The sequence below is a fragment of the Schistocerca gregaria genome, unplaced genomic scaffold (assembly GCF_023897955.1).
Source record: "Schistocerca gregaria isolate iqSchGreg1 unplaced genomic scaffold, iqSchGreg1.2 ptg000229l, whole genome shotgun sequence".
NCBI classification, from domain to species: Eukaryota; Metazoa; Arthropoda; class Insecta; order Orthoptera; family Acrididae; genus Schistocerca; species Schistocerca gregaria.
The window spans coordinates 4,088,387-4,376,744 of record NW_026061748.1 but is presented as its reverse complement, the minus strand read 5'-3'; the positions used below and the strand labels follow the sequence as shown (position 1 = coordinate 4,376,744).

The window sequence follows — 288,358 nt, the reverse complement described above, 5'->3', positions numbered from 1 at the left end:
TGCAGACGATAAATGTAACCGTCTCAGAGAGAAAAGCGGCCAATGTGACGATCTGGCTTTAAGTCGATTCGATAACAAATGACGAAAACGGACGGATTTCTCAGGTGTTTACTATATATGAACACTTTTCACATTCTCCCGTGCAACGCGGCTGCTAGTCCTCCTTACATGCAAAATCTTATGTTCCTAGGTCATGTCCAAGCCACCAAAGCCGGCTAAAAAGTGAATACTTGACAACTAAAACTTGAATTGTACTACTTCTTACTGGCTTTTACTTCATCTTAGAAGCTTCTTCTGTGTTCTACTATGGTGCTTTTAGTGTTTCCGCATACCGCAGCACGCGACATAGCTTTGCAGACGATAAATGTAACCGTCTCAGAGAGAAAAGCGGCCAATGTGACGATCTGGCTTTAAGTCGAGTCGATAACAAATGACGAAAACGGACGGATTTCTCAGGTTTTTACTACATCTGAACCCTTTTCACATTCTCCCGTGCAACGTGGCTGCTAGTCCTCCTTTCATGCAAAATCTTATGGTTCCACCTCATGCCCATGGCACCAAAGCCGGCTAAAAATCAATATTCGAAAACCAAAACTTGAATTGTACTGCTTCTTACTGGCTATTGCTTCAACTTAGAAGCTTCTTCTGTGTTCTACTATGGTGCTTTTAGAGTCTCCGCATACCGCAGCAGGCGACATAGCTTTGCAGACGATAAATGTAACCGTCTCAGAGAGAAAAGCGGCCAATGTGACGATCTGGCTTTAAGTCGATTCGATAACAAATGACGAAAACAGACTGATTTCTTAGGTTTTTACTTTTCACATTCTCCCGTGAAACGGGCCTGCTAGTCCTCCTTTCATGCAAAATCTTAAGGTTCCACCTCATGTCCAAAGCACCAAGGCCGGCTAAAAATCAATAATCGACAACCAAAACTTGAATTGTACAGCTTCTTACTGGCTATTGCTTCAACTTAGAAGCTTCTTTTGTGTTCTACTATGGTGCTTTTAGTGTCTCCGCATACCGCAGCACGCGACATAGCTTTGCAGACGATAAATGTAACCGTCTCAGAGAGAAAAGCGGCCAATGTGACGATCTGGCTTTAAGTCGATTCGATAACACATTACGAAAACGGACGGATTTCTCATTTTTTTACTACATATGAACACTTTTCATATTCTCCCGTGCAACGCGGCTGCTAGTCCTCCTTTCATGCAAAATCTTAAGGTCCTAGGTCATGTCCAAGCCACCAAAGCCGGCTTAAAAGGGAATAATCGACAACTAAAACTTGAATTGTACTACTTCTTACTGGCTATTACGTCAACTTAGAAGCTTCTTCTGTGTTCTACTATGGTGTTTGTAGTGTCTCCGCATACCGGAGCACGCGACATAGCTTTGCAGACGATAAATGTAACCGTCTCAAAGAGAAAAGCGGCCAATGTGACGATCTGGCTTTAAGTCGATTCGATAACAAATGACGAAAACGGACGGATTTCTCAGGTTTTTACTACATATGAACACTTTTCACATTCTCCCGTGCAACGCGGCTGCCAGTCCTCCTTTCATGCAAAATCTTAAGGTCCTAGGTCATGTCCAAGCAACCAAAGCCGGCTAAAAAAGTGAATAATTGACAACTAAAACTTCAATTGTACTACTTCTTACTGGCTATTGCTTCAACTTAGAAGCTTCTTCTGTGTTCTACTATGGTGCTTTTAGTGTCTCCGCATACCGCAGCACGCGACATATCTTTGCAGACGATAAATGTAACCGTCTCAGAGAGAAAAGCGGCCAACGTGACGATCTGGCTTTAAGTCGATTCGATAACAAATGACGAAAATGGAAGGATTTATCAGGTTTTTACTACATATGAACACTTTTTACATTCTCCCGTGCAACGGGGCTGCTAGTCCTCCTTTCATGCAAAATCTTAAGGTCCTAGGTCATGTCCAAGCCACCAAAGCCGGCTAAAAAAGTGAATAATTGACAACTAAAACTTCAATTGTACTACTTCTTACTGGCTATTGCTTCAACTTAGAAGCTTCTTCTGTGTTCTACTATGGTGCTTTTAGTGTCTCCGCATACCGCAGCACGCGACATATCTTTGCAGACGATAAATGTAACCGTCTCAGAGAGAAAAGCGGCCAATGTGACGATCTGGCTTTAAGTCGAGTCGATAACAAATGACGAAAACGGACGGATTTCTCAGGTTTTTACTACATCTGAACCCTTTTCACATTCTCCCGTGCAACGTGGCTGCTAGTCCTCCTTTCATGCAAAATCTTATGGTTCCACCTCATGCCCATGGCACCAAAGCCGGCTAAAAATCAATATTCGAAAACCAAAACTTGAATTGTACTGCTTCTTACTGGCTATTGCTTCAACTTAGAAGCTTCTTCTGTGTTCTACTATGGTGCTTTTAGAGTCTCCGCATACCGCAGCAGGCGACATAGCTTTGCAGACGATAAATGTAACCGTCTCAGAGAGAAAAGCGGCCAATGTGACGATCTGGCTTTAAGTCGATTCGATAACAAATGACGAAAACAGACTGATTTCTTAGGTTTTTACTTTTCACATTCTCCCGTGAAACGGGCCTGCTAGTCCTCCTTTCATGCAAAATCTTAAGGTTCCACCTCATGTCCAAAGCACCAAGGCCGGCTAAAAATCAATAATCGACAACCAAAACTTGAATTGTACAGCTTCTTACTGGCTATTGCTTCAACTTAGAAGCTTCTTTTGTGTTCTACTATGGTGCTTTTAGTGTCTCCGCATACCGCAGCACGCGACATAGCTTTGCAGACGATAAATGTAACCGTCTCAGAGAGAAAAGCGGCCAATGTGACGATCTGGCTTTAAGTCGATTCGATAACACATTACGAAAACGGACGGATTTCTCATTTTTTTACTACATATGAACACTTTTCATATTCTCCCGTGCAACGCGGCTGCTAGTCCTCCTTTCATGCAAAATCTTAAGGTCCTAGGTCATGTCCAAGCCACCAAAGCCGGCTTAAAAGGGAATAATCGACAACTAAAACTTGAATTGTACTACTTCTTACTGGCTATTACGTCAACTTAGAAGCTTCTTCTGTGTTCTACTATGGTGTTTGTAGTGTCTCCGCATACCGGAGCACGCGACATAGCTTTGCAGACGATAAATGTAACCGTCTCAAAGAGAAAAGCGGCCAATGTGACGATCTGGCTTTAAGTCGATTCGATAACAAATGACGAAAACGGACGGATTTCTCAGGTTTTTACTACATATGAACACTTTTCACATTCTCCCGTGCAACGCGGCTGCCAGTCCTCCTTTCATGCAAAATCTTAAGGTCCTAGGTCATGTCCAAGCAACCAAAGCCGGCTAAAAAAGTGAATAATTGACAACTAAAACTTCAATTGTACTACTTCTTACTGGCTATTGCTTCAACTTAGAAGCTTCTTCTGTGTTCTACTATGGTGCTTTTAGTGTCTCCGCATACCGCAGCACGCGACATATCTTTGCAGACGATAAATGTAACCGTCTCAGAGAGAAAAGCGGCCAACGTGACGATCTGGCTTTAAGTCGATTCGATAACAAATGACGAAAATGGACGGATTTATCAGGTTTTTACTACATATGAACACTTTTTACATTCTCCCGTGCAACGGGGCTGCTAGTCCTCCTTTCATGCAAAATCTTAAGGTCCTAGGTCATGTCCAAGCCACCAAAGCCGGCTAAAAAAGTGAATAATTGACAACTAAAACTTCAATTGTACTACTTCTTACTGGCTATTGCTTCAACTTAGAAGCTTCTTCTGTGTTCTACTATGGTGCTTTTAGTGTCTCCGCATACCGCAGCACGCGACATAGCTTTGCAGACGATAAATGTAACCGATTCAGAAAGAAGAGTGGCCAATGTGACGATCTCACTTTAAATCGATTCGATAACAAATGACGAAAACGGACGGATTTCTCAGGTTTTTACTACATTTGAACCCTTTTCTCATTCTCCCGTGCAACGCGGCTGCTAGTCCTCCTTTCATGCAAAATCTTAAGGTTCCTCCTCATGTCCAAGGCACCAAAGCCGGCTAAAAATCAATAATCGATAACCAAAACTTGAATTGTACTGCTTCTTACTGGCTATTGCTTCAACTTAGAAGTTTTTTCTGTGTTCTACTATGGTGCTTTTAGTGTCTCCGCATACCGCAGCACGCGACATAGCTTTGCAGACGATAAATGTAACCGTCTCAGAGAGAAAAGCGGCCAATGTGACGATCTGGCTTTAAGTCGATTCGATAACAAATAACGAAAATGGACGGATTTATCAGGTTTTTACTACATATGAACACTTTTCACATTCTCCCGTGCAACTCGGCTGCTAATCCTCTTTTCATGCAGATTCTTAATGTTCCACCTCATGTTCAAGGCACCAAAGCCTCCTAAAAATCAATAATCGATAACCAAAACTTGAATTGTACTGCTTCTTACTGGCTATTGCTTCAACTTAGAAGATTCTTCTGTGTTCTACTATGGTGCATTTGGGGTCTCCGCAAACCGCAGCACGCGACGTAGCTTTGCAGACGATAAATGTAACCGTCTCAGAGAGAAAAGCGGCCAATGTGACGATCTGGCTTTAAGTCGATTCGATAACAAATGACGAAAATGGACGGATTTATCAGGTTTTTACTACATTTGAACCCTTTTCTCATTCTCCCGTGCAACGCGGCTGCTAGTCCTCCTTTCATGCAAAATCTTAAGGTTCCACCTCATGTCCAAGGCACCAAAGCCGGCTAAAAATCAATAATCGATAGCCAAAAGTTGAATTGTACTGCTTCTTACTGACTATTGCTTCAACTTAGAAGTTTCTTCTGTGTTCAACTATGATGCTTTTATTGTTTCCGCGTACCGCAGCACGCGACATATCTTTGCAGACGATAAATGTAACCGTCTCAGAGAGAAAAGCGGCCAACGTGACGATCTGGCTTTAAGTCGATTCGATAACAAATGACGAAAATGGACGCATTTATCAGGTTTTTACTACATATGAACACTTTTTACATTCTCCCGTGCAACGGGGCTGCTAGTCCTCCTTTCATGCAAAATCTTAAGGTCCTAGGTCATGTCCAAGCCACCAAAGCCGGCTAAAAAAGTGAATAATTGACAACTAAAACTTCAATTGTACTACTTCTTACTGGCTATTGCTTCAACTTAGAAGCTTCTTCTGTGTTCTACTATGGTGCTTTTAGTGTCTCCGCATACCGCAGCACGCGACATAGCTTTGCAGACGATAAATGTAACCGATTCAGAAAGAAGAGTGGCCAATGTGACGATCTCACTTTAAATCGATTCGATAACAAATGACGAAAACGGACGGATTTCTCAGGTTTTTACTACATTTGAACCCTTTTCTCATTCTCCCGTGCAACGCGGCTGCTAGTCCTCCTTTCATGCAAAATCTTAAGGTTCCACCTCATGCCCAAGCCACCAAAGCCGGCTAAAAAAGTGAATAATTGACAACTAAAACTTCAATTGTACTACTTCTTACTGGCTATTGCTTCAACTTAGAAGCTTCTTCTGTGTTTTACTATGGTGCTTTTAGTGTCTCCGCATACCGCAGCACGCGACATAGCTTTGCAGACGACAAATGTAACCGTTTCAGAAAGAAGAGTGTCCAAAGTGACGATCTGGCTTTAAGTCGATTCGATAACAAATGACGAAAACGGACGTATTTCTCAGGTTTTTACTACATATGAACCCTTTTCTCATTCTCCCGTGCAACGCGACTGCTAGTCCTCCTTTCATGCAAAATCTTAAGGTTCCACCTCATGTCCAAGGCACCAAAGCCGGCTAAAAATCGATACTCGATAACCAAAACTTAAATTGTACTGCTTCTTACTGGCTATTGCTTCAACTTAGAAGATTTTTCTGTGTTCTACTATGGTGCTTTTAGTGTCTCCGCATACCGCAGCACGCGACATAGCTTTGCAGACGATAAATGTAACCGTCTCAGAGAGAAAAGCGGCCAATGTGACGATCTGGCTTTAAGTCGATTCGATAACAAATGACGAAAACGGACGGATTTCTCAGGTTTTTACTACATATGAACCCTTTTTACATTCTCCCGTGCAACGCGGCTGCTAGTCCTCCTTTCATGCAAAATCTTAAGATTCCACCTTATGTCCAAGACACCAAAGCCGGCAAAAAATTAATAATCGATTACCAAAACTTGAATTGTACTGCTTCTTACTGGCTATTGCTTCAACTTAGAAGATTCTTCTGTGTTCTACTATGGTGCATTTGGGGTCTCCGCATACCGCAGCACGCGACGTAGCTTTGCAGACGATAAATGTAACCGTCTCAGAGAGAAAAGCGGCCAATGTGACGATCAGGCTTTAAGTCGATTCGATAGCAAATGACGAAAACGGACGGATTTCTCAGGTGTTTACTATATATGAACACATTTCACATTCTCCCGTGCAACGCGGCTGCTAGTCCTCCTTTCATGCAAAATCTTAAGTTCCTAGATCATGTCCAAGCCACCAAAGCCTGCTAAAAAGTGAATAATCGACAACTAAAACTTGAATTGTACTACTTCTTACTGGCTATTACTTCAACTTAGAAGCTTCTTCTGTGTTCTACTCTGGTGCTTTTAGTGTTTTCGCATACCGCAGCACGCGACATATCTTTGCAGACGAAAAATGTAACCGTCTCAGAGAGAAAAGCGGCCAATGTGACGATCTGACTTTAAGTCGATTCGATAACAAATGACGAAAACGGACGCATTTCTCAGGATTTTACTACATGTGAACCCTTTTCACATTCTCCCGTGCAACGCGGCTGCTAGTCCTCCTTCCATGCAAAATCTTAAGGTCCTACGTCATGTCCAAGCCACCAAAGCCGGCTAAAAAGTGAATTATCGACAACTAAATCTTGAATTGTACTACATTTTACTGACTATTGCTTCAACTTAGAAGCTTCTTCTGTGTTCTACTATGGTGCTTTTAGTGTTTCCGCATACCGCAGCACGCGACATAGCTTTGCAGACTATAAATGTAACCGTCTCAGAGAGAAAAGCGGCCAATGTGACGATCTGGCTTTAAGTCGATTCGATAACAAATGACGAAAACGGACGGATTTCTCAGGTTTTTACTACATATGAACCCTTTTCACATTCTCCCGTACAACGCGGCTGCTAGTCCTCCTTTCATGCAAAATCTTAATGTTCCACCTCATGTCCAAGGCACCAAAGCCGGCTAAAAATCGATAATGGATAACCAAAACTTAAATTGTACTGCTTCTTACTGGCTATTGCTTCAACTTAGAAGATTTTTCTGTGTTCTACTATGGTGCTTTTAGTGTCTACGCATACCGCAGCACGCGACATAGCTTTGCAGACGATAAATGTAACCGTCTCAGAGAGAAAAGCGGCCAATGTGACGATCTGGCTTTAAGTCGATTCGATAACAAATGACGAAAACGGACTGATTTCTCAGGTTTTTACTACATATGAACCCTTTTTACATTCTCCCGTGCAACGCGGCTGCTAGTCCTCCTTTCATGCAAAATCTTAAGATTCCACCTTATGTCCAAGACACCAAAGCCGGCAAAAAATTAATAATCGATTACCAAAACTTGAATTGTACTGCTTCTTACTGGCTATTGCTTCAACTTAGAAGATTCTTCTGTGTTCTACTATGGTGCATTTGGGGTCTCCGCATACCGCAGCACGCGACATAGCTTTGCAGACGAAAAATGTAACCGTCTCAGAGAGAAAAGCGGCCAATGTGACGATCTGGCTTTAAGTCGATTCGATAACAAATTACGAAAACGGACGGATTTCTCAGGTTTTTACTACATATGAACACTTTTCACATTCTCCCGTGCAACGCGGCTGCTAGTCCTCCTTTCATGCAATATCTTAATGTTCCACCTCATGTCCAAGGCACCAAAGCCGCCTAAAATCAGTAATCGATAACCAAAACTTGAATTGTACTGCTTCTTACTGGCTATTGCTTCAACTTAAAAGCTTCATCTGTGTTCTAATATGGTGCTTTTAGTGTCTCCGCATAGCGCAGCACGAGACATAGCTATGCAGACGATAAATGTAACCGTCTCAGAGAGAAAAGCGGCCAATGTGACGATCTGGCTTTAAGTCGATCCGATAACAAATGACGAAAACGGACGGATTTCTCAGGTGTTTACTATATATGAACACTTTTCACATTCTCCCGTGCAACGCGGCTGCTAGTCCTCCTTCCATGCAAAATCTTATGTTCCTAGGTCATGTCCAAGCCACCGAAGCCGGCTAAAAAGTGAATACTTGACAACTAAAACTTGAATTGTACTACTTCTTACTGGCTATTACTTCAACTTAGAAGCTTCTTCTGTGTTCTACTATGGTGCTTTTAGAGTCTCCGCATACCGCAGCAGGCGACATAGCTTTGCAGACGATAAATGTAACCGTCTCAGAGAGAAAAGCGGCCAATGTGACGATCAGGCTTTAAGTCGATTCGATAACAAATGACGAAAACGGACTGATTTCTTAGGTTTTTACTTTTCACATTCTCCCGTGAAACGGGGCTGCTAGTCCTCCTTTCATGCAAACTCGTAAGGTTCCACCTCATGTCCAAAGCACCAAGGCCGGCTAAAAATCAATAATCGACAACCAAAACTTGAATTGTACAGCTTCTTACTGGCTATTGCTTCAACTTAGAAGCTTCTTTTGTGTTCTACTATGGTGCATTTAGTGTCTCCGCATACCGCAGCACGCGACATAGCTTTGCAGACTATAAATGTAACCGTCTCAGAGAGAAAAGCGGCCAATGTGACGATCTGGCTTTAAGTCGATTCGATAACAAATGACGAAAACGGACGGATTTCTCAGGTTTTTACTACAAATGAACCCTTTTCACATTCTCCCCTGCAACGCGGCTGCTAGTCCTCCTTTCATGCAAAATCATAATGTTCCACCTCATGTCCAAGGCACCAAAGCCGCCTAAAATTAATAATCGATAACCAAAACTTGAATTGTACTGCTTCTTACTGGCTATTGCTTCAACTTAAAAGCTTCATCTGTGTTCTAATATGGTGCTTTTAGTGTCTCCGCATACCGCAGCACGAGACAAAGCTATGCAGACGATAAATGTAACCGTCTCAGAGAGAAAAGCGGCCAATGTGACGATCTGGCTTTAAGTCGATTCGATAACAAATGACGAAACCGGACGGATTTCTCAGCTTTTTACTACATATGAACACTTTTCACATTCTCCCTTGCAACGCGGCTGCTAGTCCTCCTTTCATGCAAAATCTTAATGTTCCACCTCATGTCCAAGACACCAAAGCCGGCAAAAAATTAATAATCGATAACCAAAACTTGAATTGTACTGCTTCTTACTGGCTATTGCTTCAACTTAGAAGATTTTTCTGTGTTCTACTATGGTGCTTTTAGTGTCTCCGCATACCGCAGCACGCGACATAGCTTTGCAGACGATAAATGTAACCGTCTCAGAGAGAAATGCGGCCAATGTGACGATCTGGCTTTAAGTCGATTCGATAACAAATGACGAAAACGGACGGATTTCTCAGGTTTTTACTACATATGAACCCTTTTTACATTCTCCCGTGCAACGCGGCTGCTAGTCCTTTTTTCATGCAAAATCTTAAGATTCCACCTTATGTCCAAGACACCAAAGCCGGCAAAAAATTAATAATCGATAACCAAAACTTGAATTGTACTGCTTCTTACTGGCTATTGCTTCAACTTAGAAGCTTCTTCTGTGTTCTACTATGGTGCTCTTAGTGTCTCCGCATACCGCAGCACGCGACATAGCTTTGCTGACGATAAATGTAACCGTCTCAGAGAGAAAAGTGGCCAATGTGACGATCTGGCTTTAAGTCGATTCGATAACAAATGACGAAAACGGACGGATTTCTCAGGTTTTTACTACATATGAACACTTTTCACATTCTGACGTGCAACGCGGCTGCTAGTCCTCCTTTCATGCAAAATCTTAATGTTCCACCTCATGTCCAAGGCACCAAAGTCGGCTAAAAATCGATAATGGATAACCAAAACTTAAATTGTACTGCTTCTTACTGGCTATTGCTTCAACTTAGAAGATTTTGCTGTGTTCTACTATGGTGCTTTTAGTGTCTCCGCATACCGCAGCATGCGACATAGCTTTGCAGACGATAAATGTAACCGTCTCAGAGAGAAAAGCGGCCAATGTGACGATCTGGCTTTAAGTCGATTCGATAACAAATGACGAAAACGGACTGATTTCTCAGGTTTTTACTACATATGAACCCTTTTTACATTCTCCCGTGCAACGTGGCTGCTAGTCCTCCTTTCATGCAAAATCTTAAGATTCCACCTTATGTCCAAGACACCAAAGCCGGCAAAAAATTAATAATCGATTACCAAAACTTGAATTGTACTGCTTCTTACTGGCTATTGCTTCAACTTAGAAGATTCTTCTGTGTTCTACTATGGTGCATTTGGGGTCTCCGCATACCGCAGCACGCGACATAGCTTTGCAGACGAAAAATGTAACCGTCTCAGAGAGAAAAGCGGCCAATGTGACGATCTGGCTTTCAGTCGATTCGATAACAAATTACGAAAACAGACCGATTTCTCAGGTTTTTACTACATATGAACACTTTTCACATTCTCCCGTGCAACGCGGCTGCTAGTCCTCCTTTCATGCAAAATCTTAATGTTCCACCTCATGTCCAAGGCAACAAAGCCGCCTAAAATCAATAATCGATAACAAAAACTTGAATTGTACTGCTTCTTACTGGCTATTGCTTCAACTTAAAAGCTTCATCTGTGTTCTAATATGGTGCTTTTAGTGTCTCCGCATACCGCAGCACGAGACATAGCTATGCAGACGATACATGTAACCGTCTCAGAGAGAAAAGCGGCCAATGTGACGATCTGGCTTTAAGTCGATTCGATAACAAATGACGAAAACGGACGGATTTCTCAGGTGTTTACTATATATGAACACTTTTCACATTCTGCCGTGCAACGCGGCTGCTAGTCCTCCTTTCATGCAAAATCTTATGTTCCTAGGTCATGTCCAAGCCACCAAAGCCGGCTAAAAAGTGAATACTTGACAACTAAAACTTGAATTGTACTACTTCTTACTGGCTATTACTTCAACTTAGAAGCTTCTTCTGTGTTCTACTATGCTGCTTTTAGTGTTTCCGCATACCGCAGCACGCGACATAGCTTTGCAGACGATAAATGTAACCGTCTCAGAGAGAAAAGCGGCCAATGTGACGATCTGGCTTTAAGTCGAGTCGATAACAAATGACGAAAACGGACGGATTTCTCAGGTTTTTACTACATCTGAACCCTTTTCACATTCTCCCGTGCAACGCGGCTGCTAGTCCTCCTTTCATGCAAAATCTTATGGTTCCACCTCATGCCCATGGCACCAAAGCCGGCTAAAAATCAATTATCGATAAACTAAACAAGAATTTTACTGCTTCTTACTGACTATTGCTTCAACTTAGAAGTTTCTTCTGTGTTCTACTATGATGCTTTTATTGTTTCCGCGTACCGCAGCACGCGACATATCTTTGCAGACGATAAATGTAACCGTCTCAGAGAGAAAAGCGGCCAACGTGACGATCTGGCTTTAAGTCGATTCGATAACAAATGACGAAAATGGACGGATTTATCAGGTTTTTACTACATATGAACACTTTTTACATTCTCCCGTGCAACGGGGCTGCTAGTCCTCCTTTCATGCAAAATCTTAAGGTCCTAGGTCATGTCCAAGCCACCAAAGCCGGCTAAAAAAGTGAATAATTGACAACTAAAACTTCAATTGTACTACTTCTTACTGGCTATTGCTTCAACTTAGAAGCTTCTTCTGTGTTCTACTATGGTGCTTTTAGGGTCTCCGCATACCGCAGCACGCGACATAGCTTTGCAGACCATAAATGAAACCGTCTCAGAGAGAAAAGCGGCCAATGTGACGATCTAGCTTTAAGTCGATTCGATAACAAATGACGAAAACGGACGGATTTCTCAGGTTTTTACTACATATGAACACTTTTCACATTCTCCCGTGCAACGCGGCTGCTATTCCTCCTTTCATGCAAAATCTTAAGGTTCCACCTAATGTCCAAAGCACTAAGGCCGGCTAAAATCAATAATCGATAACCAAAACTTGAATTGTACTGCTTCTTACTGGCTATTGCTTAATCTTAGAAGCTTCTTATGTGTTCTACTATGGTGCTTTTAGAGTTTCCGCATACCGCAGCACGCGACATATCTTTGCAGACTATAAATGTAACCGTCTCAGAGAGAAAAGCGGCCAATGTGACGATCTGGCTTTAAGTCGATTCGATAACAAATGACGAAAATGGACGGATTTATCAGGTTTTTGCTACATATGAACACTTTTCACATTTTCCCGTGCAACTCGGCTGCTAATCCTCTTTTCATGCAGAATCTTAATGTTCCACCTCATGTCCAAGGCACCAGAGCCTCCTAAAAATCAATAATCGATAACCAAAACTTGAATTGTGCTGCTTCTTACTGGCTATTGCTTCAACTTAGAAGCTTCTTCTGTGCTCTACTATGGTGCTTTTAGAGTCTCCGCATACCGCAGCACGCGACATAGCTTTGCAGACGATAAATGTAACCGTCTCAGAGAGAAAAGCGGCCAATGTGACGATCTGGCTTTAAGTCGATTCGATAACAAATGACGAAAACGGACGGATTTCTCAGGTGTTTATTATATTTGAACACTTTTCACATTCTACCGTGGTACGCGGCTGCTAGTCCTCCTTTCATGCAAAATCTTAAGGTTCCACCTCATGTCCATGGCACTAAAGCCCCCTAAAAATAAATATTCGATAACCAAAACTTGAATTGTGCTGCTTCTTACTGGCTATTGCTTCAACTTAGAAGCTTCTTCTGTGCTCTACTATGGTGCTTTTAGAGTCTCCGCATACCGCAGCACGCGACATAGCTTTGCAGACGATAAATGTAACCGTCTCAGAGAGAAAAGCGGCCAATGTGACGATCTGGCTTTAACTCGATTCAGTAACAAATGACGAAAACGGACGGATTTCTCAGGTTTTTACTACATATGAACCCTTTATCACATTCTCCCGTGCAACGCGGCTGCTAGTCCTCCTTTCATGCAAAATCTTAAGGTCCTAGGCCATGTCCAAGCCACCAAAGCCGGCTTATAAGTGAATAATCGACAACTAAAACTTGAATTGTACTACTTCTTACTGGCTATTGCTTCAACTTAGAAGCTTCTTCTGTGTTCTACTATGGTGCTTTTAGTGTCTCCGCATACCGCAGCACGAGACATAGCTTTGCAGACGACAAATGTAACCGACTCAGAGAGAAAAGCGGCCAATGTGACGATCTGGCCTTAAGTCGATTCGATAACAAATGACGAAAACGGACGGATTTCTCAGGTTTTTACTACATATCAACACTTTTCACATTCTCCCGTGCAACGCGGCTGCTAGTCCTCCTTTCATGCAAAATCTTAAGGTCCTAGGTCATGTCCAAGCCACCAAACCCGGCTAAAAAGTGAATAATCGACAACTAAAACTTGAGTTGTACTACTTCTTACTGGCTATTACTTCAACTTAGAAACTTCTTCGGTTTTCTACTATGGTGCTTTTAGTGTCTCCCCATACCGCAGCACGCGACGTAGCTTTGCAGACGATAAATGTAACCGTCTCAGAGAGAAAAGCGGCCAATGTGACGATCTGGCTTTAAGTCGATTCGATAACAAATGACGAAAACGGACTGATTTCTTAGGTTTTTACTTTTCACATTCTCCCGTGAAACGGGGCTGCTAGTCCTACTTTCATGCAAAATCTTAAGGTTCCACCTCATGTCCAAAGCACCAAGGCCGGCTAAAAATCAATAATCGACAACCAAAACTTGAATTGTACAGCTTCTTACTGGCTATTGCTTCAACTTAGAAGCTTCTTTTGTGTTCTACTATGGTGCATTTAGTGTCTCCGCATACCGCAGCACGCGACATAGCTTTGCAGACTATAAATGTAACCGTCTCAGAGAGAAAAGCGGCCAATGTGACGATCTGGCTTTAAGTCGATTCGATAACAAATGACGAAAACGGACGGATTTCTCAGGTTTTTACTACATATGAACCCTTTTCACATTCTTCCCTGCAACGCGGCTGCTAGTCCTCCTTTCATGCAAAATCTTAATGTTCCACCTCATGTCCAAGGCACCAAAGCCGCCTAAAATTAATAATCGATAACCAAAACTTGAATTGTACTGCTTCTTACTGGCTATTGCTTCAACTTAAAAGCTTCATCTGTGTTCTAATATGGTGCTTTTAGTGTCTCCGCATACCGCAGCACGAGACATAGCTATGCAGACGATAAATGTAACCGTCTCAGAGAGAAAAGCGGCCAATGTGACGATCTGGCTTTAAGTCGATTCGATAACAAATGACGAAACCGGACGGATTTCTCAGCTTTTTACTACATATGAACACTTTTCACATTCTCCCTTGCAACGCGGCTGCTAGTCCTCCTTTCATGCAAAATCTTAATGTTCCACCTCATGTCCAAGACACTAAAGCCGGCAAAAAATTAATAATCGATAACCAAAACTTGAATTGTACTGCTTCTCACTGGCTATTGCTTCAACTTAGAAGATTTTTCTGTGTTCTACTATGGTGCTTTTAGAGTCTCCGCATACCGCAGCAGGCGACATAGCTTTGGAGACGATAAATGTAACCGTCTCAGAGTGAAAAGCGGCCAATGTGACGATCAGGCTTTAAGTCGATTCGATAACAAATGACGAAAACGGACTGATTTCTTAGGTTTTTACTTTTCACATTCTCCCGTGAAACGGGGCTGCTAGTCCTCCTTTCATGCAAAATCTTAACGTCCTAGGTCATGTCCAAGCCACCAAAGCCGGCTAAAAATCAATAATCGATAACCAAAACTTGAATTGTACTGCTTCTTACTGACTATTGCTTCAACTTAGAAGCTTCTTATGTGTTCTACTATGGTGCTTTTAGAGTTTACGCATACCGCAGCACGCGACATAGCTTTGCAGACTATAAATGTATCCGTCTCAGAGAGAAAAGCGGCCAATGTGACGATCTGGCTTTAAGTCGATTCGATAACAAATGACGAAAACGGACGGATTTCTCAGGTTTTTACTACATATGAACACTTTTCACATTCTGCCGTGCAACGCGGCTGCTAGTCCTCCTTTCATGCAAAATCTTAATGTTCCACCTCATGTCCAAGGCACCAAAGTCGGCTAAAAATCGATAATGGATAACCAAAACTTAAATTGTACTGCTTCGTACTGGCTATTGCTTCAACTTAGAAGATTTTTCTGTGTTCTGATATGGTGCTTTTAGTGTCTCCGCATACCGCAGCACGAGACATAGCTATGCAGACGATAAATGTAACCGTCTCAGAGAGAAAAGCGGCCAATGTGACGATCTGCCTTTAAGTCGATTCGATAACAAATGACGAAAACGGACGGATTTCTCAGGTGTTTGCTATATATGAACACTTTTCACATTCTCCCGTGCAACGCGGCTGCTAGTCCTCCTTTCATGCAAAATCTTATGTTCCTAGGTCATGTCCAAGCCACCAAAGCCGGCTAAAAAGTGAATACTTGACAACTAAAACTTGAATTGTACTACTTCTTACTGGCTATTACTTCAACTTAGAAGCTTCTTCTGTGTTCTACTATGGTGCTTTTAGTGTTTCCGCATACCGCAGCACGCGACATAGCTTTGCAGACGATAAATGTAACCGTCTCAGAGAGAAAAGCGGCCAATGTGACGATCTGGCTTTAAGTCGAGTCGATAACAAATGACGAAAATGGACGGATTTCTCAGGTTTTTACTACATCTGAACCCTTTTCACATTCTCCCGTGCAACGCGGCTGCTAGTCCTCCTTTCATGCAAAATCTTATGGTTCCACCTCATGCCCATGGCACCAAAGCCGGCTAAAAATCAATATTCGAAAACCAAAACTTGAATTGTACTGCTTCTTACTGGCTATTGCTTCAACTTAGAAGCTTCTTCTGTGTTCTACTATGGTGCTTATAGAGTCTCCGCATACCGCAGCAGGCGACATAGCTTTGCAGACGATAAATGTAACCGTCTCAGAGAGAAAAGCGGCCAATGTGACGATCTGGCTTTAAGTCGGTTCGATAACAAATGACTAAAACGGACTGATTTCTTAGGTTTTTACTTTTCACATTCTCCCGTGAAACGGGGCTGCTAGTCCTCCTTTCATGCAAAATCTTAAGGTTCCACCTCATGTCCAAAGCACCAAGGCCGGCTAAAAATCAATAATCGACAACCAAAACTTGAATTGTACAGCTTCTTACTGGCTATTGCTTCAACTTAGAAGCTTCTTTTGTGTTCTACTATGGTGCTCTTTGTGTCTCCGCATACCGCAGCACGCGACATAGCTTTGCAGACGATAAATGTAACCGTCTCAGAGAGAAAAGCGGCCAATGTGACGATCTGGCTTTAAGTCGATTCGATAACACATTACGAAAACGGACGGATTTCTCATTTTTTTACTACATATGAACACTTTTCATATTCTCCCGTGCAACGCGGCTGCTAGTCCTCCTTTCATGCAAAATCTTAAGGTCCTAGGTCATGTCCAAGCCACCAAAGCCGGCTTCAAAGGGAATAATCGACAACTAAAACTTGAATTGTACTACTCCTTACTGGCTATTACGTCAACTTAGAAGCTTCTTCTGCGTTCTACTATGGTGCTTGTAGTGTCTCCGCATACCGCAGCACGCGACATAGCTTTGCAGACGATAAATGTAACCGTCTCAGAGAGAAAAGCGGCCAATGTGACGATCTGGCTTTAAGTCGATTCGATAACAAATGACGAGAACGGACGGATTTCTCAGGTTTTTACTACATATGAACACTTTTCACATTCTCCCGTGCAACGCGGCTGCCAGTCCTCCTTTCATGCAAAATCTTAAGGTTCCACCTCATGTCCAATACACCAAAGCCGGCTAAAAATCAATTATCGATAAACTAAACAAGAATTTTACTGCTTCTTACTGACTATTGCTTCAACTCAGAAGTTTCTTCTGTGTTCTACTATGATGCTTTTATTGTTTCCGCGTACCGCAGCACGCGACATATCTTTGCAGACGATAAATGTAACCGTCTCAGAGAGAAAAGCGGCCAACGTGACGATCTGGCTTTAAGTCGATTCGATAACAAATGACGAAAACGGACGGATTTCTCAGGTTTTTACTACATATGAACACTTTTCACATTCTCCCGTGCAACGGGGCTGCTAGTCCTCCTTTCATGCAAAATCTTAAGGTCCTAGGTCATGTCCAAGCCACCAAAGCCAGCTAAAAAAGTGAATAATTGACAACTAAAACTTCAATTGTACTACTTCTTACTGGCTATTGCTTCAACTTAGAAGCTTCTTCTGTGTTCTACTATGGTGCTTTTAGTGTCTCCGCATACCGCAGCACGCGACATAGCTTTGCAGACCATAAATGAAACCGTCTCAGAGAGAAAAGCGGCCAATGTGACGATCTGGCTTTAAGTCGATTCGATAACAAATGACGAAAACGGACGGATTTCTCAGGTTTTTACTACATATGAACACTTTTCACATTCTCCCGTGCAACGCGGCTGCTATTCCTCCTTTCATGCAAAATCGTAAGGTTCCACCTAATGTCCAAAGCACCAAGGCCGGCAAAAATCAATAATCGATAACCAAAACTTGAATTGTACTGCTTCTTACTGGCTATTGCTTAATCTTAGAAGCTTCTTATGTGCTCTACTATGGTGCTTTTAGAGTTTCCGCATACCGCAGCACGCGACATATCTTTGCAGACTATAAATGTAACCGTCTCAGAGAGAAAAGCGGCCAATGTGACGATCTGGCTTTAAGTCGATTCGATAACAAATGACGAAAATGGACGGATTTCTCAGGTTTTTACTACATATGAACACTTTTCACATTTTCCCGTGCAACTCGGCTGCTAATCCTCTTTTCATGCAGAATCTTAATGTTCCACCTCATGTCCAAGGCACCAGAGCCTCCTAAAAATCAATAATCGATAACCAAATCTTGAATTGTACTGCTTATTACTGGTTATTGCTTCAACTTAGAAGCTTCTTCTGTGTTCTGCTATGGTGCTTTTATTGTTTCCGCATACCGCAGCACGCGACATAGCTTTGCAGACGATAAATGTAACCGATTCAGAAAGAAGAGTGGCCAATGTGACGATCTGGCTTTAAGTCGATTCGATAACAAATGACGAAAACGGACGGATTTCTTAGGTTTTTACTACATATGAACCCTTTTCTCATTCTCCCATGCAACGCGGCTGCTAGTCCTCCTTTCATGCAAAATCTTAAGGTTCCACCTCATGTCCAAGGCACCAAAGCCGGCTAAAAATCAATAATCGATAACCAAAACTTGAATTGTACTGCTTCTTACTGACTATTGCTTCAACTTAGAAGATTCTTCTGTGTTCTACTATGATGCTTTTATTGTTTCCGCATTCCGCAGCATGCGACATAGCTTTGCAGACGATAAATGTAACCGTCTCAGAGAGAAAAGCGGCCAATGTGACTATCTGGCTTTAAGTCGATTCGATAACAAATGACGGAAACGGACGGATTTCTCAGGTTTTTACTACATATGAACCCTTTATCACATTCTCCCGTGCAACGCGGCTGCTAGTCCTCCTTTCATGCAAAATCTTAAGGTCCTAGGCCATGTCCAAGCCACCAAAGCCGGCTTATAAGTGAATAATCGACAACTAAAACTTGAATTGTACTACTTCTTACTGGCTATTGCTTCAACTTAGAAGCTTCTTCTGTGTTCTACTATGGTGCTTTTAGTGTCTCCGCATACCGCAGCACGAGACATAGCTTTGCAGACGACAAATGTAACCGTCTCAGAGAGAAAAGCGGCCAATGTGACGATCTGGCTTTAAGTCGATTCGATAACAAATGACGAAAACGAACGGATTTCTCAGGTTTTTACTACATATCAACACTTTTCACATTCTCCCGTGCAACGCGGCTGCTAGTCCTCCTTTCATGCAAAATCTTAAGGTCCTAGGTCATGTCCAAGCCACCAAACCCGGCTAAAAAGTGAATAATCGACAACTAAAACTTGAGTTGTACTACTTCTTACTGGCTATTACTTCAACTTAGAAACTTCTTCTGTGTTCTACTATGGTGCTTTTAGTGTCTCCGCATACCGCAGCACGCGACGTCGCTTTGCAGACGATAAATGTAACAGTCTCAGAGAGAAAAGCGGCCAATGTGACGATCTGGCTTTAAGTCGATTCGATAACAAATGACGAAAACGGACGGCTTTCTCAGGTTTTTACTACATATGAAACCATTTCTCATTCTCCCGTGCAACGCGGCTGCTAGTCCTCCTTTCATGCAAAATCTTAAGGTTCCGCCTCATGTCCAAGGCACCAAAGTCGGCTAAAAATCAATAATCGATAACCAAAACTTGAATTGTACTGCTTTTTACTGGCGATTCCTTCAACTTAGAAGCTTCTTCTGTGTTCTAATATTGTGCTTTTAGTGTCTCCGCATACCGCAGCACGGGACATAGCTTTGCAGACGATAAATGTAACCGTCTCAGAGAGAAAAGCGGCCAATGTGACGATCTGGCTTTAAGTCGATTCGATAACATATGACGAAAACGGACTGATTTCTCAGGTTTTTACTTTTCACATTCTCCCGTGCAACGGGGCTGCTAGTCCTCCTTTCATGCAAAATCTTAAGGTTCCACTTTATGTCCAAAGCACCAAGGCCGGCTAAAAATCAATAATCGATAAACAAAACTTGAATTGTACTGCTTCTTACTGGCTATTGCTTCAACTTAGAAGGTTCTTCTGTGATCTACTATGGTGCTTTTAGTGTCTCCGCATACCGCAGCACGCGACATAGCTTTGCAGACGAAAAATGTAACCGTCTCAGAGAGAAAAGCGGCCAATGTGACGATCTGGCTTTAAGTCGATTCGATAACAAAAGACGATAACGGACGGATTTCTCATGTTTTTACTACATATGAACCCTTTATCACATTCTCCCGTGCAACGCGGCTGCTAGTCATCCTTTCATGCAAAATCTTAAGGTCCTAGGTCATGTCCAAGCCACCAAAGCCGGCTAAAAAGTGAATAATCGACAACTAAAACTTGAATTATACTACTTCTTACTGGCTATTGCTTCAACTTAGAAACTTCTTCTGTGTTCTACTATGGTGCTTTTAGTGTCTCCGCATACCGCACCACGCGACATAGCTTTGCAGACGATAAATGTAACCGTCTCAGAGAGAAAAGCGGCCAATGTGACGATCTGGCTTTAAGTCGATTCGATAACAAATGACGAAAACGGACGGATTTCTCAGGTGTTTATTATATTTGAACACTTTTCACATTCTACCGTGGTACGCGGCTGCTAGTCCTCCTTTCATGCAAAATCTTAAGGTTCCACCTCATGTCCAAGGCACCAAAGTCGGCTAAAAATCAATAATCGATAACCAAAACTTGAATTGTACTGCTTTTTACTGGCGATTCCTTCAACTTTGAAGCTTCTTCTGTGTTCTAATATTGTGCTTTTAGTGTCTCCGCATACCGCAGCACGGGACATAGCTTTGCAGACGATAAATGTAACCGTCTCAGAGAGAAAAGCGGCCAATGTGACGATCTGGCTTTAAGTCGATTCGATAACATATGACGAAAACGGACTGATTTCTCAGGTTTTTACTTTTCACATTCTCCCGTGCAACGGGGCTGCTAGTCCTCCTTTCATGCAAAATCTTAAGGTTCCACTTTATGTCCAAAGCACCAAGGCCGGCTAAAAATTAATAATCGATAAACAAAACTTGAATTGTACTGCTTCTTACTGGCTATTGCTTCAACTTAGAAGCTTCTTCTGTGATCTACTATGGTGCTTTTAGTGTCTCCGCATACCGCAGCACGCGACATAGCTTTGCAGACGAAAAATGTAACCGTCTCAGAGAGAAAAGCGGCCAATGTGACGATCTGGCTTTAAGTCGATTCGATAACAAAAGACGATAACGGACGGATTTCTCATGTTTTTACTACATATGAACCCTTTATCACATTCTCCCGTGCAACGCGGCTGCTAGTCATCCTTTCATGCAAAATCTTAAGGTCCTAGGTCATGTCCAAGCCACCAAAGCCAGCTAAAAAGTGAATAATCGACAACTAAAACTTGAATTGTACTACTTCTTACTGGCTATTGCTTCAACTTAGAAGCTTCTTCTGTGTTCTACTATGGTGCTTTTAGTGTCTCCGCATACCGCACCACGCGACATAGCTTTGCAGACGATAAATGTAACCGTCTCAGAGAGAAAAGCGGCCAATGTGACGATCTGGCTTTAAGTCGATTCGATAACAAATGACGAAAACGGACGGATTTCTCAGGTGTTTATTATATTTGAACACTTTTCACATTCTACCGTGGTACGCGGCTGCTAGTCCTCCTTTCATGCAAAATCTTAAGGTTCCACCTCATGTCCATGGCACTAAAGCCCCCTAAAAATCAATATTCGATAACCAAAACTTGAATTGTGCTGCTTCTTACTGGCTATTGCTTCAACTTAGAAGCTTCTTCTGTGCTCTACTATGGTGCTTTTAGAGTCTCCGCATACCGCAGCACGTGACATAGCTTTGCAGACGATAAATGTAACCGTCTTAGAGAGAAAAGCGGCCAATGTGACGATCTGGCTTTAAGTCGATTCAGTAACAAATGACGAAAACGGACGGATTTCTCAGGTTTTTACTACATATGAACCCTTGATCACATTCTCCCGTGCAACGCGGCTGCTAGTCCTCCTTTCATGCAAAATCTTAAGGTCCTAGGCCATGTCCAAGCCACCAAAGCCGGCTTATAAGTGAATAATCGACAACTAAAACTTGAATTGTACTACTTCTTACTGGCTATTGCTTCAACTTAGAAGCTTCTTCTGTGTTCTACTATGGTGCTTTTAGTGTCTCCGCATACCGCAGCACGAGACATAGCTTTGCAGACGACAAATGTAACCGTCTCAGAGAGAAAAGCGGCCAATGTGACGATCTGGCTTTAAGTCGATTCGATAACAAATGACGAAAACGGACGGATTTCTCAGGTTTTTACTACATATCAACACTTTTCACATTCTCCCGTGCAACGCGGCTGCTAGTCCTCCTTTCATGCAAAATCTTAAGGTCCTAGGTCATGTCCAAGCCACCAAACCCGGCTAAAAAGTGAATAATCGACAACTAAAACTTGAGTTGTACTACTTCTTACTGGCTATTACTTCAACTTAGAAACTTCTTCTGTGTTCTACTATGGTGCTTTTAGTGTCTCCGCATACCGCAGCACGCGACGTAGGTTTGCAGACGATAAATGTAACCGTCTCAGAGAGAAAAGCGGCCAATGTGACGATCTGGCTTTAAGTCGATTCGATAACAAATGACGAAAACGGACGGATTTCTCAGGTTTTTACTACATATGAACCCTTTTCACATTCTCCCGTGCAACGCGGCTGCTAGTCCTCCTTTCATGCAAAATCTTAACGTCCTAGGTCATGTCCAAGCCACCAAAGCCGGCTAAAAATCAATAATCGATAACCAAAACTTGAATTGTAATGCTTCTTACTGACTATTGCTTCAACATAGAAGCTTCTTATGTGTTCTACTATGGTGCTTTTAGAGTTTACGCATACCGCAGCACGCGACATAGCTTTGCAGACTATAAATGTATCCGTCTCAGAGAGAAAAGCGGCCAATGTGACGATCTGGCTTTAAGTCGATTCGATAACATATGACGAAAACGGACTGATTTCTCAGGTTTTTACTTTTCACATTCTCCCGTGCAACGGGGCTGCTAGTCCTCCTTTCATGCAAAATCTTAAGGTTCCACTTTATGTCCAAAGCACCAAGGCCGGCTAAAAATCAATAATCGATAATCAAAACTTGAATTGTACTGCTTCTTACTGGCTATTGCTTCAACTTAGAAGCTTCTTCTGTGATCTACTATGGTGCTTTTAGTGTCTCCGCATACCGCAGCACGCGACATAGCTTTGCAGACGAAAAATGTAAGAGTCTCAGAGAGAAAAGCGGCCAATGTGACGATCTGGCTTTAAGTCGATTCGATAACAAAAGACGATAACGGACGGATTTCTCATGTTTTTACTACATATGAACCCTTTATCACATTCTCCCGTGCAACGCGGCTGCTAGTCCTCCTTTCATGCAAAATCTTAAGGTCCTAGGTCATGTCCAAGCCACCAAAGCCGGCTAAAAAGTGAATAATCGACAACTGAAACTTGAATTGTACTACTTCTTACTGGCTATTGCTTCAACTTAGAAGCTTCTTCTGTGTTCTACTATGGTGCTTTTAGTGTCTCCGCATACCGCACCACGCGACATAGCTTTGCAGACGATAAATGTAACCGTCTCAGAGAGAAAAGCGACCAATGTGACGATCTGGCTTTAAGTCGATTCGGTAACAAATGACGAAAACGGACGGATTTCTCAGGTTTTTACTACATATGAACACTTTTCACATTCTCCCGTGCAACACGGCTGCAAGTCCTCCTTTCATGTAAAATCTTAAGGTCCTAGGTCATGTCCAAGCCACCAAAGCCGGCTAAAAAGTGAGTAATCGACCATTAAAACTTGAATTGTACTACTTCTTACTGGCTATTACTTCAACTTAGAAGCTTCTTCTGTGTTCTACTATGGTGCATTTAGTGTCTCTGCATACCGCAGCACGCGACATAGCTTTGCAGACGATAAATGTAATGGTCTCAGAGAGAAAAGCGGCCAATGTGACGATCTGGCTTTAAGTCGATTCGATAACAAATGACGATAACGGACGGATTTCTCAGGTTTTTACTACATATGAACCCTTTATCACATTCTCCCGTGCAACGCGGCTGCTAGTCCTCCTTTCATGCAATATCTTAAGGTCCTAGGTTATGTCCAAGCCACCAAAGCTGGCTAAAAAGTGAATAATCGACAACTAAAACTTGAATTGTACTACTTCTTACTGGCTATTGCTTCAACTTAGAAGCTTCTTCTGTGTTCTACAATGGTGCTTTTAGTGTCTCCGTATACCGCAGCACGCGACATAGCTTTGCAGACGATAAATGTAACCGATTCAGAGAGAAGAGCGGCCAATGTGACGATTTGGCTTTAAGTCGATTCCATAACAAATGACGAAAACGGACGGATTTCTCAGGTTTTTACTACATATGAACCCTTTTCACATTCTCCCGTGCAACGCGGCTGCTAGTCCTCCTTTCATGCAAAATCTTAAGATTCCACCTTATGTCCAAGGCACCAAAGCCGGCCAAAAATCAATAATCGATAACCAAAACTTGAATTGTACTGCTTCTTACTGGCTATTGCTTCAACTTAGAAGCTTCTTCTGTGTTCTACTATAGTGCTTTTAGTGTCTCCGCATACCGCAGCACGCGACATAGCTTTGCAGACGATAAATGTAACCGTCTCAGAGAGAAAAGCGGCCAATGTGACGATCTGGCTTTAATTCGATTCGATAACAAATGACGAAAACGGACGGATTTCTCAGGTTTTTACTAGATATGAACACTTTTCACATTCTCCCGTGCAACGCGACTGCTAGTCCTCCTTTCATGCATAATCTTAAGGTTCCACCTCATGTCCATGGCACCAAAGCCGGCTAAAAATCAATTTTCGATAACCAAAACTTGAATTGTACGGCTCCTTACTGGCTATTGCTTCAAATTAGAAGCTTCTTCTGTGTTCTGCTATGGTGCTTTTAGAATCTCCGCATACCGCAGCACGCGACATAGCTTTGCAGACGATAAATGTAACCGTCTCAGAGAGAAAAGCGGCCAATGTGACGACCTGGCTTTAAGTCGATTCGATAACAAAAGACGATAACGGACGGATTTCTCATGTTTTTACTACATATGAACCCTTTATCACATTCTCCCGTGCAACGCGGCTGCTAGTCATCCTTTCATTCAAAATCTTAAGGTCCTAGGTCATGTCCAAGCCACCAAAGCCGGCTAAAAAGTGAATAATCGACAACCAAAACTTGAATTGTACTACTTCTTACTGGCTATTGCTTCAACTTAGAAGCTTCTTCTGTGTTCTACTATGGTGCTTTTAGTGTCTCCGCATACCGCACCACGCGACATAGCTTTGCAGACGATAAATGTAACCGTCTCAGAGAGAAAAGCGGCCAATGTGACGATCTGGCTTTAAGTCGATTCGATAACAAATGACGAAAACGGACGGATTTCTCAGGTGTTTATTATATTTGAACACTTTTCACATTCTACCGTGGTACGCGGCTGCTAGTCCTCCTTTCATGCAAAATCTTAAGGTTCCACCTCATGTCCATGGCACTAAAGCCCCCTAAAAATCAATATTCGATAACCAAAACTTGAATTGTGCTGCTTCTTACTGGCTATTGCTTCAACTTAGAAGCTTCTTCTGTGCTCTACTATGGTGCTTTTAGAGTCTCCGCATACCGCAGCACGTGACATAGCTTTGCAGACGATAAATGTAACCGTCTCAGAGAGAAAAGCGGCCAATGTGACGATCTGGCTTTAAGTCGATTCAGTAACAAATGACGAAAACGGACGGATTTCTCAGGTTTTTACTACATATGAACCCTTGGTCACATTCTCCCGTGCAACGCGGCTGCTAGTCCTCCTTTCATGCAAAATCTTAAGGTCCTAGGCCATGTCCAAGCCACCAAAGCCGGCTTATAAGTGAATAATCGACAACTAAAACTTGAATTGTACTACTTCTTACTGGCTATTGCTTCAACTTAGAAGCTTCTTCTGTGTTCTACTATGGTGCTTTTAGTGTCTCCGCATACCGCAGCACGAGACATAGCTTTGCAGACGACAAATGTAACCGTCTCAGAGAGAAAAGCGGCCAATGTGACGATCTGGCTTTAAGTCGATTCGATAACATATGACGAAAACGGACGGATTTCTCAGGTTTTTACTACATATCAACACTTTTCACATTCTCCCGTGCAACGCGGCTGCTAGTCCTCCTTTCATGCAAAATCTTAAGATCCTAGGTCATGTCCAAGCCACCAAACCCGGCAAAAAGTGAATAATCGACAACTAAAACTTGAGTTGTACTACTTCTTACTGGCTATTACTTCAACTTAGAAACTTCTTCTGTGTTCTACTATGGTGCTTTTAGTGTCTCCGCATACCGCAGCACGCGACGTAGCTTTGCAGACGATAAATGTAACCGTCTCAGAGAGAAAAGCGGCCAATGTGACGATCTGGCTTTAAGTCGATTCGATAACAAATGACGAAAACGGACGGATTTCTCAGGTTTTTACTACATATGAACCCTTTTCACATTCTCCCGTGCAACGCGGCTGCTAGTCCTCCTTTCATGCAAAATCTTAACGTCCTAGGTCATGTCCAAGCCACCAAAGCCGGCTAAAAATCAATAATCGATAACCAAAACTTGAATTGTAATGCTTCTTACTGACTATTGCTTCAACTTAGAAGCTTCTTATGTGTTCTACTATGGTGCTTTTAGAGTTTACGCATACCGCAGCACGCGACATAGCTTTGCAGACTATAAATGTATCCGTCTCAGAGAGAAAAGCGGCCAATGTGACGATCTGGCTTTAAGTCGATTCGATAACATATGACGAAAACGGACTGATTTCTCAGGTTTTTACTTTTCACATTCTCCCGTGCAACGGGGCTGCTAGTCCTCCTTTCATGCAAAATCTTAAGGTTCCACTTTATGTCCAAAGCACCAAGGCCGGCTAAAAATCAATAATCGATAATCAAAACTTGAATTGTACTGCTTCTTACTTTCTATTGCTTCAACTTAGAAGCTTCTTCTGTGATCTACTATGGTGCTTTTAGTGTCTCCGCATACCGCAGCACGCGACATAGCTTTGCAGATGAAAAATGTAACCGTCTCAGAGAGAAAAGCGGCCAATGTGACGATCTGGCTTTAAGTCGATTCGATAACAAAAGACGATAACGGACGGATTTCTCATGTTTTTACTACATATGAACCCTTTATCACATTCTCGCGTGCAACGCGTCTGCTAGTCCTCCTTTCATGCAAAATCTTAAGGTCCTAGGTCATGTCCAAGCCACCAAAGCCGGCTAAAAAGTGAATAATCGACAACTAAAACTTGAATTGTACTACTTCTTACTGGCTATTGCTTCAACTTAGAAGCTTCTTCTGTGTTCTACTATGGTGCTTTTAGTGTCTCCGCATACCGCACCACGCGACATAGCTTTGCAGACGATAAATGTAACCGTCTCAGAGAGAAAAGCGGCCAATGTGACGATCTGGCTTTAAGTCGATTCGGTAACAAATGACGAAAACGGACGGATTTCTCAGGTTTTTACTACATATGAACACTTTTCACATTCTCCCGTGCAACACGGCTGCAAGTCCTCCTTTCATGTAAAATCTTAAGGTCCTAGGTCATGTCCAAGCCACCAAAGCCGGCTAAAAAGTGAGTAATCGACCATTAAAACTTGAATTGTACTACTTCTTACTGGCTATTACTTCAACTTAGAAGCTTCTTCTGTGTTCTACTATGGTGCATTTAGTGTCTCCGCATACCGCAGCACGCGACATAGCTTTGAAGACGAAAAATGTATCCGTCTCAGAGAGAAAAGCGGCCAATGTGACGATCTGGCTTTAAGTCGATTAGATAACAAATGACGAAAACGGACGGATTTCTCAGGCTTTTACTACATATGAACACTTTTCACATTCTCCCGTGCAACACGGCTGCAAGTCCTCCTTTCATGTAAAATCTTAAGGTCCTAGGTCATGTCCAAGCAACCAAAGGCGGCTAAAAAGTGAGTAATCGACAACTAAAACTTGAATTGTACTACTTCTTACTGCCTATTACTTCAACTTAGAAGCTTCTTCTGTGTTCAACTATGGTGCTTTTAGAGTCTCCGCATACCGCAGCACGGGACATAGCTTTGCAGACGAAAAATGTAACCGTCTCAGAGAGAAGAGCGGCCAATGTGACGATCTGGCTTTAAGTCGATTCGATAACAAATGACGAAAACGGACTGATTTCTCTGGTTTTTACTTTTCACATTCTCCCGTTCCACGCGGCTGCTAGTGCTCCTTTCGTGCAAAATCTTAACGTTCTACCTCATGTCCAAGGCACCAAAGCCCCCTAAAAATCAATAATCGATAACAGAAACTTGAATTGTACTGACTCTTACTGGCTATTGCTTCAACTTAGAAGATTCTTCTGTGTTCTACTATGGTGCTTTTAGTGTCTCCGCATACCGCAGCACGCGACATAGCTTTGAAGACGAAAAATGTATCCGTCTCAGAGAGAAAAGCGGCCAATGTGACGATCTGGCTTTAAGTCGATTCGATAACAAATGACGCAAACGGACGGATTTCTCAGGCTTTTACTACATATGAACACTTTTCACATTCTCCCGTGCAACACGGCTGCAAGTCCTCCTTTCATGTAAAATCTTAAGGTCCTAGGTCATGTCCAAGCCACCAAAGCCGGCTAAAAGTGAGTAATCGACAACTAAAACTTGAATTGTACTACTTCTTACTGCCTATTACTTCAACTTAGAAGCTTCTTCTGTGTTCAACTATGGTGCTTTTAGAGTCTCCGCATACCGCAGCACGGGACATAGCTTTGCAGACGAAAAATGTAACCGTCTCAGAGAGAAAAGCGGCCAATGTGACGATCTGGCTTTAAGTCGATTCGATAACAAATGACGAAAACGGACGGATTTCTCAGGTTTTTACTACATATGAACCCTTTTCACATTCTCCCGTGCAACGCGGCTGCTAGTCCTCCTTTCATGCAAAATCTTAACGTCCTAGGTCATGTCCAAGCCACCAAAGCCGGCTAAAAATCAATAATCGATAACCAAAACTTGAATTGTAATGCTTCTTACTGACTATTGCTTCAACTTAGAAGCTTCTTATGTGTTCTACTATGGTGCTTTTAGAGTTTACGCATACCGCAGCACGCGACATAGCTTTGCAGACTATAAATGTATCCGTCTCAGAGAGAAAAGCGGCCAATGTGACGATCTGGCTTTAAGTCGATTCGATAACATATGACGAAAACGGACTGATTTCTCAGGTTTTTACTTTTCACATTCTCCCGTGCAACGGGGCTGCTAGTCCTCCTTTCATGCAAAATCTTAAGGTTCCACTTTATGTCCAAAGCACCAAGGCCGGATAAAAATCAATAATCGAAAATCAAAACTTGAATTGTACTGCTTCTTACTGGCTATTGCTTCAACTTAGAAGCTTCTTCTGTGATCTACTATGGTGCTTTTAGTGTCTCCGCATACCGCAGCACGCGACATAGCTTTGCAGACGAAAAATGTAACCGTCTCAGAGCGAAAAGCGGCCAATGTGACGATCTGGCTTTAAGTCGATTCGATAACAAAAGACGATAACGGACGGATTTCTCATGTTTTTACTACATATGAACCCTTTATCACATTCTCCCGTGCAACGCGGCTGCTAGTCCTCCTTTCATGCAAAATCTTAAGGTCCTAGGTCATGTCCAAGCCACCAAAGCCGGCTAAAAAGTGAATAATCGACAACTATAACTTGAATTGTACTACTTCTTACTGGCTATTGCTTCAACTTAGAAGCTTCTTCTGTGTTCTACTATGGTGCTTTTAGTGTCTCCGCATACCGCACCACGCGACATAGTTTTGCAGACGATAAATGTAACCGTCTCAGAGAGAAAAGCGGCCAATGTGACGATCTGGCTTTAAGTCGATTCGGTAACAAATGACGAAAACGGACGGATTTCTCAGGTTTTTACTACATATGAACCCTTTTCACATTCTCCCGTGCAACGCGGCTGCTAGTCCTCCTTTCATGCAAAATCTTAAGATTCCACCTAATGTCCAAGGCACCAAAGCCGGCCAAAAATCAATAATCGATAACCAAAACTTGAATTGTACTGCTTCTTACTGGCTATTGCTTCAACTTAGAAGCTTCTTCTGTGTTCTACTATAGTGCTTTTAGTGTCTCCGCATACCGCAGCACGCGACATAGCTTTGCAGACGATAAATGTAACCGTCTCAGAGAGAAAAGCGGCCAATGTGACGATCTGGCTTTAAGTCGATTCGATAACAAATGACGAAAACGGACGGATTTCTCAGGTTTTTACTAGATATGAACCCTTTTCACATTCTCCCGTGCAACGCGGCTGCTAGTCCTCCTTTCATGCATAATCTTAAGGTTCCACCTCATGTCCATGGCACCAAAGCCGGCTAAAAATCAATTTTCGATAACCAAAACTTGAATTGTACGGCTTCTTACTGGCTATTGCTTCAAATTAGAAGCTTCTTCTGTGTTCTGCTATGGTGCTTTTAGAATCTCCGCATACCGCAGCACGCGACATAGCTTTGCAGACGATAAATGTAACCGTCTCAGAGAGAAAAGCGGCCAATGTGACGATTTGGCTTTAAGTCGATTCGATAACAAATGACGAAAACGGACTGATTTCTCAGGTTTTTACTTTTCACATTCTCCCGTGCAACGGGGCTGCTAGTCCTCCTTTCATGCAAAATCTTAACGTTCCACCTCATGTCCAAGGCACCAAAACCCCCTAAAAATCAATAATCGATAACCAAAACTTGAATTGTACTGCTTCTTACTGGCTATTGCTTCAACTTAGAAGATTCTTCTGTGTTCTACTATGGTGCTTTTAGTGTCTCCGCATACCGCAGCACGCGACATAGCTTTGAAGACGAAAAATGTATCCGTCTCAGAGAGAAAAGCGGCCAATGTGACGATCTGGCTTTAAGTCGATTCGATAACAAATGACGAAAACGGACGGATTTCTCAGGCTTTTACTACATATGAACCCTTTTCATATTCTCCCGTGCAACGCGGCTTCTAGTCCTACTTTCAGGGATAATCCTAAGGTCCTAGGTCATGTCCAAGCCACCAAAGCCGGCTAAAATGTGAATACTCGTCAACTAAAACTTGAATTGTACTACTTCTTACTCGCTATTGCTTCAACTTAGAAGCTTCTTCTGTGTTCTACTATGGTGCTTTTAGTGTCTCCGCATACCGCACCACGCGACATAGCTTTGCAGACGATAAATGTAACCGTCTCAGAGAGAAAAGCGGCCAATGTGACGATCTGGCTTTAAGTCGATTCGGTAACAAATGACGAAAACGGACGGATTTCTCAGGTTTTTACTACATATGAACACTTTTCACATTCTCCCGTGCAACACGGCTGCAAGTCCTCCTTTCATGTAAAATCTTAAGGTCCTAGGTCATGTCCAAGCCACCAAAGCCGGCTAAAAAGTGAGTAATCGACAACTAAAATTTGAATTGTACTACTTCTTACTGCCTATTACTTCAACTTAGAAGCTTCTTCTGTGTTCAACTATGGTGCTTTTAGAGTCTCCGCATACCGCAGCACGGGACATAGCTTTGCAGACGAAAAATGTAACCGTCACAGAGAGAAGAGCGGCCAATGTGACGATCTGGCTTTAAGTCGATTCGATAACAAATGACGAAAACGGACTGATTTCTCTGGTTTTTACTTTTCACATTCTCCCGTTCCACGCGGCTGCTAGTCCTCCTTTCATGCAAAATCTTAACGTTCTACCTCATGTCCAAGGCACCAAAGCCCCCTAAAAATCAATAATCGATAACAGAAACTTGAATTGTACTGACTCTTACTGCCTATTGCTTCAACTTAGAAGATTCTTCAGTGTTCTACTATGGTGCTTTTAGTGTCTCCGCATACCGCAGCACGCGACATAGCTTTGCAGACGAAAAATGTAACCGTCTCAGAGAGAAAAGCGGCCAATGTGACGATCTGGCTTTAAGTCGATTCGATAACAAATGACGAAAACGGACGGATTTCTCAGGTTTTTACTTTTCACATTCTCCCGTGCAACGGGGCTGCTAGTCCCCCTTTCATGCAAAATCTTAACGTTCCACCTCATGTCCAAGGCACCAAAGCCCCCTAAAAATCAATAATCGATAACCAAAACTTGAATTGTACTGCTTCTTACTGGCTATTGCTTCAACTTAGAAGATTCTTCTGTGTTCTACTATGGTGCTTTTAGTGTCTCCGCATACCGCAGCACGCGACATAGCTTTGCAGACGAAAAATGTAACCGTCTCAGAGAGAAAAGCGGCCAATGTGACGATCTGGCTTTAAGTCGATTCGATAACAAATGACGAAAACGGACGGATTTCTCAGGTTTTTACTACATATGAACCCTTTTCATATTCTCCCGTGCAACGCGGCTTCTAATCCTCCTTTCAGGCAAAATCTTAACGTCCTAGGTCATGTCCAAGCCACCAAAGCCGGCTAAAAATCAATAATCGATAACCAAAACTTGAATTGTACTGATTCTTACTGACTATTGCTTCAGCTTAGAAGCTTCTTATGTGTTCTACTATGGTGCTTTTAGAGTTTCCGCATACCGCAGCACGCGACATAGCTTTGCAGACGATAAATGTAACCGTCTCATAGAGAAAAGCGGCCAATGTGACGATCTGGCCTTAAGTCGATTCGATAACAAATGACGAAAACGGACGGATTTCTCAGGTTTTTACTACACATGAAACCTTTTCTCATTCTCCCGTGCAACGCGGCTGCTAGTCCTCCTTTCATGCAAAATCTTAAGGATTCTACCTCATGTCCAAGGCACCAAAGTCGGCTAAAAATCAATAATCGATAACCAAAACTTGAATTGTACTGCTTCTTACTGGCGATTCCTTCAACTTAGAAGCTTCTTCTGTGTTCTACTATGATGCTTTTAGAGTCTCCGCATACCGCAGCACGGGACATAGCTTTGCAGACGATAAATGTAACCGTCTCAGAGAGAAAAGCGGCCAATGTGACGATCTGGCTTTAAGTCGATTCGATAACAAATGACGAAAACGGACTGATTTCTCAGGTTTTTACTTTTCACATTCTCCCGTGCAACTGGGCTGCTAGTCCTCCTTTCATGCAAAATCTTAAGGTCCTAGGTCATGTCCAAGCCACCAAAGCCGGCTAAAAAGTGAATAATCGACAACTAAAACTTGAATTGTACTACTTCTTACTGGCTATTGCTTCAACTTAGAAGCTTCTTCTGTGTTCTACTATGGTGCTTTTAGTGTCTCCGCATACCGCAGCACGCAACGTAGCTTTGCAGACGATAAATGTAACCGTCTCAGAGAGAAAAGCGGCCAATGTGACGATCTGGCTTTAAGTCGATTCGATAACAAATGACGAAAACGGACGGATTTCTCAGGTGTTTATTATATTTGAACACTTTTCACATTCTACCGTGGTACGCGGCTGCTAGTCCTCCTTTCATGCAAAATCTTAAGGTTCCACCTCATGTCCATGGCACTAAAGCCCCCTAAAAATCAATATTCGATAACCAAAACTTGAATTGTGCTGCTTCTTACTGGCTATTGCTTCAACTTAGAAGCTTCTTCTGTGTTCTACTATGGTGCTTTTAGAGTCTCCGCATACCGCAGCACGTGACATAGCTTTGCAGACGATAAATGTAACCGTCTCAGAGAGAAAAGCGGCCAATGTGACGATCTGGCTTTAAGTCGATTCAGTAACAAATGACGAAAACGGACGGATTTCTCAGGTTTTTACTGCATATGAACCATTTATCACATTCTCCCGTGCAACGCGGCTGCTAGTCCTCCTTTCATGCAAAATCTTAAGGTCCTACGCCATGTCCAAGCCACCAAAGCCGGCTTATAAGTGAATAATCGACAACTAAAACTTGAATTGTACTACTTCTTACTGGCTATTGCTTCAACTTAGAAGCTTCTTCTGTGTTCTACTATGGTGCTTTTAGTGTCTCCGCATACCGCAGCACGAGACATAGCTTTGCAGACGACAAATGTAACCGTCTCAGAGAGAAAAGCGGCCAATGTGACGATCTGGCTTTAAGTCGATTCGATAACATATGACGAAAACGGACTGATTTCTCAGGTTTTTACTTTTCACATTCTCCCGTGCAACGGGGCTGCTAGTCCTCCTTTCATGCAAAATCTTAAGGTTCCACTTTATGTCCAAAGCACCAAGGCCGGCTAAAAATCAATAATCGATAAACAAAACTTGAATTGTACTGCTTCTTACTGGCTATTGCTTCAACTTAGAAGCTTCTTCTGTAATCTACTATGGTGCTTTTAGTGTCTCCGCATACCGCAGCACGCGACATAGCTTTGCAGACGAAAAATGTAACCGTCTCAGAGAGAAAAGCGGCCAATGTGACGATCTGGCTTTAAGTCGATTGATAACAAAAGACGATAACGGACGGATTTCTCATGTTTTTACTACATATGAACCCTTTATCACATTCTCCCGTGCAACGCGGCTGCTAGTCATCCTTTCATGCAAAATCTTAAGGTCGTAGGTCATGTCCAAGCCACCAAAGCCGGCTAAAAAGTGAATAATCGACAACTAAAACTTGAATTGTACTACTTCTTACTGGCTATTGCTTCAACTTAGAAGCTTCTTCTGTGTTCTACTATGGTGCTTTTAGTGTCTCCGCATACCGCACCACGCGACATAGCTTTGCAGACGATAAATGTAACCGTCTCAGAGAGAAAAGCGGCCAATGTGACGATCTGGCTTTAAGTCGATTCGGTAACAAATGACGAAAACGGACGGATTTCTCAGGTTTTTACTACATATGAACACTTTTCACATTCTCCCGTGCAACACGGCTGCAAGTCCTCCTTTCATGTAAAATCTTAAGGTCCTAGGTCATGTCCAAGCCACCAAAGCCGGCTAAAAAGTGAGTAATCGACCATTAAAACTTGAATTGTACTACTTCTTACTGGCTATTACTTCAACTTAGAAGCTTCTTCTGTGTTCTACTATGGTGCATTTAGTGTCTCTGCATACCGCAGCACGCGACATAGCTTTGCAGACGATAAATGTAATGGTCTCAGAGAGAAAAGCGGCCAATGTGACGATCTGGCTTTAAGTCGATTCGATAACAAATGACGATAACGGACGGATTTCTCAGGTTTTTACTACATATGAACCCTTTATCACATTCTCCCGTGCAACGCGGCTGCTAGTCCTCCTTTGATGCAAAATCTTAAGGTCCTAGGTTATGTCCAAGCCACCAAAGCTGGCTAAAAAGTGAATAATCGACAACTAAAACTTGAATTGTACTACTCTGTTAGAATATTGCTGCGCGGTGTGGTATCCTTACCAGGTGGGATTGACGGAGGACATCGAGAGGGTGCAAAGAAGGGCAGCTCGTTTTGTATTATCGCGTTATAGGGGAGAGAGTGTGGCAGATATGATACACGAGTTGGGATGGAAGTCATTACAGCATAGACGTTTTTCGTCGCGGCGAGACCTTTTCACGAAATTTCAGTCACCAACTTTCTCTTCCGAATGCGAAAATATTTTGTTGAGCCCAACCTACATAGGTAGGAATGATCATCAAAATAAAATAAGAGAAATCAGAGCTCGAACAGAAAGGTTTAGGTGTTCGTTTTTCCCGCTCGCTGTTCGGGAGTGGAATAGTAGAGAGATAGTATGATTGTGGTTCGATGAACCCTCTGCCAAGCACTTAAATGTGAATTGCAGAGTAGTCATGTAGATGTAGACTTCTTACTGGCTATTGCTTCAACTTAGAAGCTTCTTCTGTGTTCTACTATGGTGCTTTTAGTGTCTCCGTATACCGCAGCACGCGACATAGCTTTGCAGACGATAAATGTAACCGATTCAGAGAGAAGAGCGGCCAATGTGACGATTTGGCTTTAAGTCGATTCGATAACAAATGACGAAAACGGACGGATTTCTCAGGTTTTTACTACATATGAACCCTTTTCACATTCTCCCGTGCAACGCGGCTGCTAGTCCTCCTTTGATGCAAAATCTTAAGATTTCACCTTATGTCCAAGACACCAAAGCCGGCCAAAAATCAATAATCGATAACCAAAACTTGAATTGTACTGCTTCTTACTGGCTATTGCTTCAACTTAGAAGCTTCTTCTGTGTTCTACTATAGTGCTTTTAGTGTCTCCGCATACCGCAGCACGCGACATAGCTTTGCAGACGATAAATGTAACCGTCTCAGAGAGAAAAGCGGCCAATGTGACGATCTGGCTTTAAGTCGATTCGATAACAAATGACGAAAACGGACGGATTTCTCAGGTTTTTACTAGATATGAACCCTCTTCACATTCTCCCGTGCAACGCGGCTGCTAGTCCTCCTTTCATGCATAATCTTAAGGTTCCACCTCATGTCCATGGCACCAAAGCCGGCTAAAAATCAATTTTCGATAACCAAAAACTTGAATTGTACGGCTTCTTACTGGCTATTGCTTCAAATTAGAAGCTTCTTCTGTGTATGCTATGGTGCTTTTAGAATCTCCGCATACCGCAGCACGCGACATAGCTTTGCAGACGATAAATGTAACCGTCTCAGAGAGAAAAGCGGCCAATGTGACTATCTGGCTTTAAGTCGATTCGATAACAAATGACGAAAACGGACTGATTTCTCAGGTTTTTACTTTTCACATTCTCCCGTGCAACGGGGCTGCTAGTCCTCCTTTCATGCAAAATCTTAACGTTCTACCTCATGTCCAAGGCACCAAAACCCCCTAAAAATCAATAATCGATAACCAAAACTTGAATTGTACTGCTTCTTACTGGCTATTGCTTCAACTTAGAAGATTCTTCTGTGTTCTACTATGGTGCTTTTAGTGTCTCCGCATACCGCAGCACGCGACATAGCTTTGAAGACGAAAAAAGTATCCGTCTCAGAGAGAAAAGCGGCCAATGTGACGATCTGGCTTTAAGTCGATTCGATAACAAATGACGAAAACGGACGGATTTCTCAGGCTTTTACTACATATGAACCCTTTTCATATTCTCCCGTGCAACGCGGCTTCTAGTCCTACTTTCAGGGATAATCCTAAGGTCCTAGGTCATGTCCAAGCCACCAAAGCCGGCTAAAATGTGAATACTCGTCAACTAAAACTTGAATTGTACTACTTCTTACTCGCTATTGCTTCAACTTAGAAGCTTCTTCTGTGTTCTACTATGGTGCTTTTAGTGTCTCCGCATACCGCACCACGCGACATAGCTTTGCAGACGATAAATGTAACCGTCTCAGAGAGAAAAGCGGCCAATGTGACGATCTGGCTTTAAGTCGATTCGGTAACAAATGACGAAAACGGACGGATTTCTCAGGTTTTTACTACATATGAACACTTTTCACATTCTCCCGTGCAACACGGCTGCAAGTCCTCCTTTCATGTAAAATCTTAAGGTCCTAGGTCATGTCCAAGCCACCAAAGCCGGCTAAAAAGTGAGTAATCGACAACTAAAACTTGATTGTACTACTTCTTACTGGCTATTACTTCAACTTAGAAGCTTCTTCTGTGTTCAACTATGGTGCTTTTAGAGTCTCCGCATACCGCAGCACGGGACATAGCTTTGCAGAAGAAAAATGTAACCGTCTCAGAGAGAAGAGCGGCCAATGTGACGATCTGGCTTTAAGTCGATTCGATAACAAATGACGAAAACGGACTGATTTCTCTGGTTTTTACTTTTCACATTCTCCCGTTCCACGCGGCTGCTAGTCCTCCTTTCATGCAACATCTTAACGTTCTACCTCATGTCCAAGGCACCAAAGCCCCCTAAAAATCAATAATCGATAACAGAAACTTGAATTGTACTGACTCTTACTGGCTATTGCTTCAACTTAGAAGATTCTTCTGTGTTCTACTATGGTGCTTTTAGTGTCTCCGCATACCGCAGCACGCGACATAGCTTTGCAGACGAAAAATGTAACCGTCTCAGAGAGAAAAGCGGCCAATGTGACGATCTGGCTTTAAGTCGATTCGATAACAAATGACGAAAACGGACGGATTTCTCAGGTTTTTACTTTTCACATTCTCCCGTGCAACGGGGCTGCTAGTCCCCCTTTCATGCAAAATCTTAACGTTCCACCTCATGTCCAAGGCACCAAAGCCCCCTAAAAATCAATAATCGATAACCAAAACTTGAATTGTACTGCTTCTTACTGGCTATTGCTTCAACTTAGAAGATTCTTCTGTGTTCTACTATGGTGCTTTTAGTGTCTCCGCATACCGCAGCACGCGACATAGCTTTGCAGACGAAAAATGTAACCGTCTCAGAGAGAAATGCGGCCAATGTGACGATCTGGCTTTAAGTCGATTCGATAACAAATGACGAAAACTGACAGATTTCTCAGGTTTTTACTGCATATGAACCCTTTTCATATTCTCCCGTGCAACGCGGCTTCTAATCCTCCTTTCAGGCAAAATCTTAACGTCCTAGGTCGTGTCCAAGCCACCAAAGCCGGCTAAAAATCAATAATCGATAACCAAAACTTGAATTGTACTGCTTCTTACTGACTATTGCTTCAGCTTAAAAGCTTCTTATGTGTTCTACTATGGTGCTTTTAGAGTTTCCGCATACCGCAGCACGCGACATAGCTTTGCAGACGATAAATGTAATCGTCTCAGAGAGAAAAGCGGCCAATGTGACGATCTGGCTTTAAGTCGATTCGATAACAAATGACGAAAACGGACGGATTTCTCAGGTTTTTACTACACATGAAACCTTTTCTCATTCTCCCGTGCAACGCGGCTGCTAGTCCTCCTTTCATGCAAAATCCTAAGGATTCTACCTCATGTCCAAGGCACCAAAGTCGGCTAAAAATCAATAATCGATAACCAAAACTTGAATTGTACTGCTTCTTACTGGCGATTCCTTCAACTTAGAAGCTTCTTCTGTGTTCTACTATGATGCTTTTAGAGTCTCCGCATACCGCAGCACGGGACATAGCTTTGCAGACGATAAATGTAACCGTCTCAGAGAGAAAAGCGGCCAACGTGACGATCTGGCTTTAAGACGATTCGATAACAAATGACGAAAACGGACTGATTTCTCAGGTTTTTACTTTTCACATTCTCCCGTGCAACGGGGCTGCTAGTCCTCCTTTCATGCAAAATCTTAAGTTTCCACCTTATGTCCAAAGCACCAAGGCCGGCTACAAATCAATAATCGATAAACAAAACTTGAATTGCACTGCTTCTTACTGGCTATTGCTCCAACTTAGAAGCTTCTTCTGTGTTCTACTATGGTGCTTTTAATGTCTCCGCATACCGCAGCACGCGACATAGCTTTGCAGACGATAAATGTAACCGTCTCAGAGAAAAAAGCGGCCAATGTGACGATCTGGCTTTAAGTCGATTCGATAACAAATAACGATAACGGACGGATTTCTCATGTTTTTACTACATATGAACCCTTTATCACATTCTCCCGTGCAACGCGGCTGCTAGTCATCCTTTCATGCAAAATCGTACGGTCCTAGGTCATGTCCAAGCCACCAAAGCCGTCTAAAAAGTGAATAATCGACAACTAAAACTTGAATTGTACTACTTCTTACTGGCTATTGCTTCAACTTAGAAGCTTCTTCTGTGTTGTACTATGGTGCTTTTAGGGTCTCCGCATACCGCAGCACGCGACATAGCTTTGCAGACGATAAATGTAACCGTCTCAGAGAGAAGAGCGGCCAATGTGACGATCTGGCTTTAAGTTGATTCGATAACGAATGACGATAACGGACGGATTTCTCAGGTTTTTACTACATATGAACCCTTTATCACATTCTCCCGTGCAACGCGGCTGCTAGTCCTCCTTTCATGCAAAATCTTATGGTCCTAGGTTATGTCCAAGCCACCAAAGCTGGCTAAAAAGTGAATAATCGACAACTAAAACTTGAATTGTACTACTTCTTACTGGCTATTGCTTCAACTTAGAAGCTTATTCTGTGTTCTACTATGGTGCTATTAGTGTCTCCGTATACCGCAGCACGCGACATAGCTTTGCATACGATAAATGTAACCGATTCAGAGAGAAGAGCGGCCAATGTGACGATCTGGCTTTAAGTCGATTCCAAAACAAATGACGAAAACGGACGGATTTCTCAGATTTTTACTACATATGAACCCTTTTCACATTCTCCCGTGCAACGCGGCTGCTAGTCCTCCTTTCATGCATAATCTTAAGGTTCCACCTCATGTCTATGGCACCAAAGCCGGCTAAAAATCAATTTTCGATTACCAAAACTTGAATTGTACGGCTTCTTACTGGCTATTGCTTCAAATTAGAAGCTTCTTCTGTGTTCTGCTATGGTGCTTTTAGAATCTCCGCATACCGCAGCACGCGACATAGCTTTGCAGACGATAAATGTAACCGTCTCAGAGAGAAAAGCGGCCAATGTGACGATCTGGCTTTAAGTCGATTCGATAACGAATGACGAAAACGGACTGATTTCTCAGGTTTTTACTTTTCACATTCTCCCGTGCAACCGGACTGCTAGTCCTCCTTTCATGCAAAATCTTAACGTTCCACCTCATGTCCAAGGCACCAAAGCCCCCTAAAAATCAATAATCGATAACCTAAACTTGAATTGTACTGCTTCTTACTTACTATTGCTTCAACTTAGAAGATTCTTCTGTGTTCTACTATGGTGCTTTTAGTGTCTCCGCATACCGCAGCACGCGACATAGCTTTGCAGACGAAAAATGTATCCGTCTCAGAGAGAAAAGCGGCCAATGTGACGATCTGGCTTTAAGTCGATTCGATAACAAATGACGAAAACGGACGGATTTCTCAGGTTTTTACTACATATGAAACCTTTTCATATTCTCCCGTGCAACGCGGCTGCTAGTCCTCGTTTCATGTAAAATCTTAATGTCCTAGGTCATGTCCAAGCCACCAAAGCCGGCTAAAAATCAATAATCGATAACCAAAACTTGTATTGTACTGCTTCTTACTGACTATTGCTTCAACTTAGAAGCTTCTTATGTGTTCTACTATGGTTCTTTTAGAGTTTCCGCATACCGCAGCACGCGACATAGCTTTGCAGACTATAAATGTAACCGTCTCAGAGAGAAAAGCGGCTAATTTGACGATCTGGCTTTAAGTCGATTCGATAACAAATGACGAAAACGGACTGATTTCTCAGGTTTTTACTTTTCACATTCTCCCGTGCAACGGGGCTGCTAGTCCTCCTTTCATGCAAAATCTTAAGGTTCCACCTTATGTCCATAGTAACAAGGCCGGCTAAAAATCAATAATCGATAACCAAAACTTGAATTGTACTGCTTCTTACTGGCTATTGCTTCAACTTAGAAGCTTCTTCTGTGTTTTACTATAGTGCTTTTAGTGTCTCCGCATACCGCAGCACGCGACATAGCTTTGCAGACGATAAATGTAACCGTGTCAGAGAGAAGAGCGGCCAATGTGACGATCTGGCTTTAAGTCGATTCGATAACAAATGACGAAAACGGACGGATTTGTCAGGTTCTTACTACATATGAACCCTTTTCACATTCTCCCGTGCAACACGGCTGCTAGTCCTCCTTTCATGCAAAATCTTAAGATTCCACCTTATGTCCAAGACACCAAAGCCGGCCAAAAATCAATAATCGATAACCAAAACTTGAATTGTACTGCTTCTTACTGGCTATTGCTTCATCTTAGAAGCTTCTTCTGTGTTCTACTATAGTGCTTTTAGTGTCTCCGCATACCGCAGCACGCGACATAGCTTTGCAGACGATAAATGTAACCGTCTCAGAGAGAAAAGCGGCCAATGTGACGATCTGGCTTTAAGTCGATTCGATAACAAATGACGAAAACGGACGGATTTCTCAGGTTTTTACTAGATATGAACCCTCTTCACAATCTCCCGTGCAACACGGCTGCTAGTCCTCCTTTCATGCATAATCTTAAGGTTCCACCTCATGTCCATGGCACCAAAGCCGGCTAAAAATCAATTTTCGATAACCAAAAACTTGAATTGTACGGCTTCTTACTGGCTATTGCTTCAAATTAGAAGCTTCTTCTGTGTTCTGCTATGGTGCTTTTAGAATCTCCGCATACCGCAGCACGCGACATAGCTTTGCAGACGATAAATGTAACCGTCTCAGAGAGAAAAGCGGCCAATGTGACGATCTGGCTTTAAGTCGATTCGATAACAAATGACGAAAACGGACTGATTTCTCAGGTTTTTACTTTTCACATTCTCCCGTGCAACGGGGCTGCTAGTCCTCCTTTCATGCAAAATCTTAACGTTCTACCTCATGTCCAAGGCACCAAAACCCCCTAAAAATCAATAATCGATAACCAAAACTTGAATTGTACTGCTTCTTACTGGCTATTGCTTCAACTTAGAAGATTCTTCTGTGTTCTACTATGGTGCTTTTAGTGTCTCCGCATACCGCAGCACGCGACATAGCTTTGAAGACGAAAAATGTATCCGTCTCAGAGAGAAAAGCGGCCAATGTGACGATCTGGCTTTAAGTCGATTCGATAACAAATGACGAAAACGGATGGATTTCTCAGGCTTTTACTACATATGAACCCTTTTCATATTCTCCCGTGCAACGCGGCTTCTAGTCCTACTTTCAGGGATAATCCTAAGGTCCTAGGTCATGTCCAAGCCACCAAAGCCGGCTAAAATGTGAATACTCGTCAACTAAAACTTGAATTGCACTACTTCTTACTCGCTATTGCTTCAACTTAGAAGCTTCTTCTGTGTTCTACTATGGTGCTTTTAGTGTCTCCGCATACCGCACCACGCGACATAGCTTTGCAGACGATAAATGTAACCGGCTCAGAGAGAAAAGCGGCCAATGTGACGATCTGGCTTTAAGTCGATTCGGTAACAAATGACGAAAACGGACGGATTTCTCAGGTTTTTACTACATATGAACACTTTTCACATTCTCCCGTGCAACACGGCTGCAAGTCCTCCTTTCATGTAAAATCTTAAGGTCCTAGGTCATGTCCAAGCCACCAAAGCCGGCTAAAAAGTGAGTATTCGACAACTAAAACTTGAATTGTACTACTTCTTACAGGCTATTACTTCAACTTAGAAGCTTCTTCTGTGTTCAACTATGGTGCTTTTAGAGTCTCCGCATACCGCAGCACGCGACATAGCTTTGCAGACGAAAAATGTAACCGTCTCAGAGAGAAGAGCGGCCAATGTGACGATCTGGCTTTAAGTCGATTCGATAACAAATGACGAAAACGGACTGATTTCTCTGGTTTTTACTTTTCACATTCTCCCTTTCCACGCGGCTGCTAGTCCTCCTTTCATGCAAAATCTTAACGTTCTACCTCATGTCCAAGGCACCAAAGCCCCCTAAAAATCAATAATCGATAACAGAAACTTGAATTGTACTGACTCTTACTGGCTATTGCTTCAACTTAGAAGATTCTTCAGTGTTCTACTATGGTGCTTTTAGTGTCTCCGCATACCGCAGCACGCGACATAGCTTTGCAGACGAAAAATGTAACCGTCTCAGAGAGAAAAGCGGCCAATGTGACGATCTGGCTTTAAGTCGATTCGATAACAAATGACGAAAACGGACGGATTTCTCAGGTTTTTACTACATATGAACCCTTTTCATATTCTCCCGTGCAACGCGGCTTCTAATCCTCCTTTCAGGCAAAATCTTAACGTCCTAGGTCATGTCCAAGCCACCAAAGCCGGCTAAAAATCAATAATCGATAACCAAAACTTGAATTGTACTGCTTCTTACTGACTATTGCTTCAGCTTAAAAGCTTCTTATGTGTTCTACTATGGTGCATTTAGAGTTTCCGCATACCGCAGCACGCGACATAGCTTTGCAGACGATAAATGTAACCGTCTCAGAGAGAAAAGCGGCCAATGTGACGATCTGGCTTTAAGTCGATTCGATAACAAATGACGAAAACGGACGGATTTCTCAGGTTTTTACTAAACATGAAACCTTTTCTCATTCTCCCGTGCTACGCGGCTACTAGTCCTCCTTTCATGCAAAATCCTAAGGATTCTACCTCATGTCCAAGGCACCAAAGTCGGCTAAAAATCAATAATCGATAACCAAAAACTTGAATTGTACTGCTTCTTACTGGCGATTCCTTCAACTTAGAAGCTTCTTCTGTGTTCTACTATGATGCTTTTAGAGTCTCCGCATACCGCAGCACGGGACATAGCTTTGCAGACGATAAATGTAACCGTCTCAGAGAGAAAAGCGGCCAATGTGACGATCTGGCTTTAAGTCGATTCGATAACAAATGACGAAAACGGACTGATTTCTCAGGTTTTTACTTTTCACATTCTCCCGTGCAACGGGGCTGCTAGTCCTCCTTTCATGCAAAATCTTAAGTTTCCACCTTATGTCCAAAGCACCAAGGCCGGCTACAAATCAATAATCGATAAACAAAACTTGAATTGTACTGCTTCTTACTGGCTATTGCTTCAACTTAGAAGCTTCTTCTGTGTTCTACTATGGTGCTTTTAATGTCTCCGCATACCGCAGCACGCGACATAGCTTTGCAGACGATAAATGTAACCGTCTCAGAGAAAAAAGCGGCCAATGTGACGATCTGGCTTTAAGTCGATTCGATAACAAATAACGATAACGGACGGATTTCTCATGTTTTTACTACATATGAACCCTTTATCACATTCTCCCGTGCAACGCGGCTGCTAGTCATCCTTTCATGCAAAATCTTACGGTCCTAGGTCATGTCCAAGCCACCAAACCCGTCTAAAAAGTGAATAATCGACAACTAAAACTTGAATTGTACTACTTCTTACTGGCTATTGCTTAAACTTAGAAGCTTCTGCTGTGTTCTACTATGGTGCTTTTAGGGTCTCCGCATACCGCACCACGCGACATAGCTTTGCAGACGATAAATGTATCCGTCTCAGAGAGAAAAGCGGCCAATGTGACGATCTGGCTTTAAGTTGATTCGATAACGAATGACGATAACGGACGGATTTCTCAGGTTTTTACTACATATGAACCCTTTATCACATTCTCCCGTGCAACGCGGCTGCTAGTCCTCCTTTCATGCAAAATCTTATGGTCCTAGGTTATGTCCAAGCCACCAAAGCTGGCTAAAAAGTGAATAATCGACAACTAAAACTTGAATTGTACTACTTCTTACTGGCTATTGCTTCAACTTAGAAGCTTATTCTGTGTTCTACTATGGTGCTATTAGTGTCTCCGTATACCGCAGCACGCGACATAGCTTTGCATACGATAAATGTAACCGATTCAGAGAGATGAGCGGCCAATGTGACGATCTGGCTTTAAGTCGATTCCAAAACAAATGACGAAAACGGACGGATTTCTCAGATTTTTACTACATATGAACCCTTTTCACATTCTCCCGTGCAACGCGGCTGCTAGTCCTCCTTTCATGCATAATCTTAAGGTTCCACCTCATGTCTATGGCACCAAAGCCGGCTAAAAATCAATAATCGATAACCTAAACTTGAATTGTACTGCTTCTTACTTACTATTGCTTCAACTTAGAAGATTCTTCTGTGTTCTACTATGGTGCTTTTAGAGTTTCCGCATACCGCAGCACGCGACATAGCTTTGCAGACGATAAATGTAACCGTCTCAGAGAGAAAAGCGGCCAATGTGACGATCTGGCTTTAAGTCGATTCGATAACAAATGACGAAAACGGACGGATTTCTCAGGTTTTTACTACATATGAAACCTTTTCATATTCTCCCGTGCAACGCGGCTGCTAGTCCTCCTTTCATGTAAAATCTTAAGGTCCTAGGTCATGTCCAAGCCACCAAAGCCGGCTAAAAATCAATAATCGATAACCAAAACTTGTATTGTACTGCTTCTTACTGACTATTGCTTCAACTTAGAAGCTTCTTATGTGTTCTACTATGGTTCTTTTAGAGTTTCCGCATACCGCAGCACGCGACATAGCTTTGCAGACTATAAATGTAACCGTCTCAGAGAGAAAAGCGGCCAATGTGACGATCTGGCTTTAAGTCGATTCGATAACAAATGACGAAAACGGACTGATTTCTCAGGTTTTTACTTTTCACATTCTCCCGTGCAACGGGGCTGCTAGTCCTCCTTTCATGCAAAATCTTAAGGTTCCACCTTATGTCCATAGTAACAAGAACGGCTAAAAATCAATAATCGATAACCAAAACTTGAATTGTACTGCTTCTTACTGGCTATTGCTTCAACTTAGAAGCTTCTTCTGTGTTTTACTATGGTGCTTTTAGTGTCTCCGCATACCGCAGCACGCGACATAGCTTTGCAGGCGATAAAAGTAACCGTCTCAGAGAGAAGAGCGGCCAGTGTGACGATCTGGCTTTAAGTCGATTCGATAACAAATGACGAAAACGGACGGATTTGTCAGGTTCTTACTACATATGAACGCTTTTCACATTCTCCCGTTCCACGCGGCTGCTAGTCCTCCTTTCATGCAAAGTCTTAAGATTCCACCTTATGCCTAAGGCACCAAAGCCGGCCAAAAATCAATAATCGATAACCAAAACTAGAATTGTACTGCTTCTTACTGGCTATTGCTACAACTTAGAAGCTTCTTCTATGTTCTAATATTGTGCTTTTAGTGTCTCCGCATACCGCAGCACGCGACATAGCTTTGCAGACGATAAATGTAACCGTCTCAGAGAGAAAAGCGGCCAATGTGACGATCTGACTTTAAGTCGATTCGATAACAAATGACGAAAACGGACGGAGTTCTCAGGTTTTTACTACATATGAACACTTTTCACATTCTCCCGTGCAACACGGCTGCAAGTCCTCCTTTGATGCAAAATTTTAAGGTCATAGGTCATGTCCAAGCCACCAAAGCCGGCTAAAAAGTGAATAATCGACGCCTAAAACTTGAATTGTACTACTTCTTACTGGCTATTACTTCAACTTAGAAGCTTCTTCTGTGTTCTACTATGGTGCTTTTAGTGTCTCCGCATACCGCAGCACGCGACATAGCTTTGCAGACGATAAATGTAACCGTCTCAGAGAGAAAAGCGGCCAATGTGACGATCTGGCTTTAAGTCGATTCGATAACAAATGACGAAAACGGACGGATTTCTCAGGTTTTTACTACATATGAACCCTTTTCACATACTCCCGTGCAACGCAGCTGCTATTCCTCCTTTCATGCAATATCTTAAGGTTCCACCTTATGTCCAAGGCACCAAAGCTGGCTAAAAATCAATAATCGATAACCAAAACTTGAATTGTACTGCTTCTTACTGGCTATTGCTACAACTTAGAAGCTTCTTCTATGTTCTAATATTGTGCTTTTAGTGTCTCCGCATACCGCAGCACGCGACATTGCTTTGCAGACGATAAAAGTAACCGTCTCAGAGAGAAAAGCGGCCAATGTGACGATCTGGCTTTACGTCGAATCGATAACAAATGACGAAAACGGACTCATTTCTCAGGTGTTTACTATATATGATCACTTTTCACATTCTCCCTTGCAACGCGGCTGCTAGTCCTCCTTTCATGCAAAATCTTAAGGTCTTAGGTCATGTCCAAGCCACCAAAGCCGGCTAAAAAGTGAATAATCGAAAACTAAAACTCCAATTGTACTACTTCTTACTGGCTATTAGTTCAACTTAGAAGTTCTCCTGTGTTCTACTATGGTGCTTTTAGTGCCTCCGCATACCGCAGCACCCGACATAGCTTTGCACACGATAAATGTATCCGATTCAGAGAGAAGAGCGCCCAATGTGACGATCTGGCTTTAAGTCGATTCGATAAAAAATGACGGAAACGGACGGATTTCTCAGGTTTTTACTACATATGAACCCTTTTCACATTCTCCCGTGCAACGCGGCTGCTAGTCCTCCTATAATGCAAAATCTTAAGATTCCACCTTATGTCCAAGGCACCAAAGACGGCCAAAGTTCAATAATCGATAACCAAAACTTGAATTGGACTGCTTCTTACTGCCTATTGCTTCAACTTAGAAGCTTCTTCTGTGTTCTACTATGGTGCTTTTAGTGTCTCCGCATACCGCAGCACGCGACATAGCTTTGCAGACGAAAAATGTAACCGTCTCAGAGAGAAAAGCGGCCAATGTGACGATCTGGCTTTATGTCTATTCGATAACAAATGACGAAAACGGACGGATTTCTCAGGTTTTTACTACATATTAACCCTTCTCATATTCTCCCGTGCAACGCGGCTTCTAGTCCTCCTTTCAGTCAAAATCTTAAGGTCCTAGGTCATGTCCAAGCCACCAAAGCCGGGTAAAAATCAATAATTGATAACCAAAAATTGAATTGTACTGCTTCTTACTGACTATTGCTTCAACTTAGAAGCATCTTATGTGTTCTACTATCGTGCTTTTATTGTTTCCGCATACCGCAGCACGCGACATAGCTTTGCAGACTATAAATGTAACCGTCTCAGAGAGAAAAGCGGCCAATGTGACGATCTGGCTTTAAGTCGATTCGATAACAAATGACGAAAACAGACGGATTTCTCAGGTTTTTACTACATATGAAACCTTTTCTCATTCTCCCGTGCAACGCGGCTGCTAGTCCTCCTTTCATGCAAAATCTTAAGGTTCCACCTCATGTCCAAGGCACCAAAGCCGACTAAAAATCAATAATCGATAACCAAAACTTAAATTGTACTGCTTCTTACTGGCGATTCCTTCAACTTAGAAGCTTCTTCTGTGTTCTACTATGGTGCTTTTAGAGTCTCCGCATACCGCATCACGCGACATAGCTTTGCAGACGATATATGTAACCGTCTCAGAGAGAAAAGCGGCCAATGTGACGATCTGGCTTTAAGTCGATTCGATAACAAATGACGAAAACGGACGGATTTCTCAGGTTTTTACTACATATGAACCCTTTTCACATTCTCCCGTGCAACGCGGCTTCTAGTCCTCCTTTCATGCAAAATCTTAAGGTCCTAGGTCATGTGCAAGCCACCAAAGCCGGGTAAAAGTCAATAATCGATAACCAAAACTTGAATTGTACTGCTTCTTACTGACTATTGCTTCAACTTAGAAGCTTCTTATGTCTTCTACTATGGTGCTTTTAGTGTTTTTGCATACCGCAGCACGCGACATAGCTTTGCAGACTATAAATGTAACCGTCTCAGAGAGAAAAGCGGCCAGTGTGTCGATCTGGCTTTAAAACGAATCGATAACAAATGACGATAACGGACGGATTTCTCAGGTGTTTTCTATATATGTACACTTTTCACATTCTCCCGTGCAACGCGGCTGCTAGTCCTCCTTTCATGCAAAATCTTAAGGTCCTAAGTCATATCCAAGCCACCAAAGCCGGCTAAAATGAGAATAATCGACAACTAAAACTTGAATTGTACTACTTCTTACTGGCTATTGCTTAAACTTAGAAGCTTCTGCTGTGTTCTACTATGGTGCTTTTAGGGTCTCCGCATACCGCACCACGCGACATAGCTTTGCAGACGATAAATGTATCCGTCTCAGAGAGAAAAGCGGCCAATGTGACGATCTGGCTTTAAGTTGATTCGATAACGAATGACGATAACGGACGGATTTCTCAGGTTTTTACTAGATATGAACCCTCTTCACAATCTCCCGTGCAACACGGCTGCTAGTCCTCCTTTCATGCATAATCTTAAGGTTCCACCTCATGTCCATGGCACCAAAGCCGGCTAAAAATCAATTTTCGATAACCAAAAACTTGAATTGTACGGCTTCTTACTGGCTATTGCTTCAAATTAGAAGCTTCTTCTGTGTTCTGCTATGGTGCTTTTAGAATCTCCGCATACCGCAGCACGCGACATAGCTTTGCAGACGATAAATGTAACCGTCTCAGAGAGAAAAGCGGCCAATGTGACGATCTGGCTTTAAGTCGATTCGATAACAAATGACGAAAACGGACTGATTTCTCAGGTTTTTACTTTTCACATTCTCCCGTGCAACGGGGCTGCTAGTCCTCCTTTCATGCAAAATCTTAACGTTCTACCTCATGTCCAAGGCACCAAAACCCCCTAAAAATCAATAATCGATAACCAAAACTTGAATTGTACTGCTTCTTACTGGCTATTGCTTCAACTTAGAAGATTCTTCTGTGTTCTACTATGGTGCTTTTAGTGTCTCCGCATACCGCAGCACGCGACATAGCTTTGAAGACGAAAAATGTATCCGTCTCAGAGAGAAAAGCGGCCAATGTGACGATCTGGCTTTAAGTCGATTCGATAACAAATGACGAAAACGGATGGATTTCTCAGGCTTTTACTACATATGAACCCTTTTCATATTCTCCCGTGCAACGCGGCTTCTAGTCCTACTTTCAGGGATAATCCTAAGGTCCTAGGTCATGTCCAAGCCACCAAAGCCGGCTAAAATGTGAATACTCGTCAACTAAAACTTGAATTGCACTACTTCTTACTCGCTATTGCTTCAACTTAGAAGCTTCTTCTGTGTTCTACTATGGTGCTTTTAGTGTCTCCGCATACCGCACCACGCGACATAGCTTTGCAGACGATAAATGTAACCGGCTCAGAGAGAAAAGCGGCCAATGTGACGATCTGGCTTTAAGTCGATTCGGTAACAAATGACGAAAACGGACGGATTTCTCAGGTTTTTACTACATATGAACACTTTTCACATTCTCCCGTGCAACACGGCTGCAAGTCCTCCTTTCATGTAAAATCTTAAGGTCCTAGGTCATGTCCAAGCCACCAAAGCCGGCTAAAAAGTGAGTATTCGACAACTAAAACTTGAATTGTACTACTTCTTACAGGCTATTACTTCAACTTAGAAGCTTCTTCTGTGTTCAACTATGGTGCTTTTAGAGTCTCCGCATACCGCAGCACGCGACATAGCTTTGCAGACGAAAAATGTAACCGTCTCAGAGAGAAGAGCGGCCAATGTGACGATCTGGCTTTAAGTCGATTCGATAACAAATGACGAAAACGGACTGATTTCTCTGGTTTTTACTTTTCACATTCTCCCTTTCCACGCGGCTGCTAGTCCTCCTTTCATGCAAAATCTTAACGTTCTACCTCATGTCCAAGGCACCAAAGCCCCCTAAAAATCAATAATCGATAACAGAAACTTGAATTGTACTGACTCTTACTGGCTATTGCTTCAACTTAGAAGATTCTTCAGTGTTCTACTATGGTGCTTTTAGAGTCTCCGCATACCGCAGCACGCGACATAGCTTTGCAGACGATAAATGTAACCGTCTCAGAGAGAAAAGCGGCCAATGTGACGATCTGGCTTTAAGTCGATTCGATAACAAATGACGAAAACAGACGGATTTCTCAGGTTTTTACTACATATGAAACCTTTTCTCATTCTCCCGTGCAACGCGGCTGCTAGTCCTCCTTTCATGCAAAATCTTAAGGTTCCACCTCATGTCCAAGGCACCAAAGCCGACTAAAAATCAATAATCGATAACCAAAACTTAAATTGTACTGCTTCTTACTGGCGATTCCTTCAACTTAGAAGCTTCTTCTGTGTTCTACTATGGTGCTTTTAGAGTCTCCGCATACCGCATCACGCGACATAGCTTTGCAGACGATATATGTAACCGTCTCAGAGAGAAAAGCGGCCAATGTGACGATCTGGCTTTAAGTCGATTCGATAACAAATGACGAAAACGGACGGATTTCTCAGGTTTTTACTACATATGAACCCTTTTCACATTCTCCCGTGCAACGCGGCTTCTAGTCCTCCTTTCATGCAAAATCTTAAGGTCCTAGGTCATGTGCAAGCCACCAAAGCCGGGTAAAAGTCAATAATCGATAACCAAAACTTGAATTGTACTGCTTCTTACTGACTATTGCTTCAACTTAGAAGCTTCTTATGTCTTCTACTATGGTGCTTTTAGTGTTTTTGCATACCGCAGCACGCGACATAGCTTTGCAGACTATAAATGTAACCGTCTCAGAGAGAAAAGCGGCCAGTGTGTCGATCTGGCTTTAAAACGAATCGATAACAAATGACGATAACGGACGGATTTCTCAGGTGTTTTCTATATATGTACACTTTTCACATTCTCCCGTGCAACGCGGCTGCTAGTCCTCCTTTCATGCAAAATCTTAAGGTCCTAAGTCATATCCAAGCCACCAAAGCCGGCTAAAATGAGAATAATCGACAACTAAAACTTGAATTGTACTACTTCTTACTGGCTATTGCTTAAACTTAGAAGCTTCTGCTGTGTTCTACTATGGTGCTTTTAGGGTCTCCGCATACCGCACCACGCGACATAGCTTTGCAGACGATAAATGTATCCGTCTCAGAGAGAAAAGCGGCCAATGTGACGATCTGGCTTTAAGTTGATTCGATAACGAATGACGATAACGGACGGATTTCTCAGGTTTTTACTAGATATGAACCCTCTTCACAATCTCCCGTGCAACACGGCTGCTAGTCCTCCTTTCATGCATAATCTTAAGGTTCCACCTCATGTCCATGGCACCAAAGCCGGCTAAAAATCAATTTTCGATAACCAAAAACTTGAATTGTACGGCTTCTTACTGGCTATTGCTTCAAATTAGAAGCTTCTTCTGTGTTCTGCTATGGTGCTTTTAGAATCTCCGCATACCGCAGCACGCGACATAGCTTTGCAGACGATAAATGTAACCGTCTCAGAGAGAAAAGCGGCCAATGTGACGATCTGGCTTTAAGTCGATTCGATAACAAATGACGAAAACGGACTGATTTCTCAGGTTTTTACTTTTCACATTCTCCCGTGCAACGGGGCTGCTAGTCCTCCTTTCATGCAAAATCTTAACGTTCTACCTCATGTCCAAGGCACCAAAACCCCCTAAAAATCAATAATCGATAACCAAAACTTGAATTGTACTGCTTCTTACTGGCTATTGCTTCAACTTAGAAGATTCTTCTGTGTTCTACTATGGTGCTTTTAGTGTCTCCGCATACCGCAGCACGCGACATAGCTTTGAAGACGAAAAATGTATCCGTCTCAGAGAGAAAAGCGGCCAATGTGACGATCTGGCTTTAAGTCGATTCGATAACAAATGACGAAAACGGATGGATTTCTCAGGCTTTTACTACATATGAACCCTTTTCATATTCTCCCGTGCAACGCGGCTTCTAGTCCTACTTTCAGGGATAATCCTAAGGTCCTAGGTCATGTCCAAGCCACCAAAGCCGGCTAAAATGTGAATACTCGTCAACTAAAACTTGAATTGCACTACTTCTTACTCGCTATTGCTTCAACTTAGAAGCTTCTTCTGTGTTCTACTATGGTGCTTTTAGTGTCTCCGCATACCGCACCACGCGACATAGCTTTGCAGACGATAAATGTAACCGGCTCAGAGAGAAAAGCGGCCAATGTGACGATCTGGCTTTAAGTCGATTCGGTAACAAATGACGAAAACGGACGGATTTCTCAGGTTTTTACTACATATGAACACTTTTCACATTCTCCCGTGCAACACGGCTGCAAGTCCTCCTTTCATGTAAAATCTTAAGGTCCTAGGTCATGTCCAAGCCACCAAAGCCGGCTAAAAAGTGAGTATTCGACAACTAAAACTTGAATTGTACTACTTCTTACAGGCTATTACTTCAACTTAGAAGCTTCTTCTGTGTTCAACTATGGTGCTTTTAGAGTCTCCGCATACCGCAGCACGCGACATAGCTTTGCAGACGAAAAATGTAACCGTCTCAGAGAGAAGAGCGGCCAATGTGACGATCTGGCTTTAAGTCGATTCGATAACAAATGACGAAAACGGACTGATTTCTCTGGTTTTTACTTTTCACATTCTCCCTTTCCACGCGGCTGCTAGTCCTCCTTTCATGCAAAATCTTAACGTTCTACCTCATGTCCAAGGCACCAAAGCCCCCTAAAAATCAATAATCGATAACAGAAACTTGAATTGTACTGACTCTTACTGGCTATTGCTTCAACTTAGAAGATTCTTCAGTGTTCTACTATGGTGCTTTTAGTGTCTCCGCATACCGCAGCACGCGACATAGCTTTGCAGACGAAAAATGTAACCGTCTCAGAGAGAAAAGCGGCCAATGTGACGATCTGGCTTTAAGTCGATTCGATAACAAATGACGAAAACGGACGGATTTCTCAGGTTTTTACTACATATGAACCCTTTTCATATTCTCCCGTGCAACGCGGCTTCTAATCCTCCTTTCAGGCAAAATCTTAACGTCCTAGGTCATGTCCAAGCCACCAAAGCCGGCTAAAAATCAATAATCGATAACCAAAACTTGAATTGTACTGCTTCTTACTGACTATTGCTTCAGCTTAAAAGCTTCTTATGTGTTCTACTATGGTGCATTTAGAGTTTCCGCATACCGCAGCACGCGACATAGCTTTGCAGACGATAAATGTAACCGTCTCAGAGAGAAAAGCGGCCAATGTGACGATCTGGCTTTAAGTCGATTCGATAACAAATGACGAAAACGGACGGATTTCTCAGGTTTTTACTAAACATGAAACCTTTTCTCATTCTCCCGTGCTACGCGGCTACTAGTCCTCCTTTCATGCAAAATCCTAAGGATTCTACCTCATGTCCAAGGCACCAAAGTCGGCTAAAAATCAATAATCGATAACCAAAAACTTGAATTGTACTGCTTCTTACTGGCGATTCCTTCAACTTAGAAGCTTCTTCTGTGTTCTACTATGATGCTTTTAGAGTCTCCGCATACCGCAGCACGGGACATAGCTTTGCAGACGATAAATGTAACCGTCTCAGAGAGAAAAGCGGCCAATGTGACGATCTGGCTTTAAGTCGATTCGATAACAAATGACGAAAACGGACTGATTTCTCAGGTTTTTACTTTTCACATTCTCCCGTGCAACGGGGCTGCTAGTCCTCCTTTCATGCAAAATCTTAAGTTTCCACCTTATGTCCAAAGCACCAAGGCCGGCTACAAATCAATAATCGATAAACAAAACTTGAATTGTACTGCTTCTTACTGGCTATTGCTTCAACTTAGAAGCTTCTTCTGTGTTCTACTATGGTGCTTTTAATGTCTCCGCATACCGCAGCACGCGACATAGCTTTGCAGACGATAAATGTAACCGTCTCAGAGAAAAAAGCGGCCAATGTGACGATCTGGCTTTAAGTCGATTCGATAACAAATAACGATAACGGACGGATTTCTCATGTTTTTACTACATATGAACCCTTTATCACATTCTCCCGTGCAACGCGGCTGCTAGTCATCCTTTCATGCAAAATCTTACGGTCCTAGGTCATGTCCAAGCCACCAAACCCGTCTAAAAAGTGAATAATCGACAACTAAAACTTGAATTGTACTACTTCTTACTGGCTATTGCTTAAACTTAGAAGCTTCTGCTGTGTTCTACTATGGTGCTTTTAGGGTCTCCGCATACCGCACCACGCGACATAGCTTTGCAGACGATAAATGTATCCGTCTCAGAGAGAAAAGCGGCCAATGTGACGATCTGGCTTTAAGTTGATTCGATAACGAATGACGATAACGGACGGATTTCTCAGGTTTTTACTACATATGAACCCTTTATCACATTCTCCCGTGCAACGCGGCTGCTAGTCCTCCTTTCATGCAAAATCTTATGGTCCTAGGTTATGTCCAAGCCACCAAAGCTGGCTAAAAAGTGAATAATCGACAACTAAAACTTGAATTGTACTACTTCTTACTGGCTATTGCTTCAACTTAGAAGCTTATTCTGTGTTCTACTATGGTGCTATTAGTGTCTCCGTATACCGCAGCACGCGACATAGCTTTGCATACGATAAATGTAACCGATTCAGAGAGATGAGCGGCCAATGTGACGATCTGGCTTTAAGTCGATTCCAAAACAAATGACGAAAACGGACGGATTTCTCAGATTTTTACTACATATGAACCCTTTTCACATTCTCCCGTGCAACGCGGCTGCTAGTCCTCCTTTCATGCATAATCTTAAGGTTCCACCTCATGTCTATGGCACCAAAGCCGGCTAAAAATCAATAATCGATAACCTAAACTTGAATTGTACTGCTTCTTACTTACTATTGCTTCAACTTAGAAGATTCTTCTGTGTTCTACTATGGTGCTTTTAGAGTTTCCGCATACCGCAGCACGCGACATAGCTTTGCAGACGATAAATGTAACCGTCTCAGAGAGAAAAGCGGCCAATGTGACGATCTGGCTTTAAGTCGATTCGATAACAAATGACGAAAACGGACGGATTTCTCAGGTTTTTACTACATATGAAACCTTTTCATATTCTCCCGTGCAACGCGGCTGCTAGTCCTCCTTTCATGTAAAATCTTAAGGTCCTAGGTCATGTCCAAGCCACCAAAGCCGGCTAAAAATCAATAATCGATAACCAAAACTTGTATTGTACTGCTTCTTACTGACTATTGCTTCAACTTAGAAGCTTCTTATGTGTTCTACTATGGTTCTTTTAGAGTTTCCGCATACCGCAGCACGCGACATAGCTTTGCAGACTATAAATGTAACCGTCTCAGAGAGAAAAGCGGCCAATGTGACGATCTGGCTTTAAGTCGATTCGATAACAAATGACGAAAACGGACTGATTTCTCAGGTTTTTACTTTTCACATTCTCCCGTGCAACGGGGCTGCTAGTCCTCCTTTCATGCAAAATCTTAAGGTTCCACCTTATGTCCATAGTAACAAGAACGGCTAAAAATCAATAATCGATAACCAAAACTTGAATTGTACTGCTTCTTACTGGCTATTGCTTCAACTTAGAAGCTTCTTCTGTGTTTTACTATGGTGCTTTTAGTGTCTCCGCATACCGCAGCACGCGACATAGCTTTGCAGGCGATAAAAGTAACCGTCTCAGAGAGAAGAGCGGCCAGTGTGACGATCTGGCTTTAAGTCGATTCGATAACAAATGACGAAAACGGACGGATTTGTCAGGTTCTTACTACATATGAACGCTTTTCACATTCTCCCGTTCCACGCGGCTGCTAGTCCTCCTTTCATGCAAAGTCTTAAGATTCCACCTTATGCCTAAGGCACCAAAGCCGGCCAAAAATCAATAATCGATAACCAAAACTAGAATTGTACTGCTTCTTACTGGCTATTGCTACAACTTAGAAGCTTCTTCTATGTTCTAATATTGTGCTTTTAGTGTCTCCGCATACCGCAGCACGCGACATAGCTTTGCAGACGATAAATGTAACCGTCTCAGAGAGAAAAGCGGCCAATGTGACGATCTGACTTTAAGTCGATTCGATAACAAATGACGAAAACGGACGGAGTTCTCAGGTTTTTACTACATATGAACACTTTTCACATTCTCCCGTGCAACACGGCTGCAAGTCCTCCTTTGATGCAAAATTTTAAGGTCAGAGGTCATGTCCAAGCCACCAAAGCCGGCTAAAAAGTGAATAATCGACGCCTAAAACTTGAATTGTACTACTTCTTACTGGCTATTACTTCAACTTAGAAGCTTCTTCTGTGTTCTACTATGGTGCTTTTAGTGTCTCCGCATACCGCAGCACGCGACATAGCTTTGCAGACGATAAATGTAACCGTCTCAGAGAGAAAAGCGGCCAATGTGACGATCTGGCTTTACGTCGATTCGATAACAAATGACGAAAACGGACGGATTTCTCAGGTTTTTACTACATATGAACCCTTTTCACATACTCCCGTGCAACGCAGCTGCTATTCCTCCTTTCATGCAATATCTTAAGGTTCCACCTTATGTCCAAGGCACCAAAGCTGGCTAAAAATCAATAATCGATAACCAAAACTTGAATTGTACTGCTTGTTAAGGCTATTGCTTCAACTTAGAAGCTTCTTCTGTGTTCTACTATGGTGCTTTTAGTGTCTCCGCATACCGCAGCACGCGACATTGCTTTGCAGACGATAAAAGTAACCGTCTCAGAGAGAAAAGCGGCCAATGTGACGATCTGGCTTTAAGTCGAATCGATAACAAATGACGAAAACGGACTCATTTCTCAGGTGTTTACTATATATGATCACTTTTCACATTCTCCCTTGCAACGCGGCTGCTAGTCCTCCTTTCATGCAAAATCTTAAGGTCTTAGGTCATGTCCAAGCCACCAAAGCCGGCTAAAAAGTGAATAATCGAAAACTAAAACTCCAATTGTACTACTTCTTACTGGCTATTAGTTCAACTTAGAAGTTCTCCTGTGTTCTACTATGGTGCTTTTAGTGCCTCCGCATACCGCAGCACCCGACATAGCTTTGCACACGATAAATGTATCCGATTCAGAGAGAAGAGCGCCCAATGTGACGATCTGGCTTTAAGTCGATTCGATAAAAAATGACGGAAACGGACGGATTTCTCAGGTTTTTACTACATATGAACCCTTTTCACATTCTCCCGTGCAACGCGGCTGCTAGTCCTCCTATAATGCAAAATCTTAAGATTCCACCTTATGTCCAAGGCACCAAAGACGGCCAAAGTTCAATAATCGATAACCAAAACTTGAATTGGACTGCTTCTTACTGCCTATTGCTTCAACTTAGAAGCTTCTTCTGTGTTCTACTATGGTGCTTTTAGTGTCTCCGCATACCGCAGCACGCGACATAGCTTTGCAGACGAAAAATGTAACCGTCTCAGAGAGAAAAGCGGCCAATGTGACGATCTGGCTTTATGTCTATTCGATAACAAATGACGAAAACGGACGGATTTCTCAGGTTTTTACTACATATTAACCCTTCTCATATTCTCCCGTGCAACGCGGCTTCTAGTCCTCCTTTCAGTCAAAATCTTAAGGTCCTAGGTCATGTCCAAGCCACCAAAGCCGGGTAAAAATCAATAATTGATAACCAAAAATTGAATTGTACTGCTTCTTACTGACTATTGCTTCAACTTAGAAGCTTCTTATGTGTTCCACTATCGTGCTTTTATTGTTTCCGCATACCGCAGCACGCGACATAGCTTTGCAGACTATAAATGTAACCGTCTCAGAGAGAAAAGCGGCCAATGTGACGATCTGGCTTTAAGTCGATTCGATAACAAATGACGAAAACAGACGGATTTCTCAGGTTTTTACTACATATGAAACCTTTTCTCATTCTCCCGTGCAACGCGGCTGCTAGTCCTCCTTTCATGCAAAATCTTAAGGTTCCACCTCATGTCCAAGGCACCAAAGCCGACTAAAAATCAATAATCGATAACCAAAACTTAAATTGTACTGCTTCTTACTGGCGATTCCTTCAACTTAGAAGCTTCTTCTGTGTTCTACTATGGTGCTTTTAGAGTCTCCGCATACCGCATCACGCGACATAGCTTTGCAGACGATATATGTAACCGTCTCAGAGAGAAAAGCGGCCAATGTGACGATCTGGCTTTAAGTCGATTCGATAACAAATGACGAAAACGGACGGATTTCTCAGGTTTTTACTACATATGAACCCTTTTCACATTCTCCCGTGCAACGCGGCTTCTAGTCCTCCTTTCATGCAAAATCTTAAGGTCCTAGGTCATGTGCAAGCCACCAAAGCCGGGTAAAAGTCAATAATCGATAACCAAAACTTGAATTGTACTGCTTCTTACTGACTATTGCTTCAACTTAGAAGCTTCTTATGTCTTCTACTATGGTGCTTTTAGTGTTTTTGCATACCGCAGCACGCGACATAGCTTTGCAGACTATAAATGTAACCGTCTCAGAGAGAAAAGCGGCCAGTGTGTCGATCTGGCTTTAAAACGAATCGATAACAAATGACGATAACGGACGGATTTCTCAGGTGTTTTCTATATATGTACACTTTTCACATTCTCCCGTGCAACGCGGCTGCTAGTCCTCCTTTCATGCAAAATCTTAAGGTCCTAAGTCATATCCAAGCCACCAAAGCCGGCTAAAATGAGAATAATCGACAACTAAAACTTGAATTGTACTACTTCTTACTGGCTATTGCTTCAACTTAGAAGCTTCTTCCGTGTTCTACTATGGTGCTTTTAGTGTCTCGGCATACCGCACCCAGCGACATAGCTTTGCAGACGATAAATGTAACCGTTTCAGAGAGAAGAGCGGCCAATGTGCGATCTGGCTTTAAGTCGATTCGATAACAAATGACGAAAACGGACGGATTTCTAAGAGTTTTTACTACATATGAATACTTTTCACATTCTCCCGTGCCACGCTGCTGCTAGTTCTCCTTTCATGCAAAATCTTAAGGTCCTAGCTCATGCCCAAAGCACCAAAAAAGGCTAAAAAGTCAATAATCGATAAATTAACGTGAATTGTACTACTTCTTACTGGGTATTACATCAACTTAGAAGCTTCATCTGTGTTCTACTATGGTGCTTCTAGTGACTCCGCATACAGCAGCACGCGACATAGCTTTGCAGACGGTAAATGTACCGTTTCAGAGAGAAGAGCGGCCAATGTGACGATCTTGCTTTACGTCGATTCGATAACAAATGCCGAAAACGGATGGATTTCTCAGGTTTTACTACATATGAACCCTTTTCATATTCTCCCGTGCAACGCGACTGCTAGTCCTCCTTTCATGCAAAATCTTAAGGTTCCACCTCATGTCCAAGGCACCAAAGCTGGCTAAAAATCAAAAATCAATAACCAAAACTTGAATTGTACTGCTTGTTAAGGCTATTGCTTCAACTTAGAAGCTTCTTCTGTGTTCTACTATGGTGCTTTTAGTGTCTCCGCATACCGCAGCACGCGACATTGCTTTGCAGACGATAAAAGTAACCGTCTCAGAGAGAAAAGCGGCCAATGTGACGATCTGGCTTTAAGTCGAATCGATAACAAATGACGAAAACGGACGGATTTCTCAGGTGTCTACTATTTATGAACACTTTTCACATTCTCCCTTGCAACGTGGCTGCTAGTCCTCCTTTCATGCAAAATCTTAAGGTCCTAGGTCATGTCCAAGCCACCAAAGCCGGCTAAAAAGTGAATAATCGACAACTAAAACTTCAATTGAACTACTTCTTACTGGCTATTAGTTCAACTTAGAAGTTCTTCTGTGTTCTACTATGGTGCTTTTAGTGTCTCCGCATACCGCAGCACGCGACAAAGCTTTGCACACGATAAATGTAACCGATTCAGAGAGAAGAGCGGCCAATGTGACGATCTGGCTTGAAGTCGATTCGATAACAAATGACGAAAACGGACGGATTTCTGAGGTTTTTACTACATATGAATCCTTTTCATATTCTCCCGTGCAACGCGGCTTCTAGTCCTCCTTTCATGCAAAATCTTAAGGTCCTAGGTCATGTCCAAGCCACCAAATCCGGCTAAAAATCAATAATCGATAACCAAAACTTGAATTGTACTGCTTCTTACTGACTATTTCTTCAACTTAGAAGCTTCTTCTGTGTTCTACTATGGTGCTTTTAGAGTTTCCGCATACCGCAGCACGCGACATAGCTTTGCAGACGATAAATGTAACCGTCTCATAGAGTAAAGCGGCCAATGTGACGATCTGGCTTTAAGTCGATTCGATAACAAATGACGATAACGGACGGATTTCTCAGGTTTTTACTACATATGAACCCTTTTCCCATTCTCCCGTGCAACGCGGCTGCTAGTCCTCCTTTTATGCAAAATCTTAAGGTCCTAGGTCATGTCCAAGCCACCAAAGCCGGCTAAAGAGTGAATAATCGACAACTAAAACTTGAATTCTACTACTTCTTACTGGCTAATGCTTCAACTTAGAAGCTTCTTCTGTGTTCTACTATGGTGCTTTTAGTGTTTCCGCATACCGCAGCACGCGACATAGCTTTGCAGACAATAAATGTAACCGACTCAGAGAGAAGAGCGGCCAATGTGACGATCTGGCTTTATGTCGATTCGATAACAAATGACGAAAACGGACGGATTTCTCAGGTTTTTACTACATATGAACCCTTTTCGTATTCTCCCGTGCAACGCGGCTTCTAGTCCTCCTTTCAGGCAAAATCTTAAGGTCCTAGGTCATGTCCAAGCCACCAAAGCCGGCTAAAAATCAATAATCAATAACCAAAACTTGAATTGTACTGCTTCTTACTGACTATTGCTTCAACTTAGAAGCTTCTTATATGTTCTACTATGGTGCTTTTAGAGTTTCCGCATACCGCAGCACGCGACATAGCTTTGCAGACTATAAATGTAACCGTCTCAGAGAGAAAAGCGGCCAATGTGACGATCTGGCTTTAAGTCGATTCGATAACAAATGACGAAAACGGACTGATTTCTCAGGTTTTTACTTTTCACATTCTCCCGTTCCACGCGGCTGCTAGTCCTCCTTTCATGCAAAGTCTTAAGATTCCACCTTATGCCTAAGGCACCAAAGCCGGCCAAAAATCAATAATCGATAACCAAAACTAGAATTGTACTGCTTCTTACTGGCTATTGCTACAACTTAGAAGCTTCTTCTATGTTCTAATATTGTGCTTTTAGTGTCTCCGCATACCGCAGCACGCGACATAGCTTTGCAGACGATAAATGTAACCGTCTCAGAGAGAAAAGCGGCCAATGTGACGATCTGACTTTAAGTCGATTCGATAATAAATGATGAAAACGGACGGAGTTCTCAGGTTTTTACTACATATGAACACTTTTCACATTCTCCCGTGCAACACGGCTGCAAGTCCTCCTTTGATGCAAAATTTTAAGGTCATAGGTCATGTCCAAGCCACCAAAGCCGGCTAAAAAGTGAATAATCGACGCCTAAAACTTGAATTGTACTACTTCTTACTGGCTATTACTTCAACTTAGAAGCTTCTTCTGTGTTCTACTATGGTGCTTTTAGTGTCTCCGCATACCGCAGCACGCGACATAGCTTTGCAGACGATAAAAGTAACCGTCTCAGAGAGAAAAGCGGCCAATGTGACGATCTGGCTTTAAGTCGAATCGATAACAAATGACGAAAACGGACTCATTTCTCAGGTGTTTACTATATATGATCACTTTTCACATTCTCCCTTGCAACGCGGCTGCTAGTCCTCCTTTCATGCAAAATCTTAAGGTCTTAGGTCATGTCCAAGCCACCAAAGCCGGCTAAAAAGTGAATAATCGAAAACTAAAACTCCAATTGTACTACTTCTTACTGGCTATTAGTTCAACTTAGAAGTTCTCCTGTGTTCTACTATGGTGCTTTTAGTGCCTCCGCATACCGCAGCACCCGACATAGCTTTGCACACGATAAATGTAACCGATTCAGAGAGAAGAGCGCCCAATGTGACGATCTGGCTTTAAGTCGATTCGATAAAAAATGACGGAAACGGACGGATTTCTCAGGTTTTTACTACATATGAACCCTTTTCACATTCTCCCGTGCAACGCGGCTGCTAGTCCTCCTATAATGCAAAATCTTAAGATTCCACCTTATGTCCAAGGCACCAAAGACGGCCAAAGTTCAATAATCGATAACCAAAACTTGAATTGGACTGCTTCTTACTGCCTATTGCTTCAACTTAGAAGCTTCTTCTGTGTTCTACTATGGTGCTTTTAGTGTCTCCGCATACCGCAGCACGCGACATAGCTTTGCAGACGAAAAATGTAACCGTCTCAGAGAGAAAAGCGGCCAATGTGACGATCTGGCTTTATGTCGATTCGATAACAAATGACGAAAACGGACGGATTTCTCAGGTTTTTACTACATATTACCCCTTCTCATATTCTCCCGTGCAACGCGGCTTCTAGTCCTCCTTTCAGGCAAAATCTTAAGGTCCTAGGTCATGTCCAAGCCACCAAAGCCGGGTAAAAATCAATAATTGATAACCAAAAATTGAATTGTACTGCTTCTTACTGACTATTGCTTCAACTTAGAAGCTTCTTATGTGTTCTACTATCGTGCTTTTATTGTTTCCGCATACCGCAGCACGCGACATAGCTTTGCAGACTATAAATGTAACCGTCTCAGAGAGAAAAGCGGCCAATGTGACGATCTGGCTTTAAGTCGATTCGATAACAAATGACGAAAACAGACGGATTTCTCAGGTTTTTACTACATATGAAACCTTTTCTCATTCTCCCGTGCAACGCGGCTGCTAGTCCTCCTTTCATGCAAAATCTTAAGGTTCCACCTCATGTCCAAGGCACCAAAGCCGACTAAAAATCAATAATCGATAACCAAAACTTAAATTGTACTGCTTCTTACTGGCGATTCCTTCAACTTAGAAGCTTCTTCTGTGTTCTACTATGGTGCTTTTAGAGTCTCCGCATACCGCATCACGCGACATAGCTTTGCAGACGATATATGTAACCGTCTCAGAGAGAAAAGCGGCCAATGTGACGATCTGGCTTTAAGTCGATTCGATAACAAATGACGAAAACGGACGGATTTCTCAGGTTTTTACTACATATGAACCCTTTTCACATTCTCCCGTGCAACGCGGCTTCTAGTCCTCCTTTCATGCAAAATCTTAAGGTCCTAGGTCATGTGCAAGCCACCAAAGCCGGGTAAAAGTCAATAATCGATAACCAAAACTTGAATTGTACTGCTTCTTACTGACTATTGCTTCAACTTAGAAGCTTCTTATGTCTTCTACTATGGTGCTTTTAGTGTTTTTGCATACCGCAGCACGCGACATAGCTTTGCAGACTATAAATGTAACCGTCTCAGAGAGAAAAGCGGCCAGTGTGTCGATCTGGCTTTAAAACGAATCGATAACAAATGACGATAACGGACGGATTTCTCAGGTGTTTTCTATATATGTACACTTTTCACATTCTCCCGTGCAACGCGGCTGCTAGTCCTCCTTTCATGCAAAATCTTAAGGTCCTAAGTCATATCCAAGCCACCAAAGCCGGCTAAAATGTGAATAATCGACAACTAAAACTTGAATTGTACTACTTCTTACTGGCTATTGCTTCAACTTAGAAGCTTCTTCTGTGTTCTACTATGGTGCTTTTAGTGTCTCGGCATACCGCACCCAGCGACATAGCTTTGCAGACGATAAATGTAACCGTTTCAGAGAGAAGAGCGGCCAATGTGCGATCTGGCTTTAAGTCGATTCGATAACAAATGACGAAAACGGACGGATTTCTAAGAGTTTTTACTACATATGAATACTTTTCACATTCTCCCGTGCCACGCTGCTGCTAGTTCTCCTTTCATGCAAAATCTTAAGGTCCTAGCTCATGCCCAAAGCACCAAAAAAGGCTAAAAAGTCAATAATCGATAAATTAACGTGAATTGTACTACTTCTTACTGGGTATTACATCAACTTAGAAGCTTCATCTGTGTTCTACTATGGTGCTTCTAGTGACTCCGCATACAGCAGCACGCGACATAGCTTTGCAGACGATAAATGTAACCGTTTCAGAGAGAAGAGCGGCCAATGTGACGATCTTGCTTTACGTCGATTCGATAATAAATGCCGAAAACGGATGGATTTCTCAGGTTTTACTACATATGAACCCTTTTCATATTCTCCCGTGCAACGCGACTGCTAGTCCTCCTTTCATGCAAAATCTTAAGGTTCCACCTCATGTCCAAGGCACCAAAGCTGGCTAAAAATCAAAAATCAATAACCAAAACTTGAATTGTACTGCTTGTTAAGGCTATTGCTTCAACTTAGAAGCTTCTTCTGTGTTCTACTATGGTGCTTTTAGTGTCTCCGCATACCGCAGCACGCGACATTGCTTTGCAGACGATAAAAGTAACCGTCTCAGAGAGAAAAGCGGCCAATGTGACGATCTGGCTTTAAGTCGAATCGATAACAAATGACGAAAACGGACGGATTTCTCAGGTGTCTACTATTTATGAACCCTTTTCCCATTCTCCCGTGCAACGCGGCTGCTAGTCCTCTTTTTATGCAAAATCTTAAGGTCCTAGGTCATGTCCAAGCCACCAAAGCCGGCTAAAGAGTGAATAATCGACAACTAAAACTTGAATTCTACTACTTCTTACTGGCTAATGCTTCAACTTAGAAGCTTCTTCTGTGTTCTACTATGGTGCTTTTAGTGTTTCCGCATACCGCAGCACGCGACATAGCTTTGCAGACAATAAATGTAACCGACTCAGAGAGAAGAGCGGCCAATGTGACGATCTGGCTTTATGTCGATTCGATAACAAATGACGAAAACGGACGGATTTCTCAGGTTTTTACTACATATGAACCCTTTTCGTATTCTCCCGTGCAACGCGGCTTCTAGTCCTCCTTTCAGGCAAAATCTTAAGGTCCTAGGTCATGTCCAAGCCACCAAAGCCGGCTAAAAATCAATAATCGATAACCAAAACTTGAATTGTACTGCTTCTTACTGACTATTGCTTCAACTTAGAAGCTTCTTATATGTTCTACTATGGTGCTTTTAGAGTTTCCGCATACCGCAGCACGTGACATAGCTTTGCAGACTATAAATGTAACCGTCTCAGAGAGAAAAGCGGCCAATGTGACGATCTGGCTTTAAGTCGATTCGATAACAAATGACGAAAACGGACGGATTTCTCAGGTTTTTACTACATATGAACCCTTTTCACATTCTCCCGTGCAACGCGGCTGCTAGTCCTCCTTTTATGCAAAATCTTAAGGTCCTAGGTCATGTCCAAGCCACCAAAGCCGGCTAAAGAGTGAATAATCGACAACTAAAACTTGAATTCTACTACTTCTTACTGGCTAATGCTTCAACTTAGAAGCTTCTTCTGTGTTCTACTATGGTGCTTTTAGTGTCTCCGCATACCGCAGCACGCGACATAGCTTTGCAGACGATAAATGTAACCGACTCAGAGAGAAGAGCGGCCAATGTGACGATCTGGCTTTAAGTCGATTCGATAACAAATGACGAAAACGGACGGATATCTCAGGTTTTTACTACATATGAACCCTTTTCACATTCTCCCGTGCAACGGGGCTGCTAGTCCTCCTTTCATGCAAAATCTTAAGATTCCACCTTATGTCCAAGGCAACAAAGCCGGCCAAAAATCAATAATCGATAACCAAAACTTGAATTGGACTGCTTCTTACTGGCTATTGCTTCAACTTAGAAGCTTCTTCTGTGTTCTACTATGGTGCTTTTAGTGTTTCCGCATACCGCAGCACGCGACATAGCTTTGCAGACAATAAATGTAACCGACTCAGAGAGAAGAGCGGCCAATGTGACGATCTGGCTTTATGTCGATTCGATAACAAATGACGAAAACGGACGGATTTATCAGGTTTTTACTACATATGAACCCTTTTCATATTCTCCCGTGCAACGCGGCTTCTAGTCCTCCTTTCAGGCAAAATCTTAAGGTCCTGGGTCATGTCCAAGCCACCAAAGCCGGCTAAAAATCAATAATCGATAACCAAAACTTGAATTGTACTGCTTCTTACTGACTATTGCTCCAACTTAGAAGCTTCTTATATGTTCTACTATGGTGCTTTTAGAGTTTCCGCATACCGCAGCACGCGACATAGCTTTGCAGACTATAAATGTAACCGTCTCAGAGAGAAAAGCGGCCAATGTGACGATCTGGCTTTAAGTCGATTCGATAACAAATGACGAAAACGGACGGATTTCTGAGGTTTTTACTACATATGAAACCTTTTCCCATTCTCCCGTGCAACGCGGCTGCTAGTCCTCCTTTCATGCAAAATCTTAAGGTTCCACCTCATGTCCAAGGCACCAAAGCCGACTAAAAATCAATAATCGATGACCAAAACTTGAATTGTACTGTTTCTTACTGGCGATTCATTCAACTTAGAAGCTTCTTCTGTGTTCTACTATGGTGCTTTTAGAGTCTCCGCATACCGCAGCACGCGACATAGCTTTGCAGACGATAAATGTAACCGTCTCAGAGAGAAAAGCGGCCAATGTGACGATCTGGCTTTAAGTCGATTCGATAACAAATGACGAAAACGGACGGATTTCTCAGGTTTTTACTACATATGAACCCTTTTCACATTCTCCCGTGCAACGCGGCTGCTAGTCCTCCTTTCATGCAAAATCTTAAGGTCCTATGTCGTGTACAAGCCACCAAAGCCGGGTAAAAGTCAATAATCGATAACCAAAACTTGAATTGTACTGCTTCTTACTGACTATTGCTTCAACTTAGAAGCTTCTTATGTCTTCTACTATGGTGCTTTTAGTGTTTCCGCATACCGCAGCACGCGACATAGCTTTGCAGACTATAAATGTAACCGTCTCAGAGAGAAAAGCGGCCAATGTGACGATCTGGCTTTAAGTCGAATCGATAACAAATGACGAAAACGGACGGATTTCTCAGGTGTTTACTACATATGAACACTTTTCACATTCTCCCGTGCAACGGGGCTGCTAGTCCTCCTTTCATGCAAAATCCTAAGGTCCTAGGTCATGTCCAAGCCACCAAAGCCGGCTAAAAAGTGAATAATCGACAACTAAAACTTCAATTGTACTACTTCTTACTGGCTATTACTTCAACTTAGAAGCTTCTTCTGTGTTCTACTATGGTTCTTTTAGTGTCTCCGTATGGCGCAGCACGCGACATAGCTTTGCACACGATAAATGTAACCGTTTCAGAGAGAAGAGCGGCCAATGTGACGATCTGGCTTTACGTCGATTCGATAACAAATGCCGAAAACGGACGGATTTCTCAGGTTTTTACTACATATGAACCCTTTTCATATTCTCCCGTGCAACGCGGCTGCTAGTCCTCCTTTCATGCAAAATCTTAAGGTCCTAGGTCATGTCCAAGCCACCAAAGCCGGCTAAAAGTCAATAATCGATAACCAAAACTTTAATTGGACTGCTTTTTACTGGCTATTGCTTCAACTTAGAAGTTCTTCTGTGTTCTACTATGGTGCTTTTAGAGTCTCCGCATACCGCATCACGCGACATAGCTTTCCAGACGATATATGTAACCGTCTCAGAGAGAAAAGCGGCCAATGTGACGATCTGGCTTTAAGTCGATTCGATAACAAATGACGATAACGGACGGATTTCTCAGGTTTTTACTACATATGAACCCTTTTCACATACTCCCGTGCAACGCGGCTGCTAGTCCTCCTTTCATGCAAAATCTTAAGGTCCTAGGTCATGTCCAAGCCGCCGAAGCCGGCTAAAGAGTGAATAATCGACAACTAAAACTTGAATTCTACTACATCTTACTGGCTATTGCCTCAACTTAGAAGCTTCTTCTGTGTTCTACTATGGTGCATTTAGTGTCTCAGCATACCGCAGCACGCGACATCGCTTTGCAGACGATAAATGTAACCGATTCAGAGAGAAGAGCGGCCAATGTGACGATCTGGCTTTAAGTCGATTCGATAAAAAATGACGGAAACGGACGGATTTCTCAGGTTTTTACTACATATGAACCCTTTTCACATTCTCCCGTGCAACGCGGCTGCTAGTCCTCCTATAATGCAAAATCTTAAGATTCCACCTTATGTCCAAGGCACCAAAGACGGCCAAAGTTCAATAATCGATAACCAAAACTTGAATTGGACTGCTTCTTACTGGCTATTGGTTCAACTTAGAAGCTTCTTCGGTGTTCTACTATGGTGCTTTTAGTGTCTCCGCATACCGCAGCACGCGACATAGCTTTGCAGACGATAAATGTAACCGACTCAGAGAGAAGAGCGGCCAATGTGACGATCTGGCTTTAAGTCGTTTGGATAACAAATGACGAAAACGGACGGATATCTCAGGTTTTTACTACATATGAACCCTTTTCACATTCTCCCGTGCAACGCGGCTGCTAGTCCTCCTTTCATGCTAAATCTTAGGGTCTTAGGTCATGTCCTAGCCACCAAAGCCGGCCAAAAAGTGAACAATCTACAACTAAAACTTGAATTGTACTACCTCTTACTGGCTATTACTTCAACTTAGAAGCTTCTTCTGTGTTCTACTATGGTGCTTTTAGAGTCTCCGCTTACCGCATCAAGCGACATAGCTTTGCAGACGATATATGTAACCGTCTCAGAGAGAAAAGCGGCCAAAGTGACGATCTGGCTTTAAGTCGATTCGATAACAAATGACGATAACGGACGGATTTCTCAGGTTTTTACTACATATGAACCCTTTTCACATACTCCCGTGCAACGCGGCTGCTAGTCCTCCTTTCATGCAAAATCTTAAGGTCCTAGGTCATGTCCAAGCCACCGAAGCCGGCTAAAGAGTGAATAATCGACAACTAAAACTTGAATTCTACTACATCTTACTGGCTATTGCCTCAACTTAGAAGCTTCTTCTGTGTTCTCTTATGGTGCATTTAGTGTCTCAGCATACCGCAGCACGCGACATCGCTTTGCAGACGATAAATGTAACCGACTCAGAGAGAAGAGCGGCCAATGTGACGATCTGGCTTTAAGTCGTTTCGATAACAAATGACGAAAACGGACGGATATCTCAGGTTTTTACTACATATGAACCCTTTTCACATTCTCCCGTGCAACGCGGCTGCTAGTCCTCCTTTCATGCAAAATCTTAAGATTCCACCTTATGTCCAAGGCACCAAAGACGGCCAAAGTTCAATAATCGATAACCAAAACTTGAATTGGACTGCTTCTTACTGGCTATTGGTTCAACTTAGAAGCTTCTTCTGTGTTCTACTATGGTGCTTTTAGTGTCTCCGCATACCGCAGCACGCGACATAGCTTTGCAGACGATAAATGTAACCGACTCAGAGAGAAGAGCGGCCAATGTGACGATCTGGCTTTAAGTCGTTTCGATAACAAATGACGAAAACGGACGGATATCTCAGGTTTTTACTACATATGAACCCTTTTCACATTCTCCCGTGCAACGCGGCTGCTAGTCCTCCTTTCATGCAAAATCTTAAGATTCCACCTTATGTCCAAGGCACCAAAGCCGGCCAAAAATCAATAATCGATAACCAAAACTTGAATTGTACTGCTTCTTACTGGCTATTGCTTCAACTTAGAAGCTTCTTCTGTGTTCTACTATGGTGCTTTTAGAGTCTCCGCATACCGCAGCACGCGACATAGCTTTGCAGACGATAAATGTAACCGTCTCAGAGGGAAAAGCGGCCAATGTGACGATCTGGCTTTAAGTCGATTCGATAACAAATGACGAAAACGGACGGATTACTCAGGTTTTTACTACATATGAACCCTTTTCACATTCTCCCGTGCAACGCGGCTGCTAGTCCTCCTTTCATGCAAAATCTTAAGGTCCTAGGTCATGTGCAAACCAGCAAAGCCGGGTAAAAGTCAATAATCGATAACCAAAACTTGAATTGTACTACTTCTTACTGAGTATTGCTTCAACTTAGAAGCTTCTTATGTGTTCTACTATGGTGCTTTTAGTGTTTCCGCATACCGCGGCACGCGACATAGCTTTGCAGACGATAAATGTAACCGTCTCATAGAGAAAAGCGGCCAATGTGACGATCTGGCTTTAAGTTGTTTCGATATTAAATGACGATAACGGACGGATTTCTCAGGTTTTTACTACATATGAACCCTTTTCACATTCTCCCGTGCAACGCGGCTGCTAGTCCTCCTTTCATGCAAAATCTTAAGGTCCTAGGTCATGTCCAAGCCACCAACGCCGGCTAACGAGTGAATAATCGACAACTAAAACTTGAATTCTACTACTTCTTACTGGCTATTGCTTCAACTTAGAAGCATCTTCTGTGTTCTACTATGGTGTTTTAGTGTCTTCGCACACCGCAGCACGCGACATAGCTTTGCAGACGATAAATGTAACCGTCTCAGAGAGAAAAGCGGCCAATGTGACGATCTGGCTTTAAGTCGATTCGATAACAAATGACGAAAACGGACGGATTTCTCAGGTTTTTACTACATATGAACCCTTTTCACATACTCCCGTGCAACGCGGCTGCTAGTCCTCCTTTCATGCAAAATCTTAAGGTCCTAGGTCATGTCCAAGCCACCGAAGCCGGCTAAAGAGTGAATAATCGACAACTAAAACTTGAATTCTACTACATCTTACTAAATATTGCCTCAACTTAGAAGCTTCTTCTGTGTTCTACTATGGTGCATTTAGTGTCTCAGCATACCGCAGCACGCGACATCGCTTTGCAGACGATAAATGTAACCGATTCAGAGAGAAGAGCGGCCAATGTGACGATCTGGCTTTAAGTCGATTCGATAAAAAATGACGGAAACGGACGGATTTCTCAGGTTTTTACTACATATGAACCCTTTTCACATTCTCCCGTGCAACGCGGCTGCTAGTCCTCCTATAATGCAAAATCTTAAGATTCCACCTTATGTCCAAGGCACCAAAGACGGCCAAAGTTCAATAATCGATAACCAAAACTTGAATTGGACTGCTTCTTACTGGCTATTGGTTCAACTTAGAAGCTTCTTCTGTGTTCTACTATGGTGCTTTTAGTGTCTCCGCATACCGCAGCACGCGACATAGCTTTGCAGACGATAAATGTAACCGACTCAGAGAGAAGAGCGGCCAATGTGACGATCTGGCTTTAAGTCGTTTCGATAACAAATGACGAAAACGGACGGATATCTCAGGTTTTTACTACATATGAACCCTTTTCACATTCTCCCGTGCAACGCGGCTGCTAGTCCTCCTTTCATGCAAAATCTTAAGATTCCACCTTATGTCCAAGGCACCAAAGCCGGCCAAAAATCAATAATCGATAACCAAAACTTGAATTGTACTGCTTCTTACTGGCTATTGCTTCAACTTAGAAGCTTCTTCTGTGTTCTACTATGGTGCTTTTAGAGTCTCCGCATACCGCAGCACGCGACATAGCTTTGCAGACGATAAATGTAACCGTCTCAGAGAGAAAAGCGGCCAATGTGACGATCTGGCTTTAAGTCGATTCGATAACAAATGACGAAAACGGACGGATTTCTCAGGTTTTTACTACATATGAACCCTTTTCACATTCTCCCGTGCAACGCGGCTGCTAGTCCTCCTTTCATGCAAAATCTTAAGGTCCTAGGTCATGTGCAAACCAGCAAAGCCGGGTAAAAGTCAATAATCGATAACCAAAACTTGAATTGTACTACTTCTTACTGAGTATTGCTTCAACTTAGAAGCTTCTTATGTGTTCTACTATGGTGCTTTTAGTGTTTCCGCATACCGCGGCACGCGACATAGCTTTGTAGACGATAAATGTAACCGTCTCATAGAGAAAAGCGGCCAATGTGACGATCTGGCTTTAAGTTGTTTCGATATTAAATGACGATAACGGACGGATTTCTCAGGTTTTTACTACATATGAACCCTTTTCACATTCTCCCGTGCAACGCGGCTGCTAGTCCTCCTTTCATGCAAAATCTTAAGGTCCTAGGTCATGTCCAAGCCACCAAAGCCGGCTAAAAGGTGAATAATCGATAATTAAAAATTGAATTGAACTACTTCTTACTGGCTATTACTTCAATGTAGAAGCTTCTTCTGTGTTCTACTATGGTGCTTTTAGTGTCTTCGCACACCGCAGCACGCGACATTGCTTTGCAGACGATAAATGTAACCGTCTCAGAGAGAAAAGCGGCCAATGTGACGATCTGGCTTTAAGTCGATTCGATAACAAATGACGAAAACGGACGGATTTCTCAGGTGTTTACTATATATGAACACTTTTCACATTCTGCCGTGCAACGGGGCTGCTAGTCCTCCTTTCATGCAAAATCCTAAGGTCCTAGGTCATGTCCAAGCCACCAAAGCCGGCTAAAAAGTGAATAATCGACAACTAAAACTTCAATTGTACTACTTCTTACTGGCTATTACTTCAACTTAGAAGCTTCTTCTGTGTTCTACTATGGTGCTTTTAGTGTCTTCGCACACCGCAGCACGCGACATAGCTTTGCAGACGATAAATGTAACCGTCTCAGAGAGAAAAGCGGCCAATGTGACGATCTGGCTTTAAGTCGATTCGATAACAAATGACGAAAACGGACGGATTTCTCAGGTTTTTACTACATATGAACACTTTTCACATTCTCCCGTGCAACGCGGCTGCTAGTCCTCCTTTCAAGCAATATCTTAAGATTCCACCTTATGTCCAAGACACCAAAGCCCCCTAAAAATCAATAATCGATAACCAAAACTTGAATTGTACTGCTTCTTACTGGCTATTGCTTCAACTTAGAAGTTCTTCTGTGTTCTACTATGGTGCTTTTAGTGTCTCCGCATACCGCAGCACGCGACATAGCTTTGCAGACGAAAAATGTAACCGTCTCAGAGAGAAAAGCGGCCAATGTGACGATCTGGCTTTAAGTCGATTCGATAACAAATGACGAAAACGGACGGATTTCTCAGGTGTTTACTACATATGAACCCTTTTCATATTCTCCCGTGCAACGCGGCTTCTAGTCCTCCTTTCAGGCAAAATCTTAAGGTCCTGGGTCATGTCCAAGCCAACAAAGCCGGCTAAAAAGTGAACAATCTACAACCAAAACGTGAATTGGACTGCTTCTTACTGGCTATTGCTTCAACTTAGAAGCTTCTTCTGTGTTCTACTATGGTGCTTTTAGTGTCTCCGCAGCACGCGACATAGCTATGCAGACGATAAATGTAACCGTCTCAGAGAGAAAAGCGGCCAATGTGACGATCTGGCTGTATGTTGATTCGATAACAAATGACGAAAACGGACTGAGTTCTCAGGTTTTTACTACATATGAACACTTTTCACATTCTCCCGTGCAACGGGGCTGCTTGTCCTCTTTTCAGGCAAAATCTCAAGGTACTAGGTCATGTCCAAGCCTCCAAAGCCGGCTAAAAAGTGAACACTCGACAACTAAAACTTGAATTGTACTACTTCTTACTGGCTATTACTTCAACTTAGAAGCTTCTTCTGTGTTCCACTATGGTGCATTTAGTGTCTCTGCATACCGCAGCATTCGACATAGCTTTGCAGACGATAAATGTAACCGTCTCATAGAGAAAAGCGGCCAATGGGACGATCTGGCTTTAAGTCGATTCGATAACAAATGACGAAAACGGACGGATTTCTCAGGTTTTTACTACATATAAACCCTTTTCACATACTCCCGTGCAACGCGGCTGCTAGTCCTCCTTTCATGCAAAATCTTAAGGTCCTAGGTCGTGTCCAAGCCACTAAAGCCGGCTAAAGAGTGAATAATCGAACACTAAATCTTGAATTGTACTACTTCTTGCTGGCTATTGCTTGAACTTAGAAGCTTCTTCTGTGTTCTACTATTGTGCTTTTAGTGTCTCCGCATACCGCAGCACGCGACATAGCTTTGCAGACGATAAATGTAACCGATTCAGAGAGAAGAGCGGCCAATGTGACGATCTGGCTGTAAGTCGATTCGATAACAAATGTCGAAAACGGACGGATTTCTCAGGTTTTTACTACATATGAACCCTTTTTACATTCTCCCGTGCAACGCGGCTGCTAGTCCTCCTTTCATGCAAAATCTTAAGGTCCTATGTCATATGCAAGCCACCAAAGAGGGGTAAAAGTCAATAATCGATAACCAAAACTTGAAATGTACTGCTTATTACTGGCTATTGCTTCAACTTAGAAGCTTCTTCTGTGTTCTACTATGGTGCTTTTAGAGTCTCCGCATACCGCAGCACGCGACATAGCTTTGCAGACGATAAATGTAACCGTCTCAGAGAGAAAAGCGGCCAATGTGACGATCTGGCTTTGATTCGATAACATATGACGAAAACGGACGGATTTCTCAGGTTTTTACTACATATGAACACATTTCACATTCTCCCGTGCAACGCGGCTGCTAGTCATCCTTTCATGCAAAATCTTAAGGTCCTAGGTCATGTCCAAGCCACCAAAGCCGGCTAAAAAGTGAATAATCGACAACTAAAAATTGAATTGTACTACTTCTTACTGGCTATTACATCAACTTAGAAGCTTCTTCTGTGTTCTACTATGGTGCTTTTAGTGTCTCTGCATACCGCAGCCGGCGACATAGCTTTGCAGACGATAAATGTAACCGTCTCATAGAGAAAAGCGGCCAAAGTGACGATCTGGCTTTAAGTTGATTCGATAACAAATTACGGTAACGGACGGATTTCTCAGGTTTTTACTACATATCAACCCTTTACACATTCTCCCGGGCAACGCGGCTGCTAGTCCTCCTTTCATGCAAAATGTTAAGGTCCTAGGTCATGTCCAAGCCACCAAAGCCGGCTAAAAAGTTAACAATCGACAACTAAAACTTGAATTGTACTACTTCTTACTGGCTATTACTTCAACTTAGAAGCTTCTTCTGTATTCCACTATGGTGCTTTTAGAGTCTCTGCATACCGCAGCAGGCGACATAGCTTTGCAGACGATAAATGTAACCCTCTCATAGAGAAAAGCGGCCAATGTGACTATCTGGCTTTAAGTCGATTCGATAACAAATGACGATAACGGGCGGATTTCTCTGGTTTTTACTACATATGAACCCTTTTCACATACTCCCGTGCAACGCGGCTGCTAGTCCTCCTTTCATGCAAAATCTTAAGGTCCTAGGTCATGTCCAAGCCACCAAAGCCGGCTAAAGAGTGAATAATCGACAACTAAAACTTGAATTCTACTACATCTTACTGGCTATTGCTTCAACTTAGAAGCTTCTTCTGTGTTATACTATGGTGCTTTTAGTGTCTCAGCATACCGCAGCACGCGACATAGCTTTGCAGACGATAAATGTAACCGAATCAGAGAGAAGAGCGGCCAATGTTACGATCTGGCTTTAAGTCGATTCGATAACAAATGACGAAAACGGACGGATTTCTCAGGTTTTTACTACATTTGAACCCTTTTTACATTCTCCCGTGCAACGCGGCTGCTAGTCCTCCTATCATGCAAAATCTTAAGATTCCACCTTATGTCTAAGGCACCAAAGACGGCCAAAAATCAATAATCGATAACCAAAACTTGAATTGGACTGCTTCTTACTGGCTATTGCTTCAACTTAGAAGCTTCTTCTGTGTTCTACTATGGTGCTTTTAGTTGTCTCCGCATACCGCAGCACGCGACATAGCTTTGCAGACGATAAATGTAACCGTCTCGGAGAGAAAAGCGGCCAATGTGACGATCTGGCTTTAAGTCGATTCGATAACAAATGACGAAAACGGACGGATTTCTCAGGTTTTTACTACATATGAACACTTTTCACATTCTCCCGTGCAACGCGGCTGCTAGTCCTCCTTTCATGCAAAATCTTAAGGTTCCACCTCATGTCCAAGGCACCAAAGCGGGCTACATATCAATAATCGATAACCAAAACTTGAATTGTACTTCTTCTTACTGGCTATTGCTTCAACTTAGAAGCTTCTTCTGTGTTCTACTATGGTGCTTTTAGTGTTTCCGCATACCGCAGCACGCGACATATCTTTGCAGACGATAAATGTAACCGTCTCAGAGAGAAAAGCGGCCAATGTCACGATCTGGCTTTGAGTCGATTCGATAACAAATGACGAAAACGGACGGATTTCTCAGGTTTTTACTACATATGAACCCTTTTCACATTCTCTCGTGCAACGCGGCTGCTAGTCCTCCTTTCATGCAAAATCTTAAGGTCCTAGGTCATGTGCAAGCCACCAAAGCCAGGTAAAATTCAATAATCGATAACCAAAACTTGAATTGTACTGCTTCTTACTGAATATTGCTTCAACTTAGAAGCTTCTTATGTCTTCTACTATGGTGCTTTTAGTGTTTCCGCATACCGCAGCACGCGACATAGCTTTGCAGACTATAAACGTAACCGTCTCAGAGAGAAAAGCGGCCAATGTGACGATCTGGCTTTAAGTCGAATCGATAACAAATGACGAAAACGGACGGATTTCTCAGGTGTTTACTATATATGAACACTTTTCACATTCTCCCGTGCAACGCGGCTGCTAGTCCTCCTTCCATGCAAAATCTTAAGGTCCTAGGTCATGTCCAAGCCACCAAAGCCGGCTAAAAAGTGAATAATCGACAACTAAAAATTGAATTGTACTACTTCTTATTGGCTATTACATCAACTTAGAAGCTTCTTCTGTGTTCTACTATGGTGCTTTTAGTGTCTCTGCATACCGCAGCAGGCGACATAGCTTTGCAGACGATAAATGTAACCGTCTCATAGAGAAAAGCGGCCAAAGTGACGATCTGGCTTTAAGTTGATTCGATAACAAATGACGATAACGGACGGATTTCTCAGGTTTTTACTACATATGAACCCTTTACACATTCTCCCGTGCAACGCGGCTACTAGTCCTCCTTTCATGCAAAATGTTAAGGTCCTAGGTCATGTCCAAGCCACCAAAGCCGGCTAAAAAGTGAATAATCGACAACTAAAACTTCAATTGTACTATTTCTTACTGGCTATTACTTCAACTTAGAAGCTTCCTCTGTGTTCTACTATGGTGCTTTTAGTGTCTCCGCATACCGCAGCACGCGACATAGCTTTGCAGACGATAAATGTAACCGATTCAGAAAGAAGCGTGCCCAATGTGACGACCTGGCTTTAAGTCGATTCGGTAACAAATGACGAAAACGGACGGATTTCTCAGGTTTTTACTTCTCTCATTCTCCCGTGCAACGGGACTGCTAGTCCTCCTATAATGCAAAATCTTAAGATTCCACCTCATGTCCAAGTCACCAAAGCCGTCTAAAAATCAGTAATCGATAACCAAAACGTGAATTGTACTGCTTCTTACTGGCTATTGCTTCAACTTAGAAGATTCTTCTGGGTTCTACTATGGTGCCTTTAGTGTCTCCGCATACTGCAAAACGCGACATAGCTTTGCTGACGATAAATCTAACCGTCTCAGAGAGAATAGTGGCCAATGTGACGATCTGGCTTTAAGTCGATTCGATAACAAATGACGAAAACGGACGGATTTCTCAGCTTTTTACTACATAAGAACACTTTTCACATTCTCCCGTGCAACGCGGCTGCTAGTCCTCCTTTCATGCAAAATCTTAATGTTCCACCTCATGTCCAAGGCACCAAAGCCGCCTAAAAATCAATAATCGATAACCAAAACTTGAATTGTACTCCTCCTTACTGGGTATTGCTTCAACTTCGAAGCTTCTTCTGTGTTCTACTATGGTGCTTTTGATGTCTCCGCATTCCGCAGCACGCGACATAGCTGTCCACACAATAAAAGTAACCGTTTCAGAGAGAAGAGCGGCCAATGAGACGATCTGGCTTTAAATCGATTCGATAACAAATGACGAAAACGGACGGATTTCTCAGGTTTTTACTACATATGAACACTTTTCACATTCTCGCGTGCAACGCGGCTGCTAGTTTTCCTTTCATGCAAAATCTTAATGTTCCACCTCATGTCCAAGGCACCAAAGCCGTCTAAAAATCAATAATCGATAACCAAAACGTGAATTGTACTGCTTCTTACTGGCTATTGCTTCAACTTAGAAGCTTCCTCTGTGTTCTACTATGGTGCTTTTAGTGTCTCCGCATACCGCAGCACGCGACATAGATTTGCAGACGATAAATGTAACCGTCTCAGAGAGAAAAGCGGCCAATGTGACGATCTGGCTTTAAGTCGATTCGATAACAAATGACGAAAACGGACGGATTTCTCAGGTTTTTACTACATATGAACACTTTTCACATACTCCCGTGCAACGCGGCTGCTAGTCCTCCTTTCATGCAAAATCGCGAGGTCTTAGGTCATGTCCAAGCCACCAAAGCCGGCTAAAAAGTGAATAATCGACAACTAAAACTTCAATTGTACTACTTCTTACTGGCTATTACTTCAACTTAGAAGCTTCTTCTGTGTTCTACTATGGTGCTTTTAGTGTCTCCGCATACCGCAGCACGCGACGTAGCTTTGCAGACGATAAATGTAACCGTCTCAGAGAGAAAAGCGGCCAATGTGACGATCTTGCTTTAAGTCGATTCGATGACAAATGACGAAAACGGACGGATTTCTCAGGTTTTTACTACATATGAACACTTTTCACATTCTCGCGTGCAACACGGCTGCTAGTTTTCCTTTCATGCAAAATCTTAATGTTCCACCTCATGTCCAAGGCACCAAAGCCGTCTAAAAATCAATAATCGATATCCAAAACGTGAATTGTACTGCTTCTTACTGGCTATTGCTTCAACTTAGAAGCTTCCTCTGTGTTCTACTATGGTGCTTTTAGTGTCTCCGCATACCGCAGCACGCGACATAGCTTTGCAGACGATAAATGTAACCGTCTCAGAGAGAAAAGCGGCCAATGTGACGATCTGGCTTTAAGTCGATTCGATAACAAATGACGAAAACGGACGGATTTCTCAGGTTTTTACTACATATGAACACTTTTCACATTCTCCCGTGCAACGCGGCTGCTAGTCCTCCTTTCATGCAAAATCGCGAGGTCTTAGGTCATGTCCAAGCCACCAAAGCCGGCTAAAAAGTGAATAATCGACAACTAAAACTTCAATTGTACTACTTCTTACTGGCTATTACTTCAACTTAGAAGCTTCTTCTGTGTTCTACTATGGTGCTTTTAGTGTCTCCGCATACCGCAGCACGCGACGTAGCTTTGCAGACGATAAATGTAACCGTCTCAGAGAGAAAAGCGGCCAATGTGACGATCTTGCTTTAAGTCGATTCGATAACAAATGACGAAAACGGACGGATTTCTCAGGTTTTTACTACATATGAACCCTTTTTACATTCTCCCGTGCAACGCGGCTGCTAGTCCTCCTTTCATGCAAAATCTTAAGGTCCTAGGTCATATCCAAGCCACAAAAGCCGGCTAAAAAGTGAATAATCCACAACTAAAACTTGAATTGTACTACTTCTTACTGGCTATTGCTTCAACTTAGAAGCTTCTTCTGTGTTCTGCTATGGTGCTTTTAGTGTCCCCGCATACTGCAGCACGCGACATAGCTTTGCAGACGATAAATGTTACCGTTTCAGAGAGAAGAGCGGCCAATGTAACGGTCTGGCTTTAAATCGATTCGATAGCAAATGACGAAAATGTGGGGATTTATCAGGTTTTTACTACATATGAACACTTTTCACATTCTCCCGTGCAACGCCGATGCTAGTCGTCCTTTCATGCAAAATCTTAAGGTCCTAGCCAATGTCCAAGGCACCACAGTCTTCTAAAAAGTCAATAATCGATAACTAAGACGTGAATTGTACTACTTCTTACTGGCTATTACATCAACATAGAAGCTTCTTCTGGGTTCTACTATGGTGCTTTTAGTGTCTCCGCATACCGCAGCACGCGACATAGCTTTGCAGACGATAAATGTAACCGTTTCAGACCGAAGAGCGGCCAATGTGACGATATGGCTCGAAGTCGATATGATAACAAATGACGAAAACAGACGGATATCTCAGGTTTTTACTACATATGAACACATTTCACATTCTCCAGTGCAACGCGGGTGCTAGTCCTCCTTTCATGCAAAATCTTAAGGTCCTAGGTCATATCCAAGCCACCAAAGCCGGCTAAAAAGTGAATAATCCACAACTGAAACTTGAATTTTACTACTTCTTACTGGCTATTGCTTCAACTTAGAAGCTTCTTCTGTGTTCCAGTATGGTGCTTTTAGTGTCTCCGCGTACCGCAAAACGCGACATAGCTTTGCAGACGATACATGTAACCGTTTCAGAGAGAAGAGCGGCCAATGTGACGATCTGGCTTAAAGTCGATTCGATAACAAATGACGAAAACGTGGGGATTTATCAGGTTTTTACTATATATGAACACTTTTCACATACTCCCGTGCAACGCGGCTGCTAGTCGCCCTTTCATGCAAAATCTTAAGGTCCTAGCTCATGGCTAAGGCACCAAAGCCGGCAAAAAAGTCATTAATCGATAACTAAAACTTGAATATTACTACTTCTATCTTACTATTACATTCTCTTAGAAGCTTCTTCTGTGTTCTACTATGGTGCTTTAGGGGGCTCCGCATACCGCAGCACGCGACATAGCTTTGCAGACGATAAATGTAACCATTTCAGAGAGAAGAGCGTCCAATGTGACGATCTGGGTTTAAGTCGATTCGATAACAAATGACGAAAACGTACGGATTTCTCAAGTTTTTACTACATATGAAATCTTTTCACATTCTTCCGTGCAACGCGGCTGCTAGACCTTCTATCATGCAAAATCTTAAGATCATAGGTCATGTCCAAGCCACCAAAGCCGGCTAAAAAGTGAATAATCGAAAACAAAAACTTGAATTGTACTACTTCTTACTGGCTATTGCTTCGCCTTAGGAGCTTCTTCTGTGTTCTACTATTGTGCTTTTAGTGTCTCCGCATACCGCAGCACGCGACATAGCTTTGCAGACGATACATGTAACCGTTTCAGAGAGAAGAGCGGCCAATGTGACGATCTGGCTTAAAGTCGATTCGATAACAAATGACGAAAACGGACGGATTTATCTGGTTTGTACTACATATGAACACTTTTCACAGTCTCCCGTGCAACGCGGCTGCTAGTCGCCCTTTCATGCAAAATCTTAAGGTCCTAGCTCATGGCCAAAACACCAAAGCCGGCAAAAAAGTCAATAATCGATAACTAAAACTTGAATAGTACTACTTCTAACTTACTATTACATTCTCTTAGAAACTTCTTCTGTGTTCTACTATGGTGCTTTTAGTGTCTCCGCATACCGCAGCACGCGACATAGCTTTGCAGACGATAAATGTTACCGTTTCAGAGAGAAGAGCGGCCAATGTAACGGTCTGGCTTTAAATCGATTCGATAGCAAATGACGAAAACGTGCGGATTAACAGGTTTTCTACTACATATGAACACTTTTCACATTCTCCCGTGGAACGCGGCTGCTAGTCGCCGTTTCATGCAAAATCGTAAAGTCATAGGTCATGTCCAAGCCACCAAGGCCGGCTAAAAAGTGTATAATCGACAACTAAAACTTAAATTGTACTACTTCTTACTGGCTATTGCTTCGCCTTAGGAGCATCTTCTGTGTTCTACTATTGTGCTTTTAGTGTCTCCGCATACCACAGCACACGACATAGCTTTGCAGACGATAAATGTAACCGTTTCAGAGAGAAGAGCGGCCAATGTAACGGTCTGGCTTTAAATCGATTCGATAGCAAATGACGAAAACGTGCGAATTTATCAGGTTTTTACTACATATGAACACTTTTCACATTCTCCCGGGCAACGCTGCTGCTAGTCGCCCTTTCATGCAAAATCTTAAGGTCCTAGCCAATGTCCAAGGCACAAAAGCCTTCTAAAAAGTCAACAATCGATAACTAAGACGTGAATTGTACTACTTCTTACTGGCTATTATATCAACATAGAAGCTTCTTCTGTGTTCTACTATGGTGCTTTTAGTGTCTCCGCATACTGCAGCACGCGACATAGCTTTGCAGACGATAAATGTAACGGTTTCAGAGCGAAGAGCGGCCAATGTGACGATCTGGCTCGAAGTCGATATGATAACAAATGACGAAAACAGACGGATTTCTCAGGTTTTTACTACATATGAACACTTTTTACATTCTCCCGTGCAACGCGGCTGCTAGTCCTCCTTTCATGCAAAATCTTAAGGTCCTAGGTCATATCCAAGCCACCAAAGCCGGCTAAAAAGTGAATAATCGACAACTAAAACTTGATTTGTACTACATCTTACTGGATATTACTTTAACTTAGAAGCATCTTCTGCGTTCTACTATGGTGCTTTTAGTGTCTCCGCATACCGCAGCACGCGACATAGCTTTGCAGACGATAAATGTAACTGTCTCAGAGAGAAGAGCGGCCTTTGTGACGATCTGGCTCTAAGTCGATATGATAACAAATGACGAAAACAGACGGATTTCTCAGGTTTTTACTACATATGAACACTTTTCACATTCTCCCGTGCAACGCGGCTGCTAGTCGCCCTTTCATGCAAAATCTTAAGGTCCTAGCTCATGGCCAAGGCACGAAAGCTGGCAAAAAGGTCAATAATCGATAACTAAAACTTGAATAGTACTACTTCTATCTTACTATTACATTCTCTTAGAAGCTTCTTCTGTGTTCTACTATGGTGCTTTAGGGGGCTCCGCATACCGCAGCACGCGACATAGCTTTGCAGACGATAAATGTAACCATTTCAGAGAGAAGAGCGTCCAATGTGACGATCTGGGTTTAAGTCGATTCGATAACAAATGACGAAAACGTACGGATTTCTCAAGTTTTTACTACATATGAAATCTTTTCACATTCTTCCGTGCAACGCGGCTGCTAGACCTTCTATCATGCAAAATCTTAAGATCCTAGGTCATGTCCAAGCCACCAAAGCCGGCTAAATAGTGAATAATCGAAAACAAAAACTTGAATTGTACTACTTCTTACTGGCTATTGCTTCGCCTTAGGAGCTTCTTCTGTGTTCTACTATTGTGCTTTTAGTGTCTCCGCATACCGCAGCACGCGACATAGCTTTGCAGACGATACATGTAACCGTTTCAGAGAGAAGAGCGGCCAATGTGAGGATCTGGCTTAAAGTCGATTCGATAACAAATGACGAAAACGGACGGATTTATCTGGTTTGTACTATATATGAACACTTTTCACATTCTCCCGTGCAACGCGGCTGCTAGTCGCCCTTTCATGCAAAATCTTAAGGTCCTAGCTCATGGCCAAAACACCAAAGCCGGCAAAAAAGTCAATAATCGATAACTAAAACTTGAATAGTACTTCTTCTAACTTACTATTACATTCTCTTAGAAGCTGCTTCTGTGTTCTACTATGGTGCTTTTAGTGTCTCCGCATACCGCAGCACGCGACATAGCTTTGCAGACGATAAATGTTACCGTTTCAGAGAGAAGAGCGGCCAATGTAACGGTCTGGCTTTAAATCGATTCGATAGCAAATGACGAAAACGTGCGCATTTATCAGGTTTTCTACTACATATGAACACTTTTCACATTCTCCCGTGGAACGCGGCTGCTAGTCGCCGTTTCATGCAAAATCGTAAAGTCCTAGGTCATGTCCAAGCCACCAAAGCCGGCTAAAAAGTGTATAATCGACAACTAAAACTTAAATTGTACTACTTCTTACTGGCTATTGCTTCGCCTTAGGAGCATGGTCTGTGTTCTACTATTTTGCTTTTAGTGTCTCCGCATACCACAGCACACGACATAGCTTTGCAGACGATAAATGTAACCGTTTCAGAGAGAAGAGCGACCAATGTAACGGTCTGGCTTTCAATCGATTCGATAGCAAATGACGAAAACGTGCGAATTTATCAGGTTTTTACTACATATGAACACTTTTCACATTCTCCCGGGCAACGCTGCTGCTAGTCGCCCTTTCATGCAAAATCTTAAGGTCCTAGCCAATGTCCAAGGCACCAAAGCCTTCTAAAAAGTCAACAATCGATAACTAAGACGTGAATTGTACTACTTCTTACTGGCTATTACATCAACATAGAAGCTTCTTCTGTGTTCTACTATGGTGCTTTTAGTGTCTCCGCATACTGCAGCACGCGACATAGCTTTGCAGACGATAAATGTAACGGTTTCAGAGCGAAGAGCGGCCAATGTGACGATCTGGCTCGAAGTCGATATGATAACAAATGACGAAAACAGACGGATTTCTCAGGTTTTTACTACATATGAACACTTTTTACATTCTCCCGTGCAACGCGGCTGCTAGTCCTCCTTTCATGCAAAATCTTAAGGTCCTAGGTCATATCCAAGCCACCAAAGCCGGCTAAAAAGTGAATAATCGACAACTAAAACTTGATTTGTACTACATCTTACTGGATATTACTTTAACTTAGAAGCATCTTCTGCGTTCTACTATGGTGCTTTTAGTGTCTCCGCATACCGCAGCACGCGACATAGCGTTGCAGACGATAAATGTAACTGTCTCAGAGAGAAGAGCGGCCTTTGTGACGATCTGGCTCTAAGTCGATATGATAACAAATGACGAAAACAGACGGATTTCTCAGGTTTTTACTACATATGAACACTTTTCACATTCTCCCGTGCAACGCGGCTGCTAGTCGCCCTTTCATGCAAAATCTTAAGGTCCTAGCCAATGTCCAAGGCACCAAAGCCTTCTAAAAAGTCAATAATCGATAAATAAGACGTTAATTGTATTACTTCTTACTGGCTATTACATCAACATAGAAGCTTCTTCTGTGTTCTACTATGGTGCTTTTAGTGTCTCCGCATACCGCAGCACGCGACATAGCTTTGCAGACGATAAATGTAACCGTCTCAGAGAGAAAAGAGTATAATTTAACGATCTGGCTTTAAGTCGATTCGATAACAAATGACGAAAACGGACGTATTTCTCAGGTTTTTACTACATATCAACACTTTTCACATTCTCCCGTGCAACGCGGCTGCTAGTCCTCCTTTCATGCAAAATCTTAAGGTCCTAGGTCATGTCCAAGCCACCAAAGCCGGCTAAAAGTGAATAATCGACAACTAAAACTTGAATTGTACTACTTCTTACTGGCTATTGCTTCAGCTTAGAAGCTTCTTCTGTTTTCTACTATGGTGCTTTTAGTGTCTCCGCATACCGCAGCACGCGACATAGCTTTGCAGACGATAAAAGTAACCGTTTCAGAGAGAAGACCGGCCATTGTGGCGATCTGGTTCTAAGTCGATATGATAACAAATGTCGAAAACAGACGGATTTCTCAAGTTTTTACTACATATGAACACTTTTCACATTCTCCCGTGCAACGCGGCTGCTAGTCCTCCTTCCATGCAAAATCTTAAGGTCCTAGGTCATGTGGAAGCCACTAAACCCGGCTACAAAGTGTATAATCAACAACTAAAACTTAAATTGTACTACTTCTTACTGGCTATTGCTTCAACTTAGAAGCTTCTTCTGTGTTCTACTATGGTGCCTTTAGTGTCTCCGCATACCGCAGCACGCGACATAGCTTTGCAGACGATAAATGTAACCGTTTCGGAGAGAAGAGCGGCCAATGTGACGATCTGGCTCTAAGTCGATATGATAACAAATGACGAAAACAGACGGATTTCTCAGGTTTTTACTACATGTGAACACTTTTCACATTCATCCGTGCAACGCGGCTGCTAGTCCTCCTTTCATGCAAAATCTTAAGGTCCTAGGTCATGTCCAAGGCACCAAAGCCGGCTAAAATGTGTATAATCGACAACTAAAACTTAAATTGTACTACTTCTTACTGCCTATTGCTTCAACTTAGAAGCTTCTTCTGTGTTCTACTATGGTGCTTTTAGTGTCTCCGCATACCGCAGCACGCGACATTGCTTTGCAGACGATAAATGTAACCGTTTCAAAGAGAAGAGCGGCCAATGTGACGATCTGGCTCTAAGTCGATTCGATGACAAATGACGAAAACAGACGCATTTCTCAGGTTTTTACTACATATGAACACTTTTCACATTATCCCGTGCAACGCACCCTCTAGTCCTCCTTTCATGCAAAATCTTAAGGTCCTAGCTCACGTCCAATGCCCCATAGCCCCCTAAAAGTCAATAATCGATAACTTAAACGTGAACTGTACTACTTCTTACTGGCTATTACATAAACTTAGAAGCTTTTTCTGTGTTCTACTATGGTGCTTTTAGTGTCTCGCACATTCCGCAGCACGCGACATAGCTTTGCAGACGATAAATGTAACCGTTTCAGAGAGAAGAGCGGCCAATTTGACGATCTGGCTCTAAGTCGATTCGATAACATATGACGAAAACAGACGGATTTCTCAGGTTTTTACTACATATGAACACTTTTCACATTCTCCCTTGCAACGTGGCTGCTAAACCTCCTTTCATGCAAAACCTTAAGGTCCTAGGTCATGTCCAGGCCACCAAAGCCGGCTAAAAAGTGAATAATCGACAACTAAAACTTGAATTGTACTACTTCTTACTGGCTATTGCTTCAACTTAGAAGCTTCTTCTGTGTTCTACTATGGTGCTTTTAGTGTCTCCACATACCGCAGCACGCGTCATAGCTTTGCAGACGATAAATGTAACCGTTTCAGAGAGAAGAGCGTCCAATGTGACGTTCTGGCTCTAAGTCGATATGATAACAAATGACGAAAACAGACGGATTTCTCAGGTTTTACTACATATGAACACTTTTCACATTCTCCCGTGCAACGCGGCTGCTAGTCCTCCTTTCATGCAAAATCTTAAGGTCCTAGGTCATGTCCAAGCCACCAAAGCCGGCTAAACAGGGTATAATCGACAACTAAAACTTAAATTGTACTACTTCTTACTGGCTATTACTTCAACTGAGAAGCTTCTTCTGTGTTCTACTATGATGCTTTTAGTGTCTCCGCATACCGCAGCACGCGACATTGCTTTGCAGACACTTCTCACATTCTCCCGTGCAACGCGGCTGCTAGTCCTCCTTCCATGCAAAAACTTAAGTACCTAGGTCGTGTCCAAGCCACCAAAGCCGGCTAAAGAGTGAATAATCGACAACTAAATCTTGAATTGTACTACTTCTTACTGGCTATTGCTTCAACTTAGAAGCTTCTTCTGTGTTCTACTATGGTGCTTTTAGTGTCTCCACATACCGCAGCACGCGACATAGCTTTGCAGACGATAAATGTAACCGTTTCAGAGAGAAGAGCGGCAAATGTGACGAAATGGCTTTAAGTCAATTCGATAACAAATGACGAAAACGGAGTGATTTCTCAGGTTTTTACTACATATGAACATTTTTCACATTCTCCCGTGCAGCGCGGCTAATAGTCCTCCTTTCATGCAAAATCTTAAGGTCCTAGCTCATGTAAAGGGCACCAAAGCCGGCTAAAAAGTGAATAATCGATAACTAGAATGTGAATTGTATTACTTATTACTGGCTATTACATCAACTTAGAAGCTTCTTCTGTGTTGTACTATGGTGCTTTAAGTGTCTCCGCATACTGCACCTAGCGACATAGCTTTGCAGACGATAAATAACACCGTTTCAGAGGGAAGGGCGGCCAATGTGACGATCTGGCTTTAAGTCGATTCGATAACAAATGACGAAAACGGCCGGATATCTCATGTTTTTACTACATATGAACACTTTTCACATTCGCCCGTGCAATGCGGCTAATATTCCGCCTTTCATGCAAAATCTTAAGGTCCTAGCTGCTGTACAAAGCACCAAACTCGGCTAAAAATCAATAATCGATAAACAATACTTGAATTGTACTGCTTCTTACTGGCTATTGCTTCAACTTAGAAGATTTTTCTGTGTTCTACTATGGTGCTTTTAGTGTCTCCGCGTACCGCAGCACACGACATAGCTTTGCAGACGATAAATGTAACCGTCTCAGAGAGAAGAGCGGCCAATGTGGCGATCTGGCTTTAAGTCGATTCGATAACAAATGACGAAAACGGCCGGATATCTCAGGTTTTTACTACATATGAACACTTTTTACATCCTCCCGTGCAACGCGGCTAATATTCCGCCTTTCATGCGAAATCTTAAGGTCCTAGCTCATGCCCTAGGCCCCAAAAAATTATAAAAAGTCAATAATCGATAACTAAAACATGAATTGTACTGCATCTTACTGGGTATTACATCAACTTATAACCTGCTTTTGTGTTCTACTATGGTTCTTTTAGTGTCTCCGCATACCGCAACACGCGACACAGTTCTGCAGACGATAAATGTTACCGTTTCAGAGAGAAGAGCGGCAAAAGTGACGATCTGGCTTAAAGTCGGTTTGATAACAAATGAGGAAAACGGGCGAATATCTTAGGTTTTTACTACATATCAACACTTTTCACATTCTCCCGTGCAACGCAGCTCCTAGTTATCCTTTCATGCAAAATCGTAAGGTCATAGCTCATGTCCAAGGTACCAAAGCCGGCTAAAAAGTCTATAATCGATAACTAAAACTTGAATTGTAATACTTCTTACTGGCTATTACATCAACTTAGAAGTTCTTCTGTGTTCTACTATGGTACTTTTAGTGACTCCGAATATTGCAGCACGCGTCATAGCTTCGCTGACGATAAATGTAATCGTTTCAGAGAGAAGAGCGGCCAATGTGACCATGTGGCTTTAAGTCGATTCGATAACAAATGACGAAAACGGACGGATTTTTCAGGTTTTTACTACATATGAAACACTTTTCCCATTTTCCCGTGCAACGCGGCTGCTAGTCCTCCTTTCATGCAAAATCTTAAGGTCCTAAGTCATATCCAAGCCACCAAAGCCGGCTAAAATGTGAATAATCGACAACTAAAACTTGAATTGTACTACTTCTTACTGGCTATTGCTTCAACTTAGAAGCTTCTTCTGTGTTCTACTATGGTGCTTTTAGTGTCTCGGCATACCGCACCCAGCGACATAGCTTTCCAGACTATAAATGTAACCGTTTCAGTGAGAAGAGCGACCAATGTGACGATCTGGCTTTAAGTCGATTTGATAACAAATGACGAAACCGAACGGATTTCTAAGGTTTTTACTACAAATGAACACTTAACACATTCTCCCGCGCAACGCGGCTGCTAGTGGTCCTTTCATACAAAGTCTTAAGGTCCTAGATCACGTCCAACGCACCCAGGAAGTGTAAAAGGTCAATAATCGATAACTAAAACATTAATTGTAATGTTTCTTACTGACTATTACATGAACTTAGAAGCTTCTTCTGTGTTCAACTGCGGTGCTTTTAGTGTCTTGCGCATACGGCAGCACGCGACATAGCTTTGCAGACGATAAATGTAACCGTTTCAGACAGAAGAGTGGCCAATGTAACGATTTGGCTTTAAATCGATTTGTTAACAAATGACGAAAATGGACGGATATCTCAGGTTTTACTACACATGAACACTTTTCACACTCTCCCGTGCAACGCAGCTACTAGTCCTCCATTCATGCAAAATCGTAACGTCCTAGCTCATGTCCAAGGTACCAAAGCCGGCTAAAAAGTCAGTAATCGATAACTAAAACTTGCATTGTACTACTTCTTACTGGCTATTATTTCAACTTAGAAGGTTCTTTGTGTTCTACTATGGTGCTTGTAGTGTCTCCGCATACTGCAGCACTCGACACAGCTTTGCAGATGATAAATGTAACTGTTTCAGAGAGAAGAGCGACCAATGTGACGATATGGCTTTAAGTCGATTTGATAAGAAATGACGAAAACGGCCCAATTTCTCAGGTTTTTACTACATATGAACTTTTTTCCCATTCTCCCGTGCAACGCGGCTGCTGGTCCTCATTTCATGCAAAATCTTAAGGTACTACCTCATGCCAATGCACCAAAGAAGGGTAAAAGGTCAATATTCGATAAGTAAAACTTGAATTGCAGTGTTTCTTACTGGCTATTACATCAACTTAGAAGCTTCTTCTGTGTGCTACTATGGTGCTTTTTGTGTCTCCGCATACCACAGCACGTGACATAGCTTTGCAGACGATAAATGTAACCGTTTCAGAGAGAAGAGCGGCCAGTGTGACGATCTGGTTTTAAGTCGAACAGATAACAAATAACGAAAACGGCCGGATTTTTCAGGTTTTTTCTACATATAAACACTTTTCAGATTCTCCTGTGCAACGCGGCTGCTAGACTTCCCATCAAGCAAAATCGTAGGGTTCTAGCTTATGTCCAAGGCACCAAAGGAAGGTAAAAGGTAAATAATCAATAACTAAAACTTAAATTTTACTGTCTCTTACTGGCTATTACGTCAACATAGAAGCTTTTTCTGTGTTCTCCCATGGTGCTTTTAATGTCTGGCCCATACCGCAGCACGCGACATAGCTTTGCAGACGATAAATGTAACCGTTTCAGAGAGAAGAGCGGCCAATGTAACGTCCTTGCTTTAAGTCGATTCGATAACAAATGAAGAAAACTGACGGATTTCTAAGGTTGTTACTACATATGAACACTTTTCACATTGTCTCGAGCAACGCGGCTGCTAATCCTCCTTTCATACAAAATCGTAAGGTCCTAGCTCATGTCCAAGGCACCAAAGAAGGCTAGAAATTCAATAATCGATAGTTAAAACTTGAATTGTACTAAATCGTACTGGCTATTACAAAACCGAATAAAAAGTCAAAAACCGATAACTAAAACTTGAATTGTACCACTTCTTACTGGCTATTACATCAACTTAGAAGCTTCTACTGTGGTGCCTTTAGTGTCTCCGCATACCGCACCGAGCGACATAGCTTTGCAGGCGAAAAATGTAACCGTTTCAGAGGGAAGTGCGGCTAATGTGACGATCTGGGTTTAAGTCGACTCGATAACAAATGACGAAAACGGCCGGAATTCTCAGGTTTTTACTACATATTAACACTTTTCACGTTCCCTCGTGCAACGCGGCTGCTAGTCCTCCTTTCATGCAAAATCTTAAGGTCCTAGATCATGTACAAGGCACCTAAGCCGGCTGAAAAGTGAATAATCGATAACGAAAACTTGAATTGTACTACTTCTTACTGGCTATAACATAAACTTAGAAGCTTCCTCTGTGTTCCACTATAGTGCTTTTAGTGTCTCCGCATACCGCACCCAGCGACATAGCTTTGCAGACGATAAATCTAACCAGTTCAGAGAGAAGAGCGGCCAATGTAACGTCCTTGCCTTAAGTCGATTCGATAACAAATGACGAAAACGGACGGACTTCTCAGTTTGTTACTACATATGAACACTTTTCACATTGTCCCGAGCAACGCGTATGCTACTCCTCCTTTCATACAAAATCGTAAGGTCCTAGCTCATGTCCAAGGCACCAAAAAAGGTTAAAAATTCAATAATCGATAATTAAAACTTGAATTTTACTACATCTTACTGGCTATTACATAGCAGAATAAAAAGTCAAAAACCAACAACTAAAACTTGATTGTACTACTGCTTACTGGCTGTTACATCAACTTAGAAGGTTCTTCTGTGTTCTACTATGGTGCTTTTAGTGTCTCCGCATACTTTAACACGCGACATAGCTATGCAGACGATAAATGTAACCGTTTCAGAGACAAGTGCTGCCAATGTAACGATCTGGCTTTAAGTCGATTCGATAACAAATGACGAAAACGGAAGGATTTCTCAGGTTTTTACCACGTATGAACACTTTTCACATTCTCCCGTGCAATTCGGCTGCTAGTCCTCCTTTCATGCAAAATCTTAAGGTCCTAGCTCATGACCAAAGCACCAAAGCCGGCTAAAAAGTCAATAAACGACAACTAGAACTTTAGTTGTACTACTTCTTACTGGGTATTACATCAACTTAGAAGCTTCTTCTGTGTTCTACTATGGTGCTTTTAGTGTCTCCGCATACCGCACCCAGCGACATAGCTTAGCAGCCGATAAATGTAACCGTTTCAGAGGGAAGTGCGTCCAATAAGACGATCTGGCTTTAAGTCGATTCGATAACAAATGACGAAAACGGACGAATTTCTCAGGTTTTTAATACATATGAACACTTTTCACATTCTCCCGTGCAACGCGGCTAATAGTCCTCCTTTCACGCAAGATCTTAAGGTCCTAGCTCATGTCCAATGCACCAAAGCCGGCTAAATAGTCAATAATCGATAACTAAAACGTGAATTGTACTACTTCTTAATGCCTATTACATAAACGTAGAAGCTTTATCAGTGTTCTACTATGGTGCTTTTACTGTCTCCGCATACGGCATCACGCGACACAGCTTTGCAGACGATAAATGTAACCGTTTCTGAGAGAAGAGCGGCCAACGTGACGATCTGGGTTTAAGTCCATTCGATAACAAATGACGAAAACTGACGGATTTCTCAGGTTTTTACTATATATGAACACTTTTCCCATTCTCCCGTGCCCGCGGATTCTAGTCCTCCTTTCATGCAAAATCATAAAGACCTAGCTCATGTCTAAGGTATGAAAGCCGGCTAAAAAGTCAATAATCGATAACTAAAACTTGAATTGCACTGTTTCTTACTGGCTAATACATGAACTTAGAAACTTCTGCTGTGTTGTACTATGGTGCTTTTAGTGACTCCGCATACCGCAACACTCGACATAGCTTTGCAGACGATAAATGTAACCGTTTCAGAGAGAAGAGCGGGCAATGTGACGAACTGGCTTTAAGTCGATTTGACAACAAATGACGAAAACGGGCGGATTTTTTAGGTTTTTACTACAAATGAGCACTTTTCACAGTCTCCCGTGCAACGCGGCTGCTAGTCCTCCTTTCATGCAAAATCTTAAGGTCCTAGAGCATGTACAAGGCACCTAAGCCGGCTGAAAAGTGAATAATCGTTAACGAAAACTTGAATTGTACTACCTCTTACTGGCTATTACATCAACTTAGAAGCTTCTTCTGTGTTCTACTATGGTGCTTTTAGTGTCTCCGCATACCGCACCCTGCGACATAGCTTAGCAGCCGATAAATGTAACCGTTTCAGAGGGAGGACCGGTCAATAAGGCGATCTGGCTGTAAGTCGATTCGATAACAAATGACGAAAACGGAAGGATTTCTCAGGTTTTTACCACGTATGAACAGTTTTCACATTCTCCCGTGCAATTCGGCTGCTAGTCCTCCTTTCATGCAAAATCTTAAGGTCCTAGCTCATGACCAAAGCACCAAAGCCGGCTAAAAAGTCAATAATCGATAACTAAAACTTGAATTGCACTGTTTCTTACTGGCTAATACATGAACTTAGAAACTTCTGCTGTGTTGTACTATGGTGCTTTTAGAGTCTCCGCATACCGCAACACTCGACATAGCTTTGCAGACGATAAATGGAACCGTTTCAGAGAGAAGAGCGGGCAATGTGACGAACTGGCTTTAAGTCGATTTGACAACAAATGACGAAAACGGGCGGATTTCTTAGGTTTTTACTACAAATGAGCACTTTTCACAGTCTCCCGTGCAACGCGGCTGCTAGTCCTCCTTTCATGCAAAATCTTAAGGTCCTAGCTTATGCCCAAGGCACGAAAGCCGAATAAAAAGTCAATAATCGATAACTAAAACTTGAATTGTACTACTTCTTACTGTCTATTACAACAACTTAGAAGCTTCTTCTGTGTTCTACTATGCTGCTTTTAGTGTCTCGCCCATACCGCAGCACGCGACATAGCTTTCCAGACTATAAATGTAACCGTTTCAGTGAGAAGAGCCACCAATGAGACGATCTGGCTTTAAGTCGATTCGATAACAAATGACGGAAACGGAGGGAATTCTCAGGTTTTTACTATATATGAACATTTTTCACATTCTCCCATGCAAAGCGGCTGCTACAGTTCCCTTCATGCAAAATCGTAACGTCCTAGCTCATGTCCAAGGTACCAAAGCCGGCTAAAAAGTCAGTAATCGATAACTAAAACTTGCATTGTACTACTTACTGGCTATTACTTCAACTTAGAAGCTTCCTCTGTGTTCTACTATGGTGCTTTTTGTGTCTCCGCATACCGCAGCATGAGACATAGCTTTGCAGACGATAAATGTAACCGTTTCAGAGAGAAGAGCGGCCTACGTGACGATCTTGGTTTAAGTCTATTCGATAACAAATGACGATAACGGACGGATTTCTCAAGGTTTTTACTATATATGAACACTTTTCACATTCTCCCGCGCAACGCGGCTGCTAGTGGTCCTTTCATGCAAAGTCTTAAGGTCCTAGATCAAGTCCAACGCAAACAGGAAGGGTAAAAGATCAATAATCGATAACTAAAACTTGAATTGTAATGTTTCTTACTGACTATTACATGAACTTAGAAGCTTCTTCTGAGTTCAACTGTGGTGCTTTTAGTGTCTTGCGCGTACGGCAGCACGCGACATAGCTTTGCAGACGATAAATGTAACCGTTTCAGACAGAAGAGTGGCCAATGTAACGATCTGGCTTTAAGTCTATTTGATAACAAATGAGGAAAAGGGACGGATATCTCAGGTGTTTACTACATAAGAAAAATATTCAAATTCTCCTATGCAACGCAGCTGCTAGTCGTCCATTTTTGCAATATCGTAAGGTCCTAGCTCCTGTCCAAGATACCAAAGCGGGCTAAAAAGTCAATAATCGATAACTAAAACTTGCATTGTACTACTTATTACTGGCTATTACTTCAACTTAGAAGCTTCTTCTGTGTTCTGCTATGGTGCTTTTAGTGTCTCTGCATACCGCATCACGCGACATAGCTTTCCAGACTATAAATGTAACCGTTTCAGTGAGAAGAGCGACCAATGTGACGATCTGGCTTTAAGTCGATTTGATAACAAATGACGAAACCGAACGGATTTCTAAGGTTTTTACTACAAATGAAGACTTAACATATTCTCCCGTGCAACGCGGCTGCTAGTGCTCCTTTCATGCAAAGTCTTATGGTCTTAGCTTATGTCCAAGGCACCCAGGAAGGGTAAAAGGTCAATAATCGATAACTAAAACTTGAATTGTAATGTTTCTTACTGGCTATTACATGAACTCAGAAGCTTCTTCTGTGTTCAACTATGGTACTTTTAGTGTCTTGCGCATACCGCAGCACGCGACATAGCCTTTCAGACTATAGATGTAACCGTTTCTGAGGGAAGAGCGGATAATGTGACGATCTAACTTTAAGTCGACTCCATAACAAATGACGAAAACGGCAGGATTTCTCAGGTTTTATCTAGATATGAACACTTTCCTCCCGTGCAACGCGGCTGCTAGTCCTCCTTTCATGCAGAATCGTAAGGTCCTAGCTCATGTACAAGGCACCAAAGCCGGCTGAAAAGTGAATAATCGATAACGAAAACTTGATTTGTACTACTTCTTACTGGCTATTACATGAACTTAGAAGCATCTTCTGTGCTCTACTATGGTGCTTTTAGTGTCTCCGCATACTGCAGCACGCGACATAGCTTTCCAGACGATAAATGTAACCGTTTCAGAGACAAGAGCGGCCAATGTGACGAACTGGCTTAAAGTCGATTTGATAACAAATGACGAAAACGGACGGATTTCTCAGGTTTTTACTACAAATGAACACTTTTCACATTGTCCCGAGCATCGCGGCTGCTAATCCTCCTTTCATACAAAATCGTAAGGTCCTACCTCATGTCCAAGGCACCAAAAAGCTAAAAATTCAATAATCGATAATTAAAACTTGAATTGTACAACATCTTACTGGCTATTACATAGCAGAATAAAAAGTCAAAAACCAATAACTAAAACTTGATTGTACTACTGCTTACTGGCTGTTACATCAACTTAGAAGGTTCTTCTGTGTTCTACTATGGTGTTTTTAGTGTCTCCGCATACTTTAGCACGCGACATAGCCATGCAGACGATAAATGTAACCGTTTCAGAGACAAGTGCTGCCAATGTAACGATCTGGCTTTAAGTCGATTTGGTAACAAATGACGAAAAGGGACGGATATCTCAGGTGTTTACTACATAAGAACAATTTTCACATTCTCCCATGCACGCAGCTGCTAGTCGTCCATTCTTGCAATATCGTAAGGTCCTAGCTCATGTCCAAGGTACCAAAGCGGGCTAAAAAGTCAATAATCGATAACTAAAACTTGGATTGTACTACTTCTTACTGGCTATTACTTCAACTTAGAAGCTTCTTCTGTGTTCTGCTATGGTGCTTTTAGTGTCTCCGCATACCGCATCACGCGACATAGCTTTCCAGACAATAAATGTAACCGTTTTAAGAGAAGAGCGACCAATGTGACGATCTGGCTTTAAGTCGATTTGATAACAAATGACGAAAACAAACCGATTTCTAAGGTTTTTACTACAAATGAACACTTAACACATTCTCCCGTGCAACGCGGCTGCTAGTGCTCCTTTCATGCAAAATCGTAAGGTCCTAGCTCATGTACAAGGCGCCAATGCCGGCTAAAAAGTGAATAATCGATAACAAAAAACTTGATTTGTACTACTTCTTACTGGCTATTACATGAACTTAGAAGCATCTTCTGTGTTCTACTATGGTGCTTTTAGTGTCTCCGTATACCGCAGCACGCGACATAGCTTTGCAGACGATAAATGTAACCGCTTCAGAGAGAAGAGCGGCCAATGTAACGTCCTTGCTTTAAGTCGATTCAATAACAAATGACGAAAACGGACGGATTTCTCAGGTTGTTACTACATATGAGCACTTTTCACATTGTCCCGAGCAACGCGACTGCTAATCCTCTTTTCATGCAAAATCGTAAGGTCCTAGCTCATATCCAAGGCACCAAGGAAGGCTAAAAATTCAATAATCGATAATTAAAACTTGAATTGTACTACATCTTACTGGCTATTACATAGCCGAATAAAGAGTCAAAAACCAATAACTAAAACTTCAATTGTACTACCTCTTACTGGCTATTACATCAACTTAGAAGCTTCTTCTGTGTTCTAGTGTAGTGCTTCTAGTGTCTCCGCATACCGCAGCGCGCGACATAGCTTTGCAGACGATAAATGTAACCGTTTCAGAGAGAAGAGCGCCCAATGTATCGATATGGCTTTAAGTCGATTCAATAACAAATGGCGAAAACGGACGGATTTCTCAGGTTTTTACTGCATATGAACACTTTTCACATTCTCCCGTGCATGGCGGCTGCTAGACTTAGCTTCATGTAAAATCTTCAGGTCCTAGCTCATGTCCAAGGCACCAAAGAAGGGTAAAAGGTCAATAATCGATAACTAAAACTTGAATTGCACCGTTTGTTACTGGCTATTACATCAACTTAGAAGCTTCTTCTGTGTTCTACTATGGTGCTTTTAGTGTCTCGCGCATACCGCAGCACGCGACATAGCTTTCCAGACGATAAATGTAACCGTTTCAAAGAGAAGAGCGGCCAATGTGACTATCTGGCTATATGTCGGTTCGATAACAAATGACGAAAACGGACGGATTTCTCAGGTTTTTACTACATATGAACACTTTTCACATTCTCTCGTGCAATGCGGCTTCTAGACTTCCCTTCATGCAAAATCCTAAGGTCGTAGCCCATGTCCAAGGCACCAAAGCCGGCTAAAAATCAATAATCGATAACCAAAACTTGAGTTGTACTGCTCCTTAGTGGCTGTTACATCAAATTGAAAGCTTCTTCTGTGTTCTACTATGGTGCTTCCAGTGTCTCCGCATACCGCAGCACGCGACAAAGCTTTGCACATGATATATGTAACCGTTTCAGGTTGAAAACGGCCAATGTGATGATCTGGCATTACGTCGATTCGAAAGCAGATGACGAAAACGGGCGGGTTTCTTAGGTTTTTACTGCACATGAAAACTTTTCACATTCTCCCGTGCAACGTGGTTGCTAGACGTCCCCTCATGCCAAATCTTGAGGTCCTAGCCCATGTCCAAGGCACCAAAGCTGGCTAAAAATTCAATAATCGATAACTAAAACTTGATTTGTACTGCTTCTTACTGGCTATTACACCAAATTAAAAGCTTCTTCTGTGTTCTACTATGGTGGTTTTAGTGTCTCCGCAATCGCAGCACGCTACATAGCATTGCAAACGATAAATGTAACCGTTTCAGAGAGAAAACGGCCAATGTGACGATCTCGCATTACGTGGATTCAAAAGCAGATGTGAAAACGGGCGGATTTGTTAGGTTTTTAGTTCATATGAACACTTTTCACATTCTCTCGTGTAACGTGGCTGCCAGACCTTGTTTAATGCCAAATCTTAAGGTAGTAGGTCATTTTACTGGCAAAGCCGTCTAATAAATCAATAATCGATAACTAAAACCTGAATTGTACTGTTTCCTACGGGCTACTTACATAAACCTAGAAGCTTCTTCTATGTTCTACTGTGTTGCTATTAGTGCCTCCGCATACCGCAGCACACAACATAAGTTTGCAGACGATGAAGGTAACCGCTTCACAGAGAAATTTCAAATTCTGTGTCTGTGTCTATTGCCTGCTCATATTGTTTAATGCAGGTTGCTCTAAATGCCCAGTGGATCTGATTCCCGTGATACCCATTCTAATCAATCTCGGATTGGGAAAGACCAAGCTCAGCTTATACTTATAGTCTGGGAAGGTGACATATCTTAGACAGTAAAATATGATGGTTAAAGATGTCCACTGAGTATTCCCATATACACTGAAGTTAGCTTTGAACAACAAATTATTAATTGGCCACCTACTCTTGACTCAATAGCTACTAAGATCTTTCACTGGTGAAGGAGTTGACGACGTTGTTACGTCCATTAGAGGCTTCTGTAGTTCTCTGAGAATGATGTGATATAATTGTGCCTTGTGATTTTCTGTGGAGTTCCAGAATAAGTTCTACACTGGTGCAGGACATTCATTCCTGCTGTTCTTATTCGAGGCAATCCTGGATTCTGAATCTCAAGCACCAGTGGATTAGAAACAGCAATGCAACCTCTGTCTTCCTGGCTGTCCACTATTTCAAAGTGCTGTGGTTGACAGTCTCTTCTCATTGTGCAGTGCTTGTAGATTATTGTAAATGGATAAACTGCAATATTTAGAACATCTCATTCTAAACTTTCTAAAGAACGAGACTTTTCTGTCGCGACCACTTTTTGTGTGAGGTGATAAATACCAGGAATTTTGTTGCATTTTGAGAACCTAATGGTGACATACATTAGTGTCTGTGTAAATTAATGGAACTGGATTTTTTCTGAGGTCGGCAGTTTTCCGAAGGTCGGCGTTTTCCCACGATATCGTCGTTTTTCCCCGAGGCTGGCGGTTTACCCCGAGGTCGGCGTTTTTCCCCCGAGGTCGGCGTTTTACCCCGACGTCGGCGTTTTTCCCTCGACGTCTGCGTTTTTCCCCGAGGTCGGCGTTTTTTCCCTAGGTCTGCGTTTTTGCACCGAGGTCGGATCGGCGATTTTTTCCCCGAGGTCCAGAAATCTACGAATATATTGAAAATCCAAAGTATTTTCATGTATATCGAACTATACTGATATGTCATGTCATCTTGAAACATATATCCGACCACTAGGTATCGGTATTTATCGAGATAGCGATATATTTCGATATATCTATTTATTTCGAGAGTCGTTTTCTTAGGGGTACAGATTTATTTCGAGACGTCCAGTTTTTTCCCATTATCGATTTATTTCGGTATATTGACTTATTTCGAGGCACACATTATATCGAGATGTCGATTTATTTCGAGATATCTATCTATACTGAGGAGTCCATTTATTTCGAGGTATCGATTGGTTTCGAAGTACACGTTTACGTCGAGTTATCGATTTATTTTGATATACCGACGCAATCGGGTTGTCTATATATTTCGAAGTATCGATATATTTCAATGTATCGGTGTACTTCAGATATCAATTAATATCGAGACATCGATATATTTCAAGGAACCTCTATATCTCAAGTAATCCATAAATTTCTAGATATCGTATTTTTAGAGATATCTTTATATTACGAGGTACCATTATATTTCAAGATATCGATATGTTTCTATACCTCGATTTATCTCGAGAGCTGCTTGAGTTTCGAGATATCGTTCTATATGGTAAGCTGAATGCATCTAGATGTCGATATATTTCGGGATATCAAATCATTTCGATGTAGCAGTCTTTTGGAGGTGTCGATTTATTTCGAAGTTTCGATTTTTCTCATTGTGTCGATTTATTTCGAGGTTGCGATTTATTTCGGGGTGGCCTTTTATTTCTAGATGTTGATTTATTTCGAGGTGTCGATATATTTCGATGTGACGATATATTTCGACGTTACTTGTCGACTGCATCAGCTTAGAACCTATTTCGTACAGAGTGGTGCGACTGCATACCTCAGAAGGCGACATTGATATCCAGACGATGAATGTAAACGTTTCCGAGAGAAAAGCGTCCAATGTGACGAATTGGCACTACGTCATTATGAAAACAAATGACGGAAACGTGAGGTTTCTGCCACTCAAAGTGCTGCCAACTTTCACCCCAACCCCTCCTCACTCTCCCCAGTCGTGGCGATCAGCTGGTGTGATAGAAATGGACACAGGAAAGTAATAACGTTCCATGAAATCCCATTCTAGGGAGGTTCAAGGGTAAATGTTCCAGACGGTTTATTTGCATTAAGACACGCATACTGGACATCTACACTCCTGGAAATTGAAATAAGAACACCGTGAATTCATTGTCCCAGGAAGGGGAAACTTTATTGACAGATTCCTGGGGTCAGATACATCACATGATCACACTGACAGAACCACAGGCACATAGGCACAGGCAACAGAGCATGCACAATGTCGGCACTAGTACAGTGTATATCCACCTTTCGCAGCAATGCAGGCTGCTATTCTCCCATGGAGACGATCGTAGAGATGGTGCATGTAGTCCTGTGGAACGGCTTGCCATGCCATTTCCACCTGGCGCCTCAGTTGGACCAGCGTTCGTGCTGGACGTGCAGACCGCGTGAGACGACGCTTCATCCAGTCCCAAACATGCTCAATGGGGGACAGATCCGGAGATCTTGCTGGCCAGGGTAGTTGACTTACACCTTCTAGAGCACGTTGGGTGGCACGCGATACATGCGGACGTGCATTGTCCTGTTGGAACAGCAAGTTCCCTTGCCGGTCTAGGAATGGTAGAACGATGGGTTCGATGACGGTTTGGATGTACCGTGCACTATTCAGTGTCCCCTCGACGATCACCAGAGGTGTACGGCCAGTGTAGGAGATCGCTCCCCACACCATGATGCCGGGTGTTGGCCCTGTGTGCCTCGGTCGTATGCAGTCCTGATTGTGGCGCTGACCTGCACGGCGCCAAACACGCATACGACCATCATTGGCACCAAGGCAGAAGCGACTCTCATCGCTGAAGACGACACGTCTCCATTCGTCCCTCCATTCACGACTGTCGCGACACCACTGGAGGCGGGCTGCACGATGTTGGGTCGTGAGCGGAAGACGGCCTAACGGTGTGCGGGACCGTAGCCCAGCTTCATGGAGACGGTTGCGAATGGTCCTTGCCGATACCCCAGGAGCAACAGTGTCCCTAATTTGCTGGGAAGTGGCGGTGCGGTCCCCTACGGCACTGCGTAGGATCCTACGGTCTTGGCGTGCATCCGTGCGTCGCTGCGGTCCGGTCCCAGGTCGACGGGCACGTGCACCTTCCGCCGACCACTGGCGACAACATCGATGTACTGTGGAGACCTCACGCCCCACGTGTTGACCAATTCGGCGGTACGTCCACCCGGCCTCCCGCATGCCCACTATACGCCCTCGCTCAAAGTCCGTCAACTGCACATAAGGTTCACGTCCACGCTGTCGCGGCATGCTACCAGTGTTAAAGACTGCGATGGAGCTCCGTATGACACGGCAAACTGGCTGACACTGACGGCGGCGGTGCACAAATGCTGCGCAGCTAGCGCCATTCGACGGCCAACACCGCGGTTCCTGGTGTGTCCGCTGTGCCGTGCATGTGATCATTGCTTGTACAGCCCTCTCGCAGTGTCCGGAGCAAGTATGGTGGGTCTGACACACCGGTGTCAATGTGTTCTTTTTTCCATTTCCAGGAGTGTACAATGTCACATCTGCCAGATCGTTTCTATTGTCAGCAGTGGAAAACAAAACAGCGTACTGAAAAAGCCATAGTGAAACGCGGTTTTTGGTAGACGAAATAATAGGAATACTCTAGCCACTGATAATGATGATCTAATGAGAATTCTGGTATTGTTTTGAAAGATGCATTTAAATATGCATTGAACGTAGCTCCAAATTATTTTGAGAATTATAATTGCGGTATGATGAATCTACACTGGAGATTTGGTAATGCAAAACATTTCGATCTGAGAATACTTTACGTGATAGAACGGCATTGACCTTGTGTGTCATTAGGGTAAAGTTAATTTGCCGCCATTAACAAAAAATTTATCCGCCATTAACATAAAATCTATTTTTCAGCGCACTTCAATAAGGACTCACTTCAGATGATTGGACAATTAAAGAGAACTCAAACCGTTATTTTAATAGTATTCGTAGGTCCAATGCAGCATTTACCGTGGACAGTCCCTGAGCCAAGACTGTCAATTTTATGTAGGGAGCACTACTTTAAGAAAGCACTCCGTGTTCAGGCCACAAGTGGCCAATCAGGACCATCCGACCGCCACGTCATTCGCACTGAGGGTGGAGGAGGAGCTGGCTCTCCCACTCGTTGTGGTAGTTTCCTTTGACTTGAGCCGCTACTATTCGGTCGAGTAGTTCCTCAATTGGCATCGCAAGGCTGAGTGCAACCCGAAAAATGGAAACAGCGCATAGCGGATCGGATGGTCACCCATCCAAGTGCCGACCACGCCCGAAAGTGCTAAACTTCAGTGATCTGACGGGAACCGGTGTATCCACTGCGGCAAGGCCGTTGCCCCTCCAACTTTTACATGATATTTTTGATCGTAGATCAGGTCTGATGGCTGGAAAGAATGGACGTTTACCATGTTATGCACATTTATATTTTCACTACGTCGACACAGCTGGTCCAATTTCGACCACAGGTGATGGTAGCCATAATGATGGAGCCAAGCATCCTGTGTACATTAGTTGCACCCATGTGTGTGGGGATCACAGCATTCGTGACATTTAAATTTGTTACTTCTTTGGTACTATATTCGCAATAAATTTTGCAGACAGTATCCGCATATGACGCTGAATGTACCTACAAAATTATATCATTGTACGACACATGTTTCAGGAGATACGTCATAAAAACTCAGGACAAGGCCAGACGCTGCATAGTACGGACGTGGACGCACAGCTGTAAATAAATGCCTGGTCAACACCAAGCTTTTCCGCTAGTCATCTATACAGATAAAAAAAATCCCCAATATTGCCCACCAGCGTATTTTTGAAAAACCTTTATTTTGTCATCCATTTTTTTCCTGTAAAAATCGTAAAAGCCGAGCATCATTGTGTTTTTAAAAATCGTTTCCTATTGTCATCTCTTTTTATGTATTTTAAACCATCTATCGCTTGTGTAACCTGTGGCTACAAGTCCATTCCCTTTATGGGGTAATCGAAATAATGAACAACGGAAAAAAGTGTGGGTCAATTTCTTCCTCATTTTTCGGAACTTCTGATAATAGTAAATCGTTGGCCCTTTGAGGGCGTGGTAGGTACATACAAGAGATTAGTGTAAGATTAGAATTTGGGTTAGATACAGTGCCAGGAGGTTTTGTTTCTATCTGGCTAGCTTCAGAGTACTTTACCATCTACTAAGTGATGCGTTTCATTGGGAATGGTGTGTTCTGTGCTAGGTCTACCCTTACTCCACAATGCTGTTCCCTCGATGCTATTAAAACCAGGATGTTATCAAAATATATGCACAGTGGCAGACTGGAGTCTGCAGAAATATTTCCAGTGGTGGGGAGGGGGGAAGGCGCGTCGGGGCTGGAATGCATGATTCTGAAACTGGCACTCTGTGTACAAATCAGCTGGTCAGTTACGAGGTGCATCAAGCTACAAGACCCTAACTGTATAAGCGCTACAACTGGTCAAAGCTAAGGTTTAGCAGTATTGTGGAGAATTCTTATCTGGAAGAGTATGAGTATACTGTAACGAATAAAAACTCTTTACTCCAGATTCCAAGGATGGTTAGGGGCGACGGGTGAAAGTGCCCTTTTGCCAATCCTCCCCTCCCCACCTCCTCCCCTCCCCCTCCCCTTCCCCCTCGCGGACGCCAATGGCTGGCCCGTTCATTTTGAGAACATCAGAGTTGCAGTAACCTTTCTGAGAAACTGTTCTAGATGTCCTTGCGCGTCAATCTTACCACTCAGAACAGCAGTGGGAATGTCGGTTATCGCTGAAACAACTGGTTTTCGGCTCTTATCAGTTTCCCAGCCTCACTTTAACCTAATTGTTAAAGCCCGTCACAATACCAGTTCTTGTAATAACCGATTTTCAGTCTTTTATTTACATTATTTCCTCTAGTAAACGTAGAAATCAAACAAAGATTAAAAAAATTTTACTTTCTCAGTTTATTGATAAATGGAATCAAAACGTCAAATACATTTATGACGACCTGCAGCCGTCCAGAACGAAATTAGAATTATATTAATACCGTCAGCTGCTCACGGGTGTCGATAAATATCAACGGGGACAGGTGACAATGTGTGCACGTCTGGGACTCGAACCGGGATATCCTGCTTACGTGGCAGGCGCTCTGCCCATCTGAGCCACCGAGGGCACAGACGATAGTGTGACTGCAGGTACTATCTCGCGCACGCCTCCCGCGAGACTCACATTCTCACCTTGCATATGCACACACTACATTCGTAGTGTCCCACACCAACACACTCATTACTCGTGGAACACATTCTTACCAAGTCCCGTAGCAGTTCGGGGAATACTTGTGCATCTTCACAGAAGAAGGTCATGGCTGGTATTGCCAGAACCATATACTTATATGGATATGGACATGTCTTCCACGAGGAATGAGTGTGTTGGAGTGGGACTCTACGACTGTAGTGTATGGACATTCAAGGTGAGAATGTGAGTCTCGCAGGAGGCGTGCGCGAGATAGTCCCTGCAGTCGAACCATACACTGTGCCCTCGGTGGCCTAGATGGATAGAGCGTCTGTCATTTTAGCAAGAGATCCCGGGTTCGAGTCCCGATCGCGGCACACATTTTCACTTGTCCACGTTGATATTTATCAACGCCCTTGAGCAACTGACGGTATTAATATAATTCTAATTTCTTTCAATTAAATAGTCCAATAAAACTTTGTCCGATGTTCGCTGCTTCTCTCAAAATATAGCGAGTGCTTCTATACTACAGAAAACTGCCAGTATTATCCTACTGATTTTAGTTTTTAGAACTCTGATCAAAAATTATATTGAAATCGGTTATCACAGCACTATGCGGGCATTACGTATAGTCCAGCGATAAAGAGTGAAAACTGCGGCAGGAGAACTCTCTTTTTCGTTTTAATTTCTCTGTTAAAGGCTAAAAGCAGATAACGGCATACTACGTAGACACAGGCAGCAGATCACGCACTTTCTATTTTTATCCCGAACTATGAATGATTTGTAAAATTTTAACTTTTTTCCTTGTATGATGTCGCAAGTGACCAAATCGACCATTGTGCTTCACTCGTACTGCATATCGTAAAATACTTCCAGGCTTTCAGATGGTGCCATTCTGTGTTACAACTGACGTTCGACAACAGCGAGAAACTGCGTCCATTCTCGCGAACTGCTTGTATAACAGGCACGCACAGTATTGTCTCGGCAATGTTGGACCAATTCATTTGTTGCTCGTTTCTATCAGCAGTGTTATTAAAGCGGCATACATCACTTTACCCATTTTTTCTGTAATAACGCAGTATTTTAGAACTATGGAAATCTTACGAATAAAAATTACTCGTCTTTTTTAAAAAAGGTTTATTTGAAAACTAAAAATTTTACTACGACAGCTGTGGCTAATTGGTATATCTGTTTTTACGTGGTTATCAGGAAAAAATAAAAAGATACTTGTTATAACCGAGAGCAAACAAATACCGAAAGACATCGGTTATTCAGAACTAAAATACCGATGTCGTTATAACTGATCGGTTTTTCTATCTCTAAACTGCAATGTCGCCACAGAAAAGTGTGTCGTTCCATCAATGTCCATAGCAACTTTGAGATATGTAAGTGTTTATGCGCAATATCGGCAAATGGAAACACGAAGTGGTAATAAGCACCTGAGCGATAGAATTTATTTCACAGTCAGAAAAGTCGAGTGAGAGACAAGACTGAATCACTGTAATAGAAATTATATGGAAAGCTGTGTAAAGGAAAATTTCCAGTTCTTTCGTGGATTCCAAAATTGAAGCCAAGTCCGGGACATCAAGGTGACATAGTCTTATACGGATAGTATTCCATGACTAACGTAATTGGCCCACATACTGTACTGGTATACTGATAATATTACACTACTAAGGTAATTTACCTGAAGTAATTTACAAACATGTAACTATAACATTCGCTACTACTCATTACGCTAATTGACCTTCAGCCATTAAGCGCAAGCGCAGATCTCAGTTATGATACGTGCGCCATCCAAAAATTTAGCAAGGTGGTAACTCAACACAACTACAAACGATCATTGTGTGCAAAATAAATAGAACACCTCATAAGAAGAACATGACGGGTTTGAATCATTCCCACCGCAAAGGATGAAATATTCAGGCTTGCACATAAGACCACTTGATAACTAACCAGAAATTCAGATTAGTTGTAGCTTCGGTGACAATCGCCTTTTTTACATTTTCCCCGTAAACTAGATAATTATGAAACGTAACAACTACTCTAAAATATCTGCAGCAACGGACTTGCCGCGGAGGTTACATCGGTTCACGTGAGATCACCGAAGTTAAGTGCGTTGTCGGGCGTTGAAGGCAATTGGATGGGTGATCATCCAGTCCGCCATGCGCTCTTGCCATTTTTCGGGGTGCACTAAGCCTCATGATGCCAATCGAGGAGTTACTCGACCCAATAGTAGCGGCTCCGGTCAAAGAAAACCATCATAACGACTGGGAGAACAGTGTGCTGACCCCCGCCCCTCCTGTTCGCATCCTCCACGGATGATGACACGGCGGTCGGATGGTCCCGTCCCAGCAGGCCACTCGTGGCCTGAAGACGGAGTGCTTACAAAGCAAACTACTCTCCAGTGGATGGTCGTACTACTGAGACCTTGATTCCTGGCATCAATAACAGATGGCAGCACAAGAGGTTGCCTTACGCCTACTGCCGAATTTTGCGATCTGTCGTAAGCCTGCGTAAGCACGTGGGGCCTTCCGTCTTAAGTGCAAGCATATCCATTGCGTTTTCTGCCGCGCGACTTGAGTGGAATGTTTCATTATTTCTGAAATATTATAGAAATGTTTTTCGTTGTATATCCTCACAATCGGTACTGAATTCACTGTAAAATTACTTGCTCACTTTTCGGAACTTCCGTTCATAGTAAATCGATACTATTTGAAGCCGTGGTAGACACGAGTCTAGTGTGCTTCACCTACAGCACCTTCTGTGTCAGTCTCGGTTCCTATGTCGCTGATTTCACAACTAACAGTTCGTTGTCTACTGAGTATACTGTCTGTTGCACGACACTATCCCTCCCACGCTGCTAAATGTAGGTCGTCGGCAAAATATGACTGCAGTGGAACAAGGGCGTCTGCAGAAATTTCCCCAGGAGGTGGTGGTGGCATTGTTAGTGGTGTGTGTGTGTGTGTGTGTGTGTGTGTGTGTGTGTGTGTGTGTGCGTGTGTGTGTGGAGGCCATTACTATGAAATTCACGCAGTCCAGACCGCCAAGGAAAATAAACCTTGAGATTTGGAAAGGGTGTTGATCTTATACCGCTTATGCTGCATATTTCGAAATTCCACCTCTAAGGGGGATACACAGGAAATGAAAGGATTTTTGAAACATGTAGCTATTAAGGTAATTTTGAAGCTTGGCAGACGAAAACTTGTATCTGGTTTCTAGGTCAGAAATAAAGAAATATGTGTTCCAGTATTATTGGGAATTTAACCTCTATGAGGTGAAATAGTGGATGAACATTTTATTTTGAGATAAAAAATTATGGAAGAACTATGGAAGTATTTTTAAGGCTACATCTACGAAAATTGGTATTTGACTTCAAGGTTACAAATAAGAAAATACGTATTTTCGTGTTTTTGGAAGTTCAACCTCTAAGGGGATGAAATAGAGTGAGCTGGTGCGTTTCTGGCGCCAGTTTCCGTCGATCGTTGTTTCGATCTTTGAGTCGCGGTCCAGAGGACACTGCTCCCTAAGCGACTGTAGTAGTTCCCTGTGCGGCCCAACATCGGGCTTACCGCGCTTACACTGGACACAGTTGCCAACAAATCGCCTGCCATCACCATATAGGTTGGGCCAAAACATGTGTTCCCGAACTCGGTTCAAGGACTTGTAGAACCCCAAATGATCCCCTACCGCCGAATAGTGGAAATATCTGAGTGCCATGCTAACTCGTTCCTGTGGAATACAGACCTTCCCTTCACCACGGTTGTCTTCCCCTTTACACAAGACCCCCCCCTCCCCCACCCCCCGAAGACCTCGCCATCCGCCAACTGCTGCCGAATCGGTCCCCACCCGGGGTCCTCAACCTGTTTGCCGGCTGAGTCGCAGAAGAAGCCGGGTGTCTCGGAGAGAAGGAAATTCTCCCCAAGATCCGGCTCCACGTGGCCCTTGCCTTCCCTAGACTCTACCGCGAACATACGGCTGAGAGCGTCGCCAATTCATTGTCTCTTCCACTAATATGCCGAACCTGGAGATAAGTCTTGTCATCTTAACTTCGGTATGATTTTTAGCGATCTTATTAATCAAAGTTTAAGGGCTGGCACTGGCCAAGTAACTCACGGAGGCTCATTGGTTTCAGTCCAGTTGTATTGCTCACCTGTTCTCCAGATAAGGTTGTGTAGTTTATGTCTCAGAGAAGTGTCTGCCCTTGATGTGTGTTTTGTTAGAGATAATTGGCAGCGGTCGACGCTAACATACTGCGAGCAGAGCACCACGGCGGCAGAGAGATATTTAAGGCCATGTCCTCTCCTTTACATCCTGGGTTATGTTGTCACTTTTGCGTGATTCCATCTTTCCGGTGCTGAACTATAGCATCCAAAGTTCAATTGCATTGCCAAGTTGAGTATATTTCTATGTCATTCTCTGCCTCGTGGATCTCTTGTATTGATTAGAATCCTTAGTCTGCTCGCGTCTATCGCCAATTCACGCGAAATATTGAAGCAACCTTATTTTAAGGGTATTGTCATATAGTCATGTTCTAGTTGTAATCATTCTAAGAATATTGTTGATTAATCAACTGAGTAAGTAAATTTGAAGGTCCGTTTGGTCAAAATTAAAGGACCCCCTTAATTGTTTTACTCATTTTTATACAGTTTTGTTTAGGAAAGTTGGCTAGCCGAACGTTAAATATCTGTATTCTTACGCTTAATCTGTTTCTCCCCTGATTGCAAGTAGTGAGAGTTCTGCTATGAATTTTATGGACATTTGTGCTATTTTAGTAAAGCTTTACCTAAGTATATTTACATAGTCATATTCAAATTTCAAGTTTTACAGGTCTCGTTCCACTTATTTATTATTTGTCCAACTGATCTGGCCTTGTAAGGCAGTCTCCTCTATTATTGTGATTGTGATTTTATAATGCTTTTGATTGTAATAAAATATGTAGCAACTACAACGGATTACTATTGTGATTTTGGTGTGTCACTACCATACCCCATTTCATAGAGGATGAAATGTTTCATGAAATATATGAAAACCTGTTTTTGATACATTCAACCATTAAGAGGGGTGGAATATAGGATGTAATGTTTTATGAAAGTATTTCAGTGCGAAAGAATTTTTAAAGCGAAATCTATGAAAATTGTGTTATTGAAAAATACGTGTTTCACTGTTTTTGGAACTACAACCTCCAAGAAGGTGCAATAGGAGCACAGGTTTCACTGACCCATAGCCTTCCAGCCCAACCTGCAAAGTATATGGACTTGAAATTTGATGAAGGTGTAAATCTTACGCTGAAAGCATCATTTAAGAAGAGATTGTTCGAAATTTCACTCCTAAGGGGGTGAAATATGGGTTGAAAGTTTTTTTTAATATATGTCCCTATGTCCCTATTGAAGCTATAACTACAAAACTACGAAAATTGATATTTGGTGTCTCAGTCAGAAACAAAAAAGAAACAAGTTTTTAGCATTTTCCGAAATTCTTCCATTGGGGGATAAAATAATTAGTGAAGGTTTTTTGAAAATAAATAATTATTAAAGAACTACTGAAGCATTTCTATAGCTACATCTATGAAAATAGGTATTTGACATCTCGGTTGGATGTAAAATAAATGTGTTTCGTTGCTTTTGGAAATTTAACTCACTAACAGAGTGAAATAGGGGATGAAATGTTTTATGAAATATTTCACTATGAAAGAATTTTTAGAATTAAATGGATGAAGATTTGAATTTGGCTCCTCGGCTCTAAATAGAAGAATATGTGTTTAATTGTTTTTGAAAACCCAACCCCTAAAGGGTGTGAGATGTTTCAGAAAATGGTTCATTATGAAAGGATTGCTAAATATATCTGACAATTCGTATTCGGCTAATGTGTTACAATTTTTAAAAACTACGTGTTTTTCTGGTTTTGGAACTTCGAGCATAAGGGGATGAAAATTTTAATGAAATATTTATTGCGTTATATTAAAATATTTTAAATCTGCATCTATGAAAACCGGTATTTCACTTCTCAATTAGATATAAAGAAATATGCGTTAGGGGATGAAAGACTCTACGGAGATATCACCACAAGAATACAAACGGCTTGATTAACAAAAACCTTGGACTCCAGCTGTCAGCATTGCTTTTTGATCATTCAGTAAAAGACCATGCTTCAACGGTGCTAAGTTTAGAAAGTTTAGAAAGTGTTGCAGTTTATAAAAGACATAAAAAACGATTAAAGAAAAAAATTCTTTGCAGACCATGAACGGTCTACGCAAGTAGAGAAGCGGATGATAAGCTAGCTCTTTATGCAAATGAGTTGGTCAGTGTACGTTCCGAGACATGTCATGCAGCAGGAACGGAATCCTATAGTTGCTACGATTGGCTAAAGGAAAAGTTTTGCAGAATCACTCGAAATCACTTCTGCAAGTGGCTAAGAATCTCGTAATGAATAAAAATTCTGTACTGAGAATTCCAAGGTGGGAGATGCAAGATTCCTCCCTCCCCCTTCCCCCTCCTCACAATGCTATCCTTCTTTACCTACAGCAAAAAATAAATAAATTAATTAATAAACAAAACTAGAGAAATTTCTACTGTGAAACTATTTGCATACAAGAGAACGGCCCTTGAAATTTAACTCTTCAAAGTTTTAAGCCCTGCTCATTCCGGATATTGATTAGAAAGTGTTAATCCACAGGTGAAACCTGAGTATATAATCCCTGTGACATTTGATCAACGGTGTTCCATAAGGACAGGTTCTCATTCAAAACGTTCGAAAATTCAATTTCTTTGTAGTTGCATTTTTTAAAGGTGTACTTGTCTAGACTCTTGGAACGGAAAGGTTTTTTTTTTTTAATCCGTGCTTTACACAAGTTTCTACAGTCCATTGTTTGAAGCAGTGTCACGGCTGCCATGAGCCGCGCGGGGTACCCGCCATGTCTCCAACGCCTTGTCACGGTTCGCGCGGCTCCCCCCGTTGGAGGTTCGAGTCCTCCCTCGGGCATGGTTGTGTGTGTGTGTTGTCCTTAGCATAAGTTACTGTAAGTAGTGTGTAAACATAGGGACTGATGGTTCAAATGGTTCTGAGCACTTTGGGACTTAACATCTGAGGTCATCAGTTTCCTAGAACTTAGAACGACTTAAACCCAACTAAATTAAGGACATCACACACATCCATGCTCGAGGCAGGATTTGAACCTGCGACCGTAGCGGGCGCGTGGCTCCCGACTGAAGCTTCTACAACCGCTCGGCCACATCGGCCGGTCTGTCATGTATTCTAGAAGAGCTGCACGGTCGTCGGTGGCGCCTGTTCTTTCGAGAAGAGTTACTATCTTCATATCTATGGTTAAACGTTACCCAGCCATTGACCTTCGTCTGTGCGAATGCGCACAGGTTGCCGGAACTCACCTTAGTGTGAGCCAGTAATGAGTGGATGGACAAATACCTATTAAGTACATTACGTAATCGGATTGTGGACGTTTGAGGATGTGAGTCTCACGGGAAGCGTGCGAGGGATAAATTCCTGCAGTCCTGATGTTCATTTGTGCCCTCGATGGCTCAGATGGATTGGGCGTCTGCCATGTAAGCAGGAGATCTTGGGTTCGAGTCCCAGTAGGGGCACACTTTTCAGCTGTCCCCATCGAAGTATATCAACAACACCTGTTGGCAGCTGAGGGTTTCAATTAATTATCAGTTGTGAAGGTGATTCGATGAACCCTTTGCCAGGAACTTTAATGTGTTTTGCTGGGTATCCATATAGATGTAGATGATAACTCGTCCCGTGTCGCACGTGCTCAAAATGATTCATACTGCAGAATGCATGCAAACATACTCACCGAAAATACGGACGAATATCAAGTGCCGGCTGCCGAGTGCTGCATATCCAGCTTAGACAGATCGGCTTTTCATCTACATCTACATGACTACATCTACATGACTACTCTGCAATTCACATTTAAGTGCTTGGCAGAGGGTTCATCGAACCACAATCATACTATCCCTCTACTATTCCACTCCCGAACAGCGAGCGGGAAAAACGAACACCTAAACCTTTCTGTTCGAGCTCTGATTTCTCTTATTTTATTTTGATGATCATTCCTACCTATGTAGGTTGGGCTCAACAAAATATTTTCGCATTCGGAACAGAAAGTTGGTGACTGAAATTTCGTAAAAAGGTCTCGCCGCGACGAAAAACGTCTATGCTGTAATGACTTCCATCCCAACTCGTGTATCATATCTGCCACACTCTCTCCCCTATAACGCGATAATACAAAACGAGCTGCCCTTCTTTGCACCCTCTCGATGTCCTCCGTCAATCCCACCTGGTAAGGATCCCACACCGCGCAGCAATATTCTAACAGAGGACGAACGAGTGTAGTGTAAGCTGTCTCTTTAGTGGACTTGTTGCATCTTCTAAGTGTCCTGCCAATGAAACGCAACCTTTGGCTCGCCTTCCCGACAATATTATCTATGTGGTCCTTCCAACTGAAGTTGTTTGTAATTTTAACACCCAGGTACTTAGCTGAATTGACTGCCTTGAGAATTGTACTATTTATCGAGTAATCGAATTCCAACGGATTTCTTTTGGAACTCATGTGGATCATCTCACACTTTTCGTTATTTAGCGTCAACTGCCACCTGACACACCATACAGCAATCTTTTCTAAATCGCTTTGCAGCTGATACTGGTCTTCGGATGACCTTACTAGACGGTAAATTACAGCATCATCTGCGAACAACCTAAGAGAACTGCTCAGATTGTCACCCAGGTCATTTATATAGATCAGGAACAGTAGAGGTCCCAGGACGCTTCCCTGGGGAACACCTGATATCACTTCAGTTTTACTCGATGATTTGCCGTCTATTACTGCGAACTGCGACCTTCCTGCCAAGAAGAACAGGAAGTTGCTGTCTAGGAACAATCAGAGGTAGAGGAAGGGTTGATAAATACTCCTTGAATTGCAGACTAAACGTAAATAACGAAAATACATTTTTGGTAAAAATTTGTCAAAAATACTCGTTTGCCCTCCGTATTGGATTAGCTGTTTTGAATATTGAAAATCTGACTTCAGATTCGTTTTCAGCGACATTAAGAATATATATGTAACACTCAGTTCATGCAAATCGAAGTAATAATATAACTAAATGTTTTCCCTAAACTTTGAACACTTTTTTTTCGAGTAACGATTTTCTCAGAACGGCATGCAGTATAAATTAAAAGTGGTTCGATCTCTTAACTTCTACCTCTGACCCCTAAAAGTAAACACTTTTCTTAGGAACTTATAGCTATAATATGACATTTGTTAATATTAACTAATTTTTGTGTAGGCATAAGGAGTGAAACAAACCCCCCAAAATCGAACTCAAAGTTCGAATTAGCACTGTATCGTTAAATTTAAGGTTGTTTCATTGCGGTTAGGTATGCGCTCCCATAAATTTTATGTATTATCGACTGATGTTATCCATTTTCAATTTCAAAGAAATAATGTAGTATCAACTGATGTTACCCATTTTTGAATTCAGGTAACATCTCAGGTGCCACACTGCACGCACTCTACGTACTCCAGTCTCGCAGGCCCTTGATCAAATCATAATTACGGGCGCCATTTTTTATTGAAAATCTAAAATTAAGCTCATAGTATTATCACTCGTAATTCCCAAACAGATCCTTCGAATGTATTTTCATTGTCTCAAAAAAAATTTCAAATGTACCCTTTTTTGCTCATTTGTATGAGAACCTGGCCGTAACGCCGGAATATAGTCACGAGATTTTTTTTCAGAGATGCTGTACGTTCGCGAGAAGACTTTCGTTCTGCGCGTGTCGAAGGACATTCCTCAGATATTACTGTGTGTGTGCTACTCAGTCGTGCCATTTAAGTGTACATCTTTGCATAGTTTTCCTTTCACGATGTAAACAGTGTTCCGCTCAGTTGCTAACTGGCCAGTGAGTGGTTCCGAAGGTATCGGATGTGCGGTGCGTTCGGTCTGCTAGGACAACAGCAGACTAGCGTGGTGCGATGGCAGAAGCAGACACTGAGGGAGCTAGCTGCTGGGACGCCAGCGAACAATTTATGCCAAGTAAGACGAAGAGGACTATTCTAAAATTACGAGCCGTCTCAAAAGTGTTTACCATTGGTAAATCTTGCTGTTGAGTCTGACAAAACTGGCAGTTTTGCCTACAGATACATTACAGAGAGAGATACAGGAAATCCCCCCACCCCCCTCAATGAATTTTTGGTTGTGATGACAGGCCGATTGGTAGTGTAGCCCGAGATCTAAGTTAGGTTGGAAGGTGGTAATTTGATTGAGAGTTGTTTACGCCAACGATTATGAATGCCGACTAAACGTTGTGCGAGCAGATTGCCCTGTAGCGTAGCCTAGTGTTTCCGCCCGCGCCACATTTAACACACATTCTCTAACTGTGTACAAAAGTCTCACAACAGCAACGATAACTACGTTTCTTGTGGGGGGAAGGTAGAGTCCACTATGTAACTTTCACTGCAAATTTTAGTAACCGCCGAAACTAACCGAAATAGAAGCGTAATTTTAACTATATTTCCTTTTGTGGGAAAATAATGGTTCTCCTCTTTCGGCAGCAACTGTAATATGTAGGCGACTTATTAGTTTTTTTTAAAACTATGAACCATGATTTCAATAGACGCAGTGCTTTTTTTACGTTACTTGATTTGTGGTCTATAGTAAACAATGCAACGAACTGGTAAATTCTTTAAAGTTTGACGTGTGTTACATAGACGACGTCTGCAATGTTCGTAAAGCCAAGTTTGCATATATTCTGTGTCTGTTTTTTTGGCCATGTACTGTATAATTAAGGGGAGGAGGATTATGTTCAAGGAGCAGTGTATTAGCAGTCTATGGAGAAATTGAGAATTTGGATCTAACGAACGGCATGCTCGGGCAGTTCGTGCTATTCTGTTGACCACTGTGTAATTGGGACACAGTGATTATGGCCTCTCCCTAGTAACCAGGGGACTCGGGTGCTAATCCTGGTCGGGCACAAATTTTCAAGTGCCCATTGACTAAAGTCTGTGCCCATTGTCAGCTAATGTCATTGTTTCGGTGTTAAATTGTATTTTGTTTACGATACGTAGTTTAGCTTTTTCATGGATAACAGCTTTGAAAAGCGTATAGGTTATATTGATATTCTCTCGTCGTTAGTCCAAGGCAACTATAGCGATTTATAAACACAGCTGTAGTTCGTATTAAGCCTACATACGTAATTGTGTCCTGTTTTTCTTTACCAAGAATTACTTCGTAAGTAATTCCCCTGTAGTGGTATTTTGTTTTAGTATTTTGTTTAAATATTTATAGACTGCAGGCTTGGATGAAATATGAAACACATGTCCGAAGTTCTTGTTGATTCTGCAGATACTGTTTCATCCGTACTAGGGGCCAAAACATTTCATCTAATACAGAAGGACACAATTTGTCTCGAGATTTAGCAATTTTTCGTAATAGTTGCCTTGCTTCGATATATTTTTCTCTAATTCTTGTTTGGATTTAATCTTAAAACACACTAACTCTTCCACCAGTTATTCGATATGTGGTTTCATACCTTTCGTAGCCTAGAGTTCCTAAACGGTCGATAATATTAATAATTTCCTTTCTCAATTTTATTTTCTGTAAAATCTCCTGTTTATGGTTATTGCTAACGTGTTTCACGTTCTCACTTTTATTATTTTTATTTTTCTAGTTTTGTGACTGGTAGCCAAATGTTCTTTGAATCTGGTTTTTAATTCTGAAATAGTAACAGATGAAGGTCAAGAGAAGATTGCGATATATTTGAGGAGAGTGGCTTGGAGATTTTCTATAATAGACGTACACAGGTCATGGGGATCCTTACCTATATAAATTTACTTCGAGTGTGATGTAGCCCATTCTCTTGTCATGATCTCGGCCGTATCGTAGCACATTGTCTCTGTTAGGTTGGAGATTTCTGTTGAGAGTTGCCGAAGTCAACGAAAGTGATTACAAAGTAAAGACTGTGCTAACAGAACGATCTGTAGCGTAGTCCAACACGTTCTTTCTGTCCTTTTAAAGCCTCTTTTAATTAAAAATAACTAAAGCTGCAAGATACAATCACAAAAACTGTGTTACGTAATAGAGTAATCCCAGACTATTGTTGTGTAAGTTGTGTGCGTACAGTATTTTTTTTTTGTCAGTGAATATACATTTTTTTACTCATTTGCTGGGTTTCAGTTTTCCCCTTTAACGGCTAAAAACCTTTTCCTGTGAAGGGCCCATTAGCTTGTCGGTTATATTTGTGACTTTCTCGACGGTCAGTAATTTCGTGATAGTCCATCCACCGGCGTCATTGTTAACATCGAATATAGATTTAAGTATTAGGAAGGTTAATATGAAGCTAATGCATGAGTAGGTCTAACAATTAATAAAAATAGAAATGTGGGTAAGATACTACAAACAGCATAGTGAACGCATTGTTGTGGCCAAGATAGCCACGAATCCCACGCCTACCAAAGTCGTATAAGTAGTCCGCAGATGATTATGAAACTGATGGAATGTGTGATGAGATAAAAGAAATCATTCAGATAGTGATGGGAGATGAAAATTTAATATTAATGGGTGACTGGAATTCGACAGTAGGAAATGGAAGAAAAGGAAACGTAGTAGGTGAATATGGAATGGGGGTAAAAAATGAAAGAGGAAGCCGCCTGGTAGGTTTTTTCCCAGAGCATAACTTAATCATAGCTAACACTTGGTTCAAAAATCATAAAAGACCTGGAGATACTGCAATATTTCATATAGATTATATAATGGTAAGACAGAGATTTAGGAACCAGATTTTAAATTGTATGACATTTCCAGGGGCAAATGTGGTCTCTGATCACAGTATATTGATTATGAACTGTAGATAAAAACTGCAGAAACTGGAAAAAGGTGGGAATTTAAGGAGATGGGACCCGAAAGAACTGACAGAATCAGAAGTTGTACAGTGTTTCAGGAAGAGCATTAGGGAACGATCTACAGGAATGGGGGAAAGTAATACAGTGTGATGGGGGATCTGAGTGGTGTACTGTCAAGGGGGAGGGGGTTCCTCAGGGATCAGTGTTGGGGCCGCTCCTGTTCCTTATTTATATAAATGATATGCCCTCAAGTATTACGGGTAACTCAAAAATATTTCTGTTTGCTGATGACACTAGCTTGGTAGTAAAGGATGTTGTGTGCAACATTGACTCCGTTTCAAGTAGTGCAGTACATGACCTCAGTCAATGGCTTATAGAAAATAAACTAACGTTAAATCACAGTAAGATTCAGTTTTTACAGTTTCTAACACACAATTCAACAAAACCTGACGTTTTAATCTCACAGCATGGGCATATGATTAGTGATACTAAACGGTTCAAATTCCTAGGTGTTCAAATAAATAGTAAGGTGTTGTGGAAAGCCCACGTTCAGGATCTTGCTCAAAGACTTAATACTGCCATTTTCACTATTCGAACGGTACCGAAAGTGAGTGATACTTCGACAAGTAAATTAGTCTACTTTGCCTATTTCCATTCACTTATGTCATATGGTATTATGTTTTTGGGTAACTCTTCCCATTCTAGAAGGATATTTTTGGCTCAGAAACTGGAGGTTCGGGCAAAAAGTGGTGTGAGTTCACGAACCACTTGTCGACCTCTGTTCAGGGAGTCTGGGTATTTTGACCTTGGCCTCTCAATATGTATATTCCTTATTGTCGTTTCTTGTTACCAATATTAGTTTATTTCCAACAATAAGCAGCTTTCACTCGGTTAATACTCGGCAGAAGTCAAACTCCCATTTGGTTCGGACTTCCTTAATTCTTGTGCAAAAATGTGTGCAGTATACTGCTGCATCCATTTTCAATAAGCTGCCACTCGAATTCAAAAATCTTTGCAATAATCCACGCGCTTTCAAATCGAAACTGGAGTGTTTCCTCATGGGTCACTCCTTTTATCCTGTCAAGGAGTTAATTGAAAAATTAAGCTGATTCCCATTGTACTGCTGATAGCGTTTGCTTAAACTTATGGACTGATTTTCTCTCAGGTTCATGAACATGTATTTTTATCTGTTATTACTTTTATGTTGTAAGTTCATGTGTCGCCCTAACCGCCGTCTGCTCCACGTCTGCTGTTCAGCGAGCTACCTTAATTTAAGTATTAACTGTATTTTTCTTACTTGTCACTTCTTCTTCCGTGTGTTTTTGCTTTTAGGAAGCTTTAAATGTCGAGTGCTAGTAATAGAGTTAAATAGATTTCGTGTTTGTTTTGAATACAGTCAGAGAGAGTCCTTGTAGTCAGCCATAGTGCCAGTAATGCTAGTGTTTGTTTTGAATACAGTCCAGAGACAGGTAGTACTATTTTCATTGTTTTCTACAAGAAGTCGTTAGCAATCACAGTTTAGTCAGTAATCAGCCACCTTTAGTGAATTAGCAGTCTACTTAAAAGTTGAAACTTCCTGGCAGATTAAAACTGTGTGCCCGACCGAGATTCGAACTCGGGACCTTTGCCTTTCGCGGGCAAGTGCTCTACCAACTGAGCTACCGAAGCACGACTCACGTCCGGTACTCACAGCTTTACTTCTGCCAGTATCCGTCTCCTACCTTCCAAACTTTACAGAAGCTCTTCTGCGAAACGTGCAGAACTAGCACTCCTGAAAGAAAGGATACTGCGGAGACATGGCTTAGCCACAGCCTGGGGGATGTTTCCAGAATGAGATTTTCACTCTGCAGCGGAGTGTGCGCTGATATGAAACTTCCTGGCAGATTAAAACTGTGTGCCCGACCGAGACTCGAACTCGGGACCTTTGCCTTTCGCGGGCAAGTGCTCTACCAACTGAGCTACCGAAGCACGACTCACGTCCGGTACTCACAGCTTTACTTCTGCCAGTATCCGTCTCCTACCTTCCAAACTTTACAGAAGCTCTTCTGCGAAACGTGCAGAACTAGCACTCCTGAAAGAAAGGATACTGCGGAGACATGGCTTAGCCACAGCCTGGGGGATGTTTCCAGAATGAGATTTTCACTCTGCAGCGGAGTGTGCGCTGATATGAAACTTCCTGGCAGATTAAAACTGTGTGCCCGACCGAGACTCGAACTCGGGACCTTTGCCTTTCGCGGGCAAGTGCTCTACCAACTGAGCTACCGAAGCACGACTCACGTCCGGTACTCACAGCTTTACTTCTGCCAGTATCCGTCTCCTACCTTCCAAACTTTACAGAAGCTCTTCTGCGAAACGTGCAGAACTAGCACTCCTGAAAGAAAGGATACTGCGGAGACATGGCTTAGCCACAGCCTGGGGGATGTTTCCAGAATGAGATTTTCACTCTGCAGCGGAGTGTGCGCTGATATGAAACTTCCTGGCAGATTAAAACTGTGTGCCCGACCACTTGCCCGCGAAAGGCAAAGGTCCCGAGTTCGAGTCTCGGTCGGGCACACAGTTTTAATCTGCCAGGAAGTTTCATATCAGCGCACACTCCGCTGCAGAGTGAAAATCTCATTCTGGAAACATCCCCCAGGCTGTGGCTAAGCCATGTCTCCGCAGTATCCTTTCTTTCAGGAGTGCTAGTTCTGCACGTTTCGCAGAAGAGCTTCTGTAAAGTTTGGAAGGTAGGAGACGGATACTGGCAGAAGTAAAGCTGTGAGTACCGGACGTGAGTCGTGCTTCGGTAGCTCAGTTGGTAGAGCACTTGCCCGCGAAAGGCAAAGGTCCCGAGTTCGAGTCTCGGTCGGGCACACAGTTTTAATCTGCCAGGAAGTTTCATATCAGCGCACACTCCGCTGCAGAGTGAAAATCTCATTCTGGATACTTAAAAGTTGATTAAGTCTCTTCGGTAAATTGATTCCTTAGGATGGATAGGATGTGTGACTGCTGTGTACGGACGCTGGCCACTCTTCGCGAACAGCTGAGCGTGTTGATGGCCGCGGTCAGCCATCTTCAGGCTGCTGCCTCGGAGTGTAGCGGCAGTGGGGAGTCTGGTGCGTCGCATGGTGCACCTCAGGTGTTAGATGCTTCACCCACTGTCCCTGCTGTCGAGACATCTTCGCGGGTACCGGGCACAGTTGGGCCAATGTGGAGGCTGGCCGTGTGGCATCGCCCGCTCTGCCTGTGAATGGACATGTGGCTGCTCCTTCAGCAAGGTCCGAGCAGGCACATGGGGGGAGGAGTTTATTAGTTATTGGGAGCTCCAACGTTAGGCTGGTGATGGAGCCCCTTAGGGAAATAGCGGAAAGGTCGGGGAAGAAGGCCAGTGTTCACTCTGTCTGCTTGCCGGGGGGTCTCATTCGAGATGTGGAGGGGGCCCTACTGGCGGCGATAGAGAGCACTGGGTGCACCCGACTGCAAATTGTTGCTGATGTCGGCACCAATGACTCCTGCCGTCTGGGTTCAGAGGTCATCCTCATTTCGTACAGGCGGTTGGCGGATTTTATGAAGGCAGAAAGCCTCGCTCGCGGGGTGGAATCAGAGCTAACTATTTGTAGTATCGTTCCCAGAACCGATCGCGGTCCTCTGGTTTGGAGCCGAGTGGAAGGCTTAAACCAGAGGCTCAGAAGATTCTTCGGAGAGCTGGGGTGCAAATTTCTCGACCTCCGCAATAGGGTGCAGAAATGTAGGGTCCCCCTGAATAGGTCAGGCATGCACTACACGCCGGAAGCGGCTACGAGGGTAGCGGAGTACGTGTGGAGTGCACATGGGGTATTTTTTAGGTTAGAGAATTCCCTCCCTAGACCCGACAAGACGCCTCCTGAGACGCGGCAAGGCAGGAGTAGGCAAAATGCAACAGGGAATAACAATATTAATGTGCTAATAGTAAACTGACTACGAGACAAGAAAAAAGTATTCATAGGTGAAAGCTCAAAGCTACGGGTAAAATGTCCCTAGGTTTATCGTCTCAAAGAAGAGATGGCACAGAGAAACAAGTGGGCATGTCTTACATAGCAAGCAGCCATTTAAACCGACATTTAGGACCTTCAAATAAGGATTTGGACTAAAATACTTTCATATTCGCACTAAGTGTAAATAAAACTGGTACAATCACCAATAAACAAAATTATTTTCATTGTTTTCGGGGTTCCTTTTGCCTTTCGGAATAAATATATTGCGAATCAGTAGTTAACATGCCTGGTTCCCCAAACAGGAGACGACTAGAAACTTCCGAAATGTGGTGGTGTAGAAGAATGCTAAAAAAGCTTTGATCGAATAGCTGAAGGGGAGATACGAAATCAGATTAGGGAGCAGAGAAATTAATGGCACAAATTGACAAAAAGAAGCGATCGTGGGTAAATGTCATATTTCGATTCCACCCATCCACTGTGACCCATGACGTTCTGCATGACGTTGATTAGTTGCATTTCGAAGGATACCAGTGGCCTTATTAAATGTTAACTGTGATTGCCTTCGTTTCTAGAACAATTTATAATGTTCGTTAACTATGATTTTTTTTCGGAATATATCGTGATGAACTCTGGGAGGAACCACTGAACACAGCTTAAATTGTCGTTGAAGAAACGAGTAGTGATTGTATTTTTATCTTTCTTATCCGACACGTTGGGGTATCCAAGGTATAATGGGGTACACAGTTGAAAACTTTGATTAAATGTACAAAATTGATAAATAAGAGAGCTACAAATTTTTATATGAACACATTATGATGTATTAATCAGAAAAATACAAGAACATTGCCATAAAATAAAACAACAATATTTTCTGACTCAAAAACAGAAATTTATATCATTTGCACGCGGTAGAATGGGGTGGTAAATACAAGTGATTACAAAAACGTATAAAATTATCGGAAATGCAGAAAATATTGGCTTGCTCGGAATTTTTTTTTAGTTCAAAGTGAGTATTAATGTCAAACTACAGTTTTCATGTATCGTATCCTTTTCTTGAGGCTGTTTACAAAATTCACACACGGGGAGACACTCATCATCTTCGCTATCTATTCCTGCACAAGAATCGTGTGTCCATTTTTTGCACGTGGAACAAGCTACCCAACCTCCAACTGATTTTGAATATAACCCACCACAATATACACATTGACAGTCAGAACTTTCCTCGTAATCACTCTCGTTAGTATTGTATTCTCTCTCCTTTTTTCCATTTACCTTCAGATTCTTTCTCTCTTTTTTGAGTTCTTAACTTTATTCTCTTTCGCAAAAAGTTTTCTGTTTGCTCTTTCTTCTTTGTCAAAGTTCTTTTTTCTGTTTCTCCCATTAATGACTTTTAACTCTTTTTTTGTACGGCGAATCAGTTAAAACAACGTTCTTCCCCATTTTCAGTCTCGCTCTTCTCTTGCTTTCGTTAACTTTTGACAAGAAAATCAGAATCTCAGGTGAAATATGAAATGAGGAGGTTGTGTTGTCAGTTGTCATCCAAGAGCACCCAAGATTAGAACAATTAGCCCCAATAACTTTGTTATTCTTAGGCGGCAGTTCATTGTAACAAATAGCTGAAACCTCGTCCGCTTGATTATCCAGCCCGTTTGAGTCGTCTTTTTCAGCTGGTGTGCTAGGTGGAGGCAATTACAATTGTTCAGATATAATAACCCCTTTATCTGACGGCCTATCACGTCCGCTGTCAGTTGTGTGTGCCGGGAGGAAGTGTGCGTCGTGAATATGGATGGGTCCGTGGGCCATATTGCAGTAGCTTCAAACCTTTAATAGCGGTTTTCATTTTTGCGCTTTAGACGAAAGCTGAACCAAAAAGCGTTGAAATTTGAAAGACAGTTACGACTTTCCCTGCGTGGCTTCGCAGCCATTTTCGAAGCTGATCACTATAACGAGGATTTATAAAACAAACATCAAGCGGCTGAAGTCTGTGAGAGCAATGTGGTGGTGAAGAAACGCCACTCTCCCTCGCGTTGTCCATAACGTCATTGTTCGTGGTATGAGCTGAGTGGCCATCTGATATAAGGAGAACTGGGACGTGCTTTGATGCCTTAGAAAATACCACAAATTGTGGAAACCATACAAAGAATGACTCTGTGGCCATCAATGCGGTGCTGTGGACCTCAGCGCAACCTCCTGCTGCCAGTCCTAACTCAAATTCTTTCTGCTTCTTCTTTCGTGGAAAAATAATCGTAGGAGGAATGTCAGCTCCGCTTGCTGAAGTACTAATGAGGCTGGTTGCAGTTTCGCCCCTTTTTGCAGAGGTTAACGATCGCACTGGACGGTTCCCTTTGCAAGCTGCGATGTTCGATTGGTTTTTAGCATTAACCGAGACGCCTGTTCCATCACAATTAGTTATTTGAGAAGTCATTAGTTTGTGATTGTCAGTTACATTTGTTAGCAACGAAAAAAACCTATCGACAGCTACTTTGTTAAAATCAATGATTCTTGTACTAGATTTTGCTTCGGGCTTGCGAACAAATCCGAATTTGCTTCTTCATTGTTTCATGATGTAATAAAGATTTCTATTTGTTTTGCTCGAAATTTTCGAAAAGGTATCTGGGGAACGTGCAAAAATTGAAATGGCAAAACTGTGCACCTGCCGAAATACGAGTGCGTATACTCATTTGAAAAAATGTTCCTAAACTGCTTCTGATACGCTAGAGGTTACCGCACAGTAAACAGCAATTGTAGTTGACCGTTTGCCTGCACCGTATAGAGTACGGCCAATAAAATATTTTTGTAGGGAGGACACATCATCTCATCCTGAATGAAGAGTTCATCTATACGTGTAAATGTAACCACTTGTGCCAGAGGGAGTGTGTTGGTAGCCTTACTGTTCATGTTGTATATTAACATTACAGATAATATAAGTAAGCTCACATATTTCGAAAATGATGCAGATATCGACATAGAGGTAACAAAGTCCGTGTGAAGCGATATACACATACAGGGGATAATAAAAATGTGACCACCTATACTTGCATCTACATGGATACTCTGCAAATCACATTTAAGTGCCTGGCAGATTGTTCATCGAACCACCTTCACAAGTCTCTATTATTCCAATCTCGCATAGCACCCGGAAAGAATGATCACCTGTGTCTTTCCATACGAGCTCTGACTTCCCTTATTTTATCGTTGTGGTCGTTTCTCCCTACGTAGGTCGGTGTCAACAAAATATTTTCGCATTCGGAGGAAAAAGTTGGTGATTGGAATTTCGTGAGAAGATTCCGTCGCAAAGAAAAACGCTTTTCTTTTAATGATGTCCAGCCAAAATCCTGTATCATTTGTGTGACACACTCTCTCATATTTCGCGATAATAGGAGGACGTGCTGCCTTTCATTGGACTTTTTAGATCTACCTCGTCAGTCCTATCTTGTAAGGATCCCACATTTCCCAGCAGTATTCTAAAAGAGGACGGACAAGCGTAGTGTAGGCAGTGTCCTTTCTAGGTCTGTTACGTTTTCTAAGTGTTGTGCCAATAAAACGCAGTCTTTGGTTAGCCTTAACCGCAACATTTTCTATGTGTTCTTTCCAATTTAAGTTGTTCGTTATTGTATAATAATAATGGCGTGTGACGAGGGCCTCCCATCGGGTAGACCGTTCGCCTGGTGCAAGTCTTTCGATTTGACGCCACTTCGGCGACTTGCGCGTCGATGGGGATGAAATGATGATTAGTACAACACAACACCCAGTCCCTGGGCGGAGAAAATCTCCGACCCAGCCGGGAATCGAAGGAATCTTAGGATTGACAGTCTGTCGTGCTGACCACTCAGCTACCGGGGGCGGACGTTAGTTATTGTAATACCTTGTTATTTAGTTGACTTTACGGCTTTTAGATTAGACTGCAACTTCTCTCATAGTGATTAGTCCATTCTGCTTCACCAGCAATATTGCGGGATCAGTAACGACCTGATTTGTTGATATTGCGGGCGTACCTTAACTGGCTTCTGTCTTCATTGATTAGCGGCTACCTTTGAAATGGTTGTACCACTCCTTTAGCCCTGCAGTACCCATTACTTTGTCCACAAACACACGATGGTTTCAACTTGAGAATCGCCAAGCTTGGAGCCAAATGTGATGTAAAGACGTCATTTTGCTCAGAATACTAAATCCAACGTGTACGACTTGCAAGTGTTCCGAAGTAGTGGAGAAAATCAGGTATGTGTGCTAAATATGCCTGAAAACATGAGCCCATGCGCGCCCTGATACCATTGTTGATTTCAACAATTAAAAAAGGTCGGATATTTTTTGAACAGCTCATGTATATAAGCCATCGCCAGTGATGTCGAAAGAGCAAGATACCCCTAACTACGCCAGTTGATTAGGTAGTTCGAATGGAGCGGTCTATTGTCTGACGTATCTCCGTAACAGCTCCGAACCGAATACCCCAAAGTTCGACAAATGGTTCAAATGGCTCTGAGCACTATGGGTCTTAACATCTATGGTCATCAGTCTCCTAGAACTTAGAACTACGTAAACCTAACTAACCTAAGGACATCACACAACACCCAGCCATCACGAGGCAGACAAAATCCCTGACCCCGCCGTGAATCGAACCCGGGAACCCAGACGCGGAAAGCGAGAACGCTACCTTCACGTCAGGAATCAAGCTGAGCTCAGAAGGGCGCAAGTCCGGGTCTGTCTCAGGCCGATACTGATCTTCGGCCTGACGTGGCTGCTTGTCCTGTTCCAGGTGTTGCCCCTCAGTCTGCAAGATCTGAGCAGTCGCAGAGGGTGGTCTTACTGGTAGTTGGGAGCTCCAACGTCAGGCGCGTAATGGGGCAGAGAGGGGAAGAGAGGGGAAGAAAACCAATGTGCAATCCGTGTGCATACCGGGGTGAGTCATTCCAGATGTGAAAAAGGGTCCTTCCGGATGCCATGAAGGGTACAGGTTGCACCCATTTGCAGGTGGTCGCTCATGTCGGCACCAATGATGTGTGTCGCTATGGATCGGAGGAAACCCTCCCTGGCTATCTGATTTGGTGAAGACTGCCAGTCTCGCTAGCCGGATGAAAGCAGAGCTCACCGCTCACCATCTGTAGCATCGTCGACAGGACTGACTGCGGGCCTTTGGTAAAGAGCTGAGTAAAGGGTCTGAATCAGAGGCTGAGATTGTTCTGCGACCGTGTGGGCTGCAGATTCCTCGACTTGAGCCATAGGGTGGTGGGGTTTCGGGTTCCGCTGGATAGGTCAGGAGTCCACTACACGCAACAAGCGGCTACACGGGTAGCAGGGGTTGTGTGGCGTGAGCTGGGCGGTTTTTTAGGTTAGATGGCATTGGGCAAGTACAGAAAGGGCGGCAGCTTCAACGAGTTCGGGGCAAAGCAGGACATGCGGGGACCAAGCAGCAATCGGTATTGTAATGGTAAACTGTCGAAGCTGCGTTGGTAAAGTACCGGAACTTCAAGCGCTGATAGAAAGTACCGAAGCTGAAATCGTTATAGGTACAGAAAGCTGGCTGAAACCAGAGAGAAATTCTGCCGAAATTTTTACAAAGGTACAGACAGGTAGAAATGATAGATTGCATGCAACCGGTGGTGGAGAGTTAGTCGCTGTTAGTAGAAGTTTATCCTGTAGTTAAGTAGAAGTGGATAGTTCCTGTGAATTATTATGGGTGGAGGTTACACGCAACAGCCGAGCTAGGTTAATAATTGGCTCCTTTTACTGACCTCCCGACCCAGCTGCATTAGTGGCAGAACAACTGAGAGAAAATTTGGAATACATTTCAAATCAATTTTCTCAGCATGTTATAGTCTTAGGTAGAGATTTCAATTTACCAGATATAGACTGGGACACTCAGATGTTTAGGATGGGTCGTAGGGACAGAGCGTCGAGTGACAATATACTGAGTGCGCTATCCGAAAATTACCTCAGGCAATTAAACAGAGAACCGACTCGTGGAGATAACATCTTGGACCTACTGATAACAAACAGACCCGAACTTTTCGACTCTGTATGTGCAGAACAGGGATTAGTGATCATAAGGCTGTTGCAACATCCCTGAATATGGAAGTTAATAGGAATATAAAAAGAGGGAGGAAGGCTTACGTGTTTAGCAAGGGTAATAGAAGGCAGATTTCAGTCTACCTAACAGATCAAAACGAAAATTTCTGTTCTGACACTGACAATGTTCAGTATTTATGGAAAAAGTTCAAGGCAATCGTAAAATGCGTTTTATACAGGTACGTGTAGAGTAAAACTGTGAGGGACGGGATAAACCCACCGTGGTTCAACAACAAAGTTAGGAAACTACTGCGAAAGCAAAGACAGCTTCACTCCAAGTATAAACGCAGCCGAAACCTCTCAGACAAACAGAAGCTAAACGATGTCAAACTTAGCGTAAGGAGGGCTATGCGTGAAGCGTTCAGTGAATTCGAAAGTAAAATTCTATGTACCGACTTGACAGAATATCCTAGAAAGTTCTGGTCTCACGTTAAATCAGTTAGTGGTTGGAAACAGCATGTCCAGACACTCCGGGGTGATGATGGCATTGAAACAGAGGATGACAGGCGTAAAGCTGAAATACTAAACACATTTTTCCAAAGATGTTTCATAGAGGAAGACCGCACTGCAGTTCCTTCTCTAAATCCTAGCACAAACGAGAAAATGGCTGACATCGAAATAAGTGTCCAAGGAGTAGAAAAGCAACTGGAATCACTCAACAGAGGAAAGTCCACTGAACCTGACGGGGTACCAATTCGATTCTACACAGTACGCGAAAGAACTTGCCCTCCCTTTTAACAGCCGTGTACCGCAAGTCTCTAGGGGAACGGAAGGCTCCAAATGATTGGAAAAGAGCACAGGTAGTCCGAGTCTTCAAGAAGGGTCGTAGAGCAGAGGCGCAAAACTATAGACCTATATCTCTGACGTCGATCTGTTGTAGAATTTTAGAACATGTTTTTTGCTCGAGTATCATGTAGTTTTTGGAAACCCAGAATCTACTCTGTAGGAATCAACATGGATTCCGGAAACATCCATCGTGTGAGACCCAACTCACTTTATTTGTTCATGAGACCCAGAAAATATTAGATACAGGCTCCCAGGTAGATGCTATTTTTCTCGACTTCCGGAAGGCGTTCGATACAGTTCCGCACTGTCGCCTGATAAATAAAGTAAGAGCCCACGGAATATCAGATCAGCTCTCTGGTTGGATTGAAGAGTTTTAACAAACAGAACACAGCATGTTGTTATCACTGGAGAGACGTCTACAGACGTTAAAATAATCTCTGGCGTGCCACAGGGGAGTGTTATGGGACCATTACTTTTCACAATATATATAAATGAGGTAGTAGATAGTGTCGGAAGTTCCATGCGGTTTTTCGCGGATGATTCTGTAGCATACACAGAAGTTGCAGCATTAGAAAATTGTAGCGAAATGCCGGAAGATCTGCAGCGGATAGGCCATTGGTGCAGGGAGTGGAAACTGACCCTTAACATATACAAATGTAATGTATTGCGAATACATAGAAAGAAGGATCCTTTATTGTATGATTATATGATAGCGGATCAAACACTGGTAGCAGTTACTTCTGTAAAATATCTCGGAGTATGCGTGCGGAACGATTTGAAGTGGAATGATCATATAAAATTAACTGTTGGTAAGGCGCGTACCACGTTGAGATCCATTGGGAGAGTCCTTAGAAACTGTAGTTCATCAACAAAGGAGGTGGCTTAAAAAACACTCGTTCGACCTATACTTGAGTATTGCTCATCAGTGTGGGATCCGTACCAGATCGGGTTTGCGGAGGAGATAGAGAAGATTCAAAGAAGAGCGGCGCGTTTCGTCACAGGGTTATTTGGTAACCGTGATAGCGTTACGGAGATGTTTGACAAACTCAAGTGCCAGACTCTGCAAGAGAGCCGCTCTTCATCGCGGTGTAGCTTGCTCGCCAGATTTCGAGAGGGTGCGTTTCTGGATGAGGTATCGAATATATTGCTTCCCCCTACTTATACCTCCCGAGGAGTTCACGAATGTAAAATTAGAGAGATTAGAGAGCGCACGGAGGCTTTCAGACAGTCTTTCCTCCCGCGAACCATACGCGACTGGAACAGGAAAGGGAGGTAATGACAGTGGCACGTAAAGTGCCTTCCGCCACACACCTTTGGGTGGCTTGCGGAGTATAAATATAGATGTAGATGAGTGTGGTGCGTGATGCGGCGCTCCCCATCCCTATATACCGATCAAATCAGTCACGACTTGAACCGAGCGTGCCCAAACATTGTCCTACAAAATGATGGCCGCCTCCTGCAGAAACCGACGCCGCTTCTTTCTCTCAGTTGCTTTTCTACTTTGTAACACAGTCTGTTTCGTTTTAGAGTCCAAACAGCTTAACAGATATTGTTCAAATTTGTCATGGAGACAGTTTGAACCCTTAGAAAGAACATAGCCCACTTTAAAAAGCAAGAAATTTTTTTTTGCATCAGTGAACGTAAACTACATTAAAACTTACTTATTTTGGTTGTATAACTTAAGAATTCTATAATGTATAAGTACTTCAGTAGTCGCCGCTCGGGATAGTCTCTCAAACGAAATTGCTCCCACGTCCGAGGCCTTTGAATATCACGTCTTCCATTCCGCTTGTAGTTCAGAATATTTTGGGGAAGTCTGGGACGTAGCATTCTCACCAGTCTTCACGATATTTTTGAATTTTTTAGTTTCTTTTGAAAATACTTAATTTTTCTCTAGTAACTTCATTCCTAATCATTTCTTGTTGTGCAGCTCTTCGAATTTCGTAGGAACCTCATCTCTGCCGTGTGATTTTTTTTGCTTTTTTTTTAACCATGTTTTCGCTTTCATAGCATAATACAGGAACCGCGACCACGTTATAGAATTTCGGGACAATCTTTTTGTACTTTATTGCCCAATATTCAGATAATAGTGTCACAGACAGCTTAGAATTTGTGTAATTTATTTTAAGTATCAGAGTAAAAATCAGATCTTACAGCGTAGCCTAAATGAAAGATTAAGAGACCAGTTCTAAAGCAGGATCATCCAAAACTAGTTTTAAACTGACTGAGTATTTTCCTCGGAGTGCACTTATTTTCGTTTTATTACTAGAAATTTTAAAGTTGTATTCATTGCATATTTCGTTCAGGTGGTACATAGATCTTTGGAGGTCATTTCGTGAACTTGAATCATGTCATCTACAAACAGAAGCACAATCAGGTATTTCTCATTCGTTATCCCAATTCCTTTGTCTTGTCGTAGTTCCTGCTTTCATTTATGAAGAACGAAGTCAATGTATATACTAAAAATGCTGACTTAATCTGCTCATTTAAATGTATTCCGAACGAGCTGCCGCAGTGGTTATTCCATGGTATGATGATGATGATGATGATGATGTTTGGTTTTTGGGGCGCTTAACTGCACGGTTATCAGCGCCTGTACAAAGCCCCAACCTTTACACAGTCCAGTTTCGCCACCTTCACGGATGATGATGAAATGATGACACCACAGACACCTACTTCCCGGGCGGAGAAAGCAACCCAGCCGTGAATCGAACCCGGAATCCCACCACCAGCAACGCTAGCTTCTACACGACGAGCTGTCAACTAGTACACTAGACTCGCATTCGGGAGGATGACGTTTAAATCCGCATCCGGCCATCCTGATACGTTTTCCGTAACTTTCCTGAATCGCTCCAAGCAAATGCTGGGATGGTTCCTTTTAAAGGGAACGGCGGACTTCTTTTACCCTTCCCTGACGCAGTGCCAACTCCTGCTCCGTTTCTAATGACCTCAACATCGATGGCCCCCTGTGGGTTCGGGGGTAAGAATAGGCCCACGGTATTCCTGCCTGTCGTAAGAGGCGACTAAAAGGAGTCTCAAACGTTTCGGCCTTATGTGATGGTCCCCTACCGGGTTTGACCTCCATCTTCTAAATTCTTCCGAAGAGCGAGCTGATTGGGGAAGGGCGCCTTACAAGGTGCAATGTGTCCATCGCTCATTACCATCTCTAGCTTGGTTGGTCGTCGTCGCATAGCTGTCCCGCCCACTCACCATCTCTAGGGCGTGGCTTTGTTCTTGGGTGCGGTTTTTGCAGTCTGCTCTGCTGTGTCGCTTTATGCGCCAATGACGATCATGGGCTACATTTCGCCTGAAATCCAGCATGGTAGCCAGTCCGTTGTGGTGGGGCCGCCATGTACCCTGTCGGTTGTAGCCCCCTGACAACACAGGGATCGCTCTACTGATGCCTGCGCCGTTAACTCCCCGCGTATGCCAAGGAGTAGATGCCTGTCTCCTTGGGGCATCGGGACTCCCGGCAATGGCCATCCCGCCAGGTGGTCGTTGCTGAGGCTGGGTGGCGCCCGTGGGGAGGGCCCTTGGTCGGAGTAGGTGGCATCAGGGCGGATGACCCGCGATGAAGCGTGGTACATCATCTCTTGCTGGCGGCCAGCCGCCAGCAGTCTCTAAGCGTTCTCGGCCTCAATACAAAGCTCAGGCATATGATCCACAATCGTTCCCCTCCCTGGCCACACCATGGGAGGAACGAAAGGCTACGGTTGGCAGCGAACCTAATTCACCTCGCTATTTAGTCTGTACACGAGTCGATGGGGAATCGTTTATGGCGACCAAGCCTCAGTTTTTTGTCGAGCACTTGGAGGACAAGTTTGGGGAGGTGGAGGGCTTGTCCAAAATGCGCTCTGGGGCAGTATTGATCAAAACGGCATCCTCTGCACAGTCACGGCGGTTACTCGCTTGTGACAAGTTGGGGGATGTTTCCGTCACGATCACACCCCATAAGAGTCTCAACATGGTCCAGGGCATTATATTCCATAGGGACCTACTCTTGCAGTCAGACGACGAGCTACGCGCCAATTTAGAACGGCGGGGTGTTCACTTCGTCCGGCGCGTCCATCGGGGTCCGAGGGATAATCAGGTAGCCACCGGTGCCTTCATCTTGGCCTTCGAGGGTGACGTCCTACCCGAAAAGGTCAAGGTGATGGTCTACCGATGTGATGTGAAGCCCTATATCCCTCCCCCGATGAGGTGTTTCAAATGCTGGAAGTTCGGCCACATGTCATCTCGGTGTACTTCCAGCATGACATGCAGAGATTGTGGACGCCCTTCACATCCTAATACTGCATGTGCGCCGCCTCCCATATGTGTGAACTGCGGCGAACACCATTCCCCTTGCTCGCCAGACTGCAAGGTCCTACTGAAAGAACGAAGGATCATGGAATATAAGGCCCTGGACCGCATGACCTATACTGAGGCTAAGCGGAAATACGAGAGGCTACATCCTGTGGCTCTGACCAGCTCCTATGCCACCGCTGCCAAAACAGTAGTTTTGTCATCTGCTGCACCGATTCCACTGAACACTCTGAGCCGGAATACTACACCTGCCCCCTTGATGGTGGGGGGCACTTCCCCATCTGTTGCTCCTGCACCATCTACCTCAGGAGCAACGACCCCCCAACCATCGGGGACACAAGTCCCCAACTCTAAGCCGGAGAAGCGTCCGACTTCTTCGGCGACTCTCTCTCGCAAGGGATCCCTCGGGTCCCTCCCTTCCCAGGTTTCCACCTCTGGGAAGGGTGACGTCAGCCAATGGCTGAAAAGCAGGCCAGCGGCTGGTCGCAGGGCTTCCCGCTCCTCCTCCGTCCCGGAGACTGACTCGGTGGAGCCCTCCCAGCTAGTAAAGCCCAAGGAGCAGAGAGAGAAGACGAAGAAGAAGAAGGCCTCTAAGGCCAAGGAACGCGCTGTGGCATCCACCCCACCGCTCCATACAGGCTCTGCGTCTGGGGATGAGGTGGAGATCCTGGCGTCCGCTGAGGACCTGGATCTCGCCATACCCTCAGACGCCAAGGACGCCGATTGTACTGGTCCTCGATCGGTGACAGCAGGTGACCCAGTGACGTGATCTGCCTCCTCGGTCCCTTCACGCCTATTTCGCCCATGGACAAAGTGATTCTCCAGTGGAACTGCAGCGGTTTTTTCCACCACCTTGCTGAGCTCCGCCAACTCGTCAGCAGTCACCCTTTCTTCTGCATTGCCCTCCAGGAAACGTGGTTTCCGGCAATGCGGACCCCTGCCCTACGAGGGTATCGGGGTTATTATAAGAACCGGGCAGCTTATGAGAGGGTGTCTGGTGGAGTCTGCGTCTACGTCCTTAACTCTATCTACAGCGAGTGTGTGCCTCTTCATACACCCTTAGAGGCTGTCGCTGTAAGGATGTGGACGCCTATTACTGTCTGCAGTTTGTACCTTCCGCCGGATGGTGATGTCTCTCGTCATGTGTTGGCTGCATTGATAGGACAACTGCCGCCTCCCTTTGTGTTGCTGGGCGACTTTAACGCCCATAACCCCTTGTGGGGTAGCGCCGCGATTACTGGCCGGGGCAGAGATGTCGAGACTCTTCTGTCACAGCTTGACCTCTGCCTTTTAAACACGGGAGAGGCGACCCACTTTAGTGCGGTCCATGGCTCGTTTTCGGCTATTGACCTTTCTATTTGCAGCCCCGGACTTTCACCACCCATCCACTGGAGGGTCCATGACGACTTATGTGGTAGTGACCATTTCCCCATCTTTCTGTCACTGCCACAGCGTCACTCTTCTGAACGCCCCTCCAGATGGGCTCTGAATAAGGCTGATTGGGACTTATTTACATCTGTCGCAGTGATCGCACCTCCTTCCACTGATCCGATTGATGCGGTGGTTCAGTCGGTCACCACCAGCATCGTTTCTGCGGCGGCATCTGCGATTCCCTGTACATCCGGGTCACCTCGGCGGAGGACTGTGCCGTGGTGGTCGCCCGAGATCGCAGAGGCGATTCGAGATCGCCGGCGGGCTCTTCGGCGCCATAAGCGGCACCCGTCGTTGGAGACCCTCATTGCTTTTAAACAGTTCCGCGCCCGAGCCCGACGCCTTATTCGCCAACGGAAGCAGGAGTGTTGGGAACGTTATGTTTCCACCATTGGCGTCCGTACCTCTGCATCGCAGGTTTGGGCCCAGATTCGGCGACTCCAAGGCTATCGGCCACCTGTCTCTGTCCCTGGGCTTTCGCTGAATGGAGCAGTGTGCACCGACTCCGACACGATTGCGGACCGGTTAGCAGAGCATTTTGCTCAGTGTTCTGCGTCAACGAACTACCCGTTGGCCTTCCGCTCCCGGAAAGAGCGGTTGGAAAGTCGGAGGCTTTCCTTTCACACGCGCCACGCGGAGTCGTACAATGCTCCTTTCAGCGAATGGGAATTCCAGAGCGCACTTTCTGCTTGCCCTGATACGGCTCCTGGACCAGACCGCATTCACAGCCAGATGCTGAAACACCTCTCAGTGCCTTGCCAGCGACGCCTCCTAGATCTTTTCAATCGCGTCTGGGTCGAGGGTGTTTTCCCGTCTCAATGGCGGGAAAGCATAGTCCTCCCCGTATTGAAACCTGGCAAGAACCCGCTGGAGGTGGACAGCTATCGCCCCATAAGCCTCACCAACGTTCCTTGCAAGTTGCTGGAACGTATGGTGAGCCGGAGGTTGAGTTGGCTCCTCGAGTCTCGGGGCCTTCTGGCTCCGTCTCAGGGTGGGTTCCGTAAAGGCCGCTCTGCCGTCGATAATCTGGTCTCCCTGGAGTCTGCCATCCGTACAGCCTTTGCACGCCGCCAACATCTGGTTGCCGTCTTCTTCGACATGCGGAAGGCATACGATACGACTTGGCGCCATCACATCCTGGCCACACTTCATGGGTGGGGCCTTAGGGGCCCGCTCCCGATTTTTATTCAGAATTTTCTTTCGTATCGTTCCTTCCGCGTGCAAGTAGCTGCGTCGCATAGTTCCTCCCGGGTCCAGGAGAACGGGGTCCCACAGGGGTCTGTCCTCAGTGTGTCCCTGTTTTTAATTGCCATCAATGGGCTCCTTGAGGCGGTGGGGTCGTCCGTCGAGGCTTCTTTATATGCGGACGACTTCTGCCTATATTACAGCTCCAGTGGCATCGCCGCTGCTGAACGGCAGCTGCAAGGTGCCATCCGCAAGGCGCAGTCATGGGCTGTAGCGCACGGCTTCCAGTTTTCGGCCGCGAAGACCTGCGTTATGCATTTCTGCCGGCGTCGCACGGTTCACCCTGAGCCACGCCTTTACCTTGATGGTGAACCTCTTGCTGTGGTCGCGACGCATCGGTTCTTGGGACTGGTGTTCGATACCCGGTTGACTTGGCTGCCCCATATTAGGCAGCTGAAGCAAACATGATGGCGGCACTTAAACGCTCTCCGTTGCTTAAGCCACACCAGGTGGGGTGCCGACCGGTCCACCCTCCTCCACCTATATCAAGCGCTGATCCAGTCCCGCCTTGATTATGGGTGTGTGGCGTACGGTTCTGCCTCGCCTTCAGCATTGCGATTGCTGGATCCCATACACCACTGCAGGATCCGCCTCGCCACGGGGCGTTCCGGACAAGCCCCGTCGACAGCATACTTGTGGAGGCTGGTGTCCCTCCATTGCGGTTCCGGCGTGACCGCCTTCTGGCCGCCTATGCCGCGCACGTTTATAGCATGCCAGGGCATCCAAACTACCGTCTCCTGTTCCCGCGCTCGATCGTCCATGTTCCAGACAGGCGGCCCCGGTCAGGGTGTCCCATTGCGGTTCGCCTCCGGGACCTTCTCCGTGGCCTTGACTTTTTTCCTCTGCCGCCTGTTTTCCGGGCCAATCTCCGTCTGCCCCCGTGGAGTGTGCCCCGACCGTGCCTTCGGCTCGACTTGGCACAGGGTCCGAAGGTCTCAGTGCCTCCGGAGGCCCTCCGCCGCCGCTTTCTTTCCATCCTGGCCGAGTTTCCGAACGCGGTGGTGGCCTACACCGACGGTTCGGTGGTCTCTGGTCACACTGGTTACGCTCTCACTCTACGGGATTATTGTGAGCAACGGTCATTGGCAGCTGGCTCCAGTGTATACACTGCCGAGTTGGTTGCCATCTATCGTGCCCTAGAGTTTCTCCGCTCCCGCTCAGGTGAGTCCTTTGTCATCTGTAGTGACTCCCTGAGCGGTTTACGAGCTCTTGACCAGTGTTTCCCTCGTTCCCGTCTGGTGATGGCCATCCAGGAGTCCCTCCATACTCTCGTCCGTTGCGGCCGCTCTGTCACCTTTGTTTGGTCCCCGGGTCACGTCGGCATCCCGGGTAACGAGCGGGTTGACGAACTGGCGAAACAGGCGGTCAGTTCCCCGGCCATGGAGATCGGTCTTTTAGAGAGTGACGTCCGATCCGTATTGCGGCAGAAGGTCCTTGCTGCTTGGCGTGATGAGTGGCGCACCCTGCCCTCTCCCAACAAACTTCGGGCAGTCAAGGAGACAACCAGTGTGTGGCGCTCCTCCATGCGGGGGTCTCGCAAGGACGCTGTCGTCCTCTGCCGGCTCCGCATAGGACATACCCGGCTCACGCACGCGTATCTCTTGTGCCGTGACGACCCACCTCTCTGTCGCTGCGGATTGGCCCTGACCGTGGTACACGTCTTACTAGACTGCCCACTTTTAACTGCCCTCAGGCAGACGTTCGCGCTGCCTGATACACTCCCTGCTCTTTTAACCGATGACTCTACTATGGCTGACTTAGTTCTCCGTTTTATTCGAGCAGGGGGTTTTTATCATTCAATATGAGAGTCCCTTTTCATTTTTTTTTTAGTGTCGACTGTGGCTTTTGGCCTGGGGTTTTAGTTTGTGGTGTTTTAATGTGTCCCTTGGTTGTTGGCCTTTCCAGTTTTATTTTCATGGTCGGCCAATGACCGTCGCACTCTGTGTGTCTTTTAATCTCTTTTCTCTGGTCTTTGTCTATGTCTTTCTTGTACTGTGTCGTCCCTTGTCGTCTCCGTTATGTGTTTATTGCTTGTTGGACTTTTCTTCGTGTATTATTATGGTCGTGGAACAAGGGACCGATGACCTAAGTAGTCTGGTCCCTTTAACCCCCCACAAACCAACCTCAACATCGATGGCACATTAAATGCAATCCTCCTTCCGTCCTTCATTTAAAGGCATAGGTTTACGCAATAAGTCGGGCGTTAAAAGTTAAAAACTGCGTACTCGTCTAAGGCAGCACAATTTCATGGCGCGCAAATTATCGAGAATATATTCACCGAGCATTTGTGAAATTCAGCACGTGGCGACTTCCAACAAACTTCACACATAATTTCGAAACTTGGCGAAACTTTTTTTCCCCTCTGACATCCCTGACATAATGATGAAAGGAAAAAGACTTTGATCACTTCTACATTTTCGCAGTTCGTGTAGTAAGGTGTCAGCATCAGGCTTGATGTTTCACTTTATTACTTCTTTACTACTCACTTTATTCGCAACACATTTGTCACAGTATCCACATACGTCGCCGAATGTACCTGAAAATTATAGAATTGTACAACACCTAGTTCAGTAAATAAATATTGAGACGTTTTCGAAAAACTAGCTTCTCTTACAACAGAGCGTCTTCAACTGCAAAGGGTTATGTTTCTTCAGGTCAAGATTTTAACACATTAACTGATACGGAATGTGAACGAACTTCTGAAGGTGTTTTACAAGTGGGACTTCCAGCTTTCAGACAGCAATTTGGAGGGGAGAAGGGGGCGGTGGTTACGCGGTCTATTTGGAACTTCAGTGTTTTCGCAAATGATGCTGTTGCCTGTAATAAAGTTCTGTTTGAAAGAAGTCACGCCCTCATAAGATTTCAGTGTAGTGCAAAGCATGACAACTTAGTTTAAATGTTCCCGAAATGTAAAATTGTTCGGTTCACAAAACGATATAACCTTATCCTACGAGTATAGTGCAGCGAGTCAAATTCGCTATCGCTCAACCCACATGAATACCTGGGTGTAAAAATTTCTAGAGATTTGAAATGGAACCGTCACATAGTCGCAGTCTTAGGGAAATACGGTGGCTGGCTGCAATTCGTTGGTAGAATTCTAGGAAAATACAATCAGTGTACAAAAGAAATTGCTTACAAATCACGCTTGTGACCCATCCCCCAATATTGCTCGAGATTCTTGGATCCTAATCAGATACAACTGCCAGGCGATACTGAATGTATACAGAGAAGGGCGGCACGAATGGTCACAGGTTTTTTGACGCGTTGGAGAATGTCACACAGTTTCTGATCAAATTGAACAGGCAGGTGCTTGGAAAGAAACGTAAAATATCCAGAGAAAGTCTACTTGGAATATTTCCGGAGGAATTCTTAACTGTTGAATATAGGCGAATGGTAGTCAATGGAGGGAATGATTGCGAATGCTCGTTCGTTTTTCGTTCTCTTCCGTAGGCTGCGATGCAAACCAATCCTGATAATATTCCCGGTGTGAGATGTAGTTGGCAGCTCTGTAAATGCTGACCGGTGAGTCGCTTAAAGCCCAGGTGAAATTAATCTCGGAGGGACACATCACGCTCTCAACCGACTAAGCATATCCCCTAAGGATCGCCTAGAGCCTGTGACTAGTGCATTGAATGTAAATACGGAAAACCGCAAAAACTCACTTTTTGAACTATTTGTAATTCCATTAACTAGTTTTGTAACCTTTACAGACTCATCTTCAAATGTGGCACACAGAATTTCCGTCTCTCTGACGTGGAGACAGAGCGACAGTTACATGGCGACATGTGTCGGAAAACCAGTTATTCTACTTACTGACTAACGGACAGTTCATGGTAGACACAGACTATCCCGTGGAAGAGCAAAGTATCGCGAGGAGACCTAATTAGAAAGTTTCTAGAACTGACGTTACATGATGAAAGTAGGAATGGAATATACTGAAACCACCTACGTATTGTAACTGTAGGAAGCGTGAAGACCGGAAGAGACTAAGCACAGCACGCACAGAGGCTTTTAAGCAGCCACAGTTCGCACGCTCCATACGTCAGTGGAGTGGGAATAAGTCCTAATAACTGGTATACTAGCAAGTTCCATCTGTCACGCAATTCACGGTCGTTTATAGACTACAAATTATAAGCTGCCTATGTTTTGTTTAAATTTGGATTACAAGAAAATGGGCGTTTTGCAAAATGTCCTACATAAGTCTCCTCTTCATCAACACCACCACCATGAGTGTTCTGCCCTAGGGCAGGTCTTCACATGTAGCTCTCCATGCAGTCCCATCATTTGTTACCCTCTTGTTTTCTCACAACTATTTTCTGTTCTTACGCTGTCCACCACCTGGTATGTTCTGCGTCTTCTTCTTCTTCTTCTTCTTCTTCTTCTTCTTCTTCTTGCATTCACCATTTCCTTCATACCATCAATAAACAATCTCTTCTCATTCAGTGTCCATGCCAATTGTGTTTGCTCATCTTGCTACCTTTAAAATTTCTCTCTGTTCTCCCACTCAACACCACCTCATTTCTCGCTGTGCCTGCCTATTTTATCCCCTATCAATGCACCCACATAAAAGCCTCCTGTTATGAAACGTCTCGTTGGCAATTGCTATACGTATTTTCACCTCCTTATTACTTCCAATGTCGTCCATAATAGCACGTCGCAGTTATATAAAAACACTAAATTGTTGTGTATCTTCCTGCCTAACGTTATAGTTGTTCTTGCTTTTCTTGCACCTATCACCGGACATTTTGCGATTTTCTTATTATTTCTCATTCAAATTTACTCACGCCTCTTGTTCAATTCTTTTAACATTTCAGTCATACTTCTTTCGCTCTCTGCCAATAACACCACATGATCCGCGAGTCTAATACATTCTGCTCTCCTAACAACAACCCGCTCCCGTCTATGTCGTTTCAAACGTTTTTGAATGACATGCTCCAAATATATTTACACTCTAAGGAGAATAAACGTATCCATGAGGACTTACCCCAGCGCGATGGAAATCGATACACGTGATGTTCATTCATGCCCAATAGTATCCGAACGACCTGAATTGAATTTCACCTGATTCACATGCAACCCACATAGCGCAACTGTCTAGCAGGTCTCCTTATCGCTCCTTGGTACAGTCGTTTGACTATTGAAAGTGGTTCCAACAAGTCACCACGAGAAAAAACTGTTCTGTATCGCAATAACTCAAGATGCAAAGTAATACCACGATACTACAAATATCACGGAACACCTTCTCACAGATAAGACTGCCCTTAAGGCTTGTAGCTCACATTTATTACAATAAATGACATACCTGACATTTTACCACTCTCATTATTACGTCAGATAGGTAATACACGTAGTAAATTCGTCGTATTCATGATTTCCTCTTCAAAGTAACATACCGTACTTATCATTGAACACAAAATGAGTTTAAAAATTGAAGTTATTCACGGGCAACCAGTTGAGAATATGTATGAACTTCAAATGACACGACGAACCGTCTCGTTTTGCATATGGATTCAAACCCAGGTCATGCAGACTAAGCAAAGATTTCGTGCCTGACGGAAACTAACAGTCACTCCTGATTAGGCATACAGAGAGTGATATACCTCGATTTTAGAGAGAGCCAGTTTGCAAATACCAACTTTAAATTACATAGCGCAAGCATTTTTGCCGGACGCGAATTCCTACCAAGCACCTATTGCTCCTGTTAACGAACGACGAGAGATGTTGAATCTTGGTTCTTAACAAGTAATTTACTTGAATTGCCGTGAGGTAAGGCTTTGTACTGGGCAGGGATTCGAACTCTGAACTTAATCGGATAGATATCGACGCACAATCAACTGTGACATTTCGGATTTTCTCGGCAGTAGCTAGATGTTTTAACTGAAATGACGAGACGAAACATAATTTTTTTTCCTTCGAAAGACTCCAACCCGGCATCTATCGCTGTTATATTCTGCAGAAAACGAACGTTAAATATGGGTTGGTTGCACCAGCAGCGACATGTGAGCGTGTTTGAACTAGAAATAATATGACGAAGAGTTCAGTGCTCACTGGGAATACAGCTCCACACATCATATCGCTTTTGACTACACACAAAGATACGTCAGCTTCCGAATTTTTGTCCAGCTCGGACTAACATCTTGAACTTACAGTGATCTCGCAAATAGTCCTGTGTCTCACTGGGTGTCAAAACGTCACATATCGTTAGTGTTGACAACGAATGAAAATACATTAAACATTAAAATAATTATCCACCAGCAGATAGGTGTTCTCATGCTAGAGCTTGATAATACATAATGAAATCTATAGTGCCGGGCCAGGATTCGAACCCATTCACGCGCAGTATGTGGAGATGTTGAGGAATCTGCAGTTCTGAACAAACAACAAATTGTAGCCGTGCTGTATTCTCACGAAGGGATCAAATTCAGCCATAAGTACGGTCTACGTTGCATTCTCAGTTCAGAACCGATTTTATCGACATACAGAAGCTCAGATAAAATATGGACTAAATGTCCTGTGAGCCTACATAGCGTTTGTTTCGTCACTAGAAATAAATAACAAGTATAAGAAAGGTTTCTACGTGTCGCCGCTCCAGTCTTTATTGTGATTCATCCTAACGTCTACTTTGTAGAAAAGGAATATCATTTTTCATGTTAATTTCAGACCACAATGTCATTATATCTTCTTCACTTGGTGTAGCCAGAAGAGAATGGAATCTGTCTCTCCCTATCTAAAATCATTGACAGAAGTTGGACTCGAACCCAGTCCATAGATATACAAGCATATTATAAGTATGTGGCTCATTTTTCTATCGTAACGCCGTTGCACCTCTCCGGGTGAGAATTGACACACAGGCTTCCTGTAGTAATTTGCAGCAGGTTCAGTAAATTCATGTACTTGGTTGACCGAATCACAATGAACTAGCTGCCTCGACTACCCAGTGCATACATTCGACTTTATTTTGTAATCACCGAAATAAAATCACGTACCTGCCACCTACACAGAACAGCCAACAGTGTAGGATGCACAAATTTGAAAAGGAAGTGTTTCTTTCCACTTGAGCTACTGTATTGCGCCATCTCTTTGTTGAAAACGTCGTGCAGTGCAAATGTCGCATTTCATAAGTAAAGTTTTGTATTCCTAGAAACCCAAAATTTGCTTGTGAGCGGCGGGAAGAGGAGTTACCTGTTGTGCAGCATTGTAAGTTTTCACCATTGCACTATGAGCCGAAAGTATTTTTTTGCGATTTCCTTATCGATGTTTTATCTGACTGCTTGTAGCTCTTTCACAGAAGGGATAAAAACGTTACAGTCAGTGAGACTGGAAGTGCGAACCATAACAGATGCTATTTCTCAGGCCAGCGCATTACCATAGAGCTGGCGTAGAAGTACGTGTCTTAGCTTACTCTTACGAGTTCGATAATGTCTAGCACTCGTAAACCGCTATTTAAAGGACGAGATTAGTTGCGATTTCCACGTGCAACGACTTTCCTGGGCTGAAAACCGTAAATTTACAAACTTTTGTTACACCTAACGTGATAATAAATCAGATTATTTAATGGAAATGACAGGTAAAATCAAGTGAACTTTGAGGATAAATTCCGTGCGCACCAGGAAGGAACTCGTCGATCACATAGTTGCCAAACATACGTTGCCTTGTTGTAAAATCTCAGTTACAGTACCAGCAGAAAGAAGACGAACCGATGTGATCGTACAGCGGTCTGGGAAGTGACCATAGCTGGTGTCTCCAAGTCGCGGTTGCTACGGCCTGGAATACGTAATGCGTCTGATTCGCATTTCTGTAACTAGGTTTAGGGACTGGAGCGTGGTTACTAATAATACTCCGAACTGACTGAAAACTAAGCATCATATATCAGTAACTCTCACAGTTGCTTTTATATTTATTTCGTAAGTGTACTAAAAACTAAGAAGCTCATTCAGAAACGTTTTGATGCCTCGCCGATAGTCGAGCAAAACAAACAAATAGAGAAAAAAAGAATGTGTGTGTGTATGATAGAGAGAGAGAGAGAGAGAGAGAGAGAGAGAGAGAGAGAGAGAGATCAAAAAGAATGAGAGAGAGTAAGAAATTGTTGTAAAGAAATTGAATCATGGTATGTAAAGAAACCTTTCATTAAAATGACATGTTACACATCATTACGAAATATCGTATGCATGATCTATGAAACAAGAATTGATCTAATGTAATCTAATCATATCATATTGATGGCTATCCATGAAGAGTCATAAATTACCGAAATTTTTGCCAATACCAGTAATGAAATCTAAACTTGAAAATAAAAGACGACAATTTTTGTAATAAACCGGGACTCCTAACAAGACCCTTTCGTCCCTCTTAACTAACCACGAAAGATGTCTGATATACCTCCATGCTCAAGTAACAAAGTGCGCATGCATTTAAAGATTAAGTGCATGATGTGAAGTTATATGACGGAGATACGAACCCAACACGTAATCGTATTGTTAGTTAAGTAAAATCAAATGTTACGTATCGGTTTTTCTTACCAGCTGCTAGGTGTTTGGATCTAAACTAAAGATACAAACTTTAGTACCTAAGCGACAATCTAACTGCACGCCTACCGTGCATCCACAAATATAGCTTAAATATCAGTTGCTTACTCACCAACGGTAAGGTGTGTGCGTGTTTGACAAGAAATAATGACACCTATTGCGATTGTTGGCAACACATGAATAGACATTAAAAGCGCACGTTGGTTTTCACTAGCGGGACGGTGTGCACGTTATAGGGCTTGAACTGAAACTATGAATATTTTTGTATTGGATCAGGATTCGGACCCACATACTTACCTTTGGAGGAGACCTAGAGAAGGTTGCAGTCTTGCGAAAAGGAACGAAATGGTTGAACTATAATGTTCCGAGAGATTCAGATCCTCGAAAGAGGAGAAACGAATTCGAATCACAGTCCAGCACCAAATTTTACAACGTCTCTAGTTCAATCAATTACAAGTAAAATAAGAGCCCCATCCTTTAAATGGCTATCGGTTCATAAAATAAAATAAAATTTTCTAATGTAAGTAAGTTTACTGGCGACTGTATTTCTGTTTACGATGACTTCCGCTATGTCATTTCCCAACGTAACCTGGCTCTGCCCAGTTGGTAATGATGGAACGTGATTTGTATTGCGAATTCTGGATTATAACGTCTTTCTTTTGAGGTTACCAGACGCAAAGTAAATCTGTTTGTGCTTCTTAAAAGTAAATGTCTGAACCCACGCATTGCTCCTGTGATAGTTCCACCAGGCCATTGTGCCCACATTTCCCAGCCCCAGGAGTGAGCTGCAACGGATGATGTGCTGAGCTTACAAAAGTAGTCACGGTGGATAAAACGCGAGTCTATTAAATGTTTAAGTAGAAACAAGCTTCTGACGCGGAGATTATGCTATTCTCATGTCAGCAGGATGTAAAGACCCTTGTAGGCATCATAGGCTCGATGTGAAGCCATTTTGAAATGTTCACAAATTCAGATATTTTCTTATTTCGTGAAGATCCACTGGGAAGTGTGAAGTTACCGGATAATTGGATTATTACCGTCATTATTACTATCATTTTCTTCATGCCGCTGCTGGAACACTGTACTTGAATATCAGTTCGTGCCTTTTGGTCACTATACAAGTAGTTTCACAAGAAGAGGTTCTTTCTCTGTCTACAGAATTCTTTTCATGTTAATATCAAACATCAGCAATTACTCATAGATTTCATTAAAACTAAAGTAATCGATGAAGACGTTACTTGATAACAAAAACGCTCTGCCTTTCTTCTATTACTTGCGCCTAGAAATGGCTGTCGAGTACTGCCAAACCAAAAGCCAAGAGATCTTACTGCCTGCCGATATACGTCGCTGTCAATTTTTCCATATGATTTGGTTGACGTGACCTGTTTCAAGTTGTGTATGACAGAGAATGTTTTAGAAAATCAATTGTTTTCCTTTGCAATAAAGAAAAAGATTTTCATTCTAAGCTATCCAAGTTCAATATTTTTGGAATATTAGTTCCAGTTTAATATTCGCTTCTATAATGTAGGAAAGTATTTCGCACTTGCAAAACTCGGATCCGGCCCATTGACCTTACACTCAGCCGCCGGCCATAAATTCTGTCTCAGAGTGACACCAGATTAAGTAACCTAATATAGCGAAGATTATTTGCCAGTGCTCTCTCTCACCAGAAAATACGCAGTTCACTCACTAATTGGGCTCCATTAGTACACTGTAACAGTAATTTCTGTGTGTCTGCAATGCATTCGGATTGTAGAATTTAGCGGTGCTCTCTCTCCCACTTCTGTATACAATATGACTGACCTAAACGGGCCCTTTATCGTTACAGGCCCTGAGCAGTGCTACATCATACTGACAACAGTAATGTTCTTATACTGACAATCTGACTGGTCGTTTTACCTGATTTTGTAATCATTTAAATAAGACAACATGACCTTCCAGTGGGAGACATTTCGTTCTCCCTTTTCCTTCTGTGACATTTTTCCGTAATCTATTTGCCTTCCAATCAGCGAAATGCGGTAGAGTACGGCCGGTAAACGATTTACAAATCACGATTTAGTCCCGTTAAGACGATTTCTTCAAACATTGTCGTTGCTAAAGGAATTTACTTTCGTCTTAAATCGTCTCAAGCAGCAACGTTCACAGACATCCCAAATACGTAAAAGCTCATTATCCTGGTACGAAGTTTGTAAAACAAACTTACCACAGTTTGTGTCAGGTTGATCTTTTCGTCTGATAGCTCAGCCTAAGTATCACAAGTAGTGTCCCTGTAGCTTTGGGAATCATTGGTTAATAACGAGTTTAACACCAGTGGGTATAGTATTGCTAAATATTCAAATTAATTATCAACCTAAGTCTGAGTTCATCCGCAGACTGTAGCGAATTTATAATACTGAAGCTAGACTTTGCATCCTTGTCCTCCTTGAGTGGGCATTGGAAGGCGTTTGCACACACGAACACAACACTATGAATACTTCTAACGCCATAGTTAACGTTGCTCTCATAAACTACTTTTGTTTTCTTAATTCTTCTAGGTGTTCAGGGTGCAATATGTGTTGTAGATACAGCCTTAGAGCAAAACATTGACCGCCGAGCCGTCCACATAAGGTGGACAACACAGTCGTGCTCCTCTCAGGATCCTGTGTCCGGCAGTATGCTCGATCAGCAACATTGTAGACTGCGGCACTTCCCAGAGGAAGTCTTGAGTTCAGTCTTAGTACATTATTCTTGACTAAGGCCGTAGTCTTGAGGTAAAACGCGAGACTAGCTAATATGACGTCTGGCGACCGGAAGCAGACAACGACAAAATTTTTATCGCCCCTTTGCTCTCGGTGCTGAAGCTATGCTTGTAATTCAAGCGAATCTACAATATATTTCGCTTTGTGTCACACTGGTAATAATAGTTTGGTTCAACAATGTCTTAGCGAAAGATTTCTTTACCGAGCATCTGCCTCTGAACACCGCATGCGTCTGAGTTCTCTGGGACCCGTTTGCTGCCTACCGGCGGGGGCTGAGGCACTGCGCTGCCTTCTGCCGACAACATCTGCTCCACTCCACACTCTCAACCATGTAAAATGCTTTAATGTTGTTGAGTAGTGACCCATAAAATCTGCCTACGATTTGTGTTTCACTCTTCATAGCAAAGGAGGCACAAAACCGTTTTTATTTGATGATTACTTTATTACATTAGAATGCAGTACATCAATGTGACGCAGAATTAATTTCATTGTTTCTGATCCAGTGCGCTATAATTAAAGCGTCACATTCTGTTCCTTTCCTTGCACAGGAGATTCTTCAAATAATTTATTATTGTCATGGATTCATATGTGTTACTCAAGGCACAGGGAGTAAATGCAATGTAATGTGTTTGGTATCTTTCTTAGATTTTCTATGGTAAATGGATGCAAAAGATTGCGTCAATACCTATGAGAACCTGCTCTATAGCTACTAAGGCAAACTGCTTGTTTTGAGGTCCATAAATTAATTAATGGAGAAGTGAACGCTGTTCACAAATGATATTTAGAATATTCAATTGGATTTAAGGCGAAAAAATTGCCCATATTTGAAGCTACCCAGAGAAAAAGTAAGTTGCTAGAGACACTGTCAGCACATGTCTGCAGGAAAGTTTAGCATAGAGTAATCAAGAGGCTCATTTCCTTCATACTTATCACCCTGGCATGTGAGTCTTAAGTGAAGAACAATATTGAAATTCGTATCGTTGATGGTCGATTCGAATTTCTTCAGAGACGCTGGTATTGCGAAGCAGCTTGGAAGTCAGAACGCCATGATCTATGACGATTAACACAACTTACTGAGTCGAGCTACCAAGAAGATTTGATGTGTAAAGGTTTTCTTCCGATTTCGATACAGAATTTTTTCTGGAAATTCGCAGCTCCTTAAAAAAAAGCTCGCACACGATGGTCCCTACCTCAGTTGGAACTGACGACTGATTGAGCCGTTCTGACACGAGACATGGGCGGTACCACCGGGTTACAGACACACTGCTACCTTTGCACCACTCTCATCATGGTATTGGTCGCTCAGCCTCATAACGCATCGTGAAAGATAATAAAAGTTGCCACTTATGTGAAGAATAGCATTTCTTTAGCCAAAAAATTGAATTTTCTGCCTCAGTATCTTAGTTTACGTAAGGATTATACAGCATGAGCCATTCAAATGGAAAGGTAATATCAAGTAAATTTAGTGAGCCAATTCAGTACCATAGGCGGAAGTGATTGCACTGTCACAGTGTTGCCTAATGTTTGTGACGATGTTGCCAAATCTCAGGTGTGCTAGGAACAGCTGTGTAGCGGTATGCGTGGAGAATCCCCTGCTCGTGTCTTACGGGGATATGGAGAGGAACTGCAGGGTTTGGTTAGGATGCAGCGTTTTCTCCTAGCAGTTGTGTCAAACATTAAGGTGTATAATCTTCCCTCACGATTACAGTTTCCTACAAAATATATACAAATAAAACACTTACCTTGTTTCTTTCCGACAAAAGATTATTTCAGTACGATAAAAAGTTTTTGGAAATCTCTTATGCCCACCTGTCACCAAAGTAAGATAAACACTTTGCACCTCGAAATCGATTGCATGTATGTGCAGTCTTGTGATGCTTAAATAACGCTCAAAGGACATTTAGTCCATATTTTATCTGAGCTTCTGTATGTCGATAAAATCGGTTCTGATCTGGGAATGCAACTTAGACCGTACTTAACGCTCAATTTGATCCCTTCGTGAGAATACAGCACGGCTACAATTTGTTGTTTGTTCAGAACTGCAGATTCCTCAACATCTCCACATACTGCGCGTGAATGGGTTCGAATCCTGGCCCGGCACTATAGATTTCATTATGTATTATCAAGCTCTAGCATGAGAACACCTATCTGCTGGTGGATAATTATTTTAATGTTTAATGTATTTTCATTCGTTGTCAACACTAACGATATGTGACGTTTTTGACACCCAGTGAGACACAGGACTATTTGCGAGATCACTGTAAGTTCAAGATGTTAGTCCGAGCTGGACAAAAATTCGGAAGCTGACGTATTTTTGTGTGTAGTCAAAAGCGATATGATGTGTGGAGCTGTATTCCCAGTGAGCACTGAACTCTTCGTCATTTTATTTCTAGGTCAAACACGCTCACATGTAGCTGCTGGTGCAACAAACCCATATTTAACGTTCGTTTTCTGTAGAATATAACAGCGATAGATGCCGGGTTGGAGTCTTTCGAAGGAAAAAAAATTATGTTTCGTCTCGTCATTTCAGTTAAAACATCTAGCTACTGCCGAGAAAATCCGAAATGTCACAGTCGATTGTGCGTCGATATCTATCCGATTAAGTTCTGAGTGCGAATCCCTGCCCAGTACAAAGCCTTACCTCACGGCAATTCAAGTAAGTTACTTGTCAAGAACCAAGATTCAACATCTCTCGTCGTTCGTTAACAGGAGCAATAGGTGCTTGGTAGGAATTCGCGTCCGGCAAAAATGCTTGCGCTATGTAATTTAAAGTTGGTATTTGCAAACTGGCTCTCTCTAAAATCGAGGTATATCACTCTCTGTATGCCTAATCAGGAGTGACTGTTAGTTTCCGTCAGGCACGAAATCTTTGCTTAGTCTGCATGACCTGGGTTTGAATCCATATGCAAAACGAGACGGTTCGTCGTGTCATTTGAAGTTCATACATATTCTCAACTGATTGCCCGTGAATTACTTTAATTTTTAATCTCATTTTGTGTTCAATGATAAGTACGGTATGTTACATTGAAGAGGAAATCATGAATACGACGAATTTACTACGTGTATTACCTATCTGACGTAATAATGAGAGTGGTAAAATGTCAGGTATGTCATTTATTGTAATAAATGTGAGCTACAAGCCTTAAGGGCAGTCTTATCTGTGAGAAGGTGTTCCGTGATATTTGTAGTATCGTGGTATTACTTTACATCTTGAGTTATTGCGATACAGAACAGTGTTTTCTTGTGGTGATTTGTTGGAACCATTTTCAATAGTCAAACGACTGTACCAAGGAGCGATAAGGGGACCTGCTAGACAGTTGCGTTATGTGGGTTGCATGTGAATCAGGCGAAATTCAATTCGGGCGTTAGGATAGTTTTGAGCATGACTGTACGTGTAGGGGCAAATGAATGATTAGAGTTGAAGAAAAACTGGATGATTAATTCAAGACAAAGAGCTTCACAAATTGATAAGTCGATAACGTGTTGGGCCACCTCTGGTCTTTCCGCGGGCAGTTACTAGGCTTGGCATTCACTGATAAAGTTAGTGGATACCCTTCTGACGGATATCGTACCAAATTCAGTTCAGTTGGTTCGTTACATCCTCAAAATCGCGACCTGCTTTAAAGAACCTGCCCATTGTGCTCCAGATGTTTAAAATTGGTGAGAGATATGGCGATCTTGCTGTGCAATGTATTGCCTTGCGTGTACAAACACGTAGATACGATATCCGTGTGTGGTGCGTAAATTGTCGGTAGGCACCTCACTTAGTCTCCCGAGCAGAGTTCAAGCCGCCATTAAGACAAAGGGTGGACGCACTGCATATTAATGTCCACTAACAGGTGTCTGTACACTCACTGATAGGATAGTGTATTTCGAAATGTTAGCAGAGGCCAGAAGTTGGAGCATTTGGTCTTCCTCTTAAAGCTTAAGTGGGGAGAGTCGTAGAATCTCTATAAAGAGACACCTCTGGCAACACTAGTTGAATGTGGCCTTCAAACTAGCCGTCAGAGCTGCTGTAGCCGAGACGCCCCCTGGGTAAACGCTACGGACTTCTGCAGTCGCGCCTCGCGATCTGTCACGAATTATGGAATGTATTCGCAGATACCAATTGTAATACGACAACGGCTATACAGTTTGCAGGAAACGTACAGGATGTTCTGAAATTCCCATCACTACCTGCTACAACTTGTAGAGGGGACTGAGTACATAATACTCATATTTTAAATTGTAACCTGTCTCCCGAGACGTACCGTATACTAGAACCACTTGAAAACATGTTGGTAACGATGTCACTTTGACAAGTAATTTGTTACATTGAGGAGCCAAAGAAATATCGTTTATGGTCCCCGCGAGCACGCAGAAGTGCCTCAACACGCCGTGGCATGGACTCTGCTGATGGCTGAAGTCGCGCTGCAGGGAACTGACACCATGAAACCTGCAGAGCTGCCCATAAATCCGTAACAGTAAGAGGGAGCAGAGATCTCTTCTGATCAACACGTTGCAAGGCATTCCAGATATGCTAGTTAATGCTATAAAATTTACTAGAAACGTACAGTATGTTTGGGGAGTTTGGTGGCCAGCGAAAGTGTTTAGGCTCGGAAGAGTGTTTCTGCAGCGACCATGTAGCAATTGTGGTTGTGTGGGCCGCTCCTTTGTCCTGCTGGAATTACCCACTTCCGTCGGAATCCACAATGGACACGAATGGATGCAGGTGATCAGACAGGATGTATCTAGACGTATCAGGGATCCCACATCACTCCGAATGCGCACGCTCTACAACGTCACAGAGCCTTCACCAGATTGAACAGTCCGCAGTTGACATGCGGGGTCCATGGAGTCATGATGTTGTCTTCATACCCATACACGTCCATACTGTATATACATTTTGAAATGAGACACGTCCAACCAGGGATTATGTTTCGAGTCATCAACAGTCCAATGTTCGTACCGATGGGCCCAAATGAGGCGTAAAGCTTTGTGCTGTGCAGTCAGCAAGGGTACACGAGTGGGCCTTCGGCTCTGAAAGCCCATGTAGATGATGTTTCCATGAATGGTTCGCATGCTGATACTTGTTGATGGTCAAGCATTGAAATTTTCAGTTATTTTCGGAAGGGTTGCACTTTCGCCACTCTGAACGATTCTCTTCAGATTCCATTCTTGCAGGATTTTTTTTTCTGGCCGCAGAGATGTTGGAGATTTTTTGTTTTACTGGATTGCTGATATTCACGGTGCCCTCGTGAAATGGTCGTACAGGAAAATCCCCACTTCATCGCTACCTCGTAGATGCTGTGTCCCATCGGCCTTGCGCCAAGTATAAAACCACGTTCAAAGTCATTTAAATCTTGATAACCTGCCATTGTAGCAGCAGTAACCGATCTAACAACTACGGTAGACACACGTCTTACATAGGCGTTGCCGGCGGCAGCACCATATTAAGCCTGTTTACATATCTCTCTGTTTGAATACGCATTATTATAATAATTTCTTTGGCATTTCAGTGTAGATGTGACCGAGTACATCTATTGTTCTACAATTTCACTCTTTAATAACCAAAGAATCAAAAAAATCGGTCTTCAGAGACACTGGTTTTACAGGAGGGCGTTTTCCAATTTGAAATTACAATGATATTATTTCCTTCAGCTGCTGAGAGGCGTTGATAGATATCAACGAAGACAGGTGAAAATGTGTGCCCCGACCGGAACTTGAACCAGGGATCTCCTGATTACATGGCAGTCGCTCTATCCATCTGAGCCACCGACGGCACAGAGGATAGTGAGACTACAGGGACTGTCTCTCGCACGCCTCCCGCAAGACCCACATTCTCACCTTTGTATGTCCACACACTACATTCGTAGCGTCCTTTCGCACATGTCCGGAAGAACAGACACAATATCCATATAAATATATTTTCCAATTCGCATGCGCTGCGTCTCCACGGAGCACCACAGACGCACCTGCTGACGGTGAAGGCACCCTTACTCGAAGACGTTGTGCAATGGTAACGAAAAGCGTGTGGGGAGGAGTCAGACGTTGTGGACAACGATCTTGATAAAGGCGACCAGCAGCTCTTCCAGTACTGAGCGCTTTGGCCACACAGAATACTTGTGTCGGTGTATTCGGCAAAAGTTTGCTCAGAAATGTTGCTCTAACACTCACAGACACATGAACGAGACTCGATCCAGGTCAGAGAGGAGACAGCCGTCAAATGACATCATAGGATCAGACGTAAGTAACCCCCCCCCCTCCAGTGATAATAACCCTGTTGCATACCACATTAGCGAAGGTGTATTTATACGGCTGTATCACGGATATACCTTTCCATACATGGGCTCCTCTTCAAAATATCGTCACTCAGTTCCCTAGAAGTTTTTAACGGGAATTTTGCAACATCCTGTATCTCTCCACTAACTATACAGTTCTTTCCAGAATTAGATCCCTCTGCAGTGGAGTGTGCGCCGATATGAAACTTCCCGGCAGATTAAAACTCTGTGCGGGACCGAGACTCGAACTCGGGACCTTTGCCTTTCGTGGGCGAGTGCTCTACCATCTGAGCTACCCAAACACGACTCACGCCCCGTCTAAACAGCTTTACTTCTGCAGTACCCCGTCTCCTACCTACAGCTGTTGTACGACATTCGAAATATACGGATGTATTTCAGAATTTCGGCGTAACGCAACTTCGCAGAAACATGGCTGAATTTTCCTGTATATTGTTATCATTAAAACCAAGCACCGTCTCAGTACCTAATACTTTTTGATATGGAGACAATTTTCATCATTTCAAGCACTATTAAAGTTGGTAGGTGTAGGAAAAAAATACCAGTACCATACTGAAAATATCGGTGAGAAGCGATAGAATTCCTACAAACAACTTGGAGAAAATCATTTTGGGTTCTAAGCCATGTCATTATAAAACAGTGAAACAACTAAAATAACTACATTCCGACCATCGTTTGAACGATCCTCTTCAGAGCGAATAAATGCCACGAAATTTCAAATCAGCAGCAGCGAAATGAAAGGTCGATTTGGAAACAGTTTCTATTTCTTCTTTCTTATCTTCGATTAATTTCCCAAATATCTCGTTCGTTTCGTATGTTGCTTTCATTATACAAGGTGTTTCACATTTCTAGAGCTTGCAATTTTTCCTAGTAACTCATGCATGCAAACGTCATCTAACGAGGCTACAGAGCATCAAAATACAAGCGCCAGCTCCGGCAAATGTATGTAAGTAGAGTGTGATGCCGTGATCATGTATCAATTTGATCATGTATCATGATCCAGAAACGAATGAGTCGAAAGTTACATACCTCTGACGGCGGAATACAAGTACTGGTACTGTTGTTGCTAACTTTCAAAGCTGGTAGTATGGATCAAAGTAAGAAAAAATGTCCGGTAAACATGGGCTACAAAATGCATACCTGAGGAGCTATGAGCACTTGTTCAGCAGTGGAGATATGTTTTATGCTAGCGAAGATGAACAAGTCCTCACAGCTCTTAAGGTATGCATTTTACAGCCCATGTGTACTGGACATTCGGTCCATACTACCACCTCTGAAAGTTTCCTGCCCTACATCTCAGCTACAACACTACCGGTAGATCCTGTCACAAGTAACAGGAATGTCTTCTCTTCCAATTTTCCGTTATAGGGACATAACCTCAAATTTATAGATTTATCCATCTCCATCATCATAGAAAATTGGTAACATCTTCATTGAATCTTTCTGTGTACACATATTTTACAGACTCCAGCGCCTGTAACTTCGATACCCTGTAGCGTCGCTGGATGACGTTTCCAGACATCGATTCCTATGTAAAACTTCATCTGGTAGGTCCCCTCTACAGACGCGATAAGTGTGTAGCACGACGTGTGAAACATTCTGTATGCAAAGTGAATAACATGGGTGAATGGACTAGAACCGAAGCCCCCCCCCCCCCTCCCATTATCTCTCTCTCTCTCTCTCTCTCTCTCTCTCTCTCTCTCTCTCTCATTCTCTCACTTTCATTCTCTCACTCTCTCTTCTCAACTATCAACTGCCAGCTTTCCTTTATGTCTTTTAAGTCTTAAAACTGCTGTCTGATTTCTGGCAGAGCTCTAGATAACATGCCGCTCACTGTATTTTATCGCTGGTTACATCATCTTAAATTCAAACTGTATATTTTGCTCAAAATTGTCAGAAGTTATTTTGTAACATCTATAGATGTTATAAATATGGGTTGAATTTCTTCAACCGATCTCTAGCGGCTAGTGTGTTCTCTCAAAATCGATTTTCCTCTAGCTCGTCTCCTCTAATTCCTGTGTAAATATTTTGGATCAGTATTTTCAGCAAGGACGTATGAAAGTGATGGTTCGATAGTATCCGCACTTATCACTATTTGCCTTATTTGGTGTTGGTGTTATTTTTTTCGTTTAGTCTGAAAATTTAGCAGTCACGTCAGTTAGCATAGATGTTGAGGAGTGAAGCAGCAAACGTCGACAGAGTGAGTCCTCACCGGTGCTGATAGAGCCTTCTGGTGGCGAAGCCCTGCACTACAGACAACTGAGTGTGTGAGGAACTAGTAGCGACATCTAGCAGCGAAGTGATGAACAGCAAAATGGCCGCGAAAATCGAGTGACTTAAATGTCTAGTTGCTGTTTATTTCTTCCTTTACACTATTATTACAAAACAGATTACGGCATCACTGCTCGGTTTGTCTGTTACCGTATTTTTGTGTATTTCACACATTACAAAATAATTCTGTTCTGGTAACATATAATGCAAACTACTTCTCGAGCGACATTAATGTACGCAGCATGTTACATTCATCATTCCCTCTTCGTAATTTAGTATTACTAATAGTTTTGTCCACACTTTTAAGCATTAAAAATGGATATGTGGCTCGGAACAGGACTACTGTTACATTAAATGTTAACAACATAATCGCACGGTATAGTGAGTTAAAGATTATTGAACAGCAACGAGAACTGTAAGTAAGTTTATGCAATGCAACGTTAGTGATATAATAGTACAACAGTAATAGGCGTTTGTCAGCCCTTTTTTTCTATTTTACAGTTTCACTCATTACTGATGGCAAATGCCTTGCAGAGAACGTAATATTCTGCATCTTCGGTACGGCCTTTACAATCTCTTTCATTGAACTGCACTTAACATGGAGAGGTAGTAATACAATTTTTTCTCTGATCTACAAGATACTTTTACAAAAAGTAGAGGCAGAGAGGTAGTCATGTAACTATTAATCGAAATATTATATGAACTATATGGGCGTGTTAGTAAAATCACCAAGAAATTCCTCTTATTAATTTTAAGTGTTATCTGTTTGATTCAGCATTCAGCTCACATAAAACCACGAGAAATATCGTTTTTATAAAAAAAACAGTTTATGTCTTTAGTGACCTGTGTAATATCAAACATCTCATTTTGACACTAGAATAATTTGAGAAAAAAAAGGCCTGTTTTAGTTTTTGAAAATGCAATAAGTGAAAACAATGTATTTTAAAAGGTATTGTCAATTGTTACGAAACGATTTATTATACAGAATTTATAAATCGCATAGTAAATCATGATACTAAAAAGAACACCTTGTTGGCTTGTGACACAATACTTTGCATTTTCTTATGACTTTGACATAATTACTGCCTTTTCAGCACTGAGAATGAGTAAAATACATTATGTACTATATGAATCAGTATGATAAACTTTTTTCGAATATTCATTGTTAACTACAAGAAAATGGCAGATGTTTGGGTATTTACCTCAGAAGTATTCAGCACACGAAGGATAACAAAAATCATTTTTTTGGTAAGGTTTTTGTTTGATAGTTTCCTACAAATATTACTGATACCATAGTGAGATATATTAAGTACCTTAAAATATATGTAGATGTGGTCTGGTGAAGAAAGTGTGTAAATTAAATTTTAAAATGCTTGCACCAGCATAATCAGGTTTAGTTTGTAGTGTGGGAGTGAGCTCCACGTGGGACCCGAAGCACGGACCCCACGGGGGTGCCCGGCATGCGCCACATGCCAAGGCAGAGGTGGAGGCTAGTGTTCGGAAGTCTGAAAATTCCAGCGCCGGCCGGGGATTGAACCCCGGCCCGGCTGGGGCGAATAGCCCCAGCCGAGGCGCTGGAACGTTCCAGACCCCCTTACCACTAGACCACCGGTGACCCCGGCGGTTTCTTGCTCCATAGTCCAGCTAGTGGTCGTAGAGCACTTCCTGTTGTCCTCCGTGTTTACACCGAGGCAGCAGTGGCGTGGTGTAACAGGAAGTGTTTACTTGCGTCCGCTGGATGTCCACTTAGTGTACGACTTATTTACCCGGCTGACGTTCGTGTCGCTATAATCTCCTTAGTTGCGTTACAATTATATGCAGGGACTGAAAATCTGCCTATGCAGTTGCACGCAGTCGCATCTCACTATTTGAACCTCTGTAATTCGATCGTGTTGTCAAGACCCATGTCAGAACTGTTAATCGAAGAAAGCTCATGTGTTCGGTACATTTCATAAACGGAAGCGACTGGGATAACACACAGCCCGTAAACGTTTTGTAATGAAGTGTCAGCCGGTACGTAATACTCGATATCTGGAGTTGTTTTATCGGTTATTAAGATAATCGTTTCACCCCTATACACTTAAAAAAATTCCCGTGTTTTCTCAATAAAGCATAAGCACAGTACATAAATCCCTCGCGAAAATGACATCGGAGAAGTACAAGTGTTCGAGTGCCACAGAAAACAAGTGGGTCCTTGAAGGTGTGGAACGGAGAGCAGAACTAAAATAAGATGTAACGTTTCGGGATTCCCTCATAGTCGCGTAGACACTCCAGAAGCAGGAAGATCCGTTTGATGACGTCTCTTGAGGAGTGAGGAAAAAATTCACTCTCAAATAAATACTGTACAAGATGCCTCGCCGCCTCTTGAAGGGTGTCATGGGATTCTGCAGCCGTGGACTCGGCGACCCGTGAGCCAACGCGGTGTTTCTGACCACATACATTTTAGCTGCGGGTTCTCCGACGTGCAAAGGAAGCCGCGACAATGGGGAGGCTCTGCGTGCCGTTTTGTAATAAGAACGCCTCTCCACATTTTATCGTAGGAATGATATAAATTTTAAACTTCTTAGATCCACCGAGTCATTATGTATTCTTAAAATATCTTTAACTCTTTTTCAACACATATGTATCTTTTACCTCTTTCACTGAAGAAGCTGACCAACAGATTTTTTTTCAATTTCAGGTATTGGTTTTATTGCATTCTCCTTTAGCGTATTGATCAGAAATTGTAGGTTAAGATACCTTTGCCTTATTGAGTATCGTCTGCTATGCCAAACTTCGACAGCATTCATGGTCCTGTGCATCGAATTGATGACGGTAGATAGCTGACCGAAATCACTTTGAAATAAATTCTCTGAACGCAGATAACTTTGATACAGTGGTGTTAGGTATCGAGGTATTATCTAACGCAACTGAAGCCAACCTAAGAGTGAATTTATTTCGAAATATTTCGGTCGACTGTCTGTCTTCACCAATTCCACATTTCAGGTTGTGTACTAGCATTTTCCATCTATTGACTGATTAAATAGTCTACGCCACTGGGCACTTGCTACGCTGTTACTCTCCATGCTTCATCAAGGCAGTCCGGTGGAAGATGGACTCTACAGCACACGTGCGGCAAGACAAACGAACTACTTCTTCATCCCTGTATTGCTCCACTAATCTCAGTTCTTGTATGTCTTCCACAGGCATTGCTTGAAATGAAAATTACAACTGGAAAATAAATGTCTCGGATAACACTGTTTTCATAGCTTAATTTGCAGCCATTTCGAAGTAAAGCAATGCAGTTTTAAATGACAACCAAGTTATGACATTTCTCGGTTGAGAAAAAATATTTCACAATTATTTTGACTTTCCTCTGGTAAAAAAGCTAGTCTTCCGTGCTTCAGGTATCGACAAGTTGTTTCGAACACCTCTGAAATGTCCGTCCATAAGAAGAGCTTTATTTTCAAACATTTTCTCCCCTTCTTCTTAACTGATCACCAGGATTCATTTGTCAGGAACAGGGTTATTATGTCTCCTTAAAAACTTCAGTCACTTTCAAAATATCTTCGTGCTGCCGAATCCCTGAACTACTGCCGTCTTTCTCATAATTCGTTATACTTGCGACGTAATCTAAACCTTTATCTCGCAAATCTTGAAATTGCTCTTTAAACCCTCCGAAAAAAGGCACTGTCTACTCACCGCAGACTGTTTCCCAGCAGTTATGCATTCGTTTCTCAATCTACACATCTGTTTCGTCAGGTTGGGCGAGAAACTTACTGTTGAGCCGTGATTCTACCATTTACAATTTTTAAACTGCCGCTGCTCCTATTCCGTTCGGAGTTCCTGTACAGGCAATTCGTATAATTACCACATTTCCGGTGCTCCTGGCACCGCTTACCATCCTTTCCCCTTTCTGTTTCCTTTTCCTTTCCTTTTTCTAACCACACGCTCCAGTCACATTAACGTGACCACCGCCTGTGTCCGACGCTAATGTGTAGGGTATGCGTAACGCGGAAACTCAGCCACTTATGTGACATCCAAAAGGACGTGATCATTGCCTTTCGGGCCACAGGTGGATGCATTTTCGAAACGGCAGAGTTCGTAAAATGTTGGCGTGTTGCCATATTTAAAGCACTCCGCGCATGGCGCTGTCGAGAGCCGACGCTGAGGCCGTTGTGGTGCCCAACGGTGCACAGAGGACAGGAGTTAAAGGAGACCGCAGGTGAATAACGTGCAACTGCTGAGCAACTGACCATGCACGTGAACCGAAGAGCCTACCGACAGTGTCTCCTCTAAGACCACTCAGCGAAAAATGCTATGTGTAGGTCTCCACAGCAGACTCCTGGTCCACACACCTATGCTGACTGCTGTTCGTCCGCGACGAAGGCTGGAATTTTCACGCCAGTTCTGCGACTGGGCGTCCACTGAACGGTGACCTGCGGGCTTTCCAAGTGACAGACAGACGTTGGCGTGTAGGGCGCGATTCACCTGAAAGTGAACACCCTGCAACAGTCGGTGGCAGGGTTAGGACAGGAGGAAGGATCGTTACGATCTCACAAACGTTATCGTGACACTCCCGTCGTTCTGGAAGGCACAGTGGATGAGCAGAAATATCGGTCGGAACCGTTGCCACACCTACATCGAGTCTTTTTTCCCTCGGAATCTACCAGCAGAACAACTAAATCTGTGACACAGCTTGCAGTGGGAAAAGCACCAGGATGAGTTTGCTGTACTCCGTCGACCACCAGGCTTCCCGGACTTAACGGAATCGAGAATATGTGTGACCACCTCGATGAAGCTCTTCGTATCCTGGGTCCTCAATCGAAAAACGTAGCGCAGCTAACTAAGGCACCGACGTCGGCATGGCTCAGTACCTCACTGACTCCTGCGCGTTTCTCAGTTGTCCGCGCTTCCCGTTAATCGTATCCCCCTACAGTGACTCAATGACGACACTCTCCCGTACACGACAGCATCATCAACAGCCGCAGACTACTGTTCACTCTGCCTGTCACCTCATTTATGTCTATACAGTATAACAGCTGTCTGTTACACTTCCTGGGACACTCCTGACGATACCCTTGTGTCTGATCAACGCTCGCTGTCGAGAACGTACTGGTATCTGTTGTAGACTTTAAGCCGCTCTCATATCTGGGAACCGACTCCGTATGCTCATACGAGGCCCTTGGTTAACAGTGTGCAGTGGAGCACCGTGCCAAAGGCTTTTCTCAAATATAGGAGAGTGCAATGTGCTTGGGACCCTTCATCCGTGGTTCGCAGTATATAATGTGCGAAAAGGGCAAGCTGCGTTTCACACGAGCTTTCTAAAACCGTGCTGATTTCTGGACGTAAGCTTTTCGGTGTCTAGGAAATTTATTGTAATCATATTCAGAATACGTTCTAGGATTCTGCAGAAAATCGATGTCTGTAATTTTGCACATCCTTTCTTTTACTCTTCTTGTACACGAGTGTCACCTGCGATTGTTTAAACTGCCTTAGGTTGGACCCATTACAGGTGTAATATTCAGAAGGCAAATGTATATTGATCTCCTTATATACGGCTGCAACTTGCGCTTTTGCCAGTCCTTTGCGAAATACTGCTGGGCAAGAGAAAGGCGATAAATGCGAATGAAGTAAGTAAAACTGAAATTGTTTTAACTTCTTCGCTGTCGCCGAATCCTTTCCAAGCGATGCGTCCTTGAGCGGGTCAAACAGGTAGCAATAAATGCTCTACAAGTAGGGTGACTTTTGAAGTTTTTCTTACCAGTCAAGTACAATGCAGACAGCTTCCATTCTCCATAATATCAGCAATATGAAAATGAAAATTCACGAAAGTCAAATCTGGACTGTAGCGATAATGACGCAGAGTCTCCCAACCCATTACTGTTTCTTTTCCCTTCCAGTGGTTTCTTGGATCAGCTGCGCTATGTTTGGGCGAGCGTTGTTGTGTAATAGTATCACGTCTTTTCTTTGACATTGGCGACCCTTTCCTCTCGTTTTCGGCTTTACTTTGCTCATCACTATGTGTGAGTGGTCAGCGCTGCATCCTGTACGCTGATCTTCCAAATAATCACCAAAATACAACTACTTTGGCATCCAAATGATGGCCAGCATCACTTTCCTCGCTGAAGCTCGAGTTTGAATTCCTTTCGGACAGGTGAACTAGTGTGCTTCCATTTCACTCCTTGTCTTTTCGAGTCGGGTTCCCCATTTTGAACGAAAGTTTAATCACACGTTAAAATCTCGTTCGAAAAATGTTCACCTTCACGTTCATAGCACTCTTTGTTTCCTTGTGTTGTGTGAATTCTCTCGGGACCCACGTTGGACTTGTTTCGCTGTACTTGAGCATGTCAATGACGACGTTATGGACTGTGCCACTACCTGTTGCAGCTATTTTGCTATTCAGTTCTACTGCAACACGTCGGCCATCAGGAGTAATGTCGTGAGAGCCGGCTTTAAGCGAAGGAGGAGACAGTTCAATTGGCCGGCCACGGTGTTTTTTATTAGTCACTGAAGTTAGATGGTTTTTGAACTGTCCTACGTATTTATCAAAAATTTCCGTCGTTCGCACAGCTTCGACCATACTGAAAAAACGTTAGAGAAAATATTTCGGCCGTTTTCCGTCTTCTGAAAGGGAAAACGCATCGTTGAACGTTGCTCAGTTAATGTGGAAACTTCAACCGGACACGCCATTCTCAATTGCAACATTAAGGTTATAAATAAAACAATTATTTTTTGTCAGCCGCTCTTAGCTCATCACAGTCATGCCATCCTAAAGTCATGAAACTACAAAAATTCTTCCTACGGACTATTCGACTTCATTAATTTGCTTTGCAGGGGAAACTCACGAAGGAGTATGCGCTTAGTATTTAGTCGGTCATTTCTAGTTGATGAGAAAGTTAAAACAAACAAGTAGCAAACCATTGCTCATTTATTTAGGAACAACATTTATCAGATACAGCTGAGTAACGTTTAACCCAAACCTTAAATGTCATATATATGACACTGCTCGTAGCTGCATCATCTGGCAAGAGTACGCATTAACACCAATAACAAGAAAATGCACCATGACCTTCGTAAACTGTGCATTCTTCATGCCACTGTTGGGAGCAGACATCACACTCAATACAGTCTTCCGTGACAGACTCGTTTTAGTCTTCGCCACACCTTGGGCAGTTCAAAACATGAAGTTGGAATAATAGACAATTGTGAAGGTGATTCGATAAACCCTATGCCTGGCACTTAGATATGATTTGCACAATATCCATGTGGGTGTAGATCCCTCCTTGGATTGTGCCCTGGTTGTTGCTGAAGATGATGGAGCAGTTTAATCCAGATTAGCCACAGAGATTCTACGTTGTTCGTTACTGATATTTTGTCCCTCCTTGGTTTACTTTGTTTTCCTAACAATGCATTTTTGTACGTAGACTCAAACAGAATTCCGGATGTTTTTGCAGCTTGCTTTAGATGTTCGAAAACCTAAAATTGTGCAGTTCACAAAACGAAAAATCATAGTATCCTATGACTACAGCATCAATAACTCTCATTTTCAATCGGTCAGCTCACACAAATACCTCGGTGTAACACATTGTAAGGATACGGAATGGAAGCAGGACTGAATAAAACTCAAGACGCGTTCATACGATTTCTACACCTAGATAAGCGTTCGACAATGTAAAATGGTGCAAGATCGAAGTTGTGAAGAAAATAGCTCTAGGCAGAGACGGGTATATATTAGTACAAGACCCAAGAGGAAATAAGAGTGGAAGACCAAGAACGAAGTGCAAGGATTAAAAAGAGAGTAAGACTTTGATATAGTTATTCGCCTATACTGTTCAATGTTTGCATCAAAGAAGCAATGAAGAAAATAAGAGAGAGGTTCAAGATTCGCACTGAAATACGGGTTGAAAGGATACCAGTGACAATGTTTGCTGATAATATTATCGTTGTCAGTGAAAGTGAATTACTACAGGATCTGATGAATGAAATATACAATATAATGAGTGTAGAATTAGGGGTCAGAGTAAATCAAAGACAATAGTGATGAGATGAAGCATAAACGGGAAAAGCGAGAGTCTTAACATTGGTGATAACGAAGTAAGAAATGGAACCATCACATCGTGTCAGTCAAAGATAAAGGTGGTGGCGAACTGTAATTTATTGATAGAATTAAAGAGCAATATAATCAGTGCACAAAGATGATCTTTTTTGAACTATTGGTGCGACCCATACTCTAATATTGCTCCGTGGTGTGGGACCTGTCCCATATACGAGTAGCAGGGGATATTGAACTGTTCACAATAAAGTCAGCACAGGTTTGTTTGGTTCACAGGAGAATGTAACAGGGATGCTGAAGAAATTGGGAGATGCCTGAAGATACACATAAGCTATCCCGAGAAAGCTTACTTGCCAAATTTCTAGAACATACCGTAAATTTTGAATATACGAGGTGTGTTAAAAAAAAATTGGGAACGTTCGTAATTTCGCGCCAATGGCGTGTTGGGGCGAAATGCAGTTGACATCCCTGCACGCGCGTGTGCTTAATGTGTAACTGCGGGAAGTTTCACTGTTGTATGTCTGTTAGCTTATTGTTCAGTGCTGTATTGACTAGAACGTTGTGTCGCACAGTTGGCGAACTTCGAGAGGGTATAGTTAGAGGAGCAATGCGCCTGCAATAAATTTTGCGTGAAACTCAAGAAAACCGCCGCTCGGGGTAGCTGCGCAGTCTAGGGGCCTTGCCACGGTTCGTGTGGCTCCCCTCTGTCGGAGGTTAGAGTCCTCCCTCGGCGTGGGTGTGTGTAAGTGGTGCAAGCCTAGGGACTGATGACATCAGCAGTTGGTCCCATAGGAACATAAGAGCTAAACTCAAGAACACCTCTACAGAGACACCCCAAATGATGCAGGAAGCCTACGGTGATGAGTGCTTAAGCCGCACTCCGTGTTACGGATGGTTCACACGGTTTAAAAACGGCCGGACGGAAGCTAAAGACGACGCTCGTCCTCCGACTTCTGCCAGCAACGCTTGTGTCAGGAACGTCAACGATGCTGTGCGTGCTGAACGAAGACTGACTGTCCGAGAGATTGCAGAAGAATGTAACATTGCAGTTGGATCGTGAAATCCTAATACAGCATCTTGGAATGTATCGTGTTGCCGCCAAGTTCGTGCCACGGCTCACGAGTTAAGAGCAGAAAGACCTCCACCTCCCAATCTGAGAAGAGCCTTAGGATCACCCAAATGAGAACGAGATGTTCCTTAAGAAAATTATAACTGGTGATGAGACGTGGGTCTGCAGTTATGACGTTGACATGAAGGTTCAATCTTCACAATGTGTAGGGAAATGTTCTGAACGATCAACATATAAAATAGCTTGTCAGGTCAGCTTGGCCCTTGCAGACATTTATTTTCAAAGTTGAAAACCAAGTTGAGAGGACGAAGATTTGTAACGATAGACGCACGGTCCAGCGAAAGGTGAACCAAGTCTGCTCCCAGAAGTGGAAACGGTTTATCAGTCGTGGGGGTGATCATATACAAATATGTGAAGGTATGCGTAGAAAATTTTTGTGGACAAAGTTCCGGAATTTTTTAAACAGACCTCTTAGACGAAAGGTAATGAATACAGGCAAGTGGTCTGCAAATGTTCGTACGCTTGAGTTCGCTTCCATTCGCTGCTGTGGGAACTGGGCTTAATAATAATATTCCCTGTGTGAGATGTAATTGGCAAACTATGTAAACGCTGAGCTGTGCGCCGCTTACAGCCCACGCGAAATTATTCTCGGAGGGACACATCATTATCCCCTTCGTGCCTAAAGTTGCTTCGGCCAAACTCAATTGCCAGGCCGATAGCTCGTTATCCTACTGCTCTGCAAGTAACACTTGGTCTGAAACCATCTGTACGGTTATGTAGGTTAAGACACTGCAGCCACTCAAAATGGTGGCTCCACGTTTGCGAGTAACTGACGAGAAAAGAAATTCTGAATTTTGTGTGACACTCCGTAGCATTAAGAAAGCTGAGTGACGTTAGTTGGTTGTGAGGTGTAATGGAAAGGATAATAGCTTCACATGTTGTGTTCGGATACCAAGATTTAAAAGCCTGAAGTCTTATATTTCAGAAGCAAGGAGCGTAACAATCAAGTGATTTATGAACAGTAAGTGCACACATTTTTGCTCGGTTGATTTTAATTGAGGTTGCAACGTGCAGATCAAGCAAGTACCGTACTGTAGAGTGGTTGAGCAAGAGAAGCGTTTGGAACAAGTGTTTATCCTTATTTTGGATAGTTAGCTTTCTTATCTGAGAAGTAATTGTGGCTAGCCCTTGAAATGCATCACGAATTCCTTCGTCATTCAGTCTAATATCACCTTCCCCCCTACACAATACCCTCCACCTCTCATGATTTTAAAAATGAAAGTGTTCCTAGAAAAGTTGATCACTGTACAGTTTATTTATGTGCCAAAGTTAGTGATAATGTGGGGGAGGGGGAGGGAAGGCCACAGACCTCAGGGACGGGGGGGGGGGGGGGGGGACAGGGGGTACTGGCAAATGTCTGATGGCACTCAGGAGCAACGGCCTAAGAAAGGCTGGGAACCACTGTTCAACTGCCTGTGAATGTATACTGAACATAAATGTGGAAAACTGACACAACTCCCTTTTTGAATTTTTTTTAATTCGAGTTAACTAGTTTTGGAACCGTTTGAGGGACATCTGAAAATGTGGCGCACAGAATTCGCGTCTTTATTTCTTTAGATTGAATCTGGGTACTGGCTCTTTGACAATAAGACAGAGCACTCTTTAATGTATCGCCACGAGCGGCAGTTAAACGGCGACATGTATCGCGAAACCAAAACACCTACTTACCGTGGCAGCGTGAGCACTATTGCAGTTAATATCCATCTAGCAACTTGCGTTTTAGTTGTCTGTTGGCCACTGGTCAATCTCTTTCCATTGTAAATATAAATACGAATTGTCACCATATATCACAAGCATAACGTTTACCACAGATGTACCTTACAAAGATCTTCACTTAAAAATACAGCATACTTTGCTCGGAAACAATTTTTTTGATTTTTGTGCTTATAACACGACGGCGTGCTGAGAAGATAATGACTCGGTCTGTTTTATTTGAAGTCAGTAACATTCTACATCTTTACTATGGATATCTGCAGCCCTCTGCTTCGTACCGCGTTAGATAGCGGTGTGTGACGTGACTACGTTGGGAGTGAGAAAGAGCTCACAACACTAAAAGCACGAATTCGAAGACTTCGTCCGCATGTGGAGCACTCTCTCTTTGAGCACGGCAGTGCCAAACTACACACGATCGCTGCGGCATCTGCAGCAAGCCGACGTCCTTGGTTCACTGCCGTCGATCATCCTACACACAGTCTCGATTTTCGTCTATGTGCAAAACTAAGAAAACCTTCGAGCACTTCAATTATTTCAAGCGGTGCAAGCAGAGGTAAGGTTGTGGCTCTGTTAACATAGTCAAACAATATACTGTGACGGTGTCAACAAAATAGTATCTAGTTGGGGAAATTGTGCTGGTTCCGAGGGTGAGTGTGTTGAAAACTAAATTTATTGACGTGAAGAATACCGATGCAGAATGTTCATGAAGTTTGTTTTATTTAAAAATCTTTGTGACTTTTCACTCAAAACATGTCAACATTACTTTTCTGTACGTCCTCGTACAATGGATGTCTCAAAAAATACGTACATGGATCAAAATAAGTGTTAACATGAATGCTTTTAACAGCACTAGGTTCAAAAAATTTTAACTGTATGCCAATTGCAGATTAATTTTAATGGCAGCTAGCGCGATTATATGAGTGGACTATTAGATTTAATGGTGAGCATTTATCTAATTTTTAAACATTCTCTGCCTTGTCATTCTTCCTCTCTAAAGTGCCTCGTCTTCCAGTAACACTGTCGATCGATAGCATGATCTGTTGTCCGTCCATGGTTTTTCAGACCATTGATTCAGTGCTGAACCCAAACTGCTGGTCTGAGTTATTTATCCTGGATAATCCTGTGCGTCGTGTGTCACGTATGCCATTAATCTTTCAAAGAAATGGGACTTAACATCTGAGGTCGTCAGTCCCTTAGAACTTAGGTTTAAGTAGTTCTAACTAACCTAAGGACATCACACACACACACACACACACACACACACACACACACACACACACACACACACACACACACACACACACACACACACGCCCGTAGCGGTCGCGCGGTTCGAGACTGAAGTGCCTAGAACAGCTCGTCCACAATGGCCGGCCATTAATATTTCATTGAATTATTAATTTCAACAAGTTTTATTTATTGTTGCGGAATTGCGCTACCAAAACAATCGAGTTTTGCTATGTGGATGCTGTTGAGAATTTCTGAATTTTCGTACCGCCATATTTTTGACTATATCTTTCGATGGTGTTGTTGTTGTCTTCAGTCCTGAGACTGGTGTGATGCAGCTCTCCATGCTACTCTATCCTGTGAAAGCTGCTTCATCTCCCAGTACCTACTGCAACCTACATCCTTCTGAATCTGCTTAGTGTATTCATCTCTTGGTCTCCCTCTACGATTTTTACCCTGCACGCTGCCCTCCAATGCTAAATTTGTGATCCCTTGATGCCTCCAAACATGTCCTACCAACCGATCCCTTCTTCTAGTCAAGTTGTGTCACAAACTTCTCTTCTCTCCAATCCTATTCAATACCTCCTCATTAGTTACGTGATCTACCCATCTAATCTTCAGCATTCTTCTGTAGCATCACATTTCGAAAGCGTCTATTCTCTTCTTGTCCAAACTAGTTATCGTCCATGTTTCACTTTCATACATGGCTACACTCCAAACAAATACTCGGAGAAACGACTTCCTGATACATAAATCTATATTCGATATTAACAAATTTCTCTTCTTCAGAAACGCTTTCCTTGCCATTGTCAGTCAACATTTTATATCCTCTCTACTTCGACCATCATCAGTTATTTTACTTCCTAAATAGCAAAACTCCTTTACTACTTTAAGTGTCTCATTTCCTAATCTAATCCCCTCAGCATCACCCGATTTAATTTGACTACATTCCATTATCCTCGTTTTGCTTTATTTGATGTTCATCTTATATCCTCTTTTCAAGACACTGTCCATTCCGTTCAACTGCTCTTCCAAGTCCTTTGCCGTCTCTGACAGAATTACTATTTCATCGGCGAACCTCAAAGTTTTTACTTCTTCTCCATGAATTTTAATACCTACTCCAAATTTTTCTTTTGTTTCCTCCACTGTTTGCTCAATATACAGATTGAATAACATCGGGAGAGGCTACAACCCTGTCTCACTCCTTTTCCAACCACTGCTTCCCTTTCATGCCCCTCGACTCTAATAATTGCCATCTGGTTTCTGTACAAATTGTAAATATCCTTTCGCTCCCTGTATTTTACCCCTCTGTCGATGGTATCCTTAATATTTTTCGATACGATCGCATTTCAAATGCTTAATACAGTCCATGACTCAGCTCCATAGAGTAGGACACCGAACATGTAACATCGAAGTAGTCGAGTGCGAATCCTAATGACTGCTCTGAAGGTTCTCAGCAGTCGCCGCGGACTAAATGACTGCAGGGGACTCGATGCATTGGCCATAAGTTTTCTAGTAATTCTGGAGATTTTCCTTTGGACTAAGTATGAAGTCGTTCCTTGTTGCTTAGATCGTGCAGGTTTCAGACCGATTGTGTTAGTATTGCTACACTACTAAATGTGTATCCACCACCATATCAGGGTATATAATGAAACGGCGGCCCTCTTTCGTCATGCCTTACAAGGAGATATCTCCAGCGGTAGGATCGACTTTTTGAACCATCTATACGGTTATGTAGGTTAAGCACCCAAGTATCGCACACTGCAGCCATTCATCCTGGTGAGTCGACGTTAGCGAGGAAGTGACGAGAAAAGAAATTCGGAATTTTGTGTGAGACTCGATAGTATGAAGAAAGCCGAATGACATAAGTTGGTTATGAGGATAATTGAAAGGATACTAGCTTCACATGCATGAGGTTGTGGGTTCGAATCTCACCAGAGAAATAAATCTATTTTAGGTCTTTATCGAAGTGACATTGATAATCATATTCCTTCAACTGATGTAAATATATATATATTTTTTTAGTTCCACTCCTGGGTCACGTGATTCAATAGTGATATGAACTTCTTCATTTGGTCTAGTTTTTCTTCTTATCATCCCTTCTCCACTGGAAATATTTGTTTGTGAACTTTTAATTATCTTCATGTATCAATTCCGATTTAATGTCTCCTGTTTTTATTACCCTGTATTTTCGTCTACGTTATTGTGTACATTACATCGATTTCTCACTTTGCTTGAATTTTATTTTACTTAGAAAACATTCTCTCATTTATGTCCTCATCTACACTATAATTTCCATAGTGCACAAAGATTTTATGTTATGTTTTAAATATTTGTATGTCGATTACCATGCAAAAAAGGCACGTCTCCCAAAGAAAAACGTTTTTCACATTAATGCACAGTCAATATAAATAGATTATTTCGTCTTTTGTTTTTTAATTAATTTATCGGAGTTTTGAAGTAATTCAATAGTCAACAGATAGGTATAATAAATTACACATTCACAAAAATTCCGATTGGAAGAAGAATGACATAAAGAAAAATTAAACTAATGGAAAAGTTCATACGGTGACTAAAACGATGTGACAAAAGAATAGAACGAAAGAAATTACATTTAAACCAATAAATAGAGTACAAATAAACATCAAAGTCATTTCGATAAAGATTTTAAAAAAATTTACTGCACCTGACGAGGCATGGTTAAGCTTCTATCGTAACCATTATGACACGTAACCAGACTGTGGAATACGACTTCCTTCACGCTATGTAGCACCAGGCAAAATTTTGAAATCTTTTCCGTCAGTTACTTTCAATCCGAGGGCCACCTGGATGCAGGGATCTTAAGTTGCACTACGGCTTATTTGGATTCAAAAAGTCGATCCCACCGCTGGGGGCTCTCCTTGTTAGTTTTAAAAGTAACAAACGGCACATTTTGAAATAACAGTAATATCGCAGTCCAGTAGCGCCGGACCCTGCAAACTTGAAAGACAACTCCAGCAAAGGCAAAGAAAATTTTACTGTAGCAAGTAAATTACTGTAGGCAACTGAACAACAACGAAATAATAACAATAATAGGTTCGCAGGAGAGCTTCTGTAAAGTTTGGAAGGTAGGAGACGAGGCACTGGTAAAGCTGTGAGGACAGGGCGTGAGTCGTGCTGGAGTGGCTCAGTTGGTAGAGCACTTGCCCGCGAAAGGCAAGGGTCCCGAGTTCGAGTCTCGGTGCGGCACCCATTTTCAATCTGCCAGGAAGTTTCAATAATAATAATAATAGATCCAGTCATATTAATATGACCAACTCCTATTTTCGAGGTCAACGTGTAATAACCCATAGACTCCAGGAGATAGCATTAGTAGGTGATGAATGGGGGTGGGGGGAGGAGGCTGGAAACAGTGAAGTCGTTGTCATAATGCATAAAAGGGGCGATTTATGTGACGTCCAACAGGGCATAATCGTTGGCTTTCTTCCCAAGGGTGGAAGCATTTCCGAAACGGCAAAATCTGTAATCTTTTCACATGCCACTGTATGTAAAGTAAACCGTGAGTGGCAAAATCTCGGTATTCTAATCCGGCTCCAAGGCAAGTGTGTTGGACTACGGGCAGTAGGCGACACAGGTGAACGATAGCTGCAGATGTGTGTGCTGGCGAGAAGACGTGCAACTTTTGTGCAGCTGACAGCCCAGGCGAACCGAGGGCTGCCACCAATGTTTCCTCAACAACTTATGGGCTTCCGCAGTGGGCACCTGGTCCCTGCACCCACGCTGACTGATCTTCATTGGCGTTGAAAGCTTGCATTTGCACGCCGGTACCACAACTGAAAGTCCACTGAGTGCTACAGGTGGCCTCTCCATATTCATCACATTTTGTGCTCCATCGGACAGATTGAAAGCAAACGCCCTGCAACCCTGAGGGAGTGTTATGGTGTGGGCAATGTTTTAGTGGCACTCCCTGGGTGATCTCGTTGTTCTGAAAGGCACAATGGATCAACCCTAGTACGCACCTATCCTTGGGGACCATATCCACCCCTAGATGCACGTGTAACATAGCTCGCAGTGTATGTGCGTGGTTCTGAAAGCTCTAGGATGAATTTACCGTACTGCCCTCACCACCAAATTTTCCGCCTTTAAACCCAATCGAGAATCTGAAAGGTCACCTCGATCGAGTAGTTTGTGCCACGGATCCTCAATCGATAGAATTCTATCGCAGCATGACAAGTACTGGTGTCGGAATGGCTTCTTATGACTGTCGTTACATCATTGACTCTATTCCTGTGCGTCTCGTGCTGCAGAAGGTGTTTATTCGGTATTTTAACACGTGGTCAGATTACTGCGACTGGACAGTGTAATAATACTAATAAATTTCGCGTATTTCAGCGCCCTCGTTTAAGTCTTTCAATTGGACGGCACTTTGAAGACATGCTTATCATTAACGTACTCCAGTTGTCCAACCGGGGAAAGGGAATCGGCAGTTTAACGTGGAATCCGCACCACATGTTGTTTCTACCGACTCCTCATATCATTGAGAGGTGAAGGCTGTATTAAAAGCAGACAGAAAAATTTATTTGTTCATCTGGGATTCGATCCCGAGATTCTCGATTTGCAGGCACGCGCTGTGCCGGTAGACCACCAGGTCCAACAGTTACGAGACGGTAATCGAACTGTATTGGCAGAGTATTTCGTCGTATTTTGCGTCACGTAAATGTGCTGTGGTGTAAGCCAAAGTACATTCACGCTAAGGGCATCAGTTCCGATCCCAGAAAAATGTGCAGCCAGAGCAGTATTGTAAGTAAAAATCAAACTCTTCCATTTTTCTTACCGAATTGCTATACATCTAGAAAACAAACCAAAATTGTGAAAACATTTCATACAAGATTACTGACAAATTTTTATGAGTAAAAATAAACGGGTATGGTAATATACATGGAGGTGAATGAAAAGTAGTGGCAGTTTGGCTATAATTCATGTCAGTCTTCTTTGACTAAAATACACTTGATCACATTTCCGTCTCGCGTCTCGATCACTTTCCACACCCACATGAAAGATGTCATACACTGTCAGTGCATCCATCTGTGATGATGTCTCGCTAGGACCGCCATATGGTGCCTTATCATTTGCTGTAAGACGTGCCACGAAATACTTCGTTCATTTGGGTGATCAGGCCATAATTGGGGGGACTCTACCGGATGAATACGGTGGATGTCCCAGTATGTCCCGCTGCCACGTATGCGGTGCTCCTGCACAGGGCTCGTCGTTTGGCGTCGTGTAAGTTGGTAGAATGCAGCGCTGGAAGGAAAGATTGTTGCGCGCTCCGACCACGTGCCCTTCCAGTCTGCACCCAAGCACCTTTTTCGTGTTTCCCAAACATACTATTTAGGCACTCGAGCTAGCCTCTCCAACTCAGAGAGAGTACACACTGCAACTGACTCAAACACGACTTGTGCTGATGACTTTACTACTTCAGCCCACCATCTGTCAGCAACAGAAAGTGTGCGTACCGAATGACTCACATCCGTCATGTTATGGCATTGTGCTACCACTTTTTATCCAACACATGCAAAGACGCATGTGTGACTACTTGTTGTCTCCCATCTTGGTAGTGGCCTAATTATTGTGAGGTTTTGAAGTGCATTATCTATACGTGGTGTATCAAAAACAATCATCCGACCTGGGCCGTCTATATTTCTGGAACTAAGAAACATATACAATGAATACAATGAATTTTGTCCTTTGATGTACGAAAACTAAAAAAGTTATTTTCATCCTTTTCATTGGTGTTCAATATGCATCGTTGAGATGCACGGAACATGTCAATGCGGTGTTCAAATTGTACCAACACTGCAGCAAGCATGTCTGGAGTTACAGTTTCCACAGGTGCTGTTATGCGATGTCTCAGTTCATTTATTGCTGTTGGTAATGTAGGTACATAAAGAGTCTCTTACAAAACCATACATATATAATCACATATAGTCGGGTGCGGTGACCTTGGAGTCTAGTAGTCTAGGGGTGAGTGATTTAGTCCAGTGTGAACGATCCATCGTTCAGCAATCGTTTGATTTAGAAATTCCCACACTTCCAGATGCCACTGTCGCGGTGCCCCATCGCATTGGAAAATGAAGTCGTTCATGTGGGAAGAGAAAGTTTTCAGGCATATCGAGATATATGCTTACTGTAACAGTGTTTCCGGCAAAGAAATATGAATCATACACATTTTCCCTCTAAACTGTACAAAATACATTAAATTTAGGAGAGTCTATTTTATGTTGTACACCTTCATGTGGTTGTCCCGTACCTCATATTGTCACATTATGACAGTTCACTTCTCTGTGTAAATGGAGTGTTGCCTCGTCACTAAACACTGACTGTGGGAGAAAACGGCCATCCTCCACCTTGACAAGAGTGAAATTATGGAACTTCACACGATGTTATCGCCCTCACGAACAGCTCGCATTAGCTGAATTTAATATTGTTTGATGCATAAACGTCGACGCAGAGACGCCAGACGGACATCGGGGACGTGCTGAGCTCTCGAGCTGCACGGCGAACGGATTTCTGCGAACCCCTCGTGAAACTGTGGTGGATGCGTTTGACGTCTGTGTCAGGCATTCGGGGACGGCCCGGCGATTCGCCTTTCCGCAAACCTTCTCTTTCTCTTAATCGTTGATGCTATCATCTAATGCTCTGTGCTGTAGGAGGATCATCATCGTACCTTGTACGAAAGTCACGTCGAACACTTATTACTGCCCACACTGCGCAAAGTGCAGAACACAAAACGCTTCCTGTCGCCGCGACACCATTTTTACTAGGACTGAAATGGTCGGACAGTGCTGCTGCCAAGCGGTAACCATGTAAAGCCGTAGGGTTTGCTCTTTCCAGCAGTACGCTATTCACGTACATATGTCGAATAACATAATAGTTACTTTTTTTAAAAAAATCGGTTGATCCTTTTTGATACACCCTGCATATTTACACTCTAAACAGTACCACCAATAAATTATCCCAGAGTGAAGGAAATTGTTAGATGTGATGTACGTGTAAAGGCAAACAAATGATAACAATTGCTGTTAAATTGGGTGACTCATTCAGGAGAAAGTCATAACGCGTTGGTCCACCTCTGGCCCTTAAGGAAGCAGCTATTCGACTTGATTTTCATTGATAAAGTTGGTGGATGTCCTCCTGACGGATGTCGTACCATATTCAGTTCAATTGATTTGTTACATCGTCAAAATCTCGACCTGGTTGCAAGGAGAATCCCATATAGCTCCAAAATTGGGGAGAGAGGTGGAGATCTTGTTGGCCAGTGTACTGTCACGTACGTACACACAGATGAAACTCTCAACATGTGTGATGCATAAAATATCGTCTACACTGAAAGCGTTCCCAGCAGAGGTTAACCCCTCGTAATGGCAAAAGGTGGTCATACCGCATATTGAAGTCTACTACCAGATGTCTGGATACTTTTGATCGGATAGTGTATTTCAGAATGTTAGCAGTGGCCAGAATTTGGGACATTCGGCTTTGAGCTTAAAGCTGGTGCGAGGCTGTTCAAGATACCTCTAAAAATAGAGACATCTGGCAGCATTAGAGTGAAATGTCCATCAAAGAAGCTGTGTTGCGCTCTCTACCTACAGTTGTTCTCGTGGGCGTCAGAGCCCCCGTACGCAAGAGGCCCCCTGGGTTTTATACTGCGGACACGGTAGTCGCGCCTTGTGAGCTCTCAGAAATTATGAAATGTATTCGAAATTTCTATTATGGTGGAACAACAACTGTACAATATACCGGAAACATGCACGATGTTCCGAAATTTCCGTTACAAACTCCTAGTGTAGATGGGGAATGAGTACACAATACTCGTATTCTGAATTGGAACCCATCTCCTGTAACGCACCGTTTCCTCGCTACAGCCGTCGGAAAACATGTTAGTAACGCGACCACTTGTACAAGTAAGTCATTAGCTGTGACCCAGTACATCGATAGTTCCACAATTCCACTCACTGAAAGGAAACTTGATAAGTGTAGATGGGGAATGAGTACACAATACTCGTATTCTGAATTGGAACCCATCTCCTGTAACTCACCGTTTCCTCGCTACAGCCGTCGGAAAACATGTTAGTAACGCGACCACTTGTACAAGTAAGTCATTAGCTGTGACCCAGTACATCGATAGTTCCACAATTCCACTCACTGAAAGGAAACTTGATAAGTTTTCAGAAACACTCTTCTTTACAATACGGCCTTTTGAAACTTAGGTGCGCTGCGTCTCTTTGTAGCACTGCAGTCACCCCTGCTGACGGTGAACGCACCATTATCTCAAAGTCGTTGCGCAGTTGTGGCGAAAAGCGTATGCCGTGAAGTTGGACGCTGCTGAGAACGAGCTTGATAAAGGCGACGAACTTCGCCATACAGTAGGATCATATCGGTGTATTCGGCAAAAGTGCACTCCGCAATATTTCTCTAATACTGAGAGACACTTGAGTGACGCACGAACCTTGTCAGAGTGGCAGGGCTGACGGTGAATGACATCCGAAGTAAGCATCTTCCCCCACCCCTTCCGCCATCCCACGATGGCTACCCTGTTGCATACCCACCTAGCAAACATGTATTCAAACGGCTGTAGCACGGAAAGTATACGTTTCCGTACGGGGGTTCAAATTAAAAATGTGGTCGCTTAGTTCTCTCTAAAAGTGCTAGAATTTCGGAAAACTCTGTATCTGTCCAGTAAACCGTACAGCTGGTGTCGTACCACATTCGAAATATCCGATTATATTTCAGGATTTGGGTGTTATGGCATTTTGCAGAAACATTACTGAATTTTGCTGTATATTGTTATCATTAAAGTGAACTACCGTTTCTGTCTCCATACCATAAATCATAAGTACCATTTATAACGTTTCAAGCACTATTCAGCTGCTAGGTTTTAGGAAAAAATAATTGTATCATTCTCAAAATATCGGACAGAAGCGATATAGTTCCTACAAAGAACGCTAGCGAAGATGAACAAGTGCTCATGGTTCCTGATGTATGCATTTAACAGCCTATGTGTACTGCACATTGTTTTCTTCTCTCGTTCCGTACCACCACACCTGAAAGTTTCCTGTCCTACATCTTAGCAACAACGATAACGGTACATACTGAGGTAACAGAAAGGTTCTCTGTTATAATTTTCCGGTACAAGGACATAATCTCAAATTTATGCATTTTTCCATCTGCATCATCTTAGAAAGGTTGTAACATCTTCGTGGGATCCCTCTATTTTTGTAGGCACCGGTATCTATAACTTTGACGCTCTGTAGCGTCGCTGGATGACGTTTTCAGAAGTAGATTCCTATGTAAAACTTCATCAGTTACGTCCCCTGAACAGCCCTGAGTAGTGTTAAGCATGATTTGTGAAACACCCTGTATAAAGAATGAATAACATCAGGGAATGGACTAGAATCCTGTCTCACTCACTTGTCACGTATTTCCTTTCTTTCATGTCCTTCAACTCGTACAGCCGCTGTCTCGTTTCTGGTGGAGTTCTAAGTAATGCTTCGCTCGCTATATTTTATTCCTGGTTGCATCTTAAATTCAAACTGTATATTCTGGTCAACATCGTCAAAAGTTTTTTCTGTATCGAAAGATGTTATAAATATAGGTGCTGTTCCCTCCAAATTGATTTTCCTCTAAATCAGCTTCTGTAAGGTGCTCCATTCCTCTGCAAATAGTTTGTATCAGTATTTTCAGCTAGGAGTTATCATAGTGGTGGTTTGAAAATATTCGCACTGACCACGAGTTGCCTTATTTGGTATTGGTGCTATTACGCTTCTCGTTTAGTGTGAGGATTTAGCGGGTATTTCAGCCGGCGTACTCGTTCAGGAATGAAGCAGCAAATCCCGGCAGAGTGAGTCGTCGCCAGGTCCGCTAGAGCCCACTGGTAGCCAAGCCCTGCGCTACAGACAACTGACTGTGTGAGGGACCAGTAGCGACACCTAGCAGCGATGTGGTGAAAAGGAAATAGTATTGCTAAAAGTTTTATCCACGCCTTTTAGCAGTTAGAATGGAGATATGGCACGGAATTTAATAGAAAAAGAAAACAGCTATAGTAGCAGTCTCTCTCTCGCAATGCAACAATAGTACAACAACAATAGACCAACTGAATCTGTAGAGGTAGTAATAAAATTTATTTTCTGACCTGCAAGATACTTTCATATAAAGCTGAGCCTGAGAGGATGTCAGCTAACTACCGTCAGAAATATAATATGAAACATGTAGACCTGTCAGAAAAATCGTCAAGAAATTCGTTTTTTAAATGTTAAATGTTATGTGTTTAATTTAACATTCAGCTCACATAAAACCAGGATAATTATCCTCTTTCATACAAAGAAAGAGAGTACCTCATTAGTGACCTGTGTCATATCATAATCTCATTTTGACTCTTGAATAATTAAAAAAAATTGATATAATATTTTGCATTTCTTTTGACATTGAAAGAATTTATCCTGTTCCTGCACTGAGAATGTACTAAGTAAATATCTAATATATGTATCAGTATTATAGCCAAATTTATTTTTCTAATTACTGATTATTAAATACCAAAACAGCTTCCAATTTCTTGTAGTTATCTTAGCAGCATTTAGAACAAAAACGAAAATAAAACGTATTAGTTTTTTTTAGTAAGGATATTATTTCATTGTTGTAATCCTACAAATGTTCATGATACTATGCTGTTTCTTTTGACAGTGAGATATAATATGTAGAAAGTACCTGGAAAATATATGCAGATGCGGTCTGGTGAAGAAAGTGTGCGTATTAAAATTTAAAATAAGTGATTGCAGCAGCATAATGAGGTATATTTTATATTGTGGGAGTGATCTCCACGTGGGATCCGAAGCACGGACCCCACGGGGGTGCCCGGCATGCGCCACATGCCAGGGCAGAGGTGGAGGCTAGTGTTCGGAAGTCTGAAAATTCCAGCGCCGGCCGGGGATTGAACCCCGGCCCGGCTGGGGCGAATAGCCCCAGCCGAGGCGCTGGAACGTTCCAGACCCCCTTACCACTAGACCACCGGGGACCCCGGCCGTTTCCTGCTCCATAGTCCAGCTAGTGGTCTTAGAGCACTTCCTGTTGTCTGGTAGTCCTGTCACACTTCCTGTTGTCGGCTGTGTTTACATCGGACGCTGAGTGGCATAGTGTAGCCGGCAACATTAGAACGCTGTGAGGGGGAAGTGTTTACCTCCGACTAGTAGCTGTCCCCCCTACCCAGGTGAAGTAGCTTTACAGTTACCAAAGACATTTGAAATCAGCCTTTGCGATTGTATGCAGTCGACGGTTGTTAATCGTTTGTTTCAACCTGTTCCCAAATGCCTCGAGAAAACCGAAGCAACTTCTTCACTAATCGAGGCGACTGTCATATCAAAACGACCCGCAGACATTCTATAATTAAAAGTCAACGCCTAGCTTACACCAGATAATTCTGTCTGTTTCATCAGTTGTTTTAACAGTGCACGAAATACCACAGCATATTATTAATCCGTTGCAAATAAATTTCTGTGTGTGCAGTTCAGGTCTGAGCCGTAGATTTTTCGTGAAAACGTCGGGATAAAATCGTAACATGTGTTTCATATTAATATGAAATTAAGTTATCAATATCTTTATTACAGTGGTCACACTCACAATTTTGGACTTTTCAGTGGCTGGGGTACGATATAGCCTTTGAGTACGTTATCGCGTTGCGCAATTTCTTCCTTTTTTTCCGACTCTGAGGGAGCTGTCGCCTTCTCTCAGCGCTGCCCTTTTTAGGCTTTTCTCGCGTTTTCTGTAATTTAGAGCATATTTACAAGTCCTGAGACGAACTCTCCCTTTGTGTCGTAGGTTTAAACTCAATATAGATTTTCGTTTATATTCCGGCGAATATTTTTATTTTCTGTTACTCCTAGCGGCGCTCCCTAAGCTGTTCATCGCAATGACTCACGAATGAGAATCCTAGCTTACAGCTACACCAGTTTACAACTTTACACAAAGATGATTCCTAACAATGACCCGCATATGCCAACACAGGCAATAAGCGACAACCACGTGGACTTAACCTTTGTTTGCGCACTGTCGGTCTCGTAATTAATAGTGATTCAAATCTGACGCCATTTTGTCATATAAGAAACTCCGACCAAGGAGAAACTAGACGTTTTCACGTCAGAATACCTTCCAGGAAGTTTTCGACTTTCGTAAAGCAGAAACGAGTTTCGACGCTGTGGAATGCTTCGAGAAGTAGTAGGTGACGAATTGTTTCGGGATTCCACTATCCATGCTGCAAACGATCATCGAGCAGAAAGATAATGTTGCTGATAATTGTTAAAAGGCGGGAGCAAGCAGACCGGCGAGGCGAGTTCCCGCCTCTTGCTGAAAGCTTATGGAATTGGCTTACTCAGTGCAGGGTAGCAAGGGTATTTGTCGGAGGTTATAGCTTAACGGAACGCTAAATCATTAACGGTTAGTCTGGGAACCGAAGTCACAGATACAAATAAGAAGTGACACGCTAAATCCAAAGACATAAGGTGGTTTATAAGAAATTTAGTTCACAAAATGCATCCATTCGTAACAGTTTGTTCAGTATTGAAAAAATGAATGAAGCTGAATTTATGTATATTTGAAGATTTGTGCGTGCCTTCCGTTTCAAATACAAAAGGACATAACATGTAAGAAAACTGGGAATACAATAGAAAAAAAGTCGAAATTTTATTTAGATTTTTCCTGATTCCATCTGGAATAAAGGAGAGTTAAATAGAATTAATTGTTCTAACTTTTTCTTACATCCTTCGAATTGTGCAGACTCGATTGTAACTGGCCCTTGGGCTTCGAATTTTCTAGAGTCTGCATTAATGTCTGGAAAGTAAAAATAAATCTCCTCGTGCTACTATCCACTTTTCAGCGGATGCTGATTTGGTTGTCCTTCTTAGTATATCAATATGATTCTAGAGTCGTAATCCACGTACGCAACGCTGTTACGGTATAAACGTAGGTTTATTTTTACCAAAGTTGCGTAAGAATGCGCTTTTGCTATGCATCCCCACTCCTTAAATCCGCCATCAGGAAAAAGAAAGTGAATACCCTTTCCTTTGTTTTTCACCCTTCATCGATGACAAGTGATAATGACTTGGCAGCAGAGACCTGTTTAGCTTGAGTGAGTGCTTAAACGAAAGGCATGGATGAATAAAAATACAAAAGAGATATATACGTAACGTCACGTAACCATGAAGAAAAGCAGACTTGGTTTATTTTACCATATCAGTTAATTCTTTTAAAACATCGTAAGTAGAATTACCAATTTCGGTCGCTTTCTACATCTAGGAACGTTCTTTATAATAGATAAGTCTCTGATATTCACTTACAGCATTGTTGTGTCTTTTCCCCTTGCATTTGTGAATTGTCTTCTCAGACTGCAGATTTCTGAGCAGCACTGGTGCCATTAGCCTAAATTTATGTTGGTCTACAGCGCTGAGGTTGATCCCTCACCTGTGGTCGACTGAGAGATCATTCCAAAGCCTGACAGGCAGCGAACGACTTTGCGAGGGGCCGATCGTAGGGCCTCCAGAGGAAGCTTCTTGGAACGCAATTTCTGGGCGTTCACAGAAGGTGAGTTTGCTGGTAGTTCGGAACTCCAATAATAGGCGAGTAATTGGGCCCCCTTAATAACATGGCTGCCAAGGAGGGGAAGGACGGCAGTGTGCACAAGGTGGGGGAGTCATTCCTGATTTGTAAAGAGTGTTCCGGATGCCATGAAGAGTACAGGGCGCAGCCAACAGCATGTGGTGGCCCCAGTCGGTGCCAATGGCGTGTGTCGCTTTGGATTGGTTTTGTTTAGCGGATATGGTTAAGCGAGTTTAAGGCGGAGCTCACAATCTGCACCATCATCGACAGAACTGACTGTGGTCCTTCGGTGCAGAGCCAAATGAAAGGTATGAACCATAGGCTCGGGTGGTTATCTTACTGTGTAGGCCTCAGAGTCCTTGACTTGTGCCATAGGGTAGTGGGTTTCTGGATTCCGCTTAATAGGTCAGGAGTCCACTACACGGGTAGTGGGGGCGGCTGGGGTGCATTTTTAGGTTAGAGGGTCTCAGGAAAACATAGAAATGGCGTCTGTCTAAAAGGGGGCAGGTAACACACAGTAAGGTGGTTGTAGAAACGATTGGTGTTGTAAATTATCGTAGCTGTGTTGGGAAAGAACCTGAGCTCCAGGCCCTAATAGAAAGCACTAAAGCTCAAACAGTTATAGGTACGGAAACCTGGCTAAAGCCGGAAATATGTTAAGCCGAAATTTTTTCAAACGACCTAACAACGTTCAGAAGGGATAGATTAAACATAGTTGGTGCTGGAGTATTTATTGCTGTCAGAAGTAGTTTACCTTGTAGTGAAACTGAAGTACATAGTTCCTGCGAAATAGTTGGGTAGAGGCTGTACTTGTCAATCGGACTAAATTGGATCGTTTTACCGACCCCCGAGTGAGAGGATATAGTTGCTGAACAGTTCAAAGAAAACGTGAGTCTCATTTCAAATGGTACCCCACTCACACAATTATAGTCGGTGGTGATTTCAATGTATCCTCGATATGCTGGAAAATTTACACGTTTAAAGCCGGCGGCAGGCTTAAAACGTCACCTGAAATAGTACTGAATGCTTTCTAAAAAAAGTATTTTGAACTATTAGTTCGTGAGCCCACTCGAAGCATAAATGGTTACGAAAGCGTACTTGACCTCATAGCAGCAAATATTCCTGGATGAATAGGTAGTATCATGACGAATACAGGGATTAGCGACCACAAGTCAGTTGCCTGTACACTGAATACTGTAACACCTACAACCATCAAAAAGAAACTTAAAGTACATCTGTTTAAAAAAAGCTGACAATGCTCTTAACGATTTTTAAGGAAACAGCCTCCACTCCTTCCGATCTGATCATGTAAGCGTAGAAAAGATGTGGAATGATTTCAGAGAAATAGTATCGATTGCAATTGAGAGATATATATACCACATCAATTAATAAGTGATGGTACTGATCCCCCATGGACAAAACGGGTGAAATCGCTGTTGCAGAAGTAACGAAAAAGCATGCCAAATCTAAAAGAATCCAAAATCCGCAAGACTGGCAATGTTTTGCAGAAGTTCTAAATATAGCGGTTACTACAGTGCGAGATGCTCTTGATAATTTCCGCAACAAAACTCTGTTTCGAAATCTGGCGAAAAACCCAGAGATTCTGTTCATGCATAGAGTACACCAGTGTCAAGACGCAATCAGTACCTTCACTGCGCGAAAGTAACGGTGGAGTCACTGATGACAGTGTCACTAAAGTAGAGTTAAGAAACGTGGTTTTCCGAAACTCCTTCAGCAAAGAATACGAAGTAAGCATTCCCGAAGCCCAGTCAACAGAAAGTGCCAAAATGAGAAGCATATATCCTCTGTGTAGCAAAGCACCTTAAATCACTTATTAAAGGCAAGGTTTCCGTTCCAGATTGTATACCAGTCAAGTTCCTCTGAGTGTGCTGATACAATAGCTCCATGTTTAGTAATTATATACAACCACTCACAGAAAGATCCGTACCTAAAGACTGAAAAATTGCTCAGGTGACACCAATTTCTTAAAGTACTGCCTTTTGTGATGTTTAACAATATTGTTGGCAAGCGTACTTGTTATACAAATGGGCACGGCATAGGCTTACGGTCGTAAAATATATTTCAGCGTTAAACTGGAAATAGTTGTAGGATTTAATTTCTTGTACATTAGGTTTTTGTGTTGGAGAAGATTCTCATCAGTAATTTTAATAGTCTAAAAAATGTGAATGTTAGCAAGTAAATTAACTACGTTAAGGGATATGAAATTACCATCATCAGGAATGGAAAAGTTTTTAATTTTAGCTGTTAGTTAAAGGGAATTTTTGACAGTGTAGTTTTCTTCAAAGACATAATACTCTTTAAATGGTGTATGAGATTTTTTGCCGATTTCATAGAAGCGCCGTCTGTATAGTTAACACTGTGGACAGGAAGCGAAGGCGGCGTGCAGTCGGAGGCGATACTGGGTTCGTAGCGGTGGGCACCAATTGTCGGCTACGACGGGACTGCCCGGGAGGCACACTCACACTCACATTCGAGTGGCCGCACGTGACACGGTGGATGCAGCAGAAGGTCCATAGCAGCAGTGACCCTGTCGCGGATGCGTGCACCACCTGTTCTAGTGTCTCGTGTACACGAAGGACCTCTGCGGACCGAGCTGCAACTTTCTTAGCTCGCTGGACTGTGCAGTTACTGATTTACAGGGGTTATGCTCTATGCAGCCTGCCTGGCAGAGGTGTGTTGCAGGGTGGCATCAGAGCCTGACGGCTTCCGCGACTGGACAAATGAACTGGCGATAAAAAAAAAATCATAGCAACAAACGAACAAAAAGTCATGTAGAGTAATGAAATTTCGGGAATCCGTCTGTCTATGTAGGATATTTAAGTAATTAACATTGCAGCATCACAGGGCAACGTAAGCGCGAAATAAGCCGTTGCAAAAGTGACATGCTGGTAAGTTAATAACAGATGTAACGATCAGAATGTTGAATGCAAGCATTGAAACGGGCACGCATTGTGTTGTAATGGTTTGCGATGTCAGTTTTGTGTCGCAAATGCCGGTGGTTTGGGGGTCAGTGAAATGCATGCTACTGGGCGCCTTGGCTCGGGGCTGTCCCTGAAGTAATCGATTTTTATTTCGTTATGTCGTCGACTGCTGTTCGAATTGCTACTGCAGAAGAAATGTGATGTGCCAGAGACGTACGCCAGACACGACTGCCTTCCCTCTTGGTAGCGCCACGTGACCGGTCGGAGCTCGAGCTTTTTGCGACCGTACATTCTCGCGGTCACCGCTGCCAGTATACAGTGCTACATTTCTGCCAAGTCTCCTGCGAAATCGCTGGAGGAACATCCAGCTTCTCGTGGCCCTATTACACGACCTCGTTCAAACTCATTAAGATGATCGTAATGGCGTCTCTGTCTCCTCAAAGGCATTCTTGGCTAAGATCAAACCACCACGTCCAATCTAGAAGGTAACTAACGCTCACAACCGCCACGGCGTGTATTTACAGCAGACCTGATCTGCACCCTCACAGTGCCCCTACTAACACCATTCTTATGCGACTGGCGCGAAATTTAAATCGACACTATTTTTCAATTGTAGAAACACGCCTACCAACTTTCGTTTATCTCTCACAACTGCTTGTGGTGTTGCGATTTTTTCCGTCGCTGTATGTTCAAGAATTCTGCAGCAAATGGATGTTAACGATATTGGACTGTAATTTTGCAGGTCCGTCCTATTACTGTTCTTATACACTACTGGCCATTAAAATAGCTACAGATGATAAACGGGTATTCATTGGACAAATATATTATACTAGAACTGACATGTCGTTACATTTTCACGCAATTTGGGTCCATAGATCCAGAGAAATCAGTACCCAGAACAACCACCCCTGACCGTAATAACGGCCTTGATACGCCTGGGCACTGAGTCAAACAGAGCTTGGATGGCGTGTACAGGTACAGCTGCCCATGCAGCTTCAACACGATACCACAGCTCATCAAAAGTAGTGACTGGAGTATTGTGACGAGCCCGTTGCTCGGCTACCATTGACCAGGCCTTTTCAGTTGGTGAGAGATCTGGAGAATGTGCTGGCCAGGGCATCAGTCGAAAATTTTCTGTATCCAGAAAGGCCAGTAACATGTGGTCTTGCATTATCCTGCTGAAATGAAGGGTAGAGCCACGGGTCGTAGCACATCTGCAATGTAACGTCCACTGTTCAAAGTGCCGCCAATGCGGACAAGAGGTGACCGAGACGTGTAACCAATGGCTCCCCATACCGTCACGCGGGGTGATAAAGCAGTATGGCGATGACGAATACACACTTTCGTGATGTTGTAAACAGAACCTGCATTCATCCGAAAAAATAGCGTTTTGCCATTCGTGCACCCAGGTTCGTCGTTGAGTACACCATCGCAGGCGCTCTTGTCTGTGATGCAGCGTCAAGAGTAACAGAGCTCATAGTCCATGCTGCTGCAAACGTCGTCAAACTGTTCGTGCAGATGGTTGTTGTTTTGGAAACGTCCCCACCTGTTGACTCAGGGATCGAGACGTGGCTGCACGGTCCGTTACAGCCATGCGGATAAGATGCCTGTCACCTAGACTGCTAGTGATACGAGGTCGTTGGCATCCTGCACGGCATTCCATATTCTGCTAACAGTCATTGGATCTCGACCAATGCGAGCAGCAATGTCGCGCTCCGATAAACCGCAATCGCGATAGGCTAGAATCCGACATTTATCAAAGTCGGAAACGTGATGGCACGCATTTCTCCTCCTTACACGAGGCATGACAACAACGTTTCACCAGACAACGCCGGTCAACTGCTGTTTGTGTATGAGAAATCGGTTGAAAACTTTCCTCATGCCAGCACGTTGTAGTTGTCGCCAGCGGCGCCAGTGTTGTGTGAATGCTCTGGAAAGCTAATTATTTGCTTATCACAGCATCTTCTTCCTGTCGGTTATATTTCGCGCATGTAGCAGGTCATCTTCGTAGTTTAGCAATCTTAATGGCCAGTAGTGTACATAGGAGTCACTTTTATCCAGTCATTTGGGACTTTGCGTTATGCGAGAGATTCACGATAAATGTAATCTAAGTAAGGGGCCAATGCCGTAGAGTACTGTTTGTGAAACCGAATCGGTATTCGGAAAGGACCTGGCGACTTATTTGCTACCAAATGTTCCAGCTGCTTCTCTAGGCTAGGAATGTCCATTACCGTGCTGTCGACACGAGAGTTTAACGACTGCGTGTATCTACGATTCTGCTGCGTGAAATATTCCTAAAACATGAAATTTAAAACTTGAGCATTCCTTTTGTTGTTTTCTACTAGCACACCAGGCTGAAGCTTCGCTCCCCACTCAGCGGTTTTACGCAGGACCAGAATAGTCTCGCGATCTCTTCAAGATAATTTGTTGAGGTATGACGGTGGCAGCTTTATGCTCGAGCATCGATCTTTCCACAGAAGCACGAATCTCTACTAACCTTGAATTGTTGTTAGCGTGCTCTCTGTTGAACTGAGAGTGCAACAGTCTCTGCTTCATCATCATTTTCCGCAATGTATCTTCTCCATCCTTCATTCGCTTACTAGGCACATAGTTTTCCACAGCACGATTTAGAATATGTTTAAACTTGGCTTATAATTACTCTACACCCATCATACTGGAACTAAATAATGTCCATTCACTGTTTGAGATTCTAACAACCGCTTTTCTGCTCAACTACTCTCCTAGCTTTCTTGATTGATTTAATAACTTAAGTAACCATCGTCGCTACGGCGACGTCATTATCACTAACGCCTGTCTCTGTAGTGACACCCTCGGTGAGTCCAGGCATCTTTGTAGCTACATGCTCTAAAATACTTACATCAAAAAAAGTTTAGCATCACTTCCATTGGTTCTGGAAACTATTCCAATTTTTTGTACAGAGATCGATATAAACATCGTTTCCGCCCTTTTTATTGCTCATAAAAATGGCACATGGCATGTTGTACCACCGTATAGCGAGACCTTCAGAGTCGGTTGCCCAGATTGGTGTACACACCGGAACCTGTAATACCCACTACCACGTCCTCTTGAATTAATGCACGCCTGTATTCGTCGTGGAATACTATCCACAAGTTCATCAAGGCAGATTGTCCCATTCCTAAAGCTGATTCGGCGTAGATCACTCAGTGTGGTTGGAGGGTCACGTCGGCCATAAACAGCCCTCTTCATTCTGTCCCAGGTATGTTCGATAGGGTACATGTCTGGAGAAAAACGGTTCAAATGGCTCTGAGCACTATGAACATTGACTTACGAGGTCATGAGTCGCCTAGAACTTAGAACTAATTAAACCTAACTAGCCTGAGGACATCACACACATCCATGCCCATGGCAGCATTCGAACCTGAGACCGTAGCTGTCGCCCTGCTCCAGACTGTAGCGCCTAGAACCGCTCTGCCACTCCGGCCGGCACATGTCTGGAGAATATGCTGGCCACACTAGTCGGGCGATGTCGTTATCCTGAAGGAAGTCAGCCACAAGATGTGCACGATGGAGCCGCGAATTGTCGTCCATGAAGACGAATGCCTTGGCAATATACTGTATACTGCCGATCTCGTTGCACTAAAAACGAAATTAAAAAAGCGGTCGGAGGATGGCATTCACGTATTGTACAGCCGTTGCGGCGCCTTCCATGACCACGAGAGAGTACATCGGTCCCACATAATGGCACCCCAAAACAGCAGGGAACCTCTATGTTGCTGCACTCGCTCGACAGTGTATTTAAAGCTTTCAGCCTGACCGGGTTGCCTCCAAGCACGTCTCCGACGATTGTCTGGTTGAAGGTATATATGAGACTCATCGGTGCAGAGAACGTGATGCCAATGCTGAGAGGTCCATCCGGCATGTTGTTGGGCCCATCGGTACCGCGCTGCACTGTGTCGTAGTTGCGAAGATGCATCTCGCCACGGACGTCGGGAGTGAAGACGTGCATCGTGCAGGTTACTGTGCACTGTTTGAGTCTTAACACGACGTCCTGTGGCTGCACGAAAGGCATTATTCAACATGTTGGCTTTGCTGTCGGGGTACCTCCGAGCCATAATCCGCAGGCAGCGGTCATCGATTGCCGTAGTCGCCCCCGGGCATCCTGAGCGAGACATGTCATCGACATCGCTTTCGTTTACTCCGACTCGCCTTGACACTTCACTTGTTGAGAGCCCTTCCTGGCACAAACGAACAATGCGGACCGCTGTATTGACGGTGTAGGCACGGTTGAACTACAGACAACACGAGCCGTGTACCTCCTTCGTGGTGGAATGACTGGAACGGATCGGCTGTCGGACCCCGTCTGTCTAATAGGCGCTGCTCATACACGGTTGCTCACATCTGTGGTCGGGCTTAGTGACATCTTTAAAAAGTCAAAGGGACTGTGTATCTGATACGATATCCACAGCCAAAGTTTATCTTCCCGAGTTCTGGTAACCGGGGTCACGCAATTTTTTTTTTTTTATGTGTGTATTTCCATTGTATGTGCTCTCTCGAACTAGGTGCTCAAGACAGTTTTCGAAAAAACATGTTCAACAGTACTCTGCAAGGCTACTTATGTGGAAACCTTGTAATGAATCCATCGGTGTCCTTGTCTATGCTCGGAACTAATACTGCACGATTTGGGTACTTCCGCACTACTGGGCGTAGACTTTCTTTGAATAACTCTGTCTCGACGGAATCGGGAGGCCGTTAATAACATCCAACAATTACCTTCTTTTCACCTAAACCTGTTGTGCGTTACCAGATAACTTCACAGCCACACTGAAATCCGACTTGAGTAGAAACAACATTTTTGTCACCCTCGGTAAACGCTTCCCCATCAGTGGCGTTTAACATGTCTTTTCGTTACACGTTCCACGAATCGCTAAACATTTCAGAGCTTTATACTTGGAGTTTCAGACAGCTCTCGGTCCCGAGAATAATTTGTGTGTGACGAATTTCAGAGAGGGCAGTAAAGGCGAAATATTAGGAATATGCGATGTCTGTTCTTTGTGACATGTTTGAATAAACGGACAGCACGCTTTCATATAACTGATTCGCCTCTACGAGCAATGAATCAGGTAGCAGCGGACCCCGGGTTCGAGTTCCAGGGTTGCATACATTTTTTCTCATTGCCGCTGATTCCGCGCAAGGTCTCAGTGCAGCTTACCTTAATAGTTCCTTCCGTTTCCTTTCTCCTCGCTTCAGTCTACATGAAAAGGCAAAATAGCCGGCGGCGAAGATGAGCCGGAAGACACAGATGACCTCCTTATACAGGTTGCACGAGAAATATTAGGCATTGACATAGGTAAGGTAGACACTGGGTGGTACGTGGATTATAAGGTGCTTCGAAATCTCATCCAATAATTGTCAAATTTGTCTCACACCGAAAAAGGACGCAGATCTTCAGCCACGAGAAAAAATAGTTAGCAAGGGCAGGGCTTACTATAAGACAAGATCTTACACTCCTATAAATTGAAATAAGAACACCGTGAATTCATTGTCCCAGGAAGGGGAAACTTTATTGACACATTCCTGGGCTCAGATACATCACATGATCACACTGACAGAACCACAGGCACCAGAGCATGCACAATGTCGGCACTAGTACAGTGTATATCCACCTTTCGCAGCAACGCAGGCTGCTATTCTCCCATGGAGACGATCGTAGAGATGCTGGATGTAGTCCTGTGGAACGGCTTGCCATGCCATTTCCACCTGGCGCCTCAGTTGGACCAGCTGGACGTGCAGACTGCGTGAGACGACGCTTCATCCAGTCCCAAACATGCTCAATGGGGGACAGATCCAGAGATCTTGCTGGCCAGGGTACTTGATTTACACCTTCTAGAGCACGTTGGGTGGCACGGGATACATGCGGACGTGCATTGTCCTGTTGGAACAGCAAGTTCCCTTGCCGGTCTAGGAATGGTAGAACGATGGGTTCGATGACGGTTTGGATGTACCATGCACTAGTCAGTGTCCCCTCGACGATCACCAGAGGTGTACGGCGAGTGTAGCAGATCGCTCCCCACACCATGATGCTGGGTGTTGGCCCTGTGTGCCTCGGTCGTATGCAGACCTGATTATGGCGCTCACCTGCACGGCGCCAAACACGCATACGACCATCATTGGCACCAAGGCAGAAGCGACTCTCATCGCTGAAGACGACACGTCTCCATTCGTCCCTCCATTCACGCCTGTCGCGACACCACTGGAGGCGGGCTGCACGATGTTGGGGCGTGAGCGGAAGACGGCCTAACGGTGTGCGGGACCGTAGCCCAGCTTCATGGAGACGGTTGCGAATGGTCCTCGCCGATACCCCAGGAGCAACAGTGTCCCTAATTTGCTGGGAAGTGGCGGTGCGGTCCCCTACGGCACTACGTAGGATCCTACGGTCTTGGAGTGCATCCGTGCGTCGCTGCGGTCCGGTCCCAGGTCGACGGGCACGTGCTCCTTCCGCCGACCACTGGCGACAACATCGATGTACTGTGGAGAACTCACGCCCCACGTGTTGAGCAATTTGGCGGTACGTCCACCCAGCCTCCCACATGCCCACTACACGCCCTCGCTCAAAGTCCGTCAACTGCACATACGGTTCACGTCCACGCTATCGCGGCATGCTACCAGTGTTAAAGACTGCGATGGAGCTCCGTATCCCACGGCAAACTGACTGACACTGAAGGCGGCGGTGCACAAATGCTGCGCAGCTAGCGCCATTCGATGGCCAACACCGCGGTTCCTGGTGTGTCCACTGTGCCGTGCGTGTCATCATTGCTTGTGCAGCCCTCTCGCTGTGTCCGGAGCAAGTATGGTGGGTCTGACACACCGGTGTCAATGTGTTTTTTTTCCATTTCCAGGAGTGTACAAAGGACCATCTAAGGATTTAAAACAGCGCCACACCCCATTTCGGCCTTCAGAATGTATGTACTCTGGGCGGCAGCATAATTAAGACCGCCGCCCCCCCCCCCCTGAAAAGAATGCATTTAGAAACGTGTCAGAACTGAACAGCATTAAGAGAAACTATGCGAGCCAAAGCGAAAACCTAGCACCTCTCACCTTAATTTAATACTAATCTTTTGCAACATCTCTCCTTCTCTGAATGCTATCTTGAAATTGCATCTACTCTCCAACTATCTCTGTTTCTGTGCCTTTACCTATTGTTCTTGTAACTGTAACTCCGTAATTATCTTCCTGCTAGTGTCTTCGACTGTTACCGTTAACTGTAGCATTACTTGATCTGAAACTATTTGCCTGAAATTCTTTACATTGTATGCTATAGCATACAACTGTAGCTATTGTTATTTTCCTGGTTACCTTACTCGCTCACCTACTCGGTTTAAACTGCCGAGAGAAATATCGCAATCACTATTATTGTAGTAATTCCTAACTTGTTGGCATTCTTCGTTAATTTTATAGCGAACTGCTTTTCGTCCCCTGACACATCGTATCTTTTCTCGACGGCACCCCTTCACAACGAATACTCTCCGCTCCTCTCTACTCCGTACTGTAACTGGGTTTTCTCTGTTTGCGATGGTCATCTGTCAGGATGAGCACTACTGCAAAGGGCATTTGATTCTAAAGCATTATGTCAGGGTGAAAAACACTAAATAAATTACTTTTTCTCTCTTAACAACATTTTTGCAGGGTGGGTTCATCCTTGGCTCAGGTATGAGGTAGAATGAAACAGCAGTTTTACATAAGATAACTTTCAATAAAAGTTTTGTACAAGGGTTTCTGGCTGGGATACTGGCAACTGTGTCGTTTGCGAAGCCTTCTGCTTGCGTGAGCGGCGGCGTCTGATTACGCACGGCGGTGTGTATCTCGTGTCGCCGTTTCGCCCAGTTGACTGGAGATGGGCATCGCGAGGTGGTCCGTTTAATTATTGAGGAAGAAGTCGTGAAGACTCGGATGTGACTGCTGATGTGCGCTGTCTCCTTCCCGTCCTCACGAGTCACTCGGGTACATAAAAATCTGGCCTCAAATACCTTCTGTCTTCTGGCGCCGAGGCTGCTGCTTGCTATTCCATTACAGCGGCGGACTCGGTGCTTCTGTGTACGATGTAGTATCTTCCTGCATGACGGTCTTGAGCACCGACTGTACCGGAACTGAACTGAAAGCTACTCCTGTCGGGCCCACTGCGTCTCGCGTACTTATTCACTTCACTGGAGGTGAACAACATCACTGTCGTTGCCTCTTCTGTCACGTCGAAAAGCTTCGCGAAGAATCTTCTTAACGTCGGTCATTGGCTCTCGGAATGTAGGCGAGGGCCTTTGATCACGTGTGACAATTGAGAAACACGTGAGCCGGACGGGCGATGCCCTGACGGCTGAATCGACAGCTTCTGCTTACGTGGGGGAGGACGATAGCTTCTCCTGAATGTGCTGACTTCGCGGTCATTGCCTCTTCTGCTCTGCCCATTGTTTGCCAGAGTGTAACTCTTCTAAGCTAAACGAAGTTTCTCATTAATTTTAAATTTCTACTTCACCTTGATTTCACTAATTTATTTCCCTATCTTAAGTACCACTCAACAGTATTTGCGCCGATCTCCGTGCACTGTTTTAGGAAAGTGTAATGCCGTCACTACACGGACGGTGTTGTGAACGTCAGTCTTGAGCGTGCCAAGTTGAAAGTGCTGCCGAACGCTCTGACTTGTGCATACAGCATGTGCCTGTCAACGTGGTACACGCGACCGCAGCGGCAGCATCTGGGTCACACATCACCCGGTTGTCCGCCCCGGTAGCTGAGTGGTCAGCGTGACAGACGGGTTCGATTCCTGGCTGGGTTGGAGATTTTCTCTGCTCAGGGACTGGGTGTCGTGTTGTCCTAATCGTCATCATTTCATCTCCAACTACGCGCATGTCACCGAAGTGGCGTCAAGTCGAAAGACCTGCACCAGGCGAGCGGTCGGGAGGCCCTCGTCACACGTTTCTCTCTATCACCCACTTTACAAAATGCATGGGCGTAAAATTCTTAAGCTAGCGCTATTAAAACGCGCCTTTCCTCTCTTGTCCACGTGAGAGTCACGTTGTTCTGCGTATAGTGTCCACGGACATGTTATAAGGCAGAAAGAGAAGCTCCGTAACAAATAGCGCGATTCAAAGTCTTACTTTATATTTGTTCCTATTCAACAGCAGAATCTTCACAACATGTGAAATAAAAAAAACTTATTTTACACTTTCTTGTTGTATCTTACTGCATGTAGTGCAATCTGTCTTGTAGATTAAACCATTCGAACAAACTCCATCCTCAGATGGAACGTACATATGTAACATCGAATATTAGAGAATATACTTTTATTGCACTGAAAAGAAAGTATCAGATCCTAACAGAAAAAGCGAAGACTAGTAATAAAAATATTCGGATCCACTGAGGCGCAAACAAGAATCACATTACCAGCTACCTCATCATTTCGCTCTACCGACTGTGACTGTCGAATGGCCATACATTGAATCTGACCTACTGAAAGTTTTAATGGTAGATACGTTATTAACTGACACTGAAATATTACAGATTGTATCAACGACAATGCGTTTCTTATGGATCCTCACTGTACCCGTTTACAGTCTGTCCCCACTCTGGCTACCCAGCCACGTCACGGGGCGCCTCCATAGGCTGTCTCACGACGCAGTACCGCCCTGCCGCGGCGCGCGCTTTAAGTCGGCGGCGACGCCGTCTGCATACACGGCCCGGCAGCGTTAATTTTTAGACGAGTGTTTTAGTACAGTAAAGAATACAAAAGACGATAGCTTCTTCCGAAACATAACGCTATAGAGTAAATAATATTAACATATGAACGTAAGTCGGGATTTTACTACAAACATGGAACCGAATGCCTGTTCATGTGAATGTACGTTCCTCTACTTCTACCCCATAAAGCGCAATGAATCTGTAGAATTTAAGAATTATTGTCACTTTGTGTTTCTAGTAAAGGATAGAAGTTTTCTTTGAAGGATTGCGTTGAAACTTAACAGGTCTTGCAACACAATGAGTGTTTAAAAAGTAACAAGAAATTTACAATTTCTTGTGTTGTACTAGTCCGATTTGCACTACATTTTTTGTCACTGCCTTCGTAAACGTACGTGAAAAGTATGTGGACAATGTTATACGCATTGGCTATTTGCTCTATTGTCAGCTGTCAAAAAGGATACATGTGTTTTGGTAGCATCAACGATTATTTGTTTTGTGTAAAAACAGATTAGAGAATCTTTCTTACATTTTGTTTTAAGAATAAAGAGTATGGAATTTTAAAAAAAGTTAAATATTCCTTTTGGCTAGCCTGTTACGAGTAAAATTGGATTTTTTTGTTTCACGGCAATTTGTAGTTTCCGTAATGTCGGCACTATTTTTAGATTGATGTAAAAGTCCTCCATCGTTTGTGGAAGGATCGATTTTATGAAATTGTCTATGACGACGGGTTTCCTCCCAAAATTACTAGTTTTCCTTCGTGGCGATCCCTGTAAACCACGCGGTTCATTTTTGCGTTCGTTCCTTAGGCGTGGCAGACGTTTGCATAAATTGGAGCCCTTTTCTTGGAACGGGTAACAGTTCTTTTCGTGTCACCTCCTTAACACACGCTGTAACATAACAGACGATCGAACGCTCGTTACATCTACATCTACATCCGTACTCCGCAAGCCACCTGACGGTGTGTGGCGGAGGGTACCTTGAGTATCTCTATCAGTTGTCCCTTCTATTCCAGTCTCGTATTGTTCGTGGAAAGAAGGATTGTCGGTATGCCTCTGTGTGGCCTCTAATCTCTCTGATTTTATCCTCATGTCTCTTCGCGAGACATACGTAGGAGGGAGCAATATACTGCTTGACTCCTCGGTGAAGGTATGTTCTAGAAACTTCAACAGAAGCCCATACAGAGCTACGGAACGTCTCTCCTGCAGAGTCTTCGAGTTTATCTGTCATCTCTGTAACGCTTTCGCGATTACTAAATCGTCCTGTAACGAAGCGCGCGGCTCTCCGTTGTATCTTCTCTATCTCTTCTATCAACCCTATCTGGTGCGGATCCCACACTGCTGAGCAGTATTGAAGCAGTGGGCGAACAAGGGTACTGCAACCTACTTCCTTTGTTGTCGGATTGCATTTCCTTAGGATTCTTCCAATGAATCTCAGTCTGGCATCTGCTTTACCGACGATCAACTTCATATGATCATTCCATTTTAAATCACTCCTAATGCGTTCTCCCAGTTGCTGACCTGCTATATTGTAGCTAAATGATAAGGGATCTATCTTTCCATGTATTCGCAGCACATTACACTTGTCCACATTGAGATTCAATTGCCATTCCCTGCACCATGCGTTAATTCGTTGCAGATCCTCCTGCATTTCGGTACAATTTTCCATTGTTACAACCTCTGGATAGACTACAGCGTCATCCGCAAAAAGCCTCAGTGATCTTCCGATGATATCCACAAGGTCATTTATGTATATTGTGAATAGCAACAGTCCTATGACACTCCCCTGCGGCACACCTGAAATCACTCTTACTTCGGAAGACTTCTCTCCATTGAGAATGACATTCTGCGTTCTGTCATGTAGGAACTCTTCAATCCAATCACACAATTGGTCTGATAGTCCGTATGCTCTTACTTTGTTCATTAAACGATTGTGGGGAACTGTATCGAAAGCCTTGCGGAAGTCAAGAAACACGGCATCTACCTGTGAACCCGTGTCTATGCCCTTCTGAGTCTCATGGACGAATAGCGAGAGCTGGGTATCACACGACCGTCTTTTCCGAAACCCGTGCTGATTCCTACAGAGTAGATTTCTAGTCTCCAGAAAAGTCATTATACTCGAACATAATACGTGTTCCAAAATTCTACAACTGATTGACGTTAGAGATATAGGTCTATAGTTCTGCACATTTGTTTGAAGTCCCTTCTTGAAAACGTGGATGACCTGTGCCCTTTTCCAATCGTTCGGAACGCTACACCGCTGCAAGAAGGGGGGCAAGTTCCTTCGCGTACTCTGTGTAAAATCGAACTGGTATCCCATAAGGTCCAGCGGCCTTTCCTCTTTTGAGCGATTTTAATTGTTTCTCTATCCCTCTGCCGTCTCTTGCGACATCTACTATTTTGTCATATGTGCGACAGTGTAGAGAAGGAACTACGGTGCAGTCTTCCTCTGTGAATTAGCCATTTAGTAGTTCGGCCTTCAGTCTGTTTCAGTACCATTTTAGTCACAGAGTGTCTGAACATTTCGTTTTGCTCCACCTACTGCTTTGACATAAGACCAAAATTTCTTACGACTTTCTGCCAAGTCAGTACATAGAACTTTACTTTCGAATTCATTGAAAGCCTCTCGCATAGCCCTCCTCACATTACATTTCGCTTCGCGTAATTTTTGTTTGTCTGCAAGGCTTTGGCTATGTTCATGTCTGCTGAGAAGTTCCCTTTGCTTCCGCAGCAGTTTTCAAACTCGGTTGTTGTACCACGGTGGCTCTTTTCCATTTCTTACGATCTTGCTTGGCACATACTCATCTAACGCATATTGTACGATGGTTTTGAACTTTGTCCACTGATCCTCAACACTATCTGTACTTGAGACAAAACTTTTGTGTTGAGCCGTCAGGTACTCTGTAATCTGCTTTTTGTCACTTTTGCTAAACAGAAAAATCTTCCTACCTTCTTTAATATTTCTACTTACGGCTGAAATCAGTGATGCAGTAACCGCTTTATGATCGCTGATTCCGTGTTCTGCGTTAACTGTTTCGGGTCTGTTTGTCGCCAGAAGGTCCAATATGTTATCGCCACGAGTCGGTTCTCTGTTTAACTGCTCAAGGTAGTTTTTCAGATAAAGGACTTTAAGAAAATTTCACTGGATTCTTTGTCCCTGCCACCCGTTATAAACGTTTGAGTCTCCCAGTCTAACGGGTGATCAAAAAGTAAGTATAAATTGGAAAATGTGATAAACCATGGAATAATGTAGATAGAGAGGTAAAAATTGAGACACATGCTTGGAATGACATGGGGGTTTATTAGAAAAAACAAATTCACAAAATGTCTGACAGATCTCTTATGAGCGCCGTTTGGTGATGATCGTGTGATCAGCCGCCACTTTCGTCACGCTTGGCCTCCTAGGTCCCCAGACCTCAGTCCGTGCTATTATTGGCTTTGGGGTTACCTGAAGTCGCAAGTGTATCGTGATCGAGCGACATCTCTAGGGATGCTGAAAGACAACATCCAACGCCAATGCCTCACCACATACTCCGGACATGCTTTACAGTGCTTTTCACAACATTATTCCTCGATTACAATTACTGTTGAGGAATGATGGTGGACATATTGAGCATTTCCTGTAAAGAACATAATTTTTGCTTTGTCATGCTATTCTGATCTGATGAATCGCCACCTGTCGGACATTTTTTGAGCTTTTGTATTTTTTTCTTTTTCTAATCAAATCCCATGTCATTCCAAGCATGTGTGTCAATTTGTACCTCCCTATCTACATTATTCCGTGATTTATTCAGTTTTCAAATTTATACTGACTTCTTGGTCACCTGGTGTATCTGGCAAATTAAAATCTCCACCCAGAACTAGAACATGGTGGGGAAATGTACTCCGCAAATAGCTCCTCTTCGTCTTCTGCAATTTTCTTGCAATGCAACGCTGTTATCCAGCACTTCCAGATACCGAAGTATGTCAGTGACTGATGCTGGCAACAAGGATCTCACGAACAGAAACGACGTATTGTACACCACTGCACGCCGATCTACGCCGCTAGACAGGTAATAGGCAACTGATTTTGGGTGCCCCTGTAGGCCAGTGGCAGGGTTCTACCGGAAAAGGCCGCTTCCCCCACCAAAAGCGCTGCTCGCTCTTGAGTTTACAGACAGACTATACATTGAAACCAACACCAACTGAAAGCCAGTATGGTGTATGGCGAGTCTGTACTGAAGAAAGATGGCGTGCATATGGCGTACAAGGCGTTCTTCCATCTCTTTGGTCAATGTTCGAACACACTTTCAGAATATCTGTCTTGCTTGATATTGCGCTGCACGTTTGGAAAGACTCCCCAGCGTGCGTTTTCCATGCTATGACGATATAAACTCGGCATTCTCAAAGCTCTACGTTCGAATGAACAGTCCGGGTGCCGATGGCATAACCGACACGTGCCCTTAGCGCCAGGATTTCACCCAGAACAAGTCCGGCCCAAAGGGCCTCCCCTAAACAGCCGCCAGTTCCGCAAACTGGAAGCTGTATCAAAGTTGTTACCGTATCGTCACAGTCCAACACATGTTAGACTGTGTTGAAATTCAAGTTTTTCTGGATATTAATATAATATGAATGTGCTTGAAGGTCTCTCGGGCATGCAGCTGTAGGCAGTATCTATCTTACCCCTGGTGAGACAAGACTCTACATCCTTACATTTGTCCTCTATCCATCCCTGCTTAGCCATTTTGCACTTCCTGTCGATTTCATTTTTGAGACGTTTGTATTCCTTTTTGCCTGCTTCACTTACTGTATTTTCATATTTTCTCCTTTCTTCAGTTAGATTCAATATCTCTTCTGTTACCCAAGGATTTCTACTAGCCCTCGTCTTTTTACCTACTTGATCCTCTGCTGCCTTCACTATTTCATCTCTGAAAGCTACCCATTCTTCTTCTACTGTATTTCTTTCCCCCATTCCTGTCATTTGTTCCCTTATGGTCTCCTTGAAGCTCTGTACAACCACTGGTTCTTTCAGTTTATCCAGGTCCCATCTCCTTAAATTCCCACCTTTTTGCAGTTTCTACAGGTCATAACCAATAGATTGTGGTCAGAGTCCACATTTGCCCCTGGAAATGTCTTACAATTTAAAACCTGGTTCCTTAATCTCTGCCTTACCATTATATAATCTATCTGATACTAAAAGGTATCTCCAGGGTTCTTCCATGTATACAACCTCCTTTCATGATTCTGAAACCAAGTGTTAGCTACAATGAAGTTGTGCTGTGTGCAAAATTCTACCAGGCAGCTTCCTCTTTCATTTCTTAACCCCAATCCATATTCACCTACTACGTTTCCTTCTCTTCCTTTTCCCACTATCGTGTTCCAGTCACGGCGTAGCGTGCCATCATCATCAGATTACTCCTGTTGACAGACGTCCTATGCCGCCGGGCGGTGTGGTATATATACCTGTCGCCTCTCCCCTCCAACGACTCCGCGTATGGACCGAGGGATGTGCAGGCTGCGGTGGTCTTTCAAATTTCAACGCTTTTTTCATCAAAAGTGCAACAATGCTATTTGCTATTAAAGGTTTGAAAGCTACTGGAGTATGGCCCACGGACCAGTCCGTATTCACCGATGCAGGAAGACAAAACTGACATCGGACTTGAGATGCCGTCAGATAAAGAGGTTATCGTATCGGGAGCTGAACGATTTGAGTTGCCTTCACCTAGCACACCAGGTAAAAAAGACGACTCCAACAGATTGGGTGATCAAGCTGGCAGGTTTCAGCGAATTGTAACTATGAACTGCCTCCCAAGAATGACGAAGTTACTGAGGCTAATTGTTCTAGTCCTGCAACTGCTAGATCGTACATTTATGGATGCACTTAAGACTCACTACAGCGAGAATATTTGGCAGTGGATGCTCCATGAAAGCAAACTTGTTGGATCCTATGATATAGTGTGTTTCTTTGGCAAGGGAAGGAAATACAGTAGAAGGATGAAGTAGTGAAGGCAGCAGAGGATCAAATAGGTAAAAAGATGAGGGCTATTAGAAATCCTTGGATAACAGAAGAGATATTGAATTTAATTGATGAAAGGAGAAAATATAAAAATGCATAGAATTTGGCCTCCATATAGTGTATGTAAACCACTAGTTCTCTTTCTAGGGCAGCTGGTTTTCTTCCAAACTTTTTAGTTTCAACGTCTGTCAGGTATTAGCCTCATACACATACTGGCACAGAGTTGTTTTTGGGACAGCGCAATGTTTGCTTTTTTAACTCCCATGATTTTTACTACAACAGCATACACTGCCTCTCGCATTTTGTTTTTATCCCACACCTGCCTTTTACGGGTTCATTTAGGTGCCAGATTAGTCCTAGGCATCTGAAAACAGAAATAAAAACATTTTACGGTCTGCTTATAATATGGACCCTGGGGTCCACATTACAGTCACATACACCTTGTAAACTAGTGTAGACAGCTTAAAAATGCAATAATACCATACTTTTAATCTATTTGAAACTGTTGCCAATACTTAGTAGGTTGCATCTAAGTATTAACCAATAATGGTATGTTAATACATCACTAGAGTTCAGCTAAATATTATTAAGATATTAAGGGGGGGGGGGGGTGCATATTACCACCACTTACTCTACATGGTAATGCAAAGCAGGTGAAACATTTGGATAAAGGTGTACTTGCATTCACGTTGCTTGTAACAGCAAATCTGTTTGACGGGCTCATTGTCATTGTGAAAGAAAAAGTAACAAGTAAAATGAGAACATCCACCATCAGCACGAATCCAGTATTTTGATGAATAAGGACTCAACTAGAAAGGTAGGCAGAGGTTGGAAAGTACCAGCCACAAAATCACTTGAAGTTTACCTTGTGGAAGAAAATATTATCCACTGTAACTCCAAATTAGTGTGCACTGACTGTAAAGTAAGAATTCATAGATATTACTATGCATGTATTGATTACAGCATTAAGTTAAATACGTGCAAGCATATACATAATGTTTATGAAGTAGAGAGTATAGAAGAAAAACCGTTTGAAATTTCTGAATTACCAGATGTACTACTTATGAATGTTGGAGAGGAAAATTCTGAAGCCAGTTTGTTCCTGTGACACAGAGGTACTGGCAGAAATTGTTTCTGGTATTTCAGTTACTGAAGTTTAGCTGGCCAACAAAATGGTAACTTCACTGAAGGCTAGTGTAGGTGCTGTTCATGCCAGTAGTGGCGTCTCTTTCAATAGCCCACAAAGGAGTCACAAGAGAAAACTTGCAGTACAGAGGAGACTGTTTTGAGCAAAGAAAACAAATTCCTCAAGCTGCATACTCATGGCAGTTCCTGATACAGAAGAAACTGTTAACACTTCTGGATGAAGGTTTACACCACATTAGCTAGTGTGTTGATCTCACATTCAGGAACATGATGGCTTTATTCCGTGTCCTGCCATCCAGTTTTAGGTTTTCCATTATTTCCCTAGATCAATCAAGGCAAATCCTGGGATGGTTCCTTTGAAAGGCCAAGGCCAAGGCCAATTTTCTTCCCCATCCTTGAAACAGTCAGAATTTATGCTCTGTCTCTGACGGCCTCACTGTTGACAGAATGTCAGATGTCGATATTCCTTCCTTCTTCACTGGCCTCTGGTGCGGCAGTTCTGCTGACACGTGGGACCACCAGAAACTGCTGCAGCTTGTGCCAGCAGCCTAGAATGCTGGCATCACTGGGTCAGCCCCCTCCCAAGCCGTGCTGGGCAGTGATGACTGTGACTGAGGCTCAGCACACTGCTGGTGATGGCCACACATTTGACAACTGTCCCAACGTGACAACAGAGTGAGTTGCAATCGTCAACTTGTAATATATATTTATTTTTGATCTAGCTAGATGGGTAACACTAGTGCAACTGTTAAACAGATTAAATATTTTCATATTCTAGCAAAGAATACACTAACATCTGATTGTTCACAATCAATTTTCCTGATAATGTAACTCATTTACCAAAAAATAAATTTGGTGAATAAATAATAATTTCAGTATCAGTACAAACACATGCAGTTGGAATTAGGAATGAGTAATTATGAATTAGCAATATAACCCAACTGAAAGCCTTTCAGGTTCCAATTTGCTGTATAATTTTACTTTTAAAAAAAATCCCCCTTTTTGAAAAGTTATCTGTAACCAAATAACTCATATTCCAGAATTTTCTGTTTTTAGCGGGCCATTATTTCCTAAATTTAAGCATATAATTTTGTAGTTCTAATTTACCAGGGCACAAAAGTGGCTGTTTTTATTTGGAAACAAGTAATAATTTCAAACTTGTCATTAATGCTAGTAACACCCTGACACAGATGCTACAGATGTTGATTGATCGTCTGAATGAGGAGAGGAACGAAACAGTGACATCATTTGTCCCAAGATCCAAAGTGGCAGAGACTGTGGGAGCAGCAAACCAACAGCACAATCTATTTGATGGCGAAGCAAAACAGGCAAATGAAGATGGAACACTGGGGTGGCAGGAAGAGTAATGAACTGGAGGGAGGAAGGGGGAGATCATAAGACACCCCAATGGTGCTATGTGTTACATGGTGCTGGAATCACTGCTAACCCACCCCAGTTCGCACTTCATACCATGACTGCGACACAATGGGGAAAACACCGTGGCGGCGGAGGGGGGGGGGGGGGGGGGTGATGAAACAGCACAAAATGGAGAGGAAAACCTGACCAGCATGAAAGCAATGATGCAGGCCTTCCAAACTGACGGCCTCCAATTGTGGAAGACAATTCAGGTACTTAAATCCATGGAACAAACCACTTTTATGATGAAAACCAAGGACAGATGTAACTATGTAAGGTTGTATGCTACCATCTGTGATAATGGAGAATGGAAGAGTGTGTTTAGTGCAAAAGGCCAAATGGTAGGGGAGTCTCATAAAATGTGGGGGTTACAGATCATTATGGAGTAAGAGGCTTAGATTCAACCTTGTATGACGAATACGAAGTTCGCAGAGGATGGTAGATCCCCAGTGGGCCATGTGGCAAGAGTCCCCTTATCGCAATAAGTTTATTAGGCAGGGGTTGGCCTCCAAGAGTCAGCTCAAGGCTGAGCTAAAAGGAATTGGACATGAGGCTGCAAACCCAGCACCAGAGAGGTCACACAAAAGGGGCACACCCTCCAGCCACAGGATCAGCAGTTCATTACCTGGGATACCCACATGAGTGGGAACCCAAAGAAAGTCAACTGAACAACCAGCATGGTCAAGATTGGTAAGGTGGTCTTAGATGTCATAGACCAAGAAGAGGGAGGGAAAACCACTGTCTGATAGCCTCAAGGGCAGTTATCAAGTCTGCACATAACGTGGGTGGGAGAGGACTGTTAAACATACTAAAGAACCTGGTAAATGGCCATTAGCTATGCAGTACACATGCTACATGGGGCAGGTAAGAGATGGTGTTACTTGCCAGCAGAAGGCACATTCCTTGTAATTAGCAGATTTAGAGCCTAGAGCCATTCCATTAAAACACAACAGCAGCCTGAAACTCCCATAAAAGCTGGCAGAACAAACAATGAAACACAGACCCCTCTGAATCTGGGATCAAGGAACTAACCAAGGGGGAGGAGGTTTTTGGAGAGAATGGGGAACAGGACAAAGAGGGAAGATAAAAATCATGGCAAAGGACTGCAAGCTGGAGCCCAACTGTTAAACTCACCTGAAGAGTGAGCAATTTCCTGCTGCTAAAGTATAAAATATAAGGAATGTGTGGGGAAAGAGAAGATGGTGATGGCATAGGAAACAAGAAGCTTAGACTGTTGAACCAAAAGGGCAGTGAGTGGGGGACAACCCCAGCTTCAACCAGGAAACAATACGGCTAGTGCAAAAGGTACTGATGATCAGACAGATACCACAATGGTGGACCTGCTCCAAGAGGATCAGTATGGAAGGAGCAACTGAGCCCTAAATTTGGCTACCATGCCCCCCCCCCCCCCCCACACACACACACACAAGTAAATGTCATAAGACGACCCAAGAAATGGAAGTGGTGGACCACAATCAGAAATTGGGTCTCGAGATAGAGCTCCAGTAGGTATCGTACACAATATGGTGACAGAAATGCACCACCCACAATTTAAGAGGGGAAAACTGAAAACTGTGTGAGAAGGTCCATGCAGAAGCATACCACATGGCACCCTGGAACTGTCACTTCACAAAAGCCACCAAGTGTTAAATAACTCAGACACAGAAGTCATCCACATGCAGAGCAGGGGTGACCAACAGTTTCACGGAGGTCACAAGTCCTTTAATAGTGATGAGGAAAAGGATACTTAACACTGAACCCTATGGAATGCCATCCTCCTCAGCAATGGAGTGTCCTCATCCCAGGACTTATGTTCCTTCTTCTCTTTCATAAGTAGAGGAGGACACACGCTAGATGCCAGAGAGGTAAGGGGGGAGAGAGGCTTCTGCTAGTTCTATAAAGAGAGACCAGGCGACCTTGGGGATGCTAGAGCTGACGGTTCCATGGCCAATGTGTACCAGCAGACTCTTGGACTGAGAGGAGGCCCTAATGGCAGCAGACACCAGAGAAGAGGCACTTCTCTGGTGGATGAAAGGAGCAACAGTTGGAGGGGAGGAAGATGTAAGTTCAGGGGAGAGGGAGAGGGAGAGGGAGAGAAGAGTGAGGCATCACTGGGATAAGGTGGGGGGAAAGGATGTAACAGAGTCCATAGTAGATTTTTGTAGACACAAGGCAAAGCTGATCGTATACCCCAATATATTCTTTCCTTCTTACAATCCAGCGACAGTTGTGACAATTAATACACGTGGTCAGTAGAACAAAGGCACACCTGGGCATCCTCATTCATTGCATACAGGATTAATACATGTGTACAAATCATAAACACCAAAAACATTTTAGCAGTGGCAGGACATACATCACAGTGCACAGTGATGAGCCATAACCTTGACCTTGTCTTGGGGGTATCCCCTTCAAAGACCAGAATAAAGTGGTCATTATCAGTGTGGTTGTCCTTAGTGCCTTTCTGAATATGATGAACAAAATGAATGCCTTGCCACTCCAGACTGGCCCACGCTTCACCAGTTTGGAAGATGAGGTCTCTATGAAAAAGACACCCTGAAGCATATTCAAAGGCTAGTGAGGAGTAATGGTTTGCCAAACTTGTCTTTGATAGTTTCTACCAAAATAATGGGTTCATGGTGGGAAGGTGTCCTTGTCAGTCTTGATGCAGACCAGGTAATGGGGAAAGGATTTGACCCCAAGCAAGCGAGTCTGACCCTCCTCCCATGAGGGGATAGTTGTAAGTAGAAAAGGGGTATCATGAAAAGTCGATCCTGACTAAAGGTCAGCCAAAGACGGCCAGTTTTTTAAGTCTGATACGTTTGATACAAAGTGTAGACCCTAATAGCACCAAAACCAATCAGGGGCTCTCCCCTTGTGCACTACTCAGCCACACCAAGGGCCAATGTCATAGGGGCTGTTGCTGGGAGTTCCAATGCTTCAGAATGACAAGCCACTACTCCTAGGCATACACAGGGAGGTAGCAGCTCGTGTATCAGAACTGTCATCCCTGTTTTCAGAGGACTCCATCAAAAGAGTACATAACACCCCAAGCACACGAAATGACTACTGTGTAACTGTACAGCACAAAAAGGACAATGGCTTCTGGTAAAAAATGGAAGAGGTGGTAAGCCCACATGCCAAAGACTTCATGTATGGTGTTGTTCCACAGCTTGCTCACACCATGGAGACAAAATTTAGAGTAGTTCAATCCCCAAAGAGGGACCAAAATTTCCAAAAAGGGAATTGTAAAGCAAGAGGAATAATACTGTAAGGGGTATCAACAAAAAAAAGATAGCCAGGCCAATGTAAGCAAGGGAAAGGATTGAGGACAGGGATGGATGAGCACGGGAAAGTTAATGCAATTTTGAAAAGTAGAAAGGATCCAATTACTAGCAGCCTCATGTGCACAAAATAATTGTGACCCCCTTCCACTGGGGAATGGGGATGGAGCAGATATAGAAACATGATTCTGTGATGTTAAAGATAAACGAATCTTAATATGTGAGTATTACTGGACTTGCTCCAAGTATCCACTGGCCAACATGCAAACATGTAGTACTGAGGCCAGACTGGCCATCGTGACAGCTCTATTTCTCATGCAGTGAAGTAGACAACACTACCCAGTGCTGTTGGCACTGTTGCAGTCGCATGTTGTATTGCCATGCTAGGTGACACGACAACTCACCATAGTGCACACAACTACACACTGCTTACTCTAGAGCCCTGCAAATTAATATTAAACCGACTGAGCATATACAAATTAAGAGATGACTCACAATTCAATAATGTGCATATCAGAGAATCAGTTTCATACCTAGCGTGAAATGAAATGACAGTATGGCATTTCTGGCCGGGATTTCTTATGCAGGAGAAATCGGCTGCATACTGCAAGTCTACATCAGTTGATACTGCTTATTTTTGCATCTAAAGAAATGGTAAAATGGTGATAAGCACAACACAACACCCAACCTCTGAGAGGATAAATTCTCAAATTGGCCAGGAATTGCACCTGGAGCCCCTGCATAGCTGTTGGTCTCTCTATCCGACAGCCACAGTGATGGACAGAGCTGGCCTCCAACACACTCATTTACTGACAGTCCTGTAAGGCATTGTGTATCGGAAGAGGAAAGCAACATTGGGCATATGAATATAGGGATGACTCACAAGGCATTTCAGTATTGTGCTTACACACAATCAGTTGCATATATGGTGTGCTGTTTGGATGCTCTTGCTGCCATGGTATGCCAAAAGCTTATCCCTCACACCCAATGACAGGTCCTGTAAGCAAATAAGTAAACACTAAATCAGAATGCAGGCATTGTGTATTGAAACAGGAAAGTAACATTGAGCATATTACATAATTAATCTCATACCTGGTGTGCTGTGTGGAATCTCCAGCTACCTTTTTTAAACCAAAAGCTTACCCTTCACGCCCAGTGACAGGCCTTTTAAGTAAACAGACAGGAAGACAAGATGTCCAGCGAGTGAGATCACAGGTGTTTTCTTCGTCCACTAAAAGAACTTATTTGAGAGGAAATAGTGTCAAATTTAAATTTCCTTTGTTTTGTATATTTGCTGTAGTGTCCATTCTTGTCACAAAACTGAATATTTGCGTCCCCATAGAGATTATTCTTGAAAAAAAACTTTGTGTAATCTGAATTCACGATAATTGTGACATAATGCGAAATTTTGCGTTCCAAAATACAAAAAATTCTATTCAAATTTTCTTGATGGCGGAAAATTCGTTTAAGAAAGGCAGGTACTAGTTTCATCAGTGCCTATTGTTACAATAAAAGTATAATTAAAAGTTTTCCAAATTGTATTTAACTAACACATTTCATATTGTTCACTAGTTAGAGGTCATCTAGGCATAAATTTAAAACCTGACCAAACACTACAGTAAATTCTCTAAAAGCAAAGTAATTACTAATTCACTCTCCTGTCATTGTATCTCTAAATCAGTACAAAAACAACAACAATGGCATGTAAGACTTCCATGTCATTTTTGCATACATATAGCCAATCTCGTGTTCTGGACAAATTTAAAACTTAATAATTCTTTTGAAACTGATCATGAGTGGGAAATGTGGAACCTGTTATAGCATTGTGAGTAGAGGGATTTGTTGCTAACCTTGTAGGAAATATTTTCACTGGGAGAGGGAGAGGTGGGGGGAGAATCTTGGGAGAACAGAAGAGGCTCTCTCCTGGAACTGCAGAGTATGCAGTAGGAACATTTTGGTTGGGGTACAGGAAAGGAAAATCTGTGCCCTTGGGGCACAGTTGAAGGAAGCAAGGAAGGAACTGATAAGGATCAAGAGAGATAGGGAGGTTGTGAACTGGCAGCTTGTAGGAGGGTAGGAAGAAAGAGAACATGATCTGATGTTTTTGGGGTTGAAGATAAAACTGTGTGTCTACCACTGCCAGAGCCTGTGGTAGAACACGGAGCAAGAAATGTGCAGCACACTTCAACTGAGGTCAAGAAGCTTAGAAATATACAAAATGTTAGGAAGAAGAAAGTGCTGCTGCTAGGTATTAGGCATGGGTGAGTTGTAGGCCCCGAGTTACAGGAATGTTTAGGGGCAACATACCAGGCCACCAGTATGTTCCAGCCAAATGCAGGGCTAAGTCATGTGATAGAGGACTTAAGGTCTTTACAAAAGAAGACCATGTAGTGATAGTGGGTGGGGCAGGAAACAGTTTGCACAGGGATAGGGCACATGACATAGGTGGTGACCTGGGCAAGATAGCTTCCCTGACTTGTGGCACCAACGTACACTTTGTTGAGCTGTTCCGGTGTCACGATTGGCCACACCTTGATGGAGATGTGAGGCGAATCAATTTGGGGTTAGGGATTGCTCTGAGGGAAGCCAACTTTGCTCACGTGCCCGTCGGGACTATCGACAGATGGGGTTTCACTGGGTGTGGCCTATACCTAAACAGGACTGGCAAAGGAAGATTGGTACAGCTGATTTGTGAAAGTATAGGGGGTGGATCTCGGGCCACACATGGTTAAATACCTGTTGTCATCAGTATGAGAAGTAGGTCTTTTTTAGGATAAATCCAGACAACAGGTTCCCCTGCCTAAAGAGTGTCTCCAGCAGTTTGAATTAACAGGGCTTGATATCACCAAGATATTAATAATTTTGTGTTTGTATGGATCTCCCAGAGATAGTGTGGACACTGTTTTTCAATAAATTAACAAAATTTCTATATAAAGTCTCAAGCACAAAGCTCAGCACAATTCTGTATAGGGACATTAAAATCAATATGAATATCATAAATGAATCCAGCAGCACCTTCATAAATATGCTTCAAAGTTTTGGTCAATAGTGCAACAAGGGTTGCTACAATGACTTCATCAGTAATTGACCATGTTGCCACAAATATGGACAGGGAAAAATGTGATGTAGCTGTAAAAGATCTCGGATTATCAGACCATCTCTGTCAAACAACAACAGTAATATGAGACATGAAATCATCCCATAAACTACAAGCCTACAAATGACATCCATTGGAAATGAAAATAAAGGATTTTTCAAAGGAACTAGCAAAAAAAAAAAAAAAAAAAAAAAAAAAAAAACGCTGGGATGAAGTGTATAGGGAAACCAATGTGAATAAGAATCCACATTATTTAAATTGAACTTTGAAAAGGCATTTCCAAAAGTATGCATGTCTGTATCAACGTCACACAAAAGTAGATGGATAACAGCAGGTACTAAGAAGTCCTCCCAAACAATTAAATACCTCACTTCCATGGAAAAAGAGTCACAATGATCCATAGGAAGGTGCTGATAGCTGCTAAAAAGTCGTTTAATGACACAGTATTATATAATGCAGGGAATGAAAGCAAAGCAGTCTGGGATGTTATAAAAACGGGAACAGGGAGAGGCAAAGAAAGACAGACAGAACAACATACTGATAAGGTTATAAATAAGCCACAACACTTATCAAACTATGTAAATGAGCATTTTTCAAGTATGGCAGGGAAGTTACGACAAGAATTCCCCAAAACAAATATAACCCCTGTAAAAAATGTTGCACTAAATACAATGATGTTACTTCAAATCACAGATAATGAAGCCAGTAAAACTGTTGAAAAACTAAAAAGTCAGCAGGCCTATATGAAGTACCAATGTGTGTACTAAAACAATGCACAGAGGTTATACAAGGTCCCTTAACACACATAATAAATGAATCCTGTACACCAGGGACATTTCCACAGCAGTTAAAACAGGCAAGAGTTGTGCCTTTGTTTAAGAAAGGTAATGCAGAAAATTACCAGCTGTCACCATTCTCAAAAATAATAGAAGCAATTATGAAAAACAGATTAATGAATTACCTGAATAAATACAATCTTTTAAGTGAATCACAGTTTTGTTTCTGATGTGGCAAAAATACGGAGTCAGCTGTCGTAGAACGCACAAAAGTTGTACTTGATGCTCTTAATAAAGAAGAGTCTGTCAGAGGGTTCCTTTATGATCTTTCTAAGCCCTTTGATGCAGTCAACCACAGATTCAATTAAATAAATTAGAAGCATTAGGAATAAGAGTGGTTCCTAAGGACTGGTTTTGATCATACCTAGCAGACAAGGTACAAAGAATAGTGATAACACATACTTCAAATAGAGCTTAACATTTAGTAAAACACTTACCCGAACAAATGTAAGCATATTACACACATCCATGCCCGAGGCAGGATTTCAACCTGCGACCGTAGCAGTCGTGCGGTTCTGGACTGAACTGCTCGGCCACCACGGCCGGCGAAAAATACATTAATATGGGGTTTCCGCAAGGTATCATATTAGGACCAATAGTATTCCTGATGTACATCAATGACTTTCCCAGTAGTGTTACTCATGGTGAAAAAATTCTTTTCACTGATGACAGCAATATTATAGTCAGTGAGAAAACAAGAGAACTCCTCTAAGAGAAAGCAAATGAAACTCTCAAGGAAGTCTACAATTGATTGATTTTTATTGTTGTAGAGACCTCAGAGGCATTACAAAACAGAGAAACTTCTGGTACAAATTGATATTGCATAGTAAATTTAGCCAATTACAGACTTACTCATATATAGAAGCATGTAAAAACTGATCACAAAGTGTAGTCATACCATATTCTTTGCTTCCCTTGAAAATTCATCCGTTCCATAAATGTTGAGTTCAAGAAGAAATTCTTTTACTTTTTTTTTTTTTTTTTTTATTGGAACATCTCTGATATGTTGGGGCATGGCATAAAAAAATTTTATGGGCTTGTATAAAGAGCACTTTTGTGTTTTCTTATAGTTACGTCAGAAAGAAACTAGGTCTTGCTTGTTTCTTGTGTTATAATTATGCCGCATGTCATACTGTTGATACTTCGGATAGTTTTCCTTGGTATAAATATTGACAGCAGGGTCATAATCTGTAATTTTTTAAAGCTTGGTCTACAGTGAGCTCTGGGTGCCAAGCTACATATCAGTCTTATTGTCTTATTTTGTAGTTTGAAGACATTAGCTGCCTTGCTTTGATGTCCCCACAGTAAATGTGACTGTGGTTTCTTTTGCTTTAAGTACTGGCACATTTAGACAAAGACACAGCTTCCTTGGAGAAAATATTCCTTTGCTAATGCTGCTTCCCACCTTTTTGAATCAATTGAGATTCCTAGGAAATCAACATCATTTGAGCTCTGCTCAAGTTCAGTGTTATTATTCCACAATACATACAGGTCTTGATTTTATTTTTTATTTTATTTATTTTTTTGACACAAAGGGAATTAGCTTTACACCAGTTTTCAACTTTGACAGTGCACTGGTCTGCTTAATATTTGACCTTCTGTGCTGTTTCTGCAGTTACACAGACTGCAAGATCATCTGCAAATAAGTAACTCCTAGCTGATGGCCCAACTATGTTACATGATAAGTCATATATATAAATAATAAATAGAATTGGGTCAAGTACAGAACATGCCCACAAGTAAGTAATCTGATTCTGTACCATTAAAAACCACCTTCTGCACTCTATTACTTAGATAAAATCTTATCAATTCCCGAGCACTTCGTGTAAAGCCATAGAATTGCACTTTGTTCAATAAGATTTCATGAGACACAGTGTCAAAAGCTTTTCATAAATCACAGAGTTTATTCTGAACCATGAGCTTGCTTTCTAGTTGCTTCACACACTGTGTTAAAAGTGATAAGGCAGATTTAACAGATCCTAACCCTGATCTGAAGCCAAATTGTCTATCACTGAAGATATAGTTTCCTTCAAAGTATTTTACTATTTAATATAGCTTCTATCACTTTAGACAAGACTGGCACAATTGAAACAGGCCTAAAATTATCACATGTTTGGAGGCTGCCTTTTTTGTGTTTTCGAGTGACTTTACTGCCCTGGGGAACTGAGCCTCCAAAATACATGTATTTACTACATGTGTTATCAATTCTGGCAGCTGAACTGAATCACATTTAACATGGCTGAACTTAAACCACAAACGTCATTACTAAAACTGTTCTTCATTTTCCTCAGTATATAGGTAACATCCTGTGCCTTGACCAATTTAAAGCTAAATGTACTTTCAGGTTTTGTGGTATTTCTCAGGCAGTATTTATGGTCAGTGACTATATTGTAAGTGCCAATCACTTTCTTAGTGAAGGATGTATTTAACTGTGCAGCATTCAGATTGCTGCCTTCAGCCTTTGAAGTCATTTTCCTGTTGCATTGACTGTTAATGATATTATTTTCTGATGTTAGTATTATATCTTCATTTTTTCATACACCTAGCTTCCTTTAAGGCCTGTCTTAATCTTTCCTTTTTCACTGTGAGCATGTCTTTAAATACTTGAGAACCTGTACTTCTGTACAGGCATAATATTGATCACACTCCCTCTTGATCTCCAACACCTTTTCACCCTTGACCTTATTTACTCTTAGTGCCTTCTTATTATTTGGTACCTTAATGGGAAACGACATCTTAGCATATACAGAAAGAGTAGATATGAGTTCTTCCACCTTTCTACCTATTGCATGTTCTCGATAAACTTGCAACCAATAACTTTTATCAATATTAGACTTAAACATATTTAGATTATCATAATTGACCACACATACACTCTTTCCTGCCATGTGCACTGAGTCAGTGGCCAGATACCCAGGTCTTAATTACGTCTGACTTCAGATGCACTAACTCATTTGATACAAATATATTGTCAATACATGTACCAGTACCTTTATAATGAAGCCTTGTTATTTCAGTGGTTGTAATATAAAGACCAAACAAATTTAATAAATTATTTGCATATGAGTTACAGATAGTGGACAACTGAAAATTCAAATTGAAATCTCCACAGACTGTCAGTATTGCCTCACGTGTTCCAATATTTCTACGGAATCCAAACTGACATTCCCCAAGGTCGGCTTCAACTAGTTTTTCCATTTGTCTGTAAAGAATTCACATTAGTATTTTGCAGCAGTGACTTATTAAACTGATAGTTTGGTAATTTTCTCATCTGTCAACGCTTGCTCTCTTTGGGATTGGAATTATTATACTCTTCTTGAGGTCTGAGGGTATTTCGCCTGTCTCATACATTTTGCTCACCAGATGGTAGAGTTTTGGCAGGACTGGCTCTCCCAAGGCCGTCAGTAGTTCTAATGGTATGTTGTCTACTCCTGGGGCCTTGGTTCGACTCAGGTCTTTCAGTGCTCTGTCAAACTCTTCACACAGTATCATATCTCCCATTTCATTTTCATCTACATTCTCTTCCATTTCCATAATATTGTTCTCAAGTACATCGGCCTTGTATAGACCCTCTATATACTCCTTCCACCTTTCTGCTTTCCCTTCTTTGCTTAGAACTGGGTTTCCATCTGAGCTCTTGATGTTCATACAAGTGGTTCTCTTTTCTTCAAAGGTCTCTCAAATTTTCCTGTAGGCAGTATCTATCTTACCCCTAGTGAGATCAGCCCTTACAGCCTTACATTTGTCCTCTAGCCATCTTGCATTTCCTGTCAATCACATTTTTGAGACGTTTATATTACTTTTTGCCTGCATTTTTATATTTTTTCCTTTCATCAATTAAATTCAGTATTTCTTCTGTTACCCAACAGTTTCTACTAGCCCTCTTCTTTTTACATATTTGATCTTCTGCTGCCTTTACTATTTCATCCCTCAATGCTACCCATTCTCCTTCTACTGTACTTCCTTCCGCCATTGGTGTCAATTGTTCCCTTATGCTCTCCCTGAAACTCTGTACAACCTCTGGTTCTTTCAGTTTATCCAGATCCCATCTCCTTAAATTCCCACCTTTTTGCAGTTATAATCTACAGGTCCTAACCAATAGATTGTGGACAGAGTCCACATCTGCCCCTGGAAATGTCTTACAATGTTTCCTTTCCTCCCTACCGAATTCCATTCACCCATGACTATTAAATTTTCGTCTCCCTTCACCACCTGAATAATTTCTTTTACCTCATCATACATTTTATCAATTTCTTCATCATGTGCAGAGCTAGTTGGCATATAAACTTGTACTACTGTAGTAGCGTTCACTATGCTGTTTGTAGTAGCTTACCCGCATTCCTATTTTCCTATTCATTACTAAACCTACTCCTGCATTACCCCTATTTGATTTTGTGTTGATAACCCTGTATTCAACTCACCAAAAGTCTTGTTCCTCTTGCCACCGAACTTTACTACTTCTCACTATATCTAACTTTAACCTATCCATTTCTCTTTTTAAATTTTCTTACATACCTGCCCGATTAAGGGATCCGACATTACACGCTGCGATCCATAGAATGCCAGTTTTCTTTCTCCTGATAACGACATCCTCGAGTAGGCCCCTCCTGGAGATTATAATGGGGGACTATTTTACCCAAGAAGACACCATCATTTAACCATACAGTAAAGCTGCATGCCCTCAGGAAAAATTATGGCTGTAGTTTCCCCTTGCTTTCAACCGTTCGCAGTACTAGCACAGCAGGGCCATTTTGATTAGTGTTTCAAGGCCAGATCAGTCAATCATCCAGACTGTTGCTCCTGCAACTACTGAAAAGGCTGCTGCCCCTCTTCAGGAACCACACGTTTGTCGGGCCTCTCAACAGATACCCCTCCGTTGTGGTTGCTCCTACAGTACGGCTATGTGTATCGCTGAGGCACGCAAGCCTCCCCACCAATGGCAAGGTCCATGTTTCTTGGGGTGGGGGGGGGGTGTACTTTTCATTAATAATCCAAATTATTTGCATTGAGATTGTTGTGTCTTAACGTATTATTATAATACATTATTTTAGCATCATTATTAATGTTAGTGTTATTATTATTTAGTTTCTGTGTAATATTGTTCCTGGTCATATGTAAGTTAGCGCCTGAAGCATCTAATCTAGTCAGGGTAAATAAGCCATAAATAAATAAGTTTGGGAATTTTGTTGCAAAAACTACAACAGTTAACTGATAAAATTTGTCAAAGTGTCTTCACTCTGAATGCTGTCTGATTTTGTTATCTGTATGTCAACTGCTTTGTGTTCATCAGAGTATCTCAGACTACCATGTAGCCTAAAAACCACCATGTGCACCCCGCAAGTACTTACCTAACTGAGTAGCTGCTTCCTTTGTGTAGTGTACCCTGACCTGTCTAGGAGAGTCCTACAATTATCCACCCAATAATGGTGGTCCAGCCAAGACTGTCAGACTCAACAAAGCCTCTGGCCGAGATTGTCCACTCGGCTCCAGACCTTAGGACCCCAGTCAACTCTGGAAACTGTGCTGCAAATCGTGAGCTGTTCTTGCACTCCATATGAGAGGCCAGCAGCCTCCACCAGTCATCTGAATGAACTGAGGATGACTTCGGAACCCTCGCAAAAGGCACTGTCAGAACTGATGCCACTCCTCGGAGATGACTGCACCCTGCAAGCTCAATAGCCACAGGCAAAGATGCCCCATCTCGGATGAGGCTCCCTGACAGACCTACTGAGTGCATATTGGCTATCTTTCTTGCTGTGAACAATATTTCCCTAATGTGTCCAACACTTGTGAACCCCTCCTCCGGTGAGCTCGCTCAGATGCCGTCGGAGGAGTGACACACAGACGAGTGGGCGTGGCTGGACAGCCAGCCTCCACATGCCTAACCTAGCAGTGTAGTTAGTCGTTCAAGAGAAATGACGACTGACTGTGCTACACACTGCCTGAATTTCCACTTTAAAGTTACAACAATGTGAGACTTCTTGTATTTAAGAGGTGTAAACTCATGGAATTTAAGCCACATCTGGAACCAGTGTGTATCTCAGCTTTATTTGTTTCTTGTGAAGACGAGATTTAAAAAAGATTGTGCTCTGGGTTGATTTATATTTATTTTTGTCGTTATGAAATTTTGAACTTTATTTACAAGCCAGTCAGTGCCCCATTGTGAATTTACGGAAAAGCTGAATAATACACTAATACTGAGCATTGGCTGAAGTTTAGATATATTAGGAACCTGTGCATACTGTCAGTCTTTTAGAGAGTCTTTGTACATATGATGGGCTACAAGCACACTTTTATAACAACAGCTTAATAATCATGTATTGTACTCTTCCATAAAAAAAAAAAAAATGTAAATAACAATCAGTACATTTCAGCCATGACTTGAACCTAAAAAAAAAAAAAAAAAAAAAAAATCTATGCGAAGAGGCATCGGACGTCTCAACAGTGATGGTACTGACTGACAACTGTGTCATCCTCAGCTAACCAAATTCACTGGAGGGGAATGGGGTCACCACACCTCTGTCCCGGCCGTTGTCAGTTTTTGGCAATGGCAATGCTACTTCTCAGTTGAGTAGCTCCTCAGTTGGCCTTACAAGGGCTGCGTGCACCCTTATTGAACCTTGCCCACACAGCACAGTACAGAGAGCTTCACTCACAATGTTTCATCGAGATGTGCATCGGTTAAAATCACACGTGGTTTCTTACAGGGCTCAGAATTTTGCTGCCAAGCTGGATAACAGACATGTCTAATCCCACAACCATAGTTTTTTATTACAGTCCTAACGTATTTGACTAAATTGCTCGCTAACAAATGAATACTTCACTTACCAACATTTACAGGCTTTGTGAAAATTGGCTACATCTTTCAACAGAACTTTGCCCACTTCATCATAGCTTGATGTGAGGAGTAAGAATATTGTGGTCAAAATTTTGTGTTTGCTTCCAATAACAGTATGCTATTAATCACTTAACTTAAACCATTTGCTAGTACATTTGTATGTCATCCTGATACCAGGTTCCCACCATATATTTCATTCCCTTGAAAATCAGCTAGCAAATCTCCTTACACTCTATTCGTGCATGGTACGACGTGTGACCAGCTGTCTGCTATCCTGAATGGACTCTTCCAAACTGTGACCAACAACCACCTAAACTGACTCGTGTGATGGAATGGGGCATTTACACAACATTTTAAAATATTTCACATTCCAAGCTAAAATGTCAATTGAAACAGGAACTTTCTTTCTGTGGCCATAAAATGATGTAGACCTAACTATGAAGCTATTATAATCGTTACAGGACAAGTTTTCAACACTGTCATACAACATACACAAGTTCTTGTGAGTTCATAGTAGAGGTCCACCTTGAGCCGTGCAATTAATTACGAATGAAGCACGGTATTGATATTAAATGTCTGAGTGATAGTCAGTTTAGAGAGTAATTTGTACATTAGCTGGGAATAAGGGGATCTGGCTGAGCTCGTCTGGAAAGCGGCGGTGAGGGGAAACTTTCACTGTGGCAGCCTGGCCCAGTAAGTGTCTTTGTGATCCCTAATGGCACCACCGTGCGGATGGACAAGAGTCAAGACATTCTGCATTGTTCACTCACACAAATATTTTACGTGTTGGAGTGAGGAGTAATGTTTGTGAAAGATGCAATTGACTGCCAAATGCAGAAAATCTGGCTTTGGGGTGTGTGCCAGAGATTGCTGTCTTACAGGTGAACTCCCAGCTAGGCCTTTTAAATGCCACCAAACACATAACTCTTACAAAAATTTTGTTTAGGGATTTAAGACCTTTGGACAGTGGTTCATCTTGATGTTTTTCAGAGTGACAGAGAGCTAAAAGGAAGCTGCCTCACTGACACGGGAGAGAGATACGAATAGTGAGGCATGACTTTTTCCAAGGGGTATGGAAGCAATGGTTGCCAGAGTAAAACATAGCCCAGGGAAGGGGAGTTGTGCTCTCTGAGGAGCATTTTTCCCAGTCAGAGCTTGGAAGATCCACAGCACAGCTAGTAAAATTAAGCACATATAGAAAAATTTGGCAATTTGAGGTTTCTCTCCTCACAGTTGCTACACTGATGTGTAAGGAGACTTGTCAAATATTTGGCCAACCAACACACAGCCACAGAAGAGGTCTGCTGCTACTGAATGGGATCGAGGGAACTTCAAGTCATCTTGTAAATACAATCTCAGAGATTCATTCGGAATATTTGTATTGCAAAGTCGTGAACACTCTGCTTCTAAAATCCACAAAAAGTGTGACAAATTACCTCCAATAACTTATTAGTTTCAGTAGTTCTATTCTGTGCTCATAAACCAACTAATCACAATACATGTTCCACAGTCGTAAAACACTCCTTCCCACCCAAACACACAACCTCTCAAAGCTTCCAGAATGAAATTTTCTCTCTGCAGCAAAGTGTACACAGATTTAAAACTGTGTGCTGTACTGAGACTCTATCTCAGTACCTTTGCCTTCTGTGGGAAAGTGCTCTACCAACTGAGCCACCTAAGCATGACTCATGACCCATCCTCACAGCTTTACTTCCTCCAGTACCTCATCTCCTACCATCCAAACTTCACAGAAGCTGTCCTGCAATGCTGCAGAACTAGCACTCCTGGAAGAAAGGATATAGCAAAGACATGGCTTGTCACAGCGTGGGGGATGTTTACAGAATGAAATTTTCACTCTGCAGTGGAGTGTGTGCTGATGTGAAACTTCCTGGCAGATTAAAACTGAGACTCAAACTCAGATCCTTTGCCTTTAGCAGGCAAGTGCTCTCAAAGCTTGTCACAATTTGGAGCTACCATGTACACAAAGCCATTGCTGCTAATTTTGGCTAACAATAAAAGACAAGCTGCTCCATTACACTCAGTCCAATACATTATTGATAGAGTAGTTTGTATTAGGAAACCTGCAATAAAGTTCTATGCATGCAGACGGATTAGCATTTTACTTAAGTGTCAGTGTGCACCATTTTCCCAAAACTGCGAAAAAGATAATAATGTATCATGTAATAAAATATACTGTAGCCTGTTTGATGCATCAGTCCATTTGTCACAAGCAACTGGAGTTGAGTAAAATAGTGTTAATAGCAGACTAAGTGTGAAATGGTATATTGAAACTTACTTAACATACTTGTAGACAGAGTATCAGGGACACAGATTATTAATAACAACTTTTTCATTTATGGTCTTGTGCTGGTATGAACTACCAATTTTCTTTTGGTTCCAGCTGTATGGAATTGAATTCTCACAAGCTTTTTGTTGAGTACTCGTAAACCGATGTCAGATGGTAGCTGACTCTCATACCAAACACGACCTCATCCACAGCCTTGTTGCCAGCACTATCATGAAGATGGCTGCAGTATAATTGGATAAATAAGATGATCTACTCGCCACACTGGTGGCAGCAGAAACTATATGTAAAGGATATAGAAATGTGGAAGCTTTCAGAGCCAATGGCTCTTCCTTCTAGCAGAAGATTTGAAGGGAAAGAAAGAAGACTGGCAAGACTTAAGAAAGGGAGAGAGTTACGGAAAAGTTGCCCAAAACCATAGGTCAGAGGAGACTTACCAGACAGGATGAGAAGGAAAGACTGATCCTTGGTGCCTGCGCTGGATGAGATTTGAAAACCTGAGAGCTTAACAATGGAAGATGCGGTAATCAGCAAGACACAATTTACTGGAAAAAAAAGTCATTTGGAGTCAATATGAGCTGAAAGCTAACTGCATTGTACATGATAGGCATATATGGGGAGGGGGAAGATGGTGGAGATGTGTGTGTGTGTGGGGGGGACAGACGGGCTGCAAAGAGAAGGAATAGTTACTGAGAACACTATGATGCAATTTAACTTTTTTACATACAATACTTTATTTATTACTTTTGGACATATAAATACAGACTGATTATTGGCTCCAGTGTCCACGGTTGTTGAATAAGTCAGTTTGCAGTCTGCTTGTTTCTATTAAATCATTGTCCACCCACGTTAGCTGAGTGGTGAGTGTGACATACTGTCGATCTTAAGGGCCCGCATTTGATCCCCAGCTGGATAAGAGATTTTCTCCACTCAGGGACTGGGTGTTGTGTTGTCCAGATAATCACCTATTCATCCCCATCCAAGCACAATTTGCCAAAGTGATGTGAAATTAATTAGTTTGTTTATTTTCATTCATTTTAGCAAAACATCTGTCTGTCTCTAATTCGATTGTCTTGGCCATGGTTTCTAAATCTGCCTCTACTTGTGTGACACGCCTCGTGATGTCACTTTCCTACTTTTGTCATCATGTGCTACTTAAAGGTTTGACATTGATTTCATTATGTTTTGCTAAAACTGTTAGTTTTCAAAACTAGGTGGCCATTTGAGTGATCCTTTTGTTCAAGTCAGTACCAATTTTGGTTAATTTAGCATCATTACTGTCAAGTTTTTTCTTTATTTCCTGAAATTTTTCCGTAAACAGTTTCTCATTGTTCTGTAAACTTGTATTCATCTGCTGAAATTGTTGCATGACTGCACTGATAAATTGTGAGAAATTTACTGTTTGAACATTATCTGCCCCCGGTAAATCGTGAGAATTTACTGCTTGTGACTCACTTTCCATATCTTGCAACTCTATGTTACTGTCGGTTCCTACGGCTAGATTATTTAGGTTCTGTATTTCATTTACTGTTTCACTTGTTTGAGCAAGTGTAATTTAATTCTATGCTGCTTCATAGGATACGGAACTTGCAGTAGGCAAACTGTTTATGTTATCCATTCTATGAGACATGACCGTATCAATAGCAAAAAGTAATAAGATTTTTTTTTTAAACTCGTCTCTACAATGTTTAGCTTGTATGTAATGTTATTCAAACAATGCATAGAGTTGATCTATTATTGACAATGTCTCTACACGCCATGTTGTCTCCACTGAGCAGTAATTGTTGTCGTACTTTGAAAAAAACAAAAAATATACACTCAGCAGTAAAAATCACTTTTTAACTTTAGCAAAACTTCACTATATATCGTGAGTTCATGAAAGATTGTGCCAACAAACAGCCCAAGATGCTATGGGGCAATGTATCACAGGATGGCATTTGGCACCTTTATGTGTCAGAATATACACCTGCATTGCCATCAGAGAGTGGTATGCATTGTAGTGATGTGACAGGACACCCTTCACTGTGACACGTGTTTCATTTGACCTAAATTACAGCGATGTCACATCGTGTGACAAAAATGACCATTTCCTTGAGGGTGTTGCAGTTTCTTCTTTCAGCAGAGTAAATGGTATGCATTTCATTGTAACCTTTCTAGTTTAGTCAATAAATCACCTTCCTTGACAAGGATCTCAATATTTGCTTATTTTCTGTTTATTGTTGTTACTAAGTATATACTGCAGGTCAAAATTATTCGATCACCTATGAAAAAAGCTGTGCACTTTATTTTAATAGACAACTACACTCTTCAAACTAAATAGGCTAACAATACAAATATTTTCTCTCTCTCTGTCATTAAGTACCCTTCGTGCTAAGAACAGCTGCGCAGACTGTTGGCATTATGGAGATAATATTTTTGCAGAGATTACAGTCCCATGCATCTGTAATCCACAGATTTTCAACATTAGATGACCTCAGTTCTCTGATCGCCCTGCCGTGTTCATCCCAGTGGGTGAGGTGGAGCAGTGGTTAGCACACTGGACTCACATTCAGGAGGACAACGGTTCAAACCCATGTCCAGCCATCTTGATTTAGGTTTTCTGTTATATCACTAAATCGCTTCAGGCAAATGCCGTGATGGTTCTTGTGAAAGGGCAGAGTCGACTTCCCTAATCCAAGCTTGTGCTCCGTCTCTAATAACCTTGTTTTCAGTGGGACATTAGTGTTTAATCTCCCTCCCTCAAGTTCATCCCGTAAGTATTCGATGGGATTTAAGTGAGGTGGCTGACTTCACCAGACCATACTCTTCAGTTTCCCAAATTTCTTTCCTCTATTGACTTACTATTGGCACAATTTAGAAGTCTGTCTGAGATCATTGTCTTGCTGCAGATCAACCCACAACTAGTATGCCTCTTGGCAGATTGAACTGAATTGTTGATCAGTACTGACTTCATATGTTCTCCACAATGTCAATGAGTAAACATTCAGTGAAGGCTTACAAATTTAAAACTCGATTAATCCTTGGACCATTGCTGCGCTCTCCAGTTTTTACATTGCTGTGCCCATTGCAATCAGTTCAACTTCTCTCTATCCATCCATTTAAGTCATGGTCACACAAATGGCATTGCTCTGTTGAGACAAAGGTTGGAGCTTCTCACATATTGTTTACTTTATTATTAATTTTAGGTGCAGGAGGAGTCCTCACATTTACTCTGTACACATAGGAACTAATCTTTGCTTTACGGTGTTACTCAGGGTCTTCCAGATTGTCAAACACTTGAGCTGGCACCAGAGCAATGTATACACTACTGTAAGCTTGGTTAGGCCAAATTTTGTTCCTATAGCCTTTGTGATGCAGAGCTACAATTACAGCACTTTTTTCAATTCCGACCTCCTCCTTCCATCTTATTAGGATGCAATACAGCATGAACTTGAACAAGTATAGAAACTCACTTCTAGGTACACACAGTGTACAAAGGCAGCAAAAGAAATGAGACCTATTTAAATGGAACCCTCTTAGGTAAAGGCCACCAGTGTTGTGGAGACTCACCAGCACCTCTCTGGGTGAAGAATGAGCTTAGTTTTTGCATGTTTTACTATCAAAACAGGTTTATGGTGCAATACTCAAAGTTAAATCCCTGTTTTAACGCAAATCAATAGCTGCGACTGAAAACTTTTCTTCACTTTAGCATCTAAAATTCGCAGACAATGTGTGTGATCATCTGGACCACAGCCCTTGTACACCCAAAAAGATCAAAATGCATCTGACAGCAAGCCATCCGAGTCATTGGCACATCTCGAGGGCCAAAGTAGCATGTAAGTGGTTTTATAGTGATCCCAACATAAACTGCTTCTAAACCTCAGAAATTGAATTGTGTGATTGCAATTCAACCTTTGTAAGACATTAGAATGCATGCCACTTACTACTAGCACAGACATTCTGCTATTTTAAGTGTTCTCTCTGTCAAGGTAACTGTAACTGAATTGGCAGAGAAGTGACTAAACACAGGAATGATATTGAGTTGCTACAACAAAATCAGGGATCTTCTCTTTATAACAGTATCTAATTTTGTAATATGTTTCTGCTGTTGAATCGTGTTCCATCTGTGTATTACAGTGCCTATGTAGCACCAAAATGTTCCATCTTCAAAATTTGAATTCAGAATATTTTCATGTGCTTTTGGAAGGTGTGAAATGTCACAACTCGTATCCCTAGAAGTGTTGGTATTATAATTGCCAGCTCAGAGACATGGTTATTCATTACAAATGATGGGGGAAAAAGCCTCCAATTGAATAGAAAGCTGAAATATAAATGAGTAAGTGAACGTAGAATTGCTCATTGGATTACACTGTGTCTATTATTGTTATATTTCCAATTCTTAATTTTCTGCATTCAGTTACAGTTATCATTGTACAGCTTGCTACATTGAAGCATGGAAATCACCCCAAGACAGTTAAGATCACAGGGAACATGGGATTAGTGTCTTAACTGAAATGATTCCAAGCAAGCTACCCTGGGATTTGATTAATACTCAACAGTGTGTACTGCCGGGAGTATCTGACAAATTGTGCAGGGTCAGAAACACAAACATTTTACAGAAAAAGTACAAGATGTGGTGAACATTTTGTGTACAGTCTGGTATATTGAACTGCTATGGGTGAAACAGAGTACTGCACAAAGTAGAGGTGCTAGTTCTTGGAGTGCATTTACAGTAACCAGGATGAAATGTTTGTGGCTTTGCTTGCCTGTGTGAGAAGGACTGTTGCTAAAGAAAATATAATACATATATTGACTGAATTATAAAGGTAACTAATGATAATGGTGTTTCAGACATTCCAGACTACATCTTGGGTACAGTTACAAGAAATGTCAGGTGCTGTGAAAAATGGTATTGGCTGCTAAACATTTAAATGTAATGCTGTGGTAATTTAGGATCAAGAAAGTGCCTTGAAAAAAATGTTTGTCTCCTTTTTCGTATATTTTTTTAAGTTGAAGTGACTGTAAATCATGTGGCAATAGCTGAAACAAATCTAAATAATTTTTAAGGTTCATATAGAAGATAACATGTTTAATAAACAATGCTGTTTTTAACAATAGTATAGTGAATACTATGCCTTATCTTACGAGAACATTAGAATAATATTTAAATACCTAAATGTGGGAGTTGTTATAGCCAGTAGTGTCTGCAACACATCAAACAGAGCTTTTCGTTAGCTACCATTGTACATTTCAGCACCATGTTAACAAGCCTGCCACTCCTATCATACCTTTATATAGGGTGTACATAAAGTCCAGGAACACTTTCAAGTAATTATTGCACAGATATCATACATATTGCAATTTGAAGCAAACCTGTAAAAATCTTCCAAACAAACAGGGCACTGCTACATCATGTGGTAGAGGCAGTACACACACCAGATCTGTAATGTGTCCCCACAGAAAAAAAGTCACACGGAGTGAGATGTGGTGATTGGGGAACCATTTAGTGAAACACCTGTCCTCTTCTGTAGCAAGGCCGATCCATCGATGCAGCAGCTCTGTGTTCACACACCCACAAACTTCACGATGAAAATGGGTTGGAGCTCCATCCTGCTGAAAGATGAATGAAGGGTCCAGTTGCATTTGAGGTATCAGCCATTGCTGCAAGATATCAAAGTAGGAATATCCAGTAACAGTGCTCTCAGTGAAGAAGAATTGCCTGTGCTGTTTTTGGTATGACAAGGCACAAAAAAAAAACATTCACTTCTGGGGACTCATGCTCAAATTCAATGCATTCGTGTGGATGCTTTGTACCCCCAGATATGACAATTATGCCTGTTCACTTTCCCATTAGTGTGAAAAATGGCTTCCCTGGTAAATATTATGTAATCAAAGCCATTACCATCCTCATTCAGTTTTTGCAACTCTGAACAAAACTCAAAATGCTTGTCTTTGTCATCATCATTGAGTTCCTGCACTAGCTCCAGTTTGAATGATTTCATTGACACCTTCTGTAGCAGGACTTTCCACTATGTCATTGGAGCTATTTTGAGATCATGGGATGCATGACGCACAGATTTTCTCGGACTCCTTATAGATGTCTCTCGTATGCACTCCTCATTCACTTCACTCACACTTTGGTAGAAAATCCGAAGAAATTCTGGTCGTATGTAAAGTACACAAGCGGCAAGACGCAGTCATACCTTCGCTGCGCAGTGCCAATGGTACTGTTATCGACGACTGTGCCGCTAAAGCGGAGTTATTGAACGCAGTTTTCCGAAATTCCTTCGCCAGGGAAGACAAATGGAATATTCCAAATTTGAAACACGAACATCTGCTAGAATGAGTTTCTTAGAAGTAGATACCTTAGGGGTTGCGAAGCAACTCAAATCGCTTGATACGGGCAAGTCTTCAGGTCCAGATTGTATACTGATTAGGTTCCTTTCAGATTACACTGATACTATAGCTCCCTACTTAGCACTCATATAAAACCGCTCGCTCACCGATAGATCTGTACCTACAGATTGGAAAATTGCGCAGGTCGCACCAGTGTTCAAGAAGGGTAGTAGGAGTAATCCATTTAACTACAGACCTATATCATTGACGTCGGTTGCAGTAGGGTTTTGGAGCATATACTGTGTTCAAACATTATGAATCACCTCGAAGGGAACGATCTATTGACACGTAATCAGCATGGCTTCAGAAAACATTGCTCTTGTGCAACACAGCTAGCTCTGTATTCGCACGAAGTAATGGCCGCTACAGACAGGGGATCTCAAGTTGATTCCGGAAAGCTTTTGACACCGTTCCTCATAAGCGACTTCTAATCAAGCTGCGGAGCTATGGGGTGTCGTCTCAGTTGTGCGACTGGATTCGTGATTTCCTGTCAGGAAGGTCGCAGTTCATAGTAATAGACGGCAAATCATCGAGTAAAACTGAAGTGATATTAGGTGTTCCCCAGGGAAGCGTCCTGGGACCTCTGCTGTTCCTGATCTATATAAATGACCTGGGTGACAATCTGAGCAGTTCTCTTAGACTGTTCGCAGATGATGCTGTAATTTACCATCTAGTAAGGTCATCCGAAGACCAGTATCAGTTGCAAAGCGATTTAGAAAAGATTGCTGTATGGTGTGTCAGGTGGCAGTTGACGCTAAATAACGAAAAGTGTGAGACGATCCACATGAGTTCCAAAATAAATCCGTTGGAATTCGATTACTCGATAAATACTACAATTCAACTAAGTACCTGGGTGTTAAAATTACGAACAACTTCAGTTGGAAGGACCACATAGATAATATTGTCAGGAAGGCGAGCCAAAGGTTGCGTTTCATTGGCAGGACACTTAGAAGATGCAACAAGTCCACTAAAGAGGCAGCTTACACTACACTCGTTCGTCCTCTGTTAGAATATTGCTGCGCGGTGTGGGATCCTTGCCAGGTGGGATTGACGGAGGACATCGAGAGGGTGCAAAAAAGGGCAGCTCGTTTTGCATTATCGCGTTGTAGGGGAGAGAGTGTGGCAGATATGATACACGAGTTGGGATGGAAGTCATTACAGCATAGACGTTTTTCGGCGCGGCGAGACCTTTTTACCAAATTTCAGTCACCAACTTTCTGTTCCGAATGCGAAAATATTTTGTTGAGCCCAACCTACATAGGTAGGATCATTGATCATCAAAACAAAATAAGAGAAATCAGAGCTCGAACAGAAAGGTTTAGGTGTTCGTTTTTCCCGCTCGCTGTTCGGGAGTGGAATAGTAGAGAGATAGTATGATTGTGGTTCGATGAACCCTCTGCCAAGCACTTAAATGTGAATTGCAGAGTAGTCATGTAGATGTAGATGGGACGTCTGCTTCTCTTTCCCGGGCACAAGCAACCCATCGTAACAAATTTGTTGTGCCAGTGGTAAATGGCCTTCCTTGTTGGTGGCTCCTTACCACACTAGTTTTTTGTTGGACGCCAACACACAGAAAGCTCACTCCACACCTCAACACACCACGTTTGTGACTATCCGCAAGTTACGAAACTACACTGTGGTGGTATACATTAAAAAAAAAACTTTCAGTGTCTCTTTGAAATGACACATGTATGATAGCTGCACACTGTTTGATTCTTGTGCAATAAATAATTGAAAGTGTTCCTGGACTTTATGTACGCCTCATATTTTTTGATACATGGCAAAATCATGATATTCTCAACATTAGAAATGTTCATAATGTAACCATATGCATAAATTAATTTGCAAATGAATGTAAAATGACACATTCCTCATCATTATGATCCATAGAACATGTATCCTACTAACTAACTCGGATTAGATGACTGATGCATCACTATTAAATCATTTGCCTGTATTCTCTCCGTCGCCGAAAAGGGTATTATTAAGGGAGATAAGACTATTAGTTTGTTCTTTCAGTTGTCACTTGAAACTGAAAATAACATTGATATGAATGACCATCAAAACGAAAAGATACTTTATGGTTCCATGGACCTTTACAAGTCTCAACCAACTATGCAGTATACATGTAGACTGAAGAGATGAATGAAAATTTGAACCCAGATCCTCTGCTCACTGGGCAGATGCACGAACCACTACACCACCCTGGCACAGTGGCTCTGCACTGTTTGCCCCAGCATGCCTCCCTCCTCAGTTCACTTATTCCCCCAAAACACAAAGAGCACCACAGAGGTTGTCAAACTGTCATGGAATAGCACCTCAGTTTTGAATGAAATGGAACAATATAGTTTCATTTAATGAAAGCAGCTATACCTGGGTCTCAGGCAGGACCTCCTGTTTAGTTTGATTCTGAGGTACTATTCCAATACTGATGGACATGTTCCACACCCAGGAGGATACCCTCTTTTGTGGGTCTGTGGAATAAATAATTAATGTATCTAGTCTCAGAGCCCCTCCTCTTGTGGCAGTTTATTGTATGTCACTGGAGCAACAAGGCATTGTGACTAAAAAGGACACACCATTCCCATTTTCTGGAATGGTTGCAAGGCAAATGCACGCCTATATTATGGGTAACAATCTGTTGAAGCATTAAAGAACACAGTTAACATTTCTTAATTGTGACACTCTTTGTAGACCAGAATTGTCTTCTCTAGGTCTCAACATGAATTTGCTGAAGGGTAATTGTCTGCAACTTTATCAGTAAAGGCAAAATAGATCTCTTAATTCACCTCAAAAGCACGGAGCAATAAATGAAATATTCGAAACTGTCATTCATTGGTTCTCAATAAATGGTCTAACACCCCATTTACAAAGAAAAGGCATCTTGTACAAAACTGAATAAGGAAAGACAAATCATCACTAATAATGAAGCATTACAGAAAAGAAATATGTGAAGGCTGATTGTTAAAATTACTTGGGGGTACATAGTGATGAGAACAAGAATTATAAAACTGAGTGCAGCAACATTTGCTATAAATGTGATTGCCATAAGTGTCAATGACAGCACTAGAAAATTTGACTTCCTTCTTTCATTGATGTCATATTTAGAAAGAGGGCCTCTGCTCCCTCCCACTACACACACTCACAAATACACAGTGCCTATCCTCAAACTTCACATAGATAAAGAAATTAGGTAGCCTCGCAACACATACACTCTTACAAAGTTTGTTTTGAAGGATCAGCACAATTTGAAAATAATACTAGCATTCATAAATACAATACTAGGAGGAAAACAGTGGGACTTAATCTTGTTGTAGCACAGAAAGAAGCATATCATGCAGCCATAAAAATATTTGACCACCTCCCTTTAATTAACAAGGTGCTGGCTGATAATGAAAGTTGACAAGTGCTATTCCATAGATGAATTTCTGAGAAGGAAACAACAGGTTACCCACGAGCACTGATGTGCTGCTTCCTGGACTTGGGTAGGTGCGCCGGCCCCGGACTGAATCAGCCCAGCAGGTTAACAACGAGGGACGGCATGCCTGAATGTGGTTTTTAGGCAGTTTTCCATATCCCACATGGTAAATACGGGGCTGGTCCCCATGTACCACCTCAGTTACACAACTTACAGACATCTGAAAAACATTCGCACTATTTCATGGCTTACACTAGACGCAGAGAGCTAGGGTACATTACTTCTGTTCTGGGGGGTACATGATGGTGACACAAAGGGCATCTGGCAACAACTCTCTGTGACACTAACATTGCCAACTCTATAGTAACAGGGTCAACCCCGTGTTGAAGCGGGGCAAAGGCCCAAGCAAATGATGAGAAGGTGACATCCAAAAATGAACATATCTACTAAATGCAATTTATCACAGTCAACATGAAACTTATTTTGGGCATACATAAGAAGGAAAATAGCATACTGCAGTGTGAATGCCTTTTACTTTTAGGCCAAAAGGCAGTTCATATCTGTAAATCAAATCAAGAATGAAAATATTCATTACATGAACCATGAGCGATTTTCAAAACCAAAAATCTTCTTCTTTCTTTCAAAATAACTTACCTCTTACTGTATAATGCTTGTTATACCATATCATTTCACATATTTTTATAGTGTAGTATGTGATACCATAGAAAAAACTGTACTTCACAATGATTTGAAATGTTTCAGATCACCATGCCAGAATAAAATGACGTAACTGTGGCATTAACTATCTTTAGAAGTATTCTTTGACGTAAGTGTTACATGCAAACCAGAATAATTTTCTTAACAGTCACAGGCAACATGGAAATATCATCGGTGATGGTTGTGTTCCAACTTAGGTACTAGTGATTTCGGCAGGCTTCTTAAAAAATAGTTTACTGTAAACCATCAACATCTTTTTTTCCTATTATCTTAGACTGGATGGCTGAAAAGTACTTTTGCTTTTGTCCAAGGAAAGGGTTTTGTAGTGGTTCATCTGCTCTTTTACATCTAGTTGGGAATTTGTCTCAACATGAGTATGAGTGTTTCCCATAGCTTTGTACTTGTGTATGGAAGTGCATTTTATTTCACACATTTAATGTGAAATCCCTATCTAAGGACCTACAAGATGTACATTGGCGAGCAAGGTTTCTTAGCTGAGTCACTGATTGTAGATCTCATTGTATTCCTCTTTTGTTACAATTGTTGGCCTTTTTCTTAGAAGTTTTCCTATTCTATCAAAAGTGGAGTCAGTGCATAAGTAACTGTGTCCTTTTAATAATAGTAATTATTAGTGCTATGCAACATATTATGAGGGAACACAGAAGCACAAACAGTTGCTCTGCATTAGAGAAACAGTGTGACTGGAATGGAAATCACTCGACTGGATGTAATGGATTAGTTATCCTTCACACAAAATGTGTATGTGGACACACATGTATTTTCCTAGGCTTGTATCTCGGCAAATGTTTGATTTCACTTAAATTGTATGATTATCTAGGTTCTGCCTATCCTGTTTGTTTTGTTCCATTCTGTGTCTCATTTATTTTAAATTCCTGACATGCTTGCTTTTGCATGTAAGCTCCTCATATAAAATTTTGTTGAGGATTAAGACAGCAACAAAGTTCAGTACATAGTCAGCATGAACTAATGCTGTGCAATGGGAACCCCAGAAAAGCAGACGATAAAAGCTCTCAGGTTACAATTGCCTTCCTCAACTTCCAGAAAACACTTGGTGGGGGGGCAGGGTGCATGGTAAATGCTTGCTATGCCCTCATAATTCTTTATGCTACTTTTGATTTTTGGGTCATGACAAATGTTGACCATCTTGATGAGATCAGTCTCATTGACTGGGTGCACATTTGTCAAACATGGATTTCATGAGCTGGGGACTTGTTAACACTAACAGTCGATTACTACTCTAAGCTCTGGACATGCTTTTGCCTACCATCCAATGACACAGTAATGGAACACTGTACGTCATAGTGCATGGGATTTTGATCTTATTGGCTGAACTGTGAACATTGTAGGAGAAAAATAATTTTGAAAATGCACCGTTTGTCAATAAGGGTTGAGGGGAGTGAAACAATCATTACTGAGTAACTGCTATGGAATATGCTGTACTGGGGCAAGCAGGGTTCTGTTTGGGTGGGCCCCAAATAGGCTTGTGATTATCTCACTGTATAAATTTCCAGAGAGTTATTGGTTGACCCTACCACCCCATCAGCAAACAAACATTTAACAGTAAAAATGTGATAGTAACACAGTATCAGGAGAATTATTAAAGAATGTTGCACTAGTTACAGAACACAGATTTGAACCGTTGCCTCGTGACTCACATTCATGTGTGTATCTTCTTCTGCTTCTACACAATGAGCACTGATCCAAAGGAATTGCTGAAGAAATGGTCTTGGATGGTTATTGATTCATTCAAGAGACATGCTTGAGGTACAGGGACTTCTGAAATTAAGTTACACAACAGGCACGGCACCCTTTCAGAAGAGTGGGCATGTTACCGATTTCCTGAGAGACAATTCTGCTGCAGTACGGACAACAGGTTCATCACATTGTGGGAGTGAAATGGCACTCCAAAGTTGAGGTACAAGGAACAGTAAGTTTCTTGTTAGCCAAACATATAAATTGCACACAAATTCGCCATGAATTTCTTGCAGTGTATGGTGCAATGCAATGTAGCATCCAGTCGTAGTGAAACAGTGCCAACAATTTGATGAAGACCATTCAGTCTTTCCAGCAAGCTCGGTGGATATCTGACAGGAAAGAGATTTTCCATCAAAGAGGAAATTCACACAGCAGTCCTCAAATGGTTCCATGACTGAGGCGCACATTTATATTTTCAAGAAACTGAATAGTTTGTGCGATGTTACAATTGTTGTTTACAGGTTTTAGTGACTGTAGTATCTGCATCACTTTGAATTGTATTGCAGCATACAGTAAAAGTTACTCAGTCTGCCATAGTAACGGGTAACTTTCTTTCTGAAGTCTCATACTTTCCTGCTGCTTTCACACCTTTCTTTGACAATCATCAGATGTCAGGTTACTCCTGGATGCATCAGTGAATGGAATCCTACTCTGCTGACTGAGTACCCATTCTGTGTTTTCCCGTACCCAACTCCACAGACGAATGCTTTGGGGGAGGGATGCTAGTGCTATCTGAGGCCACATTGATAATGTGGAGACTTGGATTCTGTCTTGACCATAGTTGCCTGATATCCCAGATATCTGGTTGGAAACCCAACTCCCAACTGTACTTTGTTGGGATAGATAAAATTCCTGGTTACATAAAAATGGACAACATTATATAAAATGATGTGGTCTTCACTTCAAATTGCTCATTACCAATTTCTAATGAGGGGCAGTCTTGTATGAGTTACTGACTTAAACTCCTCCTTTTATTAACAGCGCTAAGTGGCCATACTTGACTCAATAGCCATTGTTTTCGAGTAGTGCATCAGCGGTCAATCGTGACAGTGCTTTTTAATTCTCTGCTGAAAAAATTGAATAGGGTTGGGCAGTTTCCTTCCCCTGTGGCAGCCTTAGTCGTCATGATGATCTTATCAAAACATTCGAAAGAGAAATTGTGACGAAGGAAGCTGGGATAATTTTTACTTCCCCCTTGTTTTGCCATATGCCTCCTTCAAATTTGTTTCTTCACTTTCAACTAATTACCATTAACATATGTGAATTGTAATCTGCATTTTCATAAAAGAGAAAGGCAGCCCCCTCAGGTTGAATTTTGTCTGTGTAATTGATTTTCTAATTTATATTGAGTATTCCTAGTTAGTATCTTTTATTATAGGGCAAAATCAGTCATTTTTATGTAACTTTAATTCTGATGTTGACTTATAAATGGGAAGTTGTGCACTGGCCATACATAACTGTGTATTATTGGGAGGATGTGAAAAGTGAAAGTAGAAGACTGTGCATCTGTCGGTTACATCATTTACAGTAGACAGTACTGCACATCCAACCCCTATGTTTTCAGCCAGTATGTAGACACCGAGGACAACAAAGGAACAAAGTAGGCAAACCACAACAAAATGGCAGTTTACTTGCAGCACAGTCTAAACTATGTTGAAAAATGATTTGACTTTGAAGAAAGTGTCTACAGGACTTTCAAACCATTTTCACTGACAGTGAAACAGACCTCATTTTCAGAATATCTAGAAGTTATTTCTTGTAGATGGGGATTTGATGTTTGAAGAATATGTGCAGTTAAAGAACTTTCTCAAGGATGAAGAGAAGAACTTTTCAAGCTGAAATCTGATTAGTGGAAGGAATTTTTTTTCATTGTTATGAAAACTATGACAACTTTTCCGTTTTGTTTCAGATGATGGTGAACACTTGGTGAGCTGAGAGGAACCTTTTCCCAGCAGCAACATTAGAAGCTGAAATAATAATAATAATAATAATAATAATAATAATGAAGATGGTTTAGTGATTTAGATGTCTCCAGTTTTATTGAGGAAGAAGAGAAGATTCTATGAAGGAGATTGAAAAGTGAGCAAAAATCTCAATAAGGTAAAAAAAAAAACATTGAATTGTTGCCTGTGTGTGTTTAGTCTTGGTTTTTAAAAAATATCCCGATTTAGTTCAGAAAAAACTTGGTGACTGGGCTGTACTGATACAGCTGCCTTCTAAATGGGCAGTGCACAGCTCTTTTGCATTTTCTTGTGGGTGCCTATGAGCCACAACTCTTATGCTCTAAACAGGTTGTTGACTCCAGGCTACCTCTGGAAGATGGTTTGTCTCACAGTAGCGGTTCTTTGTTTGAATGATGTCACTGTGGTGTATGACAAATTGACAGGCAACTTACCATGCTGCTATACACTCACAATGCAGATAAGCCTGAAATGATCCTTCAGAGCATGTTTACAGACAACACAGTTGAAGATTTTAATGAATCTGTCTCACAGAGATTTCTGTTCAATAGTAGATTATGATAAATATTCTGGCCAACAAAGTATCTGATTCCATTAAATTTTCAGCTATGTTTTTTCAATAATTGCAAATCTGCTGTTCAAAAATTGAAGCCTTTTGGATTGATATTTTGTTTGAAATTTCATTCTGTTTCTTTGATGTTTGAGATTATAAATATCATGTGTTTCACATTTTCAAATTATTTGGTTATGAAAATGCCTCATAGCACTTCTGTATCAAATTGAAACTGTTATAATTTTTCATAACCACTAGAACAGTTCCTGAAGTTAATATTGTAAAAATGTACCTTTGATGCTTTGCACCCGTGAGTTGAGTTGTGCTATCGTTGTTAACTTTCTCAATAGTTTTAGTGAGGTTACTGAATGAGAGTAGTTGTGTTGGGCCAGCCTTGGACTTGATGTCACATGGAACCAAGTGCAGTTTTATCTGTTGGACTGAGTAATGTGAACCCAGTGTATTTCATGAACTGTAATTTGCTTTTATACTTCTGCAACTTTGAAATAAGTGACTCTTTTTAGCCAGTTGCCAAAGCTTTAGAAATGTGGTGTTAGTTGTTGATTACATTTGGAGAATTGGGCTTAGCAAAAGCTACAATGTTGTTTCATCAGCAAGTCAAGATATTAACTGAAACTATATGACCTAGAGCCCACATGAATTGTACTTCTAAATATATTTGGATGGTGAGCTGAGCACAAAATACTTCAAATCTTGTCGATGATTGTTGATACTGTTTTCTAGGTTATGCAACAAATGTCATTGGAACTCTATCCTACAGTGTCATATCCCAACATTACACTTCAGACAGTTCTGACAAACAAATGTTACATCGTTTCAATATTTTCTTGTTGTTTGGAGTGAGTAACGGGACTCTTATAAGACACAGGAAGAGAGAAGAAATAAAGCTCTTGATATCAGAGGCAGGAATGGTCTTGGAAGATAAGTTGAATGGAATGGAAGGAATAAAAATCAGAAATTTTTGACATTCCTACCTGGAATTCCCGTTGGTTGTTTTAAAAATGCTAAAATTCCACCAACCGACATATTGCCCCCTGCCAGTGGTGTGGTGTGATCTGATGTGATGCAACATGGAGGGGCAGCTGGTCAGCACACCTCTCTCCTGGGTATTTTTTTACTGTGGAACCACAACTACTTGGTCAAGCAGCTCCTCACAAGACTGACTGCATTTTGTACCAGTCACCCCCCACCCCCCCCTCCCTCCCACCCAAGGAAAAATAGCTGGCAGTTAGTCGAATGGCACAGCTAAGGAGGCAGACAGTGGAATGGATAGTGTGTTAAAGAGCAGGTCTAAGATGAACGTAAGACAAGAATAATGGAATGTAGTCAAGTTCAATCAGGAGATGCGGAATGAATAACGAGGGATGATCAGCGAGTTTGCATTTGAAAGCTGTACGAGGAGGGGTCAAAAAGCTTCTACCCTAACAAATAAAGAGTGAAAGAAATTTCATAGTATCAATTTATTTGTATATATAATACCTGTGTACACTAATACACTTGGAGGCTGCTCAGATAACTTCTGCAAACCATTCAAATAAAAGATCTTTGATTTCAATTGCAACAAAGCATCAGTCACTGCATCATCATCATCATCATCCTTTGAGGTATTTTTTTTCGGTTTGGGAAAAGGAAAAAGTCTGACACAGTCAGATCTGGAGAATATGGCAGGTGACACTTTGACACGTTCCACATCATTACAAAAGAATCGTGTTCATGATCCATGGAACAACTAATATAACTAACTAACTAGAATGGGAAGTTTTTCATTGTCCATTATACGAGGTTTGTCCGGAAAATACGTATAAAGGTTGAATAATGTCTTTATGTTACAGGTTGCAGTCACCATCAGGTGAGACTACTGCTGTAATCAATCAAATCAATGCTCAGTTCGAGTCAGAGCACTCTGCGTGAAGGTGGGAGTGTGCAGCAGCAGCTTGTGTTCTTAAAGACCGTGGATTGACAGAATGATTGCTGACGAGCTGTCAACCCTCAAAACAATTGTTCACAAAAACTTGAAATGGAGAAATTGTACCGAAGCTCTTGACACCAGAACAGAAAGCAAAGAGGGTTGAGTGCTGTAAGGATTGGTTGGAAGCAGAGGAACGAGGGTACTTTCTCAACCGAGTCATCACTGGAGACGTGTCCTGGTTTTAGAAATTCGATGTGGAGCTCGAAGCAAGGTATGGAAACTAGCAGGAGAACCGAGAACAAAAGAGTCGCGAAAATCAAGGTCCAATGTGATGACAGTGTTGATTCTTGGAGCATTGTTCACAAGGAATTTGTCCCTCCCAGCCAGAGATAGAACGGAAATTTTTACGTTGAAGTTCTGACACATCTCGGAGCTCTTGTGGCAAGAGTTCGACCAGAGTTGGATCCTTCATCACAAGAATGCGCCCGCACACATGTCGCTCGTTGTGTTTTTGGCCCGAAGCTCAATCACCACCGGATTTAGTCCCGTGTCAGTTCTTCATGTTCCCAAAAATGCGTAATGGTGTGGCATTGGGAGATGTGGAAACGACATGGCAACTAAACAACATCACAACTGAAGACTTTCAGCAATGTTATCAACAGTGGAAATGGCGTTGGCAGAAGTGTATCACGTCTCAGGGTGAGCACTTTGAAGGAGACCATATTGTAATACCTGAATAATTGTAAAATAAAGTTATTATGCAACTTTTATATGTATTTTTCGGACAAACCTCGCAGATTAGGAAATGAGACACTGAAGATAATAGAAGTGTTTTGTTATTTGGGTAACAAAATAATTGATTTTGGCTGACACAGAGAGGATATAAAATGCAGGCTGGACTGTATATCTGAGAAAGAGGAATATGTTAGGAGTGGATGTAAATGTTACGGAGTCTTTTCTGGAGGTATCTGTGTGAAGTGTAGCCTTGCTCCGAAACGAGATGTGAACAACAAGCAGTTGAAGCTAGAAAAGGATGGTATCTTTTGAAATGTGTTTCTAGGAAGAAATTTTGATGATTACGTGGATAAAACATAAGGTAAACTCTGTCCATCGGTACTGGCCGACTACCGTGTCATCGTTTACCAATGACGTCCAGCACACCACTATCCTGCCTGTGTCAGTTTTCTTGTCCTCGAGTTCCTCAGTTGGCATCACAAGGGTGAATGTACAGTTTCCCAATCCTCTCACCCAGAAAAATCCCTGGCAGTACAGGGAATCTAAACCTGCGTCCTCGCCATGATAGGCAGCAGCAGTGAATACTAAGTTACAGAGGTAGTCAATAAGTGGATAGATGACTACTACTGGCACTCGACACCCTCTGCACTGCACCTAGAGGTGGCTAATGGAATAATTATGCAGTTGCAAATCAAATTACCAGGGACATAGTATTGAAAGAAATTTTCAGCACAACATGAGTAAAAGAAAGAACTGGTTGATAAGACATACCCTGATGCATCGAGGAATCATCAATTTGGTATTGGTGGGATTTGAGTGAGAGGAGGAAAAGCTGTTGAAGGGGAAATACAGTAAGCAGGTTCAAATAGATGTAGGCTTGCATAGAGAGCTGCATCACACCAGTCTTTGGACTGAAGACCACAACAACAAAAACAGTTGGCTGTGTGTAGGAATTTTCTGTGGTCAGGAAAGCAATGAGAAATGATTTTCTGATTAAGAAAAGTGCAAACACTATACATCAATGTGGTGTAAAATGTTTCTTGAGCTGTTTATGAAGCCAGAGAAATCTTATATTAGTTCTTTTGGCATGAAAAACCTGTACACGATGATTAAACTACACCTACCCATGGGTTTTATGCAACTTGCAATGCCTACAAATGTCATGGGCAAGATTTTCATTTCTCTCACCCACTACATGCAAATTACTAGTCCTACATAAAAAAAATGAACAGGATCTTTTTGTGGGAAATTTAATGTAGTCATTTCTTTTTGGGAGGGGAGGGGATACATTTTTGCTAGAAGCCATAGTTGTTGTTAAATAATTCAAAAAGTACAAGACAGGCATTCAAATGCCTTTTTTCTTGAATGTCACAGAAAGTGTGGTGTCCAACAAAGTACAAAATGTAATGTAGTTAATTTTGATACAAAAAGGTTCTCTTCATTGTTTTTGCAGGACTAACAGTGTGCATGTAGGGAGGAGAGGAGAGAAGATTAAAATCATGGGTGTGGTTCTTGAAGATGTTGCAGGTTCCATAAAACTTTATGGCAGGGGCAGCTGAATAACCCTGTGTATGATCCAGAAGATTCCACCACATGGCTGCTGACAGAAAATAGGTGGTTCATATTGGCTTTGCGTATCCCCATTACGTGACTGCTGTAAAGAAGAGGATGTGGGGTGTTCTCTGTCAACTTTTACACCCACATTGGTATGCCAAGAATGTAAGTACCATTGTGGGAAAGGACTCATGAAAACATTTCTTCAGACCGTAACAGCCACCACTGTTCAGACATTTGTCATAGCAGTAATCCAACTTTTCTATGCCCTTTTCATAGAAAGATAATACCATTTAAGACCTCCAATACTGATCACACTTGCTTACATCATCATAGGTGTTCAAGCACCTTCATCCTGACTGATGATGAAGTAAAAGTGGTAGTCCGGAGATGTGAGATCAGCACTGATTGGCAGGTGGTCTCACTGTTCCCAACTGAATTGTTTAGTAAGGTTTTCAGTGCCACCAGCAGAAATGAAGCATCATAATGATTCGATTGAGAGTTTTGCATCTTTTGTTTTGAATAGTGTGATGGAGTTCTCTCGGTGTTTTCCAGTATCATACCGCTTTCATGGTTTCAGCTCTCAGAAGGAACTCAACAAGCAGAATGCCTTGTTGGTCGTAGAATCCATTTGACCTGACTTTTTGCACTTGCAACTTCATTATGATTTCTTTTTTGGGGGTGGTGGAGGATTGTCGGACTGTCAGTTCCTTCACTCCATAGATTGTTGATTTTATTTTGGAGTGTCATGAAGACCCCAAGTTTCATCACCAGTCACGATTCTATTTAAGAACTCATCTTCCTTATCACTGTATTCAGTGCTGAAATGTCAAAACTCTGCCAAGGTACATAATTTTGTAAGCATTTTTCAAACGAAATTCACAAAAATTTAAGCAATTTATGACTGAGTCATGCAAAACAGTTTTTGAAATACATTCTTATTGTGAACCATGTGTTTTCTCACCCATATCATCAGTGACAACAGAAGGCTGTCCAACACATGCTTCGTCATGAGTGTTTCTTCAACTGTCTCATCCACTTTCTCACCGTAAATGTCTACAAGTTGATGAATTTCAGCTGGCTTAATGTTCTGTGTGTTGGAACTAAACATAACAGAGCACACGTCACAGTCACTGGGCTCAGGGGTTGTCCTAAAGATTTTGACTGATCACTAACAAATATAAATACCACAAAATTGAGCTGCAGTGACAAGACAATGAACCAGAGAAATGTGTGAACCTACAACACAAGTGCTGCAGTGGCAGTAGAATGATTTGGCAATTACTTTCAGGATGCACCTCATACTTAGGACTTCAATGGAAGTGCCTGTCACCTTTTAATGTAAATTTTTGCTTATGATGGAAACTATGTTTAAGCAGTGTGTGTGTGTGTGTGTGTGTGTGTGTGGCAAGGGGGGTAATTAACAGTTGAACTATCTTTGTTTTGTTTATCTCTCTCTAGTCATGACAGGTAATGTGAATCAAGGACAAAGGTACTTTCTGAGTTACCTTAGTCAAGCTCCAACCCTTCTGTCCTGTACAGCTACTTGCTTTTATCCTGAGGTTGTTACTCTCTGGTCAGCAGGTGCTCCTAAAAAAATTGCATACATTGTGTACAAAAATCTACATTCACAAAGAATTTGTGGGGTCAGAGATGTTAGTAATGCTCAAGATATGGTGTGACTATTGGTATAGGGGCAATTCAGAAAATATCGCCTGTCTACATTATGGCACAACTGGAATATGCTTGCTCAAATAGTGACAATGCATTCAGCTGAACTGGTAAACAGTGCTTCATATACCAACTTCGTCTCCCCCTATAAAAAAAGAAATTTAGAGGCAGTCACATAAAAAAAAGCTTCTTTTCCTCTCCTAAACACTCGAAAATTGTGTGTATGTAGTTTGTTTTCATATACAGGGTGTATTAAAAGAGCTGTCACCATTACCTACACTGCTTGCATGGTGTTAATTTGCACACAGATTTCTGGTTGTTCCACTGGAAAGCTTACCAAGACATTTACAGCATAAAACCGATACCTGCTTGTATTTTAAAAAATGTACACAGCTCTGTAGAATTACCATGACTTTCATGCAGTACAACATTTTTAACCTCTGGGATTTGCTACGAAGTAATTACTCGATGCCATACGAAAAAACGAAACAGCCTCACTGCTAATATTTCTCACATACGTAATAGGTGATGGGAACAATGGAACCAACAAAATTAAGAAGACCATTAGCATTTTTTTTTTTAAATTCATCTATCTTTTACAGTAAATTTCAGCCATAAATGTTTCGTAGGCACATTACAACATTAACAAACACTGCATTATAAATATAATTTGGGACTTCAGTGTGCAACTATATACATGACCATTTTTATTACTTAAGGGTTAATTTTATCAACTTACAGAAACAGTTAGGTTAAGAAACATTTAATCATGCCGATGGTCACCTGTTATCTCCCTGCAGTCTGTCACTGCTACATAGTGTTGAACCATAAGCTAGGTGGAAGACTCACTGGACGAAAAATTGTTATAACTACCCACATACATTGGTGAAAAGCAGTTCTGCTGGTCTCAAAATACTTTATTGTGCGCTTCTGTTCCAAATGACAACTTCACAGCTACAGTAATTTCACCAATAAGGTGGGCTACAAATAGGTTGTAATATTCTGACCTGAGTAGCTCTTCAGCAAATAGAGCTACATAATATGTGCTACTGTTTTTACATGACCACTAATGATAGTCATGTTTACAATAGAAACAATAATTAGGCCCAATACATTTAAAATTGTATGCCTACAGCCAGAATTTACTACTTGTTGAAAATGAAAATTCATCAAAATACTTGCAGTACACACTGAAATACCTTGCTGCAATAAAGCTAAATCTCCTAACCAAAGGCAGTTGTACATTGTTGTGGGGACCTAGAATAGCTAGTAAATGTAACTAAATAATATCTGTATTCATTTGAGTTTGTTTCACCAAGATCCAGATTATGTTGTCACTTATGTCCCCTTGTTCTCACATTAACCTATTAGTTTTCAATTTTTGCCAATTGATACAAGACAGACTTATAACTCCTTCATGTTCACTGTTATTGGCAATAACTTTATTAGCTCTGATGACAATACAAAACTCGATAAACAAGTCAATGCAATCTGTGCCAGCACTTACCTCTTTCAAATTTTGTTTACATTCAGTGCTATTCATTTTGTTCTAAGGCTTGTGTTTAGTATAAATAACCAATGGTGCATCTGTAAGCCATACCAGTTCCAATATTAAAACTGCCTCAATTTGATCCCATAGATTGCCACTTTACTGATGTGGCATTTAATAAATAAAGAAGAGCATCTCTCTTGAAATATTTACAAACTGAATACTGCTGAACAAGACGTACGTACATTTTCACACAGGTATACAATTGAAAACGTTGACAGATGCTCCAAAAATTTCTTTTGCAACCTGAATACTGAAACATGTTCTAGGAACTACTTTAAAATGTTAAAATTCTACACTGGAAGACACTCTGTTTCATTTTTATATTACTGCAGAAGGGCAGGAGCAAGGTAAGGTACTTTCAGGTTCCAGTACTGACCATGGTCTTACTGTCATCCAGTTAGAAACATTCACACAATGTTAGTCACAGCAGAAGCACTTCCACTACAATGGTTGTGACAAGTATGCTCCTAAACCCTATTGTTCTCATTTACTTTTTTGTGGTTTACATTGTTCACTGATAAACAATGGCATCCTAGCAGACACTGTAGAAATAAACTTCTTTGGACCAAATACATGTTAAATGTTTATTAGTATTTCTGTCACAACAATAGAAGGTAAGTAAGGTTGCTCCACACCGAAATTATAAAATTTTTTACTGCCAACAACAGTTGTTCTGCTCCAAAATCAAACTAAATTTTCAGGTCTTCTGTGTGGTCTGCAAGTTCCTTTATGTTGGGAGCATACGTTTTACTTAATAGACAAGTTTTATAAGAAAAAACTAAAAGGAAATGGAATGAGAAATTAGAATGTGTGAGAATCACTCTAATTAGGCCAGTGGCTATATAATCTTGGTGGTGCACGGAACTGGGTTCTCAAGGCTGAGAAGAGAGAGAGAAATGAAGTGAGCTGTTTATGTTCCTTTGAAAGACCTACTGACACTAGGAAGGATTATGTATGCCAATCAAGGACTATTTAAGACCATGACAGTTGGTCCTCTTCACTAGGGGTGCGAGAGAACAAACCACCTCTTCACCACAGAAGAAAGGGAAAAATATTGTGAACTGCTATGCCAGATAGACAAATGTGTAAATTCATCAACTGAACACATAACAGGTATTGACTAGTAATAAGTTTTGCCAAAGCCAGTTGTCATTGGTTAGGTCAATACATGCCTAAGATGTCATTTTTCATGAGTAACACTGTGTGAACAAAGAACAGCTCTCAAGCATACTAAACATCAATGACCCACTGCCAGCTGGAATAACAAAGTTTCTTTATGGACCACATTTTGATCACTTGGCAGAAGCAATCTCTAGTTTATAGTGGGCTGTAATGATATCAAGCATAATATCTCACATCACCTCATAACTTTGGCATTCTGCTGTTTTTAGGGCAGTGCTTAACATATCAAAGAAGTTCGCCAAGATATGGCACCGTTTTTTTATAATACCTGCCACTCTGCTTGTGTCATGTTAATGGAAACTGACAATCATAGCACCCACAATGGTTCAATTTTCACTTTCACAAAAAGAAAACCAGACTGTCTGTGGGTTTGGTGTTCAGCAGGGGGCAAAACCTTGTTTGTGGTCTGGCTGCAAGACTCAAAAGCATTCTAATGCCCGTGCTTACATCACTGGGTTTTGAGGTCCTGAAAAAAACACACACACACACACTTAAATCACTAGAAACTGCTGTCAGGTAGAACCACTGTACTCAATAACAACCAGAATCATTTCTATAAGTATCGCATATGAGTGCAGCTTATGGAAACTATATGGACATGAGTTCAAAATCCCTTTCTTATCTGCAGGAATTTACACTAGATTATCACACAACAGCTGTAGGGACCTAGAATAAGTTAATTCATTGAGAATACGAGAAATTGCGACACTCTCATTTCATTATTTTCAACAGAACAACCAAAGGAAATAGAAAATCTAGCTGAAGAAATTAATAAATTACACCACAAAATTCAATTCACTTCATGTCACTGTAGGAATGAAACATTAACAAAGCTTTTTATACAAAATTCTGAAATTTCCAGGAAGCCAACAATTACCAGGGTTACCATCCATATCAATATAAAAATGTGTTCTTCAGAAGAATGTTTAATCACATGCGTAAAGGTCCAATGGATACAAGTTAAAGATAAAAAGAAACACATATTGTAAAATCAGCTGCCTCCAGTTATGAATACATTCCTGCTGTAATACATAAATTAAACCAACCAGTTTCTGGACAACCACCCACAAACAGGAAGACCATCTTTGTAATAATCTGACCTTCCTCAAGGAAGATTTCATGCCAACCTCTTCAAGTTGTATGACATGAAAATAAGCTTCTTCACAAGCAACACAATACTGAAAGCACTAAGCAAGAATATCACAAGTCAGGTATGTCCAAACTTTGGCAATAAACAAACTGGTAGAAGCACAGGGATGCACTCCGTCTTAACATCCAGAACAAATCCAACTTTGCAGAATGAGTTACTGGGCAAGAATTGTGGCAAACAGTGTAGAAAAGAACCAGGCAAGAAATCTGACTTTCTTGAAGGAACTGAAATATCTTTCAACACAGATACAGCGCCAGTCTACTTGCTCAATGACAAATCTTGCCTTCACAACTATGAAGACTTTCTATTTCAAAAATAATTAAATAAAAAAAAAAACCTGCCCCCCTATCTCTCTTTACATCTTACCTACATTGATATCACTATAAATAATCTTGCATGATATATCTAAGCCTTCTACTCTTGTTTTTAAAAGTAAACTTCATCTACATAGCAAGAGCTGCAAATATTGGAACTTAACTCTATTATTGGGCATTCATGTTCAGTTTTGATTAAAGTATTTACCCACACACTTTTATTGTCTCTGAGCAAAGTATGTTATATCTTCATAACACGCATCAGTTGTACAGTGCTGGCTAAGTTTAGTAATCGATTGTGCCTCATGGGCATGACTATTGTCTGAAGTAGTGATGGAAGGAATTGACACTGTGAATGCTGCATAGAGGGCTATGTGAGTATCTTTTCTGAGCAGCACATTGCAAATCATACCAGATAAGCTCAATGTTCAAATCTGGGGAGTTTAGTGGCCAGTGGAAGTGTTTAAATTTAGAAGAGTGTTCCAGGAGCCACTTTGTAGCAATTCTGGACCTGCCAACTGTATCATTGTCCTGCTGGAATTGACCGAGTCCATCGGAATTCCCAATGGACAGGATGCTTATGTATGTGTCACCTTTCAGGGTCATACCTACCCATATACTCCAACTGCATGCCTCCTACATCATTACAGAGCCTCCACCAGCTACAACTGTCCCCTACTGACATGCAGTGTCCATAGATTCAAGAGGTTGTCTCCATGCCTGTACGTGTCCAACTGCACGACACAGTTTGAAATGAGACTTGTCCGACAAGGCAATACATTTCCACTCATCAACAGTCAAATATCGGTGTTGATGGACCCAGGTGAGGCATAAAAATTGGTGTCGTTCAGTCATCAAGGGTACACAAGTGGACCTTCAGCTATGAAAGTTCATATCGTTGATGGTTCACACTCTGACACTTGTCCATGGCCCAACATTGAAATATGCAGCAATTTGCAGAAGGGTTGCACTTCTTCACTTTGAATGATTCTCTTCAGTTGTTGGTCCTGTTTTTGCAGGATCTTTCTTCGGCTGCAACGATGTCGGAGATCTTATGTTTTACTAGATTCCGGATATTCACTGAATGCTCATGAAAATAACCACTTCATTCTTACGTTGGAGATGCTTTGTCCCATTGCTCATATGCCAACTATAACACCACATTCAAATTCACGTAAATCTTGATAAGCTGCCATTGTAGCAGCACTAAGCAATCTAGCATCTGTGCCAGAAAAATGTTATCTTATATAGGCATTGCCGACTGCAGTGCCATAATCTGTATGTTTACAAATCCCTGTATTTGAATACGTATGCCAAAGCCAGTTTTGTTGGCAATTCAGAGTATATACATATCCTGTGAGAAGATAATGATATGTTAAAAAATCCACATACTGTGATGGAAGAGGTCCATGGTATTCTGGGACCATTTTATCCTCAGAAAAAAAATACCTCTTACCTTGATATGCTCAGGCTGTTACTATGACTGGCTGACTCCCGAGACACAGTCTTTTTCCAGCAATATGGTGCACTGTGGCAGATGTTGCGGAACAGGTGTTACGAGGTATGCTGAAATGGCAGGGGTGGTCCTATTCCCTGGTGTTCTAGGCCAACAGGCATTGGAAACTTGGGCTTGTTTCTATGAGCATATACCAAGGACAGAGTCTAACAAGCAGCTGTCAACCACATCAAAAATTAAATGAACAAAATCATTACTGTCCTTGCCACAGGTGATGCAGATATAATGTGCTGAATGTGGATCGATCCTGATAACAGACTGGAAATTGTGCCCACTACCACTGGTGCACACATGTTGAAATTGATTAAACTGCATAAAACTTTGTGACAATACCTTAGGTCTAATTTGTTTGCATGCTGTTACACAACATAAGTGTTCTGTAACTTTTGAGACACTCTGTTTATCCTCTGCCCATTGCAGGTTAAAAACCTTATTGTGCTGTCAGAGCCCTTGATATGTTCTCAGAAAGAGGCTAAACCACCACACATTTCAAGTCACCTGCTGTCCAGATTATGTGGTGTTTGCTCCACTGACAACATATACATTTTTATGCCTCAATAGTCTTCTGCAAGGGTCCCACTGCATGCAACTTGCCATCACAATATTTGGTTGAAAACTAGTAGACATGGGTCTGCAGTGATTCCTGTTGTGTTTGAGACTGACTGTCAATGGCAACTTACAATGTTCATCTCGATGACTAACTACGAGTTAGGATCTTAATGTGGCCACATTGTGTGGTACAACATTCCTTGTAGACAAGCATTTGGGAGAGAATAATCCCATATGAGGAGGATTGAGGAAAGAGCATGTAAAAGGCACATTATAAAATATGTGATGAGGGGAGGCAAATAACGTGGAGTAGCATCTATCGACCCACTTCACTGAGTGGTCAGCATATCTGACTGCCATGCAGTTCATTTCCAGTCATGTCGCACCTTCTCTCTGCTCAGGGAGTGGGTGATATGTTGTCCTTATTATTGATTCATCATCGCCAGCATGAAAGTCACCCACCGTGGTGTCAACAGAAAAGACCTGCAACTTGTCAGCCAAATTTACCCAGCAAGTGACTCCCAGGTATCAATGTCCATATGACCACTTCATTCCACCTAGAGCATTAGAAAGGGAAACGTACTAAAGAGGAACAGTGACCAAATATGCTAAATGTGTTGGGCTATAAACAAACAAGGATACTATTTCAAAATTTAAAAGCTTTTGTCTACCTTGGTCACCAAAGTCTGAACATTATGGCTTTTCCTTAGAAACATACAGTGATCAGAAGTGCAAAGTAGCAACCGAAAAGATATCTTATCAGTGTACTATCAGATATGAGGCTCCTCTGAAATTGTCTATGGAGGTTTTTTACTTTCTCCTACATAAAGGGTGAGATGAACTCCACTGATAAAATTCAGGTGGTGGTTCAAAGGTGTTTTATGAGTATTTTGGTACAATGGACCTTGGTCTCCTGTGGCTCACTGCAAAGTAATAATGTAATTATGATTTATTTAGTTTGTTACCTTCATTTCTTCTGAAAATACACGTTAATGTGACTACCCGTCAAGACCTCGAATAACCTCTTTTTGCAGTGCACACCGTTGCGAGACATGCAGGAAGAGATTCATGGAAATGATCATATGGCATTAATGACTGGCAGACCCCATCCAGGCTCGATCAGTTGCCTACTGCAATTCTTTTCATTTTATGCTGCTTTTGAGACATGCTTGTTCATGACAAGAACAACACAATGCCCACTTTCCAAGGACACAAAAATCCCTTATCAAACTGGGCTCCCCCACGTGGCTGTGAGGTTCTGTATTAACAGGGGTGTGGAGCCATTACGATTTCATTGCCAAGTCCAGGTGTTCTACGTTTCTCATGTGAGGATCCACGGACAATACACCCTGGCAGGGGGGTTCCCACAGATTCTCAGTTGGTTTAAATCCGAGGACTTTGGTGGTTAGAGGCATGTGATAAACTCGTCCTGTTGCTGTTTGAACCACACATGTACCCTGCGAGCTGTGTTGCATTGTACTGCTGGTAAATGTCACTATGCTGAATAAAAACAAACTGTGTGTGCGGGTGGACACGGCCCTCGAGGACAGACGGATACATCTGTTAATCCTTTGTGCCTCCCAGAATATCATCACCACCCAGGGAATGCCACAGACTCCCTCCCCTGTCGTGCCCCATTCTGACAGTTGTTGCAGTGTGTTTTGCTTTCAGACATTTAACAATGTGCATTCCAATAGCCATCTGTCATTTGAAATGCCTCTCAGTTCATCTGGGTGGTCAGTTGTTTAACAGATGCACGTCTCTGCAGCTGACATTCACCCCTGTCATCTGTGGCCCGCGACTACACCACAGTATCCTCAGCACCAATTCTGAATAGCGCCATTTTGCTGAGCTTAGTATACTTTAACCACACTGACATGCAAACAGTTTACAGACTTAGTCATTCCCAAATGCTTCCACCCTTTCCCCAAAAGCCAATGACAGTGCACATTTTGTCTCCTCCTTATAGTGACAACTGCACTGTTTTCTGTGGCTCCCAACATGCTTTGTATACCCTTCACTGCTAGTGGTTACTGCATGTCGATTTTGATTGCTGGCAGTGGTCACATTAATATTATGGACCAGACCCTGTATCTACACAATAAAGAAAAAAAACCAGTGTAGCATATCAACTGTATTTTGTCAAAAAATATGCAAGTTTTTTTCACAGAAATGGAAAATTTCTAAATTCATTCCCCTGTTGAAAAAGAGTGATAATCTTGAAACAGAAAACTGTAGACCTGTCTCACTTCTCCCAACTTTCTCTAAGGTTTTGGCGATACTAATCAAATATAGAGTGACACATTATCTTAATTATGGAATCTGATAAACAGTAATCAGCATGGATTTCTAGCTGGGAGTAGTACCGAAACAGCTGTACTGGAAGAAACCCAAAAGAAATAATTAGTAAATTGGGAGAGGGAAAAAGTGTTGTCAGGATAAATCTAGAGCTGTCAAAAGCCTTTGACACTGTTGACCACAGCATACTTTTGGAAAAGCTTGAAGCTATAGGTATCAGAGGACCGGAACAAAAAGTGGCTTGAGTAGTATCTGGAAAAGAGGATGACGGTGGTTGGAATTACAGCACCAAAAGAAGTGTATTAGGCCCCTTGCTGTTCCCCATTTACATTAATTATATTCATGTGCCAGAGAGAAAAGCTAGAATCAAGTTGTTTTGCTGAAGATACTAGTTTAATTGTTTGTTTTATGAAGCAGTCATTGCACACTATTGTGGACCATGTCCTACAAGGTACACAAAAATGGCTCAGTGCAAACAAGCTAACACTGAATGCAAAAAAAAAAAAAAAAAAAAAAGAACTAATTATGTGCAATATGGAAGAATAAGTGAACATGACGACCTACATCTCACTATGGAGGGAAACAACTTGAAAGAGTTCAGTGAGCAAAATTCCTGGGTATGCACATTGATGAGAAGGTAAACTGGAAGGACCATGTGGTGAGCTTAGCACTAAAACCCAATTCGGCATGTTTTGTACTTGAAATTATTCCAAGAGTTTGTAGTAATGACTGTACCAGATTAGTATATTTTGGCTATTTACAGTCAATTGAGGCCTATGGGATAGTATCCTTGAGGAAAAACAAATTGTTGTTTAAATGAGATTTTCAAATTACAAAAACACCCTATTCAGATAATGACCCAGAGCCCACATCAAACACGTTGTAGGCCCCTTTTTAAAGCATTGGAAATTTTTGCAATTCCATCATTATACATTCTGAAATGTCTGTCGGTGTTCAAACAAAATCACGACAAAATGAAAAACCAATACAGATTACCATACACGGCAATGTAAAGATCTCCACTTACAGGCTGTAATAAGGGACCCAAAGTGAGAAACATGTATGTAAACAAGGCATCAAACTTTTTAATGCACTACCAAAACATATCAAAGAGCTGGAAAATTAGGATAAATTTAAAACTGTTATAAAGAACCACATGCTTGACAAATGCTATTACAGCATAAGTGAATAGCTGTGCGCAAATGTATAAGGATTTAATTTCATGTGATGAACGAAATTTCATCAATGAATATGTCTGGCAAGCCCATAAGAAGATCAATAACCACATGCTTAACAAATGTCACTACAGTATAAGTGAATAGCTCTGCTCAACTGTACAAAAATATATGATGTGACAAATGAAATCACAACATCAAGGAATAGGTCTGTAAAGCACATAATTTCTTGTGTCATAAAAACAGTTATTTGTTGTATATTGTATTAAAAATGAGATAAATTAATATGAATACAGCACAAATTTGATCATTGGGATTTTGTGGTCTTAAGTCCTGATACTGGTTTGATGCAGCTCTCCATGCTACTCTATCCTGTGCAAGCTGCTTCATCTCCTAGTACCTACTGCAACCTACATCCTGCTGAATCTGTTTACTGTATTCATCTCTTGGTCTTCCTCTACGTTTTTACCTTCCCTGCAGCCCTCCAATACTAAATTGGTGATGTCTGAGAACATGTCCTACCAACCGATCCCTTCTTCTACTCAAGTTGTGCCACAAACTCGCCTTCTCCCGAATCGTATCCAATACCTCCTCATTAGTTATATGATCTACCCATCTAATCTTCAGCATTCTTCTGTAGCACCACATTTCGAAACCTTCTATTCTCTTATTGTCCATGTTTCACTTCCATACCAGGCTACACTCCATACAAATACTTTCAGAAACGACTTCCTGACACATAAATCTATACTCGATGTGAACAAATTTCTCTTCTTCAGAAACGCTTTCCTTGCCATTGCCAGTCTACATTTTATATCCTCTCTACTTCTCATCAGTTATTTTGCTCCCCAAATAGCAAAACTCATTTACTACTTTAAGTGTCTCATTTCCTAATATAATTCCCTCAGTATCACCTGACTTAATTCGACTACATTCCATTATCCTTGTTTTGCTTTTGTTGATGTTCACCTTATATCCTCCTTTCAAGACACTATTCATTCCGTTCAACTGCTCTTCCAGGTCCTTTGCTGTCTCTGACAGAATTACCACGTCACTGGTGAACCTCAAAGTTTTTATTTCTTCTCCGTGGATTTTAATACCTACTCCGAACTTTTCTTTTGTTTCTATTACTGCTTGCACAATATACAGATTGAATAACATCGGGGAGAGGCTACAACCCTGTCTCATTCCCTTCCCAACCACTGCTTCCCTTTCATGTCCCTTGACTCTTATAACTGCCATCTTGTTTCTGTACAAACTGTAAATAGCCTTTCGCTCACTGTATTTTACCCCTGCCACCTTTAGAATTTGAAAGAGAGTATTCCAGTCAACATTGTCAAAAGATTTCTCTAAGTCTACAAATGTTAGAAACGTAGGTTTGCCTTTCCTTAATCTACTTTATAAGGTAAGTCGTAGGGTCAGTATTGCCTCATGTGTTCCAATATTTCTACAGAATCCAAACTGATCTTCCCCGAGGTTGGCTTCTACCATTTTTTCCATTCATCTGTAAAGAATTTGCGTTAGTACTTTGCAGCTGTGACTTATTAAACTTATAGTTTGGTAATTTTCTCATCTGTCAACGCTTGCTCTCTTTGGGATTGGAATTATTATACTCTTCTTGAGGTCTGAGGGTATTTCGCCTGTCTCATACAACTTGCTCACCAGATGGTAGAGGTTTGTCAGGACTGGCTCTCCCAAGGCTGTCAGTAGTTCTAATGGAAGGTTCTCGACTCAGGTCTTTCACTGCTCTATCAAACTCTTCATGCAGTATCATATCTCCCATTTCATCTTCATCTACATCCTCTTCCATTTCCACAATATTGTCCTCAAGTACATCACCCTTGTATAGACCCTCTATATACTCCTTCCAACTTTCAGCTTTCCCTTCTTTGCTTAGAACTGAGTTTCCATCTGAGCTCTTGATATTCATACAAGTGGTTCTCTTTAATTTTCCTGTAGGCAGTATCTATATTACCTCTGGTGAGACAAGCCTCTACATCCTTACATTTGTCCTTTACCCATCCCTGCTTAGCCATTTTGCACGTCCTGTCGTTCTCATTTTTGAGACATTTGTATACGCTTTTGCCTGCTTCATTTACTGCATTTTTATATTTTCTCCTTTCATCAGTTAGGTTCAATATCTCTTCTGTTACCCAAGGATTTCTAGCAGCCCTCATCTTTTTTCCTACTTTATCCTCTGCTGCCTTCACTACTTCGTTCCTCAAAGCTACCCATTCTTCTTCTACTGTATTACTTCCACCCATTCCTGTCATTTGTTCCCTTATGGTCTCCTTGAAGCTCTGTACAACCACTGGTTCTTTCAGTTTATCCAGGTCCCATCTCCTTAAATTCCCACCTTTTTGCAGTTTCTTCAGTTTTAATCTACAGGTCATAACCAATAGATTGTGTCCAGAGTCCACATTTGCCCCTGGAAATGTCTTACAATTTAAAACCTGTTTTCTAAATCTCTGTCTTACCATTATATAATTTGAAATATTGCAGTATCTCCAGGTCTCTTCCACATATACAACCTTCTTTCATGATTCTTGAACCCAGTGTTAATCATAGCTAAGTTATGATCTGTGCAAAATTCTACCAGATGGCTTCCTCTTTCATTTCTTCCCCCCCAATCCATATTCACCTACCACGTTTCCTAATTTCCATTTTCCTACTACCGAATTGCAGTCACCAATGACTATTAAATTTTCGTCTCCTTTCACTATCTCAATAATTTCTTTTACTTCATCAAACATTTCTTCGTCATCTGCAGAGCTAGTTGGCATATAAAGTTCTACTACTGTGGTAGGCGTGGGCTTCGTGTCTATCTTGGCCACAATAATGCGTTTACTATGCTGTTTGTAGTAGCTTACCCACACTCCTATTTTTTTATTCATTATTTAACCTACTCCTGGTTACCCCTAATTGATTTTGTGTTTATAACCCTGTAGTCACCTGACCAAAAGTCTTGTTCCTCCTGCCACCGAACTTCAATTCCCACTATATCTTACTTTAACTTATCCATTTCCCTTTTTAAATTTTCTAACCTACCTGCCCGATTAAGGGATATGAAATTCCACGCTCCGTTCCGTAGAACGTCAGTTTTCTTTCTCCTGATAACGACATCCTACTGAGTAGAGCTCGCCCAGAGATCCGAATGGGGGATTATTTTACCCCCGAAATGTTTTACCGAAGTGGACGCCATCTCATTTAACCATACAGTAAATGTGCATGCCCTCGGGAAAAATTTCTACCATAGTTTCCCCTCGCTTTCAGCCATTCGCAGTACCAGCACAGCAGGGCCGTTTCGGTTCGTGTTACAAGGCCAGATCAGTCAATCATCCATAATGTTGCCCTGCAACTACTAAAAAGGATGCTGCCCCTCTTTAGGAACCACACGTTTGTCTGGCCTCTCAACAGATACTCCTCCGTTTTGGTTGCCCTATGGTACGTCTATCTGTATCACTGAGGCAAGCAAGCCTCCCCACCAACGGCAAGGTCCATGGTTCAATGGGATGATGATAAATAAAAGTTGCGAGTGGATGAGTGTGTTATGCATTGCAAGGCAAAACACAGCCAACTGGGCACGGTATAGCAAGAGCCAACGCTGCAGCACACTACTGGAACAGAAACCTTTCATCATTTTCCACTATGGAAGTGTTTAGAGAACGTGAGCTTAAGTCCTAAACGAACATAGTGTGGATGTGTAAGCCCTCAGCCTTCGTGCACTAAATTCTTCTCATCTCAGTACCACAGCCATCGCCATCGGCGTAACCGTGGAATGCAGTAAGGGGTTGGCTGTTCGACCACAAGAAGCGGCAGCCTGCCCTGAGTTACAAGGGGCTAGCGGAAATTCGCGGGGATAGTCAGCTGCACTGTTTTGCTGCTTTACCTACAACTCAGACTATTGTGGTCGTGACATTTCTTATACCTATTAAGTGTTGCAACAATGTATTTGTATGATTTCAGCTGTTACAACTGCGACTCTTTGGCATCACGGTAATAGGGTACGGTATTTTTTCGCCTGTTTAACTGCACAGTTTTATTTTTCGCTATCGATTTGCTGTAGTACCTTAGAACATATTCTGAGGTCAAACAGAACGACCTCAACGCGAGCCAGCATGAATTTTGAGAATATAGATCATGCGAAACCCAATTCACTTAAAAAGCACAGTTGTCCTGGTGAGTGAAATGCGTTTCGGAAATCAGTAAACACCGTTTTCCCCTGTCTGCCTTGATCTCTGGTATTCAGACTGTCGTTCGAGTCGGGTTGCACGTAGTCGATGTTTTCGGAATCCATGCTGCTTAGCAGGGGGGAGCTCATTCAGTCTGAGGTAACTCGTTACGCCTGAGTTCAGAATTATAAATTTTCTGCTTGACCAAGATTTCGTGCCACCGTGAAGACCAGCCTAGACTTCAGGGTGGCTCTAATGCCACTCTTGATTCCTTGTGGATGGCTTGGAAGTTAATGCTGATAATCTCTGAGAACTGTACACAGTCGTATGCGTGAATACAAGGTGCGCTGATAAAAAGTAAAACATTTATTAACAGTCGGCTGCTACTTGGATAATCAGCACGTGATTACCGACGCAAAAGGTAACACAGAGTTTGACAGTAGGAGTACAAAAAATATCTCGTGACCAAAGACGTAAGCGTAGTTATGGCGATTAGCTTCTTAAAAGTTTACACAAGTACAGATGGAAATTGTGCTCGAATATGTGATACAAATAAAGCAATATACTGATGTGAGTTGGGCGTTTTACTGCTCTGTAACTGGCAACAGGATCGCGTTTACGTGTATGTTATCTGGGCATCACAACCAATTAAAATAAATCCCCCCCCCCCCCCACATAAGTATAAAAAGGCAAATGTCGGGCTTGGTAGTCTAGCGATAATGAGCGTGCAGGAACAGTAGAAGTCGTGAGTTCGAATCTCGGTGCCTTTCTTTTTTTGTATTTTTAAGTGCAGTGTGCCATGTTTTTGGCTAAATATACCACTTAATCTTTTACCCTTGTTTTCGTCTGTCTGTTGCAGATCCTTTGCTTCAGGAACGGGGAGATGTATCAAGTTGAATTTTTTTTCACATACTGAGGTCGTGTTCCCTTCACGGTGTAAAATATACAGACCTAGAGGGCACTTTCTGTTGACCTACACTAATGAAAATTAGCAAGGAGCAAGGTTTTACAGTACACGTAAAGGAAAAATCCGAAAACTGGGAATTTGTTATTATATCACACGGAAATTGTTATCCAACATCGAACTTCAAATTACAACATCAGTAGTTCTGCGTTCATGTTGACTGGTTCCCAATACTAAACGTCAAATATCGCGCAAGGAATGGCAGTATTGTGTTTCGGAATGTAGCCGTCATCAGATATCCATATGCGATTACTGCATCTGCATATGTCGTTCAAAGTTGCATGTGAAGCAGAACAGACACAGTTAGCCTCAATGCAGAACTTCTAATTACTCTAATAACAGTAATACTTAAATATCTGCAACATTTCGCGGTCCTGTCACCAACTGTATAAACATTAATTTTAATAATGAACAGTCTCAGTTGCACCGTTTATCTAGAATTTACCTGTGTTTCAGTCGGGATAACCCAACCTTCTTCACAATAACAGTATCTACTGTCTGTCCATAGTGGACATCGCCAAGTTAATACTACTAATTCATAAACTATCGCCAGACTGTAAAACTTATCTGGCACTGCATCGGCCCCACTTCGCGACCGCGATACGGCAGCCACGAGTGCTGTACTGGATCTCCACTATGAACACACAGTAAACATTGTTATTCTGAAGAAGGTTGAGTTATCCCTACTGAAACCTGGGTAAATTCTAGGTAAGCGATGCAACAGAGGCTGTTCATTATTAAAATAATAATACTGGTCGCCTGCTTCCTGCATGACTTTGTCACATTTATAGTATTAAAATGAAAACATTCTCGAAAATCTTTTAATCCGTGGGATCGGTATCTTGCCAGGATCAATGTCGATAACGGGTGAAAATAGTCGAGATTCTCTATTCCCGGAACGTATGAACTGTCTACGTACATAATTAAGTTTGTATAACATCCTCAGCGAGCGAGTCCATTTTTTGTATATTATGCAATGTACCTTTTTTCTCTTTTGAAAATGTGTCTTAATGACGTGTAAGATTTTGCAGTTCATGGATGACTGACATGCAATGATTCAAACCCATTACATTCTTATGCCTTGTCTTAAATAACAATGCTGCAATGAGACTGAAAATTGAAACCTATTACAGGGTTGCCACAACTTTCCCCCAAGTGAAAGACCTAAATTGAAAAAAAAAAAAAAAAAATGTAATGACCTCTGTGTTTCTGAACGTGTGAACAAAAATCTTAAGTACTAACATCAAAATGTTGTGTAATGAACTGCTTGTAGATGGAGAAAGGAAGCCCAATGGTAGATATGTTTAATTAAGATCACTGATTTTATTTTCATAAAGCGAAACCCATTTGGTGACGGAAATATGCATTTTCTTGGAGTTGCGAGACACATTCCTGAAAGCAGTGATGGTATTTAAAATAATCTCAGAAAAAAGTAGGCCTCTCGAAATAAATGTACAAGGTGGGCAAGAGGTGTGTCAACCAACACTGTAGGTGACTGCTAATAAAATTATGCTTCTATGTTCGTAATTGTCGGTTATTACTCACTGAGTTATGTCTATTATCTACAGGTATTGTGTGATTTTTTTTTTTCTTTCAATAAATACATGACTTCATAGTGTACAAACTGCCTGCGATTGCCACAATTTTTTTTCCTTATCGTCCATTCTTTCAAATATATAAACTACTTTCGAAGTGCCAAAATATACTATAATAAATAAATTTTGTATCAAACGCCGCACTGTACAATATACTTGCTGTGAGACAGTCACGATTCCCGAAATACATCGCCTGGGGCCGAGGAGGGGCACCACAGTCCTAGGTCCATGGTAGTACCCGCACATTAGTGGCAAACTATGGGCTTTGGATCGGCAGGCCCGATCCGTTAGAGAGACCCACAGAAATGGCCTGCAATTTTTGCCCGCCACGAAAGTCCATTCATGTGACCAGCCATTCACATGTCACAGTCACCACGTCGATGAAATGATACCGCGGCGATAACACACGCAACGGGTAACTCGAGCAAATACTCTGAGCGTAGTCAGCAACTCACCGTAAGGATGATCGCTCAGGCACATAGAAAAGACCATCAAACTCTATAACTAAATTTCTGGCTGCAGCCTTTGTCAGAAAACGAAAGTTGTTGTGACTTTTTTTTACCGCCAGTTCATTTGTCCAGTTGCGGAAGCTGTCAGGCGCTGACGCCACGCTGCAACACACCACTGCCAGGCGGGCTGCATCGAGCACAGCCCCTGTAAATCAGCAAATGCACAGTCCAGCGAGCTAAGAAAGTTGCAACTCGGTCTGCAGAGGTCCTTCGTGCATACGAGACACTAGAACAGGTGGTGCACACAACCGCGACAGTATCAGTGCTGCTGCGGACCTTTCGCTACATCCACTGTGACTCGTGCGGCCACTGGAGTGTAAGTGTGCCTCCCGGGCAGTCCTGTCGTAGCCGACAATTGGTGCCCAGCATCGCCTCCGACTGCACGCCGCCTTCGCTTCCTGTCCACAGTGTTAACTATACAGACGGCGCTTCTACGAAATCGGCAAAAAATTAGATACACCATTTAAAGAATATTATGTTTTTGAAGAAAACTACACTGTCAAAAATTCCCTTTAACTAACAGCTAAAATTAAAAACTTTTCCATTTCTGATGATGGTAATTCCGTATCCTTTAACGTAATTAATTTACTTGCTAACATTCACATTTATGAGACTATTAAAATTACTGATGAGAATCTTCTCCAACACAAAAACCTAATGTACAAGAAATTAAAGATGTCATTAGGTTATTACTTCTGATACTCTCCTACAACTATTTCCAGTTTAACGCTGAAATTTTTTTTACGACCTTAAGCCTTTGCCGTGCCCATTTGTATAACAAGTACGCTTGCCAACAGTTTTGTTAAACATCACAAAAGGCAGTACTGTAAGAAATTGGTGTGACCTGAGCAATTTTCCAGTCTTTAGGTACGGATCTTTCTGTGAGCGGTTGTATATAATTACTAAACATGGAGCTATTGTATCAGCACACTCAGAGGAACTTGACTGGTATACAATCTGGAACGGAAACCTTGCCTTTAATAAGTGATTTAAGGTGCTTTGCTACACCGAGGATATGCACTTTCTGTTGACTGGGCTTCGGGAATGCTTACTTCGTATTCTTTGCTGAAGGAGTTTCGGAAAACCACGTTTCTTAACTCTACTTTAGTGGCACTGTCATCAGTGACTCCACTGTTACTTTCGCCCAGTGAAGGTACTGATTGCGTCTTGACACTGGTGTACTCTATGCATGATCAGAATCTCTTTGGGTTTTTCGCCAGATTTCGAAACAGAGTTTTGTTGCGGAAATTATCAAGAGCATCTCGCACTGTAGTAACCGCTATATTTAGAACTTCTGCAAAACATTGCCAGTCTTGCGGATTTTGGATTCTTTTAGATTTGGCATGCTTTTTCGTTACTTCTGCAACAGCGATTTCACCCGTTTTGTCCATGGGGGATCAGTACCATCACTTATTAATTGATGTGGTATATATATCTCTCAATTGCAATCGATACTATTTCTCTGAAATCATTCCACATCTTTTCTACGCTTACATGATCAGATCGGAAGGAGTGGAGGCTGTTTCCTTAAAAATCGTTAAGAGCATTGTCACCTTTTTTTAAACAGATGTACTTTAAGTTTCTTTTTGATGGTTGTAGGTGTTACAGTATTCAGTGTACAGGCAACTGACTTGTGGTCGCTAATCCCTGTATTCGTCATGATACTACCTATTCATCCAGGAATATTTGCTGCTAAGAGGTCAAGTACGCCTTCGCAATCATTTATGCTTCGAGTGGGCTCACGAACTAATTGTTCAAAATAATGTTTTTAGAAAGCATTCAGTACAATTTCGGCTGACGTTTTATGCGTACCGCCGCCTTTAAAGGTATAAATTTTCCAGCATATCGAGGATAGATCGAAATCAACACCGACTATAATTGTGGAAGTGGGGTACCGATTTGAAATGAGACTCACGTTTTCTTTGAACTGTTCAGCAACTATATTCTCTCAGTCGGGGTCGGTAAAACGATCCAGTTTAGTCCGATTGACAAGTATAGCCTCTACCCATACTGTTTCGCAGGAACTATCTACTTTAGTTTCACTACAAGGTAAACTACTTCTGACAGCAATAAATACTCCAGCACCAACTATGTTTAATCTATCCCTTCTGAACGTTGTTAGGTCGTTTGAAAAAATTTCGGCTTAACTTATTTCCGGCTTTAGCCAGCTTTCCGTACCTATAACTGTTTGAGCTTCAGTGCTTTCTATTAGGGCCTGGAGCTCTGGTTCTTTCCCAACACAGCTACGATAATTTACAACACCGATCGTTTCTACAACCACCTTACTGTGTGTTACCTGCCCCCTTTTAGACAGACGCCATTTCTATGTTTTTCTGAGACCCTCTAACCTAAAAATGCACCCCAGCCGCCCCCACTACCCGTGCAGTGGACTCCTGACCTATTAAGCGGAATCCGGAAACCCACCACACTATGGCTCAAGTCAAGGAATCTGAGGCCTACACAGTCACGTAACCGCCTGAGCCTATTATTCATACCTTCCACTCGGCTCTGCACCGAAGGACCACAGTCGGTTCTGTCGATGATGGTGCAGATTATGAGCTCCGCCTTAAACTCGCTTAACCATATCCGCTAAACAAAAGGAGAGAGAATCTCCAACAATCCAAAGCGACACACGCCATTGGCACCGAGTTGGGCCACCACCTGCAGTTGGGTGCACCCTGTACTCTTCATGGCATCCGGAAGCACTCTTTACAAATCAGGACTGACTCCCCCACCTTGTGCACACTGCCGTCGTTCCCCTCCTTGGCAGCCATGTTACTAAGGCGGCCAATTACGCGCCTATTATTGGAGTTCCGAACTACCAGCAAACTCACCTTCTGTGAACACACAGAATTTGCGTTCCAAGAAGCTTCCTCTGGAGGCCCTACGATCGGCCCCTCGCAAAGTCTTTCGCTGCCTGCCATACTTTGGAATGATCTCTCACTCGACCACAGGTGAGGGATCAACCTCAGCGCAGCAGACCAACATAAATGTAGGATAATGACATCACTGCTGCTCGAAGATCTGCAGTCAGAGAAGACAACTCCAAATGCAAGGGGAAAAGACACAAGATTGCTGTAAGTAAATATCAGAAACTTATTTATTATAAAGAACATTCCTAGATGTTGAAAGCGACCGAAATTGTTAATTCTACTTACGATGTTTTAAAAGAATGAACTTATATGGTAAAATGAACCAAGTCTGCTTTTCTTCATGGTTACGTGACGTTACGTATATATCTGTTTTGTATTTTTATTCGTCAATGCCTTCCGTTTAAGCTCACTCAAGCTAAACAGGTCTCTGCTGCCAAGTCATTATCAATTGTCATTGATGAAGGGTGAAAGCAAAGGAAAGAGTATTCATTTTCTTTTCCCTCATGGCGGATTTAGGGAGTTGGGATGCATGGCAAAAGCGCATTCTTACGCGACTTTGGTAAAAATAAAAGTACTTTTATACCGTAACAGCGTTGTGTACGTTGATTATGACTCTATGATCATACTGATATACTAAAAAGGACAACCAAACCAGCATCTACTGCAACGTGGATAGTAGTACGAAAAGATTTGTTTTTACTTTTTAGACATTACTCCTGACTAGAAAATTCGAAGCGCAAAGGACCGTTACAATCGAGTCTGCACAATTCGAAGTTCGAATAATTAATTCTATTTAACTCGACTTTACTCTAGATGAAATCAGGAAAAATCGAAATAAAATTTTTATTTTCTTTTTACTAACGTATTTCCAGTTTTCTTACATGTTTTTTGCTTTAGTATTTGAAAAGGAAGGTACACACAAATGTTCGAAAATACATAAATTCAACTTCATTCATTTTTCAATGCTGAATCAACTGTCACGAATGGTTGCTTTTTGTCAATTAAGTTTCTCATAAAGGACCTTATGTCTTTGGAGCTAGCTTGTCACTCCTTATTTGTATCTGAGACTTCTGTTCCCAGACTAACCGTAAATGTCTTAGCGTTCCGTAAAGCTATAACCTCCGACATATACCTTTTGTACCCTGCATTGAGTAAGGCAATACCATAAACTTTCGCCTCGCCCGGTCTGCTTGCTCCCGCTTTTTAATACTTATGAGCAACATTATCTTTCCGCTCGATGATCGTTTGCAGCTTGGATGGTGGAATCCCGAAACAATTCGTTACCTGCTACTTCTCGTTGCATTCCACAGCGTCGAAACTCGTTTCTGTTTTACGAATGTCGGAAACTTCCTGGAAAATATCCTAAAGTGAAAAACGTCTACTTTCTCCGTGGTAGAAGTTCCTTGTGTGACAAAATGGCGTCAGATTTGAATCACTATTAATTACGAGACTGACAGTGCGCAAACAAAGGTTAAGTCCACGTGGTTGTCACTTATTGCCTGTATTGGCATATGCGGGTCATTGTTAGGAATCATCTTTATGTAAAGTTATAAACTGGTGTAGCTGTAAGATAGGATTCTCATTTGTGTGTCATTGCGATGAACAGCTTAGGGAGCGCCGCTAGGAGTAACAGAAAATAAAAATATTCGCCGGAATATAAACGAAAATCTATATTGAGTTTAAACCTACGACACAAAGGGAGAGTTCGTCTCAGGACTTGTAAATATGCTCTAAATTACAGAAAACGCGAGAAAAGCCCTCCCAGAAGCCTAAATAGGGCAGCGCTGAGAGAAGGCGACAGCTCCCTCAGAGTCGGAAAAAAAGGAAGAAATTGCGCAACGCGATAACGTACTCAAAGGCTATATCGTACCCCAGCCACTGAAAAGTCCAAAATTGTGAGTGTGAACACTGTAATAAAGATATTGATAACTTAATTTCATATTAATATGAAACACATGTTACGATTTTATCCCGACGTTTTCACGAAAAATGTACGGCGCAGACCTGAACTGCACACACAGAAATTTATTTGCAACGGATTAATAATATGCTGTGGTATTTCGTGCATTGTTAAAACAACTGATGAAACAGACAGAATTATCTGGTGTAAGCTAGGCGTTGACTTGTAATTATAGAATGTCTGCGGGTCGTTTTGATATGACAGTCGCCTCGATTAGTGAAGAAGTTGCTTCGGTTTTCTCGAGGCATTTGGGAACAGGTTGAAACAAACGATTAACAACCGTCGACTGCATACAGTCGCAAAGGCTGATTTCAAATGTCTTTGGTAACTGTAAAGCTACTTCACCTGGGTAGGGGGGACAGCTACTAGTCGGAGGTAAACACTTCCTCCTCACAGCGTTCTAATGTTGCCGGCTACACTATGCCACTCAGCGTCCGATGTAAACACAGCCGACAACAGGAAGTGTGACAGGTCTACCAGACCGAGTTCAGAGCAGGAAACGGCCGGGGTCCCCGGTGGTCTAGTGGTAAGGGGGTCTGGAACGTTCCAGCGCCTCGGCTGGGGCTATTCGCCCCAGCCGGGCCGGGGTTCAATCCCCGGCCGGCGCTGGAATTTTCAGATTTCCGAACACTAGCCTCCACCTCTGCCCTGGCATGTGGCGCATGCCGGGCACCCCCGTGGGGTCCGTGCTTCGGATCCCACGTGGAGCTCACTCCCACACTACAAAATATACCTCATTATGCTGCTGCAATCACTTATTTTAAATTTTAATACGCACACTTTCTTCACCAGACCACATCCACATATATTTTCCAGGTACTTTCTACATAAGACATCTCACTGTCGCAAGAAACTGCATAGTATCATGAACATTTGTAGGATTGCAACAATGAAATGAAATCCTCACTAAAAAAACTAATAAGTTTTATTTTCCTTTTTGTGCTAAATGCTGCTAAGATAAATACCAAAACAGCTTTCATTTTCTTGTAGGTAATTATGAAAGTAAGTTTGGCTATAATACTGAATAAATTATCTCAATGTCAAAGAAATGCAAAATATTATATCAATACCATCACACAAGATATTTTCAGGTGTCTCAGTCTGCCTTTTCTTTTTAGTATCCTGATTGATTATACGATAATAAATAAATTCTGTATCAGAAATCGTTTCGTAACAGTTCACACTCAGTGCCATTTATAAGTGAATATTGTCAGTAATTGTAGTTTCAAAACGAACACAGGCCTTTTTTTCAAATTATTCAAGTGTCAAAATGAGATTAAGATAGGATACAGGTCACTAATGAGATAAACTCTTTGTTTGTATGATACAGGATAATTCTCCTGGTCTTATGTCAGCTGAATGCTAAATTAAACAGTTAACATTTAAAAAAATGAATTTTACTGACAGGTCTACATGTCTCATATAATATTTCTGTTGGTAGTTTCATGACAACCTCTAAGGCTCAGCTTTATATAAAAGTACCTTGCAGGTCAGAAAAGAAATTTTATTACTACCTCTACAGATTCAGTTGGTCTATTGTTGTTGTACTATTGTTGCATTGCGAGAGAGAGACTGCTACTATAGCTGTTTTCTTTTGCTATTAAATTCCGTGCCATATCTCCATTCTAAATGCTAAAAGGCGTGGATAAAACTTTTAGCAATACTATTTCCTTTTCACCACATCGCTGCTAGGTGTCGCTACTGGTCCCTCATACAGTCAGTTGTCTGTAGCGCAGGGCTTCGCTACCAGAGGGCTCTAGCGGAGCTGGCGACGACTCACTCTGCCGGGATTTGCTGCTTCACTCCTGAACGAGTACGCCAGCTGAGATACCCGCTAAATCCTCACACTAAACGAGAAGCGTAATAGCACCAATACCAAATAAGGCAACTCGTGGTCAGTGCGAATATTTTCAAACCACCACTATGATAACTCCTAGCTGAAAATACTGATACAAACTATTTGCGGAGGAATGGAGCACCTTACAGAAGCTGATTTAGAGGAAAATCAATTTGGAGGGAACAGCACCTATATTTATAACATCTTTCGATACAGAAAAAACTTTTGACGATGTTGACCAGAATATACAGTTTGAATTTAAGATGGAACCAGGAATAAAATATAGCGAGAGAAACATTACTTAGAACTCCACCAGAAATGAGACAGAGGCTGTACAAGTCGAAGGACATAAAAGTAAGGCAATACGTGAGAAGTGAGTGAGACAGCGTTCTAGTCCATTGCCTGATGTTATTCATTCTATATGCACGGTGTTTCACACTACTCGTGACTATACAGGGGATTTAACTGATCAAGTTTTACATAGGAATCTACTTCTGAAAACGTCATCTTGCGATGCTACAGAACGTCAAAGTTATAGGAACCGGCAACTACAAAAATAGATGGATCCCATGAAGATGTTACAAACTTTCTAAGATGATGCAGATGGATAAATGCGTACATTTGTGATTATGTCCTTGCACCGGAAAATTATAACAGAAAACCTTTCTGTTACCTCTGACAGTATGTAACGTTATCGTTGTTGCTAGGATGTAGGACAGGAAACTTGCAGAGGCGGTGGTATGGAACGAAAGAAGAAAACTATGTGCAGTACACATAGGCTGTAAGATGCATACATCATGAACCATGAGCACTTGTTCATCATCGCTTGCGTGAAAGCCATCTCCACTATTGAACAAGTGCTTACAGCTCCAGAATTATGCAGTTTAGAGTTCCATGTTTACTGCACTTTTTTTCTTGTTTCGGTCTATACTGCCGCCTCTGAACTTTGCCTACCCTACAATCCTAGCAACAACAGTACCAGTACATGTATTCCACTGTCAGAGGCAGGATAACGATTTTCACTTACAACTTTCGACACGTTTGTTTCCGGTACAGGGGCCCTTACCTCAAATCGATACATTTGTCTGTTTCCATCATACTAGGAAGTTTGTAACACAATCACGGATCATCTTGCATATACATACATTTACCGGAGCTGGCGCCTGTGACTTTGATGCTCCACAGCGTCGGTGGGTGACGTTTGCAGGCATGAGTTTCTATGTAAAACTGCAAGCTCTAGAAGTGTTGTGGCTCAGTGGTCTGAAGAAGATGATTCTTGCGAGGAAGGAAATATATTTGAAGATGCAAGTAGTGAAGAATTAGCCAATGAACCTGCAGATGTGAATATTGAGGCAGATGGCAGTCCTTCCGATAATATTACTTCATCAGAGTCTGAAAATGGAGCACCACCACAAAAAGGTATAGAAGACCACACATACATTAGTCGGAATGGAGCGATTTGGAAATTAGATCCTCCTGCAACTTTTCGTACGCCTGTCCATAACATCGTAAAGAAGGCATCTAGTCCAGCCCTTGGTTTGAATACCTGTAAACCTAAGGATGCCTGGGACTATTTCATCTCCAAGGAAATGATCGTCTGCACAAATATTGAAGGCAGAAGAGTGGCTGCTTTACGTGGAAAAACGTTTTGCTTGCTGGAATGGTGGGTTTTCTTGGTCTTTTACTGCTTTCTGGTGATGAGAAGACTTGGGATGTCCTTATTAGAGAATTATCCTAGGATGAAAAGGAAAATCCTACATAGAAGGCTACCTTGTCAGTAAATAGATTCGAGGATATAAGGAGAATGATTAGATTTGATGACAGGCGTACCCGTGAAGCTCGATCTGCAGATGATGCAGCAGTTCGCTATGTATGTGAACTATTTCTTGATAAGTGTAGAAATAGAATGAATCCCAATCATTCGCTCACAGTTGACGAACAGCTAGTCCTAATCCGTGGAAGATGCAGCTTCACCCAGTATATGCCCTCTGAACCAGCCAAGTGCGGCATAAAAATATTTTTGTTATGTGATCATATGCTTTAGAGGGAACTGTTTACACGAGAAGGAAGCCCCATGAATTTATTCAGAAAAATCTTGGATTGAATGTAGTGAAAGATCTTGCTAAAAGCATTCAATGATCATCAAAAAATATTACCGTTGACAACTTCTTTACTAGTGTGCTTCAGAAGCAAATTACAGTGGTGGGAACAATCAAACAAAATAAACCAGAAATTCCTAATGAGATGAACCATCTGTCTCAAGAGCAATTCATTCCTCTTTGTTTGCATTTATAGGTGTCATTACAATGGTGAGTTATCTTCCCAATAAGAAGAAGTCTATAGTTCTCATTAGCACAATGCAATACGACAGAAACATTGATGAAACTCATGCAAAAAAGAAACCAGATGCAATAAACTTCTATAACTCTACGAAGGGTGGAGTAGATAAATGGACCAGAATATTCGTTATTACACTTGCAAGAGACAAACGAGAAGATGTCCATTTGCATTATGGATGAATATGATGGACATCGCAGCAATGACCACTGAAATTTTATTTTCCGCCCAACATCTGACATACCATAGTGGAAGAAGCAATAAAAGGCGTTTGTTCCTAAGAGGTGTAGCAGAGGAAATGGTAAGACCTCTAATGGAACTTCATATTCAGATCCCTAATCTTCCAAAGAAAATCGTTGATGATTTGCGAAGATGTCATATTGCCGAACCAACTACATGTTTCAGGAAAAAGAAGAAGATGCAATTATTGTCCATATAAGAAACACAGGAAAAGTGCTATGACATGCATTAAGTGCAAACCCAACATTTGTAAGGAACATAGTGGCGTTCTTTGTGCTTCTTGTTTGTCACATGTTGGAAACTAAGAAAGATGCAATTTTATGTGAACAATGAATAATAACTTTTTATAAAAATATTGCCTATATACATAATACTGTGAATAATGAGCATGTTTTAATTGAAGAAATTGGTTGTAATAAGTGTTTTAAAATGTAAACTGCAAGTTATAAGTGAATTAATAAAATAATTTGTATATGTTGTTTGTAAAGGAAAGTAACTAATAAAAATTCACTCTTAGAGTTTTATATAAAAAATTTTAATCAGGCCCACCAGATCCTGTCACTGTATCTTAGGAATCTTGCAATATGACAAAAAATTTGACAGAACGAAATTTAACTCCAAAGAATGAATATGTGGAAAGAGGAAAATTTTAAATTAGGTCAGGGCCTTGGAGGCCCTGCATATGAATTCACGTTTTTTTGTTTTCGGCACCATGCATCCTAGCGTTAAGAGAAACAGAATGTTTGCATAAAGGCAAACCGCCGGGCTGTCCCCGAGTGAATGATACAGACGTCGAACGCATCCGCCACAGTTTCACGAGGGGTCCGCAGAAATCCGTTCGCCGTGCAGCTCGACAGCTCAGCACGCCCCCGATGTCCGTCTGGCGTCTATGCGTCGACGTTTCTGCATCAAACAACATTAAATTCAGCTACTGCGAGCTGTTCGTGAGGGTGCTAACATCGTGTGAAGTTCCGTAATTTCACTCTTGGCAAGGTGGAGCATTGCTGTTTTCTCCCACAGTTAGTGTTTAGTGACGAGGCAACACTCCATTTACACGGAGAGGTGAACTGTCATAATGTGACAATATGAGGTACGGGACAACCACAAGAAGTTGTACAACATAAAATATACTCTCCTAAATTTAATATTTGTATTATGTATTCCTATTTTTTGTCTGCATCCTAGATATTTATAGGCATCTGATTATTCCAGCGCTTCTATGCAGTCGCTGTGGTTATCCAATATGTAATCTTCTTGTTTAGTGTGTTTTCCCTTGCCTATGCTATTTTTCTTACATTTGTCTGTTCCAAAAGCCATATTTATATAATTGCTGAATACTTATGTTATCTTCAGTAATTGGTTGAGTTGTTGATTTGTTGCTGCCAGTAGTTTTAGATCATCCATGTGTGGGTATGTTCCAGTAATATTGTATCCATAATTTGTATTATTTAGCATGTTGGATAGTGGGTTCAGAGCAAGGCAGAACCAGAAAGGACTTAATGAGTCTCCTTAGTATATTCGACGCTTAATCTGTATTGGCTGTGATGTGATATTATTTGAATTTGTTTGGATATTAAGTGTCGTTTTTCATTACTATGTTTAGGAACTGTATCAATTTAGGATCTACTTTGTATATGTCCAATATTTATAGTAACCATGAGTGGGGTACACTATCAAAACCTTTTCGGTAATCAATGTATGTGTACTGTAGCGACCTTTGTTTAGTTTTAGCTTGATATGTTACCTCTGCATCTATTATCAGGTGCTCTTTACATCCTCGTGCTCCTTTGCAACAGCCTTTTTGTTCTTCATTTGTAATTTTGTTCTGTGTTGTATGTATCGTTATTTTCTGTGTAATGACTGAAGTTAATATTTAGTATATTGTTGGTAGGCATGTCATGGGGCAATAATTTGCTGGGTTTGCTGTGTGTGCTTGATCTTTAGGTTTCAGACACGTTATTCCTTGTGTATGTGTATCAGGGAATGTGTATGGGTCTGCAATGTAACTGTTAAATAATTTAGTTAGATGTGAATGTGTTGACGTGAACTTCTTTAGGCAGAAATTTGCTATTTTATCTTTTCCAGTGGTTTTCCAATTGTGTGTAGAATTAATTGCTTTGGTCGCTTCATGTTGCAAAATTATCACTTCAGGCATTTGTGGTATCATCTTTTATGTCTCTGTTTCCGCTTGTATCCACCGTGCATGTCTTTAATGTTGTATCAGGTTTGACCATATGTTGCTTCAGAAGTGTTCCATGTCTGTTATGTTTGGTGGATTGTCTATTTTAATGCGTGTGTTATCTATTGTCTGGTAAAATTTCTTTTGGTTTGTGTTGAATGTTTGGTTTTGTTTCCTTCTATTTTCACTTTTTTTGTATGTTCTAAGTCGTTTGGCCAATGCTTCTAATTTCTGCTTCTTTTCATCTAATTGCTCTATCGCTTCTTGTTGTGAGATTTTACCTAACCTTTTTCGTTTTTTATATGATATTTCTTTTCTTAGAAATTGTGTTAGCTGTCTGATGTCTTCTCTCAGTTTTTCTATTCCGATCTGTAGCCTGTGTTGCCATGCAGGTTTTGTGGGTTTCTTCTGTGTGTTGGTTGGTTCTGATGTCTGTCTAGTGTGTAAATTTAGTGTAGAGAATGCTCCTATTTAAACCAGTAGTTGTAACTCTCCCATAGTTGTTTTTTCATTTATTTTGTTGTGTATGATTGTGTTGATAGTTTTTATTGTTGTTTCGACTTGTGGGTTATTTTGCGGTGTATGCAAGAATGGTCTAATGTCTGTATTTGTGTCTTTGTATTCTATATATGTCAGCTGAAATTTTTCTTTTATATCTAACATGTGTGTCACTTCGTGTTCTATTTGTACTTGTTCTGGTGGCAGTCTTAAGATTTCGTTTCCCTTTGATTGTTTAATTGATGCGTGTTGTTCTTCGTTTGTTTGCTCTGGGATGTGTGAGTCCATTACTGTATTATTTTCTTCTTCTTCTTCTGATTGGGCATTATTTTGTTCCAGTATTTGTTGTACTCGTTGTTTGATGTTTTCTAATTCTGATTATTACACAGATCTGATCAGGTAGTCGTTGTTCTGTTAAAAATTTTAATTCTGGGCATCTGGTAGTAAATGTTGTGTATACTTGTGATCTGTATCCAGTTGTATTGGTTGCTAGGTTTGTTGCTTGTTATTATTATTATTTCGTTGTTGTTCTGTTGGTTAACGTGTGTGTAGCGTTGCCAGGTTACTTGCTACAGTAATTTCTTTTTTCTTTTTTTTTTTGCCTTTGCTAGAGCCGTCTTTTAAGTTTGCAGGAGCCACCGCTAGTTGCTTCTATTGGATTGCGACATTACTGTTCTTTCGAAATGTGCCGTTTGTTACTCTTAAAACCAACATGGAGAGCTCCCCAGCGGTGGGGTCGACTTTTTGAAACCAAATAAGCGGTAGTGTAACTCAAGACCCCCCAGTATCAGACCCTGCATCCAGGTGGGCCTCCGTTTGCAAGTAACTGACGCAGAAGAGTTTGGAATTTTGCGTCATGCTATATAGCGTTAAGGAAGTCTTATTCCATAGTCTGGTTGCGTGTCATAATGGTTAGGACAGAAGCTTAACCATGCCTCGTCAGGTGCAGTAAATTTTTTTTAAATCCTTATCGAAATGACTTTGGTGCCTATTTTTACTCAATTTATTGTTTTAAATGTAATTTCTTTCGTTCTATTCCTCTGTCACATCGTTTTAATCACCGTATGAACTTTTCCATTTGTTTCATTTTTCTTTACATCATTCTTCTTCCAATCGGAATTTTTGTGAATGTGTATTTTATTGTACCTATCTGTTTGACTATTCAATTACTTCAAAACTCCGATAAATTAATTAAAAAAACAAAAGACGAAATAATCTATTTATATTGACTGTGCATTAACGTGAAAAACGTATTTTTCGTTACAAGACGTGCCTTTTTTTGCATGGTAATCGACATACAAATATTTAAAACATAACCTAAATTCTTTGTGTACTATGGAAATGTATGGTAGATGAGGATATGAATGAGAGAAAGTTTTCTAAGTAAAACAAAATTCAAGCAATGTGAGAAATCGATATAATGAACACAATAACGAAAACACAGGGCCATAAAAATAGGAGAAATTAAATCGGAATTAATACATGAAGATAATTAAAAGTTCACGAACAAATATTTCCAGTGGAAAATGGATGATAAGAAGAAAAATTAGAGCAAATGAAGAAGTTCATATCACTATTGAATCACGTGACCGAGGAGCGGAAATAAAAAAAAATATATTTACATCAGTTGAATGAAAATGATTATCAATATCACTTCGATAAACACCTAGCATAGATTTCTTCCTCTGGTGAGATTCAAACCCACAACCTCATGCATGTGAAGCTAGTATCCTTTCCAATACCCTCACAACCAACTTAGGTCATTCGGCTTTCTTCACGTTATTGAGTCTCACACAAAATTCCGAATTTCTTTTCTCGTCAGTTCCTCGAAACCGTCTACCCACCAGGATGAATGGCTGCACTGTGTAATACTTGGGTGCTTAACCTACATAACCATATAGATGGTTACAGAAAGTCGATCCTACCCCTGGAGAAATCTCCTTGTAAGACATAACGAAAGAGTGCCGCCGTTTCATTATATCTACTGATACGGTGGTGGACACACAGTTAGTAGTGTAGCCATAGTAACACAAACGGTCTGAAAACTGCACGATCTAAGCAACGAGGGACTACCTCGCACTTAGTCCAATGGAAAATCTCCAGAATTACTAGAAGACTTGTAGCCAATGAACCGAGTCCCCTGAAGTCATTTAGTCCGTAGCGACTGTTGAGAACCTTCAGAGCAGTCATTACGATTCGCACTCTACTACTTCGATGTTACACGTTCGGTGTCCTACTCTATGGAGCTGAGTCATGGACTGTATTAGGCATTTGAAATGCGATCGTATGGAAAAATATTAAGGATACCATCGACAGATTTAGTCAAAAGTACGGCGGTACGAAAATGTAGAAATTCTCAACAGCATCCAGAGAGCAAAACTCGATTGTTTTGGTAGCGCAATTCCGCAACAACAAATAAAACCTGTTGAAATTAATAATTAAAGGAAACATTAATGGCCGGCAGTCTGGACGAGCGTTTCTAGGCGCTTCAGTCTGGAACCGTGCGACCGCTACGGTCGCAGGTTCGAATCCTGCCCGGGAAATGGGTGTGTGTGATGTCCTTAGGTTAGTTAGGTTTAAGTAGTTGTAGGTTCTAGGGGACTGATGAGCTCCGATGTTAAGTCCCATAGTGCTCAGAGCCATATGAACCATTTTTTGAAAGATTAATGGAATATGTGATCCACGACGCACAGGATTAACCTGGCTAAATAACTCAAACCAGCAGTTTGGGTTCAGCACTGAATCAATGTTCTGAAAAACCATGGACGGACAACAGATCATGCTATCGATCGGCAGTGTTACTGGAGGACGAGGTACTTAAGAGAGGAAGAATGACAATGCTTAAAAATTACATAAATGCTCACCATTAAATCTAATACTCCACTCATATAATCGCGCTAGCTGCCATTACAATTAATCTGCAATTGGCATACAGTTAAAATTTTTTGAACCTAGTGCTCTTAACAGCACTCATGTCACCACTTATTTTAATCAATGTACGTATTTTCTCAGACATCCACCGTACGAGGACGCACTGAAAAGTAATGTCGACAGATGTTTTACGTGAAAACTCGCAAAGCTTTTTAAATAAAACAAACTTCATTAACATTCTACATTGTATTCTTCACGTCTATAAATTTATTTCTCAAGACACTCACCCTCGGAACAAGCAAAATTTCCCCAACTAGATACTATTTTGTTGACACCGTCACAGTGTATTGTTTGACTATGTTAACAGAGCCACAACCTTACCCCTGCTTGCACCGCTTGACACAACTGAAGTGCTCAAAGGTTTTCTTAGTTTTGCGATAGACGAAAATCGAGACTGTGTGTAGGATGATCGACGGCAGTGAACCAAGGACGTCGGCTTGCTGCAGATGCCGCAGCGATCGTGTGTAGTTTGGCACTGCCGTGCTCAAGGAGAGTGTGCTCCACATGCGGACGAAGTCTTCGAATTCGTTCTTTTAGTTTTGTGAGCTCTTTCTCACCCACCAACATAGTCACTCAGATAAGAGAGGTAACTATCCAAAATAAGGATAAACACTTGTTACAAAACGCTCCTTACGCAAAATCAGAGGGCTGTAGGAATCCAAAGTAAAGATGTAGAATGTTACTGACTTCATCAAATAAAACAGACCGAGTCGTTATCTTCTCAGCACGCCGTCGTGTTATAAGCACAAAAATCCAAAAAATTGCTCTGAAACAAAGTATGCTGTACTTTTAAGTGAAGATCTTTGTAATGTACATCTGTATTAAACGTTATGCTGGTGATATATGGTGACAATGCGTATTTATATTTACAATGAAGAGAGATTGACCAGTGGCCAATATACAACTAAAACCAAGTTGTCAGATGGATATTAACTGCAATGGATTAGTGGAGAAATACAGGGATGAAGAAGTAGTTCGATTGTCTTGCCGCATGCATGCTGTAGAGCACATCTTCCACCGGACTGCCTTGATGATGCATGGATGGTAACAGCGTAGCAAATGCCCGGTGGCGAAAAGGTCATGAATTCGTTGACTATATAGTCAGTCAATAGATGGAAAATCCTAGTACACCATCTGAAATGTGGAATTGGTGAAGACAGACAGTCGACCGAAATTATATCGAAATAAATTCATGCTTAACTTGTCTTCAGTTGCATTAGGTAACACCTCGATAGCTAACACATCTGCGTTCAGAGAATTTATTTCGAAGTGATTTCGGTCAGCTATCTACCGTCATCAATTCGATGCACAGGACCATGAATACTGTCGAAGTTTGGCATAGCAAACGATACTCAATCAGGCAAAGGTATCTGAACCTACAATTTCTGATCAATATGCTAAAGGAGAATGTAATAAAATCAATACCTGAAATTAAAAAAAAAAGTAATCCGTCGGTTAGCCTATTCAGTGAAAGAGATTAAAAATAAATCCGTGTTGAAAAGGAGTTAAAAGATATTTTAAGAATACATAATGACTTGGTGGATTTAAGGAGTTTAAAATTTACGTCATTCGTACGAAAAGTTCGTAAAATAAGACAGAAGTAATGTTGTAGAACGGAAAATGTAAAAAAAAAATATTTTTTTAAACACGGCTATGCACTATGTGCATAGACAGCCTTAAGCCTAGATAAAATGTGGAGGGGCGATCTTATTACAAAACACAGCCTCCCCATTGTCGCGGCTTCCCTTGCAGGTCGCAGAAACCGCAGCTAAAATGTATGTGGCCAGAAACACCACGTTGACTCACGGGTCGCCGAGTCCACGGCCGCAGAAGCCCATGACACCCTTTAAGAGGCGGCGAGGCATCTCGTACAGTAGTTATATGAGAGTGAATTTATTCCTCGCTCCTCATGAGACATCATCAAACTTATTTTCCTGCTTCTGGAGTGTCTACAGCGAGTATGAGGGAATCCCGAAACGTGACATCTTACTTTTGTACTGCTCTTCGTTCCACACCTTCAAGGACGGACTTCTTTTCTGTGGCACTCGAACACTTGTACTTCTTCGATGTCATTTTCACGGCGGATCTATGTACTGTGCTTATGCTTTATTGAGAAAACACGGGAATTTTTCAAAGTGTTTAGGGATGAAACGATTATCTTAATAACCGATAAAACAATTCCAGATATCGAGTAATATGTACCGGCTGGCACTTCATTACGAAATGTTTACGGGGCTGTCTGTTATGACAGCCGCATCCGTTTATGGAATGTACCGAACACAGGAGGTTTCTTCGGTAAACAGAAGTTCTTACATGGGTCTTGACAACACGATCGAATTACAGAGGTTCAAATAGTGAGACGCGACTGTGTGGAACTGCATAGGCAGATTTCGGTCCCTGGAAATAATTGTAACTCAACTAAGGACTTTATAGCGACACGAACGTCAGCCGGGTAAATAAGTCCCACACTAAGTGGACATCCAGCGGACGCAGGTAAACACTTCCTGTTACACCACGCCACTGCTGCCTCGGTGTAAACACGGAGGACAGCAGGAAGTGCACTACGACCACTAGCTGGACTCCAGAGCAGGAAACAGCCGGGGTCCCCGGTGGTCTAGTGGTAAGAGGGTCTGAAACGTTCCAGCGCCTCGGCTGGGGCTATTCGCCCCAGCCGGGTCGGGGTTCAATCCCCGGCCGGCGCTGGAATTTTCAGACTTCCGAACACTAGCCTCCACCTCTGCCTTGGCATGTGGCGCATGTCAGGCACCCCCGTGGGGTCCGTGCTTTGGATCCCACGTGGAGCTCACTCCCACACTACAAACTGTACCTAATTATGCTGCTACAAACATTTAAAATTTTAATTCACACACTTTCTTCACCAGACTTCATCTACATATATTTTAAGGTATTTAATATATCTCACTATCAAAAGAAACTGCTTGGTATATTTGTAGGATTACAACTATCAAATAAAACCCTTACAAAAAAAAGATTTTGTTTTCCTTCGTGTACTGAATACTGCTGAGGTAAATACCCAAACATGTGCCATTTTCCTGTAGTTAACAGTCAATATTCGAAAAAAAAAGGTTATCATACTGATTCATATATTACATACTGTATTTCACACGTTCTCAGTGCTGAAAAAGCAGTAATTATTTCAACGTCATAAGAAAATGCCAAATATTACATCAATAGCAAATCACAAGCCAACGCTGTGTTATTTTTAGTATCATGATTGACTATGTGATAAATAAATCCTGTATAATTGCATTTTCAAAAACGAACAAAGGCCTTCTTTTTTCTCAAATTATTCTAGTATCAAAATGGGATGTTTGATGTGACACAGGTCACTAAAGAGATAAACTCTTTTTTTGTATGAAAAACGTTGTTTCTCGTGGTTTTATGTGAGCTGAGTGCTGTATCAAACAGATAACACTTAACGTTAACAAGAGGAATTTCTTGGCGATTTCACTAACACGCCCATATATTTGATATAATATTTCGATTAATAGTTATATGACTACCTCTCTGCCTCTACTTTATGTAAAAGTATCTTTTGGATCAGAAGAGAAATTATATTACTACTTCTACGCGTTAAGTCTGGTTGAATGAAAGAGATTGTAATGGCCTCAGCCGAAGATGCTGAATGTTACCTTCTCTGCAAGGCATTTGCCATCGGTAATGAGTGAAACTGTAAAATTAAAAAAAGTCTATTACTGTTGTACTATTATATCACTAGCGTTGCATTGCATAAACTTACTTACAGTTCTCGTTGCTGTTCAATATTCTTTAACTCACTATACCGTGCGATTATTTTGTTAACATTTAATATAACAGTAGCCCTGTTCCGAGCCACAAATCCATTTTTAATGCTTAAAAGAGTGGACAAAACTATTAGTAATACTAAATTACGAAGAGGGAATGATGAATGTAACATTCTGCGTACATTAATGTCGCTCGAGATGTAGTTTGCATTATATGTTAAGAGAACAGAATTATTTTGTAATGTGTGAAATACACAAAAATACGGTAACAGACAAACCGAGCAGTGATGCCGTAGTCTGTTTTGTAATAATAGTGTAAAGGAAGAAATAAACAGCAACTAGACATTTAAGTCACTCAATATTCGCGGCCATTTTGCGGTTCATCACTTCGCTGCTACGTGTCGCTACTAGTACCTCACACACTTCGTTGCCTGTAGTGCAGAGCTTCGCTACCAGAGGGCTCTATCAGCATCGGCGAGGACTCACTCTGTCGGCGTTTGCTGCTTCACTGCTCAACATCTATGCTCGCTGATATGCTGCTAAATCTTCAGAATAAACGAAAAAAACAACACCAACACCACATATGGCAAATAGTGATAATTGTGAATACTACCGAACCATCTCTTTCATACGTCCTGGCTGAAAATACAGATCCAAAATATTTGCAGAGGAATGGAACACATTAGAGGAGACGATCTAGAGGAAAATCGAACACACTAGCCGCTAGAGATCGGTTGAAGAAATTCAACCCATATTTATAACATCTATAGATGTAGAAAATAACTTTTCACAGTTTTGACCAAAATATACAGTTTGAATTTAAGATGCAACCAGCAATAAAATACAGTGAGCGGCATGTTATCTAGAGCTCTGCCAAAAATCAGCCAGCAGATGTAAGACTTATAAGGAAGCCGGTAGTTGATAGTTGAGGAGGGAGGGAGAGAGAGAGAGAGAGAGAGAGAGAAAGAGTTTGCATACAGAAAGTTTCACACGTCGTGCGACACACTTATCGCGTTTGTAGAGGGGACCTACCTGGGAATCGATGTCTGGAAACGTCATCCAGCGACGCTACAGAGTAACAAAGTTACAGGCACTGGAGTCTGTAAAATATGTGTACACAGGGAGATCCAATGAAGATGTTAGCAATTTTCTATGATGATGGAGATGGATAAATGTATAAATTTGAGGTTATGTCCCTATAACGGAAAATTGGAAGAGAAGACATTCCTGTTACGTGTGACAGTATGTACCGGTAGTGTTGCAGCTAAGATGTAGGGCAGGAAACTTTCAGAGGTGGTAGTATGGACCGAATGTCCAGTACACATGGGCTGTAAAATGCATACCTTAAGAGCTGTGAGGACTTGTTCATCTTCGCTAGCATAAAACATATCTCCACTGTTGAACAAGTGCTCATAGCGCCTCAGGTATGCATTTTGTATCCCATGTTTACCGGACATTTTTTTCTTACTTTGATCCATACTACCACCTATGAAAGTTAGCAACAACAGTACCAGTACTTGTATTCCGCCGTCAGAGGTATGATAACGATATTCCCTTGTAACTTCCGGAACATGATACATGATCAAATTGATACATGATCACGGCATCACACTCTACTTACATACATTTGCCGGAGCTGGCGCTTGTATTTTGATGCTCTGTAGCCTCGTTAGATGACGTTTGCATGCATGAGTTACTAGGTAAAATTGCAAGCTCTAGAAATGTGAAACACCTTGTATAAAGAAAGCAACATACGAAACGAACGAGATATTTGGGAAATTAATCGAAGATAAGAAAGAAGAAATAGAAATTGTTTCCAAATCGACCTTTCATTTCGCTGCTGCTGATTTGAAATTTCGTGGCATTTATTCGCTCTGAAGAGGATCGTTGAAACGATGGTCGAAATGTCGTTATTTTAGTTGTTTCACTGTTGCATAATGAAATGGCCTAGTACCCAAAATGATTTTCTTAAATTTGTTTGTAGGAATTCTATCGCTTCTCAACGATATTTTCAGAATGATAGTAGTATTTTTTCCTACACCTACCAACTTTAATAGTGCTAGAAATGATGAAAATAGTACCTAATACTTTTTGATATGGAGACAGAGACGGTGCTTGGTTTTAATGATAACAATATACAGGAAAATTCAGCCATGTTTCTGCGAAGTAGCATTACGCCGAAATTCTGAAATACATCCGTATATTTCGAATGTGGTACAACAGCTGTAGGTAGGAGACGAGGTACTGCAGAAGTAAAGCTGTTTAGACGGGGCGTGAGTCGTGTTTGGGTATCTCAGATGGTAGAGCACTTGCCCATGAAAGGCAGAGGTACCGAGTTCGAATCTTGGTCCCGCACAGAGTTTTAATCTGCCACGAAGTTTCATATCGGCGCACACTCCGCTCCAGAGGGAACTAATTCTGGAAACAGCTGTATAGTTACTGGAGAGATACAGGATGTTCCAAAATCACGTTAAAACTTCTAGGGAACTGAGTAATGATATTCTGAAGAGGAGCCCATGTATGGAAAGGTATAACCGTGCTACAGCCGTATGAATACACTTTCGCTAATGTGGTATGCAACAGGGTTATAATCACTGGAGGGGGGGGGGTTACTTACGTCGGATCGTATGATGTCATTTGACAGCTGTCTCCTCTCTGACCTGGTTCGAGTCTCGTTCATGTTTCTGTGAGTGTTAGAGGAACATTGCTGAGTACACTTTTGCCGAATACACCGACACGAGTATTGTGTGGCCAAAGCGCACAGTACTGGGAGAGCTGCTGGTCGCCTTTATCAAGATCGTTTTCCACAACGTCTGACTCCTCCCCACACGCTTTTCGTTACCATTGCGCAACGTCTTCGAGTAAGGGTGCCTTCACCGTTTAGCAGGTGCGTCTGAGGTGCCCCGTGGAGACACAGCGCACGAGAATTGGAAAATATATTTATATGGATATGGTGTCTGATCTTTCGGACATGTCCGAAAGGACGCTACGAATGTAGTGTGTGGTCATACAAAGGTGAGAAAGTGGGTCTCGCGGGAGGCGTGCGCGAGAGAGTCCCTGTAGTCTCACTATCCTCTGTGCCGTCGGTGGCTCAAATGGACAGATCGACTGCCATGTAAGCAGGAGATCCATGGTTCAAGTTCCGGTCGGGGCACACATTTTCACCTGTATTCGTTGATATATATCAACGCCCGTCAGTAGCTGAAGGAAATAATATCATTCTAATTTCAAATTGGAAAAGGCCCTCCTGTAAAAACAGTGTATCTGAAGACCGATTTCTTTGTTTCTTGATTATTAACGAGTGAAAGTGTAATACAATAGATGTACTAGATCACATTTACACTGAAATGCCAATGAAACTAGTATAATAATGCATATTCAAACGGAGAGGTATGTAAACAGGTTTAATATGGTGCTGCGGCCGGCAACGCCTGTGTATGACGTGTGTCTGGCGCAGTTGTTAGATCGGTTACTGCTGCTACAATGGCAGGTTATCAAGATTTAAATGACTTTGAACGTGGTTTTATACTGGGCGCAAGGCCGATGGGACACAGCATCTACGAGGTAGCGATGAAGTGGGGATTTTCCTCTACGACCATTCCACGAGGGCAGCGTGAATATTAGCAATCCAGTAAAACAACAAATCTCCGACATCTCTGCGGCCGGAAAAATATCCTGCAAGAATGGAATCTGAAGAGAACCGTTCAGCGTGGCGAAAGTGCAACCCTTCCACAAATTACTGAAAATTTCAATGCTTGACCATCAACAAGTTTCAGCATGCGAAATATTCAATATATCTACATGGGCTTTCAGAGCCGAAGGCCCACTCGTGTACCCTTGCTGGCTGCACAGTACAAAGCTTTACGCCTCATTTGGGCCCATCGGTACGAACATTGGACTGTTGATGACTCGAAACATATTGCCTGGTTGGACGTGTCTCATTTCAAAATGTATATACAGTATGGAAGAGTATGGGTATGAATACGACATCATGACTCCATGGACCCCGCATGTCAACTGCGGACTGTTCAATCTGGTGGAGGCTCTGTGACGTTGTAGAGCGTGCGCATTCGGAGTGATGTGGGATCCCTGATACGTCTAGATACATCCTGTCTAATCACCTGCATCCATTCGAGTCCATTGTGGATTCCGACGGAAGTGGTTAATTCCAGCAGGACAAAGGAGCGGCCCACACAACCACAGTTGCTAAAGAGTGGCTGCAGGAACACTCTTCCGAGCTTAAACACTTTCGCTGGCCACCAAACTCCCCAAATATACTGTACGTTTCTAGTAAATTTTATAGCATTAACTAGCATATCTGGAATGCCTTGCAACGTGTTGATCAGAAGAGATCTCTGCTCCCTCTTACTGTTACGGATTTATGGGCAGCTCTGCAGGTTTCATGGTGTCAGTTCCCTGCTGCGCGACTTCAGCCATCAATAGAGTCCATGCCACGGCGTGTTGAGGGATTTCTCGCGGGGGCCATAAACGATATTTCTTTGGCTCCACAGTGTAACAAATTACTTGTCAATGTGACAGCGTTACCAACATGTTTTCAAATGGTTCTAGTATACGGTACGTCTCGGGAGACGGGTTACAATTTAAAATATGAGTATTATGTACTCAGTCCCCTCTACAAGTTCTAGCAGGTAGTGACGGGAATTTCAGAACATCCTGTACGTTTCCAGCAAACTGTATAGCCGTTGTCGTAATACAATTGGTATCTGCGAATACATTCCATAATTCGTGACAGATCGCGAGGCGCGTTTACCCAGGGGGCGTCTCGGCTACGGGAGCTCTGACGGCCACGAGAATAGCCGGAGGTAGAGAGCGCAGCACGGCTAGTTTGAAAGCAACTTTCAACTAGTGTTGCCAGAGGTGTCTCTTTTTAGAGATTCTACGACTCGCCCCACGTAAGCTTTATCTGCTAACATTTCGAAATACACTATCCTATCAATGAATGTACAGACACCTATTAGTGGACATTAATATGCAGTGTGTCCAACCTTTGTCTCTATGGCGGCTTGAACTCTGCTCGGGACACTAAGTGAGGTGCCTGCCGACAATTTACGCACCACACACAGAGATCGTATCTACGTGTTTGTACATGCAAGGCAATACATTTCTCAGCAAGATAGCCACATCTCTCGCCAATTTTGAACATTTGGAGCAAAATGGACAGGTTCTGTAAAGAAGGTCGCGATTTTGGCGATGTAATGAACCAACTGAACTGAATTTGGTACCATATCCATCAGGAGGGTATCCACTAACCCTATCAGTCAATGTCAAGCCTAGTAACTGCCAGAGGTGGCCCAACACGTTATCGACTTATCAATTTGTGAAGCTCTTTGTCTTGAATTAATCATCCAGTTTTTCTTCAACTCTAATCATTCATTTGGCCCTACACGTACAGTCATGCTCAAAACTATCCTAACGAACGAATTGAATTTCGCCTGATTCACATGCAACCCACATAACGCAACTGTCTAGCAGGTCCCCTTATCGCTCCTTGGTACAGTCGTTTGACTATTGAAAGTGGTTCCAACAAGTCACCACGAGAAAACACTGTTCTGTATCGCAATAACTCAAGATGTAAAGTAATACCACGATACTACAAATATCACGGAACACCTTATCACAGATAAGACTGCCCTTAAGGCTTGTAGCTCACATTTATTACAATTAATGACATATCTGACATTTTACCACTCTCATTATTACGTCAGATAGGTAATGCACATAGTAAATTCGTCGAAATCATTATATACTCTTCAAAGTAACATACCGTACTTATTAAACACAAAATAAGATTAAAAATTAAAGGTATTCACGAGCAGCTGATTGAGAATATTTATGAACTTCAAATTACACGACGAACCGTCTCGTTCTGCATATGGATGCAAACTCAGGTCATGCAGACTAAGCAATGATTTCGTGCCTGACGGAAACTAACAGTCACTCGTGATTAGGCATACAGAGAGTGATATACCTCGATTTTAGACAGAGCCAGTTTGCAAATACCAATTTTAAATTACATAGCGCAAGTATTTTTGCCGGACGCGAATTCCTACCCAGCACCTGTTGTCCCTGTTAACGAACGACGAGAGATGTTGAATCTTGGTTCTTAACAAGTAACTTACTTGAATTGCCGTGAGGAAAGGCTTTGTATTGGGCAGGGATTCGAACTCAGAACTTAATCGGATAGATATCGACGCACAATCAACTGTGACATTTCGGATTTTCTCGGCAGTAGCTAGATGTTTTAACTGAAATGATAAGACCAAACATTAATTTTTTTCCTTCCCAAGACTCCAACCCGGCATCTATCGCTGTTATATTCTAGATAAAACGAACGTTAAATATGGGTTTGTTGCACCAGCAGCGACATGTGAGCGTATTTGAACTAGAAATAATATGACGAAGAGTTCAGTGCTCACTGGGAATACAGCTCCACACATCATATCGCTTTTGACTACACACAAAGATACGTCAGCTTCCGAATTTTTGTCCAGCTCGGACTAACATCTTGAACTTACAGTGATCTCGCAAATAGTCCTGTGTCTCACTGGGTGTCAAAAACGTCACATATCGTTAGTGTTGACAACGAATGAAAATACATTAAACATTAAAATAATTATCCACCAGCAGATAGGTGTTCTCATGCTAGAGCTTGATAATACATAATGAAATCTATAGTGCCGGGCCAGTATTCGAACCCATTCACGCGCAGTATGTGGAGATGTTGAGGAATCTGCAGTTCTGAACAAACAACAAATTGTAGCCGTGCTGTATTCTCACGAAGGGATCAAATTGAGCGTTAAGTACGGTCTAAGTTGCATTCCCAGATCAGAACCGATTTTATCGACATACAGAAGCTCAGATAAAATATGGACTAAATGTCCTTTGAGCGTTATTTAAGCATCACAAGACTGCACATACATGCAATCGATTTCGAGGTGCAAAGTGTTTATCTTACTTTGGTGACAGGTGGGCATAAGAGATTTCCAAAAACTTTTTATCGTACTGAAATAATCTTTTGTCGGAAAGAAACAAGGTAAGTGTTTTATTCGTATATATTTTGTAGGAAACTGTAATCGTAATGGATGATTATACACCTTAATGTTTGACAAAACTGCTAGGAGAAAACGCTGCATCCTAACCAAACCCCGCGGTTCCTCTCCATATCCCCGTAAGACACGAGCAGGGGATTCTCCACGCATACCGCTACATAGCTGTTCGTAGCATACCTGAGATTTGGCAACATCGTCACAAACATTAGGCAACACTGTGACAGTGCAATCACTTCCGCCTATGGTACTGAATTGGCTCACTAAATTTACTTGATAGTACCTTTCCATTTGAATGGCTCATGCTGTATAATCCTTACGTAAACTAAGATACTGAGGCAGAAAATTCAATTTTTTGGCTAAAGAAATGCTATTCTCCACATAAGTGGCAACTTTTATTATTTTTCACGATGCGTTATGAGGCTGAGCGACCAATACCATGATGAGAGTGGTGTAAAGGTAGCAGTGTGTCTGTAACCCGGTGGTGCCGCCCATGTCTCGTGTCAGAACGGCTCAATCAGTCGTCAGTTCCAACTGAGGTAGGGACCATCGTGTGCGAGCTTTTTTTTTATGGAGCTGCGAATTTCCAGAAAAAATTCTGTATCGAAATCGGAAGAAAACCTTTACACATCAAATCTTCTTGGTAGCTCGACTCAGTAAGTTGTGTTAATCGTCATAGATCATGGCGTTCTGACTGCCAAGCTTCTTCGCAATACCAGCGTCTCTGAAGAAATTCGAATCGACCATCAACGATACGAATTTCAGTATTGTTCTTCACTTAACTCACATTCCAGGGTGATAAGTATGAAGGAAATGAGCCTCTTGATTACTCTATGCTAAACTTTCCTGCAGACATGTGCTGACAGTGTCTCTAGCAACTTACTTTTTCTCTGGGTAGCTTCAAATATGGGCAGTTTTGTCGCCTTAAATCCAATTGAATAATCTAAATATCATTTGTGAAAAGCGTTCACTTCTCCATTAATTAAATTTATGGACCTCAAAACAAGCAATTTGCCTTAGTAGCTATAGAGCAGGTTCTGATAGGTATTGACGCAATCATTTTCATCCATTTACCATAGAAAATCAAAGAAAGAAACCAAACACATTACATTGCATTTACTCCCTGTACATTGAGTAATACATATGAATCCACGACAATAATAAATTATTTGAAGAATCTCTTGTGCAAGGAAAAGAACAGAATGTGACGCTTTAATTATAGCGCACTGGATCTGAAACAATGAAATTAATTTTGTGTCACATTGATGTACTGCATTCTAATGTAATAAAGTAATCATCAAATAAAAACGGTTTTGTGCCTCCTTTGCTATCAGGAGTGAAACACAAATCGTAGACAGATTTTATGGGTCACTACTCAACAACATTAAAGCATTGTACATGGTTGAGAGTGTGGAGTGGAGCAGATGTTGTCGGCAGAAGGCAGCGCAGTGCCTCAGCCCCCGCCGGTAGGCAGAAAACGGTGTTCAGAGGCAGATGCTCGGTAAAGAAATCTTTCGCTAAAACATTGTTGAACCAAACTATTATTACCAGTGTGACACAAAGCGAAATATATTGTAGATTCGCTTGAATTACACGCATAGCTTCAGCACCGAGACGAAAGGGGCGATAAAAATTTTGTCGTTGTCTGCTTCCGGTCGCCAGATTTCATATTAGCTAGTCTCGCGTTTTACCTCAAGACTACAGCCTTAGTCAAGAATAATGGACTAAGACTGAACTCAAGACTTCCTCTGGGAAGTGCCGCAGTCTACAATGTTGCTGATCGAGCATACTGCCGGACACAGGATCCTGAGAGGAGCACGACTGTGTTGTCCACCTTATGTGGACGGCTCGGCGGTCAATGTTTTGCTCTAAGGCTGTATCTACAACACATATTGCACCCTGAACACCTAGAAGAATTAAGAAAACAAAAGTAGTTTATGAGAGCAACGTTAACTATGGCGTTAGAAGTATTCATAGTGTTGTGTTCGTGTGTGCAAACGCCTTCCAATGCCCACTCAAGGAGGACAAGGATGCAAAGTCTAGCTTCAGTATAATAAATTCGCTACAGTCTGCGGATGAACTCACACTTAGGTTGATAATTAATTTGAATATTTAGCAATACTATACTCATTGGTGTTAAACTCGTTATTAACCAATGATTCCCACAGCTACAGGGACACTACTTGTGATACTTAGGCAGTGCTATCAGACGAAAAGATCAACCTGACACAAACTGTGGGAAGTTTGTTTTACAAACTTCGTACCAGGATAATGAGCTTTTACGTATTTGGGATGTCTGTGAACGTTGCTGCTTGAGACGATTTAAGACGAAAGTAAATTCCTTCAGCAACGACAATGTTTGAAGAAATCGTCTTAACGGGACTAAATCGTGGTTTGTAAATCGTTTACCGGCCGTACTCTGCCGCATTTCTCTGATTGGAAGGCAAATAGCTTACGGAAAAATGTCACAGAAGGAAAAGGGAGAAAGAAATGTCTCCCACTGGAAGGTCATGTTCTCTTATTTAAATGATTACAAAATCAGGTAAAACGACCAGTCAGATTGTCAGTATAAGAACATTACTGTTGTCAGTATGATGTAGCACTGCCCAGGGCCTGTAACGATAAAGGGCCCGTTTAGGTCAGTCATATTGTATACAGAAGTGGGAGAGAGAGCACCGCTAAATTCTACAATCCGAATGCATTGCAGACACACAGAAATTACTGTTACAGTGTACTAATGGAGCCCAATTAATGAGTGAACTGCATATTTTCCGGTGAGAGAGAGCACTGGCAAATAGTCTTCGGTATATTAGTTTAATTAATCTGGTGTCACTCTGAGCCAGAATTTATGGCCAGCAGCTGAGTGCAAGGTCAGTGGGCCGGATCCGAGTTTTGCAAGTGCGAAATACTTTCCTACATTATAGAAGCGAATATTAAACTGGAACTAATATTCCAAAAATTTTGAACTTGGATAGCTTAGAATGAATATCTTTTTCTTTATTGCAAAGGAAAACAATTGATTTTCTAAAACATTCTCTGTCATACACAACTTGAAACAGGTCACGTCGACCAAATCTTATGGAAAAATTGACAGCGACGTATATCGGCAGGCAGTAAGATCTCTTGGCTTTTGGTTTGGCAGTACTCGACAGTCATTTCTAGGCGCAAGTAATAGAAGAAAGGCAGAGCGTTTTTGTTATCAAGTAACGTCTTCATCGATTACTTTAGTTTTAATGTAATCTATGAGTAATTGCTGGTGTTTGATTTTAACATGGAAAGAATTCTGTTGACAGTGAAAAAACCTCTTCTTGGGAAACTACTTGTATAGTGACCAAAAGGAACGAACTGATATTCAAGTACAGTGTTCCAGCAGCGGCATGAAGAAAATGATAGTAATAATGACGGTAATAATCCAATTATCCGGTAACTTCACACTTCCCAGTGGATCTTCACGAACTAAGAAAATTTCTGAATTTGTGAACATTTCAAAATAGCTTCACATCGAGCCTATGATGCCTACAAGGGTCTTTACATCCTGCTGACATGAGAATAACATAATCTCCGCGTCAGAAGCTTGTTTCTACTTAACCATTTAATAGACTCGCGTTTTATCCACCGTGACTACTTTTGTAAGCTCAGCACATCATCCGTTGCAGCTCACTCCTGGGGCTGGGAAATGTGGGCACAATGGTCTGGTGGAACTATCACAGGAGCAATGCGTGGGTCAGACATTTACTTTTAAGAAGCACAAACAGATTTACTTTGCCTCTGGTAACCTCAAGAGAAAGACGTTATAATCCAGATTTCGCAATACAAATCACGTTCCATCATTACAAACTGGGCAGAGCCAGGTTACGTTGGGAAACGACATAGCGGAAGTCATCGTAAACAGAAATACAGTCGCCAGTAAACTTACTTACATTAGAAAATTTTATTTTATTTTATGAAGCGATAGCCATTTAAAGGATGGGGCTCTTATTTTACTTGTAATTGATTGAACTAGAGACGTTGAAAAATTTGGTGCTGGACTGTGATTCGAATTCGTTTCTCCTCTTTCGAGGATCTGAATCACTCGGAACATTATAGTTCAACCATTTCGTTCCTTTTCGCAAGACTGCAACCTTCTCTAGGTCTCCTCCAAAGGTAAGTATGTGGGTCCGCATCCTGATCCAATACAAAAACATTCATAGTTTCAGTTCAAGCCCTATAACGTGCACACCGTCCCGCTAGTGAAAACCAACGTGCGCTTTTAATGTATATTCATGTTGTAACATTACAGGACATATTGGGACATATTGAAGTATTCGATACTGTAGACTTTTAGGGGATGTCGATACAGATATGCAAAATGTAAAGGGAAACTTTGGTGATGTTTAAATATTGTACTGTGTCAATATTAGGACATTTTGCACAGAAAGAACAAAAATAGAATTAATATAAGTATATATTAGTGTTAGTAACCTATTTTCATTCAATTTTGTAATTATATTTCATTTTGTAAAAGAAAGACTCACTGTTTGCTGTAGCTCTGATTAATTGTATAAATTATCAGTTTTGAGCTAAATTATTTCGTATAATATGGACAAAATACTTTTAAAAAACTCACCAGCTAAAGAGAAAGTCTGTAAATGAACCTTTAATGCACACTTCTGGAATTTTCTATGGAGAAATTCTATATTATCATCCCAAAAATACGAAAACTTGTGAAAACTGTTTCATAACCTAATTTCGAAAGACGATTAGTATCAAGAAATATCGCTAAAAAGGTTTATTTACGTTTTGAAACAGGATTTAAATCATTTTACATATAAATAATTGTTCTAAATCACCCAAGAAATATCCAGAATCAAATGTCAAGATATTTCTGGAAACGTCGGTGCAAGTCTGGTGAAGGTTATCCGAAGGCTGGTAGAAAAATGTTATAAACTCTATTTTGAAATTATGCTTGTAAGAATTTATATGTGCTCATCCTTTTACTTGCTTTAATCTGTGCTAAAGTTCTGTAATGTCTGATTTGGTTTTAAGTCGTGAATTGCTATCGTATTGTGAACAAAGCATTGTCAAAGACTCTCATTGTTTGGAAGGATATTAGTACACCTAGGAGTTGTCAATGGGCAGTTCGGATGTGCAGTGCGGTTGGCTGGGAGTGTCTGTTGTTGAGTCTGTCAGTTCTGTTTGTAAATAAACGTCTATAATGAAGAATTACTTGTTGTCGTCAATATGAACTCAAGACCTTTTGCACGAAGCAGACACCTCCTAATGCATAGATAATGAAAACGATATTTCGTAATGATGTGTAACATGTCATTTTAATGAAAGGTTTCTTTACATACCATGATTCAATTTCTTTACAATTTCTTACTCTCTCTCATTCTTTTTGATCTCTCTCTCTCTCTCTCTCTCTCTCTCTCTCTCTCTCTCTCTCTCTCTATCATACACACACACACATTCTTTTTTTCTTTATTTGTTTGTTTTGCTCGACTATCGGCGAGGCATCAAAACGTCTCTGAATGAGCTTCTTACTTTTTAGTACACTTACGAAATAAATATAAAAACAACTGTGAGAGTTACTGATATATGATGCTTAGTTTTCAGTCAGTTCGGAGTATTGTTAGTAACCACGCTCCAGTCCCTAAACCTAGTTACAGAAATGCGAATCAGACGCA

At 42.2% G+C, this 288,358-nt stretch overlaps 1 non-coding gene across 1 annotated transcript; it reads right to left on the bottom strand.

Annotated features, from left to right (window-relative positions):
• Positions 1 to 120,055: 120,055 nt before the first annotated feature.
• On the bottom strand, positions 120,056 to 120,130 carry Trnas-cga (transfer RNA serine (anticodon CGA)). Its single transcript has one exon. It is a non-coding gene; the product is annotated as a tRNA-Ser (tRNA).
• Between the last annotated feature and the right edge of the window lie 168,228 nt (positions 120,131 to 288,358).